Source organism: Schistocerca cancellata, chromosome 1 (assembly GCF_023864275.1).
Source record: "Schistocerca cancellata isolate TAMUIC-IGC-003103 chromosome 1, iqSchCanc2.1, whole genome shotgun sequence".
Taxonomy (NCBI): domain Eukaryota; kingdom Metazoa; phylum Arthropoda; class Insecta; order Orthoptera; family Acrididae; genus Schistocerca; species Schistocerca cancellata.
This window is the reverse complement of record NC_064626.1, coordinates 563,894,827-564,183,184: the sequence shown is the minus strand read 5'-3', so window position 1 is coordinate 564,183,184 and position 288,358 is coordinate 563,894,827. Positions and strand designations below refer to the sequence as shown.

The 288,358-nt window shown below is 43.4% G+C and overlaps 1 protein-coding gene across 1 annotated transcript; it reads left to right on the top strand.

Moving 5' to 3' along the window:
• Positions 1 to 45,922: 45,922 nt before the first annotated feature.
• LOC126181231 (pyridoxine/pyridoxamine 5'-phosphate oxidase-like) lies at positions 45,923 to 273,990 on the top strand. The gene is made up of 6 exons (XM_049924754.1): positions 45,923 to 46,052; positions 201,374 to 201,522; positions 210,872 to 210,971; positions 222,637 to 222,711; positions 261,912 to 262,114; positions 272,847 to 273,990. The coding sequence occupies exons 1-6, from the start codon at positions 46,050 to 46,052 to the stop codon at positions 272,974 to 272,976; spliced, it is 660 nt and encodes a 219-aa protein (XP_049780711.1). The 5' UTR covers positions 45,923 to 46,049; the 3' UTR covers positions 272,977 to 273,990.
• The last annotated feature ends 14,368 nt before the right edge of the window (positions 273,991 to 288,358 follow it).

Genomic DNA, 288,358 nt, shown 5'->3' with positions numbered 1-288,358 from the left:
GTTCGGAGAAGAGCAGCATGTTGACATGCAACTCTCGCTCACCTGCAAATTTTGAGAAATGGAGGGGGCCTACTATTGTATGCTTGTTCTGCTCATCTGACTTGCTTTTCTTCTTCAGGCCATAAACGTGGACCGATATTGCGGTATTCTGAGCCTCAAACTTAGGTATGTCCTGGATTCTTAAAGGGAACTCTATTCCGTCAAAGTTATACTGTCTCTTAATATCTTTGACTTTGTAACTGCTGGGACGCTCGGGATGATGTTTGTAATTGTAATTTCTCTCGCAAGCCAGGACTGACCATGCAAAACACGCATTATCATAGTTATTTTGAACATTAATGCATGCTTGCTTTTTCTCAATATCTATAGGGAGTTTAATATAACTGGACCCTCCATTCATTGGATCATAGACATGTATATGGATGTCGAGGTGTGGTATACTGCTGAGCGCTTTAGCGGATCCACGTACTTCCATCTCGGAAAATCGGGCCATAATAGCGCTCAAGGTGGATTCTCGATACCACTCAGCAATCGATGTGCTCCGAGAAATAACGCCATTGTCACCCCATATATAATGCAGAGTAGCCGTCTCCGCGTCACCTTGATGTTTAGGGGGGTGACTCAGTTCACAGCATAACACAGCACTGCATTTAAAGGCGTTAAATTCCGGATCTTCTAAGAGTTTGAGGAGCTCTGTCTCCAAGACGGGGAGGCACGCCTCCAAAAACCTTACAGGATCGCGATACCTCCCGCCTGGATTCTCAATTCTGGTGAAAGAGATTCGCCCCTCAAACGCTCTAGCAACTGCTGAGTATTCTAAGGGAGTCATTACGCCGTTATTCTGATCGAATTCGTTATCAATAGGACGGGGGAGAGAACTTCCGCTAGCCATAAGGAAATTACTATTATTACTGTTGCTACAACTAGGAGTCCACCCGATAGATCAATGGGCTGGTGATGGGTGATCGTAATCATCATCATTTGCGGGGAGAGGTATACGTCTCGGAACGCGTACCTTGCGTGGGTGGCGGCGGCGAGCTGCTGCTTCTAGAGGAGGAGGGGGTGACAGCCGGTTTGAAGGGCCAGGCTGTGGCGACGGCGGACGGGCTGCGCAGCCGAACGGTTGCGACAGCGCTGGGGGAGGAGCTGGCGCGTGTTCTGCATACGTCTCCCGCGAAGCCCTTATAGGGGCTACGCAAGGCGCGGCGTGTCTTTGCGGTTCGGTGCGCCCGAGTCCCTCCCCCGCAACCACCGCTCTAGGAACACGGCCTACGCCGTGTGATATACCTGTAAGATAAATAAAGAAAAAAATTAATTTAGTGATTTATATTTAAAAGAGCGATAAATAATAACAATAAGAGTAGATAATGGTGGTTATGTGAAGGAATATTAATGTTCAAAATTATTCACCTTCTCCGCTCTGACTCCATGGTTTGAGCAACTCATTGCCAAAATCAAGTAGATCCTCAAACCACTCAGGTAGGTTGATCTCCTCCTCAAACGGGTCAGGCAGGTTGGTCTCCTCCTCCTCTAAAGACTGAGTGTCCTGTGTGGCGGGCGCCGTTTGAATGCTACCGCCGCCTCCTTGAACGTTTTGGGTGGTTGAACCGAATGCTGAATTAGGCGCATCTACAAAGAAAAGACCGGCTTATGAGGACTAAATGTATACAATCAGGAAACGGGTATATATTAGATGAAATTAATTAAGTTTAAGAAGTATGATTGTATTATAAATGTACTTACATTCGAGCTGCGCTTGAGCCCTTTCCATCTCGATCTGGTTGTCTAGATCAGCCGTGATTTGCTGGAAGAAATCTGGAAAGATGGAGAAGACTGAATATAATATCGCATATGGAAAGGGAAGTGTGCTTTCAGTTAAGTGATAGAGAAATAAGCGGACCAGCAAATTTTTTTTTAAAAAAAAGGAACGAAATGAAATATTTACAAAGAGCACTGCACAACGAATATAACAGATACACAACACGTGGAAGCTCAATCTTTATAGCGGATACGGTAAATTAATTATAACACATACAACATGTGGAAAGTCATTCTTTACATAGAGATGTCCAAAACGGATATAAGACTTAACACATACACAAACATAGAATCCGTTAAAAGACTTAGTAAACTTTACAGAGAGAGATCGAAAACGGGTATAACTCGTAACATACAACAAGTGGGTGAACAATATTTATAGAGAGCAGTACAAAACAAATGTAACAGTTAAAATAAAAGATTCAGACACCCAAGCTAGAGGTAAAAAAAAGGCGCGGATAAGCAATTTTTATAGAGAGAGAGATTCAAAAGGGTAAAAAACGTAAGCCGGAACACACACAGAACAAGTGGAGGAGCGATCTTTATAGAGAGCATTATAAAAGATATGTAGCACTCATACACAGAGTTAAAGGGTGTAGATATCAGAATACTGAAAATGTACTTACCAGGGAATGGAACTTCGTCCACATGAGCACGTTTGCTGCTGCTGCTGTCACTGGCGGTTCGTGATCGTTTCATTTTTACACATTTAATTACGAAGACGTGACAAGTATTGGATGAATGAAGTATACGAGCAGTGTGAGAGTGAGGTAGGTCGTGCATTGATTTATATAGGTCCTGCCTAGCGCGTGTATGTATGCGCGGGGTTGCGACATAGAGAGAGATGGCGCTAACTCTCTCTCTATGTCACAACCCCGCGCCGGTAATAAAGACTAGAGAGTCAACACGTGCCGGATACACTGCGTGCGACCTTGTTGTTGTCAACTAACGATGCTTTGGAATGGACTCTCTCTATGCCACAACCCGCTACAGTAATAAAGACTAGAGAGGCAACACGTGCCGGATACATTGCGTGCGACCTTGTTGTTGTCGACTAACGATGCTTAGGAATGGTGACGGTGTTATGAAAACAGTTCATAATGACTCTGACGTCATGGCCGCCATATGGATAACGGTATTTTGGAATGGGGCCGGCCTTGTTACAATACTTGTACTCTCCCACAATTTTGTTGCTATCAGTATATCGTCTATGAAGAGCGTTAGCAAGGTCAGAGTACTGCAGCTAGGGCCTGAATGAAGACTCCTGAACTCACGTTCAGACCGAATGGCAGAATTTTAAACTGATAGCTTCTGCCCACGTAGACAAAAGCTGTATACTTCCTAGCCTGACCTGCCACTACGAAGTGCGAAGGTCGAATGTGGTGAAGTACTTCTTGCCGTGAAATCTTTGAATCAATTCGTCACTATTTTCTGGGTGCGTTCTGACTGGAACGATAATCTTATTGATCTGATGGGCATCCAAAACTAGGCAAACTTTACCACCTGGTTTGGGTACAACCAACAATGGACTGCAGTATGGACTAGACGAAGTCTCGATGAGATTCCACTCCATCATTCGATGAATTTCTTCGTCAACAGGTTGACGTAGACTCCACGGTATCGGGTAAAAACTATGACAATATTTGGCATGGGGATATACTTCCAAATGACATACATATCCTTTGATGATACCTGGCTTTTCATCGAAAACCACTAGGTTGTCTTTCATAAGGTTTGACAGTTGAGCTCTTTGACTATCACTCTAACAAGTAGATTCAGATGTCTTCTGAGTTACATGATCATCCAAGGTACAAATTCTCTTAATATCAGCTTCTACAATATTCTTGGATCCCTGACAAAACCTCCCATGTGTGCTCTTTTCCTGTATCAGCTCCACACAAATCCTCTCACCATCAATATTAAAATCTGCATATCGCGCTGAGAATCGAAGTGCATGCCCTTCTCGCGTATCACATCCATTCCTACTACAAAATCCTCCAACAACTTACAAATTACTAAGAACGTGCATAAAATCGCTGCATTTCCTAGTCTTAACTCCAATAGAGTCTGTATACGTATATTCTGAACCTTACTGCCCACAGCTCCAATTACCTTTACAGAAAAGATTGGCAATTTGCATTTCGAGACTGTTGGTCAAACAAAGATGCTGAAATAGCATTAACGTTGGCACCTGTGTCAAGAATTAGCTTGACCGTTCTTCCCGGAATCTCTGCATAAATCATCGGCGTAAAAACTGTCATCCTCGCAGTGGCACATCTACTTACGTCCCTTTAAATTATGACCATTATTACGTCTGAACATACTCATTCTCTCGTTGGAGCCCCTCTGCACTGACAACCGTCCCTAGAGGGCGCGATCCGGTCGCATTTAGTTTAACTGTTGGTTGGTTGGTGGTCTTGGTTCATTTGTTACATCGGTAATTATCACCGGATTGTTTCTCCAGTTGGGATTTTTACTAGCAGTGGACTGGTTTGAGTTTGATGGCTACTGCCATTTGCCTTGATTTTGTGGTCTACTTTGTGTGTTGTTTCCCTGGTTATATGGATACACAAGGTTAAAACTGCTATCATAACTCCTGTTCTTATTCCAGCGAGGTTGAAAATTCGGTGCATTTTCATTAAGTCGCTGAATGATGTTCATTCGTTGACGCTCGGCGTGATTCGTGCTACCTGAATTGTTTTGGCTGTTATTGTGGTTCTGTCCATTCTGGTTTGCAAAATATTTATTAAAGAAATTAGACGGACCACTATTTTGGTTTCCTTGTCTTACATCTTCTTGGACAAAGTCAACTGTGACTAACACGGGTAGAAATTCCTCAACATTGTCTTCTGGTGCGTAAATTAACTTCTCACGCACCTCCAGCGGAAGTTTAGCCTTAATAGTTTTCACTATGTTCTTTTGAGGTACTGCTTCGGTCCAATATCTGGCTCATAATATAGAAACAACTGCCGATGTGAATGTAAGCTTAGTAGAAGCGCAGAATACTGGTACTGTGTTTGGAGATAGTACTTCGCAATCTAGTAATACCAATACTTTGGATGCTAGCTTGTTAATTAATATTCTTACTCAATTGAAAGATGAATTGGTTAAAGAAAGTAGATTAAAAGAAGCGGAACGTTCAGCGAGGGAAGCTGAGCGTCCTGCTAGAGACGCAGAGCGTTTCGCTAAATTGGAGGGAAGTATTGTATCCAAAGAAGCAGAACGTTCAGCGAGAGAAGCTGAGAGTTTTGCTAGAGACGCAGAGCGTTTCGCCAAATTAGAGGAAAGTATTTCTGCTAGAGAAGCAGAGCGTTTTCCCCAATTAGAAGAGAATATTTTAAAAGAAAATAAAAAATTAGCCGATAAATTGGATAACTTAGAGTCATATTTTAAGAAAATATTTGAAAAAGTCGAAGATGACGTACAAGAGATTACTGAAAGGTACGATACCTTGAGCATTAAAGTTACGCATTTAGAATCGAATCAGGATCAGATCGTAAAACATGTTAATAACTTCGTAAAAGATGTTAATAATTTGACCGATAGGATGGATAAATTAGAATTTAATACTAAAGAAGCCGTAGATAATTATTTAGAGGAACAATCGAAGGGCGCTGAAGAAAGATTATCTAAATGGTTTGAAGAAAAAACTTCCAGGGTTACTAAACAAGCCTCTGATATTGTAGATGATATTCAGCGATCACGTCAGGAAATTATTAATGATTATAAGTAAGAATTTAAATTAATAAAGGAAAGAGCGATAGAGGAAGTATCGAAACAACATTTAAATTCAAATTCCAAAGTTTCTAGTAATGAAATTCGTGACGAGGGAATGGACAGATTGGATACCGGAGTGATGCAAACCGATATCTTTTCTGACCATGATTTTAATTTTAGACCGAAGAAAAGGGTGAAATTTGGTGGAGAAGTGAATGAAAATGATGTAACGTCTGGCTGGGATTCGGAGCCCCGAATGCCGCAAGGTTATATATCTAATTTAAAAATTGAAACCAGCATCTTTAAAAGTAGACAATTCCCCACGTTTTCAATCGAGAAAAATAGCATTCAATTACATCCTAAAGTATTCATTAATAGCTTTAAGAGAGTATTTCCCCAAGGTTGGACAGAAAAGGACAAAATACAGTTTATTGTCTCTAAAATGGTTGGAGAAGCAGCTATATGGGCTACCGACGCAAGCGAACGATGTTCTTCATGTCAGGAATTTGAAAGGTGCCCGATGACGATCTTGAGTATTTTTTGTCCATGTTAGATGAAGTAGACATTCTGTTAGAAGATGCTAGACATCAGACTATTAACAATAATTATTGTCAATTTAACGTAGGTAGTGGTAATGGCAACAACCTTAACTACAACAATAACAACTTCGCTCGGGGAAACGGCAATCGAAATGGGAATAATAATAATATGAATCAAAGGCAAAATTTTAATTCTGGGCAAAGGTATAGACCTTCTTTTGGGAATAATAATCCGAATTTTCGTAATAACCATTATTACGGTTCTAATAATAACAATTTTGGAGTCAGGAACGGTAATAGTACATCGAATGATGTCCAGAATAGGAAGCGTAGATCTACAGTAAACCAATCACAAAATTTTAACGGAATGCACAATATTTCTGCACCGAGTACATCGTGGGCACGTAATCGAAATGTACAATGGGAGGAACCATGTGTGAGTAATGGTAATAGTAATTTCAGAACCAGTATGAATTGTGCTGACAATTCAATACCGTTATCCGATAGAAAAGGTTTTAATAATTCCGCTGCTTTAGGTAACGGTCAACATACTCTGAGAATAGTAGAAGTACACGACGAACCCAAACTTACGACTGAAACTAGGGAGGTAAACTGAATCCAGTCAACTTAGGCCTTCCTCGGTTGGCTGGAGGGAATCAGGAAGGCAAATCGTGTGATACGTACATACTCCGATACAATAATGAGAAAGATATCCGAGAAGAACTATTAGAGGAAAGACACTCTACGAATACCAATAAAGAGACTTTATTAGCCACGGTGGAAGTAAAGATTGGAGAAATTCCTGTGCAGATATTGATAGATACTGGGTCCTCAGTGAATGTCTTGAATTACAGTTTCTATAAGCAGATTTGTCGATGTAAAACGACGCGGGCTTTACCGGTATCTGGGTGCACGATCTCTGGGGCATTTAGTGCTAAAGCACAACGTGTTAAGATGCAGGTTCAGGTTGAGATTGAAATACAAGATGATCGACTAATAAGCGACTTCTTGATTGTTGAGAAACTTTCTGTAATGTGTATTTGGGGTTGGAATTTCCTAAGAGATCACAGTGCTATCTTAGATATGAAAGAAGGTACGTGAAAGTTAGAAATAAGCGATAAATTTGTTGAGTTCAAGTTCACGAAAAGATTTGATGTTCATGGAACGTACTGTAATAGCTTTAATATAGGATGTTTGAATAATGACATTTTACTGCAAGGTTGTGATGATCATTGCGAGAATCATACAAATGAAATCAGTGAAAATATTATTAATGATAAAGTATCGGAATCAGAATATCTCACGGATTTTCAAAGGGAGGAGTTATCTTCAGTGTTAAGGAAGCTCAAATCCGTTTTTAATAAAAAAAAAACAGGAGTAATAAAAGGGTACTGTTGCAAGAGTATAAGATCGATATAAAACATGTGAAGGGTCGAGACAACGTAGTAGCAGATGCGTTGTCCCGATTACCTAAAGGTTTAAAAGAAAATAATTATGACGACAGTGAACACAATTTTAAATTATTTTTAATTATATCAACATCTTATAAAAAGGAGTTTGATGAAATGTGTAACAAAATCATTGAATTGCAATGTGCCGATAAGAAGTGGAGCAAGCGAGTAACGTGAATGGCAACAAATATCAGCTGATCGGCGGGACATTGTACTATCGTAAAAATGCAGGTTCCAACTATTTAATATGCGTACCTACTGAATGTTTGACTACGTTTATTTAGTATACTCATTTAGTTTGGTGACATACGGGTCTAAAGAAATGTGTAAGCAAATTGTTAAGATATTGTTTTTACCCAAACTTGAGAAAATATGCAGTACAAATTTTGTCTAGATGTGTTTTGTGTCAGAAGACTAAGCCAAGTAATATCAGTAATAAAGTAGAATTACATCCTATCATTCCATCTAGACCACTGGAATTGGTTTCGTGTGATGTACAGTAATTGGGCCGTGGCCGATTGTGAAGGGAAATTTTCGATACGTGATAGGTTTCTACGATGTGTTTTCGAAATTTATTAAGTTATATCCTATGAGAACTACGAATGTAAGACCTATGTTGAGGATATTTGTGAATAAATATATTTATGGTGTAGGGAAACCAGAAAGAGTAGTTACAGATAACGCATCATATTTTATTAGTAAACGTTGGAAGCAGCAGATGTCCGAACAGAAAATCTGGCATACCTTCATCTCCAAGCACAGAACTCAAAGTAGCCCGATAGAGCGGGTATTTAGAGAGATGAATAGATTTATGAGGGCTCACATTTCGAAGGACCATGTAAGATGGACTGAAATGTTGCCAATTTTCGAAAATATACATAATAACCTACCACATCTCTCTACAAATTGTACGCCTAATGAGGTATTTTTAGGTAAGCAGGATTCCATTGAATGTTTATCTAATCTTCCGATAATGACTAGATCTCCTATGAAGAAAGAAGATTTATTTAAAGTAGTACATCAGTCATTAAAGCACCAAGCCTGTATTAGGAAAAGACAATTTGACAAAAAAGTGAAACCTGTATCTTAATATAACATGGGGGATAAGGTGTTAGTACGTAAATACCTAAAGTCATCGATCTGGAAGAAGATCAATAAAAAATGGGAATATTTGTTCGATGGACCTTATCAAATAATAGGCAAACCTTTTTCATGTAGTTATGTATTAGCAGACGAGAAGAACCGTGTAAGAAAAGGCATTTATCATCATGCAGAAGTTAAGAAGTTTATTTTGAAGTAATAATAATTTTATGATTTCAGATGTTAATATTATTGTGGTTATTATATAGCGATTATGTGTGTAGAAGTGATTTGAAGTGCCTGCAAGTTAATATTACAGAGAAATCTTTATTATGAAAGTTATTAGTTGTGTAGGTGGGCTTTACGCCTATGGTAGTTCTTAGTTTTGTTCTGAATATAATAAGTAGATTTGTTTAATGAATTCTAGGCGTAGGAAGGCTTCACCGCTTTAATACAATTGTTTTATTATTTGTTTAAAGAATTCTAGGCGTAGGAAGGCTTCACGCCTTTGACAAATTTGTCTTATTATTTGTTTGGAGGATTCTAGGCGTAGGAAGGCTTCACGTCTTTAATAAAATTGTTTTATCATTTGTTTGAAGTATACTAGGTGTAGGAAGGCTTCACGCCTTTAAGAAAGTTATCTCATCATTTGTTTAAAGAATTTTGGAAGTAGGAAGGCTTCACCCCTTTTGTAAAGTTATTTGAACATTTGTTTGGAATATTCTAGTTGTAGGGAGGCTTCACGCCTTGTGTAAAGTTATTTGAGCATTTGTTTGAAGTATACTAGTTATTGGGAGGCTTTATGCCTTTAATAAAGTTTTCTTGTATTTATTTGAAGAATACTAGGTGTGTGAAAGGCTTAAGCCTGTGTTTAAGAACTGTTGACTGTGAAGAAGTTACTTAATTGTTATTGAAGTTTGGTAAAGGATTTTGTTTAAAGGATATTATCTATAGGTATTTTTCAAACTTTGAAGGAAGTTTGTTATGTCAATTTGAAGAACATTAATGGTAGGAAGGCTTTAAGCCTCAGAAACTTAATTAAAAGAATTTGTTTAAATAATTTTATTGTGAAAAATCTTTAGATTTTAATGAGAAATGTTTACAGATTTACTTGATGATTGTTCAATATAGATAAGTGTTGTTCTTGTGATGAGGTTTCTTGAGTTTGCTATTAGGTTAAAATACGATGTTATCCATAGATGGATTTTTAATGAAGGAATGGTAGAATTATAAGGATTATGCTGCTTTTACGCCTGAATATAGTTGAGATTCAAATCTCACAATTATTATTTATTTATTTAAGGGATAAAAAATTCTAATGTATAATGTAATGACATCTGTCACCTTTGTTACTGTATTAAGTTTCAATACTTAGATTATGTTAAGTAAAGGTGACACAAGGAAATGTCTCTGAAAGTTTTCTGGTGGTAGGAAAGGATGTTTTTGCAAGGTTATCGAATTATCTTGCGTAGTCATTTAACAAAGATGGTTCAGTAAAAAGGAAGGGTTTGTTTTAAAAGAAAGTGTCGTCTGAAGTGTCAGTGGTACGATATATTAGTGACGAGGGAAGTATATTTTCATATAAAGTAGGGAAAAACTGCTAATGCGATTTCTTCGTGAAATTAATAACTTAAAACGTCTTAACTATGGAGTTAGAATTTATAGAAGGTTATGAACCTTTATAAGCAATCGTATGACCAACTGTTGGCCTCTGACACGTAGAGTGAACTGAACAATGTTATAAACGTGGGGGGAGGGGGCATTCAACAGAAGGTATTAGAGAACAGAATGTTGACAAATTAATTAAAAGTCAATGGAATACTTTGAATCTACTGTTCCAACCTTAAATTGAGAGGTAGTGTAGGAATATCGCTGATTATCGTCGAAGATACAGCTATTAACGGCTGTATACAGCACAACATCGGACTTCAGGAAATAAGTCTCGGTCGCAAGCCAAAAGAAGAGGCGGCCGAGTGAAGAACCAGGTCGACAACGCTGCCTGGCCGATCTGGTGCAGTTGGCAGCGTCTCTTTGGCGAGCTTCTTCGAGTGATGACAACGTAAATAGTCTGTATTAAACAATGAGATACAGTCGTTCGTAAGTCTTGGTCGCAAGCCAAAAGAGGCGACCGAGTGAAGAACCGATTGTACAATGCTGCCTGGTCAATCTGGTGCGGTAGCAGCTTCTCTTTTGCGCGTATTGTCATCAGCAGAAAATTCAAGAAATTGTTGAAGTTCCAGTTTTCTAAAATTTGTTTTGTATAGAATCATGATATTTTTTAAACAGAGCAGTGCGCTTAGGCTCTATATAATAAGTGATAAATTTAAATTATTGAATTGTGTAGTGGCAGTTCAGTTAGGCCAAATTATTAATTTTATTACAGATTGTGTCTTGAAATATTTGGTGGGCAAATCTGTTAAGCCCTTTTGAAATTTTATTGTTTGTAAAATTTGTTGTGACCAAATTTTGTATGATGAGAATGATGTATGAAAGAGAAATGAAAAAAAGAAAAAATGGAAGAAAAAACGCCCATTACTAGGACCATGATAAGCGAAGACAGTTTACGCTTATCATAGTCCTGGGGTGGGGGGGCGATGTAGCACCTACAACGCCTCTCGGTGTTAATAAACCAAAATAGCGCCCAAATTAGCTCCCATGCCTTCGAAATATAAATTCAGAAAATGTCCCAAGCCCTTCCACAAGTATTAATTTACGAAATAGAAATAAGAGACAAATAGAGGGAAATCTATAGTAGAAAAATAATAGAAAAAGAAAAGAATTTTAATCATAAATTTTGAAGCATGAGAGGGGGGAAAACCGATAGAAACGGTTGAATTATTAGTTATTCTTACATATGAGAAAATCAATATTATAGTCACAGAACGTAGGTCTTCGAACACCAAAGATAGCGTTTACTAAAGTATAAATAGACATACAATGCAATTATGATACTCCAGTCTCTATCCTCTAGTCTGTTCGAAGTCAATTAGGACGTACAGCTTTAGGAAGCAACAATAGGAGCTTTATTAAACCAGGGCGCAAGAATAAATCGCGACGAGATTGTTTTTTGGGAAGCATTAATTTCAGATCAGAATTAGAACTTTTGTCATATTAGAGGAACGGGGAGGTGATCAATAATCTCTCTGGCTTTAACGTCACTTTGTGTGAAGATTTAAATATATTACGGAATTCACGATTTTTGGACAGATTCGGAATTTGTATTGTGGTAATGGAAAAGCTTTACTTCACGCGACTAGTAATCATAGTTCGCGACAGTTTATGGATGTTAAACGGGAACAATCTTTTTATCGAAAGTGACAGAACATTGTTTAGTATCTCTGATATTGACGGGATTCCAGATTAGATACTTATTCAAAGAATCCCTTTGAATGCGATCGTGTGAATGAACTGATTCATTAATAATTATTGTTAAATAAAATAACGTGTTAATTTGAAACTGACTATTCGTCTTGAACTTTACTTCGATTTAGGTTCATAAATAATTAGGTTACGTGACTTTCACCAAGAATAAATTGCAGACTAGTAACTGGAACAAGTGAACGAGAATCTATTGAAAACACTAGTATTAATTTACTTGTGGTTTTTTCCTTCAGAACTGGGAAGACACTACGTGTAGTGACTCACTGGGCTTAATTTAAGAACTAGCTGGGATAAAACAAAACCCCTCAATACCAGTCAATGTATAGATAAATTAACATCCCTACTTTCATGCAAGATACGGAAGTCGGGGTAGAAAAAAGGGTCGCTACGCTTTCCACGAAACTGATGTTATGGGCATCAGACCACGCCCTAGAAAAGACTCCTCGAAATCCTCGAATGAATACGACTGGATTAACCGATCGCTTCTCCGGTAGAAAGGTCTGAAATTGTCGATGCTTTAGTAGCTTCTCTTCCACGAGCATCTGTGTGTACAGATTATTGTTTGGTATATTGCCATGAAATGTGTCTGACACCGCAACTTCACTTTTGGCTGTCGGTACAGAGCTACTCATTACTGAAGTTGTTGTTTGAAAATTCGGCCTGAGTTCGTCAGAAAATGCAACGTGGGTTGTTGAAATATTCCACTTGAGGTCATGAATGGTTCTATTGCAGTCATCTATGGTTTACTCCATGTCTTTCTTCCATTTGATGCGTTCGGCTGCGATTTGCTGATTTACATTAGTAAATTCGGTTTGTATTTGTGCAATATCGGTTACTACGGATGCTGGAATTTGTTATATTGCTTACTGTAACTGTGTAGCAACACACTGTGACACTTTAGTTCCAATCACTTGAACACAACCCGAGGATACTTCCTCGACCTTGTCTGCTAATATCGCTACCTTAGATTTAATTTGTGAAATCTCAGATGTAATAGCTTGTTGAGAGATTTTTAGACTAGCCATATCCTCCACTATATCAATCTGTTGTGAGTTTATATGATAAACATCAGATTTGAGATTATCAATATATAACCTGGTAGGTAATGTGTCAACTTTAGCAGCCAAATCTCTAACAGTGGCAGAAATCTTTCCCTGTTCGGCTACAAGGTTATCTTCTTTCTGTCCTAAACTATCTTGTTTTGCAGATAAGCTAGCCTGTTCAGTAACAACGGTATGCACTATGTGAGATATTTTATCTTGTTCGGCAGCTACAGTCTGTACAGTTGGGGATACACTACCTTGCTTTGCAGATAAGGTTTGGACAGCTGTCGTTAAATTCTGCATCATTTGTGATATACTCTCTAGCAGATATCTATTATTTATTTCTTCACCACAGGGGGGTGCCTGAGTTGTAATTGCAGTCTGAGTTGCAGGAGCTTCTTCAACTGCCTGTACATTTCCGTGCAAATTACCTTCCTGCTCCATTTTACTTTGCAACATAGACTTAGCCATATGATAAAATGTATAGTTCACGAATAGCTCCACGCTCTTATCTAGATACAACAAATCACAATAAATATAATGTGTTCATAAAAACAAATCAAATCGCTAATAATGAAAGGAAGTATAGTTCTGGAAAAAGATAGAAGAGAGAAACAGGACCGGAACGATGGTTGTGGCTTACCTGGTGCTGACGAAACTCATGTGTGACGTATTCACTATGAACAATAAGTTGCTAGTTAGTGGTCTCAGTCCGTTACGGTACATAAAAAACACAGAACAAACACATGTCATGCAGCAAATAATATTGATACATACATACACATTTATGAGAATATAATTCCTATCTCTTGCCCGAAAGTCCTGTGAACTGTCACCAATTCTTATAATATCCCTTCCCAAGTTAATTGAAATAATGTACTAATTCTCTTTTAAATGAATGTGTACTTTACTGGGCGACTGTGAAGATAAAGAAATGAAAAGCAAAATGAGAATATGATAAATGTTTGTGAAATTAATTGCAGGACTTTTCCTCTCAAAAATCTTGAAGATTCTGTGAAAATAATAATAATAATTATTATCATTATTGTATCTCCAGCAATAGAGATTCGCTGGAAGAAGAAGAATTCTTCTGAATCTCGGCGATGTCGATCCCGGGACTCCACAGCTGCGGCGATCGGCCATTTAGAATTGATGGTTCTGCACAATCTCAATGAAAAACGGGAAGGGAATGAAAATGGCAGCGAATCCTTAATCGTTGTAGCGAGAATAAATCCAAGTCCGGGCTATTGAATGTTGCTTCTGAGAAAAGACGGCGATGTCGCTCGTCACTGGTTTTGATCCGTGTCATTAAAAATTCGACGCAGGCTCTTGAAATTATTTTCACCACAGGCTGTAAATCTTGCTGGTAAAACTTAAACATATGTAATGTCCAGTTTGAAGTGCCGGGGTTTTAAAAGAATGTATTACCTTTCCTGTTCTGTTGTCTTTGAGGATGATTGTATTCGCCCTTTATTCTTCAAGATGAACTCTTCCGAATTACAATGATTTTTAATCCTTCCACCTTTTCTATATAGACACCAAACATTAAAGTCACGATTCTGATTGCAATGGTGGACTATCCCTTTCATATAACAATATATACTTCTCTCTACTCCCGCTAGGAAGACAACAACAAACCGAAAAAATTAGAAATTACATGCAAGTCGGCTAACAGTGTCAGAGGTACAATGTACAACAGTCTCTTTCTAAGCATCGCTGCTGCCACTCGCAGCCACTATATCTTTGTGTGTCAGTATTACGTCGTAGTTTTTAAGTTAGCCCAGATCGAAAGTAAAATAACCAAAATAAACAATAATGCATTATATTTCAAAACATATTCGAAGTAAACATTTGGCCACTACCAGCCTTTAACACGAGTAAAAAACATTCACACCGCGTAGACACTTTGACGACTTTCGCATACGCGTCGTAAGACAGAGAATGCAATGAAATATCAAATTCTCTCGAAATGACACTACAACGGCTTGCCTTATTTGCAGTGAGAGGCCTTCCATCAACGGTGGCGGCAATACTGCTAGGAACTGCGAGTACTTGATTTAGAGGCCCACCAAGAAAACAAGGACCAATGATGTAATTCTGGAAAAGCCTGCGCTAACAGATCAAAAGTCGTTGGTTACCCACTTCTCTCAACCAGAGACGATTTTCACCTGACCGGCAGTACATATTACGAAGCTTGATTTGCCCAAAATTCATCCGCATAAAATCTTCCACAGTAACGGCGCGTAACCGTAACTTTGCAGATTTGTGGACACCGTTTCGAGAACTGTAATCGATTTTGAAAGTCACTGTCATGAAGCTGTTGATGAGGCGAAATGTAGAATGGATTGGATGCGTTGGAATGTAGTATTCGTAGAACGCTTGTGTAGCTGATGCCTTAAAATGTTAGTTGCATTACTCTGAACAGTCAGTGTTTTCATTCCTTGGCGTATTTCGTTCTTCACAGTTCAATTTTTATGATATTTTTGTCATGTCTACCAAACCAGTTCTTGAGGGCTTGGGAAGATCTGATTATCTTTTATCATATAACCGCACCGCTGCTTCAAAACTTCAGCGACATTGGCCACAAACGAAAATCATATGTAAAACTGTGAAGAGCTACACGAGCAAGTTGTTTTGATCACAACAGCAGACCACAGACTGATGGGCTTCAAATGCAGAGGTACACAAAGGCACAGTAAGGGACGTATACCAGTGTGCACAGCTAAAGTAATCTTCTTGTGATGTATCAGTGACAAGTAATGTACGTCAAAGGAACTTTGACAGTACGTAAAAAGAACTGATGGAGTCTTTTAGAAAACGGAAGTGAAAGAAATACCCAATGAGACTAACGAAAATGACAGTTTTATACAATGACGATAATTACACTGAAGCAGTCGTGATTCGTGGTTGTCCCTTGAACATAACAAAAGGTGGGACACAGTTCTTAATGAGGAGAGTGATCACTATGAACAGCAGAGCATGCCCTACGACGTGCTCCCATGCTGGCCATAATGTTGGTGAGTTCGTGTGGCAGGGCGTTCCGTTCCTCCACCAACGCGATTTCCAACTGTTGTATGGTCGTTGGTGAACATGAACGGGCCGTTATACGTGCCGCCACTCATCCCATACGTGCTCGATGGCATTTAAGTTGGAGACGAGCAGACCGGTCCATTCGCTATATATGCGCTTGTTCTAAGAGCTCCTCGACCTGCGCAATTCGATGCAGTCGCTCTTTGTCATTCATAAAAATGAAGTCAGGCACCAACGCATTCCTGAAAAGACGCACTTGGATGAAGCAGCACAGTGCCACAATAACGTTGACTGGTGAGTGTGCCCTGTTTAAAGATCTGGAGGTCAGTACGCCCAGACAGATTATGCCCTCCAATACCATTTCACCTCTGCAACCAAATGATGATGTTCGACAACGTTTCTCTGCGCATTAAGTGCTCCCACCTCTGGGCATATGGAGATACGTCCAGCATCATTAATCAGACTGAATCCACTCTCATCCAATGCGTGCGATACCCCCCACCCCCACCCCAATCCTCCTCGTTGGTCCAGCCTCTATGCTCTAGGCATTACAGCTGATCATTTAACACGATACACTCACCAGTCAATGTTATTGTGGCTCTGTACTCTTTCCCTATGTGGGTCCTTTCAGAGGTACCATTCGCCCCTGAGTTCACTTTTATGGATGAAAATGCGCGACCGCATCGAACATCGCAGGTGGAGGAGCCCTTGGAATGAGAGGACATTCAGCGAATGTACTGGCTGCCCATTCCTCCGACTTAAATCGCATCGAGCATGTGTGGGATATATACTGGGGAGACGTGGATTAGCGGAACGTCCTACCACAAGAACTCCTTAACAATCTTGTCGCCAACATTGGTGCACGTTGCAGAGCATGCACTGACACTGTGGTGATCTCACAACCTATTGAGAACCATTTTCCTCCTTAAGGACCATTTTCCAAGGTACCATCATAAATCGCGGTGACTTGAGTGTAATTATTATCTTTGGATAAAAGAGTCTTTTCTGTTCCTCTCAATGATTATTTTCGTTAGTTAAGTTCTATATTACACACATCAAAAAAAAAAATCTGCGTCACTCCGGTACCGAGAACTCCTGAAGATAGGCGTTGACTGTGGATATTGTACCACAGACACAGTCCTTTGACTGTTCAGAGATGTCGCTAAACCTGCACAAAGATGTAAACAACCATGCATGAGCAGTGCCCATTAGACGGAGGAGGTCCGACAGCCGATCAGTTCCAGTCATTGCACCAGGAAGGAGGTACATGACTCGTGTTGTCTGCAGTTCAACCATGCCTTCACGGTCAATACCGCGGTTCGATCGCGACCGAATTCTTACTTTGTGCCAGGAAGGCCTCTCAACAAGGGAAGTGTCCAGACACCTCGGAGTGAACCAAATGCTGTTCGGACATGGAGGAGATAGAGAGACAGAAACTGTCGATGACACGCCTCGCCGCCCAAGGTCTACTACTGCAGTGGATGCCCGCTACCTACGGATTATGGCTCGGAGGAACCCTGACAACAATGCCAACTTGTTGAATAATGCTTTTCGTGCAGCCACAGGACGTCGTGTTAAGACTCAAAGTCTCCACAACAGGCTGTATGATGCGCACCATCACTCCCGACGTCCATTTTTGTAACCACGACACCATGCAGTGCGGTACAGATCGGCCCAACAAAATGGCGAATGGACCGCTCAGCATTGGCATCACGTTCTCTTCACCGATGAGTGTCGCATATGCCTTCAACCAGAAAATCGTCGGAGACGTGTTTGGAGGCAAAGCGGTCAGGCTGAACGCCTTTGACACACTGTTTTGGGTTGGCATTATGTGGGGCCGACGTACGATGCTGGTGGTCATGGAAGGCGCCATCACGGCTGTACGATACGTGAATTCTATCCTCCGACCGATAGTGCAACCATATCGGCAGCATATTGGCGAGGCATTCATCTTTTTGGACGACAATTCACGTCTCCATCGTGCACATCTTGTGAATTACTTCCTTCAGGATAACGACATCGCGCGACTAGGCTGACCAACATGTTCTCCAGAAATGAACTCTATTGAACATGCCTGGGATTGATTGAAAAGGGCTGTTTATTGGCGAAATGAGCCATCAACCATTCTGAGGGATCTATGCCGAATCGCCGTTGAGGAGTGGGACAATCTCGACCGACAGTGCCTTGATGAACTTGTGGATAGTGTGCCACGACAAATACAGACATGCATCAATGCAAGAGGACATGCTATTGGGTATTAGAGGTACCGGTGTGTACAGCTATGTGGACCACCACCTCTGAAGGTCTAGCTGTAAGGTGGTACGACATGCAATGTGTGGTTTTCATGAGCAATAAAAAGGGCGGAAATGATGATTATCTTGATCTACATTCCAATTTTCTGTACAGGTTCCGAAACTCTCGGAAACGAGGTGATGCAAAACTTTTTCTAATGTGTGTATATTGTTGCAGTTCTTTCTACAAAACACGTGATCCAAGTTTCATCGAGCTATGTTGTTAATAGTAAGACATGATACGGAAGTTTTGTGTAAATGTTTATTTGATTACATTAGATATGGTGGGGAAAACTTGTGTTGGACGGCGTAACAGTTTTTGGTGAGCTGTTATTTTGTTACAATTTCACCACTTTTTACGAATGTTACGTTGTAGAAATCCTCTTTTTCGGCTCTTTCCAATGGCACAAAGAAATTTTTATAATTTTTTTTAAAAGAAGAGAGCAAAGTCGTTATTACAGTTCGGCAGCTACGAACGGTAAAATATAGATGCGTACACAGAAAATTCGCAGGACTGCCTAACATAACTTAGTGAACACCACATCTCAATACACACCGTAGGAAAAAAATTAGTACATCTGGAAAGACGAAATCGATTTTGATCCAATGACAGCATATACCACTTTGGGCATAGTAGAAGCATTGATAATGGCTTCAACGCCATCCGCCAACAGATAGCATAGTGGCATAGCTACCAGAGCGCCATCTGTGTCTTCTCTTTAATAGGTAACGGTCTCAGCTAGAAGGCTCATTGTGGTGGAAACCATGCCACGGAGACGCACTCGTGCCAACTCAGCCAGTTTGAAAAGGGTCAAATCGCAACCTTCTGAAAGTCGGGACGGTCGTTTCGGAGAACAGCCACACGAGTTAGAAGTGCTGCATCAGGAGTGCAACAACGTTGGTATCACTGGTCACATGAACATTGGCTCAACCGTAAATGAGGTTCTGGATGTCCACGCAGTACAGACGCCCTCCAGGTTAGTCGTATTGTAAGGACAGCAGTGGCAGATCGTACAGTTACCACAGCACAGATTAGAGGAGTTGTGATCCCAGACGTGTCAAAACGAACTGTTGAAAACCGGTTATTAGCAGTGGGCCCACAGGTACGCACATGTCTAGCCCGTCTTCCACTCACGTCACGTCACAGAAGTGCACGGTTCCATTGGTGCCGTCAGGAGATCACTTGGAAGATGCAATGGTGCACCATGGTCTTCAGCGAAGAAAGCAGATTTTGCCTGCACGCAAGTGATGGTCGTCTGCGCGTACGAGTAGACCTGGTGAGCGCCGTCTCGTAAGTGCATTCGTCCAAAACACACTGGTCCCATCCTAGGCCTTATGGTCTGGGGTTCGAGAAGCTACAACTCCTATTCACCTTTGCTGTTTCTGGAGCGGACGCTAACCAGCGTTCGATGCATGCTGAATGTTGTTAGACCCTTTCTTTTGCTGTTCTTGCCACAGGAAGGTGATATGTTGTTCCAGCAAGATAATGCTGAAATCCAACGTGCTCAACAAGACCTGCAGCAACTTCCCTGGCCAACACGATCTTCGGACTTGTCTCCAATCGAGAATATGTGGGATATGATGGAACGAGATGTTACACGTGCGATACGTCAACCAAGAACACTGGCAGAACAACGTGGAGAGGTCGAGCAGGCGTGGAGTGACGTATCCCAGGAGAGGATTCCACCCACTGTACGCCCAACTGCATTGCCGCGCCTGCATTGCCGCCAATGGAGACCGCACCACATACTAAAACGGGTGTTTGCCTGGTGCCTCACAACCACTTGCGTATTGCTCCGTAAATGTAATCATTTCATGTATTTCATATTGCAGCTAGTCTTGAGTGAAATGGAAACCTCTAAAAGGTGTACTAATTTTTTCCGGCAATCTATTTTGTCGTTCTGGATGTTTTTGGGGCGACCTGTCCTAACTGTACAGCAAGTGCCTGATAGGAATCCATTTCGCTAAACGGTCTCGTAGTTCCGCCAGCTATTTATTCGATCGAGCATCGAATCGATGGACACATAGTACATAGCACATGCATGATTGGTGTGACTGATTTCGTTGCCTTCTCGATGCATCTCGGATTGCCTCACGAGAAACACAAGCAGATGAATGGAGTATTTTTCCTGTTCAAGTGTCTACTACTAGACAAAAAATTGATAATTTACAGCGACAACTTCCGTTCACCGTGAATATAAAAAGGTGAGTTGGTAAGATGCATTATTTGTAAACGTTTTCATGGTCGCTTTATAGAGGGAAAGCATGGGGCGGCGTAGTTCGGGTTTTGTGTGGTTCATATCTGGGAAGGACGAAGACGGAATGTGAGAGACTTACATGCCCATTTAGCAGATAATATATTTTTCACGAACCTCGCTGATTTGTTTGAAGAAATAAATACTCGCAATCTTGGCTTGTAAGCTCATATGGTGAAGATTTCAACAGCAACAGGTAAACTTGCCAGCTTTGGCAAATGGGAGCTTTAGAGCAAAGACAGAGCTGTAGTTTACAGATGCATTAATTAATTTTTTAGCACTTGTCATCAGTAACAAATTCTATTAGCAATTTTTCCAATTTGGAAATAATGAAGTAAAGCCCTGGATCTTAAGGCCAGCGAATGATTATACTTTTAGATAGTGAATATTAAAAGTGTTGTGTCCGCGGCTGGTACTGGTAGCATGGCTTACTATCGTCACCACAAACATTTAATACATGAATAAAATGTCAGCACATTTATTCATAACACGCGCAGAAAGTAACAGGTACACATAACTTTGCAATTACTGTATCCTTTCTGTATCACCAATGTATGTAATTTCAAACACTGTCTGGACCTTGTATAGTAATAGTGTCGTGCAATACTCGTAGTTGTCTCACTGCTAGTCTTTGGAGATGTGGGCGGAGCCCCACTGCTGGAGCTTCTCGTAGTGCAGTGGCCCTGCAAATGTGGTGTAGTTTGCAGCACAGACGTTTTGCCTCTTATGCACGTGATGAATGTGGTCTTATGATTTGGACTGTATGTTTTTTTATTCAGCTATCTGGTTTCGTCTGTAGAGGCAGCTTATGCAGCGAGAAGATGTGACTATCTTGTTCTGACACTGCACCGAGGAGGAGGAGGAGGAGATTAGTGTTTAACGTCCCGTCGACAGCGAGGTCATTAGAGACGGAGCGCAAGCTCGGGTGAGGGAAGGATGGGGAAGGAAATCGGCCGTGCCCTTTCAAAGGAACCATCCCGACATTTGCCTGAAGTGATTTAGGGAAATCACGGAAAACCTAAATCAGGATGGCCGGAGACGGGATTGAACCGTCGTCCTCCCGAATGCGAGTCCACACTGCACCGAATCTTTCAACCTAACGTCCTTATTTTCACCTTTCTGAACAACAGTGTCATCGAATAAAAAATAGGTGAAATCGTTCGGAAACGGTTTTGTGGGAGTGGGACTTCCGTGATATCCTGGTGTGGCCCGGATGGAAGGTCTCTTGGTAGCTTGCTAAGTGGAGAGCCAGACAGAGAGCGCGATTCTACAGAGTTTCGAGCTCCTTCGTGTGTTCTTCGGCTGACTCCCCCTCCCAGACGACGCAATGACAGGCCGGAGCAGTGCCTTCTACAGTGTGACGCCGAGACCAGGAGGAAGCGTAGAAGTCGGGTTCAGCAAGGGATAGATACCGTGAAAGCGATTGCGGAGCTAGGATTTCACTTGCTGGATGTGCTGGCGCCAGGTACGTCGACGATCAAGAGTGACAATGAGAATATGCGCCGTCGGCATCCTCCGACGTTGACAGACGGCGTGTATTCTGCAATGGCAGGATTGTGACAGTCAGAAATTGTGTCTTTGGGCTGTTGAACGTGAGGCGCCACTTGGCGGTCCACTCCGCGAGGGTATCGGTGGCGAGCTACAGCCGGCGACGGAGGATGCAGGCTCCTGCCGTACAGCGCCGTATCGGCATCAGCGTAGAAAGCTAACTGGACAAGGTGAATCTTGGACGTGAGCAATGAAGATTTTTCCACTCAGGGCGGCAGTACCCGGAAGCGAGACGGTGGCTTATAGGCTGCGAAGTATGTGATTGAGCCCAGCGATCCACGCACAGCGATTCCTGTGGGTTCCAGCATGCCCAACTGCAGTTGTTGTAGTTAATAGTGGCGAAGACTGTTGCAGTACCACCACTTGCCGTCAGCTTATCCGCCCAGACACAGGATAAGTTTGGTGCTTTGACGTCGATTTCTGGTTTCAGGTACATTTCATTTGTCAAGAAGACGTCGACAGCTTCTTCTCGAAGGTATTGGCACAGTTTGTCAGCTTGTAGAGGATGCCATTCGCGTTCCATGTGGTGACTGTCAATGCTTTAGTGCTGTCAATTATGAAACTGTGTAGATTTGCGATTGATAACCACTGGTGTGGCTTTCTTCGGTGCAGCGAGGAATTGCTGCGAGAGGACCTCAACTCAGCTTAGTTTTGCTGGTGACGAGTGCTGAGAGCTGCATGCTGAGGACATTGAAGTCAACCTGGGAGGCAGCTGGTGCAACGCCGGCACTGGTACCAGGGCAGTGGCTCCTCAGTGGGAGAGCTCTGGGCGGCAGGCTCCACTGAAGTACTCTTCTTTTACTCTCCAGTCTCGCATCGGCCTCCAGTGCGTCGAGTTGAAGGGCCCGGTGACGGCCGAGAAACATCAGAGATGAATTATGGTAAATCTTCAGGCGCCCTCTGCTTTTCTGGAGAATCCAAAAAAGGCACTGCCGATTCATCAGGATTAGTGGCTTCAGACGAGGACGAGCTTGATGAGAGCTTCACTGAGGTTGCACGAGCGAATGTAATGCCAGGACGAGACTTGGCCGATTTTTTTTGTGTTATAGTAGAGCTGGTTGCCCATGTTGGCCGGCAATGGCACGTTTACACACCTCACAGCTGCGGTATCTTGCAACATGGCTTGCGGCGTAGAGGGCGCATGTTGGCTTCTCCTTCTTCAAGAGAGGGCAGTCTGGTGTGATTTCTGGCACACTTCACACATTTGTCTGGCGTGGAGCGCTTACCAGCGACGTGGTTGAACCTTGACAGCGGAAGCAGTGGACTGGTTCTCGCTTCGTGGCTGATTACCTTGAAAGCAAAAGCACTGGACTGGTCTTCGCTTGGGACGTAAATCTTCTGTCTCTGACTTCAGCAAGCCAGGTGAACTGCTACAGCTTCCTGTTCACCACAGTGTCTGCGGCGATGATCAGAACAAGCGGCGTATCTTGGCGTGATCGAGGCTGGTTCATCTTCAGGACAGTGCGTACGTGAAGCCAAAGGTCAACGAGCTCCTTTTGGATGTCTTTAGAGTCCACGCTGAACGGTAGGTCACGCAGCACGATCCTTACGATGCGATCGGACTTGGAGGCGTGCGTATAGAAAGGCAGCTGTCAAGAGGTCTCGCACGTGGCGGCGATAGTCATCGGCTGATCGGAGCATGACCTTGTTGAGCTCCCTGTCGGCCACCTTCACATTGTAAACGGTAGTTGTCCATCTCCTGAGAAGTTGTTGGAGTTGACGATAATGTTCCTTGAATTGCAGTACAATCGATGAAAGAGAGAGATGCTTCCTGCGCGCGGTGGCATCAGAAAGAGAGGCGAAGGCATTGGAGACATCAGCTGGCAGCGATGAGGATAACTGCATTCTGCGTGCAGGTCTTTCGGCTTAACGAAACCGTCAGCGCCGGGAGCGGGTATCTCCTTCACCTTTTTCTCTCGCGGTGAACTTCTGCCACCAGTCTTTTGAGTCCGGAACCGGAGCCGACAAAGCGTCCTGAACCATGTCCATGGTATGCGCAGTCATAGCTTGATTCATCGTAAGTTGGGGGCCGAATGGAGCCGCCGATAACACAAGCGTCGCAGGATGGCAATCCGCCGCATCCTTCACTTCTTCAACACGTTGGTCCTCACTCGCCCGCATCACAACTCGGGATCGCATAATGGCTTTGACAACTTCTGGGTCGACTGAACTGAATTAGCTCTGTAGGCGGAGCTCTGTGTGCAGCGTCTTAAAAAGACGCGCGGACAGATTGATTTTCATGCACTGAGAAGGGAAGACGATGTCCTCTAGTGGCGCCCGTAGAGCCAAACTTCGGAATACGGCGAGCCCTGTCGATGGTGTGGCTCGCGGTGGTGTATAAATGTCGCGACTTCTCTGGAGATGAGGACAGCCCGCGGCGGGCCGTATGCCGTCGATATAGGCACCGTCGATACTGCAGAAAGCGACTGATTTAGTTGACGTTCATAAATGGCATCTACGGAGAAGTATCAGGAAAATGACATATACTACTGGCCATTAAAATTGCTACACCAAGAAGAAATGCAGAAGATAAAAAGGTATTCATTGGACAAATATACTAGAACTGACATGTGATTACATTTTCACGCAATTTGGGTGCATAGATCCTGAGAAATCAGTACCCAGAACAACCACCTCTGGCCGTAATAACGGCCTTGATACGCCTGGGCATTGAGTCAAAAAGAGCTTGGATGGCGTGTACAGGTACAGCTGCCCATGCAGCTTCAACACGATACCACAGTTCATCAATAGTAGTGACTGGCGTATTGTGACGAGCCAGTTGCTCGGCCACCATTCACCAGACGTTTTCAATTGGTGAGAGATCTGGAGAATGTGCTGGCCAGGGCAGCAGTCGAACATTTTCTGTATCCAGAAAGGCCCGTACAGGACCTGAAACAGGCGGTCGTGCATTATCCTGCTGAAATGTAGGGTTACGCAGGGATTGAATGAAGGGTAGAGCCACGGATCGTAACACATCTGAAATGTAACGTCCACTATTCAAAGAGCCGTCAATGCGATAAAGAGGTGACCGAGACGTGTAAGCAATGGCACCCCATACCATCAAGCCGGGTGATACGCCAGTATGGCGATGACGAATACACGCTGCCATTGTGCGTTCTCCGAGATGTCGCCAAACACGGATGCGACCATCATGATGCTGTAAACAGAACCTGGATTCATCCGAAAAAATGACGTTTTGCCATTCGTGCACCCAGGTTCGCCGTTGAGTACACCATCGCAGGCGCTCCTGTCTGTGATGCAGCGTCAAGGGTAACCGCAGCATGGTCTCCGAGCTGATAGTCCATGCTGCTGCAAACGTCGTAGAACTGTTCGTGCAGATGGTTGTTATCCTGCATACGTCCCCATCTGTTGACTCAGGGATCGAGACGTGGCTGCACGATCCGTTACAGCCATGCGGATAAGATGCCTGTCATCTCGACTGCTAGTGATATGAGGCCGTTGGGATACAGCACAGCTTTCCGTGTTACCCTCCTGAACCCACCGATTCCATATTCTGCTAACAATCATTGGATCTCGAGCAACGGGAGCAGCTATGTCGTGATAGGATAAACCGCAGTCGCGATAGGCTACAATCCGACCTTTATCAAAGTCGGAGAGATGATGGTACGCATTTCTCCTCCTTACACGAGGCATCACAATAACGTTTGACCAGGCAACGCCGGTCAAGTGCTGTTTCCGTATGAGAAATCGGTTGGAAACTTTCCTCATGTCAGCACGTTGTAAGTGCCGCCATCGGCGCCAACCTTGTGTGAATGCTCTGAAAAGTTAATCATTTGCATATGACAGCATCGTCTTCCTGTCGGTTAAATTTCGCGTCTGTAGCACATCATCTTCGTGATGTAGCAATTTTAATAGCCAGTAGTGTAGATTCTCAAGTGTTTACCCAGTCAAAACTGAGGAAGACTTGAAACAGGTACCTCCAATGATTCAATCATTCTTTGTCTTAGCTTGTATCGATGTTAGAAGGCGCCAGCTTAAGAACATCAACATGTAAATAATCGCCATCACTGCACATCATACTAACGAAAATACCAGGTTAAGTTAATACATTCACGGTAGGCGTGTTCTTACGTCTGAAAGATGATGTCTAATCAGATTTCGAGACAGTTGCATAAGAGTGGTGCCAGAAGTGCCGCTATGAGGATGCAAATGAAGTTTGCTCTGAATATACGCTGTAACGCTCGTGAGCGTTAGTTATCTTTCAGACTGGACGTGGTGAATACGTTAGTCGAGACTGTCTTTAAGGCCACAAAGACGCCATTATTAACGCCTCTTTGAGTTTTACGAGGTCGTGTAATTAGGCTAAGAGAACTTGGACGTTCCTTCTCGGATACTGATGAAAGGCTTGATACGAATGTAGCCACAGTACATGATTGTTGACAGCGGTGGTCACGAGAAAGAACGGTCACAAGAAGGCAGGGTCGCTTACGGCCACGTGACACTAAAGAGAAGGAATACCATCGTGTTCGGCAATAGCAATCTGAGCAGCGTTGGTTCCACAGTGACTCAACGAACTTTTTAATTTCTTTTGATAGGATGAGACCCCTCCACGCTCACACCGACGTAGTGACCAAACCAAAAGTTCTACTGTCACCTCCGTATATCATGTTAGGTTTCAAATCAGGAGTCACAGGATGCTGGCTGTAATGTTGTCCATGCGTCTGGGTAGGACTATTTATTTATTTATTTATTTATTGTTCCGTGGGACCAAATTAAGGAGAAATCCCCATGGTCATGGAACGAGTCAATACATGAAATTATAACACGATAGTAGAAACAGATAAAATGAAATATAAGAAACATACTCAGGCGATAATTCGTAAGTTTAAATAAAGAAAATCAACAATGTAACACTGGAATTTGCTTAATTTTTCAGCTCTTCCAGGAGCTCCTCGACAGAATAGAAGGAGTGAGCCATAAGGAAACTCTTCAGCTTGGACTTAAAAGCATTTGGGCTACTGCTGAGATTTTTGAGTTCTTGTGGTAGCTTATTGAAAATGGATGCAGCAGAATACTGCACTCCTTTCTGCACAAGAGTCAAGGAAGGGCATTCCACATGCAGATTTGATTTCTGCCTAGTATTAACTGAGTGAAAGCTGCTAACTCTTGGGAATAAGCTAATATTGCTAACAACAAACGACATTACAGAAAATATATACTGTGAGGGCAATGTCAGAATTCCCAGACTATTGAATAGGGGTCGACAAGAGGTTCTCGAACTTACACCCTTTATAGCTCGAACAGCCCGTTTTTGAGCCAAAAATACCCTTTTTTGAATCAGAAGAATTACCCCAAAGAATAATACCATATGACACAAGCGTATTTAAATATGCGAAGTAGACTACTTTTCGTGTTGAACTGTCACTTATTTCAGATACTGTTCTAATGGTAAATAAAGCAGAATTTTGTTTCTGAACAAGATTCTGAACATGGGCTTTCCACAACAGCTTACTATCTATCCGAACGCCTAGGAACTTGAACTGTTCCGTCTCGCTTATAATATGCCCATTCTGTCTGATCAAAATATCGGTTCTTGTTGAATTACTCATTGACATGGTCCATCTGGAGACAGAAAGTGGACGAAAGCGATTAAAGGGTAGCGGTCTGTAAGGGCAGAGGGAAAAAAGTGCCAAAGGAAAAAAACCTCTGCGACAGTAGGACGGGCAGTAAGGGCAGTAGCGGCTTGCTAGCTGCGACAGTGCATGCAAGGTGTGGTTATGTTAGTGCGAGGCATCGTGCATTGTTACCTTTGTCGTTGCGGGTGCTCGTTGTAGGTCCTGTTGCAGCTGCTGAGTCCCTGTAACAGTTCGAGGTCATCATACATTAGTGGGCGATCTGCCATAGATCAGTCCACAGTGTAAGGGGGGGGGGGGGGGCTGGTTTGCGTATTGTGTACAGTACGGCTTCCATGCGATTGCCTGTTTTTCGGCGGGTCGAGCATCTGGGGTTGCCAGTAGTAGCTGTCTTGCAGGAGCTCGCCAGTACTGTTGTGTTAGAGTGCTATGGACCACAGGTGTTTAGTTTCTTGCTGATAGTGTCTTTGGTCTATTATGTTTCCATCTATGGTTGCGGTCGTAGTTCCCCAGAGAAAGGATAAACGGGTTACGCGAGTGTCTCGTGTTTCTGTACAGTCGTGTGGAGAGTTTTTGTAATACCTGCAAGAGGGTATCTAGCCGATATTCCCGGTGAAGATCCGCGGTGCGTGTGAAACACGGAGCATTGCTTTGTTCTGTATGAGCTGCAGACGGCGCAGGTGTGTGGGCGCAGCGTATCCCCAGGCGGGAGCAGCAAACGTCATCAGAGGTCTAATAAGTGTGGTGTACATGAACCTTGTAACCTCCCCACAAAATTTTGAAAGGACAATAATTAAATGTTAATGGGAATCGTTTTAAACGTAACCTCCCAGCAAATTCTTACAAGACAATACAAATATTAATGTGAATAGAGCCAAGTGTAACCTCCCCGTGAAAATTTCTAATGACAATGCTAATGAAAACGTGTGCCAAATGTTGACTTCCAACAAAATTAACGCTAAAATGGACCTGATAAATTTTATAAGGGCAGCTGAGCTGTCCCTCGGCCCTGTGCGATTATAAAATGTGAACAAAAAAACCAAAATTCTTACATCAGTAAACTCCCTCAATATCTGCTCTTGTTTTGCGGCACAGCTCCGTGCAATGCTGGCGTATATTTCATTCTGATTCTTGGAGGAAATGCATAGGAAAAAAATCTTTAAATGGGAATGGTTGCCTTTCTTTAGAAGATTTACTTTATAAAAAAAATTATTATTGGGGCAATTCTTGAACAAATTAATTACAATTACAATACATTATTAGCTGAGCGCAATCCTGCTTCATTACCTTATTTAACAATATACCTCGTCCTGCATCGTGACCAGAGACCCATGTCGACCCCCGCCGACTCCTCACGCACTACTGTACTGACTGACTACGGCTCTCGAACTGCTAATTCGCAACTGAACTACATGCTTTCGCGACTCGCTACGTACCATAACTGTTCCTGCCGGCTCGCTACACGCAACTGCGTCCAACTCGGAACTACACGCAACTACTCTCTCGCGTGGTCAAGCGCAGACTAGCAACGATAAATAACTCTCTGGTCAGAGATTCTCTCATGCCTCGCCATCGCTGCTACTGAATACATACGTGTTTCAACCTGGACACCTTTCTATTCAGTGTGCTACACCTGTTAAGCATGGGGTAGAGTTGCTTGAACCTCGCGTTTGCTTTGGTGGTAACGTGTTGAAATGTGGTCCCCCCAGAGTAGTTTCCGGTTCAGCCAGACACCTTCTCACGGAAACGTATTGGGCGTGCATGTAGTGTTATTGGGTTGCAGTGATGATGTTTGCGCAGTAGTTTCGGTCTTCTAGTGAACAGAACGGCATCGCACATGTCGACGTTTACTCTAACATGCCATTTCACCAACCAAGGCTCTGCCGCTCTGAGTGCAATTACCTCAAGGACACCTCGAGCCAGACGCTCCGTAGCGTGCATTCCACAGACCACAAACCACCTCCATTTGCGATTTCTGTGGTGTCAAACTAGCGCTAATTGGAAGGCAGGGTGGAGGCCTGTTGTGTTTTCGGACGAAACGTGGTTCTGCCTCGGTGCCGGAGACGGCTGTGCGTTGGTTAGGGAGAGGCCATGTGAACACCTGCAGCCAGCCTGCCTGTGGGCTTGACACATCGGACCTATACCTGTAGTTTAGTCTCGGCTGCGATTTCGTATGACAGCAGGAGCACTTTCGTGGTTATTCCACGCACCCTGGCTGCAACTTTGTGCGTTATTCCGGTGATTCGACCTGTTGTGCTTCCATTCATGAACAGCATTCCAGGAGGTGTCTTCCAACAGGATAACGCTGGCCCACATACCGCTGTTGTAACCCAACATGCTCTATAGAATGTGGATATGTTGCCTTCTCCTGCTCGATCAGCACATAAGTCTCCAATCGAGCACAAATAAAGCACCATCAAACGACAACTCCAGCGTCATCCATTCCGGCATTAAACGTCCCCCTATTGACAGACCAAGTGCAAGAGGTACTGTGCTCCAACCCACAGACTGAAATGTTCAACAACTTCGTAGTGGAATAATTTTATGGTAGCAATGAAAGCACACAACCATTCTCATTGGGCAAAATTCATTGTGTTATAGCCCTGAATCGACTTGCAGAGCTATCTTCTGCTTTGCAGAGATCGTCTTCATCAAAGATACTTACTCAGAGAAACATGAAAACAAAAATTTGGAGGTTTCAGGTACTGTAGCCTACAGTTAATTTACGGTCATCCTATAGATCGTTCCCGTTCTCTGTGCTCAATGAATGTATGCTACTGTTCGTACTGCACAAATTTATGTCTACCACAAATCTCATAAGTGAAGAGTTTTACTTCGATGTCAGTGTAAGCGTTCCCAGCTCGTTAAAAAGAGGCCTGCATAAGCTTCTAGCGATAACACCACTTACGGTCCAGAGGGTGTTAAAAACTTGCTGATGTGTATGAAAAGGAAAGTTTACATGCGTATTAGCAGTACTCACTCATTTACAGCTACAACTATAGCAGTGGGATATACACTTCAAAAGCGAGAACCATTCAAAAATTAAACGTTCAGCGATTAATTGAGATACGCATGTTGGTAATCGGTCGGAGAGGCAATAAAAGTATCAAATGGAACAGGGACTATAATGGAAAAAGTTACGCTGAAAATGAAAAGGACGTGTGCGACACGTCCTACCAGTTCTTTCTGTGTTGCAAGACATAAGAGTGCACAGACACGGCGAGACGTAATGGAAGGTGGTTTTTCCAGCAATGGAATCAAACACTTGACGATGACAATGGTTTAGATGGTTCGCTTTTGGACTGAAATTAATTTTTCTGCCGGAATTCTGTTGCTACAGAATACTTTGACACATGCAATCAATGAATGGAAGCATGTAAAGTAAACAGATTCTAGTGAATCACTGTTGCTGACTTTTCACAGTATTCTAACCACAAAGGCGGCTGCAGTCATCTTGTGTTGTGGGTAGTTGTCATGTACGTAGCACCGGAGATCACTTCCTGTCCTCCGTCTTACAAAGTAGAGTGCTCTGTTTCACTACTCTTGTGAAACTGTAAGACATCTGTTAATTTCAGAAAACATACGTGTATGTGTCATGTAGGCTGACTAAGTGAAGCATCGTATTACAAGAACAACGGCATACTGCGGTACTACTTGGGGTGCAATATACTCAGCGAGTTTTTGGTTCTTATTCATTTGCATTTCTTCTTCTGAGCAGAGAATAATGCGAATTGTAAACGGTTACACTTCATGTTCGATGCTTCTTGTTACAATATAATAATAATAATGTCATGTGACGAGGGCCTCCGTCGGGTAGACCGCTCGCCTGGTGCAAGTCTTTCGATTTGACGCCACTTCGGCGACTTGCGCGTCGATGGGGATGAATTGATGATGATGAGGACAACACAACACCCAGTCCCTGAGCGGAGAAAATCTACGACCCAGCCGGAAATCGAACCCGGGCCCGTAGACTGACTACTCAGCTACCGGGGGCAGACCTTGTTACAATAAAAGTGATGGAAGCAAACGTTCGAAAGTTGTGAACTCTCTTAACAGTGAAAGTAAACGACGATAATACTGAGCACTGAAACAGGCCGCGAGCTGATACGCTGTCGGTTAGACACAACTTGCGTCAAGCGGACTATTATACGCGTATGCGCGTCCTTGTTTCAATGGAATTTACCAGAAGGTGCAAAAATATTCGAGATGTGTAAGCACCAACGTTGAACATAAAAAGCGTACGCTAAATATCTATCTATAAATCCAAAGAAACACACGTTTTTCTCGAGACGTTTTCCGACCTGTTTATAAACCTGTTAGTCAACTAACTTGGCACTAGTACAGAGCTGCCGCACAACGGCGAACATATATCGGTCAAAAGGATATGCCGTTTGCAGATGTGAGTGCAATTCAGAGTGCAGTGAAGTGCGTAAGACGAACCAAAATATCATATGTTAACAAGCAGAACTGTGAATATGAACGAAGAACTTCACTAACTTCAATAGCTCCATGTATAATTACCAAGACATGTTGAAGAGTCCCTCTCTTTCGTTACTTTCCAGTCACAAACTGATCGCCAAAAAACCAAAACAGTTGAAAATTGTTAAGGAACAGTTGTATTCCATCACCTATTACTCAGAATATGCCCGTTGCGGTTTCACATTTAACATTCGACAACGTTTCTGCTCATAAAACATTCCGATACAGACGTTATATTAGTATTCTTTTGTTGCAATGATACAAATAATGTCTTTGGAAAAGTCATTAATTGGTTTTCTGCAAATGGGCTTGCTGTAAACTTTGGAAAAACACAGTACATCCAATTTTCTGCTGCAAAAAGTACAGTTCCTTCAGTAAATATAACACATCAACAGAAGTCAGTAGACAGGGTAGAGCGTACTAAGTTTTTGGGTGTGCTTATAGATGAGAATCTTAATTGGAAAAATCATATTTTGGATCTTCTAAAGCGACTAGGTTCAGCAACTTTTGCCAATTTTGAGGATATTGAAATTAGTAAGCTAACAGACTTTGCATACTTTCACTCCCTGATGTCATACGGAATAATATTTTGGGGTAACTCAACATTTAGCCAAAAAGTATTCACTGCTCAGAAGAAAGTGGTTAGAATAATGTGTGGGGTTCATAGTCGCACATCTTGTAGGCATCTTTTTAAAGACTGGGAATTCTTACAACAGCCTCACAGTACATTTACTCACTAATGAAATTTGTTCTCAACAACACGGACCAGTTTAAAAACAACAGTGACATTCATGATTATAATACCAGAAGAAAGAAAGACTTACACTACCCTTTACTCAACCTATCTTTGGCACAGAAAGCGGTAAAACATGCTGCTATCAAAATTTTTGACAAATTACCAGATGAAATAAAATGTCTGATAGACAGCAATAATAGCTTCAAAAATAAATTTAAATCATATCTCCTTGACAACTGTTTCTATACCATAGATGAGTTCTTGAATAGGAATAAATAAATCTATAAACATAGTATATGCATTTTGTGCCATTTAAGCGAATGGGGTAAATAATAGGACTGTTAATCTTTAACTCTGTATTGTAATATATATATTAAAAAATCTTGTTTCATATGTGCATTTCTTGTGCACTTGACACGTTCCACATCATAACGGCTACTGTACCATGCGATTGATCAATGGAAGACGCAACCAACTAACTAACTAACTAGCTAACTTTGCTCCCTGTGAAGTGACCGGTGGGAGTCGATGAATCGATAGAAATAGTTAGTGTCATTATTCGGTACTGAATCATTTTTGTCGACAACAACTTTATCTAGCAGGCAACACAATATATAAAGTGTCTGAGATGTCAATAAACGAGGTGATTTCAAGCTCGTTTACGCAGAATATTTCAGAGATCGTTGACTCAATAATTCGCTTTCGTCCACCCGGACACCCCAAACAGTGTGGTCGGATGGATTGAACCTTTCGAGCCAGGATGGCGGCTTTGAACCGTAACGTTTTATCTTGTTCTATGTGATGTCATAGTGCGCAGACTGATACAGGATAGGACATTGGTAATATTTATTTTGTTTCTGTATTATTTTTATATCGTAGGTTGTAGTGGCGGTGAGATCCGTGACCCGAAGTCTAGGTTAGGTTGGAAAGTGACCGATTGTGAGACGGAGAAGCCAACGAATGTATTATCAGTAAGAATAATTACAACGTTAACCCGAACTCCAGCGACGTAATTTCAGAGGTTTTTCAGGGATGAGCATTTTGGTATCAGGGACCCGTGGTTTCCGATGAATCGCTTACAGAGTAATTTTATTTCCTTCGACAACAACGGTTTAGTGACTAGCGCGGTCACCATGTGATGTCACATCCTTCGTGGATGGCGAACTATTGTTGCCACACCTCTGTTAGGGTGATTACAGCCAAACTCACCGTTGAGGGTGCCAAAGATACTGCAATATAAAGTATTAAATATTACCTAATGTACTGGGTAATCAAAAAGTCAGTATAAATTTGGAAACTGAATAGATCACTGAATAATGTAGATAGAGAGGCACAAATTGACACAGATGCTTGGAATGACATGAGGTTTTATTAGAACCAAAAAATACAAACGTTCAAAATGTCCGACAAATGGCGCTTCATCTGATCAGAATAGCAATAATTAGCATAACAAAGTAAGACAAAGGAAAGGTGATGTTCTCTACAGGAAATGCTCAATATGTCCACCATCATTCCTCAACAATAGCTGTAGTCGAGGAATAATGTTGTGAACAGCACTGTAAAGCATGTCCAGAGTTATGGTGAGGCATTGGCGTCGGATGTTATCTTTCAGTATCCCTAGAGATGTCGGTCGATCACGACACACTTGCGACTCCAGGTAAACCCAAAGCCAATAATCGCACGGACTGAGGTCTGGGGACCTGGGAGGCCAAGCATGACGAAAGTGGCGGCTGAGCACACGATCATCACCAAACGACGCGCGCAAGAGATCTTTCACGCGTCTAGCAATACTTTTTTTTTGTTTTAATAAAATCCCATGTCATTCCAAGCATTTGTGTCAATTTTTACCTCTCTGTCTACATTATTCCGTGGTTTATTAAGTTTTCAAATTTATACTGACTTTTTGTGGTTTTACCTGTGTTGAGAGGGCGGACGAGAGATACAGGGTAACCCAAAAGTTCGTTAACATTGAAAAATGCACTAATTCACCGAATTATGTAGGTAGAGAGGTAAAAATTGACACACATGCCTGAAAATACATGGGGTCTAGTAACACTGAAACGAGTGCACAAACTGGTCAACACATGGCGCACGACAGCAACAGTGGCGCAGCATGAAAATCATGTGTAAAATGAGCTGTTGTGAGAGAGAGGGAGTCAAATGCGCCAGCAGTCGCAGCTTGTTGACTTTACCAGGAAAGGCATCGTTACTGAAACTTTTCTATCAGAATGGAGTATCCGCCACTTCAGCTTTACGATACTATCGCCTTAAGAAGAGTATGCGAACGGCTAAAGGTCTTGCGACAAGTGTCGCTGTGAAGAAGATGATCAAGAAGTTGGAAGCCACGGATTGTTTAGACGATCGACCCCGTAGTGGGCGACCACACACAAGTACTATTGCTACTCGGACAGTTCAGGTCGAAATGATGATTTTAGAGGATCCACCTCCGCATGATGTTTTCAGAGTTCATGAAGCCGCACGTCGCACCGGCCTTCCACGCGCTAGCGTTTGGAGAGCATTAAGGTGTAGCCTCTAATGCTACCCGTGCAAAATCCAGCGGCATCATGAACTTGTTAGCCACAGATTTTGTGACGCAGAGAGCATTTGCAGCGCGGCCACTGCAAAAATTGGGGGAAGTTGCCGATTGGTTGTCTAACGTGTTGTGGACCGACGAAGTTCATTCCACGCTCCGAGAGTCCGTCAACACACACAACAGCGGAATTTGGGATACCGAAAACCCTAGAACCGTCATGGAAACCCCATTACATGACGAGAAAGTCACGGTGTGGTGTGAATTTAACCACATCAATCGTGATCTGACCCTTTTTCTTCGAGAAAATTCGAGTTGCTGCTTTTCAAACTGTCAGCGTGACGGGTAGAGGGAAGCCGATGTGTTACAAAATCATATCATCCCAAGACTGGCTTGTAAACACCCACTGGAAGGTACAACTTTTATGCAGCATGGCGCTCAACTCCATATTGCTAAACATGTGAAAGATGTCTTGTATGTTGTACGTTAACTGGGGACCTAGAAACGACGGAGAGACTCCGTCCCCGCCGCAGCCGCAGTGGTCCACAACCCCACGACGACTACCTCAGTCCACTTCACCCCTCCGCCGGCCCACACCGAACCCAGGGTTATTGTGCTGTTCGGTCCCCGGTGGACCCTCCCAGGGAACGTCTCACACCAGACGAGTGTAACCCCTATGTTTGCGTGGTAGAGTAATGGTGGTGTATGCGCACGTGGAGAACTTGTTTGCGCAGCAATCGCCGACATAGTGTAGCTGAGACGGAATAAGGGAAACCAGCCCGCATTCGCCGAGGCAGATGGAAAACCGCCTAAAAACCATCCACAGACTAGCCGGCTCACCGGACCTCGACACAAGTCCGACGGGCGGATTGGTGCCGGGGACCAGTCGCTCCTTCCCGCTCCGGAAAGCCGTGCGTTAGACCGCTCGACTAACCGGGTGGGCTGAAAGATGTCTTACGCATGTCGTTCGGTAAGGACCTCGATCTGTGTGGTTATTGCCTGTGGGGTTACCGGAAGTGTCAAGTCTACCGCGATTGTCCGACGTCATCAGGGATGCTAAAGGACAACATCCGACGCAGTTTCTCACCTTACCCACTGATACGTTGTATCGTGCTGCTCACAACATTGTCCCTCGACTTCAGGTATTGTTGATGAATGATGGACGACACGTTGATCATTACTTATAAAAACATCGTATTTGCTAAAAGACAATTTTTATGTTAATTATTGCTTTTGTATTATATGAAGCATCATCTGTTGGTCACTTTGTGCATTTTTTTTTTCAATAAAACCTCATGTCATTTCAAGCATGTGTGTCAATTTTTACCTCTCTGTCTATATTATTCCGTGGAGTATTGAATTTTCAAATGTTAACGGACTGTTGGTCAACTTGTAAACAGGAATGATGCCAAGGTGTAGTATTACTATCCCTAAATTTTGCGGCTCGTAGTTGCCATAAATTCAAGAGTTGGTAATTTTCGCCAAGATGGCGTTTTCTGTTGCAAGGGAGCCTTTTGTGCCTAATATGAACCGTCCTTCGCGCATGGATACGCCGAGGGCGTCAGGGGAAGAAGCCTAACAATCCGAGGAAGGCATTGCAAGTCAACGAAACGTAACTTTGTAGCATTTCCCAAAGCGTGAAAAATGAACACCGAAAGATTGACTATGAAAAGTAAAACCTTCGCGCAGTCGGCCGGTTTCTCCCAGTCCAAACCACATGGTCCTGCCGTTTAAGTGCCATGTTGAGACAGTTAGCTGGAGCATACAGGCATTTGGAGGTCGTTATAATGTAACCGGTTGGCCCGAAAACCAATCCATAGCCTAGTTATTCGCTAGTTGCAACACTCTGACCATCGTAAATTATGATGATGACTCGTAATTCCAAGCGCAGCCTGGACCACTGAAGCCTCATGCAGCCACCATGGTAAACTACTTCGTTCTATTGCCTTGTGCCATCACTAGATCTATCTCACTCGCACTTCACCCTCAATAATGTGTTCTACATTGATCGGCCAGAATATTATGACCATTGACCGACTATCGGTATAAAACCGTCTAGGCAACAGCAGCGTCGCCTGATGAGGAATGAGTGCTAGTCAGACACACATGGTGCACGCAATACCAGTGGGCGCGTTGTTCGTGTGTAGAATAGGAAAAGCGCGCGATGTATCTGAGTTTGGCTGAGAGCAGATTGTGATGGCCCGGAGGTTCAGCAGGAGCATTTCCGAACTACGCGACTTGTCGGATGTTCGAGGAGTGCTGTGGTGTCTTCAAAAAAATGGCTCTGAGCACTATGCGACTTAACTTCTGAGGTCATCAGTCGCCTATAATCCATTCACCGAAACAAGAAACGTATTGTAAACACGGCAAGGCGCGTGACCACAGCGCTCCCGTCGAGGGGTGTACAAGGCAGGGGCCTCAGAAATTAAAAAATGAAAGTTGTGTTCCTTATAATTTGGCACCTGAGCATGATAAAGTGATCCGAGAACTACCTACCGACCCCTCTTTTTACATTACATTAAAATTTATTGTCACTGAAAAAGAGAAATATTTAAGCTTTCAGGAAAAGTTGTTTTTTCGCGTTACTCTATATTCATCACGCCATATCTCCTAAACTGTGTGTCGCACAGCAAAATAATTTTATATATGCCTTCAGTACTATATGTTGATGACATCCGCAAATTTTCTGCGCAATAGAGTCAGTAATTGTGAAGTAATAAATTAAAATCTCACATCTGATGCAGAACTTTTACCAAATCATCATCCGAAATATAGTACGCGACAAACTTTTCCCCTTTAAATTTTTTTGTGGGGGTGTAAGCGAGAAAAGTTTCAGAAAGGTTTGAATTTAATTTTGTAGTTTTTTCGAATGCGATGGGTGCAACTGTTTGTCCTTTACGAGTGGAAACTCAAATGTGGAAATTAGACTGCATTATAGAGGAGAGAGAGAGGAGCGGTTTTTTATAAACCTCAATGAAAACAGTTCAAGTTCGACAGAGTGAACCTTGTTTCGTCCATTCTCATTATTATTATTGGTATTGTTATTAAAATTAACAAGAGAGGAGCGGTTTGTTATAAACCTCAATGAAAACAGTTCAAGTTCGACAGAGTGAACCTTATTTCGTCCTTTCTCATTATTATTACTGGTATTGTTATGAAAATTAACAATTGTGTGTGAATAGAGCGTTTTGCTAGCAACCTGAATGAAAATAAATCTGCTTCGACAGAATGAACTCAGTTTAACATTATTGTTAAATTTATTTCGTACATTGTTGCCCAGGTTTCTCACGGTCCGCTGTGACAGCTCGGCAGCCAGCTGAACACCGCCAGCCGGAAAGCGTGCGCCAAGGATTTTCCACACCCCTACGTATCACGTGAACACCGAATGCTTTCTCTGGAAACGAGCGTAGTCGCTCACATGACACTGTTTATGTTTCGTCCCAGCTCTCGGTGAATAGACTGTAGAACTTAGAACTACCTAAACCTAACTAACCTAAGGACATCACACACATCCATGCCCGAGGCAGGATTCGAACTTGCGACCGTACCGGTCGCTCGGTTCCAGATTGTAGCGCCTAGAACCGCTCGGCCACTTCGGCCGGCTGTGGTGTCGTCAACACGGGGTGAAAGCAAGGTGAAACCACGTCCAGATGTGGTGGGGTTTCGCGGCCACCACTCATTACAGATGTCGGACGTCGTAGGCTGGGCAGACTGGTAAAACAGGGCAGGCGGTGAACTGTGGTGGAACTAACATCACACTTTAATGCTGCGTAGGATACAAGTGTGCCTGAACACATAGTACATCCAACACTCTTAACGATGGGCCTCCGCAGCCGACGACCCTTGCATGTGCCAATGTTAACACCACGACATCGGCAACTACGACTGAAATGGGCACGTGACCATTGGCTCTGGACGTTGGCGCAGTGACAGGGCGCTGCATGGTCTGATGAATCCCGATACCTTCTTCATCATGCCGATGGGAGGGCGCGAATCCGTCGTCTTCCAGGGGAACAGTTCCTTGACACCTGTACTGTGGGACGGAGACAAGCTGGCGGCGGCTCCATTATGCTCTGGGGAACATTCACGCGGTTATCCATGGACCCAGTGTAGCTCGTGCAAGGCACAAGGATGTCCAAGGAGTATCGTACATTGATTGCAAACAATGCATACCCTTTCATGGCGTTCATGTTTACCGACAGCAGTGACATTTGTCAGCAAGATAATGCGGCATGTCATAAGGCCAGCAGTGTGATGGAGTGGTTCGAGGAACACAGTGGGGAGTTCCAGTTGATGTACTGGCCCTCCAACTCGTCAGATCTAAACCCGAACGAACACATCTCGGATGAGACTGAAAGTGGGGGCAGAGTTCATCGGCTCTCTCCCGGGAATTTACGGAAATTATGTGACTTGTCTGTCCAGATGTTGCGCCAGCTTCTTCCAGTGACCTACAAGACCTCATTGCTTCCATGCCACAATGGACTGCCGATCTTATCCGTACCCCTACAAGATCTCATTGCACAATGGACCGCCGATGTTATCCGTGCCGGGTGAACATACCGGCTACTAGCTAGGTAGTCATAATGTTCTGTCTGATCAGTGTATTTCTGCCTTTAGTTAACTCTCAGCCCAGAAGGGAAAACCACACGCCCGCACTATTTGACTTAGTGCGCATGCGCGATGTAACTTAACCTCAGCTAGTGTATCCTTCTAGCCCTTCACGTTCATACTAGAGGAGGGGTCGCCTGCTCCGTGTTGCGTACCGTCCAGGTGGGATTCCACCCGACATTGTTGTTAATGTCCGTCCAATCCAACTTGTGGGCAGAGAGTTAAAAGTCCTTTAATAATATATGCATATAGCTTTTCTCGTCCGACCGAGCGTTGTCTCTCGTTCTTGTAATCACTCTCTTGTGTCAACGCACCATTGCCACCAATTTTATCTGGTATATACCCCATTACTGATGTAATTACGGTCCTTCCTTTTTCAAATTATATACAGGGTGACAATTATTGAGCTGTAGGAAACAAAATCATCATAACTTCTGAATCGTTTGCGTTAGGACATTCAAACTGCACGTTTGGTCGCGGGGCATGATGGTATTTATGTGAATGTGAATATGGTTTGGTTTAGCGACGAAGCCCACTTTCATTTGGATTGGTTCGTCGTCCGCAGCTCGTGGTCGTGCGGTAGCGTTCTCGCTTCCCGCGCCCAGGTTCCCGGGTTCGATTCCCGGCAGGGTCAGGGATATTCTCTGCCTCGTGATGACTGGGTGTTGTGTGATGTCCTTAGGTTAGTTAGGTTTAAGTAGTTCTAAGTTCTAGGGGACTGATGACGATAGCTGTTAAGTCCCATAGTGCTCAGAGCCATGGGTTCGTCAATAAGCAAAACTGGCACATTTTGGGGGACTGAATATCAGCATTTCGCCATCGAGAAGTTTCCTCGCCCTCAATGGGTGACTGTGTAGTGTACAATGTCCAGTCACAGAATAATCTGTGCGATATTCCTTGATGGGACGGTGACTGCCAAACGCTACGTGAAGGTTCTGGAAGAAGATTTCATCTCCATTATCCAAAGTGACCCTAACTTCGAGAAGATGATGTTCATGCAAGACGGAGCTCGACCCCATCGAAGCAGAAGAGTGTTTGATATCCTGGAGGAGCATTTTGGGGACCGTATTATGGCTCTGGGGTACTCAGAGGTCACTGGCATGGGCCTCGACTGGTTGCCACATTCTCTGGATCTGAACATATGCGACTCCCTTTTGTAAGGCTATATTTAAGACAAGGTGTACAGCAATAACCCCGAAACCGTTGCTGAGCTGAAAGCAGCCATTCAAGAGGTCATCGCTAGCATCGATGTTCCGATACTTCAGTGGGTCATGTAGAATTTCGCTATTCGTCTGCGCCACATCATTTCCAGTGATGGCAGGCATATCGAAGGCGTCATAACTAAAACCGAATACCTGTAGCGACGTTTACGTGTTCAACAAAGTGTGTGCACGCCGTAGTTTGTAACTAATTCACCATTTTTTCATTTACTTCAATAACTGTCACCCTGTTTTTTTTTTTAGATGGTCCCTAGTTGACTTTTATTTCATTATAGTCTTTAATCTACCGCCACTACGGATCTACTTCCTTGTGGTCATGCAGACAAGATCGAGTCACACTTTTAGCAGCAAATGAATCTGATGTTTTAAGCACGATCAAGGCACGAAGTAGAGCAGTGGGTGGTTGTTTCCAAGCCATACTGCTCGGAATACTGTTTCACCTTTTCACAGCCATAACTGACATTCGTGGACTTTTTTTCTGGAGCTTGTGAAGAGCCTACTTCACGAGTCTTTGGTCCGTGCTTACTTGGACGTGGTTAAGAGAACTGTTGCAGCCGCAGTAGTACACCAAATTATTGGCATCCTTGAGAATATAAGAGAGTTGATGGTGCGTTGTTGTACCCTCTGCCGTGATCGTAGTTGTCGACATTACCATTCCCTGAAAAGGAACAGTTCCGCATTTGTTGCAAGCTGTACTGTACACTGACAGAGCAAACACATTGTGAGAAAAGTTCGCTTGTTTCGTCTGAGGTCTTTACATTAATCTGCGCTTGTATCGTACGGTTTGGTGATTACATATTTCAGGCTTTTTCACTGTTGTGGAAGTATTTTCACAGAAACAGCAGGAAACCGGAATAAGAGACCGAAAAAATCATTCCTCTGTAACGAGCCACTAGAGACCACGGACCCTTTCGCCTAAGTACACAGATAATATCCCTGACCATCCCCCGAAACAAGTCGTCGTTCACCGTTTAAAATTGTCATGGTGCTTATTTCACGCTTATTCGGTGTCGACGAGAAGTTTTTGTTTCTGTCCGCCATTCTGATAATGTCATGCGTCAAAGGAAGACTTACACTGAGGTGACAAGAGCCATGGGACCCCTCCTGATACCGTGTCGGCCTCCTTTTGTCCGACCTAGTGCAGCAAGTGGACGTGGCATTGACTCAACAAACTGTTGGCAGTCCACTGCAGAAATATTTAGCCATGCTGTCTCTAAGGCCGTCCATAATTACAAGTGTGTTGCTGATTCAGGATTTTGTGCAAGAACTGATATCTTTCCATTCATCTCATAAATGTTCGATGACATTCATGTCGGACTTTCTGTGAGGCCAAATGATTCTCTCGAGTTGTCCAGAATGTTCTTCAAACTGATCGCGAACAATCGTGCCCCAGTGATTTGGTGAATTGTCATACATAAAAATTCCGTCGTTGTTAGGGCTGCAGACGGTCTCAAAGTAGCCGAACATAACCATTTCCAGTCAATGATCGGTTCAGTTCCATGTAAACACAACCCACACTACTGCGAAGCCGACACCAGCTTGCACAGAGCCTTGTTAACAACATGGGTCCATGGCTTCGTGGGTTCTGCGCCACTCTCGAACCCTATCATCAGCTCTTACCAACTGAAAATGGCTCTGAGCACTATGGGACTTAACATCTATGGTCATCAGTCCCCTAGAACTTAGAACTACTTAAACCTAACGAACCTAGGGACAGCACACAACACCCAGTCATCACGAGGCAGAGAAAATCCCTGACCCCGCCGGGAATCGAACCCGGGAACCCGGGCGTGGGAAGCGAGAACGCTACCGCACGACCACGAGCTGCGGACTCTTACCAACTGAAATCGGGACTCATCTGACCAGACCACTGTATTCCAGTCGTGCAGGGTCCGACCGATATGGTCACTAGCCCAAGAGAGGCGCTGCAGCAGAAGTCGTGTTGTTAGCAATGGCCCTCGTCGTCTGTCATAGTTCACTAACGGCAGATTTCGAAGCACTGTCCTAACGGATACGTTCGTCGTACGTCCCAAATTGGTTTCTGCGGTTTTTTCACACAGTTATGTTTGTCTGTTAGCACTGACAACTCTACGCAAACGCCGCTGCTTTCGGCCGTTAAGTGAACGTCGTCAGCCTCTGCGTTGTCCGTGTGTCAGGTAAAGCCTGAAATATGGTATTCTCGGCACACTCTTGACACTGTGTATCTCGGAATACTGAATTCCCTAACGATTTCCGAAATGGAATGACCATGCGTCTAGTTTCAAGTACCATTTTGCATTCAAAATATTTTACATTGCTGGCCATTAAAATTGCTACACCACGAAGATGACGTGCTACAGACGCGAAATTTAACCGACAGGAAGAAGATGCTGTGATACACAAATGATTACCTTTTCAGAGCATTCACACAAGGTTGGCGCCGGTGGCGACACCTACAACGTGCTGACATGAGGAAAGTTTCCAACCGATTTCTCATACACAAACAGCAGTTTACCGGCGTTGCCTGGTGAAACGTTGTTGTGATGCCTCGTGCAAGGAGGAGAAATGCGTACCATCACGTTTCCGACTTTGATAAAGGTCGAATTGTAGCCTATCGCCATTGCGGTTTATCGTATCGCGACATCGCTGCTCGCGTTGGTCGAGATCGAATGACTGTTGGCAGAACATGGAATCGGTGGGTTCAGGAGGGTAATAATGAACGCCGTGCTGGATCCCAACGTCCTCGTATCACTAGCAGTCGAGATGACAGGCATATTATCCGCAGGGCTGTAACGGATCGTGCAGCCACGTCTCGATCCCTGAGTCAACAGATGGGGACGTTTGCGAGACAACAATCATCTGCACGAACAGTTCGACGACGCTTGCAGCAACATGGACTGTCAGATCGCAGACCATGGCTGCGGTTACCCTTGACGCTGCATCACAGACAGGAGCGCCTGCGATGGTGTACTCAAAGACGAACCTGGGTGCACGAATGGCAAAACTTCATTTTTTCGGATGAGTCCAGGTTCTGTTTACAGCATCATGACGGTCGCATCCGTGTTTGGGGATATCGCGGTGAACGCACATAGGAAGAGTGTATTCGTCATCGCCATTCTGGCGTATCACCAGGCGTGATGGTATGGGGTGCCATTGCTTACACGTCTCGGTCACCTCTTGTTCGCATTGACGGCACTTTGAACAGTGGATGTTACAATTCAGATGTGTTACGACCCGTGGCTCTGCTCTTCATTCGATCCCTGCGAAACCCTACATTTCAGCGGGATAATGCACGACCGCCTGTTGCAGGTCCTGTACGGGCCTCTCTGGATACAGAAAATGTTCGACTGCTGCCCTGGCCAGCACATTCTCCAGATATCTCACCAACTGAAAACGTCTTGTCAATCGTGGCCGAGCAACTGGATTGTCACAATACGCCAGTCACTACTCTTGATGAACTGTGCTATCGTGTTGAAGCTGCATGGGCAGCTGTACCTGTACACGCCATCCAAGCTGTGTTTGACTCAACGTCCAGGCGTAATTAAGGGCGTTATTACGGCCAGAGGTGGTTGTTCTGGGTACTGATTTGTCCAGATCTATGCAACCAAATTGCATGAAAATGTAATGACATGTCAGTTCTAGTATAAAATATTTGTCCAATGAATACTCGTTTATCATCTGCATCTCTTCTTGGTGTAGCAATTTTAATGGCCAGTAGTGTATTTTATTTCCGTCGTGCGGCCATAATCATATCGGAAATTTTTCACAGAATCATCTGAGTAGAAATGACATTTGCACCAATGCACTGCCCTTTTATAGCTTGTGTACCCGATACTACCGCCTTCTGTATGTGTGCATATCACTATCCAATGACTTTTGTCATCTCAGAGTGTATTATCGATTCAGTCACCTCGTCGAGATTTTTCTCAGAGTACGTATGTCGTAGTGATTAAACAGTGATTCGAAGTATGGAATGTAGTGTAATTTAAAAAGTGTAATCTAAATAACAGTTGTAATATTTGGAGGCAACCACTTCTGTTGATAAAATGCTGTCGCGTAATCAGTCGATTAACGGCGTCTTTACGACAAGCTTCCTGCTTATTGTCGTCAGGAGAATTTATCGAAAGGTTCTTGAAGACAACGCTTGCTAATACGTTTACAGATATCTCGCATATCTACATTCGCAGAAGAAATGAAGTTCCAGATTATGGTGTAAAATACGCAAAATCTTCGTATTCTTGCAGAAAACGTATCGTTTTAGTTCTGGAGGAAAGCGAACAGAGATTTAACTCCTAGATGACATAATCAACCGATATCGAGTTACGCTGAGAACGAAGCCAGTGTTACGTTTCGTTACGTAACAGAGGAGAGTGGAGACGGAAACAACTGTCGATTTTTCAGCCGGCATATAGGTTATGGCGGTTGCCCTGGCTGCAGCCCTAAGCGCGCATGTTCCAGGAGCTTAGCCTGTCAGTGCCGAGAATCGCCTAACAGTGAACGTGCGGTCGTGGCGACCCGAGGCCTTGGCTACCGGCGGGCCGCCGCGTCTGCAAACCTGATGGCCGGCCACTGGGCCCGCGCTGGACCACCGGGCCGCCTGCGAGGACAGCGGGTGGCGCCGCGCGCCGCCAGGTGGCAGGCCGGTAGCGCGCACCCTGTATAAAGACTTCGCCACAGGGATCGACCTGCTTTGCGTGCGCGCACCTGCTACGTCTTCGACAAGCTCGCCTCCCCCTGTTCCGCGCCAACAATGGTAAGTCTCAAAGCCTACGCTTTCCACGTGTTGTTGTTTACTTTCCTGGGATCCATTTCTTTTCTGTTTTGCTGCTATTTTATTTTGTATCTTCCAGTTCGTCACCCTTCTACAATTTTTTTTTGTCTACCTTAGAGAACATAGTTTTTAACGTAACTGGTGTTTCCTTCTTTTTTTCTTCTTTTTCATTACGTGAAGTCAAGCGGAAAAAATCGCGTGATTCTCATACTGGTTACAGGATTCAACACTGCTGAAACTATTCGTGTTTTACGATCTCGTCCTCCGCCAGTGACGTGTGTCTACGCGAAACAAGTTAGTGCTTTCGTATGCGTAGTTCACGTTTACTCACTGTCGCAGGAAAGTGTGTGACATGCTCCCAACAGGCAGCGATTTAAAATTGTTAATTCATTGTAGCTTTGTAAACTGATAAAAGGAAATATTAGGAGCTCGTACCATACGGACATCATTCTTAACTGACTGGAATGAATTCTGTGGAGTTACTTAATTTCTCGTTAATACTGCTGTTTAAAACAGGAGGCTGCTGTACAGAAATTTTGTAGAATTTCTGAAGAAATGACAAAACGTGTGCGCGCGAAAATTATGTAACGCTACAGCTTAGCACGTGTGGAATGCAGGCACGTTAAAATACGTACATTAATCACAGAGTATCAATACTGCATCAGATGAGCAGCACTGAGAAAATTCTATGCGGTTTACTTTGAGAAGCTGCGCGTGTGACTATCTACAGCGTCTAATGAGCGACGTTATTCCTATTTCAGTAAGTAGCAGACTAAACACTCAGGGATCGACTTAATCAGCTATAATTTTTTTAAATTTTGTTTTTTCTGGGGATCTACAGGCTCCTAATGCTTAAGAAAAGGAAATGTGGTCCTTAGTAGGCCGTGATGTAGATGATCTTTATTTAATTCGTATGATAAGCTCGTTTCGACGACTTGTCATTTTCTCTCAAATGATGTGAAGGGTTTCTATGTATCTGGTTAAGGTAAGACGATATATACGTTTCTAAGAGGATCGGTTTACCTCCCTCGTGTGTCTAATAAGGGGTACCCAGAAATGTCATTTATACTCGCAATCTTTTTGCGTTTTTGTTATCTACTATCACTACTTATCCATTTTGCAAAATACAAACCAAACATACAGACATACGTTTATGTGTATAAATTGAGGATTCTGCTCGTTCGTCAATAATAATATAATTTTAAAAATATGAAAATTGAGTTTCTATGGATTACTGTTCTCTAAAAAAATGTCGGTAGTTTGCCTTCTTGTGTCCATACGCAGCATTCAGACACTGATCACCTACGATGTAAGGCATTCATTATGTCTGGCTCGCCAGCAATTAATGGACTGTTCAGTTTTCAGTATTTTGTGAAATTTGTACTTATTTCGTGTACTATTGCTAATGTATTGCATAAAATACTTTATTGTCTGTTTGTATGCCTTTTAGTCTTTGGTCGTTGTGTGTCTGATATACAACACATCAACTAAGTCTGGCACGGCAGCAATATATGTAATGTACCTCTCACATGTGCTATCGATAGTCGTACAGTGATTGGATGTAGGTATATCTTTGGCAACAAAATATCACCTGCCGTTAGTTGTCAGGCTGTAGTACTTAGAGCAAAGATCGCAATACGATGTTTAAAATTGTCAAGTTAATGTGGACCCAATCACAACGTAAAGATGGAATATGATATCTACTTTTTATGTGTAGTGAAAAATAAGCAGACAATTTTGACGTGTAATATCTAATATTACACATGTGAATAGGAATTTAGTACTATAAGATGCTATGTTAGTGTGAGGTGTGTAATGTGTTACACATGGCGATGTATGCAGACAGTGTGATGCTTTTTCCGTTGGTTTTACAGGTGCTTGAAAATGACAAGTCGTCGAAATTAGTTAATCACATGGTTTAAGTAAAACTCGTCTACATCACTGCCTACTGCGGACCATGTTATCTTTTATTAATAAATCGCTATAATACTGATATTTGATACTGAGTTTTAGTCATTGCGGACAGCCGCCACACACATAGATGAAAAATGAGAGCTTCGCATTTCGAGAAGTTATAACTTCTTTCTATGCAACAGAGGATACGTGGGGGGAGAGGGACGATTACGCGATGGATGATAGTGGAATGCTCTTTTTGTACCGAAGCGACGGAGCCTGAAGAGAACCTGTATGTGGGAAAAAAGTTATGGTGTTTTGCCGTGTAGAAAGTGGGTGTCGCGGTAACACAAATGTTTCCAATGTACGCCCCGTAACCGGCTGCAAGCGAACTGACTGCTCTTGAACGCATGTGCCACTGCCATGCCAAAGTGCCTCCTATTGTTTCTCAGCAGCGGGAACAAGTGCGCTCCGCTCACCTCAGTGTTACGCTACTGCTCAACCGAAACTTTAATTTTAGACAGACAGCACGTCTGCCCTATAATGAGCACTAAAGCTGCAAGTATACGGTGCGATGCTCAACTTTTTCATCTCAAATAACTTCCGGCTCGCTAAAGATATTTATAATCTCTATTCAACTACACGAATAGTATCGAATCTGGGACCGCATCAAACCAAGACCAATGCATTTTTACAGCTTCTTTAATCGCCGAGATACAAAATCATCGACGTTTCGTAATGTAACTATATTTTTTGTACCGGAGTTGTACAGCTGTATGCTACAAATTCAGTGATATTATTATTATTTTGTAAATCAGTCAAGAACTTGCACAGTAAAAATACATTGAACATAGAAATTTCTGTGCTCTTGTTGCGGCCATTTGAATGGCGCACCCTCGGATGTTTTCTCCACAATCCGCGAATACCAGCGCTTCGCCGTCAAGGTGAGCGATACGAGATTTTCGCGCCACACCCGACGGATCTTCCACCCGTTGTTTTCTATGCCGTGTAAAAGGAGGGGCGTAGCTACGTAGTGGCAGCGGGGTGCGTGTCCAGGATGTCGATTCCGTGAGGACATAGTTTTGAACCGGGCGAAGAAAAACGAAGGAAGGTGAAAGTAAGAGAAACATGGAAGGGTTGAAGGAAGAAGGGGAAGAAAAAGAAGAAATTGATGTTGATTATTAGTTTGTGGGTCGCTCAACTGCGCGGTTATCAGCGCCCGTATAAATTCCCAGCTTTTGCTCAGTCGAAACTCGCCACTGTCATGAATGATGATGAAATGATAAGGACACCACAAACACCCAGTCATCTTGAGGCAGGTGAAAATTCCTGGCTCCGCCGGAAATCGAACCCGGGACCCCGTGCACGGGAAGCGAGAACGCGACCGCGAGACCACGAGCTGCGGACGGGAAGAAGAAGAGGGCACTACGACGGGATGAGGGAGGGGGGGGGGGGAAATGAAAGATAATTATGAGGAGATTCGGCTTGAACTACTGGAGCAACAGTCCTGTAAGTCCTACCTTTTCCAGGTACCCAGACAATTGTTTCTTGTTTTCAACAACTAGATGGAACCGTTCTCATTTTGCCAAATGAGACGATGCAACGAAAGGGTAAAGCGCATATTTTACGTTTGTTTTTATGTCTGTTGCGTCTTTACACTGATACGTAACGAAACGATGAAAAATAAATCACCTTATTGTTGCGAGCAATACGACTTTGGACTGTGTTTGAACTGTGTCATATAACAAAGAATTATTGAAATCTGTACATTTTGCTTCATTAGAAAGTCGTGTTCAACTCAGTAAACGAATAAACAGTAAGGGCAGCTATCAGCATCAAACAAAAACTGCAGTGATGTTGGTTGGTGGGAGAAAAAGAGGTTGGGGGGGGGGGGGGGGAGGCTGTTACGAGTTTACACTGCGTGCCAGCTACCGCTGTTAGGTCACTGTGTAGGGCCACACTCCACACAAATACTTTAAAAAGAGACCTTCGAACGCTTACGTTTATGTTCAGTGTTACCATACTCATCTATTTCAGCAAAACCTTTTCTTGCTGCTCCCACTCTGCATTTTATTTACACCTACATCCATACTCCGCAAGCCACCGGAGGACGGTACCCTGTACCGCTACTACTAGTCATTTCCTTTCCTGTTCCACTCGCAAATAGAGCGAGGGAAAAACTACTTTCTACACGCCCCCGTACGATCCCTAATCTCTATATCTTCGTGGTCCTTTAGCGAATTGTACGTTGGCCACATAGAATCGATCTGCAGTCGGCCTCAACTGCCGGTTCTCTAAATCTCCGCAATAGTGCCTCACGAAAAGAGAGTCGTTTTCCCTCCAGTGATTTACATTTGAGTTCATGAAGCATTTCCGTAATACTTGCTTGGTGATCGAACCTATCGGTAACAAATCCAGCTGGACGCCTCTGAATTGCTTCAAAGCCTTTAATCAGATCTGGTGGGGCTCCCAAAACTTCGAGCGATAATCAAGAATGGGTCGCATTAGCTTTCTATACACGGTATCCTTTGTAGATGAGCTTCACTTCCCCAAAATTCTCCCCACAAAACAAAGTCGAGCATCAGTCTTACCGACTGTCAACCTCACGTGCTCATATTTATACCCTTTTTATTTCTGTCGTCAGTTAATTCGCTTCCCAAGTAGCAAAACTCGTCTACTACTTTCAGCGGCTTACTTCTCACTCTGATTCCTTCAGGATCACCTCAGTCAATTCGACTAAGCTCCACTGCCATCGTATGTTTACAGTAGCCACCTGCCCTGCGCGGGTGATACTAAGTATTTACTTCCAGACGAGTTGTATATGATACGTAGTGATATACGCAACCCATTCTCGTGAATAAGTTATCTATTGGCGAAACCCGTATTAAAGTCCGTAAATCAATTCCTGGGATGAACCTTCATAGACAACAGTGAAACGCAGTGGGTCACTTATCCGGCCGGGCTGGCCGAGCGGTTCTAGCAGTTAAGTCCCATAGTGCTCAGAGCCATTTGAACCATTTTTGGGCCACTTATTATAATACATACACTGAGGTGATAGAGACATGGTATATCGATATGCACATATACAGCTGGTTGTAGTATGACGTACACGAGGAATAAAATGGCAGCGCATTGGTGGAGCTGTCATTTGTGTTCAGGTGATTCATGCGAAAAGATCTCCTACGTGATTATGGTCGCACGACGAAGATAAAAGACTTTCAGCGCGGAATGGTAACTGGAGTTAGGCGTATGGGTCATTCAGTTTCGGAAATCGTTAGGGAATTCAGTATTCCGAGGTCCACAGTGTCAAGAGTATGCCGAGAATACCACATTTCAGACATTACCTAGCACCACGGACAACGTACGGCCCGACGACCTTCAGTTAACGGCAGACAAAAAAAAGGTTCAAATGGCTCTGAGCACTATGGGACTTAACATCTTAGGTCTTCAGTCCCCTAGAACTTAGAACTACTTAAACCTAACTAACCTAAGGACATCACACACATCCATGCCCGGGGCAGGATTCGAACCTGCGACCGTAGCGGTCGCGTGGTTCCAGACTGAAGCGCCTAGAACCGCTCGGCCACTCCGACCGGCTAACGGCCGACAGCAGTGGCGTTTGCGTAGAGTTGTCAGTGCTAAGAGACAAACATAACTGTGTGAAAAATGCGCAGAAACCAATGTGGGACGTACGACGAACGTATCGGTTAGAACAGTGCGGCGAAATTTGAGGTTTATGGGCTATGGCAGCCAGACGACCGACGCGAGTGTCTTTATTACCAGCTTCACATCGCCTGCAACCTTTCTCGTGGACGCGTGACCATATCGGTTTGACCGTAACTGGAATAGCGTGGCTTGGTTCCAATTTCAGAAGGTAACAGCTGACGGTAGCGTCAGAGCGTAGTGCAGACCTCACGAAGCAATGGAGGCAAATTGTCGACAAGGCACTGTGCATGCTGGTGGTGACTCCATAATGGTGAGGGTTGTCTTTACATGGAATGTATCGGATCTTCTAGCTATATTCGGCTATCTGGAAGCTATTTGCTGCCATTCATGAGTTTCATGTTCGCAAATAACAATGGAATTATTATGACTGATAATGTGCCATGTCACCGGGCCACAATTGTTAGCGATTAATTTGTAAACATTCTAGACAATTCGAGCGAACGATTTGGTCACCAAAATCGTCCGGACATTCGTGGGACAGTTCGCGCAACAACACTTTCGCATATTATTACGGACGGCTGTAGAAACCAGCGCGGCTCAATATTTCTGTGCAGGAGACTGTTAACTACATGTCGAACCCATGCCACGTCGAGTTGTTGCACTGCGCTGGGCCAAAGGAGTTCCGACCAGATATTAAGAGGTACCCTATGACTTTCGTCACTCCACTGTAGAGCACTAACTGAACTGAAGCACTGCTGGTGCTTGGCAGAACGTGTTGGTAATAATAAAAAGGAAAAAAACTTCGTAACGTTATGCAAAACTGTATTTATTTGGTAACGAACCGGCTTCCGAATTTTTAGGCAGTTTTCAGGTGACAACTGAATGTCACAAAGACAGATAAACAAGATGTTCGGCATATACTGATATTAACTGTACAGATACAAAAACGACATAGTATTTACAAAGGAATACATTACTTTTTTGTCACATGGAAATGATTACGAGCGTGGAAACAGTTTTCTGTGGACTTAGATTTAACAAAAGATGAGAAATAAGATGAATTTGCAGTATGTTTTTTATAATTTGTAACGAAAACTTAATTTAAGAAAGGGGAAAATGGAAACTGAGTGTGATCATTTAACACCAAGCTGACATTCTGTGTCATGTGTTTATTGATTTCCAGTAGGATCATCTTTCTGCTTTACTTAACAGATGTAAAACTTCACTTTCAACATCGTATGAATAGTTTTCTATTAAAAGATGATCAGCAGAGGTTCAGTTTTTCTTCCTTAATCTCCAGTTTCTCCCACGTTCAGGGTAGCCTAATTACCACAGCTCTGCCTGTCTGACCAATATACACCTTTTTACACGGCATGCATCTGATTTTATACGCACCGCTCTGTGTCAATGGTTGAAACTTGTCTTCACTACTGAATAAAAATTTTGATATGCTATAAAACGCAGATGTGACTTTTCTACAATGTAGTCTGAAATGTTGCCGATATACGGCACTTCTTTTCCACTATTTTTAATTATTTATTAGAATTATTATAGATGACAAAAATGTATTGTTTTCCTATGGAAACACTGTCATACTTGTATCTTTAGTACAAATAATATCTGTGTAGGTCCCGTTTATATCTTTTTGCAACATTCAATTGTCACTTGAAGGTGGCCTAAAATGTCGAACGTCACATCGTGACCAAACAAATATAATTTTTATGGAAATTAGTAAGTGTTTTCCTTTTTAATATTAATTTGGATAGATTCTCCTTCATGCCTATTTCAAGATTTTGGGATATTTATTTCATTTTTATTTTGCTGCCAGATATCCTTGCTCGTCACAGTTGCCTGGTTAACCTACAGTAGGCAAATCGTGTGTGCCACCTGCCTGTTAATCACCTTGTCCTGTATTTCATCTGTTTTGTAACGTACACTCCTGGAAATTGAAATAAGAACACCGTGAATTCATTGTCCCAGGAAGGGGAAACTTTATTGACACATTCCTGGGGTCAGATACATCACATGATCACACTGACAGAACCACAGGCACATAGACACAGGCAACAGAGCATGCACAATGTCGGCACTAGTACAGTGTATATCCACCTTTCGCAGCAATGCAGGCTGCTATTCTCCCATGGAGACGATCGTAGAGATGCTGGATGTAGTCCTGTGGAACGGCTTGCCATGCCATTTCCACCTGGCGCCTCAGTTGGACCAGCGTTCGTGCTGGACGTGCAGACCGCGTGAGACGACGCTTCATCCAGTCCCAAACATGCTCAATGGGGGACAGATCCGGAGATCTTGCTGGCCAGGGTAGTTGACTTACACCTTCTAGAGCACGTTGGGTGGCACGGGATACATGCGGACGTGCATTGTCCTGTTGGAACAGCAAGTTCCCTTGCCGGTCTAGGAATGGTAGAACGATGGGTTCGATGACGGTTTGGATGTACCGTGCACTATTCAGTGTCTCCTCGACGATCACCAGTGGTGTACGGCCAGTGTAGGAGATCGCTCCCCACACCATGATGCCGGGTGTTGCCCCTGTGTGCCTCGGTCGTATGCAGTCCTGATTGTGGCGCTCACCTGCACGGCGCCAAACACGCATACGACCGTCATTGGCACCAAGGCAGAAGCGGCTCTCATCGCTGAAGACGACACGTCTCCATTCGTCCCTCCATTCACGCCTGTCGCGACACCACTGGAGGCGGGCTGCACGATGTTGGGGCGTGAGCGGAAGACGGCCTAACGGTGTGCGGGACCGTAGCCCAACTTCATGGAGACGGTTGCCGAATGGTCCTCTCCGATACCTAATTTGCTGGGAAGTGGCGGTGCGGTCCCCTACGGCACTGCGTAGGATCCTACGGTCTTGGCGTGCATCCGTGCGTCGCTGCGGTCCGGTCCCAGGTCGACGGGCACGTGCACCTTCCGCCGACCACTGGCGACAACATCGATGTACCGTGGAGACCTCACGCCCCACGTGTTGAACAATTCGGCGGTACGTCCACCCGGCCTCCCGCATGCCCACTATACGCCCTCGCTCAAAGTCCGTCAACTGCACATACGGTTCACGTCCGCGCTGTCGCGGCATGCTAGCAGTGTTAAGGACTGCGATGGAGCTCCGTATGCCACGGCAAACTGGCTGACACTGACGGCGGCGGTGCACAAATGCTGCGCAGCTAGCGCCATTCGACGGCCAACACCGCGGTTCCTGGTGTGTCCGCTGTGCCGTGCGTGTGATCATTGCTTGTACAGCCCTCTCGCAGTGTCCGGAGCAAGTATGGTGGGTCTGACACACCGGTGTCAATGTGTTCTTTTTTCCATTTCCAGGAGTGTATGTTCTGAGGCGGATCTGGAGTCTGGCTCAGCATTTACCTAAAGGAGCATGGGAAACCGCCTGAAAGCCACACCCAGGCTGGCCGGTATACCACATCGACGGTCGTTAATGCGTTTCACGGCTTCTGTCCATTATGGCACACCTTCCGGCGTCGCAGGCTAGTGAGTTGTACGTTACACTGTACGCGTAGCTCATTTACAGAATATATTAAGAACCTCATGTTTGTCCAGTCCGGTCATACAGTCCATCCACTAAACCCATGTAGTCGACTCGTAATCTTCCTTTTGTCATTGCCAGTCCTAGATGACCCTGATGAATCCTGGCGGTGAGTAGTTCTTACGCCAGAGTAATTTCAGCCTACTATCCCTAGGTTCGACGTTACTGTGTCATTGCAGTATAGCGACCACTGCCAACTAGGCGAGCCTGGGTAAGGCAGCTAAGAGATATGGCAGAGATTTACCGCCTGAGAGAAGACCGGTTCTGGGTACCGGTTTAAGGCAGTCGCAAGTCATAGGAAGACGGGTCGTTTTAAGTCTGCTCAGAAGCCGTATTTTTTCTTCTTTTTGGATTTACTGTTAGGATTTTGTTTAACACATACACTGATGTCTTAAGCACCTTCTTGCTTCCCAGTGTTGAAGAACAATTCGGGGATGGCGATTGCATCTTTCAAAACGATCGAGCACCTTTTCATAATGCACGGCCTTTGGCGGAGTGGTTACACGACAGTAACATCCCTGTAATGGACTGCCTGCACAGAGTCCTGACCTGAATCCTATAGAACACCTTCTGGATGTTTCGGAACGACTACTTCGTGCCAGGCCTCACCGACCGACATCGATACCTCTCCTTAGTGCAGTACTCCGCGAAGAATGGGCTGTCATTCCCCAAGAAACCTTCCAGCTCCTGATTGAACGTATGCCTGCGAGAGTGGAAGCTGTCATCAAAGCTGAGGGTGGGCCAACACCATACTGAATTCCAGCATTACAGATGGAGGGCGCCACGAACTTGTAAGCCATTTTCAGCCAGGTATCCGGATACTTTTGATCACATAGTGTACATCTGTACCCTAAAAGCCACCGCACGTTGTGTGGGGACGAATATATGGTGTACCCCCTTCCCTCAACCCCACTCACCCCGTCACCGCCCCCCCCCCCCTCCACACACACAAACAGCAAGAAAATGGAAAGCCATCACATCTCTGTACAAGGCCGAATTTATTTATGTTACGTATGATATTGGAAAAGTTATATGCCTGTTGTTTCGTAGAGGAAAGTGGGCTCTCATTGTCACGCGCCTTTCTTGTCACGTGTCCCGTAGAAGACTGTTGAACAGCACTATGGTCCTCTGCGCTGAGCAAGAAAATCCATGATGAAGTGCGCAAATCTTCTCCAAATCTTCTCGATCTCTTGAATTAATCCGACTTAGCAAAGATCCTCGATTGACAAACAGTATTCAAGAATTAATCGACCGAGGATTTTCTGAGTGACTTCCTTTGTGGAATTAGGCTTTCTTAGGACTCTTTCATAAATCTGTACCACCTGTCTTACCCCTGGCTACAATTATTCGGCCTTTCTACCTTAAACTACGAGGGTAATCCCAAAAGTAAGGTCTCCTATTTTTTATGAGTACATAGACCTGTTTTTTTTTCTACAGTGGTTTACATCAGTTTACAGCTCGAACATTTAGCTATTTTTCGACATAATCATCATTTCTGTCGATGCATTTTTGTAGACGTTGTGGCAGTTTTTCTATGCCCATGTCATATCAGCTCGCCGCCATGCTGTTCAGAAAGTTGTGAACCTCTTCTTTCACCTAGTCGTCGGAGCTGAATCGCTTTCCGGCCAAATGTTCTTTTAACCCAGGGAACAGGTGATAGTCACTAGGCGCCAAGTCAGGACTATAGGGTGGGTGGGTGATTATGTTCCGCTGAAACTGTTGCAGGAGAGCAACGGTTTGCCGAGCGATGTGTGGGGGAGCGTTGTCATGTAGAATGTGTACGCCCTTGTTCAACGTTCCTCTTCTCCGGTTCTGAATTGCCCGTTTGAGTTTTTTCAGAGTCTCACAGTACCTTTTAGCGTTAATTGCGGTCACAGCGATTCAGCTCCGACGACCAGGTGAAAGAAGAGGTTCATAACTTTCTGTCAGCATGGCGTCGAACTGGTATGACATGGGCATACAAAAACTGCCACAGCGTCTACAAAAATGCATCGACAGAATTTGTGATTGTGTCGAAAAACAGCTAAATGTTCAAGCTGAAAACTGATGTAAACAATTCTAAAAACAAACAGGTCTATGTATTTATAAAAAAAAATAGGGGACCTTAAAAATGGTTCAAATGGCTCTGAGCACCATGTGACTTAACTACTGAGGTCATCAGTCCCCTAGAACTTAGAACTACTTGAACCTAACTAATCTAAGGACAACACACACATCCATGCCCGAGGCAGGATTCGAACCTGCGACCGTAGCGATCGCGCGGTTCCAGACTGTAGCGCCTAGAACCGCTCGGCCACTCCGGTTGGCAGGAGACCTTACTTTTGGGATTACCCTCGTACTGTCGACAGACAATGCTAGCTGCTTATCGGTTGTAGCTGATTCGAGCAATTGATCGCCGCTCGCGTAGTTAAGACGATGATGGGTTTCTTCAATTTACCCAGATTACATTACATTCATTTATGCTGATTGTTATCAGCCAGTCTTTGCACCAGTTGCAATCATCAAGTTTTTGTGCATTTTGTAACAACTTTCAATGGCGTAGCCTCTTCGTGTACACCGACACAACGCTGTCTCACGCATGCTCCGATGGTTTTCACGTTTGGTGAATACACTGGTCACCTCATTTGAGCGACTTCCTCACTTCCCTACGCAGGTTGTTGGAAACAGCCATAGCCCACGAAACCTAAGCTAGGACTCACCTCGTAATGGAGTGGTCTAATATGTCCGTCCACCTCTCAGTACATACAATCTCTTCCCCATGCGAATGGCCTAGCTACTTGTACTTCTCGCACTGATGACGATTCCCTCCAAGACTATGAATCACGCTGCAGCTGGTCCCATTATTATTATATAAGAGTAATTTGACACGTTAGCTGCTAAGTGTCAGTGTTCCACTGACTACGCAGCCTTTGTTGCATTCGTGGGTTGTGGTGTCTTCGTCAAATGGTTGTAAGCCACGTTTTGGTTCCAGAAGCGCTAATAAAGGCAGATGCAACTTCTCTTATAGTAGCAGAGCTGTTCCTTTTCACACGTTGGTCAATACATGGTGGTCCATTGATCGTGACCGGGCCAAATATCTCACGAAATAAGCATGAATCGAAAAAACTACAAAGAACGAAACTTGTCTATCTTGAAGGGGGAAACCAGATGGCGCTATGGTTGGCCCGCTAGATGGTGCTGCCATAGGTCAAACGGATATCAACTGCGTTTTTTAAAATAGGAACCCCCATTTTTTTATTAAATATTTGTGTAGTACCTAAAGAAATGTTAATGTTTTAGTTGGACCACTTTTTTCGCTTTGTGACAGATGGCGCTGTAATAGTCACAAACATATGGCTCGCAATTTTAGACGAACCGTTGGTAACAGTTTGGTTTTTTAAATTAAAATACAGAAGGTAGGTACGTTTGAACATTTTATTTCGGTTGTTCCAATGTGATGCATGTACCCTTGCGAACTTTTCTGAGAACGAATGCTGTTACAGCGTGATTACCTGTAAATACCCCATTAATGCAATAAATGCTAAAAATGATATCCGTCAACCTCAATGCATTTGGCAATACGTGTAACGACATACCTCTCAACACCGAGTAGTTCGCCCACCGTAATGTTCGCACATGCATTGACAATGCGCTGACGCATGTTGTCAGGCGTTGTCGGTGGATCACGACAGCAAATATCCTTCAACTTGCCCACGGAAAGAAATCCGGGGACGTTAGATCCGGCGAACGTGCGGGCCATTGTATGGTGCTTCGACGACCAATCCACCTGTCATGAAATATGCTATTCAATATCGCTTCAACCGCACGCGAGCTTTGTGCCGGACATCCATCATATTGGAAGTACATCGCCATTCTATCATGCAGTGAAACATCTTGTAGTAACATTGGTAGAACATTACGTAGGAAATCAGCATACATTGCACCATTTAGATTGCCATCGATAAAATGGGGGCCAATTATCCCTCCTCCCATAATGCCGCACCATACATTAACCCGCCAAGGTCGCTGATGTTCCACTTGTTGCAGCCGTAATGGACTTTCCGTTGCCCAATAGTGCATATGATGCCGGTTTACGTTACCGCTGTTGGTGAATGACGCTTCGTCGCTAAATAGAACGCGTGCAAAAAATCTGTCATCGTCCCGTAATTGTTCTTGTGCCCAGTGGCAGAACTGTACACGACGTTCAAAGTCGTCGCCATGCAATTGCTCGAGCATAGAAATATGGTGCGGGTGCAACCGATGTTGATGCAGCATTGTCAACACCGACGTTTTTGAGATTCCCGATTCTCGCGCAATTTGTCTGCTACTGATGTGCGGATTAGCCGCGACAGCAGCTAAAACACCTACTTGGGCATCATCATTTGTTGCAGGTCGTGATTGACGTTTCACATGTGGCTGAACACTTCCTGTTTCCTTAAATAACGTATTATCCGGCGAACGGTCCGGACACTTGGATGATGTCGTCCAGGATACCGAGCAGCATACATAGCACACGCCCGTTGGGCATTTTGATTACAATAGCCATACATGAACACGATATCGACCTTTTCTGCAATTGGTAAACGGTCCAATTTTAACACGGGTAATGTATCACGAAGCAAATACTGTTCGCACAGGCGGAATGTTACGTGATACCAAGTACTTATACGTTTGTGACTATTACAGCGCCATCTATCACAAAGCGAAAAAAAGTGGTCCAACTAAAATATTCATATTTCTTTACGTACTACACGAATATGTAATAAAAATGGGGGGTTCCTACTTTAAAAAACGCAGTTGATATCCGTTTGACCTATGGCAGCCCCATATTGCGGGCCAACCAAGGCGCCATTTGGTTTCCCCCTTCAAGCTAGACGAGTTTTGTTCTTTGTAGTTTTTTCGATTGATGCTTATTTCGTGAGATATTTGGCCCGGTCACTATCAATGGGCCACCCTCTATACCTGTATTCAGAACTTGTTGCACACTTCCTTAGGCCTCAAAACTGCTCACAACAGTCTCTTATCTAGCAACAGCAGCTATCTTCTGAGAAACGTATTTTTGACACGCCCTACAATTCACAACGTTGGCAACATTTTGACCCCCTTCATGACGAATCGAGTGAGATGGCGCAGTGGTCGGCACACAGGACTTGCCTTTGGAAGAACGACGGTTCAAATTCCAGTCAGGCGATCCACATATACGTTTTCTATTATTTTTCTTAATCGCTCCCAAAAAATGCCGGGATGGTTCTTTTGAAAAGGGCACGGCTGATTTCCCTCCCCACCCGTTGGTAATCGGAGCTCGTGCTCCATCTCTAATGAATATGTTATCGACGGAACATAAAACTCCAACCTTCCCTGCTAATGACGATCTACTGTTCTTCTGCGATCATTATCATTTCTAAAGAAAGCACTTCAGCTGGAAGAACTAAACCCGAACAAAAGTAATTCTAAAATACTGAGATGTATCTGCTTTATATCCGTGAAGATTCTTTAACTGTAAAACTAAATTTATGTACAATCGATGTAGAAGGCCAACCAACGTTAAGACTACAGAACGTACCGTGTAATGGCAAATTATGGTCAGCAGATCCGCAAGATACCTCACAGATGCAGATGTTGAAACTAAAAAGCTTGGAAGAAGACTAGCTCTACCAGCAGCCGTAGAAAGTGAACTTGTGGATTACTTACAGTATATGGAGGCCAAATTCTATGGTTTTACTCGTACTGATGTTCGAAAAATGGCCTACCAACTTGCAGTTAAGAAAGGGATTGCCACAAACTTTAGAAATGAAATTGGGGGAAGGGCTTGGCTTAACCATTTTCTTCGACGACATCAAGATAGGCTTTCAATTACAAAATCAACCGGAACGTTGTATGCTCGAGCAAAAGGCTTTACCCGAGAGAGAGTTAACTCGTTCTACAACTCGCTACAAGCTGAATGTCACGAACATATATATCCAGATCGCCTATGGAACGTCGACGAAACAGGCCTTAGTGTGGTTCAGACTACGATACCGCAAGTAATTGCAAGCAGAGGTAAACGCCAAATTTGTGCTCTGACTGCTGCACAGCATGGGTCTCTAGTAATGGTCATCTGTTCAATGAGTACGGGAGGTTCTTATGTTCCCCAAATGTTCATATTCCCGAAAACGAATATGGCAGATGTTCTTATGAAAGGTGCTCCTCCTGGGACAATCGGGAGAGCCCACCCATCTGGTTGGGTTCAAGAAAACCTATTCACGGACTGGTTGAAATATTTTGTTGAAAAAACAAAGCCAACAGAGACTTCGCCTATTCTACTCATCCTTGATGGTCACTTCTCCCATGTAAGGAATATTGATGTTTCCAGAATGAGATTTTCACTCTGCAGCGGAGTGTGCGCTGATATGAAACTTCCTGGCAGATTAAAACTGTGTGACCGACCGAGACTCGAACTCGGGACCTTTGCCTTTCGCGGGCAAGTGCTCTACCAACTGAGTCGTGCTTCGGTAGCTCAGTTGGTAGAGCACTTGCCCGCGAAAGGCAAAGGTCCCGAGTTCGAGTCTCGGTCGGGCACACAGTTTTAATCTGCCAGGAAGTTTCAAGTTTCAATATTGATGTGATTGCTGTGGCAAGAAAAAGCTTCATCAGCATTTTGTCACTGTCTTCACACACAACACACAAACTGCAACTCCTGGATCGTACTTAAGACTCATTACAGCGAGAGTATTCGACAATGGATCCTCCTTGAAAGCAAACCTGTTGGACCCTATGATATAGCGTCTCTCTTTGGCAAGGCCTATCTCCGGTGTACAACCAGCATTAATGCTGTAAATGGGTTTAGGGCAACAGGAATTTATCCCTTAGAAATAAATATATTTCAAGATGATGAATTCATAGCTGGGGAAGAAGTCCTCATTCCTGCGCCTGCCGACCAACCGAAACAACTGGAACCCGAAAAGAGAGTTCAGGCTGAAAAGGAACTTGATGCTATTGAAAAATGGTTCAAATGGCTCTGAGCACTATAGGACTTAACATCTGAGTTCATCAGTCCCCTAGAACTTAGAACTACTTAAACTTAACTAACCTAAGAACATCATACACATCCATGCCCAAGGCAGGATTCGAACCTGCGACCGTAGCAGTTGCGTGGTTCCGGACTGAAGCGCCTAGAACCGCTCTGCCACCGCGGCCGGCGATACTATTGAAATTGATGTTCATGTGCCTATTAAAATAGGATTTAGTGTGTCTCCAAGGGATATCCATCCCATACCTGAGGAGATGAAAACATCGTCTCGGGGGGAAAACCGTGTGTTGCTAGTCTTGTGACAGGATCTCCGTATAAAAACGAATTAGAAGCTTACATAGAAGAGAAAAAAGCTGGCAGCAAATCTTCGTGACCGTGGACGTGGACGAGGAAAATTAACAGCTATCAAAAGGAACTTGACTTACAACACAGCCATCTTGTTCTGGAACACAATCCCAAACTCGTAGTAGTGGGCGTGGTGCATCTGGTCGTGGAAGAGGCGTTAGTAAGAATAGTCGACAGTTAAGAAAACTTTGATTAAGCAAGAAGAAACGCACAGTAATGACTCAGATTGTGTTGACGATGACGTCATGGGGCTCCCAATTGGTTCAGGTGATTCTCCATGTGACCTTCCAGTTGGTGAATTCAAGCCAGATAAAGACGATGCTCTTTGCCTATTCTGTGACGGGAAGTTTTCAAATGATGTTCGTGGCGAATTATGGGTGCAATGACTAATGTGCTCTGTATGGGCTCACAACGAATGTGCGAGAGCAGAGAAAGAGGACTATGTTTGTGACTTCTGTCGTTAGTACTGTGCTACTTTGAACTTGTATGGTTTTATATTTCATAATAAATACGTATTTTAATTAAAAAGCAATTCTTCGTTTTTCTTGCAGCAAAAAATCCTTAAAATATACTGGGGGTCCATATTACAAACACGATGGGGGCCATATTAACTGCACATCTTGTTCGCAGTCAAATTTATCATCTTTGGGAAACAAAATAATAATAAATATCCAGAATGAGATTTTCACTCTGCAGCGGAGTGTGCGCTGATGTGAAACTTCCTGGCAGATTAAAACTGTGTGCCGGACCGAGACTCGAACTCGGGACAGTTTTAATCTGCCAGGAAGTTTCACAATAATAAGTATATTCTGACACTTTAAGGAATTGAATCAATATAATGCCTTATTTAACTGTCAGTAGAGTATAACTATATCAATTAAGGTACTATTATTGTATTAGTGTACAATATTGTATTGAAAAACAAACTGCGGGTCCATATTACCACCGCTTCCTATATATAGTACTTTTCCCGGCTTACATGCTTCATGCCAAACATTTGCCATATTAACTCATTTGTAAAGTAATCAGACGTTCGTGGCTATTTTGTACATCGGTCTGAGATTCCTTAAATACTTGGAAATAAGGGTTTAGTGGTTATTCTCTATAATACGTAGCTTTATCACAGAAGAGTTGAGTGCGTTCGAAGGATGGGTCGGTTTTAACGTCTCGTTGACGATGATGTACTTAGAGACGCAGCATAAGCTCGGATGGAAGAAGAATCCTTTCTAAGGGAATGTCTTTCATGCTACTCGACCTTATGTACTTCTGTTCAGTGTAGGAGAAAATAATAATTGGTTGTGGGATGTACTGTTTATGTGTTTCTGTTGGTAGCCATCATAAGTGAAGAAACGATACAGTACATTTTCGGCACATAACTCATTCTTCTGCCGTAGCACCAAGAGTATCACGAAGCTTATCGGTTCATTCCACCAATAATGTCACATATTATTCTACGGTGTATTATGGAACTTCCGCAGTTAAGCGCTGTCGGGCGTGGTCGGCACTTGGATGGGTGACCATCCGGGCCGCCATGCGCTGTTGCCATTTTTCGGGGTGCACTCAGCCTCGTGATGCCAATTGAGGAGCTACTCGACCGAATAGTAGCGGCTTCGGTCAAGAATACCACCACAACGACCGGGAGAGCGGTGTGCTGACCCCACGCCCCTCCTCTCTGCATCCTTCTCTGAGCATGATACGGCGGTCGGATGGTACCGGTAGGCCATTCGTAGCTTGAAGACGGAGTGCTTTGTATTATGGAACTTAACACAGGGTACTCACAAACAATCTGTTCAACAAAAAAGTATGTCTTTGTTTCCCCCTTTTTGCAGGCCAAACCCTGGTGATTACAATTTCGTACACCGTCAAGATTCGAAGCAACTATCTTACGGCTAAGTACTACGTATCAATAATTACCGACCACTACAAATAAAAATGGTTCAAATGGCTCTGAGCACAATGGGACGTAACTTAGGAGGTCATCAGTCCCCCAGAACTTACAAGGGAACCTCCCCATCGCACCCCCCTCAGATTTAGTTTAAGTTGGCACAGTGGATAGGCCTTGAAAAACTGAACACAGATCTATCGAGAAAACAGGAAGAAGTTGTGTGGAACTATGAAAAAAATAAGCAAAATAAACAAACTGAGTATCCATGTGGAAGATAAGTAACATCAAGGAGAACCTGAGCCGAGGGGCTTCGTGGTCTCGTGGTCAGCATGAACAACTACGGAACGAGACAACCTTAGTTCAAATCTTCCCTCAAGTGAAAATTTTAATTTCTTTATTTTCGCAAAGTTATGATCTGTCCGTTCGTTCATTGACGTCTCTGTTCACTGTAGTAAGTTTAGCGTCTGTGTTTTGCGACCGCACCCCAAAATGGTGCAATTAGTAGACGAAAGGACGTGCCTCTCCAATGGGAACCGAAAGCACTTGATCGCAAGGTAGGTCAACCGATTCCTCGACAGGAAAACACGTCTGATATATTCTATACGACACTGGTGACAGATAATAATTGTCTGAAAATTAAATTATTCACTCAAGAGAAGACCAGAACTGCGGACCTTTCGTTCCACAGTTGCTCACGCTAACCACGGGACCATAGCGTTCCTGAGCTTATACTCTCCTTGATGTTGCCTATGTTGCACATGGACTACTCAGTTTGTATATTTTGCTTATTTTTTTCATAGTTCCACACAACTTCTTCCTGTTTTCTCGATAGATCTGTGTTCAGTTTTTCAAGGCCTATGCACTGTGCCAACTTATAACTAAATCTGAGAGGGGTGCGATGGGGAGGTTCCCTTGTTAGAACCACTTAAACCTAACTAACCTAAGGACATCACACACATCCATGCCCGAGGCAGGATTCGAACCTGCGACCGTAGCGGTCGCGCAGTTCCAGACTGCAGCGCCTAGAGCCACTCGGCCACTCCGACCGGCACCGACCACTACAACGGCGAGTTCTTTCTGTTTCGTTTTTTATCTCGCAGAGAACATGTGTTCTAAGCGACGTCGTAGACGATTACCCGCTGGGCAGAATTAACCTCGCCGATTTTCCGTGATATCTGTAAGAAATGTGAAGAACGCAGAGAACATGTTACGCATCGCTGGCGTGCCGCGGCATTGAAGGTTGTGATGCATCTAGTCTCTTGTGGAAGCAAGTGGCCGAAGTGCACTAGGTAGCAAGTCCTCCTGCAGACGGAGCTTCCGTGCGCTGTTAGAGATCGGAAAACATTTCTGCACTGCCGGTCGGCGTTTACCTCTATGGCGCAGCGATACTTGACATGCATTGTCCCCAGTGGAACTGATGAGCCGGCCGGAGCAGCCGTGCGGTTCTAGGCGCTACAGTCTGGAACCGACCGACCGCTACGGTCGCAGGTTCGAATCCTGCCACGGGCATGGATGTGTGTGATGTCCATAGGTTAGTTAGGTTTAATCAGTTCTAAGTTCTAGGCGACTGATGACCTCAGAAGTTGAGTCGCATAGTGCTCAGAGCCATTTGAACCATTTTTTTGGAACTGATGAGGTATTCGTGTTTTTCCAGGTTCGGTTACGTGTTTTCTCTTCGTGGTGCTCAGAGACAACAGTGTACTGTGATAGTTGTCTACAAACCCGTGTAATTTTTTTTCTGTTGAAATCCCTCGTCTCTTAGGGCGTACATTAATCGTAAACTGCAAAGGCGCGTGTGCCAACTGGAAAATTCCTGACAGCCACTAAGCGAGTGGTCTTCGCACTTGTTTGCTCAATAGGCAATACTAACAACGTGGGATAGCATATCGGGCCGCATATCTACCGATGATACACTACTGGCCATTAAAATTGCTACACCAAGAAGAAATGCAGAAGATAAATGGGTATTCATTGGACAGATATATTATACTAGAACTGACATGTGATTACATTTTCACGCAATTTGGGTGCATAGATCCTGAGAAATCAGTACCCAGAACAACCACCTCTGGCCGTAATAACGGCCTTGATACGCCTGGGCATTGAGTCAAACAGAGCTTGGATGGCGTGTACAGGTACAGCTGCCCATGCAGCTTCAACACGATACCACAGGTCATCAAGAGTAGTGACTGGCGTATTGTGACGAGCCAGTCGCTCGGCCACCATTGACCAGACGTTTTCAATCGTTGAGAGATCTGAAGAATGTCCCGGCCAGGGCAGCAGTCGAACATTTTCTGTATCCAGAAAGGCCCGTACAGGACCTGCAACATGCGGTCGTGCATTATCCTTATCCTGCTCAAATGTAGGGTTTCGCAGCAATCGAGTGAAGGGTAGAGCCACGGGTCGTAACACATCCGAAATGTAACGTCCACTGTTCAAAGTGCCGTCAATGCGAACAAGAGGTGACCGAGATGTGTAACCAATGGCACCCCATACCATCACGCCGGGTGATACGCTAGTATGGCGATGACGAATACACGCTTCCAATGTGCGTTCACCGCGATGTCGCCAAACACGGATGCGACCATCGTGAGGCTGTAAACAAAACCTTGATCATCCAAAAATATTACGTTTTGCCATTCGTGCACCCAGGTTCGTCGTTGAGTACACCATCGCAGGCGCTCCTGTCTGTGATGCAGCGTCAAGGGTAACCGCAGCCATGGTCTCCGAGCTGGTAGTCCATGCTACTGCAAACGTCGTAGAACTGTTCGTGCAGATGGTTGTTGTCCTGCAAACGTCCCCAACTGTTGACTCAGGGATCGAGACGTGGCTGCACGATCCGTTACAGCCATGCGGATAAGATGCCTGTCATCTCGACTGGTAGTGATACGAGGCCGTTGGGATCCAGCACGGCGTTCCGTATTACCCTCCTGAACCCAACGATTCCATATTCTGCTAACACTCATTGGATCTCAACCAACGCGAGCAGCAATGTCGCGATACGATAAACCGCAATGGCGATAGGCTACAATCCGACCTTTATCAAAGTCGGAAACGTGATGGTATGCATTTCTCCTCCTTACACGAGGCATCACATCAACGTTTCACCAGGCAACGCCGGTCAGCTGCTGTTTGTGTATGAGAAGTCGGCTGGAAACTTTCCTCATGTCAGCACGTTGTAGGTGTCGCCACCGACCGGCGCCAACCTTGTGTGAATGCTCTGAAAAGCTGATCATTTGCATATCACAGCATCTTCTTTCTGTCGATTAAATTTCACGTCTGTAGCACTTCATCTTAGTGGTGTAGCATTTTTAATGGCCAGTAGTGTAGTTGCTAGATGGTTATCATAAAATGCGGACTGAGAACCGCGGGCGGCACGAATACTTGATTCTAGGCTGTCCTGGGACAGTACTCCGTAATATCCTTTCTTCCGAAACGCTAGTCCAGTAAGGTACATAAGAGAATATCTGTGGAGTTTTGAAGGTGAAGAAGATACACCGGCGGTAATAGAGCCGTGAGGGCGACTCGTTGACTTATGCTTCGATAGCTGCTTCGGTAGAGCTCTTGGCAGGGAAAAGCAGAGGTCCCAGGTTCGAGTCCCGGTTCAGCACACAGTAATAGCCTGCCAGTACACTTCGACTACATAATTTGTTACTGCATTGTTATGAAATTTGTGTACTGGACTCACTGAGATACATTTTCTTCAACTTCTGTAGGTCTTCCTCGACTATAGGTATCGACTGGACGTTCTCTACTTACCTCTGTCCCGAGCCTCCGTTAAGCTGTCTATAACCTCGTCGAAATGTAACCTCCCCCTCACTTATCGACCCTAATGACAGTGAAAAATTAAACCGCGTGCACCTAATGGAAATTTGGGAAAAGCAATCGTCACCGAAGTTAATCTGTCGGTAAAGAGGGAGGAAAGGGTTACATCTAAATGAAAGGGAAAATGCAAATGAAACTGGTGGAAATTAATTTTAAAAAGGGGTAAAGTTAATAAAGAAAGTAAATGTGCGGTCGTCATGTTAACAATTAATTGGCGCTAATTAGATATTTGAGATTTGGGGGAAATTATGGTCGCCAGTCCTAAGGACAATTACTATAGTAACTGAAAAAGAAAAGTTATTACACATATAATTAGCACTAGAAGCGTGGCAACTGAAGGTTGACACGTGTAGTGTGAAAACTGAAAGTTTGTCAGAAGTAATAAATTTCGCTACACTCTGACTTAATTTAGCAAAAGAATTAATAAAACCGGAAAATCGAAAGTTAATTTAGTGACTGAAGTTAATAGTGAGCTTTCTTTCTGAAGAACATCGAAATTCAGTAAAATACGGTTAGTCTTGGACTGCCTCAACAATCATTTCAAAAGCTACTTGAATCTAAGCAATTTAGAAATAAGAGATTTAACTTTGAACTTGAATTAAATGATTCTGAACAATTAACAATAGTAAAATTTAGTACGTACCAAGCTGAGCTGCAGTCACAGGTAAGCTAAAATATAGTAACAAAACTAGCACTCTTAATTTGTGCTTGTGTAATCTAAGTATTGTAGCCAGCTATGAATACTTTCACTGAACTTTGAAATTAAAGTAGTGAAATGGAATGATTGTATTTTAATGCTGGCGTCTGAATTTGAACGACACTCAGGTTCATTCCGGAAAAGGAAGGGACCCTGCTTGGTAATGCAATTGGGACAATGAGCAACAAAGGTTCACACTAAGTTGCTGTAATTTTGTGATGCAACAATTTTAAAAGTTTGAAAAGCTGGGGTCTGCCATACAGTTCTAAAACTTTACGTGCTTCCTGTCTTCCTTGTTGGTTGATTTAAGGTTTGAAGCCGTCGATCGAGGAGGTGGCGACAGTCACTCATTGTCGGCCGTCGCTGTTGCAGAAGCTGGATGTTGGCGCGCCTTCTTCTCGACATGGTCACCAGACGAAACGGGCTCTTGATGTGCGCCAGCTAATGCTTCCCGTCCGCGACACCATGTCAGAAACTATCATCGCAAGTCGAGCGCAATTACATGCTGCCAAACCCCGAAATCGCGCCAACTCGCGAGAGCGTCACACAACACACCTGCTCCACTCGCTACTCCAGCCAGACTCTCCCTCTGCCCGCGCTCCACGCGACAGAGTTAACACTACCAAACATCCTACACACTTTGGTTCTCCACACGACCTATCGACGTATTCGTTCGATAACATAGTTTTCCCTAGGCAAGACCCAGCGTAAAAATACAAATAATATTTACAAAACAACCAATTATACATCGACATAACTGCATAAATATATATATATACAAACAGTAAAACAATTACAATATATAAAGAGACAGAAATGTCATATCTTGAGGTAACAAAACAAGGAAAAAAAATAATAGTACAATAGATGGAAATAGGAGGATATGCATTTCCGGCGTTACAGACTTTTAATGTCACCCAGCATTCCACGATTACATTTTACCTTTGATGGCGCTTTGTTACAGGCAACTCTTTCGATGTACATGCGCTAGCAGGTTGTTGTCTTCATTCCTATGATTTCCAACAGTTTTCCTCTCTTTTCGTATAAGTAACTTTCATCCTCTGTACTTCATTCTGTCAGTCCATTTAGCTTCAAGAATTCTGCCCCATAATCACATTTAAAAAGTATCCTAGTATATCTCTTTTTTCTTTTAGACTGTTAATGACGTATTGGCATACGACCAATAAACTGCACATCGCCGATTCTTTAAAGGTTCGGACTGACGTGTATAAAACAACTTCAAATGTCTGATTACTTTAGAAATAACTTAATGTGTTAAATATCTGACGTTAGCATATATGCGAGAAAAAGTCTGTTTAAAGTTTGTTGGAAGGTCTAAGTTTTATCATCTCAAATTCTAGATGAATTTAAAAATGGTTCAAATGGCTCTGAGCACTATGGGACTTAATTTCTGGGGGTCATCAGTCCCCTAGACTTAGAACTACTTAAACCTAACTAACCTAAGGACAATACACACAAATATGCCCGAGGCAGGATTCGAACCTGCGACCGTAGCAGTCGCGCGGTTCCAGACTGTAGCGCCTAGAACCGCTCAGCCACTCCGACCGGCTCGATGAACGTAATCTGGATAATCTGAGGGCCGAGAGCTACACTGCCTCAAGAGAAACACACAGTTGCTAACTATAATGATTGCAGTGCGTAAGATTGTAGCCTTTAAGGACTAAATTGTTACATAATTTCGATTTTTTAAATTCTGTCAATAATTGTCTGAGATGTTGAAAATCTAATTTTGTCCCCCCCCCCCCCCCCCCTAGAAGCCGTGAGATAGGCTACCTGCAACAGGGACCGTGCCCTGGGTTAGCCGTTTAGTTCAAATGGTTCAAATGGCTCTGAGCACTATGGAACTTAGCTACTGAGGTCATCAGTCCCCTAGAACTTAGCAGTCGCGCGGTTCCAGACTGTAGCGCCTAGAACCGCTCGGCCACCTTGGCCGGCTAGCCGTTTAGTAACATACACTTGTGTGCAAAACGGAGGCTCGAAAGTAACTTTCGCATTATGTGTCACAGTCTAGTAACATATCTCGTTGAAACATGGAGCACAGATAGAAAGAACTGCTACAATATACTACAGAAGCTAATGGAAAAAAGTACGCAATGAGACAACCATAAATGACATTTTATTTAATGAGAATAATTACAGTGATGTCATCACGATGTATGATGGCCGCTGGATATCACAAAAGGTGGGGTACGGTTCTTAACCGTGTGTGATCAGCATGGACGGCAATGCCGGATGACCATTTGTTGCGTGTGGACGTGCTTCAGTACTTCTCCCCAACGCACCCCACATATGATCGATGAGATTTCAGTCAGGAGAACGGGCAGGCCAGTCCATTCGCCAAATATCCTCTTGTTCAAAGAGCTCATCCACCTGCGCTGTTCGATGCGGTCGCGCGTTTAATCCATAAAAATCAAGTCGGGGCAAAATGCACGCTCGGAAAGATGCGTATGGGGAGGGACTAAAGGTGTATTCACGTTGGCGGTGAGTGGACCGTGTTCAAAGATTTAGATGTCAGCACACCTATGCAACTTTATGCTTCCACACGCCATAACACCTGGACCACCAAAACAATAATGTTCGACAATGTTCCGCGGTGCACTAAGTGTTCTCACCCCTCTCCATATGAGGGTACGTACAGCATTGTCGAACACGATCACTTTGGGGGTCCAGGTGTTAGGGTGTGTGGAGCCATAATGTTGTACTGGCATATTGACATCCACATCTTTGAAATCTATATTGTGGTAGTTCTATATATGGTCGAAGTTTCTTCGAGCTATATCTCTTGGCAGTGACGCATCATGGGAAAGTTTGGTTTCGTTCTTACGTTTTGTACGCAGTTGTAAATACACTCCTGGAAATGGAAAAAAGAACACATTGACACCGGTGTGTCAGACCCACCATACTTGCTCCGGACACTGCGAGAGGGCTGTACAAGCAATGATCACACGCACGGCACAGCGGACACACCAGGAACCGCGGTGTTGGCCGTCGAATGGCACTAGCTGCGCAGCATTTGTGCACCGCCGCCGTCAGTGTCAGCCAGTTTGCCGTGGCATACGGAGCTCCATCGCAGTCTTTAACACTGGTAGCATGCCGCGACAGCGTGGACGTGAACCGTATGTGCAGTTGACGGACTTTGAGCGAGGGCGTATAGTGGGCATGCGGGAGGCCGGGTGGACGTACCGCCGAATTGCTCAACACGTGGGGCGTGAGGTCTCCACAGTACATCGATGTTGTCGCCAGTGGTCGGCGGAAGGTGCACGTGCCCGTCGACCTGGGACCGGACCGCAGCGACGCACGGATGCACGCCAAGACCGTAGGATCCTACGCAGTGCCGTAGGGGACCACACCGCCACTTCCCAGCAAATTAGGGACACTGTTGCTCCTGGAGTATCGGCGAGGACCATTCGCAACCGTCTCCATGAAGCTGGGCTACGATCCCGCACACCGTTAGGCCGTCTTCCGCTCACGCCCCAACATCGTGCAGCCCGCCTCCAGTGGTGTCGCGACAGGCGTGAATGGAGGGACGAATGGAGACGTGTCGTCTTCAGCGATGAGAGTCGCTTCTGCCTTGGTGCCAATGATGGTCGTATGCGTGTTTGGCGCCGAGCAGGTGAGCGTCACAATCAGGACTGCATACGACCGAGGCACACAGGGCCAACACCCGGCATCATGGTGTGGGGAGCGATCTCCTACACTGGCCGTACACCACTGGTGATCGTCGAGGGGACACTGAATAGTGCACGGTACATCCAAACCGTCATCGAACCCATCGTTCTACCATTCCTAGACCGGCAAGGGAACTTGCTGTTCCAACAGGACAATGCACGTCCGCATGTATCCCGTGCCACCCAACGTGCTCTAGAAGGTGTAAGTCAACTACCCTGGCCAGCAAGATCTCCGGATCTGTCCCCCATTGAGCACGTTTGGGACTGGATGAAGCGTCGTCTCACGCGGTCTGCACGTCCAGCACGAACGCTGGTCCAACTGAGGCGCCAGGTGGAAATGGCATGGCAAGCCGTTCCACAGGACTACATCCAGCATCTCTACGATCGTCTCCATGGGAGAATAGCAGCCTGCATTGCTGCGAAAGGTGGATATACACTGTACTAGTGCCGACATTGTGCATGCTCTGTTGCCTGTGTCTATGTGCCTGTGGTTCTGTCAGTGTGATCATGTGATGTATCTGACCCCAGGAATGTGTCAATAAAGTTTCCCCTTCCTGGGACAATGAATTCACGGTGTTCTTATTTCAATTTCCAGGAGTGTACTACACTCTAGACTAGGCATTTACGCAAATGTCTTTTTCTCGTTTTGTCGAAATTATCTTTGCTGTGAGCAAGTCTTTCATCTAATCAAAAAGCTCTTTTAACCACAGATGTTCTACTTCTCATTACCTCCACACATCTTCTATTGTTTCTCTAACATCATAAGTCAGCAGAATAAAAAAATATTATACAGCATGACCATGAAGTCTTTCCCTCAAGACAAAAAATTATTTCTAAGGAACTATATTAGATACAACTGTGCGGTTTGTTACAAATGGTACCTCAAGTCATAAGGATTTTTATGGATACATTTTCATATGTGCCCAATTTCTTGCCTATAGAACATCTAGGCAGTTCCCAATTTCTCTCCAAGTCTTTGCAAACTTCACTTCCGTCACCGCGTCTGCAACATGTCGTGTTCGAGCCACAAGCGTTTACACGTCAAGATCTGGTAAATTCAACAATTTATCTTTAATGCAACCCCACAAAAATATCAAGACGGGCTATGACTGCTGAACGTGGTGGCCATGATGTTGGACTGTCTCTATAGATCCATCCTAAAAACTAACGAACCAGTAACGCCGGCCTTTGTGACCGAGCGGTTCTAGGCGCTTCAGTCCGAAACCGCGCTTCTGCTACGGTCGCAGGTTCGAATACTGCCTCGGGCATGGATGTGTGTGATGTCCTTAGGTTAGTTAGGTTTAAGTCGTTCTAAGTCTAGGGGACTGATGACCTCAGATGTTAAGTCCCATAGTGCACAGAGCCATTTGAACCAGTAACCCACAGGGTGGCGGTGCACCATCTTATTGAATCACAACCCACGGCCCAAATTCCTGCAACTGACGTGCGAAGTAAAAGTCCGACGCGTCCAAGTTAACTGTTATCGTAATGGTAGACTCAAGGACAAAGAGAGGTCTAATAACTGTGTTGATTGTGCCATAGCACACATTCCCTTCCGGGCTGCCCCGTATCTGCTGTACCACGATGTATGGATTCTCCGACCCCAGGGTCCGGACATTATGACTAATTACTTTCAGGAGATGTGAAAATTCGCTTCATTCCAGAAGGAAACTATAAGGTAGCCGTTGCCTGCATCGAATGCTTCCGACATGTTCCTGGTGAACTCAGCACGCCTGGACCTATCATCAGGGTGCAAAGCTTGGAGGAGTTGCACATTGTATGCATGGAAATGCAGCCGTTTGTCTATAATCTTCCCCACAGTGCTCTGAGGTATGCCAATTTGTCTGAAGACACGACGTGTCGATTTCAGCGGACTTCGTTGAAACGCTATACCGTCGGTTATCAACAGAGTCGTAACTCACCCAAGGTCTACTGCTTCTTGCCTTGTCACCTACACTGTTAGTTTCTTTAAACTTTTCATACCATCATTCGACGGTAGAACGGTCGCTGAACTGCAATAGGGGACAGAGTTTTGTGCTTTCTCCTGCATAGCCGCCATGCTGACAGCAACTCTACTGAATTACGCTAACTGCAACAAGAGAGAATGAAAAGAAATTAAATGTTGACGAAACACTTGTGTCAAAGCACAAGTGTTACCATAATAAACTCCATGAATTAAGCTGCCAGGTGCAACAAACCGAATAGCTGTATCCAGCATAGTTACCTAGAAAAAAAGATTTGGAGTCAGGGAAGTATTAATGCCTACCCTGTACGATTGGCATATACAACACATTTTTACTGTCGTTATGACCAGCATTTTATTGTTATTACGAACGCTGTCCAAAAAGTAGCCTCTTTTAGCCTGTAAATGAAACACTGGATAACAAAGTCAAATTTGTGACGATGATGTTAAGTCTACGCGGTTGCATTACTTCTCTACGCAAGCGCCATTCAAATTCAAGCAATTATCTTTTAACTGAATGACATATATCCTCTGCATAACACTCTGCAGCGTGAGAAATTTAGAACTCAACGAGCCTAATTTGTGGAACCCTGATTGTTTTGTCACGTTGTTATGTGAAATAAAATGCTTCAAATGGCTCTGAGCACTATGGGACTTAACATCTTAGGTCATCAGTCCCCTAGAACTTGGAACTACTTAAACATAACTAACCTAAAGACATCACACACATCCATGCCCGAGGCAGGATTCGAACCTGCGACCGTAGCAGTCCCGCGGTTCCGGACTGAAGCGCCTAGAACCGCACGGCCACCGCGGCCGGCTCATGTGCAATAATTTGACAATTTGTGGGGAGTTGTTCAATAGTTGAAATATCGTGCAACGCCGGTTTTCTCATTTTTTTTCTCTCATAAGTTTTCTATGCCATTTCGTTGCTGACTGCAGACGGACGGTTACTTATTATCATGAACATTCTTCCTTCCGCAATTAAACAAACGACGTCACTGACGCACGATACATTCACTCATAACATTCGATCGGTGTACAACTCAAATATTACGATGAATGTCAAAAGTTTTCAGTTTTTCTGCAAGTAACATATGGCAGCATTTTCAGTTGCAACGTTCATTTCGAACGATTGCTGTGGGTAAACGAGAAGCAACGTCATTTCCTTGCTGTCGCATACTGACCTGCTGTGTGTCAGTGAAGCGGATGTTTCGTTCCTCCCCACTACTACCCCTGGTACCAATATCCAAATGTGGTTCTTGCAAATTATTCTCCTGTTCTGTCCAGATGGTGCTTATAGACCTGCACGACTATTCTGTTGTCTATCCGCAGCTTTTGAAACAATTCTTACAGGACGTGAAAAGTACATTTTATTGTTAATTTAAATACATAGTCATTGATATGGATTGGATTGGGAATATCTCAAATGTGTACCAACAACGATTTATTTTTTCTTATTGTGTTACCACTAACATTTTAATCTGTGTATCCTGGGATATATTTTCGTCTTGGTTACAAGTTTCAGTGTAACGTGGTTGTAAAATTTCTTTTATGTCGGAGTTAGACCTTTGTTACGTCTATGTACTTCGAATTACGCCTGTGTACTTTGAATTGTCAAAACAAGCTGTAATCTGGAATATAACATTTCCAGTGTTGAGATGGATGTATGGACACGTTGCGGAAGCCAATAAATTATAAAAAGAAAAAAAAAGGAAAAACTTCCCATGATATATGAAAACGGAGGTTATTTTCCTGAGACTTATCATACAGATTCAGAATCGAAGGATTTATAATTCGTCTGTCCATGGAGTGCATCGTTCTACCATCTCGGTACAGAGCCAGATTTCGACTTTGCTTACATACTGTTAAAATTTTGTAAATTCATGGAAGCCATAGAGGTATACGGGGCAGTCAAATAAAAACACGACAGATGGAAAAAAAGTAAGTGGACCGTTTATTATTGCAAAAATAATCGCCATAACTGTTAATACCTGTATCCCACTGTAAGAGAAGACAGTCAGTACCTTCATGGAAAAATGTTTGAATTGCTTAAGAACCATGGATGTACCCAGACGTTTATCTCTTCTTTCAAAGCAAATCGGCGGCCACAAATTTCTTTCTTTGGGGTTCGAAAAACACGGAATTCGCATGGGGGAAGGCCAGGACTGTATGGAGGATATGTAAGGCCTTCCCAGTGAAACTTCTGCAGAGTAGTCTAAACAGCCATGGCAACATCTGGGCGGTTTCTGCTACGTTGCGGAAGTTTCGCTGGAAAGCCGTTACTCATCCTCCACACCGTCCCGATCTCTCCCCATGAGATTTCCATATTTTTAGAGTCCTGAAGAAAGACATTTGTGGCGTCGATTTGCCTCGGACGAAGAGATGTACGCCTCAGTACAATCATAAACCCGTAGACATCCGCTAACATTTTTCCATAAAGGCACTGACCATCTTGGCTCTCAGTGGGATAAATGTATTAACAGTTACGGCGATTACCTGCGAAATAGTAAACGGTTTATTTACTTTCCTTACACCTGTCTCGTTTTAATTTTTCTGCCCCTTACAAAACAAACTATTATATTGTTATTGCGCATAGAACCTCTACGCCTTGTTATTTTTATTTGTTGGGCGATGTTTCTTATTGTTTCATCATTTTCAACACTGCAGTGCTGGGCGAACTGTGTTATCCTTTGTTTTTTCAGGAGATTAGTAGAGCTTGCAGAAAAACCCACTAGTGACCTGGCGGGAATGTGTGCAATACGACTCTTTGTCTAACATTCCCCGACAGGCACTTTAGCGTTTTTCTTGTACAATTCATTATTATGTTTTCTCATCGCGAAGTCCAAAGTTTATCTACTATCACAGACGCTGTGAAACGCTACATCTACATAAGTACTCTGCATTTTCACATTTATATACACTCCTGGAAATTGAAATAAGATCACCGTGAATTCATTGTCCCAGGAAGGGGAAACTTTATTGACACATTCCTGGGGTCAGATACATCACATGATCACACTGACAGAACCACAGGCACATAGACACAGGCAACAGAGCATGCACAATGTCGGCACTAGTACAGTGTATATCCACCTTTCGCAGCAATGCAGGCTGCTATTCTCCCATGGAGACGATCGTATAGATGCTGGATGTAGTCCTGTGGAACGGCTTGCCATGCCATTTCCACCTGGCGCCTCAGTTGGACCAGCGTTCGTGCTGGACGTGCAGACCGCGTGAGACGACGCTTCATCCAGTCCCAAACATGCTCAATGGGGGACAGATCCGGAGATCTTGCTAGCCAGGGTAGTTGACTTACACCTTCTAGAGCACGTTGGGTGGCACGGGATACATGCGGACGTGCATTGTCCTGTTGGAACAGCAAGTTCCCTTGCCGGTCTAGGAATGGTAGAACGATGGGTTCGATGACGGTTTGGATGTACCGTGCACTATTCAGTGTCCCCTCGACGATCACCAGTGGTGTACGGCCAGTGTAGGAGATCGCTCCCCACACCATGATGCCGGGTGTTGGCCCTGTGTGCCTCGGTCGTATGCAGTCCTGATTGTGGCGCTCACCTGCACGGCGCCAAACACGCATACGACCATCATTGGCACCAAGGCAGAAGCGACTCTCATCGCTGAAGACGACACGTCTCCATTCGTCCCTCCATTCACGCCTGTCGCGACACCACTGGAGGCGGGCTGCACGATGTTGGGGCGTGAGCGGAAGACGCCCTAACGGTGTGCGGGACCGTAGCCAAGCTTCATGGAGACGGTTGCGAATGGTCCTCGCCGATACCCCAGGAGCAACAGTGTCCCTAATTTGCTGGGAAGTGGCGGTGCGGTCCCCTACGGCACTGCGTAGGATCCTACGGTCTTGGCGTGCATCCGTGCGTCGCTGCGGTCCGGTCCCAGGTCGACGGGCACGTGCACCTTCCGCCGACCACTGGCGACAACATCGATGTACTGTGGAGACCTCACGCCCCACGTGTTGAGCAATTCGGCGGTACGTCCACCCGGCCTCCCGCATGCCCACTATACGCCCTCGCTCAAAGTCCGTCAACTGCACATACGGTTCACGTCCACGCTGTCGCGGCATGCTACCAGTGTTAAAGACTGCGATGGAGCTCCGTATGCCACGGCAAACTGGCTGACACTGACGGCGGCGGTGCACAAATGCTGCGCAGCTAGCGCCATTCGACGGCCAACACCGCGGTTCCTGGTGTGTTCGCTGTGCCGTGCGTGTGATCCTTGCTTGTACAGTCCTCTCGCAGTGTCCGGAGCAAGTATGGTGGGTCTGACACACCGGTGTCAATGTGTTCTTTTTTCCATTTCCAGGAGTGTGCATGGTAGAGGGTCTAAAATTATTTATCTCTGAATGGAGATGAAAGGAAATACGTGAGTCATAATGGCAATACTATAATTTTTCAGTCGAATACATTATTTATCAACTACAATACACTTCCGCTGGAAGTACTCTAGAATTTTCATTTCGCTAGTACGTACCCTAATGCGCTAATATAAGAGACCTGTCATTATCAACAGAAGATCTGAAATCGATTCGAAATCAATTAAGAAGGAACCACCCAAATACAGAATTGGGACTAGAGCTATTACGTCACTATGCATAATTGGCGGAAAACTTCTGGACGCTTAGCTTACGTAACGGAGCAGTTACTTAAGCAGCGACGGAGCGCGGCTGCCCTTCGCATCTGAATGTATATAGCTCTGTAGCTCGATTGAACGGAATTGATCTTTAACACCTTGCCTGTCAACAGGACAATTTTCATCGGCTAAGGGGCCTCTGTTTATTCCCCTCTTTATGACAAGCGTCGCCACGTTGGTATGTCGTACGGCTTCTGCCACAGATGGCTTCCAAGGGCAGCGTACTCCTTACCGTCTCCTTCCTTGCTTATTCTCCAGTCTATACCCAAAATACTCTCAGAATAAGAGTACTATCAGTCTGGAAGAGAACTGAAACAGTCATTGAAAGAGGCGGAATAGAAATACCATAGGAAAATCGACCAATACCAGAATGAGTCTTTCACTGTTTGCAAATTCCTTACAGGTTAACACTATGCACCAGACTGGACTCTAATCGGAATTTTGCCTTTGATGGACAATGTTGTTACCGACTGAGCTATCCAGGCACGATTCACGACCTGCGCTCACGGCCTTATTTTAGCAGATATCTCTCTTAGTTTCCGATCTTCAGCGAAACTCTTCTGTATGCGTTAAAGGATTAGCATTCCTGCGAGAAAAGGTATCGCAGACATGTGCTGGCAGAAGTGAAACTGTGACGACGAATCATGAATTGTGCTTGTATAGCTCAGCTGGTAAGAGTGTACTAGCCAGAATTACGAGACGAAGATAGTGAACAAATGTGAACATATTAAAAGAAAAACATGAGAAATGTGGCATGAAATGCAGTATTGAGAAACGTAAGATTGTGGTGATGACTAGGTAGTATAGAGAGTGGAAAGAACAAGTTAATATTAAAGAGCTGGAAATCGAAATTGTGGGTGGATGGGGGTAGGAATTAGCAAAAGTTTGAAATAGGGCAATGGATTTTATCAGTTTGTGAGGGGGCTTAGTATGGGGAAGCGAGGCAATGAAGTGCTCTACAAGACGTACTTTACACCCATATTGACATAGCCATTGGAAACCTGAACAGTTACAAGAAGAGAGTGGAGCAGAATCCAAGCTAGTGAAACGAAATTCTTAAGAAATATGTAAGGGAAAACAAGGAGAGACAGTGTGAAAAATAGAGACGTTAGGAAGAAAACTTGAGCAGGAAAGAATGGAAGAGCTGCGAAGAGTGGGTTGGAATAGTTTGGACTTGTAAAAAGGATAGAAGAAGACCAAAACGAATGATGAAGACCAAGTTCGAGGGTAAGAGGGAGACGCAGAGCAGAATGACTCGATCAAGAACAGTCGAAGAAGAGGGAATCTGGACTCGAACAACAGTGTTATTGAAGAAGACGGAGGAAAAGTGCAATAGTACCATAAATGTTCCAACACGGCCTGCTGCCAAATGAATAGAAACAGAGACGACGACGAGTTGACAAATTTAGTAATTTACGTTGGGTTTACCTTCGAACCTGAAAATAATAGCAAACTGCAATTACTTGATTTGAATATCAAGGTACAACATGATAGACGTAAGTTCAAAGTACACAAAAAGTCGATAACAACGGATATTTTGATAATAAATCTTGTTATCCTTATGGCCAAAACCTGTGTAGCTTCCGCAGTTTGCGAAACGTGCTAAATTAATGGTTTTTGCGTTGTGAGTGGCTGAGCCTACATTTTAGCTTCCATTGGTGTTCTTAGCAATAATGGAGAGTTTCTTGGTGTGAGGGGGAGGCGGCGGCGGGAAATGAGATTTGGTGATGTCTGCACAAGATACTATTGTCAAAAACAGATCACAAAAGCTCACCATTGTTAGGCAGTTAAAGGAATGAGTGGGGTTCATCTACATGTTCGTCGAAACACGGCTGAATAGTCAGAGCTGTGACCAAGGGATCGTTATCAACTTGGCATAAAGTGTCCTTATTACCGGAGAACATCCCTACCAGACTGCCATGACGTGTAATGTATGCATTCCATCGCTTCGGAAGTGCGTGGATACATCGTGAAAAGTATTGTTTTGGTGATGAATGCAGCCATTCGTGCACTTCGATTTTTACCTCTTCATCGCTTCTGAAATGCTTTCCTCCTAGCGCTTCTTAGAGTCGTCCGAACACATGGAACTTACTTGGGGCAAAGTCTTGTGAGTAAGGTAGGAGTCTGAGACATTCAGATTTCGTATTTCGTACTGTTGATAAGACTGAATTGGCTATGTGGGGACGAGTATTATCGTGTAACAATGAAACTCCTGAAGTCCTGGTCATTTACTTCTGACTGCGGGTCGAAGATGCTGTCGTAGCAGATTTGAAAATTACTGGTCTCTCTTAACTTCACATCCATGTAATGCCCCAAAATCACACCTTTTGCATCTTTCGTAAAAAAATTTGTCCATAAATCAGTTACCATCGACCTGAAAACGACGCAAAACTTCCTCACAGGCACCGATGCGATGATTTCTCAATTCAGCAGTCAACTGAAGTATTAGTTACCTTGCGGACAATTTATTGACTCGCAGCACAACACTTACAGCCCAAAATAATGGCTATTTATTTTACAGAATTATGCCCCTTATCCTTCACAAACTCTTCCACGGCAGCGATGTGTTCCTTCATCACTAACCATACACTTTTTTCAAAATCATCGGCTTTCGGTATGTGCTCAAAAAACCAAAATTACAAAATCCGCATACTACAGTTAGTAATTAGTAGCAAGAAAATAATCTTAACCAGACCGGATAACAGCACACGTTAGTACGCTCTTCGGAGTCCGTTTCCCACATCCGGACTGGTACCTATGCCCCGCCTTAGCTACGTGATTCGCAAATACTTCGTAAACGTTCACCCATTATCACATGCGATAATGCTTGGCGCAAACACATACGTCTACATATATCCCATAATTGGAGGGGGAAAACGGATACGTCTACATATATCCCATAATAGCAGGGGGATGGAAGGAAGGGAATCCGGGCACCCAAGCACGGGATAAAGTCAGGAAAGGAGGAAGGAATATGAAAATAATCTTCCCAAAACGCATCAAAATGGATGGGAAAGAATTTTGTTCTGTATCTATGTGCACCCACGAAACAAACAAATTGTTTTGCAAACACAAAAAGAAGCAAATAAAAACTACAAATCCTTAACAATAGAAAATAGATAGCTTATGCCTTCTTAAAAATGACATAGTTGCAGATGGCATTCCATTCGTTTTTAGGGTCCTGTATCTCACTGTATCTCAAGCGGTTAACACAGAAACCTTGCAGGACCACTTCGTTATCCGACTGTCTGTCAGCCCGCCTGTCCACGTGCTTTTTTTTCTGAGAAGCGAGTAGACGCATCAAGTTGAAATTTGTCAGATACTAACGTCTACGGTCCCTTGGGCGGTGTGAAACACTTACGCTTCTAACTCAATGCAGTCAAAAAATACGGCCGTTTGTCACTTTTTTGACACTCGCGAACTCACTCATCAAAACCTATAGAGTACTTCCTGATGGTATAGAACCATGAAATGTGGCGAGCGAGGTTTCACAGTGCAAGTAAAGGAAAATGTCAGAAAACTGTTAATTTATAATTATCCCATATAAAAAAATTCTTTTTCATTTGCTATCCGACTATCTGTCAGTCTCTAATGAACCCTTTTTCTCAGGTGTGGATAGACGTATTGAGTCTGAAATTTACGTCACACATTAGGATCTATGATACCTTGGCGCTGTAAAAACTCAAGCTTCTAAGTCACTGCACCTGCTGGATACTTGCCGTTGTCCTAGAATAATGAAATTTGGTAACAAGCGACGTTTCACGGTACAACGAAAGGATACAAATCCGAAATTGTTAACCAGTAATTATATCACGCGAATTTTTGTTGTTGTTGTTGTCATTGGTTCTCCGACTGTAAATTAAAACACCTTGAAAGCCTTGGAATTCACCGAACTGTTATCTTGTCAGTATCAATGCCGACAGCAGACACAAATCGTCGAGATTTTAGATCCCCGGGTGGAATAGCTGTCTGTATAATCGTTAAATCTGTATGAACCGTGTGAGCGTGAGTTCTACACACATCTGTCCAAAATTTTCTCTGTATAGGAGTTTACATGTCCGTGAAATACGGAGAGCGGAGGTGTGGAAACTCACAGCTGACAGTCTCATTAACCGCTGTAAAACCTTCCTTGTTGTTTTCCTCCTTTTTTTCCTCGTCAGGTAAGCTGTTGTCGGGCCATTCATTAGAAGGGAGTACGACCTGCAACAGCGAAGCTAGCCGACCGGGGTGGCCGAGCGGTTCTAGGCGCTACAGTCTGGAACCGCGCGACCGCTACGGTCGCAGGTTCGATTCCTGCCTCGGGCATGGATGTGTGTGATGTCCATAGGTTAGTTAGGTTTAAGTAGTTCTAAGTTCTAGGGGACTGATGACTTCAGCAGTTAAGTCCCATATTGCTCAGAGCCATTTGAACCATTTTTGAACAGCGAAGCTCTTGCTTTCGTTTACGATGTCGCGGAACCCCTCAGAATTGATGCCATGTTCTACTTAGTAAACTCATTCCCTTTTGTTATTCTACCATGATCACAATTAAAGAAGCTCTATAAACGTTCTTCTAAAACTTGTGTATCGTCTCAACTTTTTACTTAAGTGCAACAACCTCTTGTCATCCATCATCGTGGCACTATTTCGTTATGGTTCATTTTTTTCAGGGAATGGCGTTTCATTATAAGATGATGCGGGAAATAAGGAGATTCAGACACTGTAGTTGACAATCCCTGTACCTTGCTGAACCGGAAGTAAATCAGATTATCGCAGCCATAGTTTATAAACAATTTGGTAGCCCAAGTAGGAAAAGACAAATAAAATTGTCGTTTCCCATCCGTACAACTTTCTCTAAATTTCTGTCCTGTTTCATTGTAGCACAGTACCGAGAATTCGAACGTGATGCAGAAACGAAGAGTTTTATTCGTGTTTGATAAAGACTGAATCGTGAGACTCGATAGGAGTTGTGCCTATATTTCCCTAAAGGACCGCACACGTGGGGGGTTCGAGAGCTGGAGTGATTGAAGTGAATCGATGTTGGTGATGTCATGTGAACGACGCAACATTCGTACTAAGTGGGGGAACAGAGAAATAGAGATAAAAAGATATAGTGAAAGTAAAGAAGAATGACGTGATCTGCTGAATGGAATGAACAGTCTAATGAGTACAGAGAATGGATTGCGAGTAAACCGAAGAATGACGAAGGTGATGAGAAATAGTAGAAATGAGAACAGCGAGAAACTTAATATCAGGATCGATGGTCACGAAGTAGATGAAGTTAAGGAATTCTGCTACTTAGGCAGTAAAAAAAGAGTGGCGGACGGAGCAAGGAGAACATCAGATGCAGACTAGCAATGGCAATAAGGGCATTCCTGGCCAAGAGAACTCTACTAATATCAAATATAGGCCTTAATTTGAGGAAGAAATTTCTGAGAATGTACGCCTGGAGTACAGCATTATATAGTAGTGAAACATGGACTGTGGGAAAACCGGAAGAGAAGAGAATCGAAGCATTTGAGATGTGGTGCTACAGACGAATGTTGAAAACTAGGTGGACTGATAAGGTAAGGAATGAGGAGGTTCTGTTCAGAATCGGAGAGGAAAGATATATGTGGAAAACACTGATAAGGAGAAGGGAAAGTGTGATAGGACATCTGTTAAGACATGAGAGAATGGCTTCCATGGTACTAGAGGGAGCTGCAGAAGGCAAAATCTGTAGAGGAAGACAGAGACTGGAATACATCCAGCAAATAATAGAGGACTTAGGTTGCAAATGCTACTCTGAGATGAGGAGGTTAGCACGGGAGAGGATTTCGTGGCGGGCCACATCAAACCAGTCAGAAGACTAATGACCCCCCCCCCCCCAACCCAAAAAAAAGAGATAGAGAGAGGGAGAGAGAGAGAGAGAGAGAGAGAGAGAGAGAGAGAGTCATAAGGCATCTTTGTCTGGAGGATCAAAAGTCCTGGTGCCGATGCAAGGCCTACGAGACAGCCGTGCATAATGTCGGACTGACGGATGTACGTCTGCATCTACATCTACATTATGCACGCCACCTGACAGCGTACACCACTATAATTTCCCTCCTTCCGTACTGCATTCGCGAATAGTGTGTAGGAAGACGAATTTTTACATCAGCCTGTTTCGCCCCGTTAAAAACAACGTGTTGAGATCTGTCTGGGAGAAAGTCCTGAATGCATTCACAAATCAGCTAGTATGGTTGTTGAGTAAACTGCAGTGTGGAACTGTATCGAATGCCTTCCGAAAGTCATTCACTCGACATCAGACTGGGTACCTTTGTCTCCAGCGCTCTGGATTTCATGGACGAACACAGCGAGCTGAGTTACGCAAAATCTCTGTTTACTGTAATCATGATAATTCTCATACAGATGATCTTCATTCTCCAGAAACACCATAATGCTTGAGCACAAAACGTGTTCCATAATATCCCATCACCATCGATAGCACCACTTGACATCAAACATAATGGAGAGCTCCGACCAATGGCAGGCAATCTGGGTATCTCAAACTTCTGCTGTCAAACTATAGAGATGATTTCTTCCACCCTGGTATATTATCCATCGCTATGCGTCGCACGATGCTAGTCCGTCAGATACCCAATGCCCTAATCACGTCAATAACCGGTTTGCATATTCTATCCCCGTTTGACCGTCAAGATTGAGATTCTCCGAGTTTTCTCGGAAATGGTTCCTTTTAAATGGCCGTGGGTAATTTTCGAGTCTGTGGTCTGTTCCGAAGCGCTTTTTTAAATCCTGACCTTTTTTGCTTACTTCTTTATTCATGATCGTTAATGACCGATGTAGTGAAATCAGCATGCCAGCTGGACATCTAACGACTGAAAAATATTTGTGCGAATGAGGAGCATAATAGACGGAAGAATATTAAAGTTCAACGCCCGTCTGTAGACTACGCTATCGTTAGAGACGGAGCACAAGTTCGAATTAAGGAACGATGCGGATTCATCCCGGAATTTGTCTTAATCGATACAGAGAATCCGTGGGAAACCTAAAACTGGATATTCAGTCCGTGATTTGAACCTCCGTCCGCTCGAATACAAGTCCAGTGTCTTGCTACTGAGCCACCTCCTTCGGAAAGCAGAAAATTAGTTACCTCAGTCATTTTGTCCATCTACCTCCAGACTTCCTCCTCCATTCTGAGACAAAGACCGAGTCACTGTCCAAGAGTGTTTCATTCTTAGAAACAGCGTCTCTTTGTCTGAGAGTGGAGGAGAAAGTCTGGAGGTAGATGGACAAAATGATTGTGGTAAAAAGTTTTGTCTGCCATAACCCGTGCCTTGGTTCTTTGGATTATAACTATAGTGAACGATTCCCTTTTTCTTCTATAACTCGCATGTCTTCTGTGCTTCAGGAAATGTAATTTGTTCGTCGGTCATCCAACACTGCGCTGCGTGGTCTGAAGCATCTTATTTGCTTGTTTATTTTTCTCAAGTTACGAGGGACCGTTACATCGTAAAACAGTAAAATATTGCTTGCAATACCTGTAAAGAGAATGACTGTCACGAGAAAGTCGTGTAACCTGAGTTCAAGAACTAGCATGTGTGTCTCAAATTTTTCAGTTTTGAATGAACTGTATTGAAACTGGAAGCAGCAGAATAGTTGTTACTTGTCTAAACGATATTTAAGGAAGTATCATGCAAGCATAAATCGTTTTTTGTCGAACATTCGCCGTCGGCCGCTGTGGCCGAGCGGTTCTAGGCGCTCAGTCTGGAACCGCGTGACCGCTACGGTCGCAGGTTCGAATCCTACCTCGGGCATGGATGTGCGTGATGTCCTTAGGTTAGTTAGGTTTAAGTAGTTCTAAGTTCTAGGAGACTGATGACCTCAGATGTTAAGTCCTGTAGTGCTCAGAGCCACTTGAGCCATTTTTTTGAACATTCGCCAGGTAAGCTGTATCTCCTATTAACCGCAAATCACACGAGGGCACATTTAGAATTCTGATAAGCTTGAACAGCAGCCTGCACGACACTATAAATCGTTCTAATCGCCATTTTCCCAACATTTTTTAAATCATCTGTGATGTTGAGTGGCAGGTTATTGGTCTGTTTTTCTTGTTGTGCTCTCCATTCAGAAGACTGATTTGACGCAGCTCTTCAAGCTAAGCTATCCGGACCACCCCTCTTCATATCTGCTTAACTCCTGCTATATACATCTTTCTGAACTTGCTTATCTTTTATGATATCCACCATACACACACGTTCCTCTTATCACCAAAGTGCGATTCCTTGATACCTCAGGATGTGTCCTATCAACCGATACCAACTTTTAGTCAAATTGTGTCATAATGCTTTTTTCTCCTGCAGTTCAGTTCTTTACTTTATCATTAGTTATCTGACCTACTTATCTAGTCTTCAGCATCCTTTTACAGTGCAACATGTCTTTTTGTTTGAACTGTTTATTGTCCACGTTTAACTTCACTTCAAACCAATACCTTAGAAAGACTTTCAACCCTTCTTAAATTTATATTCGATGTTCAACAATGTTGCTTTTCAAGAGATGCTTTTCTTAGTAGTGGTCCAAGAACAGAACCCTGTGGTACACTCTGTCCCTACTTCACAGCACCATAAGCAGATTCTAATCTGTTCTCTGTTGGAGGACAACTTTCTGGTTCCTATTTGCAAGATATGAATTGAACTATTTTTGAGCCTTTTTACCTAATTCCATGACGCTCCAATTTGTCTAGATCCTGAGATGTAAAGCACTTAATTTTGCGCAGTTCTTGTCGTACTTGCCGTTCGCTACAACGTATACAGCGGGAGAGCGGGTTGGATCGGAAATAGGTGAAGAGAGAGCGGCTTTAGGAGTGGTGCGTGCGGTCTTGGCTTCCCAGAAATGTGAGTAGTGTAATCGGATCATGCCGCGCCGGACTGAAGCCACCAACCAACCCCTTTAGCGCGTGTGGGCAAGTCGGCGCCCGTGCGCTGCCGTAACGGAAAGGATAACAGTGGATTAGGCGAAAATAATTCCCGCTGTACAGCCGAGAAGGAATTTCCAGATGTGCTCCAGTGGCTCGTTACAGACTAATTAAATTTCGTTTGATTTTTTAAGTCCGATTTATCTCTCTATGAGTATGATAATGAAAATATTTGCACAAAAATAAATTGTGGACGATATGTCCTGCATTAGATATAGACTTGTTCCTTTCTCTCATAGTACTTGCTGCTGAAAACAGTAATGTCCACTCTAATCCTCGCGCTCAAGCTTTCATTCAGCACAGCTCGAGTCTGTCTCGGGTTTGTTTCTACGTTAACAGTGATACACAGCAGCATGGGTAGGTTTAATGATGTTGAGTTGAGAAATACGTATCTCATCTATGGATTCGCTGAACGCAGCGGAGTCGTTATCTGTGATATCAAAAACAACAAAAAGCCAAGTATAGTCCAAGAAGAAATCGAAACAACTCTTTCTGGACAATAAAAATCTCTGTAATCACACAATACAAGCGAGTGCAGTTCTTGTTCCCTTAGCTGTAATTTTTAAATAACTGATTGCTGAGTCTGGCCATTGTGTAGAATAAAGCACTGTTCCAGTTACAACATCAACTCAGGAGTACAATAAGTTAAATTTGTAATCTGTGGATCGCCTAAGTAGGCAAAAGTTGTGAGACGGTAAGAGATCTTGGAATCTATATCAAAATTGAGAGTAACATATTTATTTGTTCTTGACGAATGACGCAATTCACATAAAATCAACTGAGGGCAAGGGTATCTCAAATTCAAATGAAATTACAAAATGACGCTAATACTGAGGGGAGATACCAAATATGTGGAAGATTGTACAGAGAAATCGCAACAATATCTCCTCATCTGAGCAGCTGGCAAATTCAAAGTTCCGAGAGAAAGGAGGCCACAAATTGTAACCGATTAAGCAACACACGTTGTGTGGCAAAGTAAGTAGCGGGCTGCTACTTAGTGCTATGGATCATGCAACAACAACTGCGAAACTTACATTTCTCTAAAGCAGCTAGTAGGCGCCAGTCAGCACCAGGCGTCAGCCGAGAGACGAATCACCCCGAATCTCAGTTCAAAAGCCTCAACTGCTAACTCTCCAAAAGTACTCTCCATAGATGGGACGACTCCATGTTGGTGCCAATGTGACAAACAAGAATGCTGCTTATGTTACGAAAAAAGAAGGGACTGCTGTAGAAACTTCCCACTCTTGGTGTACAAGACGTACATTTACAAACAGGAAGTTGGTACTGGCCCGGAGCAGTGTCTCCTCGACTGATCGGCCTCTTCGCGCCAAGCATTCTTTTTTTTGGGGGGGGGGGGGGAGGGGGCGATTCATTCGATGGGTATGTCAAAATTAAGGAGAGAAAGCAACCGACTTTCCCACGTTGATCAGGCGATGCCTCGACATCGCATCTTTTGATGTTCGTGCAGAAGAGACAAAAACATTAGTCTCATTTATACCCTGGGGATGGCAGTGGCAGCACAGCATCTTCTGGGTTGTGCAAGGACAGACTACGACTCTGCTAACAAAAGTTCTGAGCAGACTGCGCTTCATCTTCTGCAGTAACTGCCCAACTCCATGTTGGCCCCTCCTAATGAAATCCACTGACTGCCTTCTCCCGACAAACAGAATCTTGAGTCTTCACTGGGAGCGAACCTTCCCAGTGAGAACAACGCAAAGCTTCAAAACAGTGGCAGAAAAAAGAAACGATATCGTGTGACTGTATCCCTCACTTTCAGTGTGCTGTTATATGATTTACAGTTGGGAACTGGAACTAGAAATTTACTCATAAAGTAACATTATATAAGTTTCGGTCGTCACAGTTTATTGTTGATGAAACGTACACCTTCACTGTATAAAATTTGACGAAATACACGAAAACGTAAGCGTATCAGTCAGCAGCAGTATGCATACCATTAGCCAAAAGATGAGCAGAAAGGCATTCGAAGGATGCTATTCTTCATTATAAAGTATTATATCATCGTTCCATTTATCAGTATAATAACAACTATTTCTTTTTCCTGGTCTGTATCTCGTGTCTTCAAGGGGTCAGAGTGTTAATTTCCGGATTTGCCACCCACCCCAGGAACAGCAGTTGTGTACGCCGAACTATCTGCATTTAAGGTTATCCAATGAGAAAGGGCGTGAATGTGTTCTAAATGGTTGCGAATTTTGTAGCTGATATGGGTTGAAGCAACCACCCCAGTATTCACCGACTCAGTAGTGGGAAACCACCCAAAAACCACATCCAGGCTGTCAACCAGACGGCCGTCATTCTACCCGCATACCTCCAGAATAACAGACCATTCTGTTTTCATAGTGACATTTGTTTTCTTTATTGATTTACCTATTTATCCTGACATTACTGGGGACATCAGACCCTCTTTACTTCTAACCAGCATTCTGCATATTTTATACTATGTTTTAATGACTCATATATCCTAAACATATTGTCACTTGTATGTTAACTGGGGACCTAGAAACGACGGCGAGGCTCCGTACCCGCCGCAGCCGCAGTGGTCCACAACCCCACGACGACTACCGCAGTCCACTTCACCCCTCCGCCGCCCCAAACCTAACCCAGCGTTATTGTGCGGTTCGGCTCCCGGTGGACCCTCCCCCAGGGAACGTCTCACACCAGACGAGTATGACTCCTATGTTTGCGTGGTAGAGTAATGGTGGTGTACGCGTACGTGGAGAACTTGTTTGCGTAGCAGTCGCCGACATAGTATAGCTGAGGTGGAATAAGGGGAACCAGCCCGCATTCGCTGAGGCAGATGGAAAACCGCCTAAAAACCATCCACAGACTGGCCAGCTCACCGCACCTCGACACAAGTCGGCGGGCGGATTCGTGCCGGGGACCAGGCGCTCCTTCCCACTCCGGAAAGCCGTGCGTTAGACCGCTTTTTTTTTTTTTTTTTTTAACGGTTTGTTCGTTGTGTTCGATCGTTGCGGACGTCGCAAGACATCCTGTTCAAGTTCGGTGGTTGATCCTTCCACTCAGTTTTTTTTATTGCAGAGGCCAATCGGCTCTCTGCCCGAACACGCTGAGCTCCCGTGCCGTCAATATGAGATACAACACTTAGAAATAACTACAACATACATCGTGGAAAACAGTTAAGAGTTATTGTAGTGGAAAAACAGAGTTATGTTACCTCATGAAAAGCAGAACAAAAAAGACAGGTATGGCTAGGTAAATTTAAACTGAAGGCATTACCTGCAATTAATGAGAGAAAGGAAGTGGGTGAGGGAGAGATATAGCGGAACGTGGAAGGTACTGAGAGAGAAAGAGATCGGTGGGGAGGAGTAGCGAGGCTGATTGAGAAAAGAAACGCGGATAAGAGAGAAGCATTTACTGCTTGATAGAAGGCAAACAGGGGAAGGTACTGTCATTCGACCACAGACGTGACAATGGTGCCTGACTACCACCATGTCATCCTGAGGCAATGGCGTTATCGAGATACAGCATGGAAGGCATGGAGACAGAACACGGCTCTCCCGGTCGTTGCCGGGTTAGCAGACCTGGTACCGCAACTTCTATTCAAGTAACTGGTCAATTGGCATCACGAGGCTGAGTGCACCGTGTTGCAGTCCTCCCACCAAGAAAGAATCCCTGGCAGTACTGGGAATCGAAGTCAGGTCCACCACATCGCATGTTAATTCTTTAGGGAAATGTTATGAGACTGACAAAAGAAAACGCTTCAGTTTTCTCTAAAATGCAACAGGAAATCGAACTATACTCAATGTGCAGGGTAGCTTATTACAGAGGCCGGCAGAAGCAACAGAGGAGTATAGTGTATGAATATTTTTTTTTACTTACTCCTGGGCACAGCTAGGATACTAGGTAAATGAGCCTTGTATTATGTGTAATGAGATTACAGGTTCTTGATCCCTGATGCGTGGTACTGGGTAAATGCAGCCTGCGAAACCGATGGAGCGGTCATATCATACGGTTGCTAGGCCGTTTGGCCGCAACCATCCATACTGGGCTTACAAAGCCCTAACGGGGGTCAAATTCATTGAAGAGCCAAAGAAACTGGTACACTTGCCTAATATCGTGTAGGGCCCCAGCGAGCACGCACAAGTGCCGCAACAAAACGTGGCATGGACTCGACTAATGTTTGAAGTAGTGCTGGAAGGAATTGACACCATGAATCCTGCAGGGCTGTCCATAAATCCGTAAGAGTACGAGGGATAGAGATCTCTTCTGAACACCACGTTGCAAGGCATGCCAGATATGCTCAATAATGGTCATGTCTGCGCAGTTTGGTGGTTAGCGGAAGTGTTTAAACTCAGAAGATCCTTTCTGGAGGCGTTCTGTAGCAATTCTGGAAGTGTGGGGTATCGCATTGTCCTGCTGGAATTGCCCAAGTCCGTCGGAATGAACAGTCAACATGAATGTATACAGGTGATGAGACAGGATGCTTACGTACGTGTCACCTGTCAGATTCGTATCTAGACGTAGCAGAGGTCCCATATTACTCTAACTGCACATGCCCCACACTATTACGGAGCCTTCAACAGTTTGAACAGTCCCCTGCTGACATGCAGGGTTCATGGATTCCTGAGCTCGCTGGCCGATGTGGCCGTGCAGTTCTAGGCGCTACAGTCTGGAACAGAGCGACCGCTACGGTCGCACGTTCGAATCCTACCTCGGGCATGGATGTGTGTGATGTCCGTAGGTTAGTTAGGTTTAATTAGTTCTAAGTTCTAGACGACTGATGACCTCAGAAGTTAAGTCGCATATTGCCCAGAGCCATTTGAACCATTTTTTCATGAGCTTGTCTCCATACCCGTACACGTCCATCCGCTCGATACAATTTGAAACAAGACTCATCCGGCCAGGCAACATGTTTCCAGCCATCAACAGTCCAATGTCGGTGTTAAAGGGCCCAGGCGAGGCGTAAAGCTTTGTGTCGTGCAGTCATCAAGGGTACATGGGTGGACATTAGCTCCGAAAGGCCACATCGATGGTGTTTCGTTGAATGGTGCGCACGCTGACACTTGTTGATGTCCCAGCATTCAAATATGCAACAATTTGCGGAAGGTTTACGCAAGTATGTGTATGTCGTCTGTGGAAATATATCTCAAAATTGTTGGAGGACAAAGAGGCAAGTGGAATTTTTCTTATCCGTGGAGACTGTATTTTTGTCCATTTGAGGTTCTGATGTAAACCCAAGTTCTTCACCACTTCATGATATTGTATTGAGATTCTGTCAGCACTTAAAACGAACAAAATAAAATTAATAAACAATGTGGAACATAAATATTATTTCTGTCGGTGAGGGGTAGGTAGACTGAAAACACTGAAACCCTCTTTTACTACCTACTCTTTTTCCGCGTGTTATTTCGGATTTTCCTTTGTTGCTGGCAGAGGGGTGTCTCGTGTTCAAGTGGGAGAAGGTCTTTTAAGTGTTTGCGTAGCGTGTCTCTGAGACGGGACGTGGGTAGCAGCCCGGTAGTTACCTAGTAAGATGCGGGGAACCGTCGAATAACCACAGCCACGCTGGCCGGGACATCCGGTTCACCTCGATAATCCGCTGGGCGAATTAGATCCGCAACCGGCTCGACTCCTTGCCCCGGAGCGCTCCTCTGTCGGGGCGGTCCAGTGAAAAAACTGAGATGTTACACAATATCAGCCTACGTAAGGCAGTGTCAGTCAGCGGCCTAAAGCCAGAGGTACTAATTCTCCGCCCACAAGGCCAACATTTGTTGTCGCCTGATTTTTGAAACGTGTCCGTGACTTCCATATAGCTGGGTCTTAGATGACCTCGTCACCCAAGGATTAATTACACACTAAATCCCGTTACATAACATACCAACTGACCATGCATAATTCAAATATACGAGCCCTGCCTTTCATTTCGAAAGTCTTCATGTAAAAGAAGGTTTCTTCGCTACTGTTGGCTTTTTAAAAGTGGGCCTTTCTTTCCGCGCATTAAACTGTTGTGTGACTAAAATAACCTGCGAATTCGTGAAGATCTGGCCCATCCATTTATAGCTGACATTTCATTTCTTCGATGCTGAGACGTAGCCTTTAAAATTTTACCCGCTTGTAGAAGGAACAGACTTCAAATCCACGTTGAAATTTAGATTCTTCGTGATTTTCCTAAATCATTTCCGGTTAATGCTTTCTGATGCCATCCGGCAGATGGGACAGAAAGGAACTAATATTTGTGAAGTTAAGAGAAATGAACGCTGCATGTCGGTTAAGTGTCATTACATATTTCAAATTTGACATACTTGAATACTGATCTGAACAGGATCGTAATTGATGACATTAACAACCTAATGATTGCTTTTTGCGACTGTTTACTGGAAAACAAATAATTTCGAACCTTCAATGTATTTAACGGAAGCAGTTTTTGCCAAGTACCTCACAGTGTTATATGGAGTAAAGATGTAGTTGTAGAAAAAACAAAAAAATATCCACAGCACTTGATCACGGAATATATCTGGCACCTTTTATTGGATATTTGGATTGAAAATACACTCCTGGAAATTGAAATAAGAACACCGCGAATTCATTGTCCCAGGAAGGGGAAACTTTATTGACACATTCCTGGGGTCAGATACATCACATGATCACACTGACAGAACCACAGGCACATAGACACAGGCAACAGAGCATGCACAATGTCGGCACTAGTACAGTGTATATCCACCTTTCGCAGCAATGCAGGCTGCTATTCTCCCATGGAGACGATCGTAGAGATGCTGGATGTAGTCCTGTGGAACGGCTTGCCATGCCATTTCCACCTGGCGCCTCAGTTGGACCAGCGTTCGTGCTGGACGTGCAGACCGCGTGAGACGACGCTTCATCCAGTCCCAAACATGCTCAATGGGGGACAGATCCGGAGATCTTGCTGGCCAGGGTAGTTGACTTACACCTTCTAGAGCACGTTGGGTGACACGGGATACATGCGGACGTGCATTGTCCTGTTGGAACAGCAAGTTCCCTTGCCGGTCTAGGAATGGTAGAACGATGGGTTCGATGACGGTTTGGATGTACCGTGCACTATTCAGTGTCCCCTCGACGATCACCAGTGGTGTACGGCCAGTGTAGGAGATCGCTCCCCACACCATGATGCCGGGTGTTGGCCCTGTGTGCCTCGGTCGTATGCAGTCCTGATTGTGGCGCTCACCTGCACGGCGCCAAACACGCATACGACCATCATTGGCACCAAGACAGAAGCGACTCTCATCGCTGAAGACGACACGTCTCCATTCGTCCCTCCATTCACGCCTGTCGCGACACCACTGGAGGCGGGCTGCACGATGTTGGGGCGTGAGCGGAAGACGGCCTAACGGTGTGCGGGACCGTAGCCCAGCTTCATGGAGACGGTTGCGAATGGTCCTCGCCGATACCCCAGGAGCAACAGTGTCCCTAATTTGCTGGGAAGTGGCGGTGCGGTCCCCTACGGCACTGCGTAGGATCCTACGGTCTTGGCGTGCATCCGTGCGTCGCTGCGGTCCGGTCCCAGGTCGACGGGCACGTGCACCTTCCGCCGACCACTGGCGACAACATCGATGTACTGTGGAGACCTCACGCCCCACGTGTTGAGCAATTCGGCGGTACGTCCACCCGGCCTCCCGCATGCCCACTATACGCCCTCGCTCAAAGTCCGTCAACTGCACATACGGTTCACGTCCACGCTGTCGCGGCATGCTACCAGTGTTAAAGACTGCGATGGAGCTCCGTATGCCACGGCAAACTGGCTGACACTGACGGCGGCGGTGCACAAATGCTGCGCAGCTAGCGCCATTCGACGGCCAACACCGCGGTTCCTGGTGTGTCCGCTGTGCCGTGCGTGTGATCATTGCTTGTACAGCCCTCTCGCAGTGTCCGGAGCAAGTATGGTGGGTCTGACACACCGGTGTCAATGTGTTCTTTTTTCCATTTCCAGGAGTGTGTATTCCAGATACCGAAACAGGGCATCAGTTCTATTTCGCTGTTGCCTCTGAGTGTACCTACAAAGGGCAACATTTATCTCGGATATGCGCAAGCAGGTGTTCAGTGAGGCAACATTCGTACGCATCTTTCAGCCCACCTCTTCAAAGAATCACTGATTCACGTGAACGCGCCAGACTGACCTCGGATTTGCTACCGTGTGCGAAGTGGCGCAGTGGTTATTACCCTGGACTCTGATAATCCAGATTTAGGTTTTTCCGTGGTTTCCCTAAATTGCTCAATACAAATGCCGCGATGGTTCCTTTGCAAAGGGCAAGGCTGATTTGCCTCCTCATCCATCATCATTACATGTCTATCATCACATATTATAAACAATTGGTCTGACCCTAGATACACAGTGCTACCCGTGCGGAGCCAGATCGGTCGCTGGTCGTTTCTAAATCGAATCTGACGCCTTGCTTTCTTGATCCACCTCTCTCCATACGTGAGTTCATAACGCTGCTCTGTGTGGGTCCTGCCTCGTTCGTGAACAGTGTATTTTCTGCGCTTCCTCTTAGAATCCATTCGCAGAACAATTGCAATCTGGCACGGAGGTCTTATGATCTGAGAGCTTGCGCACGCCGTAGCCATAAGAGGCAGTCAAAGGAGAAAGGAAAACGAGACAGAATGAAAAACAGTAATCAATTGTTTATTATCTCGCAAGTAACCGCCGTAAGTGTTAATAAATTTATATCACTGGGAGACAATGGCTTCATGGAAAAAAGTTTGCGGTTTTTTACGGAACCAGATTTCACCCAGGCGTGCATCTCTTCGTCCGAAGCACATCAGCGCCAACTTTCTTCAGGATTCCAGAAACATGGAAATTGCATGGGGAAATATCGGAACTGTATGCAGAATGTGTAAGGGCATCCCAGCGAAACTTCTGATAAATAATCCAAATAACATCGGCAACATGTGAGCAAGCATTATTCTGCAACAGAGCGATGCTGTCCGTCAACATTCCCGGATGTTTGCACCTGACGGCGTGCTTCAATTTTTGCAGTGTCCACGTACCGCTATGCGATAGGTACGGCGCCGTGTTCCAGAGAGTGAATGATCGGTGGGTCCTTGAAATCAAAGGAGGAGGTCAGAAAGACTTTTCCGGAGCTGAAGTGCCTGTAGTTTCGACTACACTGCAGAAGTTTCGCTGGGAAAAACACCTCCTCTATGCAGTTCTGATCTCTTCCCATTCGATTTCCGTGTTTTTGAAGCCCTGAAGAAAGGCAGTTGTGGTCGTCGATTTGCTTCGGACGAAGAGATGCACGCCTGAGTACATCTACATCTACATCTACATGGTTATTCTGCAATTCACACTTAAGTGCCTGGTAGAGGGTTCATCGAACCATTTTCATACTACTTCTCTACCATTCCAGTCTCGAATGGCGCGTGGGAAAAATGAACACCTAAATCTTTCCGTTCAAGCTCTGATTTCTCTTATTTTATTATGATGATCATTTCCCTCTACGTAGGGTCAACAAAATAGTTTCGCATTAGGAAGAGAAAGTTGGTGTTTGAAATTTCGTAAATAGATCTCGCCGCAAGGAAGACCGCCTTTGTTTCAATGACTGCCACCCCAACTCGCATATCATATCAGTGACACTCTCACCCCTAATGCGCGATAACGCGAAACGACCTGCCCTTCTTTGCACTTTTTCGATGTCCTTCGTCAATCCTACCTGGTAAGGATCCCACACCGCGCAGCAATATTCCAGCAGAGAAAGGACATGTGTAATTTAGGCTGTCTCTTTAGCGGGTTTGTCGCATCTTCTAAGTGTTCTGCCAACAAAGCGCAGGCTTTGTTTTGCCTTCCCCTCAAAATTATCTATGTGGTCTTTCCAATTTAAGTTGCTCGTAATTGTAATTCCTAGGTATTTAGTCGAATTGACAGCCGTTAGATTTGTGCGATTTATCGTATACCCAAAATTTATCGAATTTCTTTTAGTACCCGTGTGGATGACCTCGCATTTTTCTTTGTTTAGTGCCAGTTGCCACTTTGCGTACCATACAGAAATTCTCTCTAGATCGTTTTGTAACTGGAATTGATCGTCTGATGATTTTACTAGACGATAAATTACAGCGTCATCTGCAAGCAATCTAAGGGGGCTGCTCAGATTATCACCTAGATCATTTATGTAAATCATGGTTCCCTAGCCCACCGACAACATTTTTCCATGAAAGCATTGACCGTCTTGTCCCACACTGGGATGAAATAATTAACAGTTAGGACGATTACCTTTGAAGTAATAAGCAGTGAAGCTTCCTGGCAGATTAAAATTGTGTGCCATACCGAGAATCGAACGCGGGACCCCTGCCTTTCGCTGGCGAGTGCTCTGTCAACTGAGTCTCGGTCAGGCATACAATTTTAATCTGCCAGGTAGTTTCATATCAGCGCACTCTCCGCTGTAGAGTGAAAATTTCATTCCCAATAAACAGTTTACTTATATTTTTCCGTATGTGTCGTTTTCATTTGACTGTCCCTTGGAAGTACAGTGTCTGAGAATGGGCTCTTTTTCCACTCGCCTGGCAATTTGGCCCGTTCTTCATGGTTTCTTCTGCCCGTCAACTGTCCAGCCGTGAATTTTCTTCCTAAACTTATTCCTGTCACGTTTATCAGGTTTTGTTATTACTACTTGTCTCAGGTCTTCTGTTACTCCATCGATCCATTTTATAGTTGCAATTTTTGCTGCACTGCGGGTTTCGTAGAATTCCACAACCTGTCTAACTAAACTGGTTCGTTCCCCACTTTTAATATGCCCATATTGTTTTATTCTGCGTTTTTCGTATCCGATCGTACTGCGGTGGTGTAATGGTTAGCACTTCTGTGTATCAAGCAAGACCCGTATCCGAATACACTTTGGGATAGTATGCAATTTCTTTACATGTTCTTAGTCTGTACCTCCCTTCTCTAGAATAATTTAGACCTAAATACCCATTACTTTTCTTTCTACTTTGGATTTCTTCAGTGATGCACTTCCTGTTTAAAATGAGTGCCACAGACCCGCAGAGACACTCTGGTTTGATTGGTATGTTGTAATGTCTGCGTTTGGGGTATTTTGAGATGCATTTTTTGTTACAAATGAGGCCGGCCGATGTGGCCTAGCGGTTCTAGGCGCTTCAGTTTGGAACCGAATCCTGCCTCGGGTATGGATGTGTGTGATGTCCTTAGGTTAGTTAGGTTTAAGTAGTTCTAAGTTCTAGGGGACTGATGACCTGAGATGTTAAGTCCCATATTGCTCAGAGCCATTTGAACCATTTTTGTTACAAATGTCTCTTCTAAGCCTGAAACCTGTTTCCATTTCTCGTCATCAGTCCTTCGCAAGCCAGTTTCCGGAATAGTTTCGCCTAAATATTTGAACCGAAATACTCCCTCGGTTCTTAGGAATTTGGATGCCATGTTGTTGTTGAACAAACTATACCCGGAGTTCTTCTCTCTCCGTTGATTCTTTAATTATTTGCGTTTGTTTTTACACAGGTACTGTTTGAATGTCCTTACTTAGAATTGCCAACTCATCTGGAAAATTACGCAGTCTTTCCTACTATTGGCTCTTCCTAATTTGATTGGTTCTTATATTTTTAGCTCTGGTTTTAGTTCTAGCGTTCTTAGATTACTTTTTTTAAGACTCAGCTGAATAGCAATGGACAGTGTACATCACCTTGTCTCACCCTTGCTTTAATTTGAAAAAATTCCGTAGTTTCTCCATTGAATTTTCCCTTAGATTTTGTGACACTAAATGGTCCACCAATAACTGCAGAGCTTTTGGAGTCCAGACCTCCTCCTTTTAGAATGTGGATGAGAGTTGTACTGTGTACCGAGTCATAAGACTTTTTAAAATCTACGAAGGTACGAAGTACTTTCTTACTATAAATTTTTGGTGCCTAAGAATTAGTTTCAGAACTAAATATGGTCTGAAATCTGAAATATATTCATATCAATGATATCGTGTGTGCTTCCGGAGTTTGCTGGCGCTCAACGCCGAGGTTACCAGCGCCTATTAAAACATTACTTAGCATATAGTAATGAAATCTTCTTACCATTTCGGTATCAAAGTCCTCTGCCTAGAAAGATTAAGCGGATCCCTATCAGTCGTTTGACAGACAGTAAATCTTGTTTGTAATTGCTGTTAAATTTAGTTTTTGATGCATTATACACTACTGGCCATTAAAATTGCTACACCAAGAAGAACTGCAGATGATAAACAAGGTATTCATTGGACAAATATATTACACTAGAACTGACATGTGATTACATTTTCACGCAATTTGGGTGCATAGATCCTGAGAAATCAGTACCCAGAACAACGACCTCTGGCCGTAATAATGGCCTTGATACGACTGGGCATTGAGTCAAACAGAGCTTGGATGGCATGTTCAGGTACAGCTGCCCATGCAGCTTCAACACAATACCACAGTTCATTAAGAGTAGTGACTGGCGTATTGTGACGAGCCAGTTGCTCGGCCACCATTGACCGGACGTTGTCAATTGGTGAGAGATCTGGAGTATGTGCTGGCCAGGGCAGCAGTCGAACATTTTCTGTATCCATAAAAGCCCGTACAGGACCTGCAACATGCGGTCCTGAATTATCCTGCTGAAATGTAGGGTTCAGATGGTTCAAATGGCTCTGAGCACTATGGGACTTAACTTCTGAGGTCATCAGTCCCATAGAACTTAGAACTACTTAAACCTAACTAACTAAAGAGCATCACACACATCCATGCCCGAGGCAGGATTCGGTTCCAAACTGAAGCGCCTAGAACCGCTAGGCCACATCGGCCGGCCTCATTTGTAACAAAAGATGCATCTCAAAAGATGCATCTCGACCGTAGCGGTCGCGCGGTTCCAGACTGTAGCGCCTAGAAACGCTCGGCCACTTCGGCCGGCGAAATGTAGGGTTCGGCAGGGATCGAATGAAGAGTAGAGCCACGGGTCGTAACACATCTGAAATGTAACGTCCACTGTTCAAAGTGCCGTCAATGCGAACAAGAGGTGACCGAGACGTGTAAGCAATGGCACCCCATACCATTACGCCGGGTGATACGCCAGTATGGCGATGACGAATACACGCTTCCTATGTGCGTTCACCGCGATGTCGCCAAACACTGATGCGACCATCATAATGCTGTAAACAGAACCTGGATTCATCCGAAAAAAATGACATTTTGCCATTCGTGCACCCAGGTTCGTCTTCGCAGGCGCTCCCGTCTGTGATGCAGCGTCAAGGGTAACCGCAGCCATGGTCTCCGAGCTGACAGTCCATGCTGCTGCAAACGTCGTCGAACTGTTCGTGCAGATGGTTGTTTTCTTGCAAACGTCCCCGTCTGTTGACTAGGGAATCGAGACGTGGCTGCACGATCCGTTACAGCCATGCGGATAAGATGCCTGTCATCTCGACTGCTGGTGATACGAGGCCGTTGGGATCCAGCACGGCGTTACGTATTACCCTACTGAACCCACCGATTCAATATTCTGCGAACAGTCATTGGATCTCGACCAACGCTAGCAGCAATGTCGCTATAGGATAACCCGCAACCGCGATAGGCTACAATCCGACCTTTATCAAAGTCGGAAATGTGATGGTACGCATTTCTCCTCCTTACACGAGGCATCACAAAAACGTTCACCAGGCAACGCCGGTCAACTGCTGCTTGTGTATGAGAAATCGGTTGGAAACTTTCCTCATGTCAGCACCTTGTGTGAATGTTCTGAAAAGCTAATCATTCGCATATCACAGCATCTTCTTCCTGTCGGTAAATTTCGCGTCTGTAGCACGTCATCGTCATGGTTTAGGAATTTTAATGGCCAGTAGTGTATGTTCTCAAACTCAACGAATCAATCTCTAATCGACTTAAATAAATACAGCTACGACGGACTATCAGACTTTTCATTCAGTTTTATATTTTAACTGTTTTAACATAAGTATTTAAACACCTGCTGTACTGCATGATCTGGTCGGTTAATCATGTATATAGAAACTATAAATTTTGAAATCTTGCTCCCCCATGGATAAATTTCTGCTAACGCCTATGGTTTTACGACTGGAGCTCTGTGAGTCGGTTACGTAAATGAGTTTCAGATTTGACGCTACTTTTCGACTGATCTTTACAAGGGGGAAATGACTGACATGACTCATCCTTGCGAGAGGGGAGGCCGAGCTACTGTCACGATATCGTGAGGCTCTGGAAGTGTTGATAACCGACGGCCTTGGGGGGCAAAGAGGTCAGAGCGGCACGTGTATACCGGTAAAGCAGCAGGCAGTGCGCTTACGGCGCGTTACGTAAAGCAGGTAGGCCGCGGCTGGCACAGACGGCCGGCCGCACATGTTCCTTACGTAACCAACCCGTCCCGCAGCCTTCGCAGCCCGGCCGGCGATGACCGCTGCCCTGCGGACCTCTGGAGCCGTTCCAGCCGGAGGAAGCGCTCATTGCCACAATTAGGCGGCGCTTCCACCGTTCCAAATACCTATTCTCAAAGGAGTTGAAATCAGACAAACTAGTCGTCAGCACGAAATGTTATTAGTGGCGTGTACCAAATGGGAGACGTTCTCCTGGTAGACTACAAGGGGCATTCAATAAGTAATGCAATACATTCGTTTTCTGAAAGCAGGTTTATTTTATTCAGGATTCGCCACAGAAATGCAAACGAACTTTCACAGCGCAAGGCCTCATACAAGTCACAGGTGTCTACTGTGTGCAGATAGCGCAGACGAATTGTCGCGTTATGGTTGTCACGTGGAAAAAAGCGTCAACTTTCGTGTCAATTACTTTACAAATAACAGAGCTTTTCAGTGTGGTCAGAACTGATGGAAACTACGAGGGACGATCAAAAAGCAATTCCACACATTTTGTCACGGCAAATTGCGAATGAAAAAATGCGGAATTTGTTACGTGACACCATGGAATATTCCCATTTCAGCACATTTAGTTAGGTTCCGATAGATGGCGGCGGGTGGTATTCATAGGCACTTATAGGATGACTACGAAGACCTAGCAGTGAACAAAAACACAGTGAGTCATTCGTTATTCGCGTCTCTTTTGGCTATCTATTTTTCAAATTAATCTCCGTTAAATATGACGGTCTTACGCCGCCTTACTGGGAGGACCTCTATGCCATCATGGTAGCACTCTACTGGTGGAATTCAGAGCCAACGTCTAGTAGAATCAAAAACCTCTCCATTATCAATCCACGTGCTGCTTCTCGCGCAGTGCGTCCTTCACTGGGCCAAACACGTGGCAGTCGGAAGGTGCGAGATCTGGGCTTTAGAGCGGATGAGGAAGAACAGTCGAATGACGTTTTCTGCGCTCCTCTCGGGTGCGCAGACTTGTATGAGGCCTTGCGTTGTGAAAGTTCGTTTGCATTTCTGTGGCGACGAACACACTGAAGTAGTTTCTTCAATTTCCTCAGGATACCACAAACATTTCAGAGTTGATCGTTGCACCATAAGGGAGAACATCAAACAGAATAACTCCTTCAAAGCTCCAGAAGACCGTCGTCATGACTTTACAGCGTAAGGTTTTATACACTACTGGCCATTAAAATTGCTACACCACGAAGATGACGTGCTGCAGACGCGAAATTAAACCGACAGGAAGAAGATGGTTTGATAAACCAATGATTCGCTTTTCAGAGCATTCACACAAGGTTGGCGCCGGTGGCTACACCTACAACGTGCTGACATGACAAAAGTTTCCAACCGATTTCTCATACACAAACAGCAGTTGACCGGCGTTGCCTGGTGAAACGTTGTTGGGATGCCTCGTGTAAGGAGGAGAAATACGTACCATCACGTTTCCGACTTTGATAAAGGTCGGATTGTAGCCTATCGGGACTGCGGTATATCGTTTCGCGACATTGCTGCTCGCGTTGATCGAGATCCAATGACTGTTAGCAGAATATGGAATCGGTGGGTTCAGGAGGGTAATACGGAACGCCGTGCTGGATCCCAGTGGCCTCGTATCACTAGCAGTCGAGATGACAGGCATCTTCTCTGCATGGCTGTAACGGATCGTGCAGCTACGTCTCGATCCCTGAGTTAACAGATCGGTACGTTTGCAAGAAAACAACCATCTGTACGAACAGTTCGACGACGTTTGCAGCAGCATGGACTACCAGCTCGGAGACCATGGCTGCGGTTACCCTTGACGCTGCATCACAGACAGGAGCGCCTGCGATGGTGTACTCAACGACGAACATGGGCGCACGAATGGCAAAACGTCATTTTTTCGGATGAATCCAGTTTCTGTTTACAGCATTATGATGGTCGCATCCGTGTTTGGCGACATCGCGGTGAACGCACATTGGAAGCGTGTATTCGTCATCGCCATACTGGCGTATCACCCGGCGTAATGGTATGGGGTGCCATTGGTTACACTTCTCGGTCACCTCTTGTTCGCACTGACGGCACTTTGAACAGTGGACGTTACATTTCAGATGTGTTTCGCACTACTCTTCATTCGATCCCTGCGAAACCCTACATTTCCGCAGGATAATGCACGACCGCATGTTGCAGGTCCTGTACGGGCTTTTCTCGATACAGAAAATGTCGACTGCTGCCCTGGCCAGCACATTCTCCAGATCTCTCACCAATTGAAAACGTCTGGTCAATGGTGGCCGAGCAACTGGCTTGTCACAATACGCCAATCACTACTCTTGATGAACTGTTGTATCGTGTTGAAGCTGCATGGGCAGCTGTACCTGTACACGCCATCCAAGCTGTGTTTGACTCAGTGCCCAGGCGTATCAAGGCCGTTATTACGGCCACAGGTAGTTGTTCTGGGTACTAATTTCTCAGGATCTATGCACCCAAACTGCGTGAAAATGTAATCACATGTCAGTTCTAGTATAATATATTTGTGCAATGAATACCCGTTTATCATCTGCAGTTCTTCTTGGTGTAGCAATTTTAATGGCCAGTAGTGTATGTCCGGCCGGTCGGCACGGGAGAGAGAGGACAGGTTTGAGCGACCTTGTTGCACGGGTGACAGTCGCCTCGCCCAACGAACGACTCACTGTGTTTTTATTCACTGCTAGGTCTTCGTAGTCATCATATAAGTGCCTATGAATACCATGCGCAGCCACCTATCGGAACCTAACTAAAGGTGCTGAAATGGAAATATTGCATGGTGTCACATAACAAATTCCGCATTTTTTAATTCGCAATTTGCCGAGACAAAATGTGTCGAATTGCTTTTTGATCGTCCCTCGTAGTTTCCATGAAAACCGACCACACTGCAAAAGCTTGGAATTTGTAAAGTAATTGACACGATTAAGTTGAGGCGTTTCTTCCACGAGAGAACCATGACGCTACAATTCGTCCGCGGTATCTGTACACAGTAGACATCTGCAAAGGCAAATCGCGGTGAGTGTGTGTGTCTGCGCGCGTGTGTGTGTAAGACAGAGACAGAGACAGAGAGAGAGAGAGAGAGAGAGAGAGAGAGAGAGAGAGAGGGAGGGAGGGAGATTATGTATTGCCGCCTTGATGTAAAGGCGCCTAGGCATGTTCTATTGGGACAGCTGCAATAGAGGGTGTACGAGCAATTTCTGAAGGACCATTTGAAAGCTAACATTTTTCCTGATGGATCTGTTTTTTTTTTATATGAGAGAGTCAAATGAAAACCTAACATCCGCCACGACGGAACCATGGAATGGTTCCTTTCGACAGTTATCACCATCACCATACATGTTAAGACATTTATCCCACTGAGAGACGAGACGATCAATTTCTGTTTTACAGAACGCGGTTGGCCGCTAACAGATCCACAATTACACCCACTCTTGCGCTTCCTCGTCCGACTGAAACGGACGTTCTTGCACATTTTTCTTCATGTCGCCAAAGGAGTGAAAATCACGTGGTGAAAGATCCGGGCTGTACGGAGGATATTGCAGTATTCTCCAACCGAGTCGCTGAAGTATAGCCTTCATTCAATAGGCAGTGTTGGTGCGGGCAACGGAGTTGATTCAGTCCGGCACGTGGGCAAACGGCAGAGCCAATAGCGGAAAAATCGCATATCTCCCCCGTCATTAAAATCCAAAACTGTTCACTGTAAGGTCATGACGAACTTCTTCTTCGACTGCGGGGGTCCTCTGCTTGTCGAGTTTCTGGAGCGTGGAACCACAATCAACGTGCAATGTTGTGACCACACTTCGCAGAAACTGCGACGCACCATTAAAGTCAAAACGCCCTGGAATCATCTTATGACACGATGACGCCCGCCCCCACACTGCCAATCGGACAAAGGCTACGCTTCGGCGCTTTACTTGGGAAATATTGCAACACCCTCCGTAGCGCCCGGATCTGTCACTGTATCATTTTCACATCATTTCGAACAAAAGAACGACTCGCGTGGATGGCGGTTGAAGCCGGATGAAGAAGTGCTGTTGTGGATCCGTCAACGGCCGACCGCGTTCTACGTACCAAGAAATGATGGTCATGTCTCCTAGTGGGATAAATGTCTTAATGCGCGTGGTGATTACTTTTGAATGGAACCATTGCATGGTCCCATTGTGGCGAGTGTCTGATTTTCATTTGACTGACCCTTGTACTACTCGCTTGAGAATTTACATTAGTTAGTTTTATTAATTTTCAAAATGGGGTGGAAATGATACTGGTTCAGAACACTTCAGTGCTTTATCGAGGCTGTTATCTGTCCTGGGGCTTTATCGTTAATCAGTTACCACTAAATCTTGGCGACATACCGAGCAGCGACAAGTGGGGTGGTACACGTTTAAAAAAAAAACTTAAGGTCCGAGATGCAGCATATCGCTCGTTTTCTGTGTTGTATTCAGCATATAGAAGACGACTATTAAGTAATGCCTTCAGTGAAACTAGGCTTGATGCCCTGCCGTGCACCTGTCAAACTGAAGATTGCCTTCCTTCACGAGGTATAGCTGCCGGCGGCTTGTCAAACGTTGGACAGGTCAGCTAGTAAAACAGCTCCCCCTACGCAAAAACTAGACGACCTCAGATTACTTTTCACACTTGTTTTCCAGTCACTTTCAAGCCGCGTTGCACTAGCTAAAAACCTGTCTGTATGTTCTTAATACGGTAAGAGGAGCTCACAAACTAATGAACACAAAACTGTGTACTTCAGTCGGTGCAGTGCTCAAGGCAAGTTTTAATGTTGACGTTGTTTTGAAATCTGGCACACAGTTACTACTTTTAAATTATTTACTCGGTGATGATTAGTCCTGTTCAGATAGAAACTACACTCCTGGAAATGGAAAAAAGAACACATTGACACCGGTGTGTCAGACCCACCATACTTGCTCCGGACACTGCGAGAGGGCTGTACAAGCAATGATCACACGCACGGCACAGCGGACACACCAGGAACCGCGGTGTTGGCCGTCGAATGGCGCTAGCTGCGCAGCATTTGTGCACCGCCGCCGTCAGTGTCAGCCAGTTTGCCGTGGCATACGGAGCTCCATCGCAGTCTTTAACACTGGTAGCATGCCGCGACAGCGTGGACGCGAACCGTATGTGCAGTTGACGGACTTTGAGCGAGGGCGTATAGTGGGCATGCGGGAGGCCGGGTGGACGTACCGCCGAATTGCTCAACACGTGGGGCGTGAGGTCTCCACAGTACATCGATGTTGTCGCCAGTGGTCGGCGGAAGGTGCACGTGCCCGTCGACCTGGGACCGGACCGCAGCGACGCACGGATGCACGCCAAGACCGTAGGATCCTACGCAGTGCCGTAGGGGACCGCACCGCCACTTCCCAGCAAATTAGGGACACTGTTGCTCCTGGGGTATCGGCGAGGACCATTCGCAACCGTCTCCATGAAGCTGGGCTACGGTCCCGCACACCGTTAGGCCGTCTTCCGCTCACGCCCCAACATCGTGCAGCCCGCCTCCAGTGGTGTCGCGACAGGCGTGAATGGAGGGACGAATGGAGACGTGTCGTCTTCAGCGATGAGAGTCGCTTCTGCCTTGGTGCCAATGATGGTCGCATGCGTGTTTGGCGCCGTGCAGGTGAGCGCCACAATCAGGACAACATATGACCGAGGCACACAGGGCCAACACCCGGCATCATGGTGTGGGGAGCGATCTCCTACACTGGCCGTACACCACTGGTGATCGTCGAGGGGACACTGAATAGTGCACGGTACATCCAAACCGTCATCGAACCCATCGTTCTACCATTCCTAGACCGGCAAGGGAACTTGCTGTTCCAACAGGACAATGCACGTCCGCATGTATCCCGTGCCACCCAACGTGCTCTAGAAGGTGTAAGTCAACTACCCTGGCCAGCAAGATCTCCGGATCTGTCCCCCATTGAGCATGTTTGGGACTGGATGAAGCGCCGTCTCACGCGGTCTGCACGTCCAGCACGAACGCTGGTCCAACTGAGGCGCCAGGTGGAAATGGCATGGCAAGCCGTTCCACAGGACTACATCCAGCATCTCTACGATCGTCTCCATGGGAGAATAGCAGCCTGCATTGCTGCGAAAGGTGGATATACACTGTACTAGTACCGACATTGTGCATGCTCTGTTGCCTGTGTCTATGTGCCTGTGGTTCTGTCAGTGTGATCATGTGATGTATCTGACCCCAGGAATGTGTCAATAAAGTTTCCCCTTCCTGGGACAATGAATTCACGGTGTTCTTATTTCAATTTCCAGGAGTGTATTAATTACAGGCCAGTAACGCCAACATTCTGGAAGATTCTGGAGCGTATTGTAAGCACGAACATTTTATGGCGCTCCTACAGTAAAATATGCTTGTCTCAAAAAATCAGCACAGGTTCAGAAACAAAACCACTTGTGTGAAGCACAGATTGCTTGATTCACACACGATGTCTTGCAAACAGCAGATGCAGGTGAACTGATAGATTTCATCTTCTTACATTTTCGAAAGACATTGGACACTGCACTACATTTAGTAAAATATTCCATGTTACAACATCGTGGTCCCATGAATTTCTTGTCAAAACCCAATGTTTCTTCCCCTTCTGCAGAAGACGTTTTCAATTGTGTGCAGCTTTTCCGGACGTCCCATTCACACCCTGGCCAGCTACTGAATGAGTCAAGCCATGATGTGCATCGGACTTTCGAAAACGCTACCTGAACCCTCTACGTCGTCCTCTGCAGACGCAACGAAACGTTGGATTTCAACGAGAAATTCATGCGACCACGACGAAATAGCACGGAATATGTCACCAACTGTGACATTTCCAGTAGTGAAATTTTACAATGTAACACATTGGTAACTAACAACCAAGATACGATGATAGTGAGATCTTCACGGATGTGAGATACCCTTGACAAATTTGTCACTGGTACCAAGGCGTGCTGAAATGTAATGCCTCCGATTTTTATGTGAAAGGTATTGAAGCTTTTTAAACAAACGTCATTAACATTCTACATGTTTATTCTTCATGTCTACGTATTTGTTACTCCATATATTCGCTCTTGCGGCTAACACAAAAAATGCTCAAATGTGTGTGAATTCCTAAGGGGCCAAAACTGCCGCGGTCATCGGTACCTAGACTTACACACTACTTAAACTAACTTATGCTAAGAACAACACACACGCCCATGCCCAAGAGAGGACTCGAACCTCCGGCGGGAGGGGCCGCGCAATCCGTGACATGGCGACCCTAAACGCGCGGCCACACCGCGCAGCGCGCCGAACACATTTTTCCCGATAAGAGACCAGTGTTTTCATATCGTCACTACAGAATGTTTAACTTCGTTGACGCAGCCACAACTCATCTCTGCTTGCATCGCTTCATCGCCATCAAAGTGAGGTCCTCGAATGTGTTAAAATTTTGGGAACAGATGAAACTTAGACGGGACCAAGTTGTCACTGTATGGAGGATGATCGACCACAGTGAACACAAGGTGTCGAATTGCTGCTGATACCGGATCGCTCATGTGTGATCTGACATTGTCATGCTGAACGAGAGGGTGCTACATGTGTGGAAGAACTCTTTCGAATTCGAAACTCGATTACAGTACGCTGTTTCTCACGTGGCGACATAGTTACGTTACACACCGCCATGTTACATGTTAAAATTCGGGCCCTCCAGCGGCAGAGAAGTGCAGATATGTAGACGTGAAGAATAAAGGCTCAGAATTTTAATAATTTCAGGTTTATTTAAAAAGCTGCGTAAGAGTTTCCACACAAAAAATTTGGAGGCATTAATTTCGTGCAAGTCCTCGTATAACCTGGTATGTTGTACTGGGCGAATGATCTAAAGAAAAGAAAGTAATAACGAGTGAGCCACAAACAAGTGTAAAAGGATTAGCAATGTGATCAGACACCTTTGTCTAGATCAGGGATCCCACACCTTTCCTCTGACGGAACACTTTCAGAATCCTGGTACTCAGATGAAACATCTTTTTTTTTTTTGAAGGTTAATAAAAGTAATAAAAGATTTAAAATTGAGAAAAACTTGTTTTAATCAGAATTACTTCAGCTTAAAATCATATTTAATAACACAACATCATAATAATTTTTTTTAAAAATAGGAATGCCAGAAGAAACGCCATAGGACCTCGTATTCACTTGGAACACCAGTGTTCCACGGAACACAGATTGGAAAAACGCTGGTCTGGACGGAAGTGTTGTCACTGGACGATCGGAAGTAAATGCAGAAAAAAGGACAAAATTTTCTCTGTGTTTACCGAACTGCAACTCTACCAGTATGAATATATGCAAGGTAATGCCACACCAAGGAGAAAGAACCCGCTAGTAGATTAGTGGCGCACCATTGGAGCACTCTACACAAAGTGAATACTTATGGGTACTATAAAGGATTATCCAAAATCTCCGTTCGAAGACCATACCGTCGAGAATCGATGTGCCAATCACGCAGAATAGCCGTGAGCATTTAGGCAATCATTTCACCGGCGCACCAGGTTGAAGATACTCGTTGATAAAACACTGTGTCGTGGTGCGTGAAGATGGCCGTAACTGCTTCCTGCTCATCCTCGTCCGACAGGAATTATCGTCCGTTAAAGACCTTTTTTAAGGGACCGACGGTGTGGCAATGGCATGGGGACACATCAGGACCACAGGGCAGTTGCTCGAGTGTTGGCATAACTTCTGCATTCCGACATGTGCGATATGGGACGTGCGTTACCACGAAGGAGCACTCCTTGTCACGCACTACTCCGCAACGCTGGTTTTCGGCAGACATGCTGCCCCGTACACATTCTCCATTCTCAGATGGATGTCTACCGCTGCCAGTCCTTCGACAGCCAAGAAAAGAATAACAGCACGTTGGACCTGTTCGGACGCATTCGGAAATAACGTCGCCATAGTTCACCTTGCCTTGCCTACTGAAAGGTCTCTGTTGGATTCCTTTCATGTCTAATTTCTTAAATCTGTTGACATTTATGGAATAAATTCCTCTTTTAAATGTACTGTGGCGTTTCTGACTATCTGGGAGGAGACTGAGCAGTGGAACGTGTTACTTTTACACATAAACAAGAACGATCTGTCACACTACTACACTTTAAAGCACAGTTTATATGTAATTCTTATATGTAATTCATGTCACACAGTCTCATACGGAACTACATCCGCTTTCTTTTATATACTGTATATGATAAGATACTGTCATCCCCCTTCCCTTTTGTGTGAGAAGATGAATGAGCATATGTATTTCTAGTTGCATGCTTGAGGGTAGCAGACAAGGCTGTCTGCTAGAGAACAGTAGGACCAACGTCGGAACAGGTAGCTACGCTTCCTAAAAGCAAAGAGGTTTCTATCCTTAGTATGGTCCTGTCCGTCCGTTGTCATGTTGGTATAGGAAGCTGCCCCTCTGGCCACTTCCGTTGGTCTTTGTGAGCCACCGTCAGGAAGCACGCTCGAGAGTAGGGCAGTTGCAGTGTGGCCGTGGCGAGCGTCTGAAGTGGTAAGATCTCCGGCTAAGCGCGTGTCTGTTAAGTCCGTAGGACAATGGATTTCTTAAGTTCAGCCTAACTGAAAATTTAATCACCTTGATTTCAGGTTTAGCTCTAAAATATCCGATGTTATCTTAAATTGCAGCGCAGTGTAATTATCGTGTGAAGTTCAGATTATTTTCCGGTAGTTGCTTTGTTACTACTTTGTGAGTAAAGTGGAACCACGTGTGGATCAGTAACTCTAACTAAGTTCATCAATCTTAAATCCGAATGTGCGTGAGATTATAACGTCTCGTCTTGAGAATATTTTTTTAATATAGCAACTTTTCTTTATGCTTTTCTTTATGTTCAACCCACGTGGGGTGTACTTTGCGAGACCAGTACCATGTGCTTATATAACTGTTTGACCCATCAGGTTAATAGTAAGACGTTAGTAACCAGTTCAAGGTTTTTCTTTTGTCAATTGCTTTTCGATCTAATGTATTTTAATTATCAAAATTATTGTGGAGTTGTACGCTTTGTGTAAACCAAGTTGACCACGTGGAGCATGTGGTGTAATCATCAAAGTAGCCCTCAGCTATTCTTTTTGCGAAGACTTCACAAAGAGTTAATATGAATTTAGTATACCAGTGTGTGGTAATTACATGACGGACAGGATTGTGGTATGAACGTAATTTCTTTGGGTAAAAACTGAATCTGTTGGTTGTGGTTAATTTCTTCTTGCTTATGTTTCAATGTTCTTCGTGTGTTATTTTATGAATGCAGTGTGGTATGCAGTCTCCAAATCTTGGGTCCATATTTTATGTGTTCCGTAAGATTACAATCTCACATTCTTTTCAATCGTAAATAAGGCACCAGCTCAGTTATAACTCACGTATAATATGCTGAAATTTCAATGAACAATCTTAAAATAAATTTCCAAATATAAACTGATTTCTTTCTTTTTATTTAAATTCTCCCTTTTATATACATATTTTACCGGTTTTGTATGACTATTAAAAGATTATTATTAATGTTAGTCTGCTTGGTAAACCTAGACTAAACATCTGATGAAACAGTTGCCCAGTAATCCACGGTTAACGTCCCCAGACAGATCACGGCTTTTAACCCACTTTCATTGTCAATTAGCACCGATTTCAGTATACCAAAATTAAAGTAACAATATTACACATCAGCTAACAAAATTAAAGTAACAACATTACACTACATGTCGGTGCTTACATACCAGCAACGGCGTCGCTCTACGTTTCACATACGCTGCAGCAACGCCCTCAAACGGAAACTTTCTGATCACTCCTTGAATTAAAAACCTGTATAAAACGAGACGACCACGTAAAATGCTTAGTATAATAGCGAATGGAAGTCTCACATTCGTTGAAGGGATGCTAATTAACAGCAGCATAACTATAAACGAAACTGCGTATAAGACGCTAATGCTGCTGTTTCTTAGTACAGTACTTAGTGATTAGAATACTCGTCAAATAAGACGACAGCAGATTCAAAATGAGTGAAGAGATGCGCAGCTAGGATCGTAACAGATCCGTATAACCCTTACGAAAGTATAACAGAGTTGCTCGGGAAACTTAATGGGAATTTTTGCAAGAAAGGCGGTGTTGACCTCGCCGAATCCTGTTGCGTACATTTAGAGAACAGGAACTAGAAGAATGTGTGACGTTTCTGCCACTATCGCATATCTTTGGTAGAATATTGAAAATAAGAGAAGAGAGATTAGTGCGCATATTCGAATGGAATAGGACTGAAAATTGCTAACACTGATACGAAGTACCCGCTGTCATGTGCTGTACACTGCCTTGTGTAGAATACAGGGTGACCCAGAATTCCACCGATAAACGTTTGGATATGGAAGTATGGACCAAACCTTCTAGTAAACATGAGCTCTAAAATGTATAACTTCAGAATTACTAGCAGTTTTTCACCTTCGCTACTGGGGGACCTCTATACACAACAGGCGCTAACAGGCTTTCAGTTATTCATTCAGAGCCCATTTCTGCCGGACTTTTTTTCTTTTTTTGACCCGTACTACCACCTCTCAAAATATGGAATCCAAAGAACTTGGAGCAGAAGATAAACAAGACCTCATAATTCTTAGGGTATACAGTTTAGAGCCCATGTATACTAGATTTTTTTGTTTTGGTTCATACCTGCACATTTTGGTATTACAGAATTTATTATGTTATCTTTAACAAATATACCGTAAACGGTAGACGGGTACTGGCTTTTGCACACAATGGAATTGGCGAGAACTTCAATCGCACTTGCAAAGCTCAGATGCAGAGCAATCTAGGATAATATATGGTGCAAGCTCAACACTGTATAACATCTAATGGCCGTGAGTTCCCGACAGCCATGAACTTCGCTGACAACCTTGCCCACTAGCGGTGGATCCAAGGTTCCAGAAAGCATCCAGCTCTAGACAAATGGCTGCAAATTTTAGAGATTCACATTCTCTGCTGCAGACAGAGACGCAGCTTTAACAAATAGTGCTATGGGTAAGTCTTATCCAAAGTTTCGAGAAACGTTCAGCACCGATTTAGGACCACACTTTCGGGTCGCTTACGTAAAGTGGCCATCAGGATCAAGGTCGCCCGCTATACTGACGTAAATGGCGTGTTATGTACCACACAATACCAACTTGGAATCCAGGCAGCCTCTAGGCCACGCCTCTGAACCCTATATCGTCATCGGGTTCCTCAGCGTTGAAAATGGATAAGCGAAACGACTGAAATACGTTATGTGTGTTTTCTTGTCTTCGAAATGTTTGTGTGTGACTTTCCTGAAGTGAAGAAGCGGAGCTTGTCTAGTATTCACCATCACTAGTATGGAAAAAAGCTTAAAAATTGAACATTATCTGAGTGTTCTCATCCCTGTTTCTTTTTCATCTCATCTGCTAATTTCTGAATATTATTTCTCACTCTTTCCCGAAAAAGGCAAGGTCATCTCCAGAGATGAGTCCTCCTTCCTGCTGCCATTCATTTCTGTTAGTCATATCTCTCATTCGAAAGGAATATTATGTTACGAGAAAGGTACTTTACACCATATTGATAACACTTATTGCGTTACTGTAACACCACACATTTATTACCTATACGACTACTACCACCACTACTGCTATAACCTCTCTCATCATAATGACAAGAAAATAATTCCACGACACTTGATATGAGCCATAAGCAGCTTATACAATTAAACTAACTTTGTAGCCAAAACAGTTAACAAAATAAGTAAGAATGGCATTATAACTAACCAACTAACTAAACAAGGTTGTCGTCTTTCCCTAATTTTATTCAACTTACATATAAATGACATGATTAAAAACAGAATGAGGAAAAAAACAACAAAGGAATAAAACTAGATATGGATCATGATACAGTATAAAAATATTAATGTATGCTGACGAACAGTCTATAATAGCCACTTCAAAAGAACTAGTACAACGAAATATTTTTAAATTAAAGCAAATCGACCAACATTATACTTTCAAAATATCTGTAGACTGTTGTGATGTGCCGGCCGAAGTGGCCGTGCGGTTAAAGGCGCTGCAGTCTGGAGCCGCAAGACCGCTACGGTCGCAGGTTCGAATCCTGCCTCGGGCATGGATGTTTGTGATGTCCTTAGGTTAGTTAGGTTTAAGTAGTTCTAAGTTCTAGGGGACTAATGACCTCAGCAGTTGAGTCCCATAGTGCTCAGAGCCATTTGAACCATTTTTGTTGTGATGTAAACATACTAAGGATGTATTGTTAAATGTAAAAGTGGAGTCTGAAGGCTACAGCCCTGCCAGCTGAAATAAATACATAAATAAATAACTGAAAGGCATAACGCGGCTGGCTTGTGTACCAGATGACTTATAATGTTTGATAACAAATTTAGAGTTCGTATCAGTAGAGTCGAAAGAGATCAGATGGCTGAGCAGACTCACTGAGGTCGATGACAGCTGACGCCAACTTCTTTAACGTCTTGCGTTTCACTGCAACAAAATACTGATAAATATTCTTTTGCTTAATTGTGGCACAGACTAAATAACGACACAGCCCCTCGTTTTTCTGATTAGATCATACTAAAAGTTATACAAACATTCCTACGTATGAACAATTCTGAGTGAGTTGATATGGTACAATTTGATGTTACAGCCGCGTAATATTGGTAATATTTCGCAGAACATACAAACTCTCAGGTTTTACAAATACGTAATAGTTGCCAAATGGAACTGTCTACTTATACGTTATTAACACCCATTAAATTTGGTTGTTTGCGAGTCACAATCAGGTTTTATATTCTGCTTAGCAAAGAGTGCCATTTTTAGAGACAACGAGCAACGCCATATCTGTACCTACTCTGAGATGCGTTCACACATTTGCCTGTTCTTTACAAATAAGAAGAAGTTCAAAACGCAAGATGAGAATCATAACATTAATATGTGAACACAAAAATTGAAGTATGGATTTTTAATATTAATTATACAAGGAAGCCAATGAAACTTACCTCATTCTAAAGGTATTTCGCCATATATGTGCACAAAAAAATAATGTGGGTACGTAGGCGAAAAGAGTGTTAAAAGAAGTAGATGCTTCCATATTCACAATTCTGATGATACATTCTCTGTGACGCATTAAAATCTCCAATAGATGAATACAGAAGTTTGAAGTTCTATCAACTTCTGTACTACGTATTGGTCAGATGCTGTCGTAGAAATGACACACGAAAGTAACAACGTTTCGTGAAATCGTATTCTAGAGACGTTCACGTTTGCAGGGTCCATTTGCGGTAACACACATAGCAGACAGCTACATTGCGACAACTGCTACGCCAATAACGTTGTCAGCGGGGGAAATCAAAATATCGTTGTAATGAAGTCTGTAAATAACGTTGTCTATTGGCATCGTTATTAAGCTTACTTTGTGGTTATTTGCCACTGCTAACAGAAAATTTGAAGTAAGTTTCTAATTTTTAATTTACTTATTTGAATCGCCTGTGCACGCGGGTTTTCGTCAGCCCAAACATGCAGCTAAGAGATCCGACTTCCCTTATTGTACGGAAGTTATTTTGTTTTAGGCTACGCTAACTGGTCGGTGTGGAGGACGCAGAGCTAGACAGACCCAATTTTTGCGTAGAGAAAATAATAGGAATGTGGACTCTCGTAATGATAATACAAGTATTTTACTGAATGGTACATTTAAAAATGCTCGTTAGGTAATTCAACATAATTTTGAGTTACAATTGCGGTCTGATGAATTTACAGCATAAATTCCGTAATGCAGAACATTTCACGTACGTGCGGTTCTCTATGAAGTATTTCAGTCGCAGTGTGGATTTGAGCAATAAAATGTCCCCTGCTGACGTACAGGTGTACCATACTCTTCATACTACCCCACAGAAAATTGTGGCACCGGGGCATTGACACTCTGTTGTCATAATGGTAAATTAACTTGCGAGCATTAAGGCAAAATTTATTTTCCAACATACTATATCAAGGACGCACTTCAAACGATCCAACAATTCAAGAGAAATCAACGAATTGTTTCAACAATATTCGTAGCTACAATGCAGAATACGCTATAGTCAGTTTTGACACAAAACCTTCCGACACAGTTTAACGTGGAGAAAAGATACATGAAATTTTTTTATCGTCGATTAGGTTCAGTGACTTCTACGTATAGTCATTCACCATGTTATGTGCAGTCATATTTTATGACATCGACGGAGTTAGTCAAATTTCGACCACAGGCAGAGAATGAATGTTAATTCATTGTCAAGTACTTTTATTTAATACTTAATTTTGATCCGAAGTTATATTACCTTCTACAGGGCCTCAAAATAAAAATAAAAAATAAACACCGACAACGGTTACAGCGTTGTGCGGAAAGCCACGTCGATCGGTTTTCAAGAAGGCATCCATATCCAGAAGCGCACGGCTTGGGAGTTGGAGAGCGTCTGACACGGGTATGCGTTCCACATCACGTTAATAAACCCAACATGTGTAGCACATAGTGCTGCCTACACAATACAAACGGGCTTCAAACTGCTTACATCCTACGTCAATGCAGAGCCTGTATCGGCGATGCTTAGCCTCACACACATGAGCCAGTACGTGCGGTTCTCTATGAAGTATTTCAGTCGTAGTGTCGATTTGAGCAATGAAATGTCCTCTGCTGACGTACAGGTGTGCCATACACCATACTCTTCATACTACCCCACAGAAAATTGTCGAGAGGTGTCAGATCTGGCGACTGTGCTGACCATGGACATCCAACAGGTTAGGCAAAACATCTCTAATAAATATGAGGTTAGTCTGCTTGGCAGTAGGTATGGCCCAGTGATACGCTCACTAATTATCCCGGCCCAAATGTTAATACTGGAACTGTGTTGGCGATTTTGAATCACCTGTGCACGCGGGTTTTCGTCCGCCCAAACATGCATGTTGTGCAAGTTTAATACGCCGTCTCTGATAATCGTGCACATCCGCGGAAAGCATCAAGCTCGGAAATAGTGGCTGGAGTATGCATTATTGTAAATACCACTGTGCAAAAGGCACCAGTCGTGACAAGTCCTCCTCCCGTAATGCCTGCATTTTCTACAGATGGTATGGATAGAACCGGTATTCACAGACAACTCACCACACGGTGCTTTTGCGTTGTGGAGCGCTTGTACCACCTGCCGAGTGCCGGTGGCTGGATCCTCTTAGAACATTGTCATCATCTCCTCAACCAACAATAGTGTTCGAACGGAACTTGGACGATCCGTATCGCGTTACAGCACCCATCGGAGGACAAACAGTAGACTGCGGATAGAAGTCGCAAGTACCAAGCACAAAGTGCTACTCTCTTACTGTACAATGGACACACTTAAAGGCCGGCCGTTGTGGCCGAGCGGTTCTAGGCGCTTCAGTCTGGAAACGCGCGACCGCAACGGTCGCAGGTTCGAATCCTGCATCGGGCATGGATGAGTGTGATGCCCTTAGCTTAGTTAGGTTTAAGTACTTCTAAGTTCTAGGGGACTGATGACCTCAGATATTAAGTCCCATAGCGCTCAGAGCCATTTGAACCATTTTTGACATACTTAAGGCAGGAAACACTTACGTGCAACTTTCCGGCTACTCCGAGGTGTGTCTGGATGTTCGTGTCGTCCATCCGCAATACACAGATGGTTAAAGGGTTGCATACCTTCCTTATTCAGACACTAAAACGAATCGGAGCAAACCGTCACAATCGTCCGTTCGACTACGACGCTCTCCAGCGCATACGCCGTGCGTTTCCAGATATGAGTTCCTTCTTGAAAACCGATCAGTTTACCTTCCCGCACAACGTACGAACGGTTGGCGGTGTTTTTTGGGACAACCTGTATGTTCGAACCCGTTCAATAAAACAATTGCAAACTATGATTCTAACCAATAAGGAAGCGGATTACTGTGAAATTTTACTTAGATCATAGTAATTATGCTCATATTTATACTGAAACTGCAAGACAGTCAGTATCTAAATTGCCCAAATTTGCACATCAGCCACTTCTTAGGCGAGCTTACGAATAGCACTCAAAATAAGTGAACATGCTTCATAAACACTTTGTCAATGTGAGAAATTCTGTCAATATGGCTGTCTATCAAAGTTGTAGCTGCCTAAAATAGAGTGATGTTAGGATGACATTATTGGGGTCAACCATTTTGAGATAAAATGGTGTACTGATATTGGTATGCATTGTACAGTAGTGATGAAACCAGTGAACAAAGTATTTGAATTTTAGAGTGACCTGAAAGTGTGATCTGATAACCGTCAACCTTTTTCCAGAGCCCAGGACAAAATTCTAGACAAGATTTAAGCTTGCACGTAAGAAATCTGAGTGTGCAATTCTACGTCTAATAAATTTGCATTGGGTAGATAACAACAGTAATGTAACAACACGTCGCTGCCGGAAAACACATTTTTCATTTCTTGCACGCTTGATGGTAGTGTGGTAGAGATCGATTCTTTTAAATCGCATCACATCGAACTGGGGGAGGGGGCGGGCGGAGAAGGCAGAAGGGGGGGGGGGTGGCAGAAAGTTTGTCAAATGGTTCAAATGGCTCTGAGCACTATGGGACTTAACATCTGAGGTCATCAGTCCCCTACAACTTAGAACTACTTAAACGTGACTAACCTAAGGACATCACACACATCCATGACTGAGGCAGGATTCGAACCTGCGACCGTAGCGGTCGCGTGGTTCCAGACTGAAGCGCCTAGAACGGCTCGGCCACTCCGGCCGGCGAAATTTTATGAATTGGGAACATTTGGGAGAAGATTTCCCGTTTCAGCTTTTGTCTCACTACGAAGGTAACCCTCTCGATGGTTTAGTGAATCACGCTTAGTGAAATCATGGTTTTATTGATGACGCTGTTGTTTACATGGAAGTCTTATCCACAGAGTCTGAGTAATGTAGTTTTACATCCACTTTCCACTGCCCACCATGTGGTGCGTTCGTGGCGGAGGGTACTTGATGTACCACAATCGTTTCTCCCTTCTTTCCTGTCACGTTCGCGAAATGGTTTGTTGCCAAGCTTCCGTATGATGTAAAGTTTCTCTTCTTTTGCAGCCATAGCTGTTCCACGAGGTGTACGTGGGATGGATGGTAAATTGCTTGACTCTTCTTGGAATGTGTGTTCTGAGAACAAATCCTGAGAACGGACATTCCAAGAAGAGTCAACAATAAACCTCTGCGACACGCACCATATTTCTCCCCGCCACCGTAGTTTAATACTACTGGTTACTAATCGAACTGATGATGTGAAGCTCTCGTCGTCTATGGATCTTCTCTGTCTGCTCTACTAATAAAGCCCGTTGAGGGTCCCAGACTGAAGAGCAATACTCAAGTATCGCTCGAACTAGTCTTGTGTAGTCTACGTGCTTCTTAAGTCAATTATATTTCATTGAGATTTCTTCGGTAAGTTTCTGGCATCTTCGTTTTCTGAAAATAACTGCGCAAAAGAACTCAAGTCATTTTATTGAAACCCCGTAACTTTCCTCCACTGCGACGCAAAAACTCAAAGTGCGCACAATGTTCCTGTGTAATGGTGCAGAAATGTGACGCCCTGATACGTCAACCTCGGATTCGGCGACGCTTCAAACAGCAAGATGTCGAGTGCGAAAGAAAGGCCAGAGATCAGAAGTTCATGTGAAGTGTAAGGCGGGTTAATGATGTCGGCGGGGTCAGGGATTTTCTCTGCCTCGTGATGACTGGGTGTTGTGTGATGTCCTTAGGTTAGTTAGGTTTAAGTAGTTCTAAGTTCTAGGGGACTGATGACCATAGATGTTAAGTCCCATAGTGCTCAGAGCCATTTGAACCATTTTTTAATGATGTCACAATGACACCACATTTCACCACAATTCTGCTCTACGCCACCGTGGAAGTGTCACACTATGGAATGGGAGGTCGTCTCACCCTCCGCCCATAAGCCACGTCCCATACCATCTCTTGTAATAATGGTGATTGATAAATGTGTGTAAATATTTATATCACAATCTTAAACTTCCAACTAGAAATATTACGAAATATGACTCCATTTTTAATAAATAAGTTGTATGACGTTTTAAAAATTGTATGTAATATCATAGCTCTCTGCAGCTGATCATTCCATTATTATATATATCACCAGTGACAAACAAAGCTAATATAAGGCTGACAGACTGAATCTAGCATATGTGTATACTTGTAGTCGAGTCACAACTCACATATTGATATGATGCCGCAATGCCAAAGACCTTCACAACATTGTTGACTTTGAAACCATTGTGGTAGTACCACCTTAGCCCATAGAGGGCACACTGAGTATACATCGTCTGTATAGTTATTTTAAAGCTTTTAATTGATATTTTATGCAATATTTAAGTAGTTCCATGGTTGTAAAGAGATTTTTTTATACATAACTATTTTTATGTTATTATTGTACTTTGTTCTTTTTTTACGTTTTGACGATTATGTGAACCCGTTTTACACTGATTGGTTGACGTGAGGTGGAGGGAGAAGAGGTAGGTGGTTAACGCGTAGTCTCAGTAGCCTGTAGAACCCGGATCTCCAAATCTGGTGTTCGCACAGCCCGCGCCTCCCTGCACATTCGACTGTCTTAAAGGACCCACAATCACACAAACGCCCAAAAGGGGTTTTAAATGTTGTGTGATGTGGTTGGTGTCTGTGAGAGTAAATATTTTTGTACCGCAGTGGTGCCTTTTGGCCGTTTGCATCTGCTTGACCGACAAGGCGATTCCCGACATGTCACACACAGTGGTCAACCTCACTGAACGACAATTGACCGAAGAGGAAGTGTCTGTTCTTCAAAAAGGAGGGAATTTCGCTATCGTCCCGAGAACTATACCTATGGAGGACATCATTGCCAACACCGAAGCAGCCATTCGGACCCTTCCTTGTGAAAGGGCAGAGGAAATACGCACTGAAACAGCCAGGATACTGCGCCGAGCAAAACCACCAGCTTGCAACCTGAAGAAAGAAGAGGTACAAGCCATTAAGAATCTCAACGCCGACAAGAGTATATTGGTACTGCCTGCCGATAAGGGGAATGCGAGCGTCGTAATGAAGACCGAAGATTATGAGCAAAAGATCCGAGACCTATTAGATCCGACGACGTACCAAAAACTAAGTGCAGATCCGACGCAGCGTATCACTCGGAATACGAATCGATTAATCAAGGCGTCTTCTCTGCCAGCGGACATACAGAGAAACCTGCGCAACACAGAAGCCCTACCACCTCGGCTGTATGAATTACCCAAGATCCATAAGAACAACGTTCCACTGAGACCAATCGTTAGCGCTCCTGGCTCACCAACGTATAAACTGGCAAAACACTTGGCCTCTCTGCTCCAGCCACACGTGGGGAAGACCGACACATACATTAAGGACTCAGGACATTTCATTGAGAAGCTGAAGGAACTGAAACTTGCACCAAACGACATACTGGTCAGCTTTGATGTTGTTTCGTTGTTTACGAAACTGCCAGTCAGTGACGCTCTGGAGCACATCGGTTCCATGTTCCCGCAAGACATCAAAAAGCTCTTCCATGCATGTCTCACCACGAGCTATTTCACGTGGAATGGTGATTTCTACGAACAGCTGGAAGGCGTCGCCATGGATAGTCCTCTCAGTCCAGTGGTGGCCAACTTCTTCATGGAACTATTCGAAGCACAGGCACTGGACTCGGCGACTTGCAAACATAAGGTGTGGTACAGGTACGTCGATGATACTTTCGTGGTGTGGAGCCATGGTAAAGAACAGCTCGGTGACTTCCTAAGGCACTTGAACAGCCTCCATGCCAACATAATATTTGCCATGGAAGTAGAAAAAGACAAGAAACTGTCATTTCTAGATGTGCTGGTCACAAGGGACGGCGAAAACCTGGGACACAGCGTGTATCGTAAACCGACACACACGGACCGATACCTGCACAAACTGTCAAACCACCACCCGAGCCAGAAAAGAGGCATGATTAGGACGCTCGTAACGAGAGCAGGACGAATATGTGAGCCGCAACACCTCAAACGAGAAATGCAACACCTGGAAACTGTTCTGAGGAGCAATGGGTACTCCACAAATTACATTAGAAGTGTAACAGATCCAAACACTCGGCGAAGTAAGGAACCAGAAGAAAAAATGTCGGGTACGGCCTTTCTGCCATACATTCCCAGAGTGACGGAGAGAAACGGCCGTATATTGCGCAAACATGGCGTAAGGACGATTTTCAAACCGACAAGGAAGATCAAAGAGTGTCTTAGATCGGCGAAGGAGAAAAGAGACCCACTTGCAATGTCGGGAATATACAGTATACCATGCACATGCGGAAAAGTTTATGTCGGAATGACTGGACGATCCATTAACACCAGGATCAAAGAGCATAAGCGACATTGCAGGTTGGGGCAGGTGGAGATATCGGCCGTGGCAGAGCACGCACTGAATGAGACCGACCACGTAATAAAATTCGCCGACACGGAAGTTCTGGCTGTAGAGAAGCACTATCACACGCGCTTGTTTAGAGAAGCTGTAGAAATACAAAAACACGCGAACAGTTTCAACAAGAAAGAGGAAAGCCTTAAGGTAAACGGATCCTGGCTTCCCGTACTGCAGCGAACGACCGTCGCAGGTAGCAAGAGGAGAACCGCACCGGAAATGACCGCGGAGAAGCCCTCGGACGTTGGCGCGCCAGGTACATATAGTCTGCAGCCGCGAGCTCGGCTCCAGTTCACCACCGGCAATGGAGGGTGAAGCTTTGACAATGCCAGCCACTCATGCTGGCGAAACGTCAGAAAAATCATTAGATGAACGTCGGCCGAAGAACCCGAGACAGAAGCCAATAGGCAGTTTGTCAACAAGTGGCCACGAAGCCTTAACAATTTTTATAATACGTGTTCCAAAATTCTACAACTGATCGACTTAGAGAAATTGGTCTATAGTTCTGCACATCTGTTCGACGTCCCTTCTTGAAAACGGGGATGACCTGGTCCCTTTTCCAATCTTTTGGAACGCTACGCTCTTCTAGAGACCTACGGTACACCGCTGCAAGAAGGGGGACAAGTTCCTTCGCGTACTCTGTGTAAAATCGAACTGGTATCTCATCAGGTCCAGCGGCCTTTCCTCTTTTGAGCGATTTTAATTGTTTCTCTATCCCTCTGTCGTCTATTTCGATATCTACCATTTTGTCATCTGTGCGACAATCTAGAGAAGGAACTACAGTGCAGTCTTCCTCTGTGAAACAGCTTTGGAAAAAGACATTTAGTATTTCGGCCTTTAGTCTGTTATTCTATGTTTCAGTACCATTTTGGTCACAGAGTGTCTGGACATTTTGTTTTGATCCACCTACCGCTTTGACATAAGACCAAAATTTCTTAGGATTTTCTGCCAAGTCAGTACATAGAACTTTACTTTCGAATTTATTGAACGCCTCTCGCATAGCCCTCCTCACGCTACATTTCGCTTCGCATAATTTTTGTTTGTCTGCAAGGCTTTGACTATGTTTATGTTTGCTGTGAAGTTCCCTATGCTTCCGCAGCAGTTTTATAACTCGGTTGTTGTACCACGGTGGCTCTTTTCCATCTCTTACGATCTTGCTTGGCACATACTCATCTAACGCATATTGTACGATGGTTTTGAACTTTGTCCACTGAGACAAAACTTTTGTGTTGAGCCGTCAGGTACTCTGTAATCTGCTTTTTATCACTTTTGCTAAACAGAAAAATCTTCCTACCTTTTTTAATATTTCTATTTACGGCTGAAATCATCGATGCAGTAACCACTTTATGATCTCTGATTCCCTGTTCTGCGTTAACTGTTTCAAATAGTTCGGGTCTGTTTGTCACCAGAAGGTCTAATATGTTATCGCCACGAGTCGGTTCTCTGTTTAACTACTCAAGATAGTTTTCAGATAAAGTACTTTAAAAAAATTTCACTGGATTCTTTGTCCCTGCCACCCGTTATGAACGTTTGAGTCTCCCAGTCTATATCCGGCAAATTAAAATCTCCACCCAGAACTATAACATGGTGGGGAAATCTACTCGCAATATTTTCCAAATTATCCTTCAGGTGCTCAGCCACAACAGCTGCTGAGCCAAGGGGCCTATAGAGACATCCAATTACCATGTCTGAGCCTGCTTTGACCGTGACCTTCACCCAAATTATTTCACATTTTGGATCTCCGTCAATTTCCTTCGATACTATTGCACTTCTTATCGCTATAAACACGCCTCCCCTTTCACTGTCCAGCCTGTCTCTGCGGTATACATTCCAATCTGAGTTTAGGATTTCATTATTGTTTACGTCTGGTTTCAGCCAACTTTCTGTCCCTAGTACTATATGGGCGTTGTGACCATTTATTAATGAGAGCAGTTCTGGGACCTTTCTATAGACGCTCCTGCAGTTTACTATTAGCACATTAATATTGTTATTCCCTGTTGCATTTTGCCTACTCCTACCTTGCCGCGTCTCAGGAGGCGTCTTGTCGGGCCTAGGGAGGGAATTCTTTAACCTAAGAAACCCACATGTGCACTCCACACGTACTCCGCTACCCTTGTAGCCGCTTCCGGCGTGTAGTGCACGCCTGACCTATTTAGGGAGACCCTACATTTCTCCACCCGATAGCGGAGGTGAGAAATTTGCACTCCAGATCTCCGCAGAATTGTCTGAGCCTCTGGTTTAAGCCTTCTACTCAGCTCCAAACCAGATGACCGCGATCGGTTCTGGGAACGATACTACAAATAGTTATCTCAGATTCCACCCCGCGAGCGAGGCTTTCCGCCTTCACCAATTCCGCCAACCGCCTGTACGAACTGAGGATGACCTCTGAACCCAGACGGCACGAGTCATTGGTGCCGACATGAACAACAATTTGCAGTCGGGTGCACCCAATGCTCTCTATCGCCGCCGGCAGGGCCTCCTCCACATCTCGGATGAGACCCCCGGCAAGCAGAGAGAGTGAACACTGGCCTTCTCCCATGACCTTTCCGCTATTTCCCTAGGGGGCTCCATCACCCGCCTGACATCGGAGCTTCCAATCACTAATAAACCCCTCCCCCCGAATGCCTGCTCGTATATTGCTGAAGGAGCGGCCACATGTCCACTCACAGGCACACAGGCAGAGCGGGCGATGCCACACGGCCAGCTTCCACTTTGACCCTCCGCCTCGTGCGCCGCGGACGCCGCTGACTCCGCCACTCCCCTTGGGGAGAGGGTGGCCCAACCGCGCCCGGTACCCGCGAAGATGTCTCGACAGCAGGGACAGTGGGTGAAGCATGTAACACCTGGGGTGTACCATGCGACGCATCAGACTCCCCACTGCCGCTACACTCCGAGGCAGCAGCCTGAAGACGGCTGACCGCGGCCAGCTCCTCCTGAGTCCGTACACAGCAGTCACACATCCTATCCATCCTAAGAAATCAATTTACTGTAGAGAGTTAATCAACTTTTAACAAGACTGCTAATTCACTAAAGGCGGCTGATAGTTGACTAAACTGTGGTTGCTAGACACTTCTTGTAGAAAACAATGAAAATAGCACTACCTGTCTCTGGACTGTATTGAAAACAAACACTAACACTACTGGCATTATGGTTGACTAAAGGGACTCTCTCTGACTGTATTCAAAACAAGCACGGAATCTATGGAACACTATTACTAGTACTCGACAATTAAAGCTTCCTAAAAGCAAAAACACACGGAAGAAGAAGTGACAAGTAAAAAAAATACTGTTAATACTTAAATTAACGTAGCTCGCTGCACAGCAGACGTGAAGCAGACGGCAGTTACGACGACACTGACACTATGGCTGACTAAAGGGACTCTCTCTGACTGTATTCGCCGGCCGCGGTGGTCTAGCGGTTCTGGCGCTGCAGTCCGGAGCCGCGGGACTGCTACGGTCGCAGGTTCGAATCCTGCCTCGTGCATGGGTGTGTGTGATGTCCTTAGGTTAGTTAGGTTTAAGTAGTTCTAAGTTCTAGGGGACTTATGACCTAAGATGTTGAGTCCCATAGTGCTCAGAGCCATTTAATCTTTTAATCTGACTGTATTCAAAACAAACACGAAATCTATGGAACACTAATACTAGCACTCAACAATTAAAGCTTCCTAAAAGGAAAAACACACGGAAGAAGAAGTGACAAGTAAGAAAAATACAGTTAATACTTAAATTAATGTAGCTCGCTGCACAGCAGACGTGAAGCAGACGGCAACTACAGTAAAATACCAATGAGTAATCAAGCGGAGCTATCTAAAATGAAAAGACTACAACAAATAATAGGAAAAGGAGATCCCACGCTAAGATTTATTGGGAGAATCTTAAGGAAAAGTAATTGAGCCACGAAAGAAATTGCTTACAAAACACTTATTCGGCCGATTGTTGGGCAGTTCTCATCAGTCTGGGACCCTTACCATGTTGGTTTCATCGAAAAAATACACAAAATCCAACGAAGAGCGGCGTCTTTCGCCACGGGGTCGTTTCGTCGGCGCGAGAGCTTCACGAAAATGCTCAACAAACTCTGCTGGTACACGCTACAAGGGAAGGGTTGTGTATAACGGGGTGGGCTACACCTAAAATTCCAAGACGGTACATTCTTTGAATAGCTGGACAACATGTTACTTCCTCCCTCATCCGTCTCGAAAATGACCACAACGAGTAATTCCGAGAAATCAGAAGTAATAGTGGTATACGGAGAATCATTCTTGCCACGCGCCGTTCGCAAATGAAACAGGGAAAACGGGGGGGGGGGGGATCTAAAGAATCTAAGACTTAACAATTAAACGAGATGTAACCAAGAGGGCATTTTGAACTGTGTTCTCACCTTCGTCGGTGCCATACACACATAATGGAAAGCAACAAGCCGCTGTGAACGTCAGACGAACGGCATGCTCTCAGTCGACGTCGGGACCGCAAGAGGAATTCGATCCCGAGGACAACTACACAATACTCGACAGTTGTGAGTAATCGTCTGTTCTCCTGTAGTTAACCTCTACAAACATCTTGTACCGTCATTCGTTACATCACTTGTCATACAATACTCTTCTTTTACTTTTTTTTCTTACATGACTATACGCCTATTTCTACCGTAACTTTGCTACAGATCTGGATTCTTGAAACGTAAGATTTTCGAAGCATGAAAGCTTATTCCAGAGGTCGGTCTGTAGATGCGGTGGAAGAAAACCAAGGACTTCTAACCGACCAGTTGAACGTGATTCCGATGTAAAAATACCGAGTTACAGCTGTTTTGGAACACGAGTCTTTTTTCCTCCTCTTTCTCCTTTTTCACCGTGCTAAATACACGTGAACAGGACTGGAAAACATCGTTTCGACACCTTCTAACGTAAAGGACAGTTCCCCCGCTCATAAAAAGGTAAACAAATCTTGTTGTTATGTAAGGCCGTAACCAAGTGCTACAGTCTCCTTTAACACATAAAAAGTGCATAAATTTAAATACATTTTAGACACGATACAGGTCACACGCATATATCAGTTATTGCTAGAGACGGGACGAATTCGAGAAATGTAAAGGTAACGTCGGTGCATCCCATGTGCTATACGGCCTTCAGTACACACAGTATATATAAATGAACCAGCAGATGACGTCGGATATTCCGTTAGAACGTTGCAATGCCAGAAGACTATGACGAAATTCAGAAAGCTCTGCAAAGGATAAACGATTGGAACTGGCAGTTGACACAGAGCGTGACTAAATATAACGTCCTGTGCGTAAATAGGTGAAGAGATCCACTCCTGTTCGATTATCTTATCGCCAATATGTCAGTCGAAATGGTAACGACCATAAAACACCCAGTAGTCACCTTTCCGAAGTGACTAAACGGGGTGTGAGAAGATCCAACTAGACTGCTGAGCAAAACTTATGGACAAAACTAAATTTCGAATGATGTCTCACTGCTAAGTAACACTGTTCGATGAAACTTGAACTAAATATAGAAAAAAATGCTGCAGTATAATACAGTACAGTTGACTACGTCCGCAGCTCTTGGTCTAGTGGCTAGCTTTGCTACCTCTGGATCACGGGGTCCCGGGTTCGATACCCGGCCGGCTTGGAGATTTTTCCCTGCCCTGGGGACTGCGTGTTTGTGTTGTCCTCATCATTTCATCATAATTTGTGACAGTGGCTAGACTGATCTGTGAAAAAATTAGACCTTGTAATAATTGGGACTTTGTACGGGCGCTGATGACCGCGGAGTTGAGCACCCCACAAACCAAATATTATCATACAGGAGGCAACTGAAATAAATGCGCAGTAAGACGAAATGACAGCTCTATTGAAAGACAACAATTACACTGAATTCATCGCGGTTCATGGCGTCCAATAAACATTGCAAAAGACGGACAGATAGTTCTTAATAGTGTGTGTCATCACCAAGGACGGCAATGAATGCTCTGCAGCGTGCTTCCATACTGGCCAAAAATTTGGTAAGAGCTTCTTGTGATAGGGCGTGACATTCCTGACTGACCCTGGCCACAAATTTGGTAAGGGGTTTTTGTGATAGGGCGTCACATTCATGACGGACACTGGCCACAAATTTGGTAAGGGGTTCTTGTGATAGGGCGTCACATTCCTGACTGACACTGGCCACAAATTTGGTAAGGGGTTCTTGTGATAGGGCGTCACATTCATGACGGACACTGGCCACAAATTTGGTAAGGGGTTCTTGTGATAGGGCGTCACATTCCTGACTGACACTGGCCACAAATTTGGTAAGGGGTTTTTGTGATAGGGCGTCACATTCATGACGGACACTGGCCACAAATTTGGTAAGGGGTTCTTGTGATAGGGCGTCACATTCCTGACTGACACTGGCCACAAATTTGGTAAGGGGTTCTTGTGATAGGGCGTCACATTCATGACGGACACTGGCCACAAATTTGGTAAGGGGTTCTTGTGATAGGGCGTCACATTCCTGACTGACACTGGCCACAAATTTGGTAAGGGGTTTTTGTGATAGGGCGTCACATTCCTGACTGACACTGGCCACAAATTTGGTAAGGGGTTCTTGTGATAGGGCGTCACATTCCTGACTGACACTGGCCACAAATTTGGTAAGGGGTTCTTGTGATAGGGCGTCACATTCATGACGGACACTGGCCACAAATTTGGTAAGGGGTTCTTGTGATAGGGCGTCACATTCCTGACTGACACTGGTCACATATTTGGTAAGGGGTTCTTGTGATAGGGCGTCACATTCCTGACTGACACTGGCCACAAATTTGGTAAGGGGTTCTTGTGATAGGGCGTCACATTCCTGACTGACACTGGCCAGAAATTTGGTAAGGGGTTCTTGTGATAGGGCGTCACATTCCTCCACCAGCGAGACTGACAACTGCTGTATGGTGGTTGGTGCACATGGACGAGCTGCAGTACGTCTCCCCAATGCACAAGACACGTGCTCCATGGCATTTAAGTCAGGGGAGCAGGCAGGCCACGCCATTCGCTGATCATATCCTCTCGTTCCAAGAGCTGCTCCACCTGCACTGTTCGACGCGGTTATGCATTGTCATCCACAGAAATAAAGGCCGAATGCACCACTGAAAAGACGCACGTGGGGAAGAAGTACAGTGTCGTAATAAGGTTACCTGGTAAGTGTAGAGCATACCAAGATTTGGAGGTTAGCACAGCCACGCAACATCATGCCTCTCCACACGAAAACACCTGGCCCACCATCTTTGAAATGTTTCACCCATCTCCTAACATTACTGGCGCCCAACAATACCAGTAGAGAGTAAAAACTATAGAGGAATACATTCAGCAAATAATTAAGGACGTAGGTTGCAAGTGCTACTATGACATGAAAAGATTAGCACAGGATAGGAATTTGTGGCGAGCCTCATCAAACCAATAAGAAGACTGATGACTCAAGAAAAAAAATATTTATTTACGTGTGGTTACAAGTTTCTAGACGTGCTGATCAATTATATCGAATAACTTTTTTTGAAAGTGTCTGCAGAAATACAACGATGATGAGAATTTAGTAATTACGTCTGAGATTTCTCTGACGAACAAAGTGATTGTTATGGTGGTAAAATTGCTAATGTAAGTTCCAGTAACTCTGACAACGACGTACGAGCAGCTAACATTCTTTCACAGTACGCAGCAGGTTGTGCGGCAAGGTGAAAGCGCTCAGCAGAATAAAACTATGCGGTAAACCGGCTCTGAACATGGAACCTCCGGTTTTCGAGGCCGGCGCACCAGGTCCTACTGCGCGAAGACGCGCAACGCCTTTATGCAAAGCCTCGCTTGCTGCAAACTGTAGGGCCCAGCGCTGCACGTACAACAGGAGGGGCAAAACTGCTTTCTCTGGTGAACCGATAGGCGTTAACCGGCGACAGCCACAGCATAAATCTTACATTATCATAAGTGTACTTTTCGCAATATCAGTGTATCTGTGTTGTTGTTACATTTACACTGTGTGATTAAAAGTATCCGGACACCCCCAAAAACATACTTTTTTCATATTAGATGCATTGCGCTGCCACCTACTGCCAGGAACTCCATGTCAGCGATCTCAGTAGTCATTAGACACTGTGAGAGAAGCAGAAGGGGGCGCTCTGCGGAACTCACGGTCTTTGAACGTGGTCGGGTGATTGGGTGTCATTTCCGTCATACGTCTTCCACACTCCTAAACATCCCCATGTCCACTGTTTCCGATGTGATAGTGACGTGCAAACGTGAAGGGGCCGTATAGCACAAAAGCATACAGGCCGAGCTCGTCTGTTGATGACAGAGACCGCTGACAGTTGAAGACGGTCGTAATGTGTAATAGGCACACATCTACCCAGACCATCACACAGGAATTCCAAACTGCGTCAGGATCAAATGGTTCAAATGGCTCTGAGCACTATGGGACTTAACATCTGTGGTCATCAGTCCCCTAGAACTTAGAACTACTTAAACCTAACTAACCTAAGGACATCACACACATCGATGCCCGAGGCAGAATTCGAACCTGCGACCGTAGCAGCCTCGCGGTTCCGGACTGAGCGCCAGAACCGCTAGACCACCGCCGCCGGCGCGTCAGGATCCACAGCAAGTACTTAAACAGTTAGGCGGGAGGTAAGAAAACTTGGATTTTATTGTCGAGCGGCTGCTCATAAGCCACACATCGGGCCGGTAAATGCCCAACGACGCCTCGCTTGGTGTAAGAAGTGTAAACACTTGACGATTGAACAGTGGAAAAACGTTCTGTGGAGTGACGAATCATGGTACAAAATGTGGCGATCCGAAGGCAGGGTGTGGGCATGGCAAATGCTGGGTGAACGTCATCTGCCAGCGTGTGTACTGCCAAAAGTAAAATTCGGAGGCGGTGGTGTTACGGTGTGGTCGTGTTTTCCATGGAGGGGGCTTTCACCCCTTGTTGCTTTGCGTGGCAATATCATAACACCGGCCTACATTGATGTTTTAAGCACCTCCTTGCTTCCCACTCTTGATTAACAATTCGGGGACGGCGACTGCATCTTTCAACACGACGAGCACTTATTCATAGTGTACGACCTGTGGCGGAGTGGTCACATGGCAATAACATCCCTGTAAAGGATTGGCCCGCACAGAGTCCTGACCTGAATCCTATAGAACACCTTTGAGATGTTTTGGAACGTCAACTTTTTCCACGCCAGGCCTCACCGACCGACATCGATACCTCTCCTCAGTGCAGCACTCCGTGAAGAATGTGCTGCCATTACGCAAGAAACCTTCCAGTACCTGACTAAACGTATGCCTGCGAGAGTGGAAGCTGTCATCAAAGCTAAGGGTAGGCCAACACCATATAGAATTCCAGCATTACCGATGGAGGGCTCCACGGACTTGTAAGTCATTTTCAGCCAGGTGTCCGGATAATTTTGATCACATAGTGTATGTCAGTTGCATTATTATTAATATTCATATCATTACTATACCTATTACACGAATAATGTTTCCAGCATGCTATAAAGGGTAAGTCAAGTAAGACTTAACGCCCCTTTTATTTCCTGATCGGTTTCAGATATTGAAACCAGGTTTTCTATACTGTTCAAATGTCTCTAATCACTAAGGGACTTAACATCTGAAGTCATCAGTCCCCTAGACTTAGAACTAATTAAACCTAACTAACCTATGGACATCAAACACATCCATGCCCAAGGCAGGATTCGAACCTGCGACCGTAGCAGCCGCGTATTTCCGGACTGAAGCGCCTAGAACCGCTCGACCACAGAACGAGATTTTCTGCAGCTGATAGCGTGCTTATGGGTACTAATGTTTTGCGTGGGTTATCCTCTGAATTCTGTTGTTAACCAGGATATTGAGACAAGAAATTTTAAACATTCTTATTTGCTGAAGTCCAACAACCGTACGTTAACTTAATTAAAGAATGTATGTGTAGCCACCTCGGTTGCATAAAATTGTTGTTGAAAGTATTTGGTTCTTTTAAAGTTCAGATAACACTTCAAATTGTTTATTGAAATTAATTGCTATACCTATTTGAGAATTTTCATTTTCCAGTCTTTGTATTTCGTCACAGCCTTAGATTGAAACAAGAATTTTTTTTTCATGGAACCGTATACTTTTCGCAACTGCAATCAATAGCTCTTTAAGAGAGAGTTACAGTGATGTAACGCTAGTTAGTATTGACGTTGAAACCTTTGCTAAAAGAATCCTAGAAATGCATTAAAACTGGAAAGCAGTACAGCCAGAGCCGGTTCTTGCAGTGTAAACGCCGGCCGGAGTGGCCGAGCGGTTCTAGGCGCTACAGTCTGGAACCGCGCGGCCGCTACGGCCGCAGGTTCGAATCCTGCTTCGGGCATGGATGTGTGTGATGTCCTTAGGTTAGTCAGGTTTAAGTAGTTCTAAGTTCTAGGGGACTTATGACCTCAGCCGTTGAGTCCCATAGTGCTCAGAGCCATTTGAACCATTTGCAGTGTAAACATCGCCAAGCAGAGTTACCTTTCATGCCAGGCTCCGTCGTTATAAGCCAATGCAGAAAGGCAACCCTACGCAACCAAGATTAAACTTCATTTCCCTTACGACGCAGATACAGGGTCAGCTATGATTTTTGTTTATGGAACTACTTCCGTCGCGTCAGATGTGGGTTAGGAAAATTATTTTAACTGTGCATACGTTTCCAGGGTTTGTGGAAGCAACTACAGTTTTGTTCGGTAGTTTCCCATTGGTGTATATATTTGCATGCAAGAAATATTGAAGCAGAAATGACTTGGTGCTAGACAACACAGTTACTCTGGTTCCGTAGTGTAGACAAGCAAGCAGTCGGAAGGTTTGATGGAAATGAAATGGAAATGAGCGTTTGGCGTCATTGGCCGGGAGGCCCCTCGCGGGGCAGGTCCGGCCGCCTAGGCGCAGGTCTTATTACATTCGGCGCCACATTGGGCGACCTGCACGCCGGATGGGGATGAAATGATGATGAACACAACACAACACCCAGTCCCTGAGCGGAGAAAATCTCCGACCCAGCCGGGAATCGAACCCGGGCCCGGAGGACGGCAATCCGTCACGCTGACCACTCAGCTACTGGGGCGGACGGAAGGTTTGATAGAACGACGTTACCTGGCTCGAGGGTGTTTACAACGCAATATCCGCTTTCAGCCGACTTGCTTTTCAGTTCTAGAACATTTTTTGGATTCCTATCCGATGAGTTTCAGCTTCAAAATAAACAAGCATTGTATCACTGTATTCATCTTTTCAAGCGCTTTCGGATGCTATTAAAAATGACATCATTCTATTTAAAGCATCATACTTGCTTAAAGATCTAGATCCATGCAAGTGTTAAGATTCTTTATTACATACCATAGTGCGTGCCCCTTAGTGTACTATCACTTGCCAAAAACCTCGTTTCGATATCTAAAACAGTTCATGAAATAAAATGGACGTTACGTCTCACGTGACTCGCCCTGTATAATGACACTTGGAAGAAAAGTTTATAAGAGACTGCTAAGTTACGTGTAATATAGCTTGCTAGATGAAATAAATGCACAAATAAAATAAATCCGTGAGGTCACACTGATTTAATGCGCTGCTTAGACTTATAGGTATAAAGTTTCGCATATTTGCTTCATTTTCTCGTTTCTTTTCGATACGAGGCGTATTCAAAAAATAAAGGAAGTTCTGTAAATTCACGTGTTGTATTAGTCGGATTCATGGATTTTTTCGTTGATGTGTTGATAAAAATATGAGGTATCTGTACAGTGTTATCTGTTCGATATTTACTCTGTTATTAGCTGCACAAAAGATTATATTTCTTTTTATAGCATCGGGAGTTCTTTATTTTGTTTAAAATGGGTCGGATAATAAGTATTAAATTTTGCTATAAGGACGAAATAAAATTTTGCATTTGTTAAATACAGTTGTTAGCGAGTCAGAGTCCGCTTTGAGTAAAACAGGGCCTTACGATCGGCATAAGCGCTTGGAAGAAAGCACGAAGCCACTGAAGATGAGGAGCGCCCTGGACGCCACAGCAGTTCGTAAGCGATGAAATCTTGGAAAAACTGAACAAATGGCTGTGAATCATAATCGAATCACAATCTGAGAAGTCGCTTGTGATGTTGCCATATGAGGTGACTCTTGTCTAATGTTTTCTGATGTTTTGGGTATGAAACGTGTGACAGCAAAATTTGTTCTAAAATTGTTGGATTTCGAGAAAAATAGCGGCGAACGCAAGTTGCTCAGGACTCGGTAGATGAAGCCAAGAAGGATCCAGAAATACCGAAACGTGTCAGACGGGTGATGAATTACGGATTTACGGATGTGACATCGAAACTAAGGTCCAACGACCCAGCGGAAGGATTATGGAACGCCAGGACCGGAAAGTGCAGTCACGTGTGAAGCTTACGCGCACTGTGTTCATCCATTTTACCAGCATAGTGCACCGTGCGTCCTTGCATTAGGAACTAATGAGCAATAAGGATTATTATGTAGAAGTTCAATACCGTCTATGTGAAGCTATCTGAAAACAAAAATAACTCCTGGATTTGCTGCAGAACATTCAAGGGTCTTACACCAGGATGCTGCACCTATTCGTCACACTACGTTGTTCTCGAATTTTTAGCTAAAACCTAAACTATAATGGTGATCCAACCTCCATTTTCAGCAGACATGGTCCTATGCGACTTTCTTCTATTCGCAAAAAATAAAGAAAACGTGAAAAGGCGGTTGTTTTAGAAGCATCATCATCATCAGTTATCTGCTATATTAGCAGGTCCTTTGCCTCTCCATTTTCTGCGATCCATTGCTTCCTTCTTAAGGCTGCTGTATGTTGTACCGTCCATCATGTCATCCAGTATCTGGAATCTCTTCCTTCCTCGCTTCCTTTTCCCTTCTACATAACCTTCTAAAACTGTTTTTATCAGTCCGTCATTCTTTCTTAATATATGCCCAATCCAATTTCTTTTTCTTCTCTTTATTACATCTAGTAACTGTCTTTTCTCTCCCACTCTTCTCAGTACCTCTTCATTTTTTACTCTGTCCATCCAACTTATTCTTTCCATCTTCCGCCATGTCCAGATCTCAAAAGCCTCCAGCCTTTCTCTGTCTTTTTTCCTCATAGTCCATGTTTCAGCGCCATATAGAAGAACACTCCATACAACACATTTTATGAGTCTCTTTCTGAGTTCTCTGTCCAGACCACTGCAGAAGATTCTTCTTTTCTTATAAAACGCCTCTTTTGCCATTGCTATCCTTGTTTTAATTTCTGTGGTGCACTTCCAGTCGGTGTCTATCCTGCTTCCAAGATACTTAAAATTTTGCACCTGTTCTAGTGTTTCTCCATTCAGCACAATTTTTATTTCCTTATTTCCTCCTATTGTCAATACTTTTGTTTTATTTGTGTTAATTTTCATTCCATATTTTTTTCCGTTAGTTGCAATGGTGTCCACCAAATCCTGTAATTCTTTTTCCCCTGTGGCTAGAAGGACCATGTCATCAGCAAATCTCAAGCACCCTACTCTTCTTCCTCCAATTTCTACTCCTTTGTCATCTAATGAGCATTGATCAATCATATTTCCCAAGTACACGTTGAAAAGAGTAGGTGATAAACAGCATCCTTGTCTTACTCCTTTCCCTAGTCTGATCCAGTTTGTACTTTCTCCTCTCACTTTAACTGAAACTTTTTGATTAAGGTATAATGAGTTTATAAGTCTTCTGGTTTTCCAGTCCACTCTCTTTTCCCTCATAATAGTCGCCAGCTTGTCCCAAACCACATTGTCAAATGCCTTTTCTAAATCGATGAAGCACAAATATAGGTCTCTTCCTTTTTCAATAAACCTTTCTCCCAAGATTCGTAGGAGCCCTATTGCATCTCTGGTGCCCGTATTCCGTCTAAAGCCAAACTGCTCCTCGCCGAGATTCTCCTCTATTACTTTTTCAAGTCTTTTATTAATTATTCTTAACATCACTTTGGCTGCATGTGAAATGAGGCTGATTGTCCTGTGCTCGCTGCATTTAGAAGCATAGATGAGACTAAAAAAGAATCGCTGAGAGAGCTGAAAGCTATCCCAAAGGCAGTTTCCAGAAGTGTTCCACGGATTGGAAAAGACCCTCGCATAAGTGTATAATATCTGATGGGGACTGTTTTGAAGGGGATGACATTGATGCAGACGAGTAACGAAACAAGAATTCCCATTATTGTTTGATCGCCGAGGTGGATGTTCTGTCACCCTGGATTGAGAATTAATAGCCGTCCGGTCCGGATATGGACGGGAAAAGTATTTTATTTCCTCCGTTCCTCGTTGTTTCTTCTATATGGGCGCACACAAAAAGTAGCAGTCTTCTTCTATTGCCTTTATCCCGTATCGACACGGGGTTTGTATGATGAGTTTCGAATTTGGCAATGTTAATGCCAGAGGCTGCCCTGATGCCCTAACGTCTGCGAGCGTTTTCTGAATGTTTAAGTCAATTTGCAACCTTCTTGCATACAGCATCCACATATCCCGCTTGATGTAACTACAAAAATACATCATTGTTCAGAGCATATGACGACATAAACATTAAGCACAAGGCCAGACGTTGCGTGGTACAGCCGGGTTTCTCTGCTGTTAAGAGAGAAAAATAATCGTTCGTGAAGGACACACGTGAAGGATAAACCGGACCTAACTGAAGTCAGATACATGACAATACACAAAAATTACGAGTACAGAATTGTTTATTCCTATAATTTTGAAAATTCAGTATGGCATGAATTCACCATGGGTTGCAATAAAAAGCCGCTACGCTTCGTGTATCGTGGATTCTATACAGTTCGGATACGTGATGTGGTGTGGGTGGAGTGGGGAGACAAGTATGTAATTGAGGAGAAATTTCTCTTTACGTTCTTTGTACGCGAACCTTGAGTTAATAAAATACTCTGTATGCTCCGTATCTTATTTTATTACAATTCTCGAGTCTTTTGAGATCTCACATGTGGGAAGTATGACGGCTATCAACAGCATTAGCATGTGCGACAGTTCCAACCACAATAATGGTAGTTAACCTTGCATCTTTGTGATGTGAGGTAGGCTTTTTCTTAGCAGCTTCGACCTATCTTCTTTCTACAAGAAACAGCTGGGCCTGGATGACAACCCGGCAATAGCGGACGACAGTCGCATTCCCTCTCAATTTTAGGCACATTTCTCTGGTACTCTCGCAGAAAAGTTCAACACCAAGAAACGTGAAGATCGTAATAGAGAACGAATACGACATGTGGCGGGATTTCCAGTTTTAGTGGTCATTTTGAACTTCAGTTGTGGGTGCACGAGAAACAGCGTTGGTTTCTGAAAACAAAGGTTACTTTCCGATAGCACTCGTATTACGTTTATTGCAACACAGGTGAACCTCTCTTGCGCTGGGTATCACTTGTGTTCCCCTTTTTCCTGACTGCGTCAATCGCAGATAGCGTCGATGGGGATTTGGGCCTGGTGAAGTCTGGCACCATTTTCTCGCCCACTGATCTTCATTTCTCTGGAAAAATGCAAAAAACGCAATACGGTTACCTCACAGAGAGATGGTCAGTTCCGCGTTACATAAAAGTGTCCGGATACTTTTGATCAGATTGCGTGTGCTGTTTCGGACCGGTTGCAATCTCAGGCGCCAGAACTTTGTGTAGAAGGAATTCGTGAACCTGCTAAGACAAGGTTACCAGACAGTAGTACGCATACTACTGGTGGTGCACAAGGACATTGCAGGTGGTCCGCGTGCAAATATACAAGATTTTCATCGACATCACTAGCAAAAGTTCAGTGGAAGGTGCTTTCAAAAGGAAAAGTGTGCTTTCTTTCTGGACGGGAATAAAAACTGAGTACCCTTCTCTTTTCAAACAAGTAATCCTATTTTTCGTGTCGTTTGTTACCACTTACATCTGCGTAAGTGTCATTTCTCAGTTCTTGTACATTAAAAATAAATGCAGAAACAGAAATAATGTTGAAGATGACTGGAGAGATAAGTTTATCTCAATCGACGAAGACTTTGAAGCACTGATTAAAGCTAAACAACAGCATGCTTCTAAATGAAACATGTAGATGTTCTAAATTTAAAATTTAGTAATTACTGATTTTGAAGTCTGATTTATTATACTCCGCCGGCCGGAGTGGCCGTGCGGTTCTGGGCGCTACAGTCTGGAGCCGAGCGACCGCTACGGTCGCAGGTTCGAATCCTGCCTCGGGCATGGATGTGTGTGATGTCCTTAGTTTAGTTACGTTTAATTAGTACTAAGTTCTAGGCGACTGATGACCTCAGAAGTTATGTCGCATAGTGCTCAGAGACATTTGAACCATTTGAACCATTACACTCCCTATTCAGTTTATTATTCTTTTGCACAACTGCTTTATATTATTTGTGACGTAAAAGTTTAATAAGTATTTTAAATGTGACTCTTCTCTTTGTCATTGATTATTTGAATCAGAGCTAGTTTAATTTCATTTTATTTTCTACAAAAAAGTATCACAGATGAACATGAACGACTCTGTAAATTGGTGCTCCCACGAAACCTTCTTGTGTATGTCTATTTTATAACGACATAGTAACTGATTAGCACAATGCGAAAATCATATTTTTGTAAATCCTCGTCCCCAGTTTTGTAAAAGCTCGTCGCTACTGCTGTGGAGGCCGGGTTGCCACTGTTGTTACGGTAGGGCGAGTCTGTGAGTTCGTGAAATGGCTTCTGGTGCAGTACACCGCTAAAGCAATTTCTCCCAGACATTATGCCCTAGGGTTAGGTAACAGGATAGGAGAACGAAGGTTCTACAACACTCCTACAAATTAGTAACAAAGTCACACAAATGTTTACTTATCTTTGTGACATTGCTTCTAATATAACAAAAAACAGGCCCTCAGTGGCTAAGTGCAATTATTTAAAAGAACTGTCTGTTCACTTCTAAGAGTTCACTAAACCAAGTTCCCTGTCTAAGTCAGCTTTGGACGATGACCTATAACTAGGTGGGCGAGAACTGCTCTTCTATCTTCCGACAAGGCCTCTGTCCGTTGTCGTCCGGTCATTGGCGGATTGTAATCGGCCGGCAACTGATCGAGGCGATGTCGATATTTTCATTGTCAGCGCCGCCGACGGCGTTGGTGGAACTCGCGCAAGTGGCGAATCTCTATGGCACCGGCACCAGCTCGCATCTTTGCGCCTGTGGTGCTTTTGCCCTGACTGTGTCTTGTTCCGACGACGCAGCACATATGTTTGTTGCCAAGCACTGAGTAGTATGGCGAAAGTCATTCCCTACCACGTGCCGTTCCTGACTCCCACGGCAGAACTTTCCTCACCGCCATCTCTCCTTTCCCCCTCTCCCCCACCACCGGGTTCGTAAAAAGTGAACAAACTACAATGGTACGCCATAATTTCTAAAAATGTCAAGTGGTACGCAGCGACAAAAATTCTGGCTATCCTTGTGTTTAGAGATACTGCTGATGCTTGAATGTGAACGGTGATTATGTAGGGAGGCGATATTAAAAATATGTTAACATTTTCCAGTACATGTACTTTACCTATTCCAGTATTTTAGTTATAGCCTACATAAATAATGTCAAATAAACAAGTACACACACACGCGCGCGAACGGCGTTCTGTGAGCAGGCTATAAATCTTGGCAACAAGCGAGTTGGCGTACGTGACCAGGGCGCTCTTCTGCACGGCCGCTGTTACGTAAACAGCCTGTCTGGGCCCACGCAGCGACCTGCCAGAGCGGCCCGCCTTTGTATGTTATCGCAAAAAACTAAGGGCAGGCCTTTCGCCTTCCCTTCAGAGCGCTCGTCAGTATCCCTGGCTGTTGGCCCACCACCAACCATCGTCCATTTCCCATGTTAAGCGTTTGCCAGGTCCCCCAGACCTTGCTTAACTGGTTCCCCAGCATTCCCCAATCCTGAAGGCGAGTTTAAGCGTTCTCTCTCTCTCTCTCTCTCTCTCTCTCTCTCTCTCTCTCCGCTGTATGCTTGGCTTGCGACCTTTCCTCCACGAAGATACAGCTCCTAATCGAAGGCCACAGCGTATTGGTGTTTTTAAGCAGAATAGCACATCGACCTTCACACTGTCCCATTAGAATGCTATCAAGGCTATGGAAAAAAAGCGGCGACACGTGGTTCGGATTACACATTAAACTGTACGTCCCATTTCCCCATCTGGATAATTGGGGTGGATTAGGGGCACACAAGTCGGCGAAGTGGTGTCCAATCGAAAGACTTGCACTACGCCGTTGAACCCCACAACATTTTTAATATAAGGGGAAGTCAAATGAAACCGAGACAAACGAAGAAAAGTAAACTATTTATAATTTGAAAAGTAGTCGCCACAATTGTAGCAGTGGCTACGACGCTGGACCCGCATTCGGGAGGACGACGGTTCAGTACCGCGTCCGGCCATCCTGATTTAGGTTGTCCGTGATTTCCCTAAAATCGCTCAAGGCAAATTCCGGGATGGTTCCTTTGAAATGGCACGGCCGACTATCTTCACCGAACTTCCATAATCCGATGAGACCGATGACCTCGCTCTCTGGTCTCCTCCCCCATTCAACCCAACCCAACCCCACAACTGTAAATACATTCATTCCACTGAGAGGCAAGACCGCCAGCGCCTTCATGTAAAAATGTCTGCTGATGCCTACGGAACCATCATTGTGCCCAGGAGGGCACCTTTTCATCCGAATCAAATCTACGGACATCTTTCTTCAGGGTTCCAAAAATACGGAAATCACATGGGGGAAATAAGCACTATGTGGTGAATGTAAAAGAGCTTCAAGGCGAAATTCCTGCAGCGTAGCTGAAACAACTTTGGTGTCAGGTGAGCGAGCATTTTGTTGGCCGGTTGTTTCGACTACACCGCAGAAGTCCGGTTGTTTCGACTACGCCGCAGAAGTTTCGCTGGGAAGCCTTCACACATCCTCCGTACAATCTCGATCCCTCCGCACGCGATTTCGATATTTCTGGAGCCCTGAAGGAGGACATTCATGACCGTCGATTTGCTTCCGACCAAAAGATGCACGCTTGGGTACAATCATGGTCCAGTAGACAATCACAAAAAATTTTCCATGAAGGCACTGACCGTCTTGTCTCACAGTAGGATACATGTATTAAAAGCTACAGTGATTATTTTCGGAATAATAAACAGCTTACTTACTTTTTTCCTTCTGTCTGGTTTTCATTTCACTGTCCCTTATATGGAATACTAAGTGTTTGTGAATCATTGAAATATTTACTGTCACGAATTGTGTCTTCCAGGTAGGAAATGAGTCTTGCGGCGGGTCGTGTAGATATCAGTTGTAGCTCTCTGCATAAGACAGAGACTGCATTCTGCTCTGGGTCGACAAAAATAGCCCCGGCGAGGCTCTGCGAGTGAGCAACACACAAAAGCAAACACTTCGTGTGAGGAAGAAATATTAAGATTTAATGCTGTATCAACTTGATATAATGAAAGATGGCAATGTTTCTTTCTCTATATTTTTTATTTTAGGTTCAGTACCCATTTTCAGAAAAGGCAACTAAAAAGTAAAGAAACATATATGGACCTTTTTTATCGGTATTCACATAAGATGCAGTTCATATAATTTCTTCTGACAAATTATTTTCCTTCATCAATACAAAGCGCTCAACGGAGCTGATTGCCATTTGAATAATTTTGAACGAACCGAAAACATCAGCAAAAGCTGTTGTTAAGAAACAAAAAACAGCTGCTCGGCGACATCTTTAAATTCATCATATTATGGTATTTGGCTGCTGAGTGTGCAAATAAAAAACACTGCCAAAGAATCGAGCCTAATGAAAATAAAATAAAAATACATTGAAACTCTAGTTCATTAAAATGCAAGACATACTACCTTAACCATAATGTACTGAATTAAAAAACATAACAAAATTAATGATGCATGCAACAAAGAATGAAAATTTATGCCAAGACCAGGATTCTAACTCAGGTTTCCTGTTTACAAGGCAGATGCGCTAGCCACCACACCAGCCTGACATAGTGGCTTTGTACAACTGGGCAAACTACAGTAGCACGCCTCCTTCCTCAATCCAAATTCCCATTTATGCCTCAGTCCATTTGGTATTACCCTGTAAATTCGGTGGGAATTTCGACTAAGGAGGGAGGCGTGTTAGGGTAGTCCATGGAACTGTGCAAGGCCACTGTGCTTAAGTACCATAGTGGTTAGTGTTGTGGGTTGGCAGGAGAGCCAACACCGTGATTATTAGAGGAAGCTGAAAGGCACACGTTTTAGCTCACGCAGGCTGGCGTGAGGTCTGGAACAGGACAAGGAAATTAGAATTTAGAAAAACGGACGTGGAATACTTAACTTTAATCCAGTAATGATGAGCATCGCTCTTGACTGTACATTATTCACAATATCAATAGTAACTGAACATGGCGCCTTGCTAGGTAGTAGCAAATGACGTAGCTGAAGGCTATGCTAACTATCGTCTCGGCAAATGAGAGCGTATTTTGTCAGTGAACCATCGCTAGTAAAGTTAGTTGTACCACTGGGGCGAGTGCTAGGAAGTCTCTCTAGACCTGCCGTGTGGCGGCGCTCGGTCTGCAATCACTGATAGTGGCGACACGCGGGTCTGACGTATACTAACGGACCCCGGCCGATTTAAAGGCTACCACCTAGCAAGTGTGGTGTCTGACGCTGACACCACATTCCTCCCCCGCAAATCGGCGTACGGTTGTGGCATAAGGTTTCCGCCCGCCGTGGGGAGGACCCCATGTTGACGTATGCGACGAGGTGGGGAGCCTAACAACAGGCGAGGCTGTGCCACCCGCACCCTGCTATTCGGACCGCGGGGAGCTAGGAAACGCCTGAAAACCTGCTCCAGGGTGCACGCCAACATGCGGTGTATGCGCCCGCAGAGAGACAGGAGGGGCCGAACGGTCGACCTCCATCGGGCCGGGGCACCCGACGGGCGAAGACGAAGGCAGCGTCGGTAACACCTGGGGCTGAGGCGAGCCAATAGATGGGTCCCCAGGGCGCTGACCGGACAGCACCGTCGCTGAAAGCAGACGGGGAGCGGCAGATCCCGTGCGACGACAGAGGCGCAGCTGATTGAGATGCCGCCGCACCTCTCCAGAGGCCCCCAAAACCAGATACAGAGCGCGGCTGAGGCAGCGAAGAATGCGCCCTTCGAGCCAACGCCGTGAACCTCGATAGTGGCGGTAGTAGACAACGTCGCCTGGGGCAAAAGCAGGTGTCTGCCGTTGCACAGGAACCTGATGCGGCGGATGTAGCAAAGACATCAAGGTTCGATGAGGGCGACCATGGAGCAACTCAGCCGGCGAGCGACCATCTCGGGGCTGAGAGTGATACGATGACAAAAACAGCAATAACGCGTCCTCCCGAGAATGCGACGCTTTCAACTTCAACATCTGTGACTTGAAACTCCTGACCAATCGTTCAGCGGCACCCTTTGACTGTGGCGAAAACGGCGCGGACGTCAGATGTTGAATACCATTGGCCTTGCAGAATGACTGAAATTCTGCGGACATGAATTGTGGGCCATTTTCGGAAACAACAGTCTGTGGAAGACCTGCAATGCAAAAGATAGCAGATAACGCTTGGATGGTGGCAGATGACGTCGTGCAAGACATCCGGACAACAAAAGGAAAATTACTGAATGAATCTTCCACAACCAACCAGCGAGCATTCCAGAATGGACCAGCAATATCGATGTGTAAGCGTTGCCAAGGGGAAGTGGCTTTTGGCCATGCAAAGAATTTCCGCAGTGGTGCTGATTGTTGTTCGGCACACACCATGCAAGAAGAGCACATATTCGTAATCGCGGCATCGATTCCGAACCAAGTACAGTGCTGACGAGCAAGTTGTTTCGTTCTCACTATACCCCAATGTCCTTGGTGGAGAAGCTGTAAGACAGAGGACTTAACGAACGTGGGACCACGACCCTGGACTGATCATTATCAGAACGCAACAGCAAAACACCACGTCGTACAAAAAGTCTCTCCTGGTGAGCATAAAATCGGCGAACCAACGGATCCCCGATCTGTGACTCTGACAAGGGCCATTGCGTAGCAACAAAACGCAGAACGGTAGCAAGGACAGGGTCGGCAGCTGTGGCTGTAGCTACAGGACGAAAATCAATCGGAAACGATTCGACCACGTCATCGGTTTCCGAATCAATGAACATGCAAGCAAGTTCGGAGGAATCGAATGCTCTATCCTCAGCAACAAGCAAACGGGACAACGCATCGGCGTTTCCGCGCTTAGCAGTGGACCGATACAAGATATCGTAGCGGTACTGCGAGAGGAAAATAGACCAGCGAATGAATTTCTGCGCTGTACGTGGAGGTACAGGCTTGGTCGGATGAAAAAGCGATGTCAAAGGTTTGTGGTCTGTGAAGATGGTAAAGTGACGACCATACAAGAAATCATGAAACTTTGTAACACCAAATAAGAGAGCCAATGCTTCTTTCTCGATATGTGATTAATTTCTTTGCGCAGACGAGAGCAATTTGGACGCAAAGGCAATAGGGCGATCTTGCGATCCATCTTTGTGCGCAAGCACAGCACCGATCCCGAAATCCGATGCATCCACCATCAACAAAAGGGGCTTCCGGGGATCGAATGGCGTAAGGCAAGTATTGGAAAGCAACGCCGATTTCAACTGGCAAAAAGCGCGTTCGCATTCCGTCGTCCAGACGAACGGAACACCTTTACGGTGTAAGCGATGAAGCGGAGCTGAAATGGAACAGGCCTGTGGAACATAGCGATGATAATAGTTAATTTTTCCCAGCACACACTGTAGCTGCTTCAAATTCTGCGGCGAAGGCAAGTTTTGGATGGCACGGAGGTGCTCGGGACTGGGATGTATGCCTTGGCCATTGAGTACATGTCCCAGGTAGGGTAAGTCACGAGCAAAAAACACACATTTGTCCTTCCGCAAGCGAAGATCATTTTGTCGCAAGACCTGAAATAATGTTCTGAGATTGGCTAAATGTTCTTCTTCCGTCTTTCCGGAGATCACAATATCGTCCAGATAGTTTGCTGCAGTAGGGACCGACGCACAAACAGTTTGTAGATATTGCTGAAACAATGCAGGGGCGGATGCACACCCGAATGGCAGTCGTTTGAATCGATACAAACCAAGATGCGTGTTAACCACCAAAACTCGCTGGGATTCTTCGTCCACCGGTATTTGCAAGTACGCATCTGCTAGGTCCAACTTCAAAAAATATTTACCTGGGCGCAGTTTGTCAAAAAGGTCTTCCGGGTGGGGTAAAGGAAAAGTTGCAATCACTAGTTGTGGATTCACTGTTGCCTTGAAGTCCACACAAAGTCTCAATTTTCCGGACGGTTTTGGCAAAATTATTAAGCGTGATGCCCAGAGAGAAGCCTGCACGCATTCAATTACACCTTGTGATTCCAAATAGTGTAATGTTTTTGCGACCTCATCCTGCAATGCATGGGGAACATTACGCGCTCTGAAAAATTTCGTTTGCACGTTTACTTTCAGTTCCAAATGTGCTTTATAGTTCTTAGCGAAACCGAGACCCGATGCAAAAATGTCTGCAAATTCTTCACAGAGACGAGAAACACTGTCTGAAGGCACAGTCTGGTTCACTGATAGGACCTTATTTACTATAGACAAGTTAAACAACTGAAATAAATCGAAACCAAACAAGTTCACTGCAGAAGAAGAACGAAGGATGTAAAACGACACAAGTTTTGTTTGTCCCTTGTATGTTGCAAGAATGCTGCACTGTTCTAACACAGGGATCTTGTGAGCCGAATAGCTAGTTAACTTAACAGTTGCGACACGCAACGGAGGTGTGCCCAGCAGTTTGTAAGTGTCTTGATTGATCAGTGAAACTGCAGCCCCGGTATCGAGCTGGAATGGTATTACTTTGCCGTTAATGTCCAAGTCCACAAAAAGTTTATTGATCCGCTGACGACAAGAGCGACTGTCTCGTGCAACGTGAACTGACACTGGTACAAACTCACTTGCGACTTGACAGGAGTTCCGGCGATGTCGACGCACACTATTTGTGGGACGAACACAGTCACTGTTAGAGAGAGTGGCACTGGGCGGAGTGGAATGAACGATATGAAATTCCATGGGCGAAGTTTCGAGAGCCTGAGTATCCTTGGTTCGATTCCGATTCTGGCGCGAAGCAAAGGGCCTGGAATGGGTGTGAGTTGCCGATCGGAGCTTTTTCTGGCAAACACTCTGAACATGTCCTTTTTTATTACAGAAAAAGCAAATAGCCTGGCGTGACGGGCAATTCTCACGCGAATGTCTAGTAGCACACCGCGGGCATGATTTTAGCACTGCATTTGCTTGCCGGCGCGGTACACGTGGCTGAGAGCCTGGCGGAAGCAGCGCGGCCGGGCGCGAGGACTGTTTACTGTTCCATGCAGCTCGCCCGGCGGGCCGTTTAACCTGACATACGGGTGGCGAAGTTTCAAATGATTTCTGAGCAAAGTCAAGTGTGTCCTGCTGATCCAATATGTCCATCACTTGTTGAAGGGAGGGATTGACTAGTTTCAAAATCTGTTCCCTTATACGAACATCAGAAACGTTCTGTGCAATTGCATCACGTACCATAGTACCTGAATAAGGGAGTCCACATTGACACTCAAAAGCACAATCCCTAGTAAGGCCTTGCAACGTTGCAACCCACTCCCTATTAATCTCACCTGCCGTATGTTTTGTACGAAAGAAGGTATACCTTTTGGCAACTACATTTCCTGAGTCTTTGAAATATGCATCTAATGCAGACAAAATTTCGTCGAAGGACAGAGTTGCTACGTTGTGTCGGGGAAATAATTTGACTATCACACGGTACAAAAAAGGCTGCCGCTCGTTACCTTGAATTCTGTAGGCGGCGAGATGGAATCCAAATTGGCGTGACCACTCCGTCCAGCTTTCCAGTGCAGCAACAGAAGGACAAAAAGTTGGTGCAACTGCGTGTTGTGGCTGCGTTAGTGGTGGGGCGGCGGTGGCCGCATCGTTTTTCATTGCACGTTGACCCTGGACGAGCTGTCCAAGGGCATCCAGTAAAGCCTGCGTTTGCTGATTCTGTAAGTGATAAAATTCGGACAGTACATCTGGAGATGGTGGCGAAGCCATTACACAAGTAAATCAGGGCAGTATAGTTACGAACGCGGTATTGTCTCGTCGCCAATGTTGTGGGTTGGCAGGAGAGCCAACACCGTGATTATTAGAGGAAGCCGAAAGGCACGTGTTTTAGCTCACGCAGGCTGGCGTGAGGTCTGGAACAGGACAAGGAAATTAGAATTTAGAAAAACGGACGTGGAATACTTAACTTTAATCCATTAATGATGAGCATCGCTCTTGACTGTACATTATTCACAATATCAATAGTAACTGAACATGGCGCCTTGCTAGGTAGTAGCAAATGACGTAGCTGAAGGCTATGCTAACTATCGTCTCGGCAAATGAGAGCGTATTTTGTCAGTGAACCATCGCTAGCAAAGTTAGTTGTACCACTGGGGCGAGTGCTAGGAAGTCTCTCTAGACCTGCCGTGTGGCGGCGCTCGGTCTGCAATCACTGATAGTGGCGACACGCGGGTCTGACGTATACTAACGGACCGCGGCCGATTTAAAGGCTACCACCCAGGAAGTGTGGTGTCTGGCGGTGACACCACAGTTAGCGCACCTACTTAGTGAGCAGCAGACCTGGGTTCGAATCGTGGCCTTGTTACAAATTTTCATCCGTCTCTTCAGTTTGCGTATATACGTCATAGATGTTTCAGACTTGAAAAGGTCTCTGATGCCAATTGATTTCATTTGACATTACTTCTGATGTCGCAAATGATAAGAGTATTGGTGTTACTATCAACAGTTTGACAGGAAAAGAGGGACCACGAGCTCGGATTTGGTAAGGACGGCGACGGAAATCGCTCCTGTCCATTTGGAGCGAACCATTCCGATATTTGCCTTACACCACTTAAGAAAATCACGGAAAACCTACATCATAAAGGTCAGACTGTGTAACCTTCACTCAATTACAGAAGTAATCATCCTACTTGTTTGCAAAAACGGATGCAAATGATGACGGTGTGATCAATTTAAACCGATTAAATAATTACTAACATATCTTATTTCTTTTCACGATAAAGTGAAAAGAACATAATTCTGTTTCAGTACAAAGAGGCAGTAAAAAACTTGATTCCAACAGCACTCATTATTTTGCTTGGCACAGGTTGATTCTAATATAGTCATAAAGTTAACGTGAATTATGCAAATGGTAACAAGAACGCACTGCAAAGTGCGCCAAAACGCAAACTAGACTCGTCGAGATTCACCATTACATTCTTACCGAATTGTGTCAGTAGTTCTAGAATTTTGGGTTGCTGTGTGTATGGGTGTGACACCTTGCTTCTTACTTTCTGTGAGTAGTGTGGTCTTGTTGCGAAAATGGTACCCAAAACTCCTTATGTACTGTAAAGCCCAAGTTGTGAGGCACAGCCATTATTAGGAATATATGAAGACGGTATCTGTACAGATACCATTGGTGATCTTGCAACTCTCGAAAAATGAAATTATAATGAAATATTGACCTTTAGCTGCTTACAGGCGTTGATAAATACCAACGGGGACAGTTGAAAAACTTGTGGCCCGACCGGGATTCGAACCCAGGACCTCCTGCTTACATGGCAGACGGTCTGTCCGCCTGAGCCATCGAGGAGGGAGAGAACACGGCGACTGCAGGGACTTATCTTTGGCACGTTCCCCGTGAGACCCATATTTATAGCTTACTGACCACACACTACATTTGTAGTGTAGATTGACTGCCACGAGTAATGAGTATAGTGGGCGGGGCACTACAAATGTAGTGTGTGCACAGTAAATTGAAAATGTGGGTCTCAAGGGGAGCGTGCCAGAGATAAGTCCCTGCAGTCGCACTGTCGTCTGTGTCCTCGGTGGCTCAGTCGAATAGAGCTTCTGCCATTTAAGCAGTCGGTCCCGGGTTAGAGTCCTGGTCGGGCCACACATTTTCCAACTGTCCCGGTTGATATTTATCAACGCCTGCAAGCAGCTAAAGGTCTAGATTTCATTATAGGTCTAGATTTCATTATTAGGAATGGTATACGTGAAACTACACGCTATCAGCGTCAGTACAAAATCTCTTGAAATGAAACCGATTTAACCAAATTGTATTGCTTGCCTCTCAGTGCAGTTGGTAGCAGGTCCATGGAGGAACGAAGCGTCCCAGAGACAGGGAAAATGCTCAGGTCATTCTCGTTTTCAAGAAGTTTCGTGGAACAGAAGGGCACAATTATAGGAGTACATCAAAGTCGTCAGTATGTCGTAGAATTTTGGAACACGCGTTATGCCTGGTTACTGTATCATTTCAAGAGCCCAAAAATTGGCTCTGTAGAATTCAACTTGGATTTCGCAAACAACGATCGTGTGAAACCCAACTCGCTCTGTTCGTCGACGAGACCGAGACGGCAATAGATAACGGCGCTAAGGTTTATGCCATGTTCTTTGGCTTATAAAGAACAGAATAAAAGCGTATGGTGTATCAGGCCTGCTTTCTGATTCGATTCATGAGTTCCCAGCAAAAAGAATACAGCATGCCATTCTTAACGGAGAGTAACCTTTAGATGTAAGAGGAACTTGGGGAATACTCCAAGGGAGTATTATACGACCGTTTGCTGTATAAATGTACACGTCCTGACAAAAGAAAGTTAAGCACCCGGAAGACGTGGTCGGAAATCAATGTAACTGCGTACGTGTATGTAAATGATTAAGAGTAGTAATGTTCTGTGACAGGCAGAAGGGCCTCATTGTGATCTACATTTGACCAGCTGGTCGTGTCGTTCAATACCGATATTTTTTGGCTATCCAGATGGGACAGTGGCCCGATGTCGTACTGCGTGGGAACGTGAGGGCAAGAATGTCGTCAAGGTTCCCGTCGACCACGTCTGACTACCACGTGGGAGTATCGCCGTATTGTGCGCTGAGCACATCTTAACCCCTCCACATCTGCGCCTGCCATCCGAGAAGGCGCAAGACTGTGTGTCATCCCGCAACATTGGTCAGAGTCTAGCAGCTACTGGAAGAAGGAATTACTTTAACACCACAACACCAACGGTTGCGTTAAAAGTGTTGCCGTGACCGGGAAACGTGGACTGCTGATGAATGTCGCACTGGGTTCAGCGATGACTCACTGTTCTAGACTACGCTGGACGACCATTGCCACATTGCCAGCGACCTAGGGGGAGGTTCCATTCTTCCAACTTTTTGGAGATGCACAGCGGTGTTACTTCTGGCGACATAGTGTGGAGGGCCATCGGGAATAACTTCAGATAACGGCTGGTAGCGATTAAGGGTACACTGAAGTCACAACTGTACGTCACGGACGTCACGTGTCCTCATGTGTTACCCCTAATGCGATAGTGTCATGATGCTACTTTTCAGCAGGACAATGTTCATGCACATAGGGAAATGTGTCTGCGTGATGTTGAGGGACTCCGGTGGCCAGAAAGGTTCCCAGAACTGTCCGTGGTAGAACATGTTTGTCACCAGCTCGAACGTCAACTACGTCCCAGTGCGAGTGTCCAGGGTATCAAAGACCATTACCATTTACAGTAGTTGTGAGGCAGCTTGCCTCAGGAGAGGACACAACGGCTTTGACGCCGTTCCCAACCGAATCGGTGCAAACATCCGCATCAGAAGGGGTGCAACGCCATACTGCTAAGTGGACTCACAGCCCCCCGCTTTTTTTTTTTTTTTTTAATTTGACTTGCACCCCTTCTGGGTGCATCATATTTTCTTGTCCGGCAGTGTACATAAATCATCTAGTTAAGAACGTTGAAGCTACAACAGGTTGTTGGCGGATGATGTTATTTTGTAGAGAAGTCGCAACGTAGAACACTCTTTTGAATGCATGGGGAATGCAGCGGACCGATGCTTGGTGCCGGCATTGGCATTTGACCCTCAACAGAAACAAATGTAATGTATCACACATATATAGGCGCACAGACTCGTTATTCTATCACTTCATAGCATGCGAACAATCAGCCGCGTCTATAAAATATCAAGGAGTATGTGTATGTAACAAATTAAAGCAGAATGACCACGCAACAGTAATCGTACGAAAGGCAGATGCCACACTGGGATGCACCGCAAGAATCCTCAGGAAGTGAGGTCCACCCATGGAGAATGTTGTTTAAGAAGCTATTTTAGCCGATACTTGAGTATTAGTCGTAAGTCTTTGACCTTTACCAGATAGAGGAAATAAAGAGGATACTACAAAGAGCAGTACGTGTGATCAAAAGTTCATATAGTAAGCGCGAAAGCGTCACTGAGATACTCATCCAACTCCAGTAACAGATGATTCATGAGAGGTGTCGTGCATCACTGTTCCGTTTACTGTTAAAATTCAGAGATCACTCTTTCCAAGAAGAATCAATGAGTACACTGAGGTGGCAAAAGTCGTGGGATACCTCCTAATACCGTGTCAACCTCCTTTTTCCTGGCGTTGTGCAGTAGCTCGACGTGCCACAGACTCAACAAGTCATTCGAAGTCCCTGCAGAAATACTGAGCCATGCTGCCTGTACAACCGTCTATAATTGCGATAGTGTTGCCACTGCAGGATTTTGTGCACGAACTGACCTCTCGATTATGTCCCATAAATGCTCGCTGGGATTCATGTCGCACTTTCTGGGAGGCCTAATCATTCGCTCGAATTGTCCAGAATGTTCTTCGAATCAATCGTGAAAAATTGTGGCCGGTGACATGGCGCATTGGCATCCATAAAAATTCCATCGTTGAATGGCTGAAAATGGTCTCCAAGTAGCATAAAATAACCATTTATAATCCATGTTCGGTTCAGTTGGACCAGAGGACCCGGTCCATTTCATGTAAACACAGCCGACATCATTACGGAACCCCGACCAGATTGCACAGTGCGTTGTTGAGAATTTGGATCCATGGCTTCGTGAGGTCTGCACCACACTCTGACCCTACCATCAGCTCTCACCAACTGAAACCGGGTCTGACTAGACCACGGTTTTCCAGTCGTCTGGCGTCCAACCTATATGATCACGAGCCCAGCAGGGGCGCTGCAGGCGATGTCGTGCTGTTAGCAAAGGCACTCGGCTCGACCATTTGTGGCATAGCCCATTAACGCCACGTTTCGGCGCACTGTCCTAACCCTTACGTTTCTCGTACGTCCGACACTGATTTCTGCGATTGCGTCACACAATGCTGATTGTCTATTGGCACTGACAACTCTACGCAAACCCCGCTGCCTTCGGTTGTGACGTCACGTGAAGGCCGTCGGCCACTGTGTTGTCTGTGGTGAGAGGTAAAGCCTGACATCTGGTATTCTCGGCACGCTCTTGACACTGTGGATCTCAGAATATTGAATTCCCTAACAATTCCCGAATGGAAACCGCGTTCGAAGTCTGTTAATTCCCGTATGTGGCCATAATCAGGTCGGGAACGTTTTCACATGAACCACCTGAGTACAAACGACAGCTCGGCCAGTGCACTTTCCTTTTATACCTTACGTACACGGTATTACCACCATCTGTATTGTGCATATATCGTGACTTTTGTCATCTGAGTGTATACTGCTCCCTCATAGTACCAAGTGTACCGGTATGAAATGAGCGTTTTTTTGTGAAAATGAAACACTAATTTTGAATTGAAAAGTAAAAATATTTTATTCAAAGTACTGACCATTGATTTCTATACACTTTGACCACCTTTCTGGCAATTTGTGGACACCATGCCAATAGAAATGTTTGTCTTTTGAAGCAAACCAATCAGACATCCAATTTTCGACTTCTTCGTAGGAATCGAAGTGTTCCTCAGCAAATGCGTGTCCCATTGATGAAAACAAATGGTAGTCGGAAGGGGCCAAGTCTGGTGAATACGGCGGGTGGGGTAGCAGCTCCCAGCCAAGTGTTTTGATTGTATCCTGAACCAGTTTTGCTTTGTGTGCAGGTGCATTGTCGTGTAAAAAAATTACTTTGCCATGTCTTCTGGCCCATTCTGGTCTTTTTTCGATCAATGTATAGTTCAAATTGATCATTTCTTGTCTGTAGCGATTAGTATTCACAGTTTCACCGGGTTTTCGAAGCTCTTGATACACCACACCTTTCTGATCCCACCAAACACAGAGCATTGTCTTCTTGCCGAATCGATCTGGTTTTGCATTCGATGTTGATGGTTGTCCCAGATTAACCCATGATTTTTCCCGTTTAGGATTCTTAAAATAAATCCATTTTTCATCGCCAGTAACAATTCGATGCAAAACTGATTTTCTTTCATGTCTTTGAAGCAAAATTTGACAAATGGTTTTTCGGTTTTCCATCTGTCTTTCATTCAATTCATGTGGCACCCATTTTCCACACTTTTGGATCTTTCCCATAGCTTTCAAACGGTCAGAAATTGTTTGTTGTGCCGGCCGAGTTGACCGCAGGGTTCTAGGCGCTACAGTCTGGGACCGCGCAGGTTCGAATCCTACCTCGGGCATGGATGTGTGTGATGTCCTTAGGCTAGTTAGGTTTAAGTAGTTCTAAGTTCTAGGTGACTGATGACCTCAGAAGTTAAGTTCCATAGTGCTCAGAGCCATTTGTTTGTTGTGCAACATTTAGCATTGCTGCCATTTGCTTCTGACTCAAAGTATCATCTTCATCCAATATTGCTTGCAGTTCGGCGTCTTCGAACTTTCTGATGGTCTTCCACGTTCTTCATTTCTTACATCAAAATCATTATTTCTGAACCGTTGAAACCATCTTTTGCATGTTGCTTCTGATAGAGCATGATCACCATATGCCTCTACAAGCATTCGATGCGACTCTGCAGCACTTTTTTTCAACTGAAAACAAAAAAATTAATGCTTTCCGCAAATCATCACTTTCTGGTACAAAGTTCGACATTGTTAACACGATGAAAACATATGATATTGTTTGTTCCACGACTTGATGTATACTAAATAACTTTGACGGATGTCATACCAACCAAAAAAAAATAAGGCTCGTTCGCAACAAATGTTCCCTATCGACACATTTGTATCTTAACGCTCATTTCATACCGGTACACCTGGTATATCTCGGGAAAATACTGTGAAGATAGAATTAGAGTTATTTGAGCTCTTCTAGGTTTACCACCAACGTTTTCCCCAATACCATTTGCGACTGCAATGGAAATAGTGGTAAATTTCAGTGATACACGAACCGCAAGGTAGCTTGCAGAGTACAAATGAAGATGTAGATTTGTATCATTTCAGTCATTCACATATCACCTCATTCACATCTCTTCCGTTACACAAGCGGTGTTTCTGATTGTGAGAATCCCCTTATATAAGATTGAGCATTGAAAGCCGGCCAAGAGTTCGCGGAAGGTCAATTGTTACGAGACACTACGGCAGATGCATATCAAGCTGAAGAGGGAAGCTACAGTCCTTGACTTCGTAAGCGGACTGGGCAGGACAGGAAGTCGGACCAGTGTTGTTGGACTAGACTACAGATAACTCAGATACGTATTCCTGCGAGGTTGTCCAACAGGAAAATCAGTTTCCTATTTGTCTAAATCGCCTGCACTGAAGACAGCAACGGTTGTTTTCAACTGGTACGTTTAATTAACCTCGTCAACGAAGGTTTAAGGGGATGAAAATATGAAACTTTTTAATTTGTCATGATGGTTTGTGTGAAAAAGGGCCAAATTAAAATTTAAAGGTCTTAAATATCAGTTTAAGTGGCAGATTCAGACACGCACACTTTTTGCTCTGTGACTCCTCTCGCTACGTTCTTTGCAGTCGTAAGCCTAGGACACCATTTTTTGTTGCTTTGAGCTTTCAGCTATTAGCTAAACTGTTGTCTTGTATTCAGTTTTTTCCTATAGCAACGACGTAACAAGTGCGTTTTTTGTTTCAAAGCAAAGAAATGCCGAGATCTATCTCCAAAGTTTACAGGGAAAGAAATGGAGGATGTGAAAGAAAGCAAATAAGAAATATTATAAGTATACGAGAAGTTTATAGCCATTTATCTAGAGATAGTTGGTAAATTTTAGGTTATGTGACACTAACTCCTTAGTAAGCACAGAAACAAATGGAAGTGCCTCTATTCACAGCTCGTCTAGAATGTAACTTTTTCATTATTTGTAGTGATGGTGCAGAACACTCTGAAACCAGTGACAGAAATGTTATGCTGGATATTAATATACCTTCAGAAACTAAGTTCGTTGTTAGTATTAAGTACCTAGCATGTATGATTAAGTACTGATACCCCACAACTAGGGTTGGGATATTTTAAGGAAAAACACATGGAATGTGGACCCCCATATTTCGTGAAATGTTTCATGGAATACACTTCATTGCTTAACAATAATATTAAAATTACAATTTAAAAAGCATTGTTAAAAGAATAAAACGCTCCCAATGATTTTAAAAAATTTGAACGCCATTAAGAACAGGGCTTGAAACCAGAAGTATTTCGTTCGCAAATACAACAAAGATGTCACACTAACTAGACGTGGCTGCACACGGGCTCAACAAACAATTTTATCAGTAAAATGGAATACAATGACAGCCACTAACTGTACTAACAATTTTCAAGCATGGATAACACGTTAAACAAGTGGATAATGCCCATCCAAAATACAGAAAGGATAACAAGTCATGCCACTAATTGTGGCTGCTGTAAATCCTTAATAAAAATGCATTAAGCAATAAAATACAGTCTCCCAAAATACAGGCAGAGCTGGGAAGGCAAACAATTTAAATGTGTCTACCAACTGGTACAAACCAGCACAAACATTGACAATTACCCTTACATAAACATACAGTTGCCGAAAATACAAGGTGAGCTGTGAGGACTGCAGTTTAAATGTGACTTCCATCTGGTACACACCAGCAGAAACGTTGACAATGACCCTTAATAAAAACTGCAGTTGTTCATAATGCAAGGTAAGGTGAGAACTACAGCAGACAACAATCACAGCCAACAAGGAAAAAGCAGGCAAATTTTATAATGATTGTGGGTCAAAGGGAAGGTTCAACAGTTGATACTGATGAGTAAAACGCCTTAAAACATAACGCACTCCAGAAGTAGCAATAAGAGTGCAAGATTTAAACGAGTAGTTGAAGAGCAGGTATAGTGAGAGGGAACTTCAGGCTTGCAAAGCCCAGACGTCATGCGATGGTAAAGTGCCACCACAGCAGAAAGCGAACACGTCTCTGCTCCGGGCCCAGGCAACAGGAACGCGTCGTCCACTGCCAAATCTACCCTGCCAACACACATCAAAAGGGAACAGTAATCTGCGCAAATGAGGCTACAGAAGAGAATGCCTAAGATGCAGAAAATCAACTTCTCGTGTACATGTACAAGTTACAAGGTTAACACTCCTTAAAATTACTTGTAATTTAGAAGCCGAAATATCAGCACCTGCGGATGCAATGATTAAGCCATACTCATCTACAAAGGGTGCTTTGCCTCCGACATAGTGTATTACAAATTTAATTTCGTCGAATCAGTTTACAACAGAGAATGCACGTACAGTTTCACGGAGTATGGCCTGCAACAACAAACTGCGATCAGGTACACTGACTTATGATCATACAATCACTCGGAGACGCATTGATATATCAGGTCCTATTCCACATTAACACACACATGACCTTACAACAAGTACCCAAAAAAATTGAAAACGACACTTAACTCCACACAGACGGGAAGGAGCCGTGACTTCCAGGATTCCAGCCGGAGTGTTATTGCCTCCAATCCGTATTACCGGTCTTCGAGGTGCCGTAAAATTAAAGCTTGCAGAGTATGCCGGGAACTTGTCGACGAGGTTACATGCGACGTCCGCTGCTCTTCTCGCAACTCGCCGCTATCAGTCCTTAAGCGAGCCGGTAAGGCTTGCCTCCGACCGATTTAACGTTTCGCAGCTTCTCGAGGCCCATACCGGACAGCCGAAGTCTGCCAAATGCAAAAACTTTCAGCCAACTAACAGTACCGCGACCCGCCAAATCAACAGCACACTCGACCACCAAAGACTCTAGCTCGCGACATGTGATCGATATAGGCAACCCATGTACTTCGTAGCGCCAGCGGAGTGCCATGCCGTTAAGATTATAGCTGCCACGGCTCAAGTACAATAAAATTTGAACTCAGATTTTGAACTTTAATGTACCTGTGCTCTGGAACCATTCATCACAGAACAATGAAACTCTAATAATCAATTGCCATAGTACATGCACATCAAGAAACATTCCTTTTTACCTTTCGAGCTATCCTGGGAAAGACCGTAAGACTTTTTCAATTTCAAAGATTTGACAGAAATTTATTATTATTGTTGTGTAGTATTCTGCCGAGTGGCAGGTCCATGTCTTCGTACGGAGAATTTCTGATTCCACTATTCCCTGTCTTCAGCTTCTTCCTTCAGTCTGTTGTATCTCCTTCCATCTTTCATGTCGTCCAGACGTTGAATTCTTCTTCTTCCTCGTCCTGCGTTTCCTCTGAGTTTCCCTTCGATGACATGTATGAGTCCCTCTTCTCGTTGAAAGCAGCTTTGGTCATGGCGATTCTAGCTCGGATTTCGTTGGTGCAGTGGGCATCCTTTGTGATAAAACTTCCCAGGTTGTCTGGTTGAAAGCATATGCGACACTCATCGGGAAAGAGAACGTGATTCCAATCCTAAACGGTCCATTCGGCATGTTGTTGGGCCCATCTGTAACACGCTGCGTGGTATCGTGGTTGCAAAGATGTACCTCGCCATGGACGTCGGGAGTGAAGCTGCGCATCATGCAGCCTATTGCGCACAGTTTGAGTCGTAAAATGACGTCCTGTTGCTGCAAGATAAGCATTATTCAACATGGTGGCGTTGCTGTCAGGGTTCCTCCGAGCCATAATCCGTAGGTAGCGGTCATCCACTGCAGTAGTAGTAGCCCTTGGGCGGCCTGGGCGAGGCATGTCATCGACAATTCCTGTCTCTCTGTATCTCCTCCATGTCCGAACCACATCACTTTGGTTCAGTCCGAGACGCCTGGACACTTCCCTTGTTGAGAGCCCTTCCTGGCACAAAGTAACAATGTGGACGCGATCGAACCGCGGTATTGATCGTCTAGGCATGGTTGAACTACAGACAACGCGAGTCGTGTACCTCCTTCCTGGTAGAATAATTGGAACTGATCGGCTGTCGGACCCGCTCCTCTAATAGGCGCTGTTCATGCATGTTGGTTTACGTCTTTGGGCGGGTTTACTGACATATCTGATCAGTCAAAGGGACTGTGTCTGTGATACAATATCCACAGTTTCTCTACCCTTCATCAAAAAAGTAACGGATCAAATCGGTAACATTTTAAGGAAACATAACGTTCGACCGATTTTCAGACGAACTAAGAAAATAGGCAAGCACTTCGTTCCGTTAAGGATAAACGTCCCCCTCTGTCTGGAAGTAGTGTACACAAGATTCCGTGTACATGTGGTAGGGTCTACATTGGAAGAGAAGTGTGAACACACGACTGAAGGAACATAAAAGTCTTTGCCTACTAGGGAAAACAGACAAGTCAGCTGTGGCGGAACATGCTCTTCAGTCGGGTGATCACGTAGTGAAATTGTCGGAAACTGAAGTTTTATGTACTATGACGAACTATTATCCACAGCTATATACAGAAGCCATCGAAATATATAAACATGGGGATAATTTTAACAGAAAAGAAGAAGCTATGAAACTCAGCGATATATGGACAATGGCGCTACAGAATCGATGAATAAGTTTTTATCTATGACGTACTATGATCGACAGTTATATTTTATCCTTGACAAGGTTTATCTCTGCTATCGCGTGAAATCCAGACCACGCCCACTTTCCACGCTATTTAGACCGATCTTTGACGTCCGACTTGTCAATCGGCAAGACTCAGCACAACCAGAAGCACTTCCGAAGATGTCCAACGTAGCTTTGGACGAAACGTCAGGGATAGAAGAGTTCCATGGACCACAGCCATACAACCCGGAAGAATTCGCGGCAGCTGAAACATCCGGTCGTGAAAGCCTTCATTTTATGATTCGAAAATAATGTTTTCTCCATGGTTTACGAAGATGTTGCCTAGTACTCCGGAAACAGCTACAGCCGTAGGTAGATCTTCTTTCATTTATTGTTCTTGGTTGAATTTAGTATAGTTTGGCTGAGTTACAGAGTCGTAACAGTTTAATTATGTCTTCGATTTATTATGTAGAAAGTTGGCTGTATATTCTCCTCATTCTTCCTGTATGTTTCATCCGTTCCCTAGCAGGAGCACAAATACACATGCTATCTACATTAAAAGATTTCAGTGCTACTGTGCATAGAATCTGTATACCACTTATGATTTATTTGTTGGCTGGTGGTTTCTATTGTTTTAACAATTTCAAAACTGTAGTACTAGTTGAACTGTGCTTGCATTTGTTTTGTTAGGATATATGCAGAGCTTGCCCAAAACCCAATATAGGCCTGACGAGAATGACTGCCACACGAATTTTTGGCCTCCTGAAAGACCCTTATTTTTTCTTCGTCTACAGTTCATTCATTATTTTACAGCATTGACTGTTAGATTATGTGTATGATGGAGAACGTTATTGTTTGTTGCCTCATAAAATATTAATATTATTCCTTTGTGAGTGTGCATTTTTTGTAGCACCTGTCGCTGGAGTTTTTTCGTAATTTCTTTGAAGTTCCACTGCTAAGTAGACGAAATAGTAACGAACCGAGACATGTTACATTCGTGCACATTACACTGCGTTTGTTGAAGTCGTCTGCCAGTCCTTCCAAAATCATTTATTTGCATTTAACAATAATTTTCCACTGATTCGACCTCTGTGTCCAACTGTGTCCTCCGTGAACACTCTTAGAGATATACCAACGTTATAAACAATATCATTTCTGAACATTGTGGAAGTTACTTTGCTGTTTCACTTCCTTGAGGCACGCCATACCAAGATCCTTGTTGAAACTGGACACAAAAAGTCGGAAAAGCTCACCTGTCTGAAATAACATTTCGTTTTTGGAACAGGCCGCTATCTTTTCCACGAGTGAACTGTTTCGCTCAGATCTAGTTGAGAGAGGATGAGATGCAGAGTTCGCGTATCAGAAGGCACATCAGCCCCTAGCGGTGTCCAGCACTGCCTCAGCCTTGGTCCTCTGCAGAATCCAAGGCTGCCTCTCGATGCCAGCAGTCGAGGTCAACCAGAAGGACTCAATCCGGACTTCTGCATCGGCACAAACGGCGAGCCACAACATAGGCCTACGCTTCAAATGTCGCTCATCATTTTGCTTTCTTAAGGCTGATGCGAAGCGAGAAAACTGCACTATAAACGTCAAATAGGATGGCTGTTCAAGCAGAACGCTGATAAATGCATGCTTCTGGAGTTGAACATCACGTTGTCTCATAACGTCTATCCTTTTTTATTGTTTTATGACACCATGAATCTGGATGCTCTCAGGGTGAACTCAGGACTAAGCAAGCCGTGAGTAATCAAAATTTCTGGCGGCAGTAACTTCGGAGTCGAGCATCGGTCTGGCACCAATTTCGATTACTCATATTTTCATTACACTGCAGGTTCAGAATTTCTGACCAATTTTCACTACTATTTCATATCTTCATAGATTTCATCCATATTCCAGTGCGTCTAATTACATTGAGCTCCGGACTAGCACGTCTTCGTCGCAGTTAAGCTGCACAAATAATAATAATAATAATAATAATAATAATAATAATACTTACTCCTTTAAGTTTACGGAAAAACTGTGTCGTAACATGTCAGGACCGTACAGTGGAAGTGGTAACTGTCCATCAGAGTAGACCTTCATGCTTTAACTGACGTGTGTGCTCCCTATATAGTTCCCTTTCCGCATACCAGACGAGCTTGTAGCTTTTTAGAGCAAACTACGCATCAGAATTAATGGTTTGTCATTACGGCACGCTATGCACAACTATAATTATTTATACGGCTAACCAAAAATTCCTTTAAAAAATTCCTGCGAAAGATGTTATTTCAGTTGTTTCCTGTGCTAATTTTCACGCTGTTACCACACTGGTTGACTTTTACGAGGACTCCATGACAAGTTCTTGACCAGGCAAAATTATGGTGTTTTTGGTTTTGTTATATTGGTGCACGTTAGCAATAACGTAAGCCATGTTTCTACTTGTTACATGGAATAGCTATTCCTCAGTGCCTTTATAGTGTGGTTGTACTCCGTGTAATTCGTTGAAATGGATTGACTGATTTAGCGTGCAGACATAACTTTTTAGTTTTGGACAGTTTATGGCCAACGGAAATTCTTTCAAACTATCGAAGACATAAAATGACTGAGCTCCTTCATTTCTAAAATTTAAGAAAAGGAAGGATTAATTTAAACGTGGCGCTGCTTCTGTCGAAGACGAGTCGCGTGAAAGCGTACATCTAGAAATTACACAATTTGGTATTACACGATCAGAGTTGAAAATGTACTTGAACCTGATTGAGGAGAATTAAAGTTCACTTCAAACGGAAATGTTGCAGTGGTCGCCCTAGTCTCACTTACATTAGCTGTCAACATTTACATGAATTCTCTAATTTGAGTCGAATAATGGATGTATCAGTTTAGGTTACCGTCATATAAACGAAATGGTCTACTTGGTAGTAACGATGTCTGCTCGAATCCGGATTCAAGTGTTGCCTCATAAGAGACAAATATTTTTATATCGGTCCATTGTAGGGAGAGGGTGCTGTACCTTGGTACACTTTGCAGACTTCCGCCTCTAGCCGAACCTTCAATACAAGTTCAATTTATTTTCTTATTCCATTTTTAAAGGAGGTTACTCACTTCTTATGTACTGCAGTCTTTTTCTGAAATTACAAAAATTATTCCGGAAATTTAAGGTTTTTCCAAATATAAAAACGTGTTCCAAGATACAACATGGTCGTCTACCTGGGCAGAAATATTCTGTTGAGGTTTAAAAGCGTTGCACGAGAGTATCTTGTTAACATTGTACTTAATCGCTTGTAATATTATTACTGTACTACACTCCAACAACCAGTAAGCCGCAAGTTACAGTTTGAAACAGAAGCTACTGGAATCTAACACAAATTTCCATTTCCAAGATAGATGAAATTGATAAAACATAAAGGAAATTCAGTTAATTTGCAAATATCACATGTTTCATGGTAGAAGACCGCTATCAGTTCGAGGTACAAGATGGTGCACGACCGATGAAGTACAGCTTAATAATCCACACACTATATAACTAGTTTTAAAAACGTAAAGGATTTTACTTCCCATAGAATTCTGCAACTGAATAATTAACAGTATATTCCAAATAGTACTTAAATATCAAGAATGTGAAATATTTAAAAGTGTAGTACAAAACATAAGCTCATGTTTAACAACGAGTAAAACTGTAGGAAATGGCTGAATTGTCTATGGGGCTCTCTAGCGCACGTTCCTTAATGAGATTCTAAAATCAGTCCCTGGACTTACGTACCGACCAAAAAGCATATATAACTAGGTACAACATTCATATAACTAGGTACAACATTCTCCACTATGTGCTCAAGTGCAGAGGTGTGGACGAAGATTTCTGACGTGACCGTGTGAAGCACCCGAGGTACATAGGAAGTACACATTAAGCGTACTTAGGATGGCCAGATAATTATTTGAACGCTGAAGTAAATGAAAGAACAATAGGATTTAACGTGCCGTCGAGGTCGCGATCATTGGAGGCGCAGTACAAGCTCAGATTGGACAGGGACACGTAAGGAAATCGGACGAATCATCTTCGAGGATGTGATGCTACAATTTTCCGTAAAGGATTCAGGGAAACCATGAAAGAACTAAATCAAGACGGCTGGAGATTTAAACTCCGCTCCTTCCGAATGCGAGTCCTGTGTCTTATTCACTGCGTAATCTTAGCCGTTTGGACGTCAAGAACAGATTCAACTGAGTCTTTTTCCACTGCGGTCCGTGTTTTCTGTCAGAATCTGTCACGAAGATGCACACACGAACACACTTGGCAGTTCACAAGCGGTGCACGTGTGTACTAGGGGCTAAGTTGATACCGCTAGAAACTTTTTACGAAATGCATAGAGACCTTCAGATGATCGGCGTCTGGAACAAATATTGACGCAAATACAAGTAACGTAAAGCGCGTAATTAGACGTCTAACTACACGATAGAAGATCGTAAATAGTATCTAGGAGTTTCTGGCGGATAGGCGGGCACTACGGAAGTAATGTGCAGCAAGATGAGTATTTGGGTCGCGTGGGAGTCGAGTTCAGATAGCTGGGGCCATGAGGCGACCTCTCGCATCAAGTTGGAAATCCGGTCCGGCACAGGTTGTTATTTGTCGCCACTGAATTATTTCAATGGCCTCATAATGCCGAGATCTGTGATTGACTTTCATCTTATATCGAGAAAGGCTGCATTATTCGCCACAGGTTGGTTTAGCGTGAGAGTTTCACAGAAATGATAAAAGAACTGCAATGACAGGAGCTACAAGAGCAATGCTGTGCACCGTAAGCGCCTTTCTAACAAAATTCAGAGAGTTCAAGTTTCAGTACATCGAGAAAGGTATTGCTTGTTCCAACATACATCTTTCGTAGTTACCTCGACGCAAAAATAAGAGAATTTAGGAACCATATGGAAATACTAACGCGAATTCTTTACAGACGAATGGAAAAACTGGTAGAAGCCAACCTCGGGGAAGATCAGTTTGGATTCGGTAGAAATTGTGGAACACGTGAGGCAATACTGACCTTACGACTTATCTTGGAAGAAAGATTAAGAAAAGGCAAACCTACGTTTCTAGCATTTGTAGACTTAGAGAAAGCTTCTGACAATGTTGACTGGAATACTCTCTTTCAAATTCTGAAGGTGGCAGGGGTAAAATACAGGGAGCGAAAGGCTATTTACAATTTGTACAGAAACCAGATGGCAGTTATAAGAGTCGAGGGGCATGAAAGGGAAGCAGTGATTGGGAAAGGAGTGAGACAGGGTTGTAGCCTCTCCCCGATGTTATTCAATCTGTATATTGAGCAAGCAGTAAAGGAAACAAAAGAAAAATTCGGAGTAGGTATTAAAATTCATGGAGAAGAAGTAAAAACTTTGAGGTTCGCCGATGACATTGTAATTCTGTCAGAGACAGCAAAGGACTTGGAAGAGCAGTTGAACGGAATGGACAGTGTCTTGAAAGGAGGATATAAGATGAACATCAACAAAAGCAAAACTAGGATAATGGAATGTAGTCAAATTAAGTCGGGTGATGCTGAGGGAATTAGATTAGGAAATGAGACACTTAAAGTAGTAAAGGAGTTTTGCTATTTAGGGAGTAAAATAACCGATGATGGTCGAAGTAGAGAGGATATAAAATGTAGACTGGCAATGGCAAGGAAAGCGTTTCTCAAGAAGAGAAATTTGTTAACATCGAATATAGATTTAGGTGTCAGGAAGTCGTTTCTGAAAGTATTTGTATGGAGTGTAGCCATGTATGGAAGTGAGACATGGACGATAACTAGTTTGGACAAGAAGAGAATAGAAGCTTTCGAAATGTGGTGCTACAGAAGAATGCTGAAGATAAGGTGGGTAGATCACGTAACTAATGAGGAGGTATTGAATAGGATTGGGGAGAAGAGAAGTTTGTGGCACAACTTGACTAGAAGAAGGGATCGGTTGGTAGGACATGTTCTGAGGCATCGAGGGATCACAAAAATAGCATTGGAGGGCAGCGTGGAGGGTAAAAATCGTAGAGGGAGACCAAGAGATCAATACACTAAGCAGATTCAGAAGGATGTAGGTTGCAGTAGGTACTGGGAGATGATGAAGCTTGCACAGGATAGAGTAGCATGGAGAGCTGCATAAAACCAGTCTCAGGACTGAAGACCACAACACAACACACAATGGAAAGGTAGTGACATTCTCTCTGCCTGCGAACCATCTGCGGGGTGAAACGGGAGGATAAGTGATTTTCTTTCGGGGGTGGGGGCTGGGACTGAAATACGTCTCAGAGGTGGAGCTCTGTAGGCTATGAGATACAATCACTCTCCTGTATGTTCTCCTTAGTGCAGGTATTACAACCAGCTGCTATCCTGGAAGCAAAATACACTACTATCCATTAACATTGCTACATCAAGACGAAATACAGATGACAAGCGGGTATTCATTGGACAAATATATTATACTAGAACGGACATGTGATTACATTTTCACGCAATTTCGGTGCATAGATCCTGATAAATCAGTACCCAGAACAACCACTTCTGGCCGTAATAACGGCCTTGATACGCCTGGGCATTGAGTCAAAAAGAGCTTGGATGGCGTGTACAGTTACAGCTGCCCATGCAGCTTCAACACGATACCACAGTTCATTAAGAGTAGTGACTGGCGTATTGTGACGAGCCAGTTGCTCGACCACCATTGACCAGACGTTTTCAGTTGGTGAGAGATCTGGAGAATGTGCTGGCCAGGGCAGCAGTCGAACATTTTCTGTATCCAGAAAGGCCCGTACAGGACCTGCAACATGCGGTCGTGCATTATCCTGCTGAAAGGTAGGGTTTCGCAGGGATCGAATGAAGGGTAGAGCCACGGGTCGTAACACATCTGAAATGTAACGTACTCTGTTCAAAGTGGCGTCGAAACGAACGAGAGGCGACCGAGAAGTGTAACCAATCAAACCCCATACCATCACGCCGGGTGATACGCCAATATGGTGATGACGAATACACGCTTCCAATGTGCGTTCACCACGATGTCGCCAAACACGGATGCGACCATCATGATGCTGTAAACAGAACCTGAATTCACCCGAAAAAAATGACGTTTTGCCAGTTGTGCACCCAGGTTCGTCGTTCAGTACACCATCGCAGGCGCTGCTGTTTGTGATGCAGTGTCAAAAGTAACCGCAGCCATGGTCTCCGAGCTGATAGTCCATGCTGCTGCAAACCCGTCGAACTGTTCGTGCAGATGGTTGATGTCTTGCAAATGTCCCCGTCTGTTGACTCAGGGATTGAGACGTGGCTGCACAATCCGTTACAGCCATGCGGATAAGATGCCTGTCATCTCGACTGCTAGTGATACGAAGCCGTTGGGATCCAGCACGGCGTTCCGTATTACCTTCGTGAACCCACCGATTCCATATTCTGCTAACAATCATTGGATCTCGAGCAACAGGAGCAGCTATGTCGCGATACGATAAACCGCAGTCGCGATAGGCTACAATCCGACCTTTATCAAAGTCGGAGAGATGATGGTACGCATTTCTCCTCCTTACACGAGGCACCACAATAACGTTTCACCAGGCAACGCCGGTGAACTGCTGTTTGTGTATGAGAAATCGGTTGGAAACTTTCCTCATGTCAGCACGTTGTAGGTGTCGCCACCGGCGCCAACCTTGTGTGAATGCTCTGAAAAGCAAATAATTGCATATCACAGCATATTCTTCCTGTCGGTTAACTTTCGCGTCTGTAGCACGTCATCTTCGTGGTGTAGCAATTTTAATGGCCAATAGTGTAACATATGACGGACGAAGCAAGGAAGACATAAAAAGCAGATTAGCACAACAAAGAAGGCATTCCTGGAACATATGATTATGTGGGGGTGAATCATGGACTGCGGGGGAAACGGAGGAGAAAAGAATTGAAGCATTTGAGATGTGGTGCGACAGAACGATGCTGCAATGTAGGTGGGCTGATAATAAATGAGGTGCTTCTCCGCAGAATCGGCGAGGGCATAAATATTTGTGGAAAATGAAAGAAGCGACAAGATGATAGTACATGTGTCGAGACACTAGGGAATGACGGCCATGGTACGAGAGGCAGCTGTAAAGGGTAAAAACTTTAGGGAAGCCCGTGTTTGGAATATATCAAACAAATAATTGAGGACTTAGTCTGTTAGTGTTACTCTGAGGTGAAGTAATTGGCACAGGAGAGGAAGTAGTAGATTACCGCATCAAACTAGTCAGAGGACTGATTTAAAAAAGAATAAGTGAAGTATGTATCCACCCAGTTTGCCTGGAGATAGCCATGCGGAGCCAGGCACCAGATGCACTTACGTAACGGTGACGTAACACTTCTGCAATGCAGAACTGGAGGCGAACATGTTGAACCTATATCTGCGGAAATTGACAGTCGTGCCCCGGACTTGAAACACGATTTCGTAATTTTGCACACCTGTTTCCTCTAGTCGTTTGTGACCTGTGGACGTGTTTCTAACTGCAGGACGAAGTACGAAGCAAAATCTTTACCTTGCTAAGATTGGTGGAGCGTAGCGCCCAAGTTTCATGCGATGTGCTGGTGCACACACTTTTGTTCTGTGCAATTACGCAGTCTTTAAGAATGCATTAGGTTGTCAATATCCTACTTAAACCATCCGAATTTTCGATGGACCGATTTAAAACAGGAAATGAGTGCTGTTTTAATAGTGCCAGGGTAAAGACATATGAATCATGGTTATTGAAAGAGAGTAATGCATGGTAACTAATTTGTACATTACTTCTCTTGTTCCATCGTTATCTTTGCACCAGCGTCTTTGGTCATATTGTAGTTTGATCGTTGTGAAGTTTTTAAACATTGCGTGTCGTGACGTAGTCCTTGTATGTTACGAAGATATGTAGATTAAGTGTTAAATCACAATAAAAGTCTCGTAAAACACCCTCTTCCTTCCTTTCTAAAATGGCTTTTGTTCAGTTTGTCTTGTGAACGTGAGTTTTTTACATCAAATATCTTGATTAGATTCGTCATGTTATTTAGTAGTTGATTATGGGAAATATTATGTAAACTTTTTAGAGAACCTTAGGCACAATCGTTCTGATTGGCAAATCCTAATCATGTGGTGATGATAACGATGTCATAGATAAGGCGTGTTGTGTAGGACTCCGTACATGACAGTAAGGAGAGGTAGGCTACAGAGTGGTACAGCAGCTGTCTTGTAGGAAAACTGGACAGGTGCAGAAATGAAGAGCGAAGAGTCAAATGCAGCAAACAAAAGCTTTACTTAACTGATAGTTTTCTCCAAGTGTACGAAAACTCATTAGAAATGATGCAGCAGTAAGTAAGATTTCAGCTAATACAATAGCAACAAGGATGAGGCTCTCTGAACATAAGCACGAACGACGGTGTCGCAGCCGCGTTTAGGCAGCGACTGCGTAGCGTCACGCGGCGAAGTGGCTTCGAGTGCGAGGGAGTTGTGTGACTGCCGCCGTCAGAGGACCCGCTGGAGGCTTGGTCAGTGGCCGTTACCATTTGGTCTGCCTGATCTCGCAGGACCGCCACCAGTGGGGTGGGATCGATACGTGTTATAACCAGGTGGATGTATCTTGCGCCTGATAGATAAGAGGCCTTGGCCATCGTTGATTTTTGGATTTACCGCCACTGCCAGAGACTGCAGTGCAGCGACAGCACACCCGCGGCGGAAGCTTCAACGATGGCATGGATAGTATTCACGTCAATAACCAACTTCAGGTGCGCAATATTCAACTGGAACCCGTCAGGCCAACATCACATTCTGAAGTCTTTCCCGAGAAAGAGGTATGCGGAAACTTTATCACACTGGACTGTCATAAAATAGAAAGAAGTTTCGCGTTTGTAACGGAATCATCAAGAGTTACACGAACACTTACATCTGTTTTTCGATCAGACGATGGGTCTTGGTTTGCTAGAAGCTGTACCTGCAGTTCCTACAGAGCCTTATGCGAATCACTACTGCCTGTTTCTGGGGCTCCTTTCACTTTTGAGCGTGTACTACGCATTTTGCCCACCAAAATTAGTGACATGCGCAGCAAAAGTTAAACAAAAATCTACAAATATACTAAGAGTTCTTCCTTGATCTCCGCATCCGCAGCATCTGAGAATACATTATACACATCAAAAGGGAAAGGAAGGAATTATTCATTCATCTCCGTCGTCTATTACATTCTCTGCATCCTGGTTGGGTTGGCAGTCGTAAAGCAGTGCTTTAGCCGTACATACAATCGTCTGCTCGATGTCGACGTGGTAGCAACGCGGCAACGACAATGTGGACTTCCGCCTAGTTCCCGCCCAAAGTAGTCCATTCTTTATGCAAAATGCAACAAAGATACACGAAGAGGGCATTTCTGGAAGAGACACTGTTGGATAAATTTAGAGTACCAATATTGGTGGAAGCCTGCCACCAACGTGTTCAAATGGTTGAAATGGCTCTAAGCACTATGGGACTTAACATCTGAGGTCATCAGTCCCCTAGAACATAGAACTACTTAAACCTAACTAACCTAAGGACATCAAACGCATCCACGCCCGAGGCAGGATTCGAACCTGCTAGCGTAGCAGCAGCGCGGTTCCGGACTGAAGCGCCTAGAACCGCTTGGCCACAGAGACCGAAACCAACGTGTCTTGGGTAGAAACCGAACGTAAATGGTACGGTGGTGAGAATCTAGAATCGTATTCGGGAGGATGCAGCTTCAAATCCCCATCCAGCCATATAGGGTTAGCTATTCGGTAATTTCCCTAAATGCTTTAAAGTCATGTGCGGACGAAACCTATGAAAAAGCACGGCCAATTTTATCTCCCGTCCATCCACGATCCAAGTTTGTGCGCCGACTCTAATGAAATCGACTTCCTTTTTCTTTTTCACATAGGGACCGTGAGAATAAGACAAGATTCGAGCACGCACAAAGGCGTATACTGTGTGCAGCACTATTAAAGGGTCACTGTTTCGAAATGACGTAATTGTCTCCCAAGGCAACGCATAAGTTTGAAATGTGGCTCAAGGTGCCTACCGCCTTCCCCTTCTAATGGTGCAAAAACGTTGTGCCCTGCGACATCAGAAGCGACGCTTCTTACAGCAAGGTGTCGACATTTGAGAAAAAAGCCAAGAGCTCAGAAGTTCATTTGAGGCGTAAGGTGGGTTCATAATACACATTGTCACCACCAAATTTCATCAAAATTCTGTCCAACACCAGCATGGACGTTTCACACTATGAGAAGGACATAACGTCCCCTGTTCTGCACGTTTCACCACTTGTTTTGATGCGTCTGCTATCGAGGTCACAACCGGCACTGAAATCACGCGGTTTTCTTATGAGTGGGAGAGGGAACTATTTAAGCCATACCGCCACTCAGAATCAACACGAAAAGGCCTGAGGAGATGCCACGTAAGGCGTGAATGAAAGCAGACCTCCTTTGCAGCGTTCATTTACAACAAGCATTTCGTGGTCGAAAGCGACAATTCGCATTGCGAAGAGCAGCAGGCAGCAGGGCAACATTCCTCACAACGTTTGACTCTGATCACCCCCACGCCCACCACTCCCCACGCAGGGCGGGAACGGGTGGTTGCGTTGACAGCCTTTATGCCATATGGCCATATTGATACGTAATCAGCATGGATTCAGAAAACATCGTTCTTGTGCAACTCAGCTAGCTCTTTATTCGCACGAAGTAATGGCCGCTATCGACAGGGGATCTCAAGTTGATTCCGTATTTCTAGATTTCCAGAAAGCTTTTGACACCGTTCCTCACAAGCGACTTCTAATCAAGCTGCGGGCCTATGGGGTATTGTCTCACTTGTGCAACTGGATTCGTGATTTCCTGTCAGGAAGGTCGCAGTTCGTAGTAATAGACGGCAAATCATCGAGTAAAACTGAAGTGATATCAGGTGTTCCCCAGGGAAGCATCCTGGGACTTCTGCTGTTCCTGATCTATATAAATGACCTGGGGGACAATCTGAGCAGTTCTCGTAGGTTGTTCGCAGATGATGCTGTAATTTACCGTCTACTAAGGTCATCCGAAGACCAGTATCAGTTGCAAAGTGATTTAGAAAAGATTGCTGTATGGTGTGGCAGGTGGCAGTTGGCGCTAAATAACGAAAAGTGTGAGGTGATCCACATGAGTTCCAAAAGAAATCCGTTGGAATTCGATTACTCGATAAATAGTACAATTCTCAAGGCTGTCAATTCAGCTAAGTACCTGGGTATTAAAATTACGAACAACTTCAGTTGGAAAGACCACATAGTTAATATTGTGGGGAAGGCGAGCCAAAGGTTGCGTTTCATTGGCAGGACACTTAGAAGATGCAACAAGTCCACTAAAGAGACGGCTTACACTACACTCGTTCGTCCTCTGTTAGAATATTGCTGCGCGGTGTGGGATCCTTATCAGGTGCGATTGACGGAGGACATCGAAAGGGTGCAAAAAAGGGCAGCTCGTTTTGTATTATCACGTAATAGGGGAGAGAGTGTGGCAGATATGATACGCGAGTTGGGATGGAAGTCATTAAAGCAAAGACGTTTTTCGTCGCGGCGAGATCTATTTACGAAATTTCAGTCACCAACTTTCTCTTCCGAATGCGAAAATATTTTGTTGAGCCCCCCCTACATAGGTACGAATGATCATAAAAATAAACTAAGAGAAATCAGAGCTCGAACAGAAAGGTTTAGGTGTTCGTTTTTCCCGCGCGCTCTTCGGGAGTGGAATGGTAGGGAGACAGTATGTTTGTGGTTCGATGAACCCTCTGCCAAGCACTTAAATGTGAATTGCACAGTAACCATGTAGAGTTAGATGTACCCAAGTCTTTTCGTGTCGATTCTGAGATGCGGTGTGTTTTCCTTGGCCACCGACAAGAGAACCGCGTGATTACAACTCTAGACGTGATGGTTCTGACTTCCATCGCAGAGGTGTCAAAAGAAGAGGTGAAATACGGAGCGGTTTGAAGTTCTCCCCATCGCGTGACACGTTCACGGTAGCTTTGGGTAGATTGGTGGTGAAATTTGGTGCCAATGTGACGTAATGTACCCACCTTACACCCCAAATGCACTTTTGAGCTCCGTCGATTTTTTCCTCGTATTTTGACACCGTGCTGTTTAAAGCGTCGCTGGCCAGACTGTCACGACGAAGGGTTCCCCCCTCTTGTATCGTTACAGAGGATTGTTGTAGGCACCTTTGGGTCAAATTTCACAGTTACCTGGTTTTCAAATAAATGGACCCTTTAATTGTGTGACACAGCGAAGATAGTAAAAAGCACGAACATACCAACTACAGTGCAACACATGTGATGGAAGGTATATAGGACAAACATGCAGAACATTTGACACCCGGTACAAAGAACATATCAGAGCATGGAAATATGGAACGAGCCACTCAACTTTTGCAGAACATTTGAGAGAAAATAACCACAAACCTACTACAAGAGAAAATGATATGAAAATAATTAGAATAAATAATGAAAGACATCTTCTAACATTACAGGAAAATTATCATATATACAAAACAAAGGCTGAAAAGGAAAAACTACTAAATGACCAAGTAAATATGACTAACAACTCACTGTTTACACTGATTGTATAATACACAGAAATCCCAACAAATGATTACACATCCGATTCCTCTCATAAGTATGCACATGAAAATAATAATAATTATTATTTTATAAGAATAAATAAATGAATAAAAATGTTAATAAAAATAAAAATATACACACACACACACACATTGAAACTCTGTATTAAAAAGATGGCAGTTACAGTGATGTGTAACGTAAACAGTAAACTGAAAGCGAACTGTAAGATGTCCGCCTGGTTGCCAGATGAATAACAAGTTTGAATAACAAGTTAACTGTAAGTACCTTTCCATTTCATAAAAGACGATAAGGAACTGTTTTTAAATCTATAACCTAGATGTGAAACCATAAACTATGTGTAAAAATGGACAAATCATGTAATATTTCAGGACACCCACTGAAGATGCCTTGTAAAAAAGGCGAAACGCGTCTGGGTGCATAAATAAAAATAAAAATTTCGATGTGCAGCCTGCAAAAAAGGCATTTTCTTTGAAGCAACTGCAATTGATAGTAATTTTCCGCCGTTCAGTTCGTGAATGGAGTTGGACAGACGAATTTACCTCTGCACTGTACCCCACCACAGAGTGTTTGGACGTGAAGAACACCGGGTGAATACCTTTCTGTGAGGAGGGGGCGTTGTGAGCCATTATACAGGACTGTCTAATTAAATCGTCAGGGAAAGATTAGGGTTTAACATCTTGACGACGATGGTGTCATTGCAGACAAAAAAAATTGGATTGAGGAAGGAAGAACGGCCCCGTCGCTTTCAACGGATCCATCCTGGCCTTCGCCTTGCCGATTTAAGGAAAGCACGGAAATCCTAAATGTGGGTGACAGGATAGAGATTTCGATCGCTGTCCTTCCGAATTCGAATCCAGTGCCTTAACTAGAAAATTCTCAGGAGAATTTTGTGTAGCTCAGGTACGCTGGACGTTTGCGCTTCTGATAGTAGCTTGGTGACGCTTCATACTTTGTCATCGGAGTATCTATCAGGATATGGTGGTCACTGGCACATGTAACCAACCAATTTTTCAGTTCTGAAATTAAAAAATTAAAAAAACGCTTTCTCCACCTGATTTGCAGTGTGAACTGTTATTTTAGATCGCGGTGTCTGTGAACAACTGTTGTTATGCAAAAAACACAATTCCAAATGCGGCAGTTTAAACTTTCATTATGATATCAAATGTGGATTCCCAATTATAGCCTCATTGGGATAGCAAGCAGGGAGAGAACTATTCAACAACGTCGAGACTGACCGGTTTTTTGCAAAGCGGTTTACGAGTGGGAGTTCACTGAGATAGCTGGCTAGCCACAGCAAGACCCGCCCTCGCCTGTAGCTAGGATAGATTGCAAGATGCAGAAACCTAATGCCGCTCTAATGTGACAGAGGGCTGAGCTACGGTTGCAGTCTCACTTTTTCCATATCGTGCGACGTTCGCGCTTGTAACTAGAACACCGTCCACAGGTTATGCAGATCTACGCAGATGATGTTGCCATTAGTTTTTACGAGGGCGCCCTGAAAAATAATACCTTAGAATTATTGATAACTCTTCAAGCTTTTTAAATATAACAGACGTTGTCAATATTCTATATCTTTGATAGCCGAGTTTCTCCCGGCATTAACAACGTTCAAATAACTTTTGGAAAAAAACGACATTTTGTCTATGGAGTGCGTGATTGATTATTTCGAAAAAATTTTTTGTTTATTTATAGACGCAATCACATGTTTATGACACAGTCACAACCGGTTTCGGCCATATAATGACCACCTCCAGATTCTAAAGGCGGCATACACTAAACACAGGTTCATGCGTTGTCAAACTCAAATAACTTTCGGGAATGCAGCCGGGTGACGTCGGTGACAACCGCCGATATTTCGTCAGGACCGCACCCTGCCATCTGCAAGACAACCTGAACGAGTGTCATCGGACGTCCGCCACGAACAAATGTAACGAACAATATAGAACAAAATGAGATAAAAAAAGGTGTTAAGACGAAGTTCCGCAATGGCGGATTTGCTCGGCTGCTGCAAGCGTGTGTGCCGCTTATGCTCAGTACCCCGGTCATCCACAGTCCTGATAATGTGACCAATATATGACATGCCACAACTGCAACACCCGCCTTACGCAAACCAAGATCATCCATTGCGGAACCTGAAAGGACCCTGATGTTAGTTCCCTTGCACAGCACTTACTTTCTGCATTTTGCCTTGGAACTGGCAGTGTGTGCTCCTGTCGAAATATCGGCGGCTGTCGACGACGTCACCTGGTGGCATTTCCGTGAGTTATTTGAACATTCTACATATTTATTCTTCGTGTCTGTATATTTGCAGCACTCTGCCACTAGAGGGCTCCGAATTGTAACGTGTAACATGATGGTGTGTAACATAACTATGTCGGTGCGTGAGAAACAACCGCCCACACACGGAACACATTCTTATTCAGCATGACAATGCCAGACCACACACGAGCCTACGACATCTTCAACAATCCGACGCCCTGGTTTCACTGTCATCGATCATCCTCCATACAGTCCCGACTTGGCCCCATCCAGTTTTCATCCGTTTCCAGAACTTAAAGAACACTTTCGAAGACTTCATTTTGATAGTGATGAAGCAGTGTAAGCAGAGGTGAGGTTGTGGCACCGTCAACAAAATCAAACATTCTACAGTGACGGTGTCAACAAGCTGTTCTCTCGTTGGGAGAAATGTGTTCGTCGCCAGGGTAACTATGTTGAGAAGTAAATATGTAGACCTGAAGAATAAATATGTAGAATGTTAATAAGGTTTGTTTTATTTAAAAAGCTTTAAGATTTTTCACATTAAAAATTCGGAGATTTTACTTCACAGCAGACTGTTGCATTTGTTCGTCTCGTTTGCAAACCCCAGATATTTCTCGCAAGGTCTCGTTCGGTTCTGTGGCTCTCCCAAAACATAGTTCTGGTTGATTGTGTTTGTTTTCCAGTTTATGAAATAACGTACCGTGTTGGAACAGAATTTTCAAATATACCACGATCGCCACTGATGAGTGTTCAAAACACCGATTTCTGAATCTGTCTGTATTTGCTGTTATTCCAGTAATTCAGAGGATCCGAAACTTTTTGCTGCTGCAGTGCACTCTACCTCAATGATGGAAAGTTTTTATCAACTTCACATAATTGCAAGCGTGTATTTGTGGAATTTTATAATCAATGTCTAATATAATTTCTGTTGCCTGATTAAACTGAAATTCTGTATGTATGCAGTATTGAAATGTAATTAGTTTCACTTCTACAAGACAGAAATGTAAAACGGTAGCTTCAAAATGAATATCAGATAATTTTTCCGCGTCATGTTCGACGGTGTCCCCCCGTATGAGCGTGCGTCCAACATTATCGACCGTTATCGTTTATTGGTCTATGTGTTATGGTGCGGGGAGCCTTAATGTTGCACGGGTGTACTGAACTCCAAATTTTTGAACACGATACACTCAAGAGTCAACATTATAGTGAAACTATACTGCTTCCCCTTGTGCGTATATACAGGGGTGCAACTGTCCTCCTTCCCCATGTGCGTGTATACAGGGGTGCATTCTGCCCTCATTTCGTTTCTATGGATGGCAATGACAGACCTCATCGAGCAGCTCGGGTGGAAGAGCTCTTGCAACGAAAGGATATTCGGCGAATTGACTGGCCTGCCCCTTCCCCCTACTTGAAGCCTACGAGCACGTGTGGGATGCAATGGGTAGACGTTCTGCACCATGTCAGTATGCACCAACGACCATCCAACTGCTATAAACCACAGTGGTGGCGGAATATATTTGTAACTGCTTACCACAAGAACTCCTTACCAACCTTGCGCCTAGTACGCGAGCTCGTTGCAGAGCATGCATGCCAGTCCGTGGTGGTCACGCACCCTATTAAGAACCACGTCTAACCTCTTGTAATGTCCAAGAAACGATCATGAATCGCTGTGACTTCAGCGTAATTATTGTCTTCCAATAAAATGTCATTTGTGTTCGTGCCACGCATGCTGACTGACTGAGGACCACATGCGGTAACGAGTTGATGCTTCCCGCGCATTTCTTCATCGCCTTGCAGCCGAACAGGACAACTTTCTGGACTCAATTGTCACGGGTGACTAAATCTGGGCATACCACTTTACACCTGAGACCAAGCAACAATCTCGGCAGTGGTGGCATCCTCCTTCGCCAAAGCCGTGGAAATTCAAACACAGTCTGCCGGTAAAGTCATGACAACAGTTTTTTGGGATCAGAAAGGGGCCTTGTTGGTCGACTTTACGCTCACCGGGGCCACAATTAACGCTGACAGGTACTGTGAGACTCTGAAAAAACTCAAACGGGCAATTCAGAACCAGAGAAGAGGAATGTTGAGCAAGGGCGCACACATCGCTCGGCAAACCGTTGCTCTTCTGCAACAGTTACAGTGGAACATAATCACCCACCCACCCTATTGTCCTGACTTGGCACCCAGTGGCTATCACCTGTTCCCTAAGCTAAAAGAACATTTGGCCGGAAAGCGGTTTAACTCTGACGACGAGGTGAAAAAAGAGGTTCATAACTTTCTGAACAGCATGGCGGCGAGCTGGTATGACATGGGCATACAAAAACTGCCACAGCGTCTACAACAATGCTTAGACAGAAATGGTGATTATGTCGAAAAATAGCAAAATGTTCAAGCTGTAAACTGATGTAAATAATTGCAGAAATAAACAGGTCTATGTACTTATAAAAATAGGAGACCTTACTTTTGGGATTCCCCTTGTACTTGGCAGTAACGCAAGAGGCGAAAATTACTTCCGTCCTTAAGTTTTGCACGCCAGTGTAGTCTTTTGTGTGTCCTAGCATTTCGGCTGCTTCTTCATTCAAAAGTTCCACAAACTGCCTTCCAACTCTCGACCCTCGAATCCGAAATGGGCACCAGAGCACAGTTATTAGCGTTGCCGGTCTCATAGTCGGCTACATTTTTCCTAATTCTTGGTTACAGTTTTTATTGCACAAGCATTACGTTATGCTACGTTTCTGCAGACAGCCAGGAACAATGTGCTACACCAGCAAAAGGCCTATTAAAGTGTGAGTTGTATGTCATCGTCTATTGCGGATGCTATTTACGTTCACAACAGGAACTGCTACACGCGGAAAACTGTGAAGCGCGGCAAACTTCTGAGCTTTATGTAGAATGTTACATCATTCGCTGTCCAGAATGTGTAAGCCTTCTCCACAACTCTAGAGAGAGGTTCTTTCCCTCTTTCCTGTTGCATAGGACTTGGTGTTTTGTAATGAACACCGAAGTTTTAAGGGTCTCTGGCATTTATTACATTCTATTTACAATTATAAATAATATATCAAATGAAAGAGTAACACAAACAGTTTTTCCTACAGCTGTTCAATGTGAGCACCATTTGTCACACGGCCCACATCGTAATGATAGGCGAGGTCTTCCCAAACCTTGATCTCAACAACTGTTTCAATCCAATTTCTCAAACTGGTAGATCCGGTGACAGCGGAGGCACATACTCACGAACATTTACGAACCCCCAAAGGAAAAAATCGTATGACGTCGGAATATTGAAGGCATGCGAAACAAGCTCTGTCATCTGGCCGCTTGCTGCAATCCAACAATATCGTTTAACCACTCGCCTACTGAGTTACGCCTGTGAGGCGGCGCACCACCTCACTGCAAAATAAAGTTCTGTGGTTCAGATGCTTCCGTTATTCTTGAAGAATCAAATTACCCAAGATTGTTAGCAATTCATTTCATTTCTTGTTGAAGTTGCCATTGTAGTGTCAAGCGACTACTGCAAGCTGGGTCATCAACACGACGTGTACGTTTTAATAGTAACATGCTGATGTTCAGTGTCACGTTGTGTTTGACACAACATCCCTATGTGACTTTCAGTACTGTAACAACCATATACAACTAATAATGTTACAAGATCCAATGATGCCGAAACCGGTCATAACAATAACAAGGATTGCTGGCGATCTTGGCTAACTTGATTATTCAAGACTGATATAACTTTCAGATCGCCTCCAAAATGACGCAATGTCAAACGTACATGAGATTCTTCCAATTGGCAAAATAGCCATAGCTATAGCGCACTGAGATAAGAAACATCAGTTACAATTGCCTCAACAATAAAGAAAGGCCCATAAACTTACTTCCGGGATATGACACAAAAAAACATTCAATTTAAGGGAGTCTTGTTGCAACTGTACCATCTCGTGGTCATTTGCTGACCCCCAGATGCGCAAATTTCCACTTAGGAGAAAAGTCCATTCATCACTGAAGACGACACGATCCAAACATATTCATCGTGCAGCAATATATCGTTTGCAATGTTGGTACATAAACCACAGTTCGTAGAGCGTGTAGAAACTGTGAGCGACAGGGCGTAGCAGTAAGCGTCTCCTTAAAAGTCTCTACACAGACGCCACTGAAATTGCTAATTCACGACTAGCCTTCCGAATTGATTTTTTTTTTTTGGGGGGGGGGGGGTGTCTGCTTGAAAGACACTCTCATTCGATCAGCAAATTGTTCAATCTCTCTTGGTCGTCCCCTGTTCTTCCCTGCAAAGACAACGGGTGCTTCATACATGTGATACCATCTACAGATGTTATTATCGTTTTGAGAATTACAGGAGAACTTAATACAGAACGCACGTTGGATTGTTAACAATAGATTCAGTCCTTGCAAACTGTAAAACAAAAAAGCTTTCTGTTCACCAATCGCCCTTCTTGCTTCTTACATATTTCATCAAATCAGTGTTGGCCACTGCCCAAAACAATTTGTAAAATTTATTTGTGCGGAGTATGGAGGCTATGTAAGTAGGCTGTTTAGGTTTTACGTTGGTAACGCCACGTAGCGCTCTGTATTAAAATCGCTGACTGCGCTGTGTGCAGTCTGTGGCTGGTTAGACTCGTTGTTGGAAGTTATTCGCCAGTGCAGTGTTGGACAGTTGGATGTGAACAGCCTATAGGGCTGGGCAGTTGGAGGTGAGCCGCCAGCAGTGGTGAATGTGGGGAGAGAGATGCCAGAGTTCTGAGATATTAACATGAGCGGACAATCTGGACGTTTGTCCGTCAGAAAAAGGAAATGTGTTAAATTGGATGTCAATATATACAGGGTGGCGCAGATGGATCGGGTGGTTTTAAAATACTTGTCAAACTGTCAATTGTAAAGGTATTGGATTGAAATAAAGTGCAAAACGTGTAGTTACAATGGAAGTTTATTAACAAAAAAATAGTAATGTTAGTTTTTAAAAATTACATCCATCAAATGCCCTCCTTCTCGAGCGACGCATTCTTGGAGTCGGTCCTTAACGTTCCGCATTGCCCGCTCAAGCACATCACCAGGAATTGATGTGATTTCGGTGTGAATTGCTGCCTTCAACTCCTGAATGGTCCGGGGTTTGTTCATGTAGACCCTTGCTTTTAAATAGCCCCATAAGAAAAAGTCACATACCGTGAGGTCCGGTGAGCGAGGGGGCCAATGGACATCTCCCTTATGGGAAATCAAACGGCCAGGGAACAGAGCGCGTACAGCTTGCATTGATATCCTAGCGGTATGTGCAGTTGCCCCGTCTTGTTGGAACCACATATTGCCCATGTCGTAATTGTTCTCTTCAAGTTGTGGGAGAAGAAAATCTTCAATCATGTTCACATAACGCTGCGAATTAACAGTAACCGCCTGCTCCCTTTCATTTTCAAAAAAGTAAGGACCAATTATCCCTACCTTAGAAACCCCACACCAAACCGTCACTTTGTCACTATGGAGAGGCCGTTGGTGTAGATCTCTTGGGTTAGTGTCGGCCCAGTAACGGCAATTTTGCTTGTTTACGTATCCGTTAATGTGAAAGTGAGCCTCGTCAGACATCATGATAATCAGGTTTACATCTTCCAATAACTCCAACATCTGTTGGCTAAACTGAAGCCTTTGAAGATGGTCTGTTGGGAGAATCTTCTGTACCAACAGGATTTTATAGGGGTGGAATTTCAGTTCTTCGTTAAGAATCCTTTGAAGGCTCCGACGTGACATTTCAAGAGCTTGAGCACGACGTCTCGTTGATCGACGTGGGCTCGCAGTGACATCGCGTCTCACACGCTCCACGTTCTCAGGCGTTGTTATTGTTGGCGGTCTAGGCGTCCATTTTGGAGCACATGAACCAGTAGTGCGGAAATTATGCACCCAACTCAATATCGTATCTCGCTTAGGAACACTACCGCGAGGTGGGATGTTGAAACGCCGGCGAAAGGCACGCGTCACAGCAACAATTGACTCGTTATTGCGTATGAACTCTTCCACTGCGAAAACACGATGCTCAACGGACCACGTAGCCATCGCGACTGACTGCCAGCCTGCAACTGAAACTTCCCGTACCCCCCCACCACAGGACGAAGTCGCCGAACACCTGGCTCCCCCCCTCCAGACGTACAGTCCACTTCAAAACCACCCGATCCATCTGCGCCACCCTGTATAATGTCTTTTGAACACTATTAAGGTAAATAAATTGTTTGTTCTCTACCAAAATCTTTCATTTGCTAACTATATGCCTATCAGTAGTTAGTGCCTTCAGTAGTTAGAGTGTTTTATTTTGCTGGTAGTATTGGCGCTCGCTGTACTGCAGTAGTTCGAGTAACGAAGATTTTTGTGAGGTGATTCATGAAGGGTATAGGATATTGTTCGTCAGGGCTCTCCTTTTGTAGGGATTATTGAAGGTCAGATTGCATTGCCCCAAAATATTGTGTGTCAGTTTAGTGATGATCAGAATAAGTAAAGAGCAAACTGTCTCTGTACGTTCAGTTTCACTCTGGAGTTTGAAAATCCAGTAACGTAGTAGTTTTACCAGCTCAGTCATTCTTTACATACAAAGGGGAAGTTTCACAATGCTGCATTTCTCGTGTAATGTTACATATCTTAATTTGCGCTATCAATTTCCAAGTGACTTTTGCATGAAATCTGCAAGATCAGCATATCAGATTCTCTGTCCTTAATTTCTACATATGAATTAAATTAAAACATGCCAGGCGCTGCAGCCACAATAATATCAATTAGAGTCTGATACCGAGGGAAGAAAGTCCGTGGGTACAGTGACACTCGACCTTAGACAGAGTACGTTGCTGAAGAAACAGCCGGGAGTAACGATCCCTTGCAGCCCAAAAGGATGCCGTCATCTCGCTACACGTGTGCGGCAGTCAGCATACATCCAGTCCCTAGACGGATAAGTTTAGCTCACAATTAGTATAGGAAATTTCAATCACAGTACTATGCTCATCTAACTCTCAATGAATATGAAGGTCAGCAGTTCATCGTATAACAACATATTTCATCTGAGTTAACTTATTAAAAGGTCTCACCTTCAAAGACCACTGGAACTGATTCATTAGTTTGACGGCAACTGGTAACTACTCGGCTGGAACATGAGTGCTATGAATTAATTTAAATGCTACAGTAATCTTGCTGAAAATGGACAATTCTCACTTATACCTTTTCAGAACACATTGCTTCCTAATATATAATCTTATGGGAAAACATCTACTCTTAAAACTTTTTTCATATGTATACCCAATTTTCTTGCCTGCCTCCGTAGCTGAGCGATCAGCGTGCTTGGATGTCGTGTGAAAGATCCACGATCAATTCCCGGTACTGCCAAGGACTTTCTGTGGGGTTAGGACTGGAATGGGTCACTTCTAGAAAAACCGAGCGATGGGTGACAGAGTTAAGACAATGGATTCGCTTTCAGGAGGTCTGAGATTCGAATTCCGTCTCGACCGCCGACATTTTGATTTTCCTAGGTATCCGTAAAAAGGGGGCAGGACCGAAACCGGTCTTGTTCTCCGTCTCTAATGTCCAGGTCAATGACCTTCGTCTTTGTAAGAAAGACACAGTATGCTGCTTGATATGAGTTCTCTGCATAACGTCATACTGTGACATACTATATGTTGCGGGTCCCTCATTAAAGAAAATGAAGTCAAATAGCTCAAACGGACCTTTTTTCTAACATTCAACTACGAGATTCATCGCGAAACCAATCTATAAAACTCAATAATTGTTCTAAGAGATTTTTTTCCCATGGAACCATTCAAGACTTTCTATTGTCAATAGTAATGGAGGGGGGAAACTGCACTTGAATCTTTACTGGATAATGTTCAGCTCTTTGGTTTTGCGCGTCTCTAGAGGTGTAGAATTTTATCCGGATATTCTTCAAATCACCCTTTAACAGATAATCGACGTCTTTGTGCCATATCATGCGCTGAATCGCTAAAAAGTCGCGCAGTTGTTGGCCAGACTCTGTCCTTGGAGAATACCAACCAGACAATGCTTCACCCATAATTCGCAGTACCATGCCATGCAATATTACAAATCCAACAAAATCCATTGACTCCTCGAAAGTTAACATTACAAATCCAGTAGCAGCTATTGACATCTTCGAAAATTTGGCCTTAAGTCATCAGCCTTTCGACTAATTTGTCACTGTCCTCTGCCTTTCCCTGTCACATGCTAATATGAGTATTTTCATTGTTATGTAGCTACTAAACTATGGAGGCTGCGGCGAGAGGACTAGACTCTAGCCCTGGAGCTCCCGGGTTCGACCCCAGAAAGGGCTGAAGATTTTTCCTCGTTCGTCCACGGAAGATCCAGGTCTACTCACACAGCAGTCAAATGAGCACTGGAGATGTTTCCTAGTAATCAGATATGACCAGGGCGATGAGCTCGTCATCCTTCTCCTCCTTGTGCCTGAATGAAGAGAGGCTGCACTCTACCAGCAGTCGGGCCAGTAGAGCAGTCATGGGCTTGCGTCACAGACGGATGTAAGGAATACAAGCGGCAACACAAAATCAGTATCTTCACTGCGATATAGCGGCTGTAATGTTACCACTAAAGCGAAATTGTGAAATACAGTTATCCTAAATTCCTCCACTAAAGAAGGCGAAGTAAATATACCACAATTCGAATCAAGAACAGCTGCCAACAAGAGTAACTTGAAGGTAGATATCCTCGCTGTAGCGAAGCAACTCAAATCACTTAACAAGGGCAAGACTTCCAGTCCAGAGTGCATACCAATTAGGCTCCTTTCAAAGTATACTCTTGTAACAGCTCCATATTTAGCAATCATATACAACTGGTCGCTCATCTAGAGATACGTACCTATAGACTGGGAAGTTGCTCAGCTCACACCAGCACTCAAGAAAGGAAATGGGAGTAATCCGCTGCATTACAGACCCATACCATTAATGTCGCTCTTCAGTAGGATTTTGGAACGTACACTGTATTCGAACGTTATCAATTACCTCGAAGAAATCTCTCTGTCGACACACGGCACCGATTCAGAAAACATTACTCTTGTGATACACAGTTAGCTCTTTATTCGAACGAAGTGCTGAGTGCTACTGATAAGGGATTTCAAGTTGATTCCATACTTTTAGATTTACAGAATGCTTTTTACATTGTTTCTCACAAGCGACTTGAATCAAAATGCGGCCCTACGAAGTATCGCCTCTGTTGATTTCGTGATTTTTCTGTCAGAAAGGTACCAGTTCGTAGCAACTGACGGAAAATCATAGAGAGAAACGGAAGTGATATCTGGCGTTCCTCAAGGAAGTGTTATAGGCCCTCTTCTCTTCCTAATTTAAATAAAGGATTTTAGAGACAATATGAGCAGCCCTCTTAGATTCTTTGCACATGATGCTGTCGCTTACCGTCCAGTAAAGTCATCAGAAGATCAAAACCAAATGTAAAATGATTTACACAAGATACGTTTATCTTGGGAAATGTGGAAATTTACTCTATATAAGTGAAAGTAAGAAATCATACACATGAATACTAAGACGAATCAGTTAAATTTTGGTTATATGATGGGGTCTAAGTCAAACAAATTCAGTTCAGCTAAATACCTACCTAGGGATTACAATTAACAAAACCTAGGGATTACATTTACAAACGACCTAAATTGGCACGATTACGTAGAAAATGTTTTGGGGAACGCGAACCCAAGACCACCTTTTATTGGCAGACCACTCAGAAAATGCAACTAATCTACTACATAAACTACCCTACACTACGCTTGGCCGACCGAAGTGGCCGAGCGGTTCTAGGCGCTACAGTTTGGAACCGCGCGACCGTTACGTTCTAGGGGACTGATGACCTCAGAAGTTAAGTCCCATAGTGCTCAGCGCCATTTTGAAGCACTACGCTTTCCCATCCTCTTCGGGGGTGATCCTGCGCTGTCTGGCGTACTTAGCAGATAGGATCGACGGAAAACATCGAAAAAGTTCAAAGAAGGACAGCTCGTTGTGTATTATCGTGAAACAGGGGAGAGAGTCACACGAACATAATATGTGAATTGGGTTAGCAAGCGTTAAAGCAAAGGCGTTTCTCGTTGCAGCGAGATCTTTTTACGAAATTTCAATAAACAAGAGTGAAAAATAATCATCATAAAAATAAGAGAAATCAGAGCTCGCACGAAAATATTTAGGTGCTCGTTTTCCCCGTGTGTTGTTAGAGAGTGGAATATTAGAGAAATAGTCTGAAGGTGGATCCATGAATCCTCTGATAAGCACTTGAGTGTGAATTCCACAGTAGTCACGAAAGTGTACTAAACTATTAGACCCTACATCATTAATATTCTATTTTGCAAACTTGAATATCCTAGTCCAGCTGTTCCAGCTCGAGTGCTATACGTGAGCAGCACAGCGCCCGACGGGAAAAGGTGCATAGTGGTCTGGAGAAAGATCACGCCATGGTCAGTCAGGGAATATGGCTATAGCGTACGCAATCGCATACCTCGTGCGGACGTCCGGTCAAGAGTTGGCTTGGCAAATGGTTGCGCATGTGCAGGATGAGGAGTGAATGCGGTGCAACAGGTCCACCTGGCAACTAGCCTACCTAAACTACCCGCTCCTGCCCCCTGGTCAGCTGCCAGTGCCTTTGCCCCATGGGGTATCATTGGAACAGCCTCTACCCAGTCTGTCTCTGGCCCTGTTATGGTCTCTTTCCAGTGCCGTGTTCCCAGATGCCATATCAAATGTCCCACTAACTTCTCTCTCATTGCAGTAAGCACATTCTGTACAGCATATATTGTTTCCACTACGTTTGTTTATAGTACCTCAGTTGGTGCTTTACCTGTCCAATAAATTTTTAAAAATTCTTTGATCTCCACATTTCAAATGATTCTAGTTTCTTCTTTTCTGGATTTCTGACGGAACATGTTTAAGTTCCATACAGAGCTATTCTCCAGACATATACGTTCACGAACTTGTCCACGTTTATATCAGCATCTATTAGCAGTAGAACTCGTTTACCGAAGAAAGATATCTCTGTGCCCATCTCCTTATGATATCTTTCTTATGTCCACCTTCAGTGGAGGGCGGTGGGAATTCCAGATAACCTTCAAATGACCTTTTGATGGAAATCGCTAACATCAGCATCAGCTTTCCTGGAATTGCAATGTTAGCAGAATTTTTCCCCAGAATTCTCTCCTCCTCCCCAATTTCCTGAAATTCCCTCCCCCCTCCATCCCTCCCCCTCCTCCTGTGCCCAATGTCGTTACACATCATCATGATGCTCTCAGCCAATCGGTTTGGCGCCCTGGTGACTGACATTGAGGCCAATAGCGTGCAAGTCCTGCCTCCCAATTCCTTGAGCAATTTTACTTCTTGTAAATCGATTGCATGATCGTCATCATTCATTATCTGCACTACAATTCCAGGAATTTCTGGGGAAAAAATTCCACTGACATTGCGATTCCAGGAACACGTGCTGACGTTAGCAATTTCCCACTAAAATGTCATTGGAAGGTTATCTAGAATGCCTTTTACCCTCCTACTACCTTTGTCTCTGTACTTTCTTTTTCTTAAGCTATTTTCTCTGTTAAACATGCTTTCCTCCTATTATCCAAAGTCTCGCTTATATCCTGCAAGAGGAGCCATGTTGTCTATGAAAATTTGCATTTTCATTTGTTTCCTTTACTCTATTATTACTCTTCGGAAATTTCCTTCCACTTTCTTCATTGCTTCTTACACGTAAAAGTTGAGCAACAGTAGCGATATGCTGCAACCTTCCTTAGTATATAAAAGTCATGAAATCGTGTTTCTTGGTCTTTCACTACTATCAGATTTATAGCTGCTCATTCCAGAACATATTGCAGCCTCATAACTGCATGTTGGTCCGTCTTTGGAATGCAGCATAGAAGCGATTCTGCGTAGCGTGAATACTAGAAGTACGTGGTAGGTTTCCAGAGGTTTGTAGCATCAGGTAGCAATGCACGTCACATAATACCCGAAACTTATTTTTGGTAGGCCAGACGTCAACGTGAGTTCACTGTCATGCTCCTCAAGCTACTGTAGGACGTCTCTTGGCTATTACCTTGACAGTTATCCTGCTGGAATATGCCATCATCATTGGGAAAGACGTCAAGCATGAAGAGATGCAAAGGGTCCGTAATATTGTTTACGTAGTCCACAGCAGTCACGGTGCTTTCGTTTAGAGCCACAGGTCTCATGGAAGCCAAAGTGAATGTCGTCAGTAGCATAATACAGCCATCCCCCCCCCCCCCCCCCCCCCACGCCTCAGCGCTTGCGACCGTGGCGAGGCGCATGTTTGAAGCAGATTTTTCTGAATGGTGGCATATTAGGACATGACCATCGACCTGGTGTAACAAAAAATGCGACTCATCCGATCAAGTGACACGTTTCTACTGATTCACGATCCAGTCTCCATGAACTCGAGCACACTGCAATCGTAACTCACGATATCGTTGGGTCTACATGGGGACACGTAGGGGTCTCTGGTACAGAAACCCACGTTCGAGTATGTGCGCTGAATAGTGTGCTCCAAAACATTTGTGACTACACCAGCGTTGTACAGTGTGGTCAGATCTCCCACATATCGCCGCTTATCTTACTTTACAGAGCCGAGTAGATTCCGACCTCCAGGTTCTGCGATGAGGCCTGGACGTTCAGCGTCTTGCCGCCTACTCGACGTTTTACAGTTCATCAACCAAGTTCCATAGATGCTCACGATAAAGCACGGTAACAGTCGACCAGCTTCGCTGTTCCCGAGTTGCTGATTCCCAGGCGCACGTCATAACGATCTCCCTGTGTGTCAAAGTCCATTTGTGGCCCAAATTGTCTCTAGAACGAGTCTCTACTTGATTCAGCTCCGCTTACAACCTTTCCTTAACGCGCCTCGTGCCCGCAGCACCACTGGTTGACATTCAGTCTCAAGGTGGGCAGTGTTCATAATGTTTCCGTTGATAGTGCATCTGGTACTCTCACTGAAACTATATTAGGACACATATGGAGCGAGCTTCTCTGCTCGATGCTTACGTAACTCAAGTACTATCAGAATACGTTCTAATGCTTTCGTTTATGAAACTGGAGCAGACTGGCGAGTTTTCTTTTGAAATATGTTGAGAGACATTTTCTTACATAATGACATAAGGAATGGATAACGAATAAACTACACGTAAATGTGGTAGAAACACAAGAGACGAGGTCAATTTCAAGGTACGGGACGCTAAAATGAATGTGAAGTGCCAAAGAGTGAGTGAGCGCATTGTTTCCGTCGAGGTGAGTTGCAATGAACGGTTAAGAAGTCAAGGAGCCGGTTGAAGGCCAGCTTACGTAAGCAGGTGGACGGCGCCGCGTGGTTGCTGGCTGTACAAACACAACAGCCTCCAAAGAGATGCTACACGTATAGACGTAAGCCAGTGGTCGCCCGCTGCAGCTCGCGGGCCTTTATGCGGCTGTTCGTCCCCATGAATGTGACTCTGCAACAAAATACCACATGCGAGCGCACACATACAGTGCGAATGAAACTTCGCGGCCTACGCACAGAAGTAGGTTTTCGGCCTGGGCGTTAGACGGGGGTGTAGATGAGTCAGGCCACCTCCGCTCTGCGCCACCCGCACACACTTCTCTGCTTGTGACTATGTGTTCGAAAGTGGGGGATGAATAATGGTTATAAGTCAGGCACGCGGGATAATTTTTCACGTCCTGTAGTTCAAGTATGAAGCAGCGGCAGAAATATCTACTCCGTTGAAGAGTGTGGAACTGTTTCTCGTGAAGGTAGAAAAAAGCATGTGATCGGGCGGAAGAATATTCGTATACAAGCAGTGAACTAACGATGAATCATTTGGAAAGCGATTTAATAATAACTGAGTCGGAATTAAGTGAAACGGATGACGATAGGAATAAAGAAATATAAGCTTATACCTGTACAAAATGGTTCAAATGGCTCTGAGCACTATGGGACTTAACATATTTGGTCATCAGTCCCCTAGAACTTAGAACTACTTAAACCTAACTAACCTAAGGACATCACACACATCCATGTCCGAGGCAGGATTCGAACCTGCGACCGTAGCAGTCGCGCGGTTCCGGACTGAGCGCCTAGAACCGCGAGACCACCGCGGCCGGCAATACCTGTACATATGACTAGTTTTCTTATCTATATTTTTACATTGTTAGTTGGTGTTTGTGTCTTTATCTTTAAGAAAGTACTCTGAAGTGAAGATTTAGCCAATTTTTAATGCCTGGTTTGTATTCCTGACTCACAATCAGCCGAAAAACTAGAGTTTGCTGTTCTTTCCTTATTCGATTCTATATGTGCATACGAGCAGTCATTTTCTAGCATAACTTTACCAATAGTAAACTGAGAAGTCATCTTATTGCTGAGAACCTGGAATTTTACCTAAAATTAAAAACGACAGTGAAATCTGATTCACCCAAACTTTCCAAGGAGTGAAGGCCATTGTTCACATCAGCTTTTGTCAGTCACTTTCAAGATTTAATTTTATGGATACCTTACAATCAAATTTTATCAATAAATAATATCGTTACTATGACAAAAAGCCGGCCGGAGTGGCCGTGCGGTTCTGGGCGCTACAGTCTGGAGCCGAGCGACCACTACGGTCGCAGGTTCGAATCCTGCCTCGGGCGTGGATGTGTGTGATGTCCTTAGGTTAGTTAGGTGTAATTAGTTCTACGTTCTAGGCGACTGATGACCTCAGAAGTTAAGTCGCATAGCGCTCAGAGCCATTTGAACCATTTATGACATAAAATTTTATTCAACATACGTAAAGTTTGTGTAAGACTTGAAATGTAACGTTAAGTTCGATAAATTAATTTTAGGGAGCTTTGTAGAGTGTAAGAAGATGTATTGAGAAAGGTATGTTGAGGTGGTTTGGACATACAGACAGGATGGATGAAAGGAGGTAGACGAGTTTAGATGGAAAAATAGGAAGGGGTCGACTTCAGCGAATGAAGTTAAAAAAAATTGGTTCTTAAATGTAATTTCAGACGTCGTACTACTTATAAATGACGCTCTTGACTAATGAGTTTACCAACCTCTGATGTAAGCGAAAAAAATTCCGCTGGCATTTACGTCTACTTCTGGAAGCTGATCTCTGTCCTTAGCCTTACATATTAATTTTACTGTATTATGCTGATGGAAAATGGAAATGAGCGTTTGGCGTCATTGGCCGGGAGGACCCTTGCGGGGCAGGTCCGGCGGCCTTGGTGCAGGTTTTACTACATTCGACGCCACATTGGGCGACCTGTGCGCCGGATGGTGATGAAATGATGATAGAGAAAACACAACACCTAGTCCCTGAGCGGAGAAAATCTCCGACCCCGCCGGGAACCGAACGCGGGCCCGTCGCACGGCAATCCGTCACGCTGGCATTACGCTGATCCTTAGCAACCAAGTAAAAAGACGCAGTGGGTAGAATGCTGGACTCGCACTAGAGAGATGCGGAGTTCGAATCCTCGTGCAGCCATCCAGATTTCGGTCTGTCAAGGTTCCATAAACTGCTTAAGGCGAACGACAGGATGGTTCTTTCAAAACGACACAACCGATTTCTATTCACACACATGTCCCATCCGAGCTGGTGCTCCATCTGTGACAGCGTCATAGACGTTACTACTTCCTCAGGAACTCTTTGAGCTTCATCAACAGGTGTTAATCAATAAAGTTCTGGTTCAGACTGTAGGGTGAAAGGGTAGAGAGATCGATCCTGTACCTGGCAGACAGACTCTGCCCTTATTTATCTTTGGTTTAGTACAGTAGCATCGACGACGCGGGGATGATCCATACTACAAGCAGACGCGGTTTGGCACCCACTGATAGTTGTGGCGCATTCTTCAGACTGGCGTGAGCAGCTATGCCGAGCAGGTTGCAAGCAGGAGTTGTCTGCGATATCGTTTATGGAAGTGAATAATTTTTAGAATGGTTGTAGTTCCGTAGCTGATGAGTGTATTTAGTTTAAAAGGCGACCGCTGAATATCGAACAACGATGGCGAACTCAAAGAGAACTGCGTAAAGCGAGTGATTGTGACTGTAGAGTGAGTGTGAACAGATTGCATAGATGCATATTACTTGTGCCAGAAGAACATAAAATCATGGTTTACTTAAACAGTGTTTCTATTCATGAAGACTATCACTATTGTTTTATTATTTTTGTGGGAATAAACAGACGGAACCCGTGGAAGTTGCAATGGGGTGCGTGGCTGTAGGAGCACGGTTAGGAATTTCAATAAATTGGCACGTGTATCTTGGGCGTGAGTTGACCTTCCTGTGCTGTCATAATCTAAAAGTCCGATGCCTAGAACTTTCGACACCCAATTATTTCAAACATTTCTTTAACCAAAAAGAGAGGCGTCCTATAAGGGTGAGCAATCAAAAATTTCCCATCCACAATAATCCTGCAAGTTTCTCGTTGCAGCAGCAGTGTGAGAACGGGCATAGCCTTGAATAAGCACAATGCCACGAGAAATTACTCCATGCTAATTGTTCTGGATTGACCGTCGCAGTTTTCTTATGATGATACAATACCCTGTCCATCGTTGACAAATATTACGCCATTATCATCCCAAAAGCACCATCACCACGAGTTTTCGCATTGACACAGTTTGCTTGAATTTTCGGTGTTTTTTAGGTAATTACGGATGATACTATTCGGGTGATTGGCTCTTGGTCTCTGGTGTTAAGAGAGACAGTCACGACTCATCAAAATAACTATTTGATCGATAAATCCATTTCCATCTGCATGATACTGTGTCAGAAATATCAATCCTCCAGTCTTCCAGTCTTCTCTGTGCTTCGTGTTAGTCACCCAGTTACTGGATAACCCTTAGGGCTCACACTTTGTTAAAGCCAAGATATTCGGGTACAATTCCATCAGTCAAAAAACGGAAAATGTTTGGGGAAGAAATGCGTGACTCGTCCGGAGGCTCTTGCATGATTCCGCTTTTCACTCGATTCTTCAAATAATCTATGATGAGTGACGGACGCACTGATCAAGTTTGCTCAGGCACATTTGTTCGTCCACAGTTCAACATTTCACACCACCTCCCTGCATTTCTTTCGCTTATTAGTGCATCACCACACACGTCCTTTAGTTGACGGTAAATTTCTACAGGTTTCAACTTCCGAACATTCAAAAATCGATGTAACACCGCGAGTCTCACAGTCGAAGGGATTTCGTATCGCACAATTCATTCACAGAATCACAGAACTTGCTTGAATGGCACTCATGCAAGACAGAGACATAATGTTAAGGAAATCAGTAGACCTTGAACAGAAGTCAGATATCAATCTGGGCGCCGAGAAGTGCAGGCGGTTATTAATTCCTAGAGGGCACTAGCAGAATATTATCAGACTTTCGCATTTGGTCCTCACATCTGAGTTCCTTTAACAGGAATGTAAGCTCAACAATGTTCATGATACTAGTATATTAAAACATGCTCCCCCGATGGTGGAACTCCACCACACAGACCACACGTTTGCACAAAACAAATCGAACGGTCGCCTTTAAATACATTCATAACCGAAATCTAGTCAACCGATTTACACTAATTGTTTGGCGAGGTGACGTAAATTCGTCACTACATAAACATCATTCCAGTATGCTTTCGTGAAATTTGATAGATAGCATCCCCAGCGTAACCCATATTTCATTAAATGGCGCTCCCACGCCTAAAAATCTGAGCTACCAATATGTCTTCTACTATAGATACAAGCAATAAATTATTTTACAACAAAAATCTGGCCCGCATCTCGTGGTCGTGCGGTAGCGTTCTCGCTTCCCACGCCCGGGTTCCCGGGTTCGATTCCCGGCGGGGTCAGGGATTTTCTCTGCCTCGTGATGGCTGGGTGTTGTGTGCTGTCCTTAGGTTAGTTAGGTTTAAGTAGTTCTAAGTTCTAGTGGACTGATGACCATAGATGTTAAGTCCCATAGTGCTCAGAGCCATTTGAACCATTTTTGAACAAAAATCTGTGACAATCATTGCAGTGCAGTGCAGAAAATAGTTAATCCGTTTTCCTCTCTTGAACTGTCTTGTACATCTTCATTTCCAACTGCACTAGAATTAGTTTTCTTCCTTGGCAAAAAAGTAGATGAAACAAAGAAAGCTTCCACTACTGCGATGTAAGGCATCGTAAGTGTGGTACAAAAACAAAAGACCACCATGAAAGTGCCCATATAAGAAGGGCACGGCTGACTCTGAAGGTGGATGGACATCAGAAGTGAAATTTATGCAGCTGCACGCCCGAAATTTTATTGAAAAAAAGTAACAGAAAACACGCATTTTTAAAGAAGACAAAGATTGGATTATATTCAATAAATAATTGAAGATAGTGGGTGTAAGTGTTGTTCTGGGGTGAAGAGGTTGGAACAGGAGAGGAAAAAGTTGCGGACCGCATCAAACGGGTTACAGGACTGATAATTTTAAAAAAATCTGTCAAATTTTTCGTGATCGCGCCACTGCAAAACAGATCTACGCATTTAGCAATAAAAAAGAGAAACTGTCGGCGATATTTTACGTGCCCGTAACATGACATTAAAAATACCAAGATCACATAATAAATAAGTAACCATAACAACTGTGAAAGGTATCAATCCATCAAGTGCTATTAGTATGTCACATAGTCCTGTGTCCATCTGCTGTGGGATTGCTGTACTGTGATACTCAACACGGGCGATAGTAACCGATCACGCAGCAGGGGTGACCGATAGAAGGCGCTGCCAGATGGCTTTTTGCGTATACTGAATACCGGTTACCGGTTCCCTGCGGCAAAACGCTGAGAAGGCCTGCAGCAAAAAGCTGAGAATGCGTCTTTCCCTCCATACACGCCGCCGTAATGTTTTCTGTCGACAACGTTGGTAGAATGTACCTGTTCAACAGCTCCAGGCACGATCAACGTACCAGAGCAAAGGACAAGGTGCTACAAAACCTTTTAATTTCTCTCTCAGTGAACACGAGACAGTTAATGAATGTACAGTGACAAGAACAAGATGCAATTGGATTGGCGCTTCATCCCGTGTTCCAAAAACGAACAAATGACTGAATGAGCGGTCGGCTAGACCAGTAGTTCTCTCACTTTCTGCTTTAGCGTAATGTGGTCAACATTCAGGAAGACAAATTCACGTAAATTTTTGTGTGTTAGTAGCTGCAGGAACAATCAACATAACGTAGAATTTTGGAAAAAAATGACGTATTATACATGAAGATTAAGTAATTATGTCCTTTTATATGTATTTTTTCCATGACATAATCACGCCTTTCAACGCCTTGAGAAAACAGTATCTGATCAAAAGTATCCAGACATCCATGTGCTATGCAGAATTGACCACCAGGTGTCACGAGAAGCGGATTCGTCAGTATAAAAGAAGACGTGGAGTAATTTTTTGTCAGTACAGGAGCAGTAACAGCAAAATGGGTCAGATAAAAGAGTGACTTCGAGCATGAACTAGTCGTTAGATGTCACGCAAGGAACTGATCAATCAGGAGCATTTCAACTCTTCTAAAGCTGGCCAAGTTGACTGTTTGTTGGTGACATCACTGTCAAGTGGAAACACGAATGAACAACTACAGGTAACCACGACCAGTCGGACCTCATGTACTACGGATAGGGACCGTCGAGCATTGCGGAGAGTGGGCGTAAACAATCGCGTGAAATCAGAGAAAGAAATCACTCGCGAGTTCCAAAGTACTACCAGTAGTCAAGCTAGCATAGTGACAGAGCGAAGGGAGTTAAAAAGAATGGTGTACAGTGACCGAGTAGCTCCTCATAATCCACGCATTTTTGTGCCCAATGCTAAACGACGCTTGGGATGGTGTAAAGTGCGATGGCACTAGGCAGTGGATGAGCGGAAATGAGTGACTTGGAGTGCTGAATCACGCTGTACCCTGTGTGAATCCGACGGAAGGTTCTTTTTTTTTTTTTTTTGTGAGTACCTGGAGAACGTTAACTGCTGCCGCGTGTATGCCAACAGCGAAGTACGGAGGACACGTTGTTACTGGGATGTTTTTGATGGTTAGTGTAGTTCCTGAATATGGCTGACGAAAAAGGTAAATACGACAGGGTGTGAACACATTTTACAGCATTATGTACTGCATACAGTAGAGGATCAGCTCAGAGACGATGACTGTATCCCCATGCTCGCTGTGTACAGCAGTGTCTGTGAGGCAATAGTTTGTAGACAGTAACATTCGTGAAAAAGACTGGCCTGCCCAGGGTTTCGATCGGAACTCAAAGGAAAACCTTAAGGATGAGTTCGAAGATCGACTTCGTTCCAGACCCCAGCGTCCTCCGGTTTTGGCTTTGAGGAAGAGTGGACTGCCTTACGTCTATAGACATAACAGCTCATTGAATGTGTTCCCAGCAGAGTTCAAGCCATCATAAAGGCGGAGAATGGACACAGACCATATTAATTCCGACTAATAGATGTCCGGATATTTTTGATCAGATAGCTTATTACATCAATGCTTGCAGCACGTGCCTGTACTCTGAAAATTACCACTGGCTGATCGAAACATGGTTTGGCGTTGGCAAATGAATCATAAAAAATAAAGCACAGAACTGTCGCCTTCGCCGCCTCCAACCACCCCATTTTTGATACAACGCCCACTTCCCCCCCCCCCCCCCTGCACCGCGCCACCCCCTCCCTGCCACCTTTTTTCTTTCCACTGGCTTCTCTAAATTGTAAAGATGGCCCCTAGGAGGTGATAAAGCACTCTGGGGTATACCACACATGATTAAAACACCCCAGTAAGAATCAGAATTAGAGACAGCTGTTGCGTTGGGGAGAGTATGTGCATGTGTGAGAGAGAGAGAGCTGTTGTCGCCATGGTATTGGAGTAGCTCAAAGTATCGAGTGTCTGTGCTGTGGCCATCTGTCTACATGAATGCTGAGCTCATGCTGGGCAAGAAGAGAGTATTTGATAGCGGTCATATCGTTAATATCCGTTACAGGCACTGGGCTTATCGTCTGCACAGTGTCAAGGGTTAACCATGAATTCCTTGCCTCCGGGAAAGCCACCGACACCGCCTTAGTCCACAAATGCAGACAACAGAATGATTATAGTCGATGGTAACGGCAGATAGATGGCCCACATTGCGGCAAATTCTTCGCCGGTACACGGGACACTCATTGCTATTGTTACCGTGCCATTTTCACTCTGATTTATGTAATTCTGTGGTATTCCTCGTGAAAAACACGAAGATTTAGAGGAAACATCGTACAAAAGAACTACTTTTTCTTATTAGTCACACGCTATTGTTGACTGTCCACCTCTGTAACCGAGTGATCAGCACGGCTGACTACCATGTGGAGGAAACCCAGGTTCGATTCCCGATACTGCCAGAGATGCTTCCTTGGTGGGTGCACTGGTACGGGGACACTCAGCCTCGTAAGGCCAACAGAGGAGCTACTGAACCGTTTAGTAGCGATTTCAAGGTCAAGAAACCTGACAACGACAGGGAGGGCGGTGGGCTGACCACATGCCCCTCCGTACTGCATCCGGTAACACCATTTACAGAGGATGACACGGTGGTCGGTTGGTTCTGATTGGCCGCTCAGTGCCAGAACGGGGAAACTTACTTTATCTTACCTACCTATTGTTGGCTCTAACCACTTGAGCCGCTTTGAACCCGAATACCACTCCTTTTGCAGTATCTTTTCCTCTGTAGTACTATTTCATATTCTTCCTCCCATGACGTTTTTCCTGCTTAGCTATCGTTTACATTAATTATACAACTTATATTCTGTTAATGTTTCATAGAAAGCCGCCCTTCATGATTATGACTGTCTCCATTAGATTCCCCCGATCCACTAATTATCAGCAAACACGCACGCTCGAATTCCAAAAACATCGCGCTGTCAGCACTGAAAACTCAATGAATGTGACCGTCTGGAAAAGAGCTTGGCTCCAGGTAGATATAATCGGCTCACAGAGAGAAGAAACGCGCACCGTGCTGCGAGGCATTTTGTTTGGTTCGTAAGCGATTTGTTTCTCAGATGTAGACGTAAATGGAAGGTATATCACTGTGAAGTACTAGTTATTTTGTGAAGCGTCTTGTGACAATAGACAGTCTGGTTCTTAGATTGTAAATATGCAGTGTGTCCCAGAAGGGATGGCCATTGTTGAGGCATATGACAGGAACCATCATTCGAAGCAAAAAGGTTTGATAAGTATGAGCTGTAAAATGCATACCTTAAGACTACGAGCACTTCTTCAGTAGAAGAGATGTGTGTCACAGTGACGAAGATGAACAACTGCTCGTAGCTCTTAAGTTATGCACGGTAGAGCTTATGTTTATCAGATCTTATCGGTTCGAATGATCGCTCCTGTCGTGTCTCTCAATATTAGCCATTCCTCCCGGAACACATTGTATAACGCATGGCGAAATCACTGTGGCATTTATATGCGCCTATTTTTCCTTTGAAGCCAGATTTTTGTTCTTTATCTTTGTAACACCACCATAATCAGGTGGATATTGCTTTAACGTAAGGAAAACCACATTTTTACTACTATTACTCCCTTTTTACAAAAAGGGCCTCGAGAGGCCCGTCAGGTCACAATGGTACAGTCAATGACAAGCATTATTTCATGAGAGCATTTTTTCCTCTCATTGACATGCAAGAACACCTTACATTCGTAACACATAAAATGAGATCCCGATTCTATATCATAAATAGCACTGTTTTGACATCTCCCACGACTAGAAATAAAAGTTTTCATTTAAAATGAAAATTCCTTCTTTCTTCCTATGTTCTGAAGAGACTTGTGATATATTTCTTCCTATCACTGCTATCTTCAACTTGCTTTTCTTTGGATTCTCGATAATTAGTGGAAGTATTCTACAGATGGCTGATACCGGCATGGTGTTATTTTTCGTTCGTTTGGCCTGTAAATTGGTGAGTCCGAATTCTTCAATAACTTATTCTATTCCAGAAGCACTACTTTCCTCATTTGGTGTATCTGCATTATACGGGAAATCCATTTCGAGCACTTCCAACGTCTCTTTATCTTTCAGCTTTCTTGTCACAGCTTATTATGAAGAAAAATGGTGCTTTAGGTCTGAAGGGAATTAAGAATACGGAATTTTTCATACGAACATTTTCTAAAAATCTTCAATATTTTGTGCGTTAATAAACTTGCCACGATACGAAGAAAACTACCAGATTATTGCAAGACGAACTCAGAATCAAGTACAGAATGACCAACTTTCAACTGCACGCAGTGAGCGAGGTACGCAGTGATTAGCGCACTGAACTCGCATTCGACGATTCAGATTCCTGTCCGGCCACTCTGATTTAGGTTTTTCGAAATCGCTAAGACAAATTCCGGGCTTGTTGTGCCATTAAGAGGGCGTGGCCAACTTCCTATCCCATACTTCCTTAACCCGAGCTTGTGCTCCGTCTTTAATGACCAGCCGGCCGGAGTGGCCGAGCGGTTCTAGGCGCTACAGTCTGGATCCGCGCGACCACTACGGTCGCAAGTTCGAATCCTGCCGCGGGCATGGATGTGTGTGATGTCCTTAGGTTAGTTGGGTTTAAGTAGTTCTAAGTTCTAGGGGACTGATGACCACAGAAGTTAAGTCCCATAGTGCTCAGAGCCATTTTAACCTTTAATGACCCCGTTGTCGACGGGACGTTACACCTTAATCTTCCTTCCAACCAACACCACGCAACTAAATAGCGCAAGGACTGCACTCGGTGAAATTCAGACCACTCTGGAGCAACAGACATCCGTGAAAGTTCTGCAATGTGTTAACAATGTACCAAACTAGCCAGGTAAACTCCCTACCACATCCCACACAGATTTAGTGGTAAAATGGCCCTTTGGATAGCCCGTCAAAAACAGGAAGAAGGTGTAGCGAACTGTGGATAAAGAAGTAAAATAGATAGTGAACGATCCAAGCTCAAGATGTGCGACATTGAGAGAGTTGCAAGAATCGTGGGCTCGTGGTTGTGTGGTCACGGTGTTGGCCTGCGAGGAGGGAGATCCATGTTCAAACCTCCCTTGGGCCTGCCTTTTTTTTCACAAAAATATGAACTTTCCGTACGGTCATTGACGTGTCTATTCTCCTTCTGTAGTCTTGGCAATTGTCATACTATACATTGGTTATAGAATATGAATCATGTGGTAAGAATATATTACCGTCGCAAGTAAATGCGATGAATAGTGAGAGCATAAATGGCAATAACATATAAACGGCTGCGAACTATGTTACAACGAAGGAATTCACGAGTCAAAACTTCAAATACGGGACGCAAGAGTCATAATGTGTGGAACTTGTGTAGAAGAAATAGAAGGTACATACGTATGGAGGTTCCTTCCTTACATCACGCTGTCACACGACGTTACACCACGACACAGACACAAATTTGAATACAGCAAACAGACAATGATCGGACAGACAGTCATAGATTTGAACACGGCTCTCCCCCTTTAGGAGTCGAACACCGTGGCCACATAACCAACTGGCTACTCACATTTGCTCGATGTTGTACATCTTCAGCTTGGAGCGTTCACTGTTTGGATTTTGCTTTCTTCACAGTTAAATACATCTTCTCCCTGCTTTCTTGCTTAACCTGTGTTCAGTTTTTGACAGGCTATCCACTGGACCATTTTACTGCTAAATCTGAGGGGGGGGGGAGGGGGGCGATGGTGAGTTTCCCCTGTAAGAAGTAACGGGGCGCCGCAGTTCTGTAAGGCCTCAAACCGTACAGAATATTATAGGCTCTTAAAAAATCGGAGAGGGGACTCAGAAGTTGCGCCAGATCATAAAGTGTTCATAATTACGCTATACCAAATTGGGAGTGAGTGACGGGGCTTCTGTTGTGTGTTGCAGGAGAACGGAAAGACCATCGAGCCGTCCGGTCTGGCGCAGATCAAGTTCGATGGCGACAGCCCTTTCGAGCTGTTCCAGTCCTGGAGAAAGGACGCCATCAACACGGACCTCGTGCTGCCTGACGCTCTCACGTTCGCCACCTGCAACGGGTAACGACACCAACTGCTCTTCGTCTTGCCAGTAGCCTTGCCGCCGCCGTGGCAACACCAGTTCCCGTCAGATCACCGAAGTAACGCAGACTGAGGAGCTACTTGACTGAGAAGTAGAGGCTCCGGTCTCGTAAACTGACATACGGGAGCGATATGCTGACCACATGCCCGTCCATATCTGCGTCCAGTGACGCCTTTGGGGCTGAGTAAGACACGGTGGTCGGTCGGTACTGTTGGGCCTTCATGTCCTGTTCGGGAGGAGTTTTTTTTTTTTTTACAATAACCAGGGCCAATTGCTCGGAACCATGAAAGCGAATGACATGAAATAAAAACTCATGCCACTGTTTTGTAAGGTCTATAAAAACTAGTGTAAAGTTACAATCGATCAACGTCGCATTTACCGACGTGTCTGTAAAACATGTTGTTAAGACACCTTTTATGGGATCATTAAGGGACTGCTGCATCAAAACAGCAGATTGTACTGGAATGTAAGGCTACACGTGAAAATTATGATACTTCGGCTACACAAACACGTAATCGAGAATGGCCCTTACTCGATTTCCGTCTATCAGCCAATAAAGGCGGTCACACACGAAACTGCATGCTTGACAAGCACGCATGGCCAAGCATACTTGCGCAAGCGTGCACAAGTTTTTCGCTTCTCCACACAGCTCAGGCAGGCTTGCAGTTCAGGCAGGCTTGTACAAGCATCAGTTTGTTCAGCACAAAACGCCGAGCTCAGACGAAGATGTGCAGACCTCGGCAGCCTTTTTTCGTTGTACTACGAGAACAACAAAAGAGGAAACTTGATATCTGTAGTAAGGAGTGGATAAAGAAACGAAAATATTATTCCCACATTACCTGTTAGCTATAGACGAGCTACGGAAACTGTTTCACAGTATCGCTGTGGTTGTTCTCTATTTCTCCATGTAATATTATATTCTTTGTCTTTTTCTACATTACAGTGCAGCATTTGCACAGGGCGAAGTATAAATTAAATCACTAAGTAGTGCTTCCACAAACCTTGCTATTCTTGGTACACAAGTTCAAACACGCGCGCGCTGGAACGCTTGCACAAGCATGCATAGTCGAAATTCGATTAAGCATAAACCTGTTTGTACAGTCCTGAAGCTTGCGCAGATTTATCCTGCACACGTAAGCGCAGGCAGTTCAGTGTATGGCCGCCTTAAAAGAACACGGCCGGCCGCGGTGGTCTAGCGGTTCTGGCGCTGCAGTCCGGAACCGCGGGACTGCTACGGTCGCAGGTTCGAATCCTGCCTCGGACATGGGTGTGTGTGATGTCCTTAGGTTAGTTAGGTTTAAGTAGTTCTAAGTTCTAGGGGACTTATGACCTTGAAAAGAACACGGTCTGTGACGTCACATAAACGTGTTTCTTGCGGTAGAACGGAACACCGAGAGCATTTATTTCAACATTTATTCAGTACGGTTTTTACCATTTTGTAGAATGAAGTTTTGTGGCGACAGATCGACAACTATCGGAGGTCTATGAAAGGCAATATATGGTGGTGTGTTGGCGAAATACATGAATGCAATGTGGCAAGAAGCTGTTTATTGGAACGAAGGTTGTGCTAGCAGATAGATGCGAAGTATAACCTGAAGTGTAACTGGGTTTGGAGGGTTTTAATTTGGTTGTGAGTTGCCGAAGCAAATAAGTATATTTTGTAATATCCTATCATACTGGTGGTTCAGTGGTTAACGACCAGACTGCAAATACAGATAACCTACGCTCTCACGTTCGACTAATGTTTCTATACATACAGAACTGTCGACAACATAATCAAGCACCAGTCGTTCGGAAATGTGAAGACGACGTGGGTAAAGAAGAAACTTAGGTAACCATTTTCAAAGGCTTATAAAAACGCTGGCAGCGTTACAATTGATCGACGTCACGTTTTCCGACATTTCTGCACAACAAATTGTACCAAAAATGACTCGTTTTGTGGGGAACGTTAATGCCCTACTGCAGTAAACAGTAAATTTTCGTCACATTATAGTTTAAACCAAATATGGTGCATGGAAGCAAGAACTTGATACTGATGTTTTGCAGTAGTATGCCCTGCACTACACATCCTGATGGAAACAAAGTCACTGCGAGTGATCTCGGACCTGCGAGTGATCTCGGACCGTCGTTGGCGCCAATGTAATCGCTGGCTGCGCTGAACACAACTGCATCAGTTAAATTTGTGTGACTGCATTCCTTTTTCGGTAGTCGGTTGCTTTCGTGACATAGACATTCGTATATATTGTCTACAGCTCGGATTTTCATAGAGAAATTCATCAGAGCACTCCGTTGTCCGCAGCTCGTGGTCTAGTGGCTAGCGTTGCTGCATTTTGGATCACGGGGTCCTGGGTTCGATTCCCGGCCGGGTAGAGCTTTCTTTCTTGCCCGGGGACTGGGTGTTCGTCTTGTCCTCATCATTTCATCATCATCATCATCATCGTTCGTGACAGTGGCTACAGTGGATTGCGTAAAACAACTGGACTGTGTAAAAATTGAGACTTTGTACGGGCGCTGATGGTCGCGCAGTTAAGCACCCACAAACCAACCATCATAATCATCACAGCAGTCCGTTGCGAAAGACTTTTTCGTTGTCCTTAAACGACTGTCTACAAAATGTTCATAACTGAGAGTAGCATATTGCGTTTGTGGCACGCTTTTGTACAATGAAAACATTCTTCCTTAGAGATGAGTTAACCCTAAGATATAATTTCACAGAGCAAACTACACTCATCAGCCAAAACTTTATGACCGCTGCACACCGCGACGTTGGATGCCGCCGGGTGGCGTTGCGGGCAAGTGACGTGGAAACAAAAGTATGTAAGCGAAGCAGACGCGGACGGGGAATAACCCTAGTGAAGATATGGGCTGCAAATGGAGAAATCCATTGAGATAAACGATTTTGAAAGAGGGCAGGTTATTGCCACGCGGATCCTGCGAAAGTCTCTCGAAAACGGCGAAGCTGGTCGAATGTTCACGTGCTAATGTCGTGAGCATCTACGGAAAGAGATAGGACAGTGAAACTACCACAGAACGTGGGGTTCGGAGGCTTGTCTGCTCGGTAAAGTAGGATAGGTGGTGATCTGTGGCATCTCTGCTGAAATAGCACAATGCTGGTGCACACCGTTCATCGTACATTGTTTAACGTGGAGCTCCGCAGCAGACCACCCCCACGCGTTCATATTTTGCCCCAACGGCATTGTCAACTACGACTGCAGTCGGCACGGGAACATCGGGCTCCGACCGTCGATCAATGGGAAACGTCTCGGCTCTTCGGGTGAATCACATTTTTGTTACACTAGGTTGATAATCGTGTCCACAAACGCTGTTATTGAGGTAACCGGCGGCTCGAAACATGCAGCGCGCCACGGACGCTCGCTGGTGGGAGCAGTATTCTGCTATGGGAGACATCCTCCTGCGCTTGCATGGGACCAGTGGTATTAATTGAAGACACGCTGCCAGCTGCGAACCACCTGAATCCCTTCATGCTTGGCGCCTTCCTGGATAGTGATGTCATCTTTCAGCAGAATAGTTGTCCATGTCTGGGAGCCAGAACCGCGCTACAGTGGTTAATGACCTAATTGTGAACCCACGTTGATGCCTCGGCGACCATATTCGCTTGATGCAAATCCTATGGAACCCATCTGGGTCGCTATCGGACGCCATCATGGCGTACGCAAATCAGCGGCCCGTTATTTATGCGAATTACAAGACCTGCGCGTTAACATTTAATGTCAAATACCTCCACAAACTTACCAACAAACTGTCGGATCCTCGATACGCGGAATCAGTTATGCATTTCGTTGCAAAGACGGACAAAGGAGATGTTATGCAGGTGGTCATAATGTTTTGGCTCATCAGTGTACGTATGTTAGCTTACTAGGGCCTAATACGCCTCTCTGCAAGCCTTGCAATGAGAAAAGCGCAAAAGTAACAGAACTCAGTTGCCCAAAAGCCTCTAAGCTCAATTAAAATCGTCAGCAATGTCTATACCCATTTGAGAATTCCCACTTACTACTTTGCCTATGCTTTACATGGGTGGTGCAGTTATGAGAGACGTAGGATTTTACACGTTTACACGCAACATTTTTTTTTTTTTAAAGAGAGAGAGAGAGTTGCTATTTGCAGAAAACCAGTGAACTATTGTTTTAAACCTGTTATTTACAGCCTAACTTATCTTAACGGAAAGTTTGCGTTCTTACACCTGCACCCTCGCAGATCCCCCTTCCACATGCGCCAATTGCTCACAATACCCGAGGCAGCAATTAAATTATTGCTTCAGTCTGAACCACGCGACTGCTACGGTCGCGGGTTCGAATCCTGTCTCGAGCATGTATGTGTGTGATGTCCTTAGGTTAGTTAGGGTTAAGTATCACTAAGTTCTAGGGGACTGATGACCTCAGATGTTAAGTCCCATAGTGCTCAGAGCCATTTGAAACTTTTTTTGAATTAAATTATTTCGCCTATCGCCCCGTTCAAATACGACAACACACCCAAGAGCGAAGAAAGTAGTGAATGAGGAATGTCTAATAAAAAGAAGTAAGGTGAATACCTATCAGTGGCTATAGTCTCGGATGACATTGCTCTTCGGTTTAATGGGAAGTGAGGCTTAGAAAAATCGACTCGTTTCTTTTCTGTTCCACTACGGAAAGTACTATTGTCTATCTGCTTCTATAGGTACTTATGATCGTGCTTATAATCTTAACGTGAAATGTGTATGGGTGCAATAACATTGTTTTACATAGAGTAGAATGTTACGTTCCCCTTGCTCTTTGTACTTCTCGTTCTTTCGTTTTGCAGCTTACAGTGTGCGAATCCAAGTCCCATGTTCTTCCAAAAAAGTTTTGGAGATATAATAGGGGGAGGTGGCACTACATACTTCCGCTGCACATTGCTCTGAAACCGGCTCCGCCATTTTAATAGCCTGTAAACATAAGCAGACAAGTGTTTACAGTTGCTTCTTGTTCTTAATTTCTGTAGTGTCCACGCAACATGTCTTTTAAATAGTAACTATTAGAGTATTTTCGTGAATAATGAAGTGTCAGGAACGGATTTTTAGACGCTTTTCATGTCTTTTTTTAAGGCACATTTGATCCACTAATACGACGCATTTAACCTCGTTAACATAACTTCCTTTTGTTTCACGTTTCGAATAAAAAAGAAGCGAAGTATGTGACGTGAAAAGGCTGCTTTTGCAATCCATCACTTTCCTTAATACGGAATGACAAAACTGATATGTCGCCTATGTCTCTTCCCGAAAATACTGAGAACATTTCTCGCTATGACTGGAACGTTTGCTATATTTCCCTCTCATAGCCGTTCAACTACACCGCTCTTAGAGTTGTCTTGGTGGGAAATCCAAAATCACATTACGGAAATAAAATCTCTACAGAAAAAGCAACCAGAGCAACTAAAAGTAATGTATACAAAAAAAGTATCACTTGAACGAGTCCACTTCCGAATGAAATGTGATTTTTTTTTTTTTTTTTTTTTTTTTGCATTTTAGACTATAATCAGAACGACTAGTACACTTGTAAGTTTGTTTTTATCAAAACACTTCCACCAGAAGCTGATGTTTGGGGCTGCCAACCTGGCTGACGTCGGCTTCAGATTTGTGACGTCATGACAATTTCCCGTATTACACCTCCGTGAAAACAATGCACACATAAAATGTGATGATTTTGGATCGGAATCTGTAATGAATCCAGGCACCCAAGACACTGTAGCTTAAAGCAGGTCCGAGTAATGCATTATGAAAAATCGCAGCGTCAACGACTCCACAAAAATAAACAGAATACTATTTGGAATATAGCCTCAACTAAGTACTACAGTACTGTGCACAAGCAGAGCTTTTCGGAACATTGCCAGTTACTGTATGGAGTAATAATACATTTAAAGTCCATCTTTCAATACTTTACAATAATTTAGAGTAATTCTAAAATACGAAACATTACGAAATTAAAAATCTTACTTAGCAAGATATAAATAAGTATTGAATTAAATTAATAAGTACAATCCGGAACTTGTGAAATCTGTACGTGTTTTTATAATAAAATTAATATTGTGTGTTCTGATTGCTTATATTAGTTAAAAATGAATAAATAAATCTGATAACGCATTTGGTTCGTTATGTAACAAGTCTGCCCAAAGTACTGGTTTCTCAACGTTCTCTGTTTTCACAGGCGTTGCGTAGCGGTTGTTAGACGTTCACTAATATCCTGAACTAGCTTGCGATCATATATCAGGCCTGATGAAAATGTATTGTGTTAAAAATCCGTTTCTATTTCTACGCAACTTTTAAAAAGCAGATTTGTCGTGGTGATTTTTAAATAGCTTTCTTTGATTTCGTTCTTAAATTTCGACACGATCTAATCTTTTCACGCTCGTTAAGGCCACAGAACAGTGGTCTTTTCCGAATGTACTTCTGAAAAAAAGCCATTCTGTAAGCTGGAGTCGGAGGTTTATGTTAATCCTAGCTTTTGGATTCTTAAGGTGATATTTCGATAGAAACTTTCATCCCCTAACACACATTTTTTTATTTCTAACCGAGAAGTCAAATACCAATTTTCATGGATTTAGCTTTAAAAATGTTTCAATCTGACGACATTTTTTCATAAAAATTTACATCTTGTATTTCACCTTCTTAGGCGTTTAACTTCCATAAAAACTAAAACATTTATTTTCTTGTTTCTAACGAGAAGCCAAATTCAAAATTTCGGGGATTTACCTTCAGAAATGCTTTCATAATGAAATATTCCATAAAAACTTTCCTCCATTATTTCCCCTTAGGAATTGAATTTCCACAAATTTAAATTGCTGACTGGGAGCTCAAATATCAAATTTCATAGATGTAGCTTTAAAAATGTTTTAGTAATTCTTTAATAATTAATTTAAAAAACTCTCACACACCATATCACCCTCATATGGGTTGAATTTCTGTAAGTGCTGAAACGTATTTTTTAATTTCTGGTCGAGAACCCAATACCAATTTTTCGTAGTTCTAGCTTCAAAATACCCGTAATAGCGACATATTTTCAAAAACCCTTTCATCATCTGTTTCGAAAAATCCCTTCTTACATGATAACTACAGTATGAGATCACCAATCTCTCCAAATTTCAAGTTTTTTTCTTAGCGGTTTGGACTGGGCGACGATGAATCAGTGAATCAGCCAGGACATTCCCTTTTTCTTATTGCATTCGACCACGAGATATTGCTTTTTTTTGTTGAACTACGAGTTTAGAGAGAACGTGCTCCTGTCATTAGGTTTACTACAGTGGAACTACATTAAGTTTCCTCGAACATAGATATAGCGACATCATGTCTTAGTCAACTGTCCACGAAATATTAAAAGTTCTGATAACACATTAAAAAGTAACCCAGTGCAACGAAGCTAAATAAACAATCCTTCGCCACTAAAACATTTCCAACATCCTGTCTTCCTCATCTGTCCCACGAATCATTAAACTTCTCCTGTCCACACATTACGTTACCGTCACAAATGCTAATGTCTTACTTCAGTGTAGAAGACTGTCTAACAGTCAGTGCTCGCTTACATCGAGAAATGCCGTCTACTAGTACATCGTCGATATTCTGCGTCAGAAATTGATAATTTTGGTCTAATTTTTAGTTGTTCTGCAGCGCTATATTCTGCGGTGTGCATAAAAGTGTGTTGTAAAAAACAATACAAATCAACTTCTTCTTAACAAACTGTTTTTTGATCTGAAAGCAAATCAAAATGTAAATAACTTAATTACAGACCAGTGATGATGCTTCACCTCAATAAAGCGAAACGCATTTGGTGAAAAAAATCAACCTTTTTTGTAGTTGCATCGACAGAACAGAAATACCCTCAAGAATTATAAAGCAACCACAGACACTATGGCCACACAAATGAAAAATTTAATGTCGCACATTTTTAGTTGGGAAATACTGTTTAGTTTCATTGGACTGCGCTGTATTAATACGTTTTCAGGAGAGCTTTTAATGTTTCGTGGACAGTTGAGAAAAACGTGGTGCCGGTCACAATTTAGTGGGACGAGGGAGAGAAGGGGGGGGTGGGGGCGGACTTAGTGTAGCTCCGGAAACACGTTTCAAGATCTGGCGATCTTGAAGCCCGCAAACTATGATAAAGATCCTACACCTACACCCTCATCCCGTGTGTAGGAATTGTTTCTCGAATATAACGCCGGATTTTAAGACGAACATGCAATGATGACATCTTCACGCTTTAATATTTGACGGTGAGAGATGATTTCAATCACTTTCCGTCTTCATTTGGCTGCCTGTGAACAGCCAGTTGAAATCAGTGTCCCGTCATTCACGGATACATACTTCAAAAGGTTGAGTTTTTTTCCTTTTGTTATGGAAGGCTTATTGTTGAAGTGGCGACGAAACTTAGATCATACTTGAATGATAGATCCATTATTGCGAATTGCAATACATAAATCTATTTTTCCTGTGGTTTAACCATCATGGTAAGTCTGACGAAAACAAAAAGCAACTTTCACGCAAAACAATTATTTCAGCTTTTAAACAGTTAATACAAGGACGGAGTATACTGTATTTAATGATTATCAAATTGTGTAGTGATGTATCAGATTTGTTCCTGATCATGAAGTTTCCTTCTAGTACAAATATGAAATCTGCCTCCCGTTTTCAAAAAGAATGCACATATGCTTGCTTACGTTGTTGCTATTGTTGTGGTCTTCAGTCCAGAGACTGGTTTTATGCAGCTCTCCATGCTACCCTATCCTGTGCAAGCTTCCTCATCTCCCAGTACTTACTGCAACCTACATCCTTCTGAATCTGCTTAGTGTATTCATCTCTTGGTCTCCCTCTACGATTTTTACCCTCCACGCTGCCCTCCAATGCTAAATTTGTGGTCCCTTGATGCCTCAAAACATGTCCTACCAACCGGTCCCTTCTTTTTGTCAATTTGTGCCACAAACTCCTCTTCTCCCCAATTCTATTCAATACTTCATTATTAGTTATGTGATCACTTCTTGTCCAAACTCTTTATCGTCCACGTTTCACTTCCATACATGGCTACACTCCACACAAATACTTTCAGAAACGACTTCCTGACACTTAAATCTATACTCGATGTTAACAAATTTCTCTTCTTCAGAAACGCTTTCCTTGTCATTGCCAGTCTACATTTTATATCTTCTCTACTTCGACCATCATCAGTTATTTTGCTCCCCAAATAGCAAAACTCCTTTACTACTTTAAATGTCTCATTTCCTAATCTAATTCCCTCAGCATCACCCGACTTAATTCGACTACATTACGTAAATCTATGTAAAGCTGAGATTCTTGTTTTTTTTTAGGGACGGGAAGGTGACGGCTCGTACAGTCCGCCTCAGGAGAATAGAGCCAGACGGATTCGTCATCATGACGGACCGCCGCAGCCGCAAGGCGAGGGACCTGGTAAGTCCACTCATGCAGTCTACCCTATCATTAGCATACCGCTCAACTAACACCACTCTGTTCTCACGCCACTGATGTACTGACTCTCCAATTAAGGTAAGGCTGTTTTTGTTGTCTCTGATACTTTCAACGGCATTTTATTTTATTTTATTTTTTATTTTTTTATTTATTTATTTATTTATTTATTTATTTATTGCTACTCCTCTTCATTTCTCTTCATTTCTGCAACAGCAGTAAGTCCTCATCACAACAAGCACCTTAATCCAAAACCTAACAAAAATGCGTTATTCACTGTTAGCATCACCAGCCGCTGCGGGATAAAGACCTTCACTATTCTATTCCATGCGTTATGGTCTTCAGCTATATGCATCCATGTTAACATCCTCATCTACAATTCGGAGGCCAACATACGATTTATAGTGGAGAGTATTTCTGGTACCGATGTAATTTCTCCCTTTCTCAGTGCAACAGAAATGATGCGAGGAAAGAAAGACCACCCATAAATCTTCATTGTTGTTGTGGTCTTCAGTCGTGAGACTGGTTTGATGCAGATCTCCACGCTACTCTATCCTGTGCAAGCTTCTTCATCTCCCATTACCTACTGCAACCTACATCCTTCTGAATCTGTTTAGTGTGTTCATCTCTTGGTCTCCCTCTACGATTTTTACCCTCCGTGCTGCCCTCCAATACTAAATTGGTGATCCCTTGATGCCTCAGAATATGTCCTACCAACCGATCTCTTCTTCTACTCAAGTTGTGCCACAAATTTCTCTTCTCCCCAATTCAATTCAATACCTCCTCATTAGTTACGTGATCTACCCATCTGATCTTCAGCATTCTTCTGTAGCACCACATTTCGAAAGCTTCTATTCTCTTTATGTCTAAACTATTTATCGTCCACGTTTCACTTCCATACATGGCTATACTCCATACAACTACTTTCAGAAATGACTTCCTGACACTTAAATCTATACTCGATGTTAACAAATTTCTCTTCTTCAGAAACGCTTTCCTTGCCATTGCCAGTCTATATTTTATATCCTCTCTACTTCGACAATCACCAGTTATTTTGCTCCCCAAATAGCAAAACTCATTTACTACTTTAAGCGTCTCATTTCCTAATCTAATACCCTCAGCATCACCCGATTTAATTCGATTACATTCCATTATCCTCCTTTTGCTTTTGTTTATGTTCATCTTATATCCTCCTTTCGAGACACTGTCCATTCCATTCAGCTGCTCTTCCACGTCCTTTGCTGTCTCTGACAGAATTACACTGTCATCGGCGAACCTCAAAGTTTTTGTTTCTTCTCCATGGATTTTAATACCTACTCCGAATTTTTCTTTTGTTTCCTATACTGCTTGCTGAATATGCAGATTGAATAACATCGGGGATATGCTACAATCCTGTCTCACTCCCTTCCCGACCACTGCTTCCCTTTCATGCCCCTCGACTCTTATAACTGCCGTCTTGTTTCTGTACAATTTGTAAATAGCCTTTCGCTCCCTGTATTTTACCCCTGCCACCTTCAGAATTTGAAAGAGTATTCCAGTCAACATTGTCAAAAGCTTTCTCTAAGTCTACAAATGCTAGAAACGTAGGTTTGCCTTTCCTTAATCTATTTTCTAAGATAAGTCGTAGGGTCAATATTGCTCACGTGTTCCAACATTTCTACGGAATCCAAACTGATCTCCCCCGAGGTCGGCTTCTACCAGTTTTTCCATTCGTCTGTAAAGAATTCGTGTTAGTATTTTGGAGCCGTGGCTTATTAAACTGATAGTTCGGTAATTTTCACATCCGTCAACCCCTGCTTTGGGATTGGAATTATCATATTTTTATTGAAGTCTCAGGGTATTTCGCCTGTCTCATACATCTTGCTCACCAGATGGTAGAGTTTTGTCAGTGCTGGCTCTCCCAAGGCTATCACTAGTTCTAATGGAATGTTGTCTACTCCTGGGGCCTTGTTTCGACTTAGATCTTTCAGTGGTCTGTCAAACTCTTCACGCAGTATCATCTCTCCCATTTCATCTTCATCTACATCCTCTTCCATTTCTATAATATTGTCCTCAAGAACATCGCCCTTGTATAGACCCTCCATATACTCCTTCCACCTCTCTGCTTTCCCTTCTTTGCTTAGAACTGGGTTTCCATTTCAGCTCTTGATATTCATGCAAGTGGTTCTCTTTTCTCCAAAGGTCTCTTTAATTTTCCTGTAGGCAGTATCTATCTTAACCCTAGTGATATGCGCCTCTACATCCTTACATTTGTCCTCTAGCCATCCCTGCCATCTGTGGTGTCACCGCCAGACACCACACTTGCTAGGTGGTAGCTTTTAAATCGGCCGCGGTCCGCTAGTATACGACGCACCCGCGTGTCGCCAGTGTCAGTGATGGCAGACCGAGCGCCGCCACACGGCAGGTCTAGTGAGACGTACTAGCACTCGCCCCTGTTGTACAGCCGACTTTGCTAGCGATGCTACATTGAGAATTACGCTCTCATTTGCCGAGACGATAGTTAGCATAGCCTTCAGCTACGTCAATTGCTACGACCCAGCAAGGCGCCATTTATCTTTTGCTGGTTATCTTATGAAGCCTGTACCGTCAGACCTATGTTCTCTAATTATGGAATAAAGTTAAGTATTCTACCAGTTAACTCCTGTTTGCTAGTCTTATTTCTCTGACCTGTTCCAGACCTCACGACAGTTTGCGTGAGCTTTCACAGCGTGCATTTCGGCCTGCTCAAGAAACACGGTGTTGGCACTTATGTCAACACCTCACCATCTCCATATAAGTTCCATTTTCACTGATTCTCTAGTCACGGTCATTTCATCGGACATTCACCGTTCCTCCCAAACGTTACAAGAGTCATTGTATTCCCAACATATAAGTGACGTCAGCGAAATCACTGTGATGGCAACTTGAACAACTGTAAATGTTGTGAATTGGCAGGAGCCAATTCACGGGGTTTGGAGGAAGCCGAACGGCACGCGTTAAAGCTCACGCAGGCTGGCGTGAGGTCTGGAACAGGTCAGAGAAATAAGACTAGCAAAACAGGAGGTAACTGGTAAAATACTTAACTTTAATCCACAATTGGTGAACATCTCTCTTGACCAGGCGCGGCTCATAATTAAAGGCTCTGAGGCGGAGCCGCCCCAAAATACATGTTAAAGTAAATTTTGCAAGAACGTAGTACATAATTTAAATTATCAGGATGAATTCCGCATGTTTCCCATTTCGATTAAAAAACCGACGGTCAACGTTTGTGGAACTGTTTGTATCGATAGATGTTTTCCGAACGGTTAGTAGTGTTTAGGCTGCGCCTTGGAAAGTCCGTAGCTGCATGTAGTAGCGGTTTGGGGGCGTGGCTTCTACATAGTACTGCTCTTTATGGGTGACCCGAAGGCTCAGAGCTTGCAGCCTAAGGATGTCATACCAACCACCACACATTTTTCACGTTCTACTATCTATGTAATAAAGGAATGTAGAGTGGCCGAAACTTCGCTATCCAATCTCTGTCTCTGCACATCTCCACTACACTTCGATGTGTCATTAATCGACGTTTAGTATTATTGTTTTGATAATGTTGTACATAGTTGTTTTGTTTCTGCCATTGGCTATTTTATCCACATTTAGAATTAGTTTGCAAATATCCCGCCAGAGGGCACTAGACTACAGTAACATTACAGTACTGCCATCTAGCGAAAGTTTCATAAGTGATTAGAGGACAAAGCGCGCGAAATTTGTCCCGTTAATTTACTTCCCTTGCTTGCTGATGCTGACTGCTTTTGTTGATACCGTGTGATAACAAGTTTCTTTTTCGGAAGGTCTTTTGCAAGATTTTAGTGAGTTTTACTTGCTTGTGAATATCTGCGACATACCGCGAGTGTGAAACCAGCGCAATATGAATTCAGTGTGCAATTTAATAGGTAAAAACTTGGAACACGGCCATAGGATGAAAGTGAAAGAACTTGGTGCACCCAGACCCGATCTAACGATCAATCAAGAACAGAAACAGTGAAAATCTAGGCAAGGATACAAACGCAGTTTTAATAGAGCAATATACGATGCAGCTGAGTGGTTGTGAAGTGAAAAATGCATTTTTCTGTTTCACCTGTCTTCGTACAAATAGTACTGATAGTGCCTGGACTGAAAGTGGTATCACTGACTTAAAGAATTTTCACGCAAAGGTGAAAAAACATAATTCCAGCGAAAAACATTTAAATGGTATCATTGAGTTTTCAATGCTAGGGAAAGTGGACATTATGTGCCAATTAAACAGTGCTTACCGCCGTAATATAAAGATATATAATGAAAATGTATCAAAAAATCGGTATATTCTGGGTAAACTGATAGACTGTATTAAATTTTGCGGCAAATTCGAGCTTGCCTTAAGGGGCCACGACGAAACAAGAGATTTCAAAAACTCAGGAATTTTTCGAGGATTAGTCAGTCTTCCGGCAGAACAAGAGTGCGTCTTGAAGCAGCACATTGAGAAATCAGAAAACCGTGTTTTCTTAGGCCTATCGAAGACAATTCAAAATGAACTCCTGGAATGAATTTATGAGGTATGCCTCAATCTCATCAGGAATGAACTGTCGAAGGCAAACTTTCTCGCAATAGAAGTTGATGAAACTACTGACTGTGCAAATTTGTCACAATTGGTCCTAATAATTCGCTATGAGCTACTGGGACAAATAAATGAAAGATTTATTTCCTTTGTACGCCAAAAAGATCACAGTGCAGACGATGTAACTGTAGCTGTTCTTTGCGAGCTAAAGAAAATGAATGTGCATGGAACACTTGGAAAACTGATAGCTCAGTGTTACGACAGTGCTCCTGTTATGAGTGGCCTTAAAAGTGGAGTTCAAACTAGAATTAGAGAAGTGAACAGGAATGCTCACTTTATTCACTGTTATGCCCATCAGTTAAATTTAATTGTTGAACGTTGTGTGACGGGAAGTGAACAAGTGCGGATGTTCTTTAGCAACTTGGAAGGAATTTCCACCTTTTTTTCCCGCTCTTCTAGACGTACAGCCATTCTTGACGAAGTAGTGAAGAAGCGTATTCCTACCTGTCCTCAGTCCATCAGATGGAATTTTAAATCACGGAGCGTAACCAGTGTGTACAAATACCGCAAGGAAATTGTTGAGTGGCTAGAAAGAATTATCGATGATGATTCCAGTGATTACAAGACAATAAACAAGGCCACGGGACTGAAAGGTTTCCTGCAAGACGAAGATTTCCTCTTCTGGTTAAATTTTTTTAATACAGTCGTGCCTCATTGTGACATTCTCTTTAATCAACTGCAGCAGAGGAATATTGATGCAGTGAAAACTGTTGAATATGTATCGCACTTTGCAGATTCTGTCCAGCAAATTAGGGCCTCACTTGAAACTGACGATCACTGGGAACAGGTAGAACCAACTGCAAAACGGGGACGTTTCACAGAATCAATAATAGTGTGTGCACGAAACGTTTCCGACCTCATCACAACTCAGATCAGAGAACGATTCAGTTTCAATGATCACTTATAGATTGCACAGCTGTTTGATCCATCGTTGTTTGCAAAACATCAAACTATTTTTCCGGAAAAAGAGCTTGAAATAGCTGTTAATTTGTTCAATTTACAGTCTTCAGATCTACGTAATGAGCTGAACGTGTTGTACAGCCGAAAAGATTTTATGAAAGCGTCAGGTGCTTTGACCTTGTTGAACTTTCTTTACGATAACAACCTGGCTAAAGGTTTTCCTGAAAGTGTAAAACTTCTGCAAATAATAGTAACCTTTTCCATGACCGGAGAGGCAGAACGCTGCTTCTCTACGTTAAAGCGAGTGAAAACATTCATGCGCAACACTATGAATGAGGACAGACTTTGTGCGCTAGCAGTGTGTTCCCTAGAGAACGAATTACTGAATCGGTCAAATTTCAATGAAATGGTCATAGACCATTTTGCTGCGCAGGAGGGGAGACGAGCTGATTTCGTCTATAAACAAATGAATTGAAGTAAGCAAAAGTGCATTCATAATTGATTAGAGGTAATTTCTTTATATTAAGTCCTACTTAGCCTATTAAGTGAAGTGAGTAAAAATGGGTAGTGTCATGTTTAGCCAGTCATAAACGTGATGACATTTTCCGAAACGAATCACTTTTGGTACCGGTACAGTGTGTTGCGCTACAGTGTCACATTTTGTGTACTTTAGCACAACAAACCGTACTAAAAATGACGTATTTTGGAGAGATCTTTAGTGTGCTATTTCACATAAATGCATATTTTCATAATACACAATAAATACGAACTGTTCGCTTCTCAAACATGTGAATTAATATGACAGTTCCACGGATTGCTCATGCCACGCAATCACAGCACAAGACCTGTGACGTCACCAAAACATCACAGTATCGTCATGTGAACTCGTAAACTTCGAGCTTTGGAGGTAAACCACAATAAACGCCTTAAGTTTAGATATGAAAACACCAAAAATATTAAGCAGCCGCAAAGTTAACATTCATCGCATTAAAGATCTCTCCGAGACGCGTCTTTCATATGATTTGCTGCAAAGTGTCAGAAAATGTAATTATGACGTATAAAAACACTAACCAAAGATTGTAACTCGAAGTTAGCTTCTAATGATATTTAATACCTGATTATAGAAGATACAGTACGTAAAATTATGGGTAGAGAAGTGATCTGCCCACCCCCCTCCCCCTGAATTCTTAGTTGTTATGTCAGACTAATCTGCAGCATAACCCGAGGTCTATGTTGGCTCCGATCGATAAATGCCGCAGCCTTCCCCAGTATAGAAACCACGAGCCGCGCCTGCTCTTGACTGTACATGCTTCACAAGATAAATATCAATTGAATACGGCGCCTTGCTAGGTCGTAGCAAATGACGTAGCTGAAGGCTATGCTAACTATCGTCTCGGCAAATGAGAGCGTAATTTGTCAGTGAACCATTGCTATTAACGTCGGCTGTACAACTGGGGCGAGTGCTAGGACGTCTCTCTAGACCTGCCGTGTGGCGGCGCTCGGTCTGCAATCACTGACAGTGGCGACACGCGGGTCCGTCGTATACTAGCGGACCGCGGCCGATTTAAAGGCTACCACCTAGCAAGTGTGGTGTCTGGCGGTGACACCACAGTAAACAACAGAAGTGCATCCAACCATTCCGATGCAAGTAGCCGACGTGCGGTCGCACTGTGTCAAGTTGTTATGTAACAAATCGCAATGCAGTATTTTCTCAAAATAAAGTGTTCACGACATCATCCAGAATGTTCTGAAGAACAAAAAAGTATGTGCAAAGTTTGCCCAGCATACATCGACTCCCTTACAAAAACGACGAAACGTGAATGCCTGCTGTTACTGGATTGAAATGCAAAACGCGGACAGTTCATTTCTGGGACAAATAATCACAGCCGACGAGACTTGGTGTTATCAATACGAGCCTGCCAGAAAACGACAAAATACAGAAATTCGCATGAAGGATCAACGCTTTGACGACATATTCCACATTCAAGCTAATGTGACGCGACAGTTGAAAAGCGTTCTAAATAAGGGCTTTTCTCACAGTTTCAATTCGTTGTATGAACGCTCTGTGCTTTGTACTCAAGTGGGACAGACTATGTGGAACACCTGAAACATTAAAATCATCCCCTTAAGGTTTATCTTTTTTATTGATGTAGTGTCGAAACTTTTTGGACTGACAGGGTATGTGGGAGTGAATATTTTGCCCGACTCTCCTTGCAACTTACGCTCTCAGAGGTTTAACAGTAAACGTCTCCATGATGCACAACGCCTCTCTTGTAGTGTCCGGAAAAGGAGTTTGATAACCATCTTCGTAAAGCTCTCACGCTTATTAAACTATCTCCTGTGACGAAACGCACCGCTCTTGGTTCGTATCTTCTCTACTCGCCTACTAATGCTACCTGATAAACGTCTGCCGAACAAGTGTTTTCCAAGCCCCTTATGACGCGTATGAATTACATTTTCTTAAAATCTCAGCCTGTGGTCTGCTTTTCCTACAGTCAGCTATACGTGAATACGTGAGCATTCACATTATGTTGCTCGGACGGTTACTCAATAAGTACTGTACCGTTATTACTGTCACAATAAGATCGTTACACGATTTTCCACATTTCTGTGGTCTAACATATAAGTTCTGTTTCAGTAGCTCCGCCCACAAATGAGTACTGCTTTCATTTATCGTATGTTATATATTTGAGAATCAGTGGAGGTACACATTTCTTATTGCTTGAGTTAAATCAGACGCAAAATGTTGTACCTCGTCTCTGTTAAAGTTGTGCCTTATTTGCTGATAACAAGTGATTGTTATATGCATTCAGTAAACGTAAGCACCAAATTCCTAATGTACTGAGTTGCACCGTTAGTTAGGTCTGGTTTACTCCACTACAGTTTTGCTGAAGTTCTTCCCATAGTTTGGATGAGATGTGCCAGGACTTCACAATTATTATACAAATGAAGCAACTAGAAGGGGAGGAATAAACGAAATGAAACGACGGGTTGACAGGGTATGTGATTACAAAACCAAGACGATCTACAAAGAACTTGGCGATGAAAATGGAACGATCGTATGGCATTGTTGGTCGTGAGGCCCCATTCGGGTTCGGGCGCCAAGTGCAAGTCTTATTTCAATCGGCCCCACATTGGGAGACTTGCGGCCGATGATGAGGATAAAATTATGATGAGGACAACACAACACCCAGACCACGAGCGGAGAAAAATCTCCAACCCGGCAGGGAATCGAACACGGGCCCAGTATATGGTAGGAAAGCACGTTACCACCCAGCTAAGCAGGCGGACAACTTGGCGGTATAAGTCCACTTATCAGTATAAAGTTTCACTCCCTCTGGCTTGGATGCCTGCATTAATTCCATTTGGAAGTGGGTCATAAAGCTGTTGTTTCCTCTTTTAAGCAAGACGCTCGAAAGCAGTTGTAACTGATCCTCGATATCCTGGATAGTGGCAGTGGGATGGAGTCGAGTCCGCTCTGGATCCGCACATGTTCTTTCAGGGTCAGATCTGGGTGTCTTGGTGGCCACGGGAGCACCTCAGCATCGCTCATAGTTCATAGAGACACGTGCCATGTGTGGACGAACATTATCCTATTGAAAACTGGCACCATTATGCTGTCCCGTAAGAGGTAAGACTTGAACACCCAAGTTGTCCGTGACATACCGCCGTCAGGGTACCCTCAATCACTGTCACTGTGTGTCCGCTGCCTCTGGACCACGGGGTCCCAGGTTCGATTCCAGACCGGGTTGGGGATTGTCCTTGCTCGGGGACTCGGTGTTTGTGTTGTCCTCATCATTTCATCATTATCATCATTCGTGACAGTGGCTAGATTGGACTGCGAAAAAAAATGGTCAGTGTCAAAATTGGGACTTTGTACGTACGCTGATGACCGCGCAGTTGAGCGCCCCATAAACCAAACATCGCCATCATCACTGTCATCTACAGAGCTATCAAGTATGACTTCACATCACGGTTGATAGTGATCGGACGGAACCCTGACGGCACAACAGCACTAACACAGCTCTACCTCTCCAAAACATTGGAAGAAATGAAGCACTACCAGGTTGCCACTGTACTCGCCAGCGATGGTTATCCAGGGTAGTGCACAACCGAGCTTCGTAGCTGAACACGAAGAGACGCGCTATTCATTAGCAGTTCACGCTTCCCAGCGGCAGTACGATTCCAAATGCGTCCGTTTGTGCTGTGGTGTTAACGGTATCCTAAACGAGGCGGTAATTCCCTAGACCGGTTTCTGCTAGTCTCGCGCCAGGGATGCAGGATGATACAGACTGTTGCAGGCAGTCCATTATTGTTCTCCTATGGAAGGCGCAGATGTGTAGGGTGGTCGACCGGAAACTTGACGACTAGTATGCCTGCCTTAACGTTCCCATGCAATTCAACATCGGACCAGTGTAACATATGGATGTCCCACAAATCTGGATACTGCGCGAATCGACTTGCCGCCTGGACGAACATTCACAATGAGACCCCAGTCTGGTGCTGTCAACCCTGTCTCACACGATTACGCGGCATCTACGTGTCCTTCATAGTGATCACTCAACATGTGCTGCTGGTCACTCCTCTAACATACCCTCCTATGCCTGGTAACAACACTCGTACCAACAACACTAATGCACTCCAGTGGCTGTTCTTCCTGTCACCGAGAATTGCTACTCTTATCATGTAAATGCTCGCCAATGGTGTGTACATCTACATCTTCATTTATACTCCGCCAGCCACCCAATGGTGTGTGGCGGAGGGCACTTTACGTGCCACTGTCATTACCTCTCTTTCCTGTTCCAGTCGCGCACGGTTCGCGGGAAGACCGACTGCCAGAAAGCCTCCGTGCGCGCTCGAATCTCTCTAATTTTACGTTCGTGATCTTCTCGGGAGGTATAAGTAGGGGGAAGCAACATATTCGATACCTCATCCAGAAACGCACCCTCTCGAAACCTGGACAGCAAGCTACACCGCGATGCAGAGCGCTTCTCTTGCAGAGTCTGCCACTTGAGTTTGCTAAACATCTCCGTAACGCTATCACGCTTACCAAATAACCCTGTGACGAAACGCGCCTCTCTTCTTTGGATCTTCTCTATCTCCTCTATCAAGCCGACCTGATACGGATCCCACACTGATGAGCAACACTCAAGTATAGGTCGAACGAGTGTTTTGTAAGCCACCTCCTTTGTTGATGGACTACATTTTCTAAGGACTCTCCCAATGAACCTCAACCTGGCACCCGCCTTACCAACAATTAATTTTATATGATCATTCTACTTCAAATCGTTCCTTACGCATACTCCTAGATATTTTACAGAAGTAACTGCTACCAGTGTTTGTTCCGCTATCATATAATCATACAAAAAAGGATCCTTCTTTCTATGTATTCGCAATACATTACATTTGTCTGTGTTAAGGGTCAGTTGCTACTCCCTGCACCAAGTGCCTATCCGCTGCAGATCTTCCTGCATTTCGCTGCAATTTTCTAATGCTGCAACTTCTCTGTATACTACAACATCATCCGCGAAAAGCCGCATGGAACTTCCGACACTATCTACTAGGTCATTTATATATATTGTGAAAAGCAATGGTCCCTGATCCCATAATACTCCCCTGTGGCACGCCAGAGGTTACTTTAACGTCTGCAGACGTCTCTCCATTGAGAACAACATGCAGTGTTCTGTTTGCTAAAAACTCTTCAATCCAGCCACACAGCTGGTCTGATATTCCGTTGGCTCTTACTTTGTTTACCAGGCGACAGTGCGGAACTGTATCGAACGCCTTCCGGAAGTCAAGGGAAATGGCATCTACCTGGGAGCCTGTATCTAATATTTTCTGGGTCTCATGAACACGTAAAGCGAGTTTGGTCTCACACGATCGCTGCTTCCGGAATCCATGTTGATTCTTACATGTACGAAGTCACACTGATATACGTCTATGTCTTCCGGGTGCTTCACATATTTTTTCAACCAGTGAAGTTGTATATATATATAGGTCCACACGAACTATCTTTTCAGCTGTTTGCACGAAGGGTGTGATTTCATTGTCCATAAAGAACTTTCTGTAAATACTACTATTGCCGTCTGTACTTAATAAAGCCCGTAATTTATGGAGTCATTCTGAATGTGTTCGCAGGCCGAAGTTCCGTCTGGGGCGATGGTGTTCCTCTGGTGCTACGTGGACGACGAGGGCCGGACGGTCAACAGGCAGGTGGGTAGCCGCAGTGCACGCGACAGCCGCACACCTGTGGCGTCATCTTTTAGGTTCAGATTTGCAATTTTTCAGCTGTTATGCATTTTCCTGATACGATTTCTTGTTTAGTGATCGTATTGTCTGTGATTAATTTGTAGTTGACCTCTCTACTTCCCTGTTGGTGTGTCTATTGATGTTTTTCCCTGTTGGTCGATAATTCAGTTTATTTTATGACTCTCTTTTCATTGTTGTTACACAATCTCTCCATTTATTTATACATTATGTGGTTGCTTCATTTGTGCTTTTCACTCCTAATTCTTGTCTGATTGTTGTGCTCCTTATCATATTAGATAGTCTACAGCCAGCTACACTACTGGCCATTAAAATTGCTACACCACGAAGATGATGTGCTACAGACGCGAAATTTAACCGACAGGAACAAGATGCTGTGATATGCAATAGATTAGCTTTTCAGAGCATTCACGCAAGGTTGGCGCCGGTGGCGACACCTACAACGTGCAGACATGAGGAAAGTTTCCAACCAATTTCTCATACACAAACAGCAGTTGACCGGCGTTGCCTGATGAAACGTTGTTGTGATGCCTCGTGTAAGGAGGAGAAATGCGTACCATCACGTTTCCGACTTTGATAAAGGTCGGATTGTAGCCTATCGCGATTGCGGTTATCGTATCGCGACATTGCTGCTCGCGTTGGTCGAGATGCAATGACTGTTAGCAGAATATGGAATCGGTGGGTTCAGAAGGCTAATACGGAACGCCGTCGGGATCCCAACGGCCTCGTATCACTAGCAGTCGAGATGACAGGCATCTTATCCGCATGGCTCTAACGGATCGTGTAGCCATGTCTCGATCCCTGAGTCAACAGATGGGGACGTTTGCAAGACGACAACCATCTGCACGAACAGTTCGACGACGTTTGCAGCAGCATGGACTATCAGCTCGGAGACCATGGCTGCGGTTACCCTTGACGCTGCATCACAGACAGGAGCGCCTGCGATGGTGTACTCAACGACGAACCTGGGTGCACGAATGGCAAAACGTCATTTTTTCGGGTGAATCCAGGTTCTGTTTAGAGCATCATGATGGTCGCATCCGTGTTTGGCGACATCGCGGTGAACGCACATTGGAAGCGTGTATTCCTCATCGCCATACTGGCGTATCACCAGACGTGATGGTATGGGGTGCCATTGGTTACACGTCTCGGTCACCTCTTGTTAGCATTGACGACACTTTGAACAGTGGACGTTACATTTCAGATGTGTTACGACCGTGGCTCTACCCTTCATTCGATCCCTGCGAAACCGTACGTTTCAGCAGGATAATGCACGACCACATGTTGCAGGTCCTGTACTGGCCTTTCTGGATACAGAAAATGTTCGACTGCTGCCCTGGTCAGCACATTCTCCAGATCTCTCACCAATTGAAAACGTCTGGTCAATGGTGGCCGCGCAACTGTCTCGTCACGATACGCCAGTCACTACTCTTGATGAACTGTGGTATCGTGTTGAAGCTGCATGGGCAGCTGTACCTGTACACGCCATCCAAGCTCTGTTTCACTCAATGCCCAGGCGTATCAAGGCCGTTATTACGGCCAGAGGTGGTTGTTCTGGGTACTGATTTCTCAGGATCTATGCACCCAAATCGCGTGAAAATGTAATCACATGTCAGTTCTAGTATAATATATTTGTCCAATGAATACCCGCTTATCATCTGCGTTTCTTCTTGGTGTAGCAATTTTACTGGCCAGTAGCGTACTATTCTGAAAAACATTTCCGCAGATTTTATTCTGGGTTCATTTCATAGACTATAATTGGTATTGTCTTTGTTTTCTAGAAGTTATTAAGATCTCTGTCCTCAGCTTTCTATTCAGTGTTCTGTATTTTGTCTCATTAATGTAACTGAATCTTTCACTTTTTTCGGTAGGTATTTTACGTTTGTGAAAAGATAGTATTTCCTAAGAACTTGAATTCATTCATCTTCTTTATCTCCCAAAAAACTGAATTCAATCAGTCTCTATTTTTTGACGGTTTATTAGAATTTTCTTTGCGACCAGATCTTGATCTTTAAAAGCCTTGGCTTCTGTTTTTTGTGTCGAGATTGTTAAATTTTATTTAATCTGTAAATGACCTTCCGAACTGTGTCCTTACTGTTAGTCATCAACAAACAGCGGTGTCAACAAGTAATTTCCTGGTTAAAGTTATCGGTGTAAAACTATCTTCTTGCCGTTTGTCTATCATATCATCAGTTTCGAATTTAAGACTTGAATTTGAAATTCTCGAATAGATGGCTCTTTCCACCTTCGGCAATACACATAAAGAAGGTCGCAAATTACAGCTTGTGACACGCTTGAGTGAACGGGTGAAGATGATCCATTCGTTAATTTTCTTTAACTGTGGAAAACTTTCATGTCTCGATACGCTTGTGAGCAACGGAAATAGAGATAGATATTGCAATGGGTAAGTTTACCATTGTCTTACACCGGAGAAAAATGCAGTAATTCATGTCAGATCATTTGTATTCCTTTGGTAGCCTGCTGCTCATTCCAAATGATTTGTAGTTTTAGTCCAGTCAGATAGCAGATATACCTTGCAAAAGGTGGGGTAGAAGAGTTTGTTTTTTCAACTCGTTCATGTGGTTGTAAAGATTAGAAAACTGAGTTTTGCCAACAAAATTTCGCTTTGGGAAAACTTTCTGTAGTTAAAAAAACTTGGAAGATTTCTGCCTTTTTTCAGTTTTTTCAAAATATCTCAGTTTATTTGCTCCTATCGCTTTAACGTCTATTTTTTTTTAAGAACACAAAATTCTCTACAAATTTGATTCTTGCCATTTTTTCTACTCCCAATATCTAAGGCGCTACAGCGCCTCAAAAAATATCAATTTTTCAAATTTTGAGCATAGTGCCAAGACACCTTATTTTTGAACACTATTTTTTCAGTTTCTGTTTGTGTAGTATAAATACATTATACATCATGTTATATGTTTGAATTTACCACCTCACTTTCAGGTATTCAATTTCTCTGCATGCAACATAAGGATTGCTGGACACCCAACTATTGTGATTCTTACGTCACTACCTGAAGTTCGCTATGGCCCACCTCAGCCCTGGTATTTGTAAAACTATAAATATAAAAATACATCATTAAGAGACACGGACACACACACACACACACACACACACAAATACACACGCACACAAAATAAATTGTCTCAGGAATCCGAACTATTATTAGCTGCAATAGGCAACGTAATTAGGTAGGTAATTATTCTTGTGTATAAAAGCCACACAGTTGACATTAAAAATAAGTAGCTTTATTACAATTAAAATGCATTGTCAGTTACTAAAAAATGTTGACAGTTCTGGGTGTGTAATACTTGTAATATCACACCTGAGACAGATATGAGCATCACTTCCAACCTTTTGATGGGCCAGGTTCCTCAGTGTCACCAGAAACACCTTGAGTTACGGATTCAGGGTCTGTACATAGAGTTGATCCCAGATTGACCTCTTCTTTAAACAGCGAGTCAGCCTAAGTAAGTTCGTTGATTTCGTCAGCGGTTTCCTCAACATCCTCCATAACATCTTCTTCATTGTCTTCATATAAAAATTTTGGCACGTTTTCACAGTTGACCCCAATACATTTCTTGTAAATTGAAGAACATTTCAAACCCGCTTTTCTGCAGGAGCACACTCCGCCACAGTTCAGCTTGCATGACATTAAACAATGTGAAGAAGTGCTTCAGGTGCTGGATCTTGGCTCATTATAACGGGTATTGGACCGTGGTCACTGTGATTCCAGCCCCATTTCTCAGGAGGTTTCCAGTTTCCCATCCAACTTTGGACTAGTTGGTAAGTCCGCAACGAATGATGTTGTGCAGCATCTCGTGTAGGTGGCAACCGTGCAAGATTCAGTTTGCTTTTTGTGGCAGACTTGGCGAATAGCTGGTACCGCAGATGGTCTAGTGTGTGGGAACTGCTGACACCTCCACTATACAATGCGATAGTAACCTGTTCTCCTGCTGTTATTATTTCTTCACGGGTAGTATGTGGTTTATTGAACGTGCAAAGCGCTGAGGTTAGGTGTTCATTTTTCGCAACAATATTGCAGCACTTAATTTTTCCTTGACCAAAAAAAGCGGATGTTGTATTACATCCGCTAAAGGCGTGAGTGAACAGAATATATTCACTGTCAAACTTGTAAGATGCAATGGAAAACCACTTGTCTTCTGCAATTCCTCTTCCTGGCTTTAAGAAAAATAGGTTTTCAATACCTTGCCCCAAACCGGTCATGAGCGCAAGCAGGTCAACATCTTCTCCTACAATGACAACACTTCCAAAATCTTTGGTTCTTGAAATGGCGGATGCTACAATCATAACGTCAGCATCTTCTTGTGCCTGGTGCACTTCAATGCTACACTACAGAAATTCCTTTTTAAGAAGAGTGATCAAACACATCTTGTTTCGTTCGTTGTACAAGAACTTGTCCTGAGGGACTTGGTTCACCATCTCTGATTCAACCACAACGTCAACCAAAGAATGTTTTTTGGACCTACGAATCATCTCAGCATTCTTTGTGCTACATTTGTCTCCCTCACATGGATACCCATCAAATACAATAGCAAATTGAGATCCAAAATGACGTTGCAGGTAAGAAACATAGCTTTGGACTATTGACTTGAAGCAAACATTTCGAGTCCAAGTCACTTTGTGGATAAGGTACCCTCCATCAATGACAAAAAATTTACTCGGTCCACCTGACTTCACATCTTTCACTGGAACGAAGGCATTGTAGAATGATGATTTTGTTCCTTTTCGCATGCCTTTTTCTGAGAAAAGGGACATTGGGTAAGGAGCGAGTTCATATTTCAGGAAGGCTTTTAACTCTTCTTCACTTTGTTTCATTAAACAAATACTTTGGAAAAGAGTTAAAGGATCAACAGGAGTAATTTTAGTACTCCCAGATTTTACAGAATTGAACGCAGAAAGGAGAGTCACAACTTTATCTTTTCTACGGAACTTTATATCGTGGAAATTGTCACCAACTATTCTTTTCACGCCTTTTCCCCCCTCTTCGTGACACATATGACCATTAACATCCTCTGTTCCGACAACACCACTGCTGACAGACATTATAAAATGACTTTCAGGGATGGGAGGGTGCACTGAAAACCAATCACGAAGCTTACGCAAGTCTATGCCATCTCGTTCGATGCGACAACTTCTTGCATCTACATGCTGTTCTGATGTTACTGCGCTCACTTCGCAATACGTCTCAATTTCTTCACAAATGTCCTGCATGTGAATCATACCCAGTGTCCATCTGGTTAATACACTATCCGTAATTCCTCGGCCAGAAGTAAGTCCTCCAGAACTCTTCATGGTTCTCACCAATGTTTGTTCTATAGTCATGTCAGAAGGAACCCCTGACCAATACTTTTCTGATCGCCGGATTGTAAAATATCCTTTCGTTGTGAACTTCTCATATTCTGATAAATCCATTTTTTCCTCGAGTCTCAACATATCCTGTAAGTAGAGGTGGCCACTTTTAGCGTACATAAAATGTCCAGCTGAATGGAACTAGAGAAGCATTTTTCGCACGCTTTCAAGATGAAGTTTCCAACTGCCTGATTGATCCGCTTCAATAAATTGTTTCATGAGAGTGACCATCTTGTAGTACTGAACTCATAATTTTGCTGTGGGTCCCTTACTTTCAATCGTTTTCAGGGCAGTTACAAATTTTTTTATGACATGTTCCCCAAGAACACTGGTATCCTGGCCAACTGACAGTTCTGACTCACCACAAGGAGAAGACAAGTCATTCAATGTCCCACGTTCATCTTCTGTTAGTTCAGTGTGATCCCACACTTGACAGGCCAAAGCAAGGTGACACAATAAATGCGCTCGCACAGCCCTGGAATATGCCTGTCCTGACAAAATCTTTTCAACTATATTTTCAGCGAATATTACACCAAATAAGTCCTTTAATCCACTTCCACCCATGATCATACCGATACATCCCATGAACGACATAAGGAAATGGAAACCTCCAAGTCGGACCTCCACACTATGAAATTCAGGAAGGTCAATCTCCACAATATCCCTTGCCTTCCAATAGAAAGGCTGATCAAATGTGACAAAGCATGTAGTCTGATTATGTCTTTTACATGCATCTCTAGCTATCATCAGAGCAGTATATATGGTGTCATAATGGGTTGGTGATGAGTTAAGAAATGGAAGACACTTTATTTTCGAACGTTCATATTCTTTGAATGCCGTCAAGCGTTCCATGTAACCATTCCATCCTGAAACTACTGCATTCTGAGACCATTTACAATATAACCACGTAATTTCCGCTGTTGAGATGACGACCTTTTGCAGGAGCAATTATGTCCAAATCTTCAATTTTTATAGCCTTCAGCCCTCCAACTTGTGTTCTGTGGAACGTCTGTATGTCATTTTTTCCGGCTTCACTAACAAGTTGAGCTGAGGGACGATGATTCAACTTTTTAATATTTTTCTGAGGAAGCAATGCATCATGAGGAGTAACACACATTATACCTCCCATTGCATGAAAAATACCAGTTCCATCTAGGTTGTTTACATTGAAATCTGCATTATCAAACACAAATTGGCAAAATGCGTCACTTCGTTGTCTTTCGTTGTCAAGCAGAAGGACTGACGACACTTCCAATAGGGCAGCTTCCGTATAAGATGCTGGAAAGCCAAGGGAAGACAAAACCTGGATGAGATGTTTTGAGCCAAACTTCCGGTACAAGTATGCGCTAATAGCAGTCAAAAGTGATAAGATAAATGAACGTGCCCTCGCAGCACTCATGAGTGCGTGAGCAACAGAAACACATATTTTCCCCCATTTTCTGGGAGACCGCTTGTGTTTCAAAATTATAGTTTCAAAGAGCAATCTTACAGATTCTGGTGTGACAGACTCTACATCACATAAAAAATTATCAGAGGGAGGGTACTGTTTTACATCTTACACTACTGATCTTATATCGTCTAATATGATATTTGCAGCTGCTTTGACGATTCGTAGTCTTTCTTGCTGAGGATCTGAATTACTTTTGGTGTACAAGTTTTCACTGAGTAGTCGGTGCCCAACATTCTTGAAACATACGACTGCTGGCTTTGAAGCTGTTTCAGCTATCACCACATCGTCGCCATATTTCTGGAAAAGGCGAGCCTTGACAGTTCGAATATCAGGACGAGGTGATGTGGGTATTTGCTCTAACAGATCGTCCATAGAAAACTGACGTCCTTCCGTATTGGTTTCCAGGTAGGCAAATATAGCCTCCATGCCTTTATCTACTTGTGTTGCAGGTTGGTAACCTCGTTTCTGTCCAGTAGCTGAAACACGGTGAAAGAACTTTCTGCAGCAAAATCTGTGGTACCACCCATCTGCAGCAACCAAATCATTTACATTTTGAATCCGCTCTATCACTTGTTTACCAAATTCATCACCACGTCGTTTAGCCTGTTCTAATACTGTCGATTGCACTTCCAATTTCATTACATTGTAAACAAAATTTCGTTTGGCGTATGGCAATCTTAACTGCTTGGTTAAAAAGTCATAAGAATTCCCTTTTGCACATAAGAAACATTTCTCTTTGAAATTGAACTTACCTTTTTCCTGCGACCGACGTAGCACGCCTGTTGGTTCCTGAGGATGTCGAAGGCTAGCTGCTATCATTCTCTGATTAATGTACTTCTTGTAGCATGCTTCATGCACCATCACTTCACTGAGCGTTTTCAAAAAACGGGTGTGAGCAGACTCCCTGCGTTTAGCACTACAATCGATAAGTGTGGTCAGTTCTTTCTTTTTCACCTTGCGTCCACCACTCACCACAGTTTTTTCGCAAATGAAACACAAATTCATGTCAGACATACTCATATTCAGCACCGCAACATATACTGAGTGGAAGCGACTCCAAACTGTAGGACCCTTATTGCTGTGTGCTAATAGCTGTCAGCGCGCTGTGAACAATCACCAGAGATAATCGCCTTCCGCCCGCCAAAGAGTAAATACGCTTTTGTCCGCTAAAGAACAATTCCTACATACTTTTTCTTATAACTGATCATTAACGTCAATCAACTTTAGAAAATGTACGGCACCCGCATGAAATCGTATTACATATTGTAACACAAATAAACTTCACGTAATCCGACGTGAATGTGTTCGCAATTACTGAATATGATGCTGTTTGTCCTGGCCCTGCAGCAGAGTGAGATGGTAAATTCCAATGAATAACATGATGAGTAATATGTTCATACTACACAAATAGAAACTGAAATAACAGTGTTAAAAAATTAGGTAATTTGCACTTTGCTTGAAATTTGAGAAATTGGTATTTTTTGACGCGCTGTAGCGCCTTAGATACTGGGAGTAGAAAAAAATGCTAAGAATTAAATTTGTAGAGAATTTTGAGCTCTTTAAAAAAGAAAATAGACGTCAAAGCGATAGGAGCAAATGAAACTGAGATATTTTGAAAAAACTGAAAAAAGTCCGAAATTTTCGAAGTTTTTTGACTGCAGAAAGTTTTCCCAAGAGAAATTTTGTTGGCAAAACTTGGTTTTCTAACCTTTCCAACAATATGAACGAGTTAAGAAAAGTAAATCTTCTACCCCACCTTTTGCAAGATATAGGCTTTTTTCTAACAGTTTCACTGGACTATTTAAGCAAGACAATGTATCACTCCTACTACACATATACTCTGCAAATCACTGTTAACTACAACACAGAGAGTACCACGTGTTCTTGGGATTGTATGTATGTATTAAACCGGGGATCTAGAAACGACGGAGAGCTTCGTCTCGCCGTAACCCTCAGTGGTTGACACAGCAGTCCACCCACCCCACCGCCGCCCCACACCGAACCCAGGGTTATTGTGCGGTTCGGCCTCCAGTGGACCGCCCCCGGGAACGTCTCACACCAGGCCCAGTGTAACGCCAAATGTTTGTGTGGTACAGTAATTATGGCGTACGCCTATGTGGAGACAGTGTTTGCATAGCAATCTCTGAGGCGGAATAAGGGGAACCAGCCCGCAATCGCCGAGGTACATGGAAAACCGCCTTAAAAACCATTCGCAGGCTGGCCGGCACACCGGATCTCGACATTAATCCGCCAGGAGGATTCCTGCCGGCGACCGGTACACCTTCCCGCTCGAGAAGCAGCGCGTTACAGTGCGCGGCTAGCCGGGCGGAAACGTTCTTTGGGATTACTTCCTGTTCCGTTCGCATATGGTTCGCGGGAAGAATGAGTATTTTAGCGACTCTGTGCGTGCTGTATTAGACTGATACTGTCTTCGCAATCTCTAAGGGGGCAAACCATAGGTACCTCATCTACAGAGGTTGGACAAAAATATGGAAACACCAAAAATAGAACACATTTACATGCCTAATACGGTGCAAGAGGCCAGTTGAGACTCAAAATACGTTTCACTCGTCTCGGAATGGATAACTACAAGTCCTGTAGAGTGTTATACCGTTCTTCCTGCAAAATAGCTGCAAGTTCACATATCGTGAGATGGATAGCGATCGCGCACTCTTTTCTCCAGAATCGACCACAAAGGCTCAATAAAACTGCGATCTGTTGACTGTGGTGGCCAAAGGAGATGTGACAATTCATCCTCGTGCTTACAATACCATACACGGCATCGCGATTGCGTAAAAACCTTTGTACTATGGGATGGACCTGATTAGTCACAATGATCACATAATTCTTGGCAGTAATTCGATCTTGTAGAGTAACCACGAGGTCCATGGAACACCACGATTGGCTGCCAAAACCATCACCGAAACCCCGTTATGTTTCACCCTTGGGGTTTAAATTCAGGCCAGAAGTTGGAAAAAGTGTGAAACGAGACTTATCCGACCAAATGACTTTCTTCCATTGCTCCACTGTCAAGGTTTTATGACTTTGGCTGCACGTTTTCCTGTTAAGGGCATTTGCGTCACTCACGAGTGGGTTTGCAATTGCAGCTCGCACTGCAATTCCCAGTTTATGGAGCTCCCTCTGTGTTGTTTTAGTGCTGACAGGATTCGCGAGTGTGACATTAAGTTCTGCAGTGACTTTTCCGGCAGTCGTCTCCTTATTTTTCGTCACAATGCCCTTCAATGACTGTATGTCACGGTCGTTCAGTACACACTTTCGTCCGCGTTGTGACTTAGCAAATGATGTTTTTCTTCTTGCCCTGTATGCAGTACAAGTCTTCTAGGCGCTTCAGTCTGGAACCGTGCGACCGCTACGGTCGCAGGTTCGAATCCTGCCTCGGGCATGGATGTGTGTGATGTCCTTAGTTTAGTTAGGTTTAAGTAGTTCTAAGTTCTAGGGGACTGATGACCTCAGATGTTAAGTCCCATAGTGCTCAGAGCCATTTGAACCAAGTACAAATCTTCAAACAACAGACACTTCGGCTACCTTGGTTACGGAAGCACCCAACATACGAGCACGAACAGTTTGCGCACGTTCGAATTCGCGTAGCAGTTACAACTACAGGCAACACTGTTTTCGCCGGCCGCGGTGGTCTAGCGGTTCTAGGCGCTCAGTCCGGAACCGCGCGGCTGCTACGGTCGCAGGTTCGAATCCTGCCTCGGGCATGGATGTGTGTGATGTCCTTAGGTTAGTTAGGTTTAAGTAGTTCTAAGTTCTAGGGGACTGATGACCACAGATGTTAAGTCCCATAGTGCTCAGAGCCATTTGAACCATTTTTTGAACACTGTTTTCAGCACGACTGACAGTTGCTACACCATATGATCAAATGTATCCGGACACCCCTCAAAACATACATTTTTCATATTAGGTGCATTCTGCTGCCACCTACTGCCATGTACTCCATATCAGCGACCTCAGTAGTCATTAGACATCGTGAGAGAGCAGAATGGGGCGCTCCGCGGAACTCACGGACTTCGAACTTGGACAGTTGATTGGGTGTCACTTGTGTCGTACGCCTGTACGCGAGGTTTCCACACTCCTAAACATGCCTAGGTCCACTGTTTCCGATGTGATAGTGAAGTGGATACATGAAGGGACACGTACAGCACAAAAGCGTATAGGCCGACCTCGTCCGTTGACTGACAGAGACCGCCGACATTTGAAGAGGGTCGAAACATGTAATAGGCAGACATCTTCAGACCATCATACAGAAATTCCAAACTGCGTCAGGATCCACAGCAAGTACTAAAACAGTTAGGCGGGAGGTAAGAAAACTTGCATTTCATAGTCTTGCGGCTGCTCATAAGCCACACGTCACGTCGGTAAACGCCAAACGACACATCGCTTGGTGTAAGGAGCGTAAACATTGGACGATTGAATAGTGGAAAAAGTAATGTGTGGCGCGACGAAGCACGGTACATAATGTGGCGATCCGATGGCAGTGTGTGGGAATGGCGAATGCCCAGTGAACATCATTTGCCAGCGTGTGTAGTGCCAACAGTAAAATTTGGAGGCGGTGGTGTTATCGTGTGATCGTGTTTTACATGGAGGGGGCTTGCATCCCTTGTTGTTTTGCGTGGCACTATCACAGCACAGGCCTACATTGAGGTTTTAAGCACCTTATTGCTTCCCACTGTTGAAGAGCAATTCGGGAATGGCGATTGTATCTTTCAACACGATCGAGCACCTGTTCATAACGCACGGCCTGTGGCCGAGTGGTTACACGACAATAACATCCCTGTAATGGACTGGCCTGCACAGAGTCCTGACCTGAATTCTATAGAACCGCTTTGGGATGTTTTGGAACGCCAATTTCGTGCCAGGCCTCATCGATCGACGTCGATACCTATCCTCAGTGCAGCACTCCTTGAAAGGTGGGCTGCCATTCCCCAAGAAACCTTCCAGCACCTGCGAGAGTGGAAGCTGTCACCAAGGCTAAGGATGGGCCCACACCATATTGAATTCCAGCATTACCGGTAGAGGGCTGCACGAACTTGTAAGTCATTTTCAGCCAGCTGTCCGGATACTTTGGATCACATAGTGTACGTATTGAAGACATTGCACAGGCGCCGTTCGTGGTTAAATACAAGAGCCAAACGTGTAGGCTTGGCTAGCATATTCATTTACGTTCAAGCACGCATTTCTCGCGGTGTTTCCGTATTTTTTTGTCCAGCCACTGTACATCTTCACTTAATACTTGTTCTTCAAACTTCGTAAGTATGCTTTCGCGGAATAGTTAGAGTCTATCTGCAACTGTCCGCCAGTTCAGATTTTTCGGCATCTTTGTGACACTCTCCCAAGGATCACACAATCCTGTGATCTATCGTGTTGCTCTTCTTTCTACATGTTCAATATTCTGTGTCAGATCAGTCCATTTCATAACCCTACAAAGTGCTGTATACATGTACTTGTATGACATTCCGTTTGTAATGCATAGATATTATAGTCTTATGACACTATTTTTGCATTTCCGAGCATTTAAACCAAATTACGGATATTTATAACATTCTGAATTAAGATCACCTTCATTAAAGGTAATTGGTTCAAATGGGACTTAACATCTGAGGTCATCAGTCCCCTAGACTTAGAACTAGTTGAACCTAACTAACCTAAGGACATCACACACATCCATGCCCGAGGCAGGATTCGAACCTGCGACCGTAGCAGCAGCGCGGTTCCGGACTGAAGCGCCTAGAACCGCTCGGTCACAACGGCCGGCAAAGATAATTGTACCGTCTGGAAAAAAACCTGAGGTTACTATTAATACTGTCAGGTCATGAATACACAACATGAACAGCAAAATACACTTTGCTTCCGAACAATGTCAGTATGGTACTCCGGTCCACGGACGTAGATGTGTTAGTATGGTTCCTCCGATTATCGCATTGAGTGCATCTGCGAAGCATCGAGTGAGGTGTTCGTCTTTAGTTTAACTCCGACCATCCTCCATGCGTTGTACATGGTTCTGTGGTCAAGTGTCAGGACGCGTCGCCGTTCCTATCTCAGTAACATGGGGTGCTGGAGGCTGTTAGATACATGTTTCTAATTCAGCTTATAGAGTTGGAGATGGTAGGCAGATATAACTGAGAAAACCAATGTAGCTTCATCTTCGTACATTATCAATCAATTATCGTAAATCCCGTCCACAGCTCCAGGCTGCTCCTTCAGTACCGACCGACCGCCGTGTCATCCCCTGCCAATGGAGTCATCGGATGCGGTTCGGAGGGGGAAGGCCAAGGGCCAAGGAAAAATCCTTGGCAGTACCGGGAATCGAACCCGAAATCTCCGCGTGGCAGTCAGTTGCACAGATCACTCACCTACGGAGGTGGACCTGACAATTAATTACATTGTTAATTGTTACATTTCCCTGTGAAGAAGTAATCGTCATAAATCTTCTTACTGTTACCCTCTTTGAACTGTTACACGTGTCTGCGATTTCCAGCTACATATTTTTGTCTTCGTGTCAGTGAAATTCGCAGTAATTTAACATGAAGCAAGAAAAATGCCTTAAGCCATAAAATAAAATACCTTGAGATTCATCTGTGAGTAAAGAAGCAACACTTTCACTGGTTTAGAAATCGCAAATAGCACATAAGGGCTGAAACAATATTTTTCATGATTTCAATATTGATAGTGCAACACAGTTATCAGTGTTTTAAATTGAGTGTAGATGATACACAAAGTAGTCAAGAGCAATAAAACCGACGAACAATTTTCAACAAAATATTTCTGGTGGTATTTCTCGAAATTTCCTTGAAGATCAAGATTTAAGGACAAACAGGACGAGGAGCCATTAAACAACTGACGACATGAGACGAACATGAAAGCTGCGCATACAAGAGGAGGTCGCCGAACACCACGTACCGATTACATTTCAGCTCATACCAACATAGTATTTTCAGATTCGTTATTCTAAACAACACAAATATTCTTTGAGGAACATCTTACCGACCTTGCAAAATAAAAATAAAAAAAACTCCCGTATTTTGCACACCTTCGAACCAGTTCATAGTCCCTTGAGGGAACACATCATTCGGCCACCTCCTTCAGATAGAAACAAGATGACGATCAAACGATGTTAATCTCACAGCAGTTAATAAGTCCCATTAATAACGCTATCAGATAAAAAAATCTGTCACTCTGGCCTTCTTTCCTAAACTTAGATTTTTCTGCACACATTTGGCACTTTACGGCAGATCTCGATGTTCCCTATAAAGACAAGTATCGTGACTGGTTTTAACTACCAGTTTTGCATGAAAGCGCACAACCGTTCGAGAAACGAGACACAAAATTACGATTGCCCAGCAAAGAAATTTCTTAAGGTCCATACAACGAACACAGACTAATTCTGAAAAAGTTGCTAATGTGTGGACAGCTATAAGAACTCGATATAGGTGCAAAAAAGACAGAATACCTATCTCGTGCTAAATAATCTTAACAAAATAGATTAGTATTTTTCCTGAAAACAATACACAGGAGCGCCAAAGAAACTGGCATAGGCATGAGCATTCAAATACAGATATATGTAAAAAGGCATAATACGGCGCTGCGGTCGGCAACACCTATATAAGGCAACAAGTGTCTGGCGCACTTGTTAGATCGGTTACTGCTCCTACAATGGCAGGTCATCAAGATTTGAGTGAGTTTGAACGTGGTGTTATAGTCGGCGCACGAGCGATGGGATACAAAGCATCTACGAGGTATCGATGAAGTGGGGATTTTCCCGTACGACTATTTCACGAGTGTACCGTGAATATCAGGAATCCTGTAAAACATCAAATCCCCTACATCGCTGCGGCCGGAAAAAGATTCTGCAAGAATGAGATCAACGACTACTGAAGAGAATTGTTCAACGTGACAGAAGTGCAACCCTTTCGCAAATTGATGTAGATTTCGATGCTTGGACATCAACAAGTGTTAGCGTGTGCACCATTCAACGAAACATCATCGATACAAGCATTCGAAGCCGAACGCCTACTCGAGTACCCTAGAAGACTGCACGACACAAGGCTTTACGCCTCGCCTAGATCCGTCAACGCCGACGTTGGACTGTTGATGACTGAAAACATGTTGCCTGGTCGGACGAGTCTCGTTTCAAATTGTATCGAGCGGGTTGACGTGTACGGTTATGGAGGAAAGCTCATGAATCCATGGACCCTGCATGGCAGCAGGTGACTGTTCAAGCTGGTGGAGGCTCTGTAAAGCTGCGGAGCGTGTGCAGTTGGAGTGATATGGGACCCCTGATACGTCTAGATAAGATCCTGTCTGATTACCTGCATCCATTCATGTCCATTGTGCATTCCGACGGACTTGGACAATTCCATCAGGACAATGCGACACCCCATACGTCCATAATTGCTGCAGAGTGACTCCAAGAACACTTTTCTGAGTTTAAGCACTTCCACTGGCATCCAATTTCCACAGACATGAACATTATTGAGCATATCTAGTATGCCTTGCAACGTGCTGTTCAGAAGTCTAGCTAGTATTCTTACGAATTTATGGACAACCATGCAGAGTTCATGGTGTCAGTTCCCTCCAACACTACTTCAGACGTTAGTCGAGTCCAAGCCACGTCGTGTTGCGGCATTACTGCGTGCTCGCGGGAGCCCTACACGATATTAGGCGGGTATACCAGTTTCTTTCGCTCTTCAGTGTATTTTTCATTAATAATAGAAAATTATCGCATGCGAAGAGAAATATGTTTCTCATCTGCATATTTTGTTGCCAAAATAAACGGAGCTATGATTAAAATAGCGAACTCGTATTACCGATGTCTGGGGTTCGTATTCTCATTCAGTTTCTATGACGAAATCGGTGTAGAATGGTGATATGATACTTTCTTCAACTAAAACCTCCTGTGTTCATGTCCCTGTATTTAAGGCTACATTGAGCACATTATTTACGAGGTACGGTTGCATTGGAAATATTACTGTCTTTCGACTTCTGAGATGCCGTCTCATCCAGAGAATTATGGAGACATCTACACTCTGAAACAAAATTAGTACTAATACTTTAATTAATAATCTTATAATTGACCAACAGCAGCATCAAACAAACAAAAAACTAGTTGTTTCTACAAAAATTTACGAAAAAATGAAAAATATTAAGTGTTAAATGACACCGATGAAAGGTACGAGGTCTTTCATAAGATGTAGATATAGAATATGTAATCATTTTCGTGTGGCTTATTGCGTAGTGCAAGCCTACCAACTGGATGACACCGCGGCTGCGTCAGTGTTCGAGGTGCCCTCTATGTTCGGAGGAGGGAAGATGAAGGTTTAAAGCTCTCTTCAAAGTGAGGTTTCTAGATGCTGTGTGCAAGCGCGGATTGAACAAGAATGCGGAAGAAATTCGGTCGTGGTTTTGTTACGCAATCATGTCGGTATTTTCCTTAAACAACTTAGGAGGATATAGAAAAAGCCGACCGAATTTGCATGGGCGGGCGGGGATTTGAACCCTGCTAATCCCGCAAGCTAGCGCACCGTCTTTCCGTGATTCCCCTAAATCGAATACGACAAATTCTGGTATGGTTCGTTTGAAAAGGACACGTCTAAGTTCCTTCACTCTCTTTCCCGCAGTCTTTGCTCATGCACCATTTCTAATGGCCTTATCATTCACCGACCATTATCCTAATCTTTTTTTCTTTCCTCTGTCATAGTAACAGAGGTTGGTTAGATCGCTGTTAACGATGTTCTACGTCCACATTCGATGAGACGCTGCGGGCAGGTTTGAAATTAAGCCAAAAACCCAATGTAAAATCTAGAGATCAGAAACCTTTTGCCACCATCTCGTCTCCCATGCCTTTAACAATCAAATACTGGAAATGAAATTTTTTTCCATCATCTAGAGTCGAATCCGGAACGTATTCGTCGCGAGCCGTCGCTTAAGCGTGAATATCCCGCGTACAGACAGACGTAAAAATTTAGTTACCTCTGTACCCTTGGGCGAATGCATAGAGGGAGGAGAAGGAGTTCAGTTTAAAGATCCAAAGCCTGTCAATGAACGAAAGTATTTGAGCTCGAACACATTCCCAGCACAGTCACATCAGGGATCATTTAAAGGTCCCTTGTTGCACCTGTGATATTGGGGCCGCGCAGAACTTCTGTGAAGTTTTGAAGGTAGGAGACGAGGTACTGGCGTAAGTGGAATTGTGAGAACGGGTCGTGAATCGTGCTAGGGTACCTCAGTTGGCAGAGCACTTGCCCACGAAAGGGAAAGGTCCCGTATTCGAGTCTCGGTCCGGCACACAGTTTTAATCTGCCAGGAAGTTTCAAACTCTATATATGCTTCCAAGAACCAAATGGACATGTTCGGACACGTCCGAGAGAACAGACACCACATATACAGGGTGATTCACGAAGATATGAAAATATTTTAATACGTTATTCTACCAGTAAAACTAAAGAAAAAAGTTCGTGTAAACATAGGTCCACAAATGTTTACTTATGGAGTTACGGTTAATAAAAGATTTTTGCCTGAAATTTAGCGACTTCGCTAATATAAAGCCATCGCAAAACTGTAGGACGTTAAAGTACGATTTCCATTTATTTTCTTGTTATTGATCTGGTGAATCTAATAAAACATGCCCCAAACGTGTATCTGCAATAGTTTTCCAGAATATCCAGAGAAGCAAAGACGTAATTTCGTAAATTTTTTCATTTATCAACTACTTGGCCCAGTTTGTTTTTTAAATTCCAGACAATTGCACAGAGTTTTCAACAGAAGTTGTAGACAAATTAATTTTGGAAAAAAACTGAAACTGTATGAATGTGTCAGATAATCTGCTTTTATTAATGCCATAGCACACGTGAATTCATGTTAAACCAGAAAAAACAAAGTTCAGTGTTAAGGAAGTTGCACAGTGTACATACGGTTTCACAATACATTCAAAATAAATGTTAAAACAACTCACAAACGGTTGCCAACAATGACATAAACGTTTCTACATTCTTAATGGAAAGTAAACAAATTTACTTGTGTAACAATCTTTGCTCTCTGGGTGTTTTGGAAAACTACTGCAGATACACATCTGGGGCATGTTTTATTAGATTCACCAGATCAATAACAACAAAATAAATGGAAATCGTGCTTTACTTTAACCTCCTTCAGTTTTGCGATGGCTTCATATTAGCGAAGTTGCTAAATTTCAGGCAAAATCTTTTATTAGCCGTAACTCCGTAACTAAACAATGTGCGGACCTATGTTTATATGAACTTTTTTCTTTAGTTTTACTTGTAGAATAACATATTGAAATATTTGCATATCTTCGTGAATCACCCTGAAGAATCAAGGCCAGGACAACTAATGATCGCCGGCCGAAGTGGCCGCGCGGTTCTGGCGCTGCAGTCTGGAACCGCGAGACCGCTACGGTCGCAGGTTCGAATCCTGCCTCGGGCATGGATGTGTGTGATGTCCTTAGGTTAGTTAGGTTTAACTAGTTCTAAGTTCTAGGGGACTAATGACCTCAGCAGTTGAGTCCCATAGTGCTCAGAGCCAGCCAATGATCACTTCAGTGCAGGTGCATACCAAGATCGAACTCTTATGGGAATCGGCGAAATGCCGCGAGTGATGAGGATAACGGGCAAGGGCACTACATCAGTAGTGGGTGAACAAGAGCGTGCAAGAGTAGTCCGTGCAGTTGCGATGACCGTTGTGTCTGCATGGTGTAGTGATCAGCTCATCTGCGTGTGAGCAGCATAATCGGGTTCGAATCCTGGTCCGGCACAATATTTCAACTTTCCCATGAATTTAAATCAATACCTACTGGCAGCTAATGTCTGTAACTTCTTTGTGCCTCGATTAATAGTGGCTGATACAGGATCAGAAGGGAATCTGTTCTTTCGAACAGACACCACACACACTCCTGGAAATTGAAATAAGAACACCGTGAATTCATTGTCCAAGGAAGGGGAAACTTTATTGACACATTCCTGGGGTCAGATACATCACATGATCACACTGACAGAACCACAGGTACATAGACACAGGCAACAGAGCATGCACAATGTCGGCACTAGTACAGTGTATATCCACCTTTCGCAGCAATGCAGGCTGCTATTCTCCCATGGAGACGATCGTAGAGATGCTGGATGTAGTCCTGTGGAACGGCTTGCCATGCCACTTCCACCTGGCGCCTCAGTCGGACCAGCGTTCGTGCTGGACGTGCAGACCGCGTGAGACGACGCTTCATCCAGTCCCAAACATGCTCAATGGGGGACAGATCCGGAGATCTTGCTGGCCAGGGTAGTTGACTTACACCTTCTAGAGCACGTTGGGTGGCACGGGATACATGCGGACGTGCATTGTCCTGTTGGAACAGCAAGTTCCCTTGCCGGTCTAGGAATGGTAGAACGATGGGTTCGATGACGGTTTGGATGTACCGTGCACTATTCAGTGTCCCCTCGACGATCACCAGTGGTGTACGGCTAGTGTAGGAGATCGCTCCCCACACCATGATGCCGGGTGCTGGCCCTGTGTGCCTCGGTCGTATGCAGTCCTGATTGTGGCGCTCACCTGCACGGCGCCAAACACGCATACGACCATCATTGGCACCAAGGCAGAAGCGACTCTCATCGCTGAAGACGACACGTCTCCATTCGTCCCTCCATTCACGCCTATCGCGACACCACTGGAGGCGGGCTGCACGATGTTGGGGCGTGAGCGGAAGACGGCCTAACGGTGTGCGGGACCGTAGCCCAGCTTCATGGAGACGGTTGCGAATGGTCCTCACCGATACCACAGGAGCAACAGTGTCCCTAATTTGCTGGGAAGTGGCGGTGCGGTCCCCTACGGCACTGCGTAGGATCCTACGGTCTTGGCGTGCATCCGTGCGTCGCTGCGGTCCGGTCCCAGGTCGACGGGCACGTGCACCTTCCGCCGACCACTGGCGACAACATCGATGTACTGTGGAGACCTCACGCCCCACGTGTTGAGCAATTCGACCGTACGTCCACCCGGCCTCCCGCATGCCCACTATACGCCCTCGCTCAAAGTCCGTCAACTGCACATACGGTTCACGTCCACGCTGTCGCGGCATGCTACCAGTGTTAAAGACTGCGATGGAGCTCCGTATGCCACGGCAAACTGGCTGACACTGACGGCGGCGGTGCACAAATGCTGCGCAGCTAGCGCCATTCGACGGCCAACACCGCGGTTCCTGGTGTGTCCGCTGTGCCGTGCATGTGATCATTGCTTGTACAGCCCTCTCGCAGTGTCCGGAGCAAGTATGGTGGGTCTGACACACCGGTGTCAATGTCTTCTTTTTTCCATTTCCAGGAGTGTATATAAAACGTTTTTGCTGTCAGTATTGAATCCACATTTACCGACAAAGTCGCTAGTACTTTGTGACTCCTCATGTGGACATAAGAATGAACAAGTACTATTTGGAAGCCTCTGGGGGAAACGATGTAGCTCTAAAAGTCATCCCACCTAAAACTAAAAAATGTGTACAACCACTGGAATTGTACTTGTTCACGCAGTATAAAATATACGCCAAAAGAATAACAGACTCTCTTAAACTACGTTCCAGGGACAAGCAGCCAAAACTGCACGATAGTTTAATTATCATGAAAATACCGTGTGATCAAAAACTCAGTATAAATTTGAAAACTGAATAAATCACGCAATAATGTAGATAGAGAGGTAAAAATTGACACACATGCTTGGAATGACATGGGGTTTTATTAGAACAAAAAAAAAAAAAAAGTTCACAAAATGTCCGACAGATGGCGCTTCATCTGATCAGAACAGCAATAGTTAGCATAACAAAGTAAGACAAAAGAAAGATGATGTTCTTTACAGGAAATGCTAAATATGTCCACCATCATTCCTCAACAATAGCTGTAGTCGATGAATAATGTTGCGAACAGCACTGTAAAGCATGTCCGGAGTTATGGTGAGGCATTGGCGTCGGATGTTGTCTTTCAGCATCCCTAGAGATGTTTGTCGATCACGATACACTTGCGACTTCAGGTAACCCCAAAGCGAATAATCGCACTGACTGAGGTCTGGGGACCTGGGAGGCCAAGCATGACGAAAGTGGCGGCTGAGCACACGATCATCACCAAACGACGCGCGCAAGAGATCTTTCACGCGTCTAGCAATATTTTTTTTCGGTTCTAATAAAACCCCATGTCATTCCAAGCATGTGTGTCAATTTTTACCTCTCTATCTACATTATGCCGTGGTTTATTAAGTTTTCAAATTTATACTGACTTTTTTATCACCGGGTACATTCTGTCGTTTACAGTTATCTGTGGTACCAATGCTTCGTCACGCGTGGCAGAACGCCGGCTACGATATTGGTGAACCTGTGAACTATTTCAAAAGTGTCACTGACGTGGCGATCAAAATTGATACTACAGAATGTGCTGTTACGATATATGATCAACTCGCTTGTCTTCACTGGGCATTCTGTAGTGATTCATATTGCTTTGTGCATTTTATTGAAAGTCATCACTTGCATTTATAGTTAATATACCTGCATTGGGTTGATTTCTACAAAGACATCTGCAGCGACATCTAGAGCACGTTTTCAGAGTCTTGCAAAAGTTTCATCAGCACAATGAGAGTTCAGTAATGATTCTGTAATCAAAATTTCATTTCTTTCGAACGCAAATATTTTCCTTGAGAGACTACGTAGCGAATGTCGAAGACAAAGAAGAGGACATTGACATAAGAACACCGGTGACGGCGTGGTAACCCGACACCTACGATCGCGGGGCTGTGTAGCCGCCCATGAGACGACTAGCTACTGGCAAGACACGGCCGTTCTTTTACGTAACATTTCCGCTTGTTAGCGGAGGCCCATCGAGAATACACGTAGCGAGACCTCGATCACGACAGCCACGTTCTAATAGAAATTCTTGCTGACGGAGAAACTAGTCCAGAAGCTGAATATTATGAAACTCAGTAAGGGAGTGTTAGAACATAAAACCCAATTAGATCATAGTGATTTTGTTATTAAAATCGTCATCCGTGCACTGGTGCCTCTTACATAAAATATTTATCATAATTGGCAAGGTACACTCACTGGCAGAATTATAGTCGAGCTATGTACGATGGGCAGTCAATAAGTAATGCAAAACCTTTTTTTCTGAAAGCAGGTTGGCTTAATTCAGGATTCCAGTACACCATATTATTCCTCGCTCGTTTGGCTACAAAACCCTATTTGTCAACATAATCTCCGTTCAATGCGAAGAGCCTTACGCCACCTTTCTGGGAGAGTCTGTATGCCCTTGTGGTACCACCCTACTGGTCGACGTCGGAGCCAACATCTGCTATCTGCATCAGTAACTTCCCCATCATCCAAGTGCTGCTTCCTGCGGAGTGAATCCCGCATTGGGCCAAACAGGTGGAAGTCGGAAGGTGAGAGCTACGAGCTTGTAGGGTGGATGAGGAACAACATTCCAATGAAGTTTTGTGAGCTCCTCGGAGGTGCGCAGACTTGTGTGAGCCCTTGCGTTGTCAAGGATAAGAGAAGGTCGTTTGTATTTTTGTGGCGACGAACACGCTGGAGTCGTTTCTTCAGTTTCCTGAGGATAGTACTGCTGTGTGGGGCCGGCAGGCACGTGGGGAGATCGGCCAGGGTAGCGCGATCTTGTTGCGATGATAAGACACTTCGCCCAATGACTCATCATGCTTTTGTTCACTGCACGCGCATATGATTCTATGCGATGCTCTGGTTTTTCGGCAGAATAAACTCCATGAAAGCTCTCTGCTTGGAATGCACCTCCGTTACAGGCGCCACTTTAAAGGTTACTCTGCTCCCAATTGGATCTTCATAAAGCTATAGGGGCTGAAGCTGGAATATTCCACGATGTCCCACAACAAATTCCGCATTTTTTCAACCCAAATTGGCCCAGAAAAAAAGTGTTGCATTAGTTGCTGAACGCCCCTCGTACATACACTGATGAGCCAATATATTCTGACCACTTCCAACCGCGAGACTGAATGTTGACTGGTGGTGTTGCGGTCGCGTGACGCGATAAGGAAAGTAAATCAGCGGAGTGGAGATGAATAGGGAATGATTCCAGTGGACACGGGTCGCAAATGGAGAATTCCATTGATATAATCGACTTGGACAAAATGCAGATACTTATGGTCCAGCACCTGGTGACGAGCATCTCGGAAACCGTGAATCCGGTAGGCTGTTCACATGGTACAGTCGTGATAATCTGTGGATAGCAGTTCTAAGACTGAAACCACGTGTGGGCGACGAGGTTTCGGACGGTCGCGCCTCGTCACTCTATAAATCAGAGCAAGCGGCGATCTGTGACAGACCTCAAGGCAAGATACATTGATTGCTCGAGCGGACACAAGTATTTTGGAGAACACCGTCCAGCGCACATTGTTGGACATGGGTCTCCACAGGAGACGAACCTACGTGCTCCCACACTGACCTAACGACATTAAGAGTTACGCTTGCTATGGGCGCGCGATCAAGATTGACCGTGGATCAGTGCAAATGTTTCTTGTGACATCAGGCCGATGTGCGAATACGCCTCCATCCAAAAGAACAGGGAATCGAAACATACATACATACAGCCATGGTTCAAATGGCTCTAAGCATTATGGGACTTATCATTTGAGGTCATCAGTCCCCATGACTTAGAACTACTGAAACCTAACTAACCTAAAGAACATCACACACATCCATGCCCGAGGCAGGATTCGAACCTGCTACCGTAGCAGCAGCGCGATTCCGAACTGAAGCGCCTAGAACCGCTCGGCCACAGCGGCCAGCTACATACAGCCATGAACCCAGGCCAGTGGGCGCAGTATTATGCTATGGCAGATAGTCAACCGGGCTCCAGTAGGACCTGTGGTAGTAATAGACTGTGGACTAGGTGAGCATTGTTAGGGCCACCTGCATCCCTTCATGCTTGATGTCTTTCTCGATGACGATGGCATCTTTGAGCAGGATAACTGTCTTCTCACAAGGCCAGAAACATGCAACGGAGTTTGAGAAGCATGACGGTGAACTCATGTTGATGTCTTAGCTAGCAAATTGGTCTAATATGAACCCAACTGAACACAGCTGGAACGCCACCTGGCGCCAGTTCCACATCTGCAAACCACCCTCCCGTAATTCACAGGAACTGCGTGATCTAGGCATAGATATCTGCTATTACCCAAACACTGGAGTACTACTCTAGAGCTGATAGCACTAGCATATTGTGACTTCCTTTGCATGTGCACTGTGCTTTCCCAGAACATGTCCAACAAATCTAAGCCTTCCATTCGCATTTTCTAATGCTTATTTTATGTGTCCCATTCCATACCGCATCTTAGTATTGCGCTAACCTTGTAACCGGACACTCTAGGGTTCTTTCTCTTTCTTATAGACATTATCTATCAGTTATCCACATTTGAGGAGAGGTTCCATTCATTATACCAAGCGGAAATATTGTCAGTGTGTTTCTGCATTCCTTACTGTGGCCCCACGCCGATACTTTCCCGCAGACGACGGCATTGTCAGCGAACAACACGATAGTGCTGTTGATCCTACCTGTTAAATTGTTTATGTGTACTGAAAATATTAGTTGTCCTTTTACTCTTCCTTGGGACATGCCAAGTGTTACTTTCGTTTGTGTTGAACATTCGCCGTCCACTACTACATTCAAAAATTCATCAAGCCAGTTCCATATCTGTGAAGATACTCTATATGGCAGTGTCTTGGTTATTAGCCAACAACGTGGTGTGTGTGTGTGTGTTTGTGTGTGTGTGTGTGTGTGTTGTAATTCCGAAGGGACCAAACTGCTGAGGTCATTGGTCCCTAGACTTACCCACTACTTAAACTAACTTAACGCTAAGGACAACACTTACACCCATGGCCGAGGGAGGACTCGAACCTTCGGCGGGAAGGGACGCACCCAACAACGTGGTATAGCATCGAACGTCTTTCGAAAGCTAAGAAAAGAAATCCACTCTGATGACCCAAAACATTCTGGCTACTTGCTTAACAAAGTGTTGGTCAACATCTGGGACGCAATGCAGCAACGAGTCTGCATGGCATCAATTCAGCAAGTCCTTGGTTTGGTTCCGGAGATGTGTGTCACCAGATGCCTATGGACAGATCACTCAAATACCATAAATTACGAGCTGATGGTCTGTAGACACAAAGCTGGTGTCCCAGATGTGTTCCATCTGATTCAGATCACGCGAATTTGGTGGCCAACGCATCAACGTGAGTTCACTATTATGCTTCCCAAACCACTGGAGGGTGATTCAGGTCTATAACACACACACACAGTTATCCTGCTGGAACACTGCTATCGCCATCAGGGAAGATGCAAAGCATGAAGGGATGCACATGCTCAACAATAATGTTCTCATGGTGCATTCCGTTGCTACCACAGCTCCCATGGATGCTTGCATATCCTAACACAGCCACTAACCTAATGAAGTAAGAAACGCAATTCATCTGATTAGGTGGCACATTATCACTGACCCACGCTCTAATCTTGACAATCCCATGCCTATCTGAATCGCAACTTATGATGTCATTGGGTCAACATGGCAACACATAGGGGTCATTTGCTGTGGAGCCCCATATTCCACAATGTACACTGAATGGTGTGCTCTGAAACAGATGTGCCTGCACCACCATTCTACTCTGTCTTCAGATTTGCCACATGACACTACCTATACGGTGTTACAGAGTGGGCAAGCCTCTGATTTACACATTCAATGATAAGGTGTGGATGTCCAACATCTTATCATCTACTCGTTGGTTCACTGTCCTTCACCCACCTCCCATAAATGCCAATGACAGTAGCACACAAATAGCCACTGTAACATGGCATTCCATCTCACAGTGGGTAGTGTTCATCAGTGTGTGTGTTCAGCTGCATCACTTTTTTGCAAGTTGTCATGTATGAAGGAAGCAAGCTGCTTTACACACAAGTGAGCAGGAAGTGTCTGCTTTAGAGATTTGTTAGATCCTAAATTTTCCATGCAGGCACTGCAGTGGGTCACCCATCCCATTTGCAATTGTTTCATAGTCTTTAACTGACACCATCCTTCCCCAGCATTCCCTGTTGATGGGCTCTTCAGGATCATAATAAGTTCCCTCTTGCTTCTGCTTTTGACAGTACCCCAGATTATCTGCACAATATTCCTCCTGATGGGTGTATGTATCTCTGGCAAATGAGTTGATCAAATCTCATCAGCATAATCTCTCAACATTACTCTGCAGTCCACGTAACAGTGTGCCAGTCAGATGGACTTTATCATAAAATGAACTTTCTCTCTCTCTCTCTCTCTCTCTCTCTCTCTCTCTCTCTCTCTCTCTACCATTTACTGTAATTTTAACCTTGTTCCCCAAGCAGGAGATGTGGGGGATGGGGGTGAGGTTGAATGCTGTCCGCTTTAATACATTTGTTTTTCACCCAGAGAGATTTTAAAAGAACATAATTATGTACAACACTAAAACATGTTAAGTTACACGAATTTTATAGCAGTGACTTGCTTGTAGCTTTCTGGAAACATAAAAGCACTTCTTTGTTTTGGAAGTGAACACTAAGCGATGAGGGTCTTTGGGAGAGACTATTTTGGACTACTTTGCTGAACAGAGAAATAACAGAATATCTGCAAAGCTTTAAATACCTAGGTAGCAGGATTGAAATCAACTAGAAGAGCAGCACAAAAATTAAAACTAGGATAGAATTGGCAATTGAGGCATTCTGTAAGAAAAGGAAAATTTTCTGCAACAATATACAAAACGATTTGAGGAAAAGACTAATAAAAATGTTTTGTATGGAGTGTCCTCCTGGATAATGCCGAAACACAGGCACTGAGGAAGGAAGCTCTTGAGATGTGGACATAGCGGAGAATGAGAAGAACAAGTTAAATGGATAAAGTGAAAAATGAAGAGATACTCAGAAGAGTGAGGGAACAAAGACAATTAACGAATGCAATATAAAGAAGGAAAAGAAATTGTATTAGTCATATAACGAGAAACAGTCTTTGAGGGATATGTGGGAGGGAAGAGGAGGTGAGGGAGGAAGAGTTTTCAGATCCTGTATGATGTGATGGATGGCAGCATGTAGAGCAACGTTAAGTAGGAAACAATGGATCGCAGGAAATGGAAACATGAGAAACCTGCTAATACAGCAGAAAACTGATGATAATGGTTATGATTATTATTATTTCTTTACTTTCTCAGACGTTAAGTCTGGTTAACAATGGAAAGTGATGCAGACCTTGATCAAGCGTCACTTCTTTTTAACTGTACAGTATATGTTATATTGCATTTAGGAACTTTCGGGTAATTGAACATGTATCAATAATTACAGATTTTTGTAGTTGTATATATAAGTTTGGATGTAGCTGTACTGCATTGATGTACTGGTGGATATTGTGTGGTATGACTCCTGCAGTTGATAGTATAATTGGTATAATGTCAACTTTATCCTGATGCCACATGTCCTTGACTTCCACAGCCAGTTGGATGTATTTTTCAATTTTTTCTCCTGTTTTCTCTTGTATATTTGTTGTTTTGGGTATGGATATTTCGATTAGTTGTGTTAATTTCTTCTTTTTATTGGTGAGTATGATGTCAGGTTTGTTATGTGGTGTTGTTTTATCTGTTATAATGGTTCTGTTCCAGTATAATTTGTATTCATCATTCTCCAGTACATTTTGTGGTGCATACTTGTATGTGGGAACGTGTTGTTTTATAAGTTTATGTTGTAAGGCAAGCTGTTGATATATTATTTTTGCTACATTGTCATGTCTTCTGGGGTATTCTGCATTTGCTAGTATTGTACATCTGCTTGTGATGTGGTCTACTGTTTCTATTTGTTGTTTGCAAAGTCTGCATTTATCTGTTGTGGTATTGGGATCTTTAATAATATGCTTGCTGTAATATCTGGTGTTTATTGTTTGATCCTGTATTGCAATCATGAATCCTTCCGTCTCACTGTATATATTGCCTTTTCTTAGCCATGTGTTGGATGCGTCTTGATCGATGTGTGGCTGTGTTAGATCATACGGGTACTTGCCATGTAGTGTTTTCTTTTTCCAATTTACTTTCTTCGTAGCTGTTGATGTTATGTGATCTAAAGGTTTATAGAAGTGGTTATGAAATTGCAGTGGTGTAGCCGATGTATTTATATGAGTGATTGCTTTGTGTATTTTGCTAATTTCTGCTAGTTCTAGGAAGAATTTTCTTAAATTGTCTACCTGTCCATAATGTAGGTTTTTTATGTTGATAAATCCCCTTCCTCCTTCCTTTCTGCTTAATATGAATCTTTCTGTTGCTGAATGTATGTGATGTATTCTATATTTGTGGCATTGTGATCGTGTAAGTGTATTGAGTGCTTCTAGGTCTGTGTTACTCCATTTCACTACTCCAAATGAGTAGGTCAATATTGGTATAGCGTAAGTATTTATAGCTTTTGTCTTGTTTCTTGCTGTCAATTCTGTTTTCAGTATTTTTGTTAGTCTTTGTCTATATTTTTCTTTTAGTTCTTCTTTAATATTTGTATTATCTATTCCTATTTTTTGTCTGTATCCTAGATATTTATAGGCATCTGTTTTTCCCATCACTTCTATGCAGTCGCTGTGGTTATGCAATATGTAATCTTCTTGTTTAGTGTGTTTTCCCTTGACTATGCTATTTTTCTTACATTTGTCTGTTCCAAAAGCCATATTTATATCATTGCTGAATACTTCTGTTATCTTTAGTAATTGGTTGAGTTGTTGATTTGTTGCTGCCAGTAGTTTTAGATCATCCATGTATAGCAAATGTGTGATTTTGTGTGGGTATGTTCCAGTAATATTGTATCCATAATTTGTATTATTTAGCATGTTGGATAGTGGGTTCAGAGCAAGGCAGAACCAGAAAGGACTTAATGAGTCTCCTTGGTATATTCCACGCTTATTCTGTATTGGCTGTGATGTGATATTATTCGAATTTGTTTGGATATTAAGTGTGGTTTTCCAATTTTTCATTACTATGTTTAGGAACTGCATCAATTTAGGATCTACTTTGTATATTTCCCATATGTGTAGTAACCATGAGTGGGGTACACTATCAAAAGCTTTTCAGTAATCAATGTATGTGTAGTGTAGCGACCTTTGTTTAGTTTTAGCTTGATATGTCACCTCTGCATCTATTATCAGTTGCTCTTTACACCCTCGTGCTCCTTTACAGCAGCCTTTTTGTTCTTCATTTATAATTTTGTTCTGTGTTGTATGTGTCATTAATTTCTGTGTAATGACTGAAGTTAATATTTTGTATATTGTTGGTAGGCATGTTATGGGGTGATATTTAGCTGGGTTTGCTGTGTCTGCTTGATCTTTAGGTTTCAGATAAGTTATTCCATGTGTAAGTGTATCAAGGAATGTGTATGGGTCTGCAATGTAACTGTTAAATAATTTAGTTAGATGTGAATGTGTTGAGGTGAACTCCTTTAGCCAGAAATTTGCTATTTTATCTTTTCCAGGGGCTTTTCAATTGTGAGTAGAATTAATTGCTTGGGTGACTTCATGTTGCAAAATTATCACTTCAGGCATTTGTGGTATCATCTTGTATGTGTCTGTTTCTGCTTGTATCCACCGTGCATGCCTGTTATATTGTACCGGGTTTGACCATATGTTGCTCCAGAAGTGTTCCATGTCTGTTATGTTTGGTGGATTGTCTATTTTAATGTGTGTGTTATCTATTGTCTGGTAAAATTTCTTTTGGTTAGTGTTCAATGTTTGGTTTTGTTTCCTTCTATTATCACTTTTTTTGTATCTTCTAAGTCGTTTGGCCAATGCTTGTAATTTCTGCTTCTTTTCATCTAATTGCTCCACCGCTTCTTGTTGTGAGATTTTACCTAAACTTTTTCGTTTTTTTTCTGTCATTTCATTTCTTATAAATTGTGTTAGCTGTCCGATGTCTTTTCTCAGTTTTTCTATTCTGATGCCATGCTGGTTTTGTGGGTTTCTTCTGAGTGTTGGTTGGTTCTGATCTCTGCCTAGTGTGTATATTTAGTGTAGTGAGTGCTCCTATATAAACCAGTAGTTGTACCTCTTCCATAGTTGTGTTTTCATGTACTTTGTTGTGTATGATTGTGTTGATAGTTTTTATTGTTGTTTCGACTTGTGGGTTATTTGGCGGTCTATGCAAGAATGGTCTAATGTCTGTATTTGTGTCTTTATATTCTATATATGTCAGCTGAAATTTTTCTTCTATATCTAACATGTGTGTCACTTCGTGTTCTATTTGTGCTTGTTCTGTGGGCTGTCTTAAGATTTCGTTTCCTGCTGATTGTTTAATTGATGCGTGTTGTTCTTTGTTTGTTTGCTCTGGGATGTTTGAGTCCATTGCTGTATTCTCTTCTTCTTCTTCTGATTGCACATTATTTTGTTCCAGTATTTGTTGTACTTGTTGTTTGATGTTTTCTAATTCTGACTGGGGAATCCTGTTATTTTTTATTATTACACGGATCTGATCAGCTAGTTGTTGTTCTGTTCAAAATTTTAATTCTGAGTATCTGGTAATAAATGTTGTGTATACTTTTGATCTGTATCCAGTTGTGTTGGTTTATAGGTTTGTTGCTTGGTAATAACAGAACATGAGGTGTCGATTAACTTCATCTGACCATCTCATCCTCTGTCTTTGTTTTCCTTCTAGGGTGGTTGCAGGAAGCATATCCTGCAAAACACCTCTATTTGGATTTAAATCATTTTCCAGTGTCATTACCATTGTGGGCGGGCATCGGGTTCAAGCATCGCCCCCGACCATGACGGCGCTTGTCCGAGGCTTCTTTAGTTCTGTCCTGAACCAACTAATCACACTAAAACGGGTGTTAGCCCTATTAGTGGTTTGTTCTTTTCGTCGCCTTTTATGACTGGCAGAACATACCGGAGGCCTATTCTTTATTACTACTACTATTATTATTTATTTTTTAAGGATGTAGGAAGGAAAAAATGGGGAGTGTTATAACCGTGACAGAAAAGGTCACGGAGTTGCCGCTAATGAAAATGTGGTGGGACCGAGTGGGAGCAGCCTGCAAACAAACAAGACAGATGAACAGGAATGGAAGGACAAGCACGATGACGGACAACCGAGCAAGAAACAAAGATCAACAACAAAGTATTAAGCAATGGGGTCACAAGAGGTAACCTCATGGAATCAAAACAATGTCCACTTGTAAACGGGGAGTAAGCACACGCAACATAAACACGATGTCTGTCAGCGAGATATCAACCAACTCAACTCGTATACCACACTGCCTCGCTGAGTGAGAGGCAGCTCCCTAAATACACAACAGGGTATGTCACTATTGGCCACTGGGATCGCATATCACGTGCTCCACAGTGGCGCCCTCATGTTATATTTGGGGCCAGGAGTGCGTGCAGCCACAGCATATGGCGCGACTGCTGGAAAGACCAGAGACCTCTAGTTGTGATCAAGTTTCATGCCGTCTGGCGCAGATTCGAAACCTGCAGCGTTCGTTGCCAGAAGGATGATGACTTTGGATAAAACTGCTGGGCGGGGAGGGGGGGGGGGAGGACAGAGTGGATAAGAAGAGGAAAGAGAGTATTCTGATGATGGAGCTGGAAGGATGGGTAGGTCTCTGGGCAGATTTAGTGGTTAAGGTGGGAGATGTTTCATTGCAATAAGATGTGGACAGTGTGCATGATGCATAATGTTGGCAGGGATGTGCCAATGAAAGTGTGGCACAGTATGAGGGTTGGCAATTGGAGGAGAAATGATTGAGTGGTTGATGTCAAATAAACTGGAAGTGCAGGAAATATGTAGAAGTCCAATGTGTGATAGCAGAGTGGAGAATTTATAGGTTCATACAGGATTTGCATGGGGTACAGAAGGTGGATATAAAGGTGAGGCTGGTTGCATGCCATTCAAGAATTTACAGTGAATGATAGAATTTAGGTTCCATGGAAGTCCTGGTGATATAGCTTAATTAAAGTGTCAGATTAAGGCCTTAAAGGCGTGTAGTGTATGTGAGGGATGCAAACCCTACGTTCACCTGGTTAGAAGTTTTAGTAAATTTTGGGTATTCTGTTGTATGTTTAGTAGATGGTCTTCCATGATAGTTTCTGGTCGAGAGCTACTTTGAGATATTTTAATGTTTTGGTTAAGTGGGCATAATGGGTGTAAATGATGAAGTGGAAGATATTGAGGCATGAGTTGTGGGCAGTTTGTCCTCTAATCATTACCTGGATCTGGGAAGAGTTGATCTTGAATAGCCAGTGGTTGTACCAGGAGGTAATCTGAATGAGATGGACTTGAAGAGACTTCTGAGATTTCGGGAGGGTAAGTACAGGTTAGGAAGTAGAGATTATCAGCATACAGGAGGAGAGGATTTAGTCACATTGGCAGTGTAGAGCATCTTGGATTGAAGGCTGTCCCTTAATAAGCTGACCAACATTATTAGAACGTCTTTTAGCCTCTTAAAAGCAACACATGACCGCAATTGTACAAGTACACAGGACTTTGTCCAACCTGTTGCCTCTAACCTCAATACATGCTTACCAAGTGTTATCTGGGGAACACGTTGGTGGCCTATCCATTCCACCAACTGATGAAATGTGAAAGTAATAGCTGGCTATTTGCCCCATATATGATGTAGTAATTGGGTCTTACCTTCACAGTTTATACAAAAACATTATAAAGCCATCAGCAGAGTGTACCCAGATTCTCCAGAAGAAAGTAAATTACAGTTTACAGGACCATCAATGACAAGGCTGTTAGGGACTCAAAGCACAAGATCGAATTGGGAAATGACAGAGAAGAAAATTGAGAGATCCTGACATATGGCTTAAGCAATTTTGGGAAACAATGGAAAACTTAAATCTTGTAACAAGGAAATAAAGCCCAGTTTTCCTGAATGTGTTACATACGACTTAACCACTGAGTCACCTCACTTGCTTACAATCTTTGACACATTGGGATTCCTCACTCTTTGGAAAACACCGTTCATGGAGTAAATAGTATCAGCAAATGTCTATGTATTCTGATTTCTTAGTTTTCTTTCCATAAAACACTCCACAAGAGCCCTCTTCACCATGTAGCTGACATGTACACATACTCTCTTACACTACCTTCTACTGCTGGAGACTTCATTTTCAAAATTAGTATTTACAAAATAGTGGTCAAATTTTGTTATTCACTGTGAGTTTTGGTAAGTGTGCTTCTTGTAATGATTTTGTTCAAACTTTCAATTCCGCATGCAGGTTTTTGCTGACAACTTTCTTAAAATTACTGGTGTTGCTCATTTACATATATATAGTATGTTGCATAGTATTGTGCAATAAGAAAATATCTTTATTTAAAAAGTAAATTGACATCCAGGTATAAATCTAGTTAAGGGAAACTCATTAGGATGAAGTGTCATCATGTAAATCTGTTTATTATTGAATAAATGTCATTAATAACAAACATGGAAACTCCAGGTAGGAATATCAACACAGTAGGAAAAAGACAGATTCCTAATTACCATAATGAAGACACATCAAGTTGCAGACAGGCACAATTAAAAGGCACTTATAGCTTTTGGCCACAGCCTTCACCAGTAAAACACAGAGATGGACTTGAAGAGACTGCTGAGATTTTGGGACGGTAAGTACAGGTTAGGAAGCACATGTCATGTAAATATGACCACCAACTCCAGCATCTCGGACTGGAATGGCATTGCGGGTCGGGATGCAGGAGTTAGTGGTTGTGTAGGCATGAGGTGTGCTTGCTTGTGTTTCAGTGTGTGTCTGTGTGTGTGTGTGTGTGTGTGTGTGTGTGTGTGTGTGTGTGTGCCTCTTTTACAGGTGAAGGCTGTGGCTGAAAGCTATATGTGAGTGTCTTTTAGTTGTCATTAATAATAGTAGAACAAGTGCTGCAGCGTATGACAGAAGTAAGTTGCTTCTGAGAATTAAGGCTAAAAATCTATAGCATCATGATAGAAGATGGAGTGCATAGTTTTACTGTTAATTTTAGATCAGGAATTTACTTTACATGAGATGATCAAGTGTTGATACCATACTTTCCAACCTGTTAAAATGATATATATTACATACTGTACATTTATCAGTTATAAAAATTAAAGCTGAGTGCAGCATTTCCAATCAATAACTAATGAAAGGATTAGTTTCTCCAGATGCAGGAATGTTATTAAAGTACATTATAATTGTTCTTATTTGCACAAAATGTTTTTTTAATCACATCTAAATTGATTTCAGATGTCCATTACAAAAATTATTCTGAAACAACTGACATTTTCCCATCATATACTTGGATTAAAATGAAATACTAATATGTCCATTACATTAATAATCATCTCAGAATCACTGTAATGGGTGTTTGTAATTACTTTGAGACAAATAGAATATTGGCAGGTGGACTTTAATTTCAGTGCATAGTGCTTTTCATTAATAGGCAGTTTGTGGATGATGCACTGATGCTAAGCAGTCACATACATGTCAGCAGGCAACTACTGTAACAAGCCTATAGCTATGACGAGAGCTGGATCTGATATCTAGAGTTAGCAGTAATGTTCCTGAATGAGTTGAGTTATCTCTGAGGAAAATTCATCATTATATCTTATTAGCAAGCTCATATTATTCATCACACCAATATAATTATTCAAAAGCAACTTTGGTCACTGTTGTGTAACACCCCCCTTTCCCATGCTAAAATACATTTACTATATAAGTTCCTTTTGTAAGCATTCCTGTGTAACATTTAGTTTAGCTCACAGAAACCCCACATCCTGTTAAGTGACAAATCATCTTATCTGGAGGCCTGTCCATTGCACATTATCCCTGAGTTATAGGTCAACAACCTATCTTTTCCAGACATATGATGGCACCTGGTGTCCCTCTCTAACTCTATTGTTTAGTGGGTTATTTTTTCTGTCTTGAGATCTACCTCACATAGAAACACCACAAAACCACTGCATTAAAAATTCTTAACATTGCAAACATTCAGTATGAATACATCTCGAATGAAGTTCTGCATATAAAAAAGATGAATGCATAATTCTGATAAGAAAAAAATTTGAAAGCCATTCAAGATTCAAGATTCTTTATTAGCCATTGATCATGCAAGATGAAATAGGCTTCGTCAGTACATAAAATAATATTAATATTCCAGACACTATATATAATGCATAGATATAATTAGCATATGAGTAACTTACAAATAACATAAACCTTAAGCAGGTGACTACAATGCTTAATACATATTCTTGTTTCAGATACATACAAAGGTACCAAAAATGAGTTACATTGTAGTAGCAAACACAGTAGTTACGTAACACATCATAACACTGGCAAATAAAGTAGTTACCTAACACAGTTGAAATACAAAGGTATTAAATATGAAATATTTTGTAACAGTATATATAGTAGTTAATTAAGTTAATTATGCAATTACAGGTTTATCTCTGTGCTACTCTGATCATAATATTCTTGCATAGAATAAAATGGATTGTCAGATAACCAATTGTACAAATTTTGTTTAAGAATTTTTGTGGGCATGTCCCGAGCAGATTGCGGTAGTTTGTTGAATATTTTTAAGGTATTCACTTTGTGTGAGTTACTACTTTTTGTTAGTCTGTGTCTTGGTATATCATAATCTGCTTTCCTTCTAGTGTTGTAGTTATGAATTTCTTCCCTGACAACACCTTCCATACCATTGTTTTTAATGTGTAACACACAGATATAAATATACAAGTTTACAATGGTCAACAGTCTTAGCCTTCTAAAGAGAGGACGACAGTGCTCCGTGGGACCGACTTTACACATTATGCGCAGCATTCTTTTCTGCATCAACAAAATTTTGTTACTGTGAGAGCTGTGCCCCCATATGAGAAGGCCATATGTAATATGTGACTGGAAGAGTCCACAGTACATTGTTCTCAGAAAGTTCATGCTAATCATGTCCCTAAGTTTCCAAAGGAGATAGGAGACTCTTGAAAGCTTTTTGCAAACCTGATTTACGTGTTCTTCCCAGTTAAGTTTGTTTTCTATGGTTTTCTATGGTTTTGGGTAACCCTAAGAGAAGCTGTTGTGTTTTCTCTGAGTTACACAGTAATTTACTGGATGTGAACCAGTGGATGGCTGATTTGAGTGATTCCTGTGTGTTATTGTCCAAAGCTGAGATGTTCTGATGTGAGGTGAGGAGGGTTGTGTCATCTGCATAGCATATGGTAGTACTATTTATGTGATGAGGTAGGTCATTGATGGCTATGATGAAGAAGAAGGGTCCCAGAACCGAGCCCTGTGGTACACCAGTACTAACTGCTGCTACAGGGGAGTAATTATTTTTAACTGAGACAAACTGTCTTCTATTATGAAGATATGACTCTATTACTGCTAATGCTGGGTTACATACACCATAAAATTCTAGTTTTGCAACCAGGGTGCCAAAGGGAATGCAGTCAAAAGCTTTGCTCAGATCACACAAGACAAGTGACACCATATTCCGGTCTTCAAAGGCTGTTAATGTCTGGTCAACAATTTCCAGGATGGCCGCAGTGGTATTTCTGCCCTGTCGGAATCCGAACTGACTATTGCTCAAAAGGTTGTGTGTCTCAAAATAGCTACTTAATTGAGTGTACATAAGTGACTCAAATACTTTAGAAAATATTGGCACAATTGAGATTGGGCGATAACTTTTAGGAAGATGTTTGTCACCCTTTTTAAACACTGGAATAACTTTGGAAATTTTGAGGGAGTCGGGAAACACTCCTGACTGTAAACATTTATTAAATATGAATGCCAATGGTTTAGCGATCGAGTCTACAGTTTTTTTTACTATGTAATTGGAGAGCCAGTAGCAGTCCATACTTTTAGAATTTGAAAATTTTGTGACTGTTCTTTTAATCTGAGCAGGTGTGATACTATACCAGTTAAAGACATGATCTACTGGTGGAAGGGCATTAAGTAAATCGCTTGCAGATGTATCTGTTTTTTCTATCTTACTTTCAATTTCTTTAATTGAGCTAATGAAGTAGTCATTTAGTTCCCTTGGAGTGAGCTGAGTTTCATGTGTGTGACGTGTGGGATTTTCTTGTGCTACAATCTGCCATGCTGCCTTGCACTTGTTTGTTGCACCTTCTATGTACCCTTCATAAGCAGCCTTTTTTGTCTGTATCAGCTTAAGTTTGTAGAATTTTTTACATTTTTGGTATGCTGCATAAAAGGTGCCCTCCTGCTCTGATCTTTGTTTACATGCATTTTTATATGCTGTGTATAGTACGAGCATGTTTTTTCTTATCTGGACCAGTTCGTCTGTGTACCATTCCAGCTTTTTATTTTTATATGTTCCAGAAGAGTTGGTTTTAATTAGTGGTGAGCATGAATACCATAATTCTGTATAATTTTTAAGGAAGTTTTCAAAGGTAGTTTCAACATCAGACTTCTCAGATGAACACTTATAGACAAAGTCCCAACTTGCATCCTCTAGTATACGAATAAATGACATAATGTATTCTTCTTTTTGTCTTCTTACCCATGTCATATTGTGCACACTAGTGGAATTTGGTTGCTTACTAAAGAGATTGAGAAGCAATGGGTCGTGGTCTGCAAAGCACCCATTTGCAAGGCTAACAGTGTAGCTGCCACGGGGAAAATTCACAATAATATTGTCTATGCATGAATTTTTACGTGTTGGACACTGGATGGTACAGTACAGATTAAGGGACCTTAATAAATTAAGAAAAGTTCTTGAGGGCTCATTACTTGTGTTTACCATTTCTATATTAAGATCACCACATATGGCAATCTTTGTTTTATGCATTAGTATTTTTCTAACCAGTAGTTCAAATCTTTCAAAAAATGTATCAATGTTGCCATTGGGAGATCTGTATAGGCTTACAATTATTAGATTTTCATCAGTCATTTTTATACAACTAAATTCTGCATCTAACTCTGTACAGTAAGATGATACATCTATTTTTGTAAAGTTGAAATTATCTCTGATAAAGATCCCAGCCCCACCATTTCGCCTCTGCTTTCTGCACATTATGTCTGCAGTGACGTATCCTTGAGGTACAAACATATCTACCTCATTTGCAACTAACCAATGCTCACATACACATATTACATCAACATTCTTAATCTTACAGAAATGTTCCAATTCTAACATCTTATTTCTAATACAACAAATATTAACTTGAAGTAATGTCAGCATATTATCTCCCTTTTTGTTTATCTGGATACAGTTTGACTTTGAATCACAGTTTATATTTTTTACATTACCTACGAGTGGTGTGCTTGTCAGATTGTTGATCCCCATGTCTGTTATGGTGTGCTGTTGCTGATCTGGGGCCAACAAAAATCCTGACTTCTCGCAGGTGGTTGCCTCTTGTGAATTGGTCGGCTGCTGCTGGCTTCATTGTATACAAAATCCTGGTCCTTTAGCTGTTTCTTTCTTCTCTCTCCTCTCCCATATCTTGGCTGCAGGATCTCTGAAGGTGGTGCTTCTTCTTCAGCTGGTGGTGTCACAACTTCTTCTTCTGGAGGTGACAACACTGGTTCTTCTGCTGGTAATAACACTGATTTTTCCTTTATAGGGCAAAAATATTCCAAAATCATGTATGAAAAAATTGAAGTGGTATCTGAAGACTGTCTGACATTGTGAAAGATGCATCTATTGTCACATATTAGGTGCAAAACTACAGTCAAACCAATTGGTTTGCAAACATATTTATGCACCAAAACAGAAGAAACTATTTAAAATGGTAAGAAGGCTAGTGGCAGATGTTTCTTAGGATGTGCAAGGCATCATCTGTAGAAAGTAACATAATGACAACTCATATTATACAGTTTTAGTAGATTGTCTCCATAATGAGTTCAAGCAGGAATGATAAGGTGAGACAAAAAAAAGTGCTCTTCAGCAGGACAAATCACATGAAAATGCCTACTAATACAAAACACCTTTTTTAATGTTTTTGAATTTTTAAAAATGTAAAATGTTATCTGAAAAACTATCTTCAAGAATCGATGTTACTTTGCTTCAGGTACATAAAACTTTATTCCTTATAGGTTCTGCATATGACATTAAATCTGGCCTTATGGATGCAGGCATGTCAGATACATACCTGAGAACCAAGAACCTTACAAGTACAGCCTGCTGTCTGACTGAAGCATATGTTGCCTTGCCAGCAAGGCTGAACTCATGAAAGTTCTGAGACATGTATTCAGTTCCTTTTGCTTCTTAAAACAGAGTTCCATCAAGTCCTCAATTGTGCCAATCACTACCTAGCAGAGTTGACATGTGCAGTGTTCTGTGTTGCAGGTGCGTGTGGAAGGGGAAGTACTGGAGCTGCAGCCAGAGCAGTACCAAGATCTGTATGATGCAGAGCCACTCTTCTGCAAGATACGGTCTCACATCTGCCAGCAGGGGAAGCCTGTTGACTGGTATGAGCACAAGCGCCATCATGACGAAGTGTATGACCGTGTACGTAATGAGGGCCTGGAACTGCCCATGCCGCCTCACTTGTGAGTACACTATGCTTCCTGTCTTCTCACTCCATGCCCCAAGAGACTTTATTCTGAAAACAAGGTGTGTGTGTGTGTGTGTGTGTGTGTGTGTGTGTGTGTGTGGAGAGGGGGACTTGGATATAAAGTTAAATACATATAATTTACCAAACGAAAGCTTTGGTATGTTGATAGAGACAATAACAAACACAAACACACACAAATTTCAAGCTTTTGCAACCCACAGTTGCTTCATCAGGAAAGAGGGAAGGAGAGGGAAAGATGAAAGGATGTGGGTTTTAAGGGAGAGGGTAAGGAGTCATTCCAAAGACTTACCCTAGGGGGAAAAAGGAACAGGTATACACTCGCACACACACACATATCCATCTGCACATATACAGACACAAGCAGACATTTGTAAAGGCAAAGAGTTTGGGCAGAGATGTCAGTCGAGGTGGAAGAACAGAGGCAAAGATGTTGTTGAATGACAGGTGAGGTATGAGCGGTGGCAACTTGAAATTAGCGGAGGTTGAGGCCTGGTGGGTAACGGGAAGAGAGGATATATTGAAGGGTAAGTTCCGATCTCCAGAGTTCTGATAGGTTGGTGTCAGTGGGAAGTATCCAGATAGCCCGGACAGTGTAACACTGTGCCAAGATGTGCTGGCCGTGCACCAAGGCATGTTTAGCCACAGGGTGATCCTCATTACCAACAAACACTGTCTGCCTGTGTCCGTTCACGCGAATGGACAGTTTGTTGCTGGTCATTCCCACATAGAAAGCTTCACAGTGTAGGCAGGTCAGTTGGTAAATCACATGGGTGCTTTCACACGTGGCTCTGCCTTTGATCGTGTACACCTTCCGGGTTACAGGCCTGGAGTAGGTGGTGGTGGGAGGGTGCATGGGACAGGTTTTACACCAGGGGCGGTTACAAGGGTAGGAGCCAGAGGGCAGTAAATGTGGTTTGGGGATTTCATAGGGATGAACCAAGAGGTTACGAAGGTTAGGTGGACAGCGGAAAGACACTCTTGGTGGAGTAGGGAGGATTTCATGAAGGATGGATCTCATTTCAGGGCAGGATTTGAGGAAGTCGTATCCCTGCTGGAGAGCCACATTGAGAGTCTGATCCAGTCCCAGAAAGTATCCTGTCACAAGTGGGGCACTTTTGGGGTTCTTCTGTGGGAGGTTCTGGGTTTGAGGGGATGAGGAAGTAGCTCTGGTTATTTGCTTCTGTACCAGGTCGGGAGGTTAGTTGCGGGATGTGAAAGCTGTTTTCAGGTTGTTGGTGTAATGGTTCAGGGATTCAGGACTGGAGCAGATTCGTTTGCCATGATGACCTAGGCTGTGGGGAAGCAACTGTTTGATATGGAATGGGTGGCAGCTGTCATAATGGAGATACTGTTGCTTGTTGGTGGGTTTGATGTGGACGGATGTGTGAAGCTGGCCATTGGACAGGTAGAGGTCAACCTCAAGGAAAGTGTCATGGGATTTGGAGTAGGACAAGGTGAATCTGATGGAACCAAAGGAGTTGAGGTTGGAGAGGAAATTCTGGAGTTCTTCTTCACTGTGAGTCCAGATCAATAAGATGTCATCAATAAATCTGTACCAAACTTTGGGTTGGCAGGCCTGGGTAACCAAGAAGGCTTCCTCTAAGTGACCCATAAATAGGTTGGCGTACGATGGGGTCATCCTGGTACCCATGGATGTTCCCTTTAATTGTTGGTATGTCTGGCCTTCGAATGTGAAGAAGTTGTGAGTTAGGATGAAGCTGGCTCATTACCTTCCGCTCCCCAGATTGGAATGACTCCCTACCCTCTCCCTTAAAACCCACATCCTTTCGTCTTTCCCTCTCCTTCCCTCTTTCCTGATGAAGCAACCGTGGGTTGCAAAAGCTTGAAATTTGTGTGTGTGTTTGTGTTTGTTATTGTCTCTATCAACATACCAACGCTTTCATTTGGTAAGTTACAGCATCTTTGTTCCTAGATATATTTTTCCCATGTGGAATGTTTCCCTCTATTATGCAAATACATATAATTATAGAAATAGATTAATGGCTTAAAGCTAATGAAGAGAAACTTGTTTAAATCCTTAATATGTTGGTATATTTTTCATCTAAGAGAATATATTGTACTTACAAACTAAGTGAGGGTTCCACATCATAGTGAGAGATCACTGTTATGACCCAAGGAATATTGAAATAAATAAATGAAACCATCTGAGTCAGTAGAGCCTCAGTGACTTGCAATACCATCACTCAGTGGTCCACAGACCATGTGTGTGTATGGTCTTGTTACAGGAAGATGTTTCAAATGGCTCTGAGCACTATGGGACTTAACATCTATGGTCATCAGTCCCTTAGAACTTAGAACTACTTAAACCTAACTAACGTAAGGACATCACACAACACCCAGTCATCACGAGGCAGAGAAAATCCCTGACCCCGCCGGGAATCAAACCCAGGGACCCGGGCATGGGAAGCGAGAATGCTACCGCACGACCACGAGCTGCAGACTTACAGGAAGAAGTTCTCTGGGTCTAATGTAGGCTAATGCTGGTAACGAATGTGCGACAGAATGTGGTTGAGCCTGAAATCAAGAGAAATTCACAATATGTCTGATACAGTTTTGACCAGGTTATACAGACTTCCTAACTGATGACTCTTTTGAAAGATTTCAATATTGATATTCTCTCAAATACCGGAAGTGCTGATTGATGTTACTTGATATTCAGCTTTCATTACCTTTCCACAGTGTAGTCTCCATTGCAAATTAAAAGATATAATGCAGTGCCCAGTAACAGTTTGTTATTAGACACAGTTACCTTCAATGATTTAGATATAAATGCGATATACAGTGATTTATCTGAATATGATGATCAAATGTAGTAGTAGTAGCAGAGTTGTTGTTGTTGTTGTTGTTGGTGTTGTTGTAATAGTAGTAATAGTAACAGTATAGTACAGTAGAATAATTCATCTGTGTATCACTTTCAGGTGGATAGTGGACTGTCACTGTATTAACTGAAGACTATAAAAATAATTCATGTATTAAGGCACAGGCATTTACACACTTGCAGGTCTAGTTGGGCAGAACTGGACAGATAGTCAACCTATTTGTCTGGCATAATTTAGGGAACCAATGAAAAACCTAAATTAGAATGACAGTATGGGAATTAGAGCTTCCAACGACCGAAATACAAGACAGCCTGTTTAAAATAGTGCACCTTTATTCAGTTTATTCTTAGAGTACAATACTGTTTTGATTCCACTAATTTCTCAACATAAGTCACTACACACTCTAAACACGTATTATTTCACAAAGTAAAAATCTACTTCTGCAGTGTTCATTCATTTATTAGTGCCAGTCAGTGCACACACTATCACCTAGCATCAGAAGCATGGCACCAGTCACGGCTCATAGCTAGAATTAGTAGGGATGCAGCTCCATAAAATTTTCGGCCTTTGTTTTAAAATTGCGTAAAAGGAAATAAAAATTTATAAAAAAAGAAAATTTACTTAGAAACTTGATAAAATCATAAAAGTACAAAATCAAACACTTTTTACTTACTTTAACCTAAACTGTTACTGTTGAAGTTTGATCTGTCCATTTGGAAACGAAATCCTCTCTTTTATTATAATTTGCATTAAAATGTGAATAACTTTCTCCTTCATCACTGGATGACAACTTATGCATTTTTCTGTATTGAAAGCTCTGCAAGTGCATTTAGTCTTGTCATGCTTTTCTGTTTTCTCTTCCCTTTTTTTTTATATTTGTAAAACCAGCTTTTGTCCATGTTACATCACCTCAAAACAGCATTCAGAATTAAAGATATAAACTATGAGGGTCATTTGGAAAGTAGAGAAGTTTTTTTTCTACAGAAATTTTTATTTGTCATAATTAAATGAAACTGTATTTTACAAACAATTTTATACCCAAGCAACTCTTATGCGTAGTCGCTATTCAAATTTAGGCACTTGCCATACCATTTCACCAGCTTTTCTGTGCCTTCTGCATACTCAGTTGCTGCCAAGTTGTTGAACCACTGATTAATGGTTTCTTTAAGTTCATAACCACTTTTGTAGCATTTTTCACTATAAAAAAATCTTTCAATTTGGGGAATAAATGGCAATCACTTGGTGCTAGGTCTGAAATGTATGGCAGATTTTAAAACATTTCCCACTGAAGTTGCTGAAGCAAGTCCTGTGTCCCTCCTGCTGCATGAGGCAGATCACTATCGTGAAGGAGGATGAGTCCACTGGTTATCATTCCATGCTACTTGTTCAATGGAGTGGTGATGTCATTGAAGCATCTGACAATAGGCTGCTGCCTTTATGGTCTCATCTCTAGGTATGCAGTCGATGAGCGGGAGACTCTTACAGGCACAAAACACCACAGCCACAATCTTTGTTTAACTGTTTTTGGCTTTGTTGGGGATTGAGAATACCACTATTCCATTGAATGGCACTTTGTTTCTGGTGCGAAATGTGATATCCAAGTTGCATCACCAGTGCCAATGTGATTCAAAAATTCATCACCATCGTTTTCACAGTGGCTGAGAAATGTCAATGCAGCTGCTATTCATTTCATTTTGTGTTCATCTGACAAAATTTGAGGAACCCACCTGGCACATATTTTTATAGCCTAGTTCTGCACTAACAATCTTCCACAACACAGGTCTTGAAATGTCTGGAGAGAATGAGTGCAGTCAACTAATTGTGAAACGACTATCTCCTTGAATTTTTGTTTAAATCCTTGCTTTGAGTCAATTGGTCACCACTGAGGTTCAGCACAAGCAATCTTCATTGTGAACGTTCTTCCATCTACATGCTATACCACCTCTGAACTGATGCTTCATTCATCACATTACCATTACCTGATGGCTAAAATGCATTTTCTAAAGTAAAATTTATGACTTGACCAGAGACTTAACTTTGTACTTAGCATCCATGGGGAATAGTCACGTGTCATTTTATCTGTGTATATATTCATCCAATAAAGTATAAGTCCACAGTGCCCTGCTGTACCGCATTTATATCATACACGCACCATTATTGGCTTTCATATATCTCTTTCATAACTAAGGATGGCTACTGACATTAAACTTAAGAATTGAATAACAAGTATAAACATAGAGTTTTAAAAATAGCTATCATTAATATTGGTGGGAATGGGAGGGGGACTGGAGCCATTACTGATGGCAATGAAGTTTAATTTTCATTTTGTGTACTGAAGCTTCCTTTCTTTATGTCATAAGTCATCTAACCGTTTTATGTCCTCTACAGTTTTAACCCTCTAGTGCCATGGAAGTTATGGCCTGGTGTCTTAACAATCCTATCATCCTGTTCCTTCTTCTTGTTAGTGTATCTGTATGTTCCTTTCTTCACATATTCTGCAGAAAAACTTTTCATTCTGTACCTCATAAGTCCACATTATTCTCAATGTTCTTCTATAGCACCACATCACAAATGCTTTGATTTTCTTCTTGTCTGCTTTTCCAACTGTTCATGATTCACTGCCACTCACTACTGTGTTCCAAATGCTCATTCTCAAAAATTTATTCCTCAAGACCCTATTTTTTGCTAGGAATATCCTCCTTTCCTATACTAATTTACTTTCTATGTCTTCCTTGCTCCATCCATCTGTGTGTCCCCCCCCCTTTCTCTGTCACCCCCTCCAAAGGTAGCACAATTCCTTAACTTCGACTGCTTTGTGGTCACCAATTTTGATTTTCGGTTTGCTACTAATCTCATTTCTGCTACTCATTACTTCCATCTTTCTTCAGTTTCCTCTTAGTCCATAGTCTGAAATTCATTAATTTTCATTCCATCTAACACATCCTGTAATTCTTCTTTACATTTACTGAGGATAGCAATGTCATCAGTGAATCATATCACTGATATATGATGCACAATTGCACCATCGTCTCATAAACATCAAATCAGCAGGTGTAGCAGTGGACTGTTTCTCCAAATAATGTAGTGTGAGGTCAAGGGCTTCTACTGCATCACTGTGTGGCACCAGCTCTCCTTTGCCGCTATCAGCCTCATTGTCACTTCTATCACAGCAGTTCACTTCTTCCTGGTCTTGAGTCACAGCAGCAACCAAATCAGCATCAGTAAGGTTCTCCACACATGCCCCATCTGCTGCCATCCACTCATCTACATCTCCTTCTCTAGCTTCTTCACATCCAGGGATTGTCTGTATCATTTGTAGTAGATTTTCCTCTTCATTTTCAACTATGTTGTCCTGATATTCAAGAGATGTCCACAGTTTTCTCCACAATTTTCTGAGAGTATTTTCTGAAATATGCTGCCATACCTCAGCGGCCCAATAAACAACATCCTTCACATTGGTCTTTTTTTTATTTTTTCTGCTAAAGAAATGCTATCATTTTGGATCAGCATTCTTAAAAATTGATTTCTGTAAATCAGTTTTAATGTTTACAGTTTGCCCTGGTCCATTGGCTGTAAAAGAGGTGTAACATTTGGCGCAAAAACTTCACCACAATTTCTTCATCTCACAATTCCTCAGTGCAGGGGTGAGATGGCGCATTATCAATCAAAAGGATTACATGGGGAGACAAATGATTCTCCTTAGAAAACCATCAAACAAAGGGAACAAACTGGCTGTGAAACCATTCTTTCAACAGATTACCATCCACCCACACTTTTTTCTGGTTGCAATAATATACAGGCGAGGACTTCATGTTGCAGTTTTCAAAAGCTATGGGCCTAGCAGATTTGCTGATCAGCATTACAGACAGCTTGTGATTACCAGCAGTGTTTGTTACACACTAATAAAATCACACAATCTTTGCACATTTTAAAACCAGGAGCATGGTCTTCTGCTTTTTATGCCAGGCTTTTTGTTGGCAATGCCCTAAAATTAAGGTCAGTCTCGTCAGTGTTATAAATTTGTTGAGGAGAATACTTTCCCCCTCTTATCATTTTTTCAAACTCACCCATGTATTCCTTCACTGCATCATGGTCAGAAGAAAGCTTCTCTCCGGTAATTGTTAGCTGTTGGATTCTATGACTTTTTTGAATTTGTCCACCCAACCCGTACTTGCACTAAAACACTCATCACCATTTATTAACTTGTTCAGGTAAACAGCCTTCTCCTGAACCAGTGCCCCACTCAAAAGAGTTCCTGTGTAAACCAAAGGAAAAAAGCTTTATCCACTTTATTGTACTGGGACTGTTTCAAAGTCTGCTGAATTTCGAGTGTTTTTCCCAAAGACGTTGCACAGGACTGTTCAAGATTCACTCGGTTCTTCTTCCAATCACAAATGGTTGCTTTAAAGACACCCAGTTCTGTTACCAGTTTAGATACATTCTCACCAATGTCTATCCACTTCAAAGCATTCAGTTTTTCTTTGAGAGTTAAAAACGTTGTATGTTTCCATTTACTCATGACGAAAATACGTACAACATTACACCTGAATGAATACAATACAACTGTTACACATGCCAGCAATCAATAACTAACATAACCAAGCGCTTTGCGAGTCAACTGGCAATGCACTGACCTCAGACACTACAAAGATCTCCACAATGCACAACAACAAGCATAGGGAGTGAGAGTGAGCCATTATTCCCACAATTGTTCCCATTTGTTACCATAGTGTACCAACTTATCTGCTTGGTATAATTCATTCTAGAGTCTCATCGCCATGATTCTGGCTAATCCGAACAAATTGGTAATCCGAACAAGGTCTGGTTCCAATTAGTTCAGATTAACGGGACTCTACTGTAATAATAAAAGTTATCCTTTGCCATACACCATGCAGTGGACTGTGGAGTATGTATGTGGATGTAGATACACTACTCACAAATCTATTTTGCATCAACTATATGTTATACGATGGGTGTTCAATAAGTAATGCAACAAACTTTTTTTTTGTTCAGCGAATTTCAGCTGAAAAAATGAAGAATTTGTTGTGGGGCCTCGTGGAATATTCCTGCTTTGGCCTCTATAGTTTTATGAAGTTATGGCAAGTGGCGGCACTATATGCAGCCTTCAAAATGGTGCCTGTAATGGAAGTGTGTTTCAGGCAGAGAGCTTGCAACTGAGTTTCTTCTGGCAGAAAACCAGATCATTGCAGACTCTCACAGGTGCTTGCATAATGTCTATGGAGACCTGGCAGTGAGCACAATCACAGTGACTCACTGGGCAAGGCATCTGCCATTATCATAACTAGGTTGCGCAAACCTGTCCAACCTCCCATGTGCTGGACGGCCGTACACAGCTGTGACTTCTGCAATGTTGAAACATGACGACATTCCCATTCACGGTGATTAAAGGGTCACCAAAAAACAACCAACTTCTCAAATGGAATTCTCTGTTAGTAGTGCCGACACACTCATTCACCAGTTGAGGTACTCAAAGATACCAGGAGACCATAACTAGCAATAATGGACCATCTGTGGAGAATTGCTTGTGTGTTATGAAGCTGATCATGATAATCTTTTGTTGACCTTTGTCACTGGTGATGAAACAATGGTTCATCACTTGAACTGGAAACAAAATGGCACTCCACTGAGTGGCACCACGCCACCTCTCCTCCAAAGCAAAAGTTCAAAGTCAGACCCTCAAATGGTAAGCTCATGGTGATGGTCTTCTGGGAAGGTGTTATTCCATTTGATGTCCTTCCTCATGGTGCAACCAACAACTCAGATGTGTATTCTGCTACCCACAGGAAACTGAAGACACAACTTCAATATGTTCCCCATGACAAAAATGCAAATACACTTTTGCTCCTCCACAACAGTGCAAAGCCTCACACAAGCCTGGGCTTTGGAGAGAAGCTCACAAAACTCCTTTGGACTGTTCTTCCTCATCCACCCTACAGCCTGGACCTCACACTGTCTGACTTCCAACTGTTTGGCCCAGTGAAGGATGCACTCCACAGGAAGCAGTTATGTGGATGATGGGGAGGTTATTGATGCTGCAAGACATTGGTTCTGATATTGACCAGTAGAGTGGTACCATGTGGGCTTATAGGCCTTCCCAGTGACGTGATCTAAGGCTGTCCCACTGAACAGAGATTATGTTGGAAAATAGGGTTTTGTAGCCAAAAGGAATCGGAATAAAATGATGTATTGGAATCCAGAATAAAACCAACCTGCTCTTCAGAAAAAAAGTGATGCATTACATACTGAAACCCCTAATACATTTTATCAAGCTGCAGAACAACATCTCTGTATTCATGAATGTATGGTGGGGTTCTTACAGAGGGGATACACTGCAATAAAGTTTGTACAATATGATGGTTATTGATGTGACACTTATGCTACCACAGAAGCAGTACAACAAGTAACAAGACACAGCAGTGGCAATAGCCTTGCAGTTGCTGCCAGCCTCACTGCAGACGACTTCAGAATATGTCACATATTTACTTGAGCCTGGAGAAAGGTAGGGCCCTCTTTCCAGCATTAAAAGTGATTTTGATGTGTTAGCCACATTTGGTACACAGCAGAGCGTGACCTAAATGGTGCAAAACGTAAATTGGCCAGTGACTACATTTGTTACTGAAAACTTTACAAAATATTTGCTGTGTTTTACTTAATTTAGAGGTATCACAATAGATATGAGCCATAGTGAAAAGAAAACTGGTTCACTATCAAACTGTGACATCAGACAATAAGATGCAAAATAATAATTGAGAAGTTGTATAACAGACAACACACACCAATCCAAAAACAGTAGTGTTAATTTTTAGGTAAAACATAGAAGTTTTACTGAGAAACTAACTACAGTTTCACCAACAAAAAACCTTTTTATGCACATCAGATGACTCATTTCCCTCCCCATGCCTCATACTATACGGTTGTGTGGAGTAACAACCCTATGTTGCATTGGGCAATATATCAGAGAACTGTATCAGTGTTATATTGTTGTCATCCCATTGTGAACCACTTAAGCTTCTTCAATTATATTCCTCCACACTCTATCAATGTGAGTTGCTGTTGCATTGTCACATATCAGTTCAGTGAAAAACATCCTGACTGTCACTGAAATGTGGCATAGGCATTGTTGGAGGAGCTAGAAAGAAACATGTATTTATGAGTAGTTACATTTATCAGTGCTGGTTAAATTATGTATACAGAATGTAAATTACCACTATTAGGCAGTAGGAATAACTGTAAAAAGAAAAGAAATTTACAAAAGGTAATATCACAAATACATTTTGTGAAGCTAAGCTATTCCACATATTCAAGTCTCTGCATGCAAAGACTGATATCAGTTGTACTGAAATAAACTCAAGAGTGTCATAGCTACTTAAATTTAAAACTTACTCGAGTTTATAATTTCTGATTGCAGTTTTCTTCACTGGCTATGCCAGAAAGGGTTCATAGATTTGATTTGTTGTTTATATTATCAAGTAACAAGATTTTGTTGGATATTTCACAATGAAGAGCAAGTAAATTGTATATTCTAGGAACATGGAATTATTTTAGCTGAGAGATTATTAAGGCTGAATGACTGAACTAGTTATAGCAAGTGATTGTAACCCATTCTGGAGCATAACAAGCACAAATTTAAGATGTCAGATCTCAGGAACTGCACTGTGGATGTCTTTTGGAAAATAGAATGCCCATGTTGAAAAATATGGCAGGAATATAGCCTCTCATTCTAATAGTATTACTGGATTGGCTACTTTTCATTACATTACTGTATTATTAATTTCTTGCACTTTTTTATTAACAACAATTAGTACAGCTTGACTTATTATTTCTGTCTATGCTTTCCTGTTTCAGTGTGGCCTACAAGCTTGTGGCGAACATAATGGATTTTTATTACGCTTATGACGAACTGATTGGTGACAGATTATTGTTCGTTCTTGACCCAGATACAAAAAAATGGAAGTACAATCATGTATATGCTTAAATACATTAAGAACTACAAACACTGCCAATTGTTTATGTATTACCATTTTATATTAGCGTTATCATAAATTAAATGAACTTTATTGTGTACCACATTTTTGTTAGCAGTTTTTGTTTGTTTGTCATATATAATTATTTTTGAACAAATGAATTTGTTACACTATCAAGTTCATAAGTGGAAAAGAGAATACACTTTAATGTGCTATTGTGATCCTTTGTAAAAATAAAGATGGAAAAATGATAGTGGTTACAGCAGTTATCTTTTCAAGCTTCAAAGTTATCACTTACTATTGATTTCTTTTGGATTATTCTGTGTGTGTTTATGTCAACATTCCTCATTATATGTCAGAACTTAATATATTTTTGTTATCCTTTGTTCAATATGAAATTGTATTCATTTTTGTTTACAACTACAAGCCTACAATTTATGTTTGTTACTATAGCTATTTTTTCATGTTACTTAATATAATCCATCTTATAGATGTATTACATATGTAATTTGTATACAGTTACAATATCAGCATGCTGAACACATTTCTGTACCTTCATTGCTTCTAAGGAAATGAGAGTATGTATCATGAATATGACAGTTCATTATTGTATACTTTGTGAGTCTGTTTCTGTGAATGCACATAATTTAAAATTTCCAGTTAGGTAATTTTTAATTTCCTATTTCATACACTGTTACTTTCTTCAGTGGTGACACACCACTTATATCAGCCAACATGATATATGTTTGACTACCAATGAAGTCAGACATATACTTACAGAAAATGTAATTAGTTCAATATTTATAGCTTTTCATTGACATTTTACTGATGCTTAAGGATAAGTTGGACCAGTTTCTAACCCAATAATTCAGTCACTCTACCTCAAAAATTATTGGGACCAAATATCATTGTTATTTCTGTTACTCATCAAGGCACAAGAGTGTAGTAGTGTTTACTATAGGTTTGATACATGTTTGACCTGTGTGTTTAATGTGCCAAAATAAATAATACTTTTGAACATACAATTTTGTTTTCATTCACTGTTGAAACATATGGTTCTGTTTTCTTTCTATCTGGGAATAACAAGCAAAGTGAGATTAACAAAATTCAGACAAATGAGTACTGTAACAATGTAATTGTGAATAATATATAAGGTTTGCCCAGAAAATAATGCACCACATTTTTTTTCTTCAACTGTTCTTTACTGAACATAATGAGAACTACAAACATGAAAGAAAGGTGTTTTATCTACATACGCTATTTTTCCATGTAATCTCCATCCCGCTCTATGGCCTTCCTCCAGCACAAAACAAGGCACGTACGCCCTGTCAGTACTAATGTTTGTTGTGATGGTGGAGCTAGTGCTTCACCGTGTTAACCATCTCCTCATTGTCCTCAAAATGTCTTCCATAAACGGCATCTCTTAATGGCGAATGACAAAATCAGCTTGCTGCAACATGTCGGTGTGACCGCTGTGGATGTCCTTCCCGACCGCTGCAGACCATGGAACCCCACTGAGCCGCCTTCTGATGACCTGACCCTCCTTGCCCAGGGACTAACTGTACTTCTGTTGACATCAGGTGCTCCACAAACTTTACCCAAGCATTTGTGAATATCCCCTACAGTTTCTTTTTCTGCAGTGAGAAATTCAATGACAGCACATTTATTGTAACGTACATCACCTACAAACGCCATTTTGAAACTGTCCTCCAGCTACACTATCTGTTGGAAATGAAAGAAACTTGGCGCGCTCACTCAGGAGACTTCAAATAATACATACATAACATTTCACATTGTTTTCGACTCAGGGGGGGAAAAAAATGTGGTGCATTACTTTTTGGGCAACCCTCTTCTATGCAGCACAAAAGGTCTACAAAAAATACTGATGATTGCTATATGTTAATCTTAAATATTTTGGCTAAAATTCATAATGTTTGGAGTATGCAGAAATAGACATTAATGGGAGGTAAAAAACAAGACACACCAGTAGGATAAGAATAGTAAATTCACTTGGAAGGACTGGAATTCACATCCCAATATAACCATAGAGACTGTTTTCCAAGATTTCCCTAAACTGTACTGGGAAAATGCCATGATGGCTTCACTGAATAGGCCATGGCCATTTTCTTTCACACTTGTTGTCCAACATACTTAATGCGATTAATGAAATGAATTGAAGTCATAGAACCAGATGTTTAGTTTTATACTTAGAGCAGTTCAAGAAAGACTGGATGGAGAGGAACGTAAATAAATAGAAGGGTAAATGGCCTGCAGTTCATTTAGTAAGTTAAACTGATTTTTTAAAATTAAGGTACTTGTGTCTCAGAAACAGAAAGTTTGCAATAAGTGTGTACCAGTTTCAGCAACAAGAAGTCATCTTGACTGATCTAGCACACTTACAACATTTCTGCTGCTGCCAAAAACAAATTACTGCCCAGCACTCCACTTTATAAATAAGCTACATTACTTTCTTTTGGTTTCTTTAACAGCAAGATAAGATAATGTATTTGCAGGGATTTCAGTATGTACAAGGACGTCAAAAAAAAACTAAGTATATAACTTTATTTTTTGAAGTGATTATTAAAACTTTCACTACTCCTCATACACAAAAGAAACAGAGAAACCATTGGTGTGCCAACCACTTTTTTTAGTGACGGAGGGGATGGGGGGGGGGGGGGTGAAACCCCTTCACCAATTGTGGAGGGGCAAGAAATGTAATACTTGACTGTTCAGGTCAATCAAACCCATTTAGTGATTTCGCCTAACATGAAACTTTTTACATACAATTTCTGAATGTAATTCTATTTTCTCAGTCTGAGAACAAATTATTTCATGACATCTGTAAGATTAATTTTCCCAGCTCTGATCTGATGAACATGAAGCCTCAAAGATGTCATTGTTGATCTGAGGCAAATCTTAAGTTGTAGCAAGGCATTGAATGATCTCTTAGAGGATGTTAATGATAGTGAACCTGTCATTGTCCAAATGATGAGACGATAACTTCCCGAAACAGGTATTTTAACACTACTACACTCAGTAATAATTTGTCTCACAATAGAGGATGCATTACATGGTTCATAGTATTTTGAGCTATACATTAAGCCTTTCCATGTCAAAGTTCAGCCTGTGTACTCCAAGTAACTCTTCCAAATGTCATATAGATGGAGGATCTCTTCAAGTTGAGATAGTTTCTTTACATCTTATTCGTCAAACCTTCACTCAAACTTATTCAGAAAGAGATCAAGAATTTCAAACACACCTTTCTTACTTTTTCATTCATGGGACAACTCTACAGGAACAGACAATGTTACTGTGTGTTTCACCACAAGAGCTGCTCTTAGAATGTCTGCATAACATTTTCCTCTGGCTGCATCAAAATTTCAATTCTCTAGAGGTAGATACATTCAATAGCGACTACCTCATAAAAAATAGTGTCAAACTTTCGGAGCTGCTTCGCAGTCTCACAGGACTTTCATGTCTGATTGAACTCTGTGCATTCAATACTTAGATGACAATTGCTACTCAGCATATAGTGGAGATACTGAGTTGCAGCTAGGCACAACAAAAAGACTGTCAGAAAGTGAACTTTCAGCCAATGAGGCCTTAATTGAAAATAGACAACAAACACACACACACACACACACACACACACACACATGCAAACACAACTCACACACACATGAACCAGTCACTGGCTGTTGAAGCCAGACTCAGTTTCAACAGGCACAGACTGTGGTCATGTGTGTGTGAGTTGCATTTGTGTCAATGTGTGTGTATATGTTGCCAATTTTCAGCAAAGGCCTTGTTGGTCAAAAGCTCACTTTCTGACAGTATTTTTGTTGTGCCTATCTTTTCATAATATTGTTACAGTCCACCCTATATTCTACTTTGTTCAATACTTACGTTACTGTGTTCTGGATCAATTCATAGTTTTCCCTGCAATGCTTCACAGATTTTACCCCTACAGCTTATTGGGCTGGGGAAACTGATGTCAGCTGTTGAATTTATAGATGATTTTTTTCTTATTGACACTTTATACTTATTCTAGAATTTTATGTCATATGTCTTTCACAGTTACCAGCACATTGGAAAATAAAATGGATCACTGTGTCTTGAAACTTCCTGTCATTCCGGAAACACAAATTTATTACTGCAGTGGATGGCAAAAAGCTCTTTGGCTGGTCCTGAAGGATCCCCCCCTCCATTGTTCCACTCAGACATATTAGCTGCACCATTGAAACAATGGGCATGTAAAAACTAAGTTCTTAGTGAGAGTCTTAAGAGGTATTTAATAGCTGCCAGCGGAAATGCCCCTGAGTCCAGCAGAATCTATAACCCCAAAAAGAGTTATTTTTCTACGATCAGCTGAGGGTTGCTGCAATGTACACAAAAAGTAAACTGCTCCTGACCAGCTAAGTCCATCATTGAGTATGCCAAAATTCTGTAAAGTGGAGAATTTTTCATTTAGTTAATAATGTTTTTGTGTATCGTTAGAGACATAATTAGCTTTATTTCATTTTGTATTACTGACACCAACCTAGTTACGTGACACTTCACCATTATCATCAGTTCTGGTACATCATTCCTTCACTCACTGAGAAGTGTCATCAGGTTTGCAGTGATGGTTCTACAATCTCTTGGTGTGTTTCCTGCTTGGTCCAGGAGTATGAGTTAAGTGACAATTCCTAGTAAAGTGTTTACCTTCCTCCCAATTGATCAGCAGATGTGCTGTTTTCACATGGTGAATAATTGTAACTGACTCTCAATGAAAAAGATTTTTCTCATGTACTCTGAACTTTTCTGCTTGCTTTTTCCAGAAACAGAAACTGTGGTGAAAACTGTTGGGTAGAGGGTGTAGGACAGTGACAGATCAGGGCCAAGATGATTTCAGGAGTGGAGAATGTGTCATAAGGTTAACTTGTATCTGAGCAAACCAGAAAAGCTAGTGCTGTCGGGGAGGATCCAGATGGCCCAGGTTGTGAAGTGTCCATTGAAATCAAAAATCAAATGTGTTATGTTCATCTGTGATGCTGGAGTGGGAGAGATTCAGTTTCAGTGATGTGATGTATGTAGTGTGGATTGTAGAGGGGCAGTATCTTGTGGTGGGAGCAAAAGTTGTTATGGGATGCATGGGAGTTGGATATGTGTTTTTGTAATAAGGTTGTGTGTACAAGGACTGGTGGAACCTGAAAAGCTGAATATCATTGTGAAAGGAAGGATGCAACCCACAGAAAAGAATTTTTATGTTTAGACCATTGGGGGGGGGGGGGGGGGGGGGATTCCGTGGTTTAGACAGCATTTAAGAAGCAGGATGTGGAACTAGGTTTTATCCAGGCAAAGGGACACTTTCTGAACAGGTGCAGAAATATAGAGCAGGGGTTCATTGTGGCTGAGATGGCATTGGGGAAATGGAATTTATGTAGTAAATGTGGAAATTAAGGTTGTGAAGAAGCTGGAAAATACATACAGATATGAAAAAATACACACAAATATGTAAAAATAAGCACACATACATGAAAATACAAGAAAATACATGAAAACATGTAAAAATACACAAAAAGCACAAATATGTAAAAAAAGGTACAAAATCATAGGAAAAAGGACATAATGGATGAGGTATGGGAGTATGTGTCCTGAGATAATGATAGAGAGAGCAGGGGAGGGGGACAGTGATTGATTAGACTGAGGTTCACAATTTCCTGTCGCACAGGTAGGTGTGGAGAATCTGCATCACACCCTTCCTTTCACAATGACCTTCACCTTTTCAGATTCTGCCAGTCCCTGTCTGTCATGAACCTGGTACTGCAAAAACACATTTCAATTGCCCAGGCATCCCAGAAACACCTCTGTTCCCCCCACAAGATACTGCTGCTGTGCAATCCCTACTACACACATCACATCTCTGAAACAATCGTTTGATCTCCAGCACCTGGAAGAGCATTCTCCCTACATTATCCAGCCTGCTGACATCCTACTGCCATCTCGGGGACTACTATCCAACCCCTATCCTACCCATAGTGTTCCTCCTAGTCAACCCCACATTGTACCAAGACCCGGCCTGTCTGACCTTTTAAACCTACCACATCCCCCAAAACTCCCTACCAACAGTCCATTAAATACAGAGTCAAAACGGTCCCACAACACTATTGTTAGCCTTTCCACCAAAATCCTCAGTCTCACAGAAGTTTCAGTCCTATGCAAAGGCCTCACCTTCAGCCCCACACTCTCTGTCTCCTGATCTGTGCAATGGAAAATCTTCATCAACTATCCCTCCAAGAAAAGACAAGCTAATCACAACACTGAAACTTTCATCTCCCAAGTCATACCACCATCCAATCATGATCCTCCCAACCCCCATCTAACCACCCCCTGTCCAGCTCACAGTAAATCCTAACCTCCAACTTGGCATCATCATCCTTCTCAGGTCCCTTCCTAAGAACACCAATCTTTCAGCAGAAGAAAAGACAGCCATACACAGCCTCAAAACAGATTCTGACTTAATTATCCTACCTGCAGATAACCAGCTGTTGTTATGAATCGCAGTGACTACTTGGTGGAAGGCTTCTGTCAATTGTTTGACTCCTCCACCTATAAGGTCTGTCAGATTGATCCCAATCCAGAAGTCTAGCCCCTTCATAAAGCCTTAGGCTGTGGTTATAGTGGAGAAGTATGGCACAACAAAAGGAGAATGGCAACCAGAGCAGTGTTGATGAAACAAACCTGTGCAGTTCAGTGTGCATGAGACCACAGTGGCACTGAGTGGCACTGAGTGAACCAAATATGTTTGCTTTTGAGCACAACAGATCTAAAACTCATCTGTTGTAAGATTTGATAAAATGCCTCAACTACAGATATGCCTCAGCTCCAAATAATAGAAAAGCCAGTACAACTGATAGGTTTGGCAGTGTAGAGTCAAGCAGTATATTAAGCTCTCCTTCTCACATCAAGAGAAATACTCTAGGAGCATAAAAACCTATCATCTTTGCTTTCCTTCCCATATCCCCCAACATCGATTATAATACATTTCCTCTGAGTGCATGCAACTGGTTGCAGTAAGATTGAATGAAAATTTTTATAACTATAAAATACTGTACCAGAATTTTCCGGGCATTTCAGAGGAATGTGTTTTCTGTCCTTGATATATAAATCATTTACAGTATTTAGAAAATCATCCTCACAAGGCATTCACATGTGGAGTGGCTGGGAGCAACCCACATCACTTTCATAGTTGACTCTACATTTCTTAAGGCAGTTGCAAATACTACTGTGAATGTGACAGCTATTCTTGGAAACTTCTTCCAATTTCTAGACACCTGTAGCAATCCTCATTTCATAAGCTGTTGAGTACACTTAAAAATGACATTATTTTTATTTTTACTTATTTTATTATTATGGATTCTTCCATTACTTCTTGGTTGAACAATTCCATAAAATAGCTTTGTTCTGCTGCATTTTGTTTATTTCAAATTATTTTTCAGTTTATTAAGCCATCTTCAAAAAACAACTGACTAGTGTGTTACCAAAGAACCACTGTCTCTTTCAGATGCTAGTCAGTTGTTCCCCAAAGATGGTCCAGTATGTTCAAAGCCAGCATGAAGCAAACAAAAGTCAGTAGAACAAAAACAGTGTTCTTGTTATTCATTCTTAAAAGTAACATTCTTTCATTGGAAAAGTGTGTAGTGGCTTGAATATTGGTTAGATATGGAAGTTTTGCCTATTACTCACATGACAAAATATTCTCCTCTTTGTGTACTATCATTTGCCAAAATCTTGTTTTGATATGTCAAACAGTTTATGAGATATGAGGAACATTACAAATAGTTCAATTTGGCTTTTTCACTGGTGCTCAAGTTTGGGACAAATTGGTTTACATATAATCCATTTCCTTGAGATTGGTGATATGACAGTGATATCCATCTAAATTTAAAGAATAATTCAGTATATAAGCTACATTTCATATGTAAAAATATATGACTTAAAACACGCATCAAATGCAAATTCATAGCAACCCCTATTTTTCAATGCAAACTTTTCGAATTTCTTGCAGTAATTTACTTAACCCCAAAATTTCACAGTAAGTATGATTTTGGTGAAATGATGGGCAGTTCGTCATGAAGCTGATTAGTAAAGCCATGAGATGGACAAGACTCAATTTTTTAACAAGATAGTTTCTGTGAAATTGTTTGAGAAAAATGTTCAATTGTGTGTGAATTCCTAAGGGACCAACCTGATGAGGTCATTGGTCCCTAGACATACACACTACTTAATCTAACTTATGCTAAGAACAACATACCCATGCCCAAGGGAGGATTCAAACCTCTTTTGAATAAAGCTCTTCCAGTAGATTTGAGAATGAGGTTAACCACTCCACTGACAGTGTGCTGATTGCAGAGAGAGAAGGGAAAAGCATAATGAGGTTTTGGATATAGTTTTGAGCATTTTCTGTAGTATGGGTTCATTCTCAATTTACAAAAATCGGAATTTGGTAGTTGTAGGGAAAATTTCTTGGACATATTGTGACGGCATCAGGGATTCTACCTGATCTACAGAAAATTGGGGCAATTAGAGACTTTTCTGTTCCTAAAATAAAGAAATGGATTCAAGCATTCTTGGGTTCAACTAATTTTCATAAAAGGTTGATGGGAAAGAAAACTCCTTTGTAATAGTATGCCCATGCGCAGGCAGAATTTGAATGTGTGAAATAGGCTCTTTTGGGAGCACCTATTCTGTCACACACACATTTAAGTAAAGATTTTTGTGTAAGTTCATGTAGTTCTAAGCTGGGTTTTGGTGCTGAGCTCTTCCAAGAATCTGGTGTGCTGCTCCACTATATTTGCAGAACCTCTGGCCTGAATTCATTTCCCTCCTCATGCCTATGACGCTCCATACACCCACCTTCTACATGCTCCCCAACATCCACAAACCCAACAATCTTGGATGCCCCATTGTAGCTCCAGTTCCTTCACCAACTCTCCACGATCCCTTTCACTTTACCTCTTGGGCCCCTACTCATCACTTCTGTATACACCAACATCCTTGCCACTATTGAACACTACTTCTCCCAATGTCCTTCAAACTCTAAACCCACTACCTCATTCCTCATACACCCTACTAACTTTGTCAAATCACACAATTACTTCTCCTTTGATGGGAAGGTATACAAAGAAAAGAAGAGCAGCACAGTCATAGGCACCTGCCTGGCAGCCTCCTATACTAATGTGTTTATGGGCCATCTAAAGGAAACCTCCCTAGCCTTCTAAAACCCCAAATTCCCTGGTTCACTGACGATATCTTCTCAGGGTCAGGACACCCTATCCTCAGTCCATCACAACCTCAACACCTTCTCTCCCATCTGTTTCACCTGGTACTACTCAAACCAGTGTGCTACCTTCCTGGATGTTGACCACTTCCTCTCTGATGGCTTGACCCACACCTCTGTCCACATTATAACCGTTAACCACCAACAGTATCTGCATTTTGATAGCTGCCATCCCTTCCACACTAACAGATCCCTCCCATACAGATGGGCCACCCAGAGACACCATATTTGCAGTGACAGGGGCTCCCATGCCCCTTATGCCGAAGGTATCACAATAGCCTTCACAGACAGGCACTGTTCCCCACACTTAGTCTGCAAACAGATTTCTAATGCTATGTCCCAACACACCCCACCCTCTCACCACCCCCAAGAACCAGTTACATAAGAGTGTCCCCTTTATCACCCATCACTACCTCGGACTGAAACAGCTGAAGCACATCCTTCATCAGTGCTTTGATTATATAACATCATGCCCTGAAATGAGAGACACCCTACCCACACTTCCTGAATTGGTGTTTCATTGCCCAACCAAGCACATCTAATTCCTACCCCTTGCTGTGGAAGACCCAGGTACAAGATTTTCCCAACTTATTCACCCAGTACTTCCTGTACCAGTTCTTTCACCGGCTTATCCTACCCCATCAGTGCTCAAGGCCAACTGTGATTAAAGCAGCCATGTCGTATACAAGCAATCATTGCACAGCTTTTTATATTAGTATGACTACCAACCAGCTGTCCACCATCACCAATCTGTGCCCAAGAGCAAAGTGGACCATCCTGTGGTACAACATGCAGCCGAACATAACATGCTTGATTTCAAAGGCTGCTTCACAACCTAGGCCATCTGCATCTCCCCTCCACCACTAACTTTTCTGATCTGCTCAAGATTGTTGTTACCCTTATTACACATTCTCAATTCCTGAAATCATCCTGGTCTTCTTGATATGTGGTAACCTACTGTCCCCACACCCTCCATCCAACAGTTTCCACCCCCTCTGTCCTATCACCTCCCCCCCCCCCCTCCTCAATTCATGTCCTCTACCCTCATTGTGTGCCACTCTCTGCCAACATACCCACCAGTCTTTTGCCCTTCTTTGCTCCTCATCCCCCTCTCTCCCCCATAGCCACCAATGCTGCACTTGGCACCCTTGTCTTGTCACTAACTAGTCCCTGTACACTCTATCAACCTGTGATGACTTCTCTCTCCTCACCTGTACCCTGTTATCCCCCCACTTTCCTCACCCCCACTTTCCCACACCCTTGCTTGTGTGAGCATGTGTGTGTTTTACTTTCTGAAGAAGGCTTTTTCTGAAAGCTCAATGTATAACAGTCTTTTTTGTGGCATCTGTCTGCAACTCAGCATCTCATCTTTACTGTGAATAGTAGTATATCCCATTAATAATATTCACAACAATCTGGAGAGACGAGAATTACCTTGGTACAGTCTTAGGTTGCTAGAAGTTGATTATACCGGCCATTTTGAGGATGAGTTTGCGTTTCCCACATTCATCTCGTCATATATTGCTCCTGAACTACTTTGGCCTAAACAATAAAAAAAATGTAGTTTTCAAAACACAATTTGCTAAATATCACTTGTGCCAGTTGACACTAAAAAATAGGAATCACGAAAGTAGTGCTACAAATCCATTAATGTGGTCAGATAAGAAGTTTTATACACAAGCAAAGTGTTACAGATGGCATCAAAGTTTAATACACCTTTTCAAAAATTATTCCCTGTTTCTCCTCTTTGAAGGATATTAATGTGAAACTTTTTTTGATTTCAATTAGAATATTGTCAGTCATTCTGACTTCTTTTCTGTTTCAGATTTTTATTTTTCAATTTAAACCTACTATTAAGAGATTACAAATAAATTATTTTTGTGAATATTTTCTAGCTTTCTTTCATAATTCATTGCTACTCTGGATTTAATTATATTAAGATGTGGGGACAGTATGTTACCATAGGCTGAGCCTGGGTTTACAAGAGAGGTGAATGTGTTTAGAGATAATTCCCATCTGCACAGTTCAGAAAAGCTGGTCGTGGAGAGGAGGATCCAGATGGCTTGGGTAGTGAAGCAGTCACTGAAATCAAAGTTGTTACATTCAGCTGCACTTTGTGCTATAAAACAGTCAACTTTGCTCTTGGTCTCAGTTTGACAGTCACCGTTGATCCTGGTAGACAGCTGGTTGGTAGTCATACCAATATAAAAAGCTGTGCAATGATTGCAGCAGAGCTGGTAATTGACATGGCTGCTTTCACAGGTGGTCTGACCCCTGATGATGTAGGATAATCCTGTGGCAGAACTGGAATATGATGTGCTGGGTGTGTGAATTGGGCAGGTCTTGCACCTGGGTTTTCCACATGTGTATGATAATGTGGCAAGGGGTTGGGATTGGGACTGGCATAGGGATGGACTAGGATGTTGTGGAGTTTCGGTGGGTGATGGAAGCCCACTTTAGGAGAAGTGGGAAGGGTCTTGGGTATGATGTCCTTCATTTCAGGGCATGTTGACAGGTAATCAAAGCTCTGATGAAGGATGTGGTTCAGTTGTTCCAGTCTGATGTGGTATTGGGTGAGAAAGGAAGCACTCCTTTGTGGCTGGTTCTTGAGAGTGTTGGGAGGATTGAGAGTGTGAGGGGAAATGTCACAGAAGATCTGTTTGTGGACTAGTTCTGGGGGACGTGGCCCATCTGTGTGGGAGGGATTTTTTGGTGAGAAAGGGATAACAGCTGTCAAAATACAGGTCCTGTTGGTAGTTGGTAGGTTTAATGTGGGAAGAGGTACAGATGGACCCATCAGAGAGGAGGAGGTCCGTGTCTAGGAAGGTGGCACTTAGGGTTGATGAGCACCAGGTGAAGAGGATGGGAGAGATCATGTTGAGGCTGTGCAGGATTGAGGATAGGGTGTCTTGGCACTGAGTCTAAATCATGAAGATATCATCAATGAACGTGAACCAGGCAATTTGAGAGAATAGGAAGGTCTCATCTAGATGGCTCATAAACAGGTTTGCGTAGGAGTGTGCCATGTGCCTGCCCATGGCTGTGCCACAGATTTGTTTCTGTACCTTCCCTTCAAAGGAGATGTAGTTGTGGATTATTCTGAAGATTACATTAGATTAGATTAGTTTTTCGTTAGTAAGGTGTTTGAGGAAGGAGGTAGTAGTGGCTTTGGAGTCTGAAGAATGTTGGGAAATATAGTGTTCAATAGTGGTAAACCCAAGGCAATAAAAATACGTAGCTCGCTGCAAAGTAGTAGTCCAAGTTAAAATGATTGGGCCCGAAAAGCAATCTGTAAAATAAGGGTATGTCTCAGTGACTACAAAGAATGGTAGAAATCGGGAAAACCATTCATGTTGTAAGAATATCCGAATAAACAAAGTCAAATAAACGCAGCCTAACGTCCAGTTGGAATCAGAAAGAAATAAGTGAGGCTGAACACACGTATTATCCGTACACTACTGCTCCGGGAGGTAACTGGGCATCAAACAGTGATGGCAACGACTGGATGAAAACAATCGATTCATTCGGTTGTTGGAAAACAATCGACTCATTCGGGTGTAGTTACGGGTATCGGTTGAATTATTCATTCATTCTCTAGAGTGAAACTAATCTGTGGGAGCAACCGAATGAAAACAATCGTGTCAGCAGGTTGTAGTTTTACATGTCGGTTGGATTATTATTCATTTAATTATTTCCGGTGAAAGCAGTCAGAGGGAGCAATCGAATGAAAAGATTCGACATTGTTGTAGCTTTGCATATTGACTGAATTATTCATTCTTTCTTTTCAAGTGAAGACAATCAGTAGTTTTTCTGTCGGTTGAACCATGTACTCATTCTTTTACTTGAAACTGCTCTTTAGTGGTTTAGCTGACTGAGCTATTCATTCATTCTTCTGAATGAAACAGCCTGTGACACTTTAATTAGCTGAACTAAATCAGTGCTACATTACACTGACAGAGGATGGTCCTAAGTGAAGAAGTATTTCAGGGGTATGCCAAAGTTAACATGAGCTGTATATCTGGTCATTTAATTATTAATTGAATAGATTAATTTTTCCTTTCATCATTTAAAACTGATTCATATTCTGACGTGGATTAAACTTTTCCAGGTGCCATTTACGTGCAACTAATTAACCTGACGTATCAATGGGGTAGTCCTGCCGTCACTTAAATTGCCGACCCAGAAAAAACTTCGAAAACCCAGGGCATGTGGTTCGAATCGGATTACTTTCCCGGACACAGCCTGTAGACCACAAGCTGGTCGATGGCCACGAAGTTCCGCGGGGAGCGAGGCCATGAGAGGGGGAACGTTTCCTCGCTTGCGTTTCAGTACTAACAATGCCAGCGGGCGCGCGTCTTCTACGGATCAGCAGATATAATTTACACATGAGAGGAACAAGGATTTGTGAAAGCGCGTTATAGAGACGTTCATATTCGGACGTCGTACCAATCTGCAGGAAGGAACATGAACGTAAATGAAATCAGTTTTATATAGCTCAATGAGTAGAAGGCGAATGGCATTTAAGGCATGCAGTTTTCTGGCGGGCAGGGCGGCGTCGCGGTGTAACCCATCGTCCATTGTCAGCGACTTCTCATTGTCTCAGTAAAGACGTATGGAAAATACAGGATGTTTCAAAATTGTCTTTACAACTTTGATCACATATATTTCGGAAACGGGAAAGATAAAAAAACGCGATTTGCGGCATGCCGTTTGGCTAGGGCCTCTAGTCGGGTAGACCGTTCGCCTGGTGCAAGTCTTTCGAGTTGACGCCACTTCAGCGACGTGCGTGTCGATGGAGATGAAATGATGATGATAAGGACAGCAGAACACCCAGTCCCTGAGCGGAGAAAATCTCCGACCCAGCCAGGCATAATATTCATATTCACCTAAGGTTCTAGTAGCTGCTTAACAGATTTCAGCGTGTTACGGGGAGTTAGACTGAAAAAAAAAAAAAAAAAATCACATTTTCGGATTTTTATCTCATTATAAAATTTGCATTTTTTCGAATAAAACGATATATATATATTTTTTTTTTACACATTCAAAATGAGTGGCCAAGTAAGTGGTCCCGACAGTCGGGATACCAGTTACTTTGGAATAAAGCTGGGCATCTCGGACATATTCTGAGTCGTGGTCATCTTTGTGCTCATACGGCAAAGACTACCAAATCCACCGGTTAGTCCCTCAGCCGTTAGGAGTAAAACCCAATGGGACTCGGGCCAAGTAAGGCTAGCAACCTGCTTCCCTGGTACTTTAAATATGATGCTGGCAACAATCAGAGCAAAAAGCCTCGGACCTTTGGAGGTGACGGAGTCCCACCTCTAACTCATAAACCAGGGACTCCTAAGATACGACTTGGCAAACAAATGGTAATGAGATGGGGAGCTATTAATATCAAAGGGCGCTACTCTGGGAAGAAGGTAGAGCTGGCAGAGGCTGCAAGTAAGATGGGGCTGGATGTTTTAGCTGTTAGTGACATTCGGGTAAGGGGTGAGAAAGAAGAGGAAGTGGGAGAATACAAGGTCTACCTGTCAGGGGTCAAAGCAGGAATAGCGCAATGGGGTGTAGGGCTTTACATCAGGAAAGAAATGGAACCCAGCGTAGTTGCAATAAGGTATGTAAACGAACGACTGATGTGGATAGATTTGACAGTGTCTAGCAAGAAAATTAGGTTTGTGTCAGTATATTCGCATTGTGAAGGGACAGATCAAGATAAGATGGATAGTTTTTATGAGGCACTCAGTGATGTAGTTGTTAGAGTAAAGGACAAGGACAGTGTTCTGCTCATGGGTGATTTTAACGCCAGGATTGGAAATCGAACAGAAGGGTATGAAAAGGTTATGGGTAAATTTGGAGAGGATATGGAGGCCAACAGGAACGGGAAACAACTCTTGGATTTCTGTGCCAGTATGGGCTTAGTAATCACAAACACCTTTTTTTAAACATAAGAACATTCACCTGTATACTTGGGAAGGCAGGGGAACCAGATCTGTCATTGACTATATAATAACAGATCAGGAATTCAGGAAGGCTGTGAGGGACACACGTGTATTCAGGGGATTCTTTGATGACAC

What these genes read in the sequence shown, in the direction of transcription:
- LOC126181231 (XM_049924754.1), top strand. An exon ending in ACGTTCGCCACCTGCAACGG is followed by an intron (nt 201,523 to 210,871) that starts GTAACGACACCA and finishes GTTTTTTTTTAG; the next exon opens with GGACGGGAAGGTGACGGCTC. An exon ending in CTGCCCATGCCGCCTCACTT is followed by an intron (nt 262,115 to 272,846) that starts GTGAGTACACTA and finishes TTCCTGTTTCAG; the next exon opens with TGTGGCCTACAAGCTTGTGG.